The sequence below is a fragment of the Brugia malayi genome (assembly GCF_000002995.4).
Source record: "Brugia malayi strain FR3 genome assembly, contig: Bm_v4_Chr2_contig_001, whole genome shotgun sequence".
Taxonomy (NCBI): Eukaryota; Metazoa; Nematoda; class Chromadorea; order Rhabditida; family Onchocercidae; genus Brugia; species Brugia malayi.
This window is the reverse complement of record NW_025062476.1, coordinates 3,229,183-3,517,540: the sequence shown is the minus strand read 5'-3', so window position 1 is coordinate 3,517,540 and position 288,358 is coordinate 3,229,183. Positions and strand designations below refer to the sequence as shown.

General features: G+C 27.6%; 32 protein-coding genes and 1 pseudogene across 38 annotated transcripts; 13 read left to right on the top strand and 20 right to left on the bottom strand.

Moving 5' to 3' along the window:
* Window positions 1–6,617: 6,617 nt before the first annotated feature.
* Bma-cup-5 lies at window positions 6,618–12,545 on the bottom strand (the record flags this gene model as incomplete). Its single annotated transcript, XM_001896180.1, has 13 exons — window positions 6,618–6,748; window positions 7,091–7,220; window positions 7,679–7,885; window positions 8,208–8,330; window positions 8,439–8,546; window positions 8,829–8,978; window positions 9,253–9,374; window positions 9,749–9,851; window positions 10,123–10,331; window positions 10,757–10,967; window positions 11,166–11,357; window positions 11,826–12,000; window positions 12,475–12,545. 13 exons carry the CDS (start codon window positions 12,543–12,545, stop codon window positions 6,618–6,620), a joined length of 1,932 nt encoding a protein of 643 aa, XP_001896215.1.
* A 3,972-nt stretch (window positions 12,546–16,517) lies between these two features.
* Bma-pink-1 (Protein kinase domain containing protein) lies at window positions 16,518–21,958 on the bottom strand (the record flags this gene model as incomplete). The annotated part of the gene is made up of 13 exons (XM_043078298.1): window positions 16,518–16,688; window positions 17,428–17,538; window positions 17,953–18,111; window positions 18,304–18,433; window positions 18,678–18,772; window positions 19,048–19,169; window positions 19,355–19,521; window positions 19,737–19,910; window positions 20,056–20,189; window positions 20,354–20,508; window positions 21,016–21,097; window positions 21,307–21,450; window positions 21,848–21,958. The coding sequence occupies 13 exons, from the start codon at window positions 21,956–21,958 to the stop codon at window positions 16,518–16,520; spliced, it is 1,755 nt and encodes a 584-aa protein (XP_042934232.1).
* A 3,158-nt stretch (window positions 21,959–25,116) lies between these two features.
* Bm14233 (Uncharacterized protein) lies at window positions 25,117–27,675 on the bottom strand (the record flags this gene model as incomplete). Its single annotated transcript, XM_043078297.1, has 2 exons — window positions 25,117–25,221; window positions 27,538–27,675. The coding sequence occupies 2 exons, from the start codon at window positions 27,673–27,675 to the stop codon at window positions 25,117–25,119; spliced, it is 243 nt and encodes an 80-aa protein (XP_042934231.1).
* A 5,534-nt stretch (window positions 27,676–33,209) lies between these two features.
* Bma-daf-19 (RFX DNA-binding domain containing protein) lies at window positions 33,210–41,506 on the bottom strand (the record flags this gene model as incomplete). Its single annotated transcript, XM_001896178.2, has 16 exons — window positions 33,210–33,277; window positions 33,417–33,693; window positions 33,942–34,095; window positions 34,212–34,294; window positions 34,470–34,590; window positions 34,819–35,077; window positions 35,312–35,460; window positions 35,628–35,746; window positions 35,973–36,118; window positions 36,238–36,344; window positions 36,492–36,599; window positions 37,184–37,435; window positions 37,984–38,063; window positions 39,479–39,601; window positions 40,170–40,215; window positions 41,472–41,506. The coding sequence occupies 16 exons, from the start codon at window positions 41,504–41,506 to the stop codon at window positions 33,210–33,212; spliced, it is 2,127 nt and encodes a 708-aa protein (XP_001896213.2).
* A 4,138-nt stretch (window positions 41,507–45,644) lies between these two features.
* On the bottom strand, window positions 45,645–54,235 carry Bm540 (Uncharacterized protein; the record flags this gene model as incomplete). The annotated part of the gene is made up of 3 exons (XM_043078296.1): window positions 45,645–46,048; window positions 52,958–53,066; window positions 54,152–54,235. The coding sequence occupies 3 exons, from the start codon at window positions 54,233–54,235 to the stop codon at window positions 45,645–45,647; spliced, it is 597 nt and encodes a 198-aa protein (XP_042934230.1).
* A 3,414-nt stretch (window positions 54,236–57,649) lies between these two features.
* Window positions 57,650–59,267, bottom strand: Bm1393 (Uncharacterized protein; the record flags this gene model as incomplete). Its single annotated transcript, XM_043078295.1, has 4 exons — window positions 57,650–57,683; window positions 58,063–58,167; window positions 58,567–58,652; window positions 59,199–59,267. The coding sequence occupies 4 exons, from the start codon at window positions 59,265–59,267 to the stop codon at window positions 57,650–57,652; spliced, it is 294 nt and encodes a 97-aa protein (XP_042934229.1).
* Window positions 59,268–67,481: 8,214 nt separating this feature from the next.
* Window positions 67,482–76,152, bottom strand: Bm11276 (Leucine Rich Repeat family protein; the record flags this gene model as incomplete). Its single annotated transcript, XM_043078294.1, has 20 exons — window positions 67,482–67,600; window positions 67,989–68,051; window positions 68,406–68,556; window positions 68,856–68,924; window positions 69,200–69,376; window positions 69,452–69,605; window positions 69,836–69,955; window positions 70,379–70,500; window positions 70,736–70,960; window positions 71,125–71,241; window positions 71,459–71,554; window positions 72,168–72,296; window positions 72,568–72,644; window positions 73,069–73,135; window positions 73,721–73,802; window positions 73,942–74,042; window positions 74,546–74,715; window positions 74,932–75,026; window positions 75,379–75,503; window positions 76,108–76,152. The coding sequence occupies 20 exons, from the start codon at window positions 76,150–76,152 to the stop codon at window positions 67,482–67,484; spliced, it is 2,304 nt and encodes a 767-aa protein (XP_042934228.1).
* Window positions 76,153–77,894: 1,742 nt separating this feature from the next.
* Window positions 77,895–78,864, top strand: Bm5133 (Uncharacterized protein; the record flags this gene model as incomplete). Its single annotated transcript, XM_001896170.2, has 4 exons — window positions 77,895–77,960; window positions 78,111–78,302; window positions 78,477–78,599; window positions 78,679–78,864. 4 exons carry the CDS (start codon window positions 77,895–77,897, stop codon window positions 78,862–78,864), a joined length of 567 nt encoding a protein of 188 aa, XP_001896205.1.
* Window positions 78,865–81,541: 2,677 nt separating this feature from the next.
* Window positions 81,542–82,054, top strand: Bm17487 (Uncharacterized protein; the record flags this gene model as incomplete). The annotated part of the gene is made up of 2 exons (XM_043078293.1): window positions 81,542–81,577; window positions 81,869–82,054. 2 exons carry the CDS (start codon window positions 81,542–81,544, stop codon window positions 82,052–82,054), a joined length of 222 nt encoding a protein of 73 aa, XP_042934227.1.
* A 3,863-nt stretch (window positions 82,055–85,917) lies between these two features.
* On the bottom strand, window positions 85,918–87,986 carry Bm17486 (annotated as a pseudogene). The gene is made up of 4 exons: window positions 87,960–87,986; window positions 87,729–87,810; window positions 87,086–87,398; window positions 85,918–86,671 (listed from the first exon to the last, which is right to left on the bottom strand). Coding segments are annotated over exons 1-4 (1,176 nt in total).
* Window positions 87,987–95,382: 7,396 nt separating this feature from the next.
* Bma-osta-2 (Uncharacterized protein) lies at window positions 95,383–99,149 on the bottom strand (the record flags this gene model as incomplete). The annotated part of the gene is made up of 8 exons (XM_043078292.1): window positions 95,383–95,534; window positions 96,358–96,511; window positions 96,725–96,815; window positions 97,141–97,251; window positions 97,391–97,555; window positions 98,000–98,073; window positions 98,513–98,667; window positions 99,056–99,149. The coding sequence occupies 8 exons, from the start codon at window positions 99,147–99,149 to the stop codon at window positions 95,383–95,385; spliced, it is 996 nt and encodes a 331-aa protein (XP_042934226.1).
* A 12,975-nt stretch (window positions 99,150–112,124) lies between these two features.
* On the bottom strand, window positions 112,125–112,682 carry Bm17485 (Uncharacterized protein; the record flags this gene model as incomplete). The annotated part of the gene is made up of 2 exons (XM_001893431.2): window positions 112,125–112,153; window positions 112,502–112,682. The coding sequence occupies 2 exons, from the start codon at window positions 112,680–112,682 to the stop codon at window positions 112,125–112,127; spliced, it is 210 nt and encodes a 69-aa protein (XP_001893466.2).
* A 5,253-nt stretch (window positions 112,683–117,935) lies between these two features.
* On the top strand, window positions 117,936–123,450 carry Bma-mig-14 (conserved hypothetical protein,hypothetical protein; the record flags this gene model as incomplete). Its single annotated transcript, XM_043078291.1, has 12 exons — window positions 117,936–118,041; window positions 118,336–118,433; window positions 118,704–118,887; window positions 119,518–119,645; window positions 119,952–120,125; window positions 120,296–120,473; window positions 120,666–120,817; window positions 121,141–121,278; window positions 121,387–121,527; window positions 122,280–122,369; window positions 122,823–122,982; window positions 123,359–123,450. The coding sequence occupies 12 exons, from the start codon at window positions 117,936–117,938 to the stop codon at window positions 123,448–123,450; spliced, it is 1,641 nt and encodes a 546-aa protein (XP_042934225.1).
* A 1,606-nt stretch (window positions 123,451–125,056) lies between these two features.
* On the bottom strand, window positions 125,057–128,148 carry Bma-ulp-4 (Ulp1 protease family, C-terminal catalytic domain containing protein; the record flags this gene model as incomplete). Of its 2 annotated transcripts, XM_001896096.2 has the most annotated exons (8): window positions 125,057–125,084; window positions 125,281–125,423; window positions 125,615–125,770; window positions 126,096–126,237; window positions 126,519–126,613; window positions 127,059–127,176; window positions 127,629–127,798; window positions 128,092–128,148. In XM_001896096.2, the coding sequence occupies 8 exons, from the start codon at window positions 128,146–128,148 to the stop codon at window positions 125,057–125,059; spliced, it is 909 nt and encodes a 302-aa protein (XP_001896131.2). The 2 variants fall into 2 exon arrangements, with proteins under 2 accessions (XP_001896131.2, XP_042934224.1); XM_043078290.1 differs by lacking the exon at window positions 126,096–126,237 and having other exon boundaries at window positions 125,615–125,753.
* Window positions 128,149–130,273: 2,125 nt separating this feature from the next.
* On the bottom strand, window positions 130,274–134,475 carry Bma-pho-14 (Histidine acid phosphatase family protein; the record flags this gene model as incomplete). The annotated part of the gene is made up of 10 exons (XM_001896095.2): window positions 130,274–130,480; window positions 130,849–130,980; window positions 131,246–131,361; window positions 131,832–131,970; window positions 132,214–132,300; window positions 132,843–132,938; window positions 133,245–133,412; window positions 133,765–133,863; window positions 133,968–134,063; window positions 134,377–134,475. 10 exons carry the CDS (start codon window positions 134,473–134,475, stop codon window positions 130,274–130,276), a joined length of 1,239 nt encoding a protein of 412 aa, XP_001896130.1.
* Window positions 134,476–136,087: 1,612 nt separating this feature from the next.
* Bm5257 (putative 216.3 kDa protein R06F6.8 in chromosome II, putative) lies at window positions 136,088–147,547 on the top strand (the record flags this gene model as incomplete). Its single annotated transcript, XM_043078289.1, has 30 exons — window positions 136,088–136,099; window positions 137,157–137,303; window positions 137,619–137,726; window positions 138,100–138,284; window positions 138,493–138,635; window positions 138,822–138,955; window positions 139,212–139,303; window positions 139,395–139,483; window positions 139,675–139,864; window positions 140,059–140,182; window positions 140,417–140,566; window positions 140,773–140,883; window positions 141,095–141,273; window positions 141,473–141,577; window positions 141,925–142,010; window positions 142,124–142,251; window positions 142,578–142,715; window positions 142,827–142,941; window positions 143,123–143,235; window positions 143,487–143,652; window positions 143,920–144,149; window positions 144,417–144,654; window positions 144,850–145,065; window positions 145,229–145,450; window positions 145,674–145,781; window positions 145,886–145,975; window positions 146,150–146,265; window positions 146,559–146,695; window positions 146,841–147,046; window positions 147,312–147,547. The coding sequence occupies 30 exons, from the start codon at window positions 136,088–136,090 to the stop codon at window positions 147,545–147,547; spliced, it is 4,314 nt and encodes a 1,437-aa protein (XP_042934223.1).
* A 3,302-nt stretch (window positions 147,548–150,849) lies between these two features.
* Bm1071 (Uncharacterized protein) lies at window positions 150,850–157,343 on the top strand (the record flags this gene model as incomplete). 2 transcript variants are annotated; one of them, XM_043078287.1, is made up of 16 exons in its annotated part: window positions 150,850–150,912; window positions 151,112–151,255; window positions 151,611–151,767; window positions 152,323–152,483; window positions 153,061–153,240; window positions 153,463–153,540; window positions 153,749–153,907; window positions 154,288–154,406; window positions 154,709–154,819; window positions 155,049–155,192; window positions 155,572–155,758; window positions 155,970–156,112; window positions 156,302–156,440; window positions 156,697–156,915; window positions 157,116–157,174; window positions 157,298–157,343. In XM_043078287.1, the coding sequence occupies 16 exons, from the start codon at window positions 150,850–150,852 to the stop codon at window positions 157,341–157,343; spliced, it is 2,109 nt and encodes a 702-aa protein (XP_042934221.1). The 2 variants fall into 2 exon arrangements, with proteins under 2 accessions (XP_042934221.1, XP_042934222.1); XM_043078288.1 differs by lacking the exons at window positions 155,970–156,112; window positions 156,302–156,440.
* Window positions 157,344–162,762: 5,419 nt separating this feature from the next.
* Bm13431 (Uncharacterized protein) lies at window positions 162,763–163,280 on the top strand (the record flags this gene model as incomplete). The annotated part of the gene is made up of 2 exons (XM_043078286.1): window positions 162,763–162,844; window positions 163,069–163,280. 2 exons carry the CDS (start codon window positions 162,763–162,765, stop codon window positions 163,278–163,280), a joined length of 294 nt encoding a protein of 97 aa, XP_042934220.1.
* A 2,006-nt stretch (window positions 163,281–165,286) lies between these two features.
* Bm5119 (Uncharacterized protein) lies at window positions 165,287–170,791 on the top strand (the record flags this gene model as incomplete). The annotated part of the gene is made up of 12 exons (XM_043078285.1): window positions 165,287–165,400; window positions 165,653–165,820; window positions 166,089–166,163; window positions 166,445–166,600; window positions 166,825–166,943; window positions 167,470–167,583; window positions 168,137–168,283; window positions 168,608–168,794; window positions 169,077–169,219; window positions 169,662–169,800; window positions 170,072–170,284; window positions 170,738–170,791. 12 exons carry the CDS (start codon window positions 165,287–165,289, stop codon window positions 170,789–170,791), a joined length of 1,629 nt encoding a protein of 542 aa, XP_042934219.1.
* Window positions 170,792–174,563: 3,772 nt separating this feature from the next.
* Window positions 174,564–181,882, bottom strand: Bma-dnj-5 (DnaJ domain containing protein; the record flags this gene model as incomplete). Its single annotated transcript, XM_043078284.1, has 19 exons — window positions 174,564–174,762; window positions 175,104–175,213; window positions 175,487–175,588; window positions 175,818–175,988; window positions 176,301–176,417; window positions 176,621–176,757; window positions 176,973–177,079; window positions 177,386–177,457; window positions 177,842–177,947; window positions 178,059–178,184; window positions 178,464–178,574; window positions 179,020–179,190; window positions 179,527–179,637; window positions 179,701–179,880; window positions 180,088–180,266; window positions 180,519–180,760; window positions 180,929–181,015; window positions 181,175–181,431; window positions 181,777–181,882. 19 exons carry the CDS (start codon window positions 181,880–181,882, stop codon window positions 174,564–174,566), a joined length of 2,691 nt encoding a protein of 896 aa, XP_042934218.1.
* A 5,870-nt stretch (window positions 181,883–187,752) lies between these two features.
* On the top strand, window positions 187,753–190,645 carry Bm9603 (Uncharacterized protein; the record flags this gene model as incomplete). Its single annotated transcript, XM_001894263.2, has 7 exons — window positions 187,753–187,763; window positions 188,234–188,315; window positions 188,578–188,739; window positions 189,609–189,695; window positions 189,931–190,058; window positions 190,238–190,319; window positions 190,514–190,645. 7 exons carry the CDS (start codon window positions 187,753–187,755, stop codon window positions 190,643–190,645), a joined length of 684 nt encoding a protein of 227 aa, XP_001894298.2.
* Window positions 190,646–191,825: 1,180 nt separating this feature from the next.
* On the bottom strand, window positions 191,826–195,164 carry Bm6225 (Uncharacterized protein; the record flags this gene model as incomplete). The annotated part of the gene is made up of 6 exons (XM_043078283.1): window positions 191,826–191,990; window positions 192,124–192,355; window positions 192,643–192,761; window positions 193,884–194,048; window positions 194,248–194,355; window positions 195,072–195,164. The coding sequence occupies 6 exons, from the start codon at window positions 195,162–195,164 to the stop codon at window positions 191,826–191,828; spliced, it is 882 nt and encodes a 293-aa protein (XP_042934217.1).
* A 9,382-nt stretch (window positions 195,165–204,546) lies between these two features.
* On the bottom strand, window positions 204,547–205,112 carry Bm9604 (Uncharacterized protein; the record flags this gene model as incomplete). The annotated part of the gene is made up of 2 exons (XM_001902731.2): window positions 204,547–204,759; window positions 205,062–205,112. The coding sequence occupies 2 exons, from the start codon at window positions 205,110–205,112 to the stop codon at window positions 204,547–204,549; spliced, it is 264 nt and encodes an 87-aa protein (XP_001902766.2).
* Window positions 205,113–205,501: 389 nt separating this feature from the next.
* On the top strand, window positions 205,502–207,114 carry Bm17484 (Uncharacterized protein; the record flags this gene model as incomplete). Of its 2 annotated transcripts, XM_043078281.1 has the most annotated exons (6): window positions 205,502–205,576; window positions 205,681–205,785; window positions 205,908–205,986; window positions 206,243–206,292; window positions 206,396–206,746; window positions 206,902–207,114. In XM_043078281.1, 6 exons carry the CDS (start codon window positions 205,502–205,504, stop codon window positions 207,112–207,114), a joined length of 873 nt encoding a protein of 290 aa, XP_042934215.1. The 2 variants fall into 2 exon arrangements, with proteins under 2 accessions (XP_042934215.1, XP_042934216.1); XM_043078282.1 differs by lacking the exon at window positions 206,243–206,292 and having other exon boundaries at window positions 205,908–205,976.
* Window positions 207,115–219,722: 12,608 nt separating this feature from the next.
* On the top strand, window positions 219,723–220,786 carry Bm3396 (Uncharacterized protein; the record flags this gene model as incomplete). The annotated part of the gene is made up of 3 exons (XM_043078280.1): window positions 219,723–219,801; window positions 220,119–220,205; window positions 220,662–220,786. 3 exons carry the CDS (start codon window positions 219,723–219,725, stop codon window positions 220,784–220,786), a joined length of 291 nt encoding a protein of 96 aa, XP_042934214.1.
* Window positions 220,787–222,726: 1,940 nt separating this feature from the next.
* Window positions 222,727–225,325, top strand: Bm4031 (Serine/threonine protein phosphatase PP1-gamma catalytic subunit, putative; the record flags this gene model as incomplete). The annotated part of the gene is made up of 7 exons (XM_001902137.2): window positions 222,727–222,840; window positions 223,090–223,260; window positions 223,815–223,973; window positions 224,130–224,225; window positions 224,468–224,659; window positions 224,961–225,095; window positions 225,239–225,325. The coding sequence occupies 7 exons, from the start codon at window positions 222,727–222,729 to the stop codon at window positions 225,323–225,325; spliced, it is 954 nt and encodes a 317-aa protein (XP_001902172.1).
* Window positions 225,326–226,010: 685 nt separating this feature from the next.
* On the bottom strand, window positions 226,011–245,759 carry Bma-epg-5 (Uncharacterized protein; the record flags this gene model as incomplete). Its single annotated transcript, XM_043078279.1, has 46 exons — window positions 226,011–226,317; window positions 226,590–226,793; window positions 227,261–227,410; window positions 227,858–227,942; window positions 228,267–228,422; window positions 228,821–228,901; window positions 229,032–229,225; window positions 229,423–229,583; window positions 229,991–230,080; window positions 230,327–230,485; window positions 230,818–231,086; window positions 231,509–231,692; window positions 231,977–232,092; window positions 232,459–232,628; window positions 232,918–233,144; window positions 233,404–233,578; window positions 233,782–233,903; window positions 234,072–234,255; window positions 234,376–234,617; window positions 234,780–234,842; window positions 234,978–235,085; window positions 235,393–235,522; window positions 235,710–235,870; window positions 236,406–236,615; window positions 236,891–237,094; window positions 237,290–237,410; window positions 237,532–237,672; window positions 237,824–237,900; window positions 238,293–238,539; window positions 238,721–238,848; window positions 239,177–239,317; window positions 239,570–239,697; window positions 239,804–239,961; window positions 240,469–240,591; window positions 240,989–241,136; window positions 241,319–241,430; window positions 241,623–241,707; window positions 241,978–242,171; window positions 242,274–242,407; window positions 242,676–242,772; window positions 243,140–243,286; window positions 243,754–243,918; window positions 244,117–244,276; window positions 244,607–244,747; window positions 244,980–245,159; window positions 245,497–245,759. 46 exons carry the CDS (start codon window positions 245,757–245,759, stop codon window positions 226,011–226,013), a joined length of 7,242 nt encoding a protein of 2,413 aa, XP_042934213.1.
* An 830-nt stretch (window positions 245,760–246,589) lies between these two features.
* Window positions 246,590–250,513, bottom strand: Bma-cct-3 (T-complex protein 1, gamma subunit, putative; the record flags this gene model as incomplete). The annotated part of the gene is made up of 11 exons (XM_001893357.2): window positions 246,590–246,760; window positions 247,071–247,274; window positions 247,500–247,616; window positions 247,989–248,154; window positions 248,354–248,517; window positions 248,694–248,894; window positions 249,230–249,416; window positions 249,621–249,673; window positions 249,785–249,990; window positions 250,155–250,227; window positions 250,412–250,513. 11 exons carry the CDS (start codon window positions 250,511–250,513, stop codon window positions 246,590–246,592), a joined length of 1,644 nt encoding a protein of 547 aa, XP_001893392.1.
* A 5,141-nt stretch (window positions 250,514–255,654) lies between these two features.
* Bma-srsx-21 (Uncharacterized protein) lies at window positions 255,655–258,529 on the top strand (the record flags this gene model as incomplete). Its single annotated transcript, XM_043078278.1, has 5 exons — window positions 255,655–255,807; window positions 256,096–256,271; window positions 256,758–256,863; window positions 256,945–257,095; window positions 258,339–258,529. The coding sequence occupies 5 exons, from the start codon at window positions 255,655–255,657 to the stop codon at window positions 258,527–258,529; spliced, it is 777 nt and encodes a 258-aa protein (XP_042934212.1).
* Window positions 258,530–263,324: 4,795 nt separating this feature from the next.
* Bma-rog-1 (Uncharacterized protein) lies at window positions 263,325–268,004 on the bottom strand (the record flags this gene model as incomplete). Its single annotated transcript, XM_043078277.1, has 9 exons — window positions 263,325–263,499; window positions 263,689–263,786; window positions 264,284–264,434; window positions 264,603–264,755; window positions 265,161–265,380; window positions 265,586–265,742; window positions 265,822–265,882; window positions 266,911–267,043; window positions 267,845–268,004. The coding sequence occupies 9 exons, from the start codon at window positions 268,002–268,004 to the stop codon at window positions 263,325–263,327; spliced, it is 1,308 nt and encodes a 435-aa protein (XP_042934211.1).
* Window positions 268,005–272,766: 4,762 nt separating this feature from the next.
* On the top strand, window positions 272,767–274,640 carry Bma-dnj-13 (DnaJ homolog subfamily B member 4, putative; the record flags this gene model as incomplete). 2 transcript variants are annotated; one of them, XM_001894751.1, is made up of 7 exons in its annotated part: window positions 272,767–272,904; window positions 272,993–273,123; window positions 273,289–273,425; window positions 273,559–273,682; window positions 273,786–273,969; window positions 274,072–274,214; window positions 274,505–274,640. In XM_001894751.1, 7 exons carry the CDS (start codon window positions 272,767–272,769, stop codon window positions 274,638–274,640), a joined length of 993 nt encoding a protein of 330 aa, XP_001894786.1. The 2 variants fall into 2 exon arrangements, with proteins under 2 accessions (XP_001894786.1, XP_042934210.1); XM_043078276.1 differs by having other exon boundaries at window positions 273,550–273,682.
* A 1,557-nt stretch (window positions 274,641–276,197) lies between these two features.
* Bm2505 (Papain family cysteine protease containing protein) lies at window positions 276,198–279,303 on the bottom strand (the record flags this gene model as incomplete). Its single annotated transcript, XM_001894750.2, has 7 exons — window positions 276,198–276,282; window positions 276,435–276,594; window positions 277,312–277,481; window positions 277,999–278,161; window positions 278,338–278,485; window positions 278,772–278,931; window positions 279,188–279,303. The coding sequence occupies 7 exons, from the start codon at window positions 279,301–279,303 to the stop codon at window positions 276,198–276,200; spliced, it is 1,002 nt and encodes a 333-aa protein (XP_001894785.2).
* A 2,660-nt stretch (window positions 279,304–281,963) lies between these two features.
* Bma-glna-1 lies at window positions 281,964–287,948 on the bottom strand (the record flags this gene model as incomplete). 2 transcript variants are annotated; one of them, XM_043078274.1, is made up of 17 exons in its annotated part: window positions 281,964–282,172; window positions 282,310–282,401; window positions 282,474–282,578; window positions 283,071–283,211; window positions 283,507–283,664; window positions 283,772–283,903; window positions 284,022–284,134; window positions 284,319–284,500; window positions 284,691–284,749; window positions 284,996–285,087; window positions 285,256–285,366; window positions 285,513–285,669; window positions 285,949–286,054; window positions 286,251–286,387; window positions 286,545–286,729; window positions 287,046–287,124; window positions 287,910–287,948. In XM_043078274.1, 17 exons carry the CDS (start codon window positions 287,946–287,948, stop codon window positions 281,964–281,966), a joined length of 2,097 nt encoding a protein of 698 aa, XP_042934208.1. The 2 variants fall into 2 exon arrangements, with proteins under 2 accessions (XP_042934208.1, XP_042934209.1); XM_043078275.1 differs by lacking the exon at window positions 287,910–287,948 and having other exon boundaries at window positions 287,046–287,082.
* Between the last annotated feature and the right edge of the window lie 410 nt (window positions 287,949–288,358).

Below are 288,358 nucleotides of genomic sequence, written 5' to 3'. Positions count from 1 at the left end.
TAATTATGGATTATGTCTGGGACGATTGAAGAATTTGATCAACCGCCTACAACATAATTCAAATCTCCATTCATATCATCAAATACTTATGGATCAACTACATTCAGGTATAATTGAAGAAGTACCTCCAAAGGATGAGGTAGGCGTTATTCATTACTTACCACATCATGAAGTATTAACTCCCAGTAAATCAACAACTAAATTAAGAATAGTATATGATGCCTCAGCACATCACAAAGGTTTTAAAAGCTTAAATGAAGTACTATATCGAGGTCCAGTAATGTTACCGGATTTAGTTGGAGTAATATTACGTTTTCGGATGATGAAAATAGTAATAACCGCTGATATCGAAAAGGCATTTTTACAACTAGAACTACAAAATGAGGAAAGAAATTGTACACGTTTTCTTTGGTTGGATGATATTGATAAAGAACTAACCAATGAAAATATAAAATGTTACCGATTTAAGAGAGTTCCTTTTGGAATAATATCCTCACCCTTCTTATTAGCAGCAACATTAAATTACCACCTAGAAAATCATGGTAGTGAATTGGCATGGGAGATAAGAAAGAACTTATACGTAGACAACGTTATTATATCAGCTAATGGAACTGAAGAGGCCTTATATAAATATGAAAGAACGAAAGAAATTTTTGGTGAAGCATCGATGAACATAAGAGAATTTCTTTCAAATGACGAAGAATTTAATGAAAGAATAGCTGAATGCGACCTAAGCCAAACAAACCAGGAAAATTTTCTTGGTCTTAAATGGAACCATGAACGAGATATTATCCGTGTGACACTGAAACCATGGATAGGAAAAAGTTTAACAAAGAGGACTATCCTACAATTCATAGCCTCCCAATACGATCCATTGGGTCTTCTCGTTCCTATAATGATCAAACTTAAATTATTCATACAACACTTATGGAAAGAAAACATTCCATGGGATCAATCTTTAAACAAACAGGACGAACAACAGTGGATAAATCTCATCAAAGAATGGCCAACAAATATAATAGAGCTGCCAAGATTTATAATGGAAACTTCACAATTAACAGAATTCCATATATTTACTGACGCTTCGAAAGTTGCCTATTCTGCAGCTATTTATATTCTCAATCATGGATATCAAGACAAATATTCGAATTCATTTTTGATTTATGCTAAATCTCGAATTGCTCCAATTAAAGGTATGTCAATTCCTAGACTTGAATTATTATCTGTACTAATTGGAGTAAGAGCAGCTCAGTTCGTATTGAAACAATTAAATCTTGAAAATAATCAAGTTACTTTGTGGACGGATTCAAAATGTGTTCTTTACTGGATACAGAATTATACAAAGCTGCTTCCCAGATTTATACAAAATCGCATCGAAGAAATAAGGAAATCTAACTTCGAATTAAATTACATACCAAGTGATCAAAATCCAGCAGATATAGCCACCAAAGGAGTATCACCACTTAAACTCCAAAATTGTAAACAATGGTGGAAAGGACCTCGATGGTTGGAACTCAAGAAATCTGAATGGCCAAAGTGCAAACTTCGCTATTCAGGAAACGATGAATTTGCAGAAGCAATTGCTTTGAATTTGTCAAAGATGACTCAAACTTTTAAAAGGAATACAATTGAATTTATTGACGTATGTCGCTTCAGCAGTTGGACAAAACTAGTTCGAGTAACTGTTTGGACTTTTAGATTTATTAAACAAACCTGCAAAAGGAAATTAGTGTGGCTAGAACCATTATCCGTAAAAAATAAATATATGACTAAAGTTGATTACGATATAGCAGAGACTATGCTGATCAGACAGGCCCAATCGCGATTGCTAACGGAGGACGAAAAGGAAAAATGGAATCTATATCTAGATGAAAGTGATAACTTATGGAAATTAAGGAGCCGACTGGAAAATTCAGAATTAATGGACGAAAGCAAATATCCTATATATTTACCGGATCATAATTATACTACTGACCTTATTATTCTACACAAGCATAATGAATTATATCACGCAGGTATTGCACATACGTTATCTGAATTAAGACGAAAATATTGGATACCGAGAGGAAGAGCTGCTGTAAAACGAATTATAAACCTATGCTGTTATTGCATTCGCTGGAAAGCTAAACCGTTTAAACTGCCAGCGATGCCAAGTTTACCAGAAACACGAGTAAAACGATCCAGGACCTTCGAACAAGTCGGCCTTGATTATATGGGTCCTCTTTCAGTCAAATCTAATACTGGTCTAGTCAAAAGATGGATAGCACTTTTTACGTGCTTCACTACCAGAGCAGTTCATCTTGAAATGGCGGAGAATTTATCTGCCGAGAATTTTTCGCATGTTTTAAGAAGATTTATCGCTCGACGTGGATATCCAAAATTAATATTAAGCGATAATGCAAGCCAATTTCAACTGGTATTCAAAATCATTATGGAAGAAAACGCTAACTTTTTGGCTACAAAGGGTATGATATGGAAAAAGAGCACCATGGGGGGGTGGTGTATATGAAAGACTTATAGGACTCACAAAAGGGGCATTAAGAAGAGCAATAGGAAGGAAACTTCTAAAGGAAGGAGAATTAATAACATTAATAGTTGAAATAGAAGGAATCCTTAATACCCGTCCATTAACTTATGTAGGGTTTGACGACTACAGAATCATTCGTCCAATTGATTTTATATCACCTATGGCTTCATTAGATCTACCAATAAATTATGATAGTGACTAAGATGAATATACCCCTTATACAATAAAGACTAAAGATAAATTAGTCAAGTATTGGACTACCACTCTTAACACATTAGATGTCTTTTGGAAGTTGTGGAAAGAAGAATATCTTACAAGTCTTAGAGAACGCACACAAAGAGAATTAAAATCACCTAGAATAATAGAAAAAAGAGTACCACATGAAAATGAGATAGTATTATTAAATGAACCAGAAATACCTCGTGGTGTATGGAAATTGGCAAGGATAATAAAAATTAATCGAGGATGGGATGGAAAAATAAGGAGTGCAACAATACAATTACCGAATGGAAAACAAATCGATCGATCAATAAATATGCTTTATCCTATGGAAATAGATGCTACTGAAGATAAAGAAGAAAAAGTGGAAGATGAACCAGAAGAACCCATTGCTCGACGAACCAGAAGTGCTAAAAAATCACAAACTACAATCTACGCTAAAGACAAGTCTAATCTTTTGATAAAAACTTTATCATTAATAACGATGATGTCATTAATACCAAGACAGGTATTAGCTAACAATAGCTGTAATTGGATTACTGGAGTACCCTTTAATATTCCTGAAAAATGGAATTGTGAAGAAATTATTCACAAAAATGCTACATATCACAAAGTGGATGTGTACACACGCACCCATGTAAGAATACCAGCTATAAAATGTAGCAACATTACACGGACTGTATGCACGAAAGCCTTTCTCAGAATATCGCTATCGGTAGTGTCAGACCATACGTCTACTACCGCAACTTCTTCACAATTCTGCAGATATTTAAATATTCGAAAACAAATGAACGGAATTGGACTGATTCAATCTTCTCCTAATCAATGGATAACGAATAAGGAAATACAATACTCCTATGGATGGTTAGGAGTTAACTGTCAATCAACTTCAAACTTCATATTAACTCAAGGAGAAATTCTCATCTACGATGGAAGAGGGTTAGTCTCTAACCTTGAAGATATAAAAGACTGTTTGACACAAAAGGGTGAATGCATAACGAATACTAGCATTATCATATGGAATAGCAATGATACGACCAATCATTGTTTATATCGAAAGATCGGAAGATTCAAGGCTACAAAGTATAACAACCACTTCATCATCGATGAGATACAAGCATCGCTTATAATTGATAAAAATCCCCCTATATTAAACACCAAAAATTGTAAATTCATCTCTCCAATTTTAATGCAGGGCGATATAGTTATTGAACTAGACGTTGAAGATGACTCGAACTCTACTACAAAATTCAAACGAAGAGTAACAAACAAACTATTAATGATGGAAAAGTCTCCGGATAGAAAGTACGATCCTGAAAACGTAAAACTTCAATACCTTTCTGATTCACTAAGACAAGAATTCCTTCAACAACTCAAAGAAACACAGCAGAGAAGTTGCCAAAACAGAAATAACTTATTGCTTTTGATCAAATGGCTATCAATCAGCAATCCTACCCTTGCCACGAAACTAATACTTCAAAGAAATGATGTGATAGCTAAAAGAGTTAATGGAAATTTGATGGTGGCTCCTTGCAAATCAGAACAATCAACAATCGAAAATATCGAATTCAAAGGAGATTTAATAAGTAAGTTTGAAATTGAGAGAATTAATGCAGAATTGGAAATCTTAGCTCAAACTCAAAAAACAATTAATTCAATACCACATCAAATAAAGGATGAACTCTTTTGGCAAGAAATCTCTGAAGAAGGAGAAGAAATTATCAAACAAATGGAAAAGGAGTTCAATGAAATTGTTTTACCGATAGAAGAAGAATTTGAAAACGTGATAACACATTGGAAATTGATTTTTATCAGTATAATTATCGTGACAATATTAACTATTTTAGTTATTATTAAGTGTAAATTTAAATTAGTTCAATCTCTTCTTTGTAATACTTCAAAACGAAATTCAAATCAAACTACCATCATTACTCTCCCTACAGAATCACCACACACTCAATTCTTAACTAAAGAAGAAATCCCACCTATTAAACTCCGTACATTTAGCTATATACCTCAAAATCACTCTTTCAAAATTACATCTTAAAACAATTTCTCTCCCCCTTTGGGAGTGTCGCGAATTATTATTTCGCGAAAACTTCTAACCAATTTCAAAGTATCATAAATCATCTCTCCTTTTTTTAAATTGTAAACAATTCACACATGTAATTTTAATCTCCTTTTTGTAAACACATCCAATTCTTCATGCATGTAATTTTTTCTGTAAAATTGAAATTAGCTTTCATTTTAATCTCTTCGTTGTAAACACTTCCAATTCTTCACACGTATGATTTTTATGTAAAATTGAAATTAGCTTTCATTTTAATATCTTCTTTGTAAACACTTTAAATTCTTTACACATGTGATTTTATCTTAGACACACCCAATCCTCACTCATATAAATTCAATTCTAATAAACAAAGGGGGGTGATCATTGTCATTGTTGTCGACTACTCCTTTGTCAACCAACCTCAATTCCTCCTTTCTTCTTTTTTATTTTAAATTCTCTTTTTTATTGCTCAGTTTATTAATAATACATTTTCGGAAAATAAAGGTTTATTAATCTTCCTACTGTATTGCAATTATTCGAATATCAACCAGGCAAACCTTTCACGACAGCAACACGTGGAATCATAAAATTTCACATTTAATTTCCGCTTTAGCTATTTAATTGAATTTCAAATTAAGCATTTTTTGAAACAAATAACAGTTATTTCAACAAAAGCAAATGTGCTGCAAGTGAACATTTTGAGTAATTTCAGAAATAATTGACCACAGCATTATTATATGGTACCGAATGATTTAATAGCCTAATATTTTTGTTATTTATGAGAAATTAAATGGGAAATTGTGTTTTTTTTTTCTTTTAACTTTGTAATTACAACAAAACAAATTTTGCTTTTTTTTTTTTTTCAGCGATAGTTTTAGTTGAAAATAAACAATGGTTAAAGTATTTCAAAAATTATTCCAATTATATTGGATTAACTCAAATTGCAATAGGTTAGGAAAATGAAGAAAGATGAGAAGTATAAGGAGTTAAAAATTGAACTAGAAATTAAATGCATGGAAAAAATATATAAATCACTTTTTGCTCTTCTCCCATCAAATTGAAGAAATGATTATTACAAATGAACAAAAATATTTTGATCGCTATGGAAAAAGAAATGACATAAAATTATACCAGAAAAATAAATTAATAGCTACTAATTATTATCTGCTAAAATTTAATTTTCTAAATGAGAAAAAAAACAACTATTAATTGGACCAAAAAGTTCAATTGAAAGAGCAAATTCTCAATGAATACATGTGTAAATTTTAAATAAAATTTTAATTGTAAAATCTAAACTTTTGAGTGAAACTATAAATATTTTCAATGTTCTTTGCATACATTGAAGCAATAAATTGATAAATATACAAGCAATATAGGATAATATATCAAATCATTTATATCATATATCGTTTAGAAAATAATCGAAATAATCCAGAAAGAATAGAAAATCTGTGAATACAACAACTAAGAATAACAAATATAGAAAGTATATATATATATGATAAGGTTACAATAAAGCATGCATAATATATGTATTATTGTGCGTTGCATGCACTATTTGAAGTACGAAGTTATACAAACAAATACAGATCTAGATAGATTAAATGCTTAGTTCAATTACACACTGTATGCTTACAATTTCTCAGGAAAATATTGATTGGAATAGATTTTATTTCAAATATAGATGAACATTTTCAAGAGACGGATATTTATTATAAGTTAATATGATTGTGCTATTGTGTTATACTTATATTTAAACCCTATCATCTATGATTGAAATCTTGACAATTGAACATGCAAAAAGCCTTTCATTCAATAAATTCATGTATTTACATCACGATTATTAGTAAATTCATTTGAATTTTCAAATGAATTATATGGTGGTTCTTGTTGCATAACACCAAAGCAATTACAAAATGGTCCGATTAGTTGACGAAACAAATCACAGCAATCTATAATAAATAAAAAGTAGTTCAAAGTTGGTATTATCCTCATAACAACAGCTTTTGACTTTCAGAAAAACATGAAAAATCGAAAAATCTTAAAAAAAAAAAAAAAAAAAAAAACCATATCTCTAATCAAATATAAAATATAAATCAGCCAGAGAACCATCTTATTTCAAATTTGTTTCAAAACTTTTTTAGATACATGTTGCTATATTTCAACAAAACTTGAATGGAATCTTCAAAAATATTAGGAATTTATTCTAAACTAGAAACATAATTTACATTAATTCCTTGAATACACCTGCATAAATCTGTTTAGAAAGAATAGCAGGAAAAATTTTTTTTTACCTAATTTGAGTAAGTTTCCTGAAGAATACTCAAGCCGTCTTTCCTCAGCATCCGTTAAATTACATGAATCTCCTGCACATAAAAGTTGTAACAGTGACTTTTCTTCACTTTCCTGACCTCTATAGCGATCCTGTAATCTTTGAAAATATGAAAAATCAACATGGTAATATTAACTTAAGAAATTTTTTTCAACACTACAATATTAGAAATTATTGCTGAGAAAATCTTCAATTCAGTGATACATAGCAACAATAATAAATAGGAAGAGTAGCTAATGGTTACTTACATAATATCAAGCAACGATAAGGCTAAAATTTTATTATGCTAATTTTTTAATTTGGGTATTCAAAGTATTCATGCATTTGCCATTTTTCTTTTCAAAGTAATTACTTGAGTTGTCTATTTTTAATTCAATTATCAAGAAACTCTCTTCTAGATTTGAAATAATTTTCTTTCAAGACTATATTCTTATTTCTAACGTATTATTATTAGTCAAGTAACATAATCAAAAACGTTAAATAAGAAGAAAAAATGATGAATATTGAGGAAAGACTGTTTTTAAATTTGGTAAATTTTTAGGAAACATACCCTGATGACTTCATAAGCATCCATGATAATAGCAATAAATAGTGATAAAACTACATAAATGAATAAAGATACAAATACATAAATGTAAGCTGTGCCAACTATATTAATAATTGTATTAGAATCGTTGATAGTGAAAAATGTAGCGAACATATCATCACCATTTATTAGTGAAAATAATGCTTCTGATGATTTCCCTAATGTGCGAAACTGAAATTATCTTGAATTTAACAGAAAATTTCGAATCAACCGGATAAAGAATAACAATTTAGTGCAGAGTAAAAAATTAGGACGGAAAATATTTCCTATAACTTCAATTATACCGTAAAATAAGATATTATAATTCATTAAATAGTTTAAAGTAATCACTAACGGCACGTCAATAAGTAAAATAGGATGGCATATATTATGATATCAGTAATAATTCTTATGTTGCCAAATTCAATCATATCAATTTAGGATGATCAATTAGACAAACTCTTTAATGATAAAATTAAAATAACACTCTGCATAATATCTCTTTTAAAAAAACCTTTAAACTATACGGTCCAATTATAACCCATCCGGCAATAAGAAAACCAGCGTAAAGAACAGCTGCACATGACATAAAGCGAAGAATATTTGGTAACGATTTCTTCACTGTTAAAATTAATATCTAAAACAAAAATGTTACTACTAAAAAAAAAAAATACCTAAAAGATAAAATTCACAGTTAAAAGTATTTTATTACTACATAAAGAATTTTTTACGAACATAAACCAACATTATATTTTGAAAAGAAACAGAAGTAGCGTAGTACACCAACGTACACTAAAAGGGCACCAGTGCCCAGTAATACACCAGATGTGGTGAACAAATCATTATCAAAATCCTGAAATGTTTATGAAAATTTATATCAATAAAAAAAAAAAAAATATTTTAAGCTGAGATTTGAAGTCACAAAACCGTTAAAGATTTAACAATTTTATGAAGTCAACTTCCATATAACAGGATTTTTCCTCTACCCAAATTTTCTGTGGCTAGAATTTAAGCCTAAGATTAAAAGTATATTCACAGTAATAGCTCAATATGCTTTAAAAGTTTGTCACCCTACATTTTGATAAAATTTCTGATAGATTTTCAGAACAGCAAATACAATGGTAAAAAGACTTACTCTGAATTCAATTGTGATTTTGCAAAGAGTGCCACAGATAATACATATATCGTTTGCAACAATCATCACATACCAAAAATTTAGGAATTCCAACTGATCACTTAGCGATAACTCACGTCGCAACACATTCCGAACAAATTTTGCCGTTGCCTAAATTACAACAAATTAGTATTAATTAAAAATTGATATGTATTTGTCATAAGAAATTCGTTACTTTCAGTAAATGAAATAAATTGCGAACAGTTATAGAATTGCAAATCTCGAATAAAAAAGTGAATCAGAGAGTATAACACAAGAAGATCAATAAATATAAGGAATGATATGACCGTACAGATAGATGATAATCAAAGCTGATGGCCTGATATTAACAGTGAGATTTTAAACACAAAAAAAAAAAAAAAAAAAAAAAAAAATTTAAACTCACCAATTTCAGGAGATGAGCTCGAAGAAGAGCACGACAACAGAGTATTAACGATGCGATACACATCAACAAAACCAAAACATCAATAATAAATATAATAATACTTACTGTTAATGTACCATCTCCTGATATGATAAGTGGTACAGATACATATCATTTACAAACAGATATATAACATAGAAAGTTGATCTCTTATCACTAATGCAAGTGAGTTGACATTTCCAGCATTTTTTTCTTTCTTTTTAATACTTATAACACCATGTTTCTTGTTTTCAAAGATGCAAGCTTGTATTTTCTAGGAAATTAAACATAATCAACAAGAAGGTATAGATACATGAACCATTTGGTAAACATTTCTACTAAATGGTTCATAGCTCGTCTTTCTCTTTTTCTAAAAGACGGAAAAACGAAAAAAAAAAAAAAAAAAAAGATGAGAAAAACAAACTTAGTATTCTATGAACTAAAAAATCATTCAGATTATTTGATAACTGATACATACCATGTACAACTCGACCATTGCACAGAGTGACGTAACTAATAACTGTTGATAGAGAAATGTATACTTGACCAGTATGTCGTGAGTTGTCGAAAATAATTGAGACCTAAATAGTCAGTATTATTATGTATGAGTGAAGATTACGATATCGAGGAAAAAGACTAAAAAAGAAAAAATTATCATATCACTGACTACTGGAATCAACAGTAGCTATTCTAACTACTGTTAATGTTTACTACATGTAATTTTTTTTTTTTTTTCTAGCAGATTAAATATTATAATTGAAATGATAATTTGATGCCACAAAAATCTGACGAACAGTTATTAATTATAGTAGAAAAGGCGATAAATTTCACGAAGAATTGATAAAAATTTACTTGAATTAAAAAACATTCTGGTCGCTCATCAGTTGAAATTGTACTGAAATGAATCGTTCGTAAGTTGAAGCTCAATACACCTTTTGATATGATCAAAGCATCTTCCGGTTTAAATGTAATCTTGCGTTCTTCAAGGAATTTTCTCATTGAACTTGCATTTCGACGGATTTCTTCCACTTCATTTTTGTTAAATTTCAATAATACACAATCTATAAATGTGTCTCGACTGGAAAAATTACAACGATAAAAAGGTTCGACAGCAAATTCACCTATTTTTACTTTTGAGTGGTAATCTTTCCAATCAATATTCTGTTTTCACTTTCATTTTGGTGCGAGAAAGTATAGTCATCTGGACATCAAAAAGAAATTTGCCAATATTTCAAATGAAAAGGTATTGAAATCAGTTTTCAGCCAAGAGTTTTAAATTATTTTGTAATTTCATAAGATATAATTAAAAGTAATGCTTCCATATAAAGGATATATAAATGTATAACGGACAACTGGATCTAGTTATTGAAAATACAAAATTAGCTTTTCGAAATCTCCAAAAAATATTCCAAAATGAAAATTAGTCTAAAATTTGAAATATTATATAAATAAATAAATATTAATATCAATCAAAACAATTCCTCACCATTAATTTCTGAAATATCAAATTCATAAGTGTTGTTAAAAACCGTCACATTAGCAATTTTTTTTAAGCAAAATTGCATCGGTGGTATATCGTCAATGGAAATATTGTCAACAAATTTCGGATCATTAATCTGCACCGAAGTGTAGATATCCTGATTTCTCAACGTATCATACGAAAAACTGGCAAATGAGTCTTCCTTGATTGAATAATACTAGAACAGATATATATGCCAGCATTGACAAGAGTTTCAAATTTCAATTCACATTTTAAATCATCTTTTAAAATTTAACACTAAAATTCCATAAACTGATTATTCATACTTATTAGTTTTCAAAAAACTTTCGCATCTTTGTGAATTAGAAATGATTTGTAGTCACACACACATACACAAAAAAAAAGAGAAGCTTACAGCAACAACCATGAATGCAAACTGATCAACAATATCAGTACCGGTGTAAACGGAATACCGACCAGATGACGGTGGATAAATGAGTGCATCACGCTCATTATTCCAATTTTTTAAAAATTTATGTCGGATTACCGCATGTGTTTCATCCATAAAATCAACATGTAACATACGTAATTCGGCAAAAAGCATTAGCTGGAAAAAAGACGTAATGATGAATTTACCCAGTCAATCAGAAGTAATTGATGATAATTAATTAATTAGTATAAGTAGTGATTTATAGTTTCGTATCCACACGATGCACTCAATTTACTGAAGAGCTAATTAAAATCTAATATTTTTGCTGAAAATTATAAAGTTTCCTAAGTGGCATTACCTCTTCCTTTATTGTAAACTATGTAAAATTCAAAGTATCTTTTTTTTCAATAAATTTAAAAAAAAATTTTAAATTTATCCTACTAGTAATCAAAAAAATAAAGGAAGTATGAATCAATTAATCCTTATATATAGGAAAATCAACATGAAAAGAATATTTATGAAAGCAGAATGAAACAGATTTTCGAAGAGAAATATCTTATTAGTATTAAAAAAAACAAAAAAACAAAATTAATCCTAGCACTGTCAAATACTCATCAAATCAGTTTGAAAGAATATAGCTCTTACTTGTACAGAAATAAAAACGATTTTGAAAATCTGTAAGACTAATTTAAAAGGAAACTGATGGCGCATTTTCCATTTTGTTATTGGATCCATGAAAAAAAATTGCAAATGTCGACGTAGACGTTCGCCATCTTTACGATTTGATGCTGATAAAGTTTCCAGGATATCTTGTTGCATCCTGTAAAAACAATTTTACCTGTCTTATTCGCAAATTTTGCCCGAAATTTTGATGCCACTTGAAAATAAATTTGTAACTTAAACAGTTCATTTGTTATCTCCTATTAATGAGGCTAGAATAATAATTACAAAACATGGTAAGAAAAAGCAATTTCTCACTGACTAAAAAAGTGTTATATATTGACCTATATTAAGCAGAAAGGATATTAGTTGATAATTTGACTAAGTAATCAATATTTAAATAGTGCCAAATATTGATATCAAAAAAGATGCTTTCAATTAAAGTATGACTTCAACTATTATCCTTAAATATAGTTAAATTTTTATCCCACAAAGAAATATTTGAGATTAACAAAAAATGAACCTAAATTAAACTTATTTCTGCATTTCTTCAAATTCTTTCCTTTTCCTACCTTTTAGTATCTCTAATTACCATTAATTAAAATTTTTTTTTTTTCATTATACAAAAAATAACCGATCAAATTCAGCCGATGATGGTTGCATATCGTTAAAACTGTCACCGGTTACCTGTCGTCCTTCATGCATCTGCAAAATATCGAATGACACAAAAGACATTATTAAGGGATAAACAATCGAGTAACTGAGAAGAGAACACGAAAAAGAAAAATGTAATTACACCATTCGGAGCATTGACCAGATGAGCAATTATATTCAAATTAAACAATTTATTTTCAGATTCTAAAAGTCTGATTGTTAAATTCAAGATATTAAAATGATTAGTAAAATTTAAACTCTTTTTTTAGAATGACTAATCCTAAATTTCGAGAAATAATTACAGGATTAAGGAGATAAAATAATTGAGAGTTGTATGGGGAAATGAAAGTCATTTAAAAATAATGAAATTTCTAAATACGAATTTCCAAGCGAAAAAAAAAATTTTATCCAAACCATTTGGTTGCTTCTCAATAATTCAATCAAATTAGATGAAGAAAAGAGTAAATAATACAATTACTTAAAAATAAATAACTAAATTATCTTTTTTAAATACAGTATATTAGATGATGCGAAAATAATTATTTTCTTGCATTGTTCAATTTTTGTTCTTTCATATTGAAAAATATGATTGACCATATTAAATATCATTTTTATGCTCAATTCCTGTTGTTATTTTTTCTCTTCATTAAATAACTTATATTAGTTATTATTTCACAGACTAATGAAGTGGCAAAATGAGAAAGCAAATTTTTGATTTCATTTCAGAATGAGTTATGTCATAGAATAGTAAAGATAAATTGGTAATATCAACAATATGTTTAAACCAGGAAATGACAACAAATTCCATTACTACAAGAATAAACAAAGCAATTTCTTATTGAAATATCTCACTTAGTTCAACTAATACAGATGTATTAAAGAATAATTATAATAAATTCAAATTTACTCTCCAAAATGCAATTATTTTTGCAGAATAGCATCGTCACCTTTAGTATAATTTAACATCTCAATCACTTATCATATCATCATGACATTTCTACTCCATCACTAAGTGGTAGTTAATGTTGAATGATTCTGCAAAAAAAAAAAAAAAAAAGGAAAAGTTGAAATTTGAAAAATCAAAATTTATCTTACAAATATAAATCAATTCTTAATGTATTTTTGTTAATTTTTACTTCGCGTTAGTACAATTATCAAGTTCTAAGTCTACATAATTTATTTCTAGCATTACAAGTAACTGATGTAATTGTAATTCATGCCATTCGTTTTGCTAATGATTACGATAACAGTAACAATAATAACAATAACAATAACAAGACCATCTTACTTGATCAATTTCATAGAAAGAAAATTATCAAAATAAGTTGTAATTCTGTTCGATAGAAATGAATGGATGACCAGAAACAGTCTACATTATCACTACTACTAATATCATTACAATATATCTTTCTTATCATCATTTAGTCATATTGTTATCAATAAAATTTACCTACTCCCATATAAACTATCATTTCATTCTAATTTTTGTTACCGCACATTCACTGATTAAACAATTCTTTTGTTTTCATTTTTTTTCTTTCCTCTCTGCTTTTTCTCAAATATAGCTTCTTGTGAATGCAACAACAGAAAAGCATTGAGTGTTTGGCTTTTTTTTTTCTGGATTAATTCTTAATTTTTATTTTTTTACACTTTTAAATTAGTTCTTGTAAATTACAAAGTAGTGAAATGTGAGCAAAAAATTTAATGTGTTTTGATGAAATATGAAACTTTCATATAATTAAGCTAAAGACTTACTAAACTCTCCAATTTTGGAAATTTTCGATATTTTTTTTTCCTTTTAATAATATATAATAGCTATTAGCTGCTATCTTACATAAAATTATTCGATATTTTAAGTATACTATGAATATATACATATAATAACTTAAATAAAGGGTCATCATAGAGTTGATGGAATTAATCGTAAAAGCAATTAATTTCTAGCAATAGAATTTTTAATTCGCTGATGTTCCTATTTTGTTCAATATATTGTTCATTTAAGAAATTTTAGAAAGAATCAGAATAAATCGAAAGTATTCAAATTGTCATAAGCTAATAAGCTAGTAACTTTCACAAAATTATCTCAACTACATCGTTAGTTTTCAAATATTCCACACTTTCATCATATATAAAAATATTATAAAATAATATAGCATCGATCTTCTGGACCGGTCACTTATGCTATTTTATGAGATTCAACTTCTCCCCCAACTTCTGCTTTTTCTTTTTTTTTTTTTTTTTTTGCCTATTTTGTAGTCCACAAATGAAGAAACATAAATAAATAATCCCCAGGATAAATAGATCTCTAATTTCTGATAAATCAAACAAAACTATCATAAAGTTTGATAAAGCAATCAATAACGATGAGTGAACATAAAAATATGAACATAAAAACATGGAAATATTTGTACGTTCTTTCAATACCATCACACATGTATGAATAAATATATATTAAAATGATCTGAAAATAGATTTGAAAAGGAGAATGCAACTAAAATTGTTAAGGATTTTCAAATGTTTATCATAAAATGCATTCATTCATTTTCTATAGGAAGAAATGATAGATTACTCAAATTTTATTTCAGAGAAAGAAACATGGCAAAATGGCAAAAATAAGAAATGAAAATTCTATTATGTTAGGGAAGGAATGAAAAGATCGAACAAATTCTATGATATTATTCAAATATCTTGATCATTAAAACCATTCGATTATCGATTACCGAAGATAAGTTAAATAAGCACAACTAGATCCAAAACTTCCTTTCCTTCTCAGCAGTCGAAAAAAAATAATAAAAACATAAACTCATTGGCAGTAAACAAAAGTTCAGATGATGACTTCATACTGAGTCTATGTTTTAGGTAAAAAATTAAAATGAATTAGTATTATTAACAAAGGAAGTAGCTACAACTAATAATCAAAAACGTAATAACACTCAACCTAAAAAAACTAGTGCTTCCAAAAAAAAAAAATAGTTTTTACACTGAGTAACTTTTGAGAAACTTGTTTAATTAACAAAGAATATGATAAGTGGATGAGTTCTGTCCTCTAAAAAGAATTGTTATCTAGTAATAAAGCATATAAAAAATAAAACAAAATTCTAGATATATAACACCGCAAAGAGAAATACCCTGGAAAGTTACAGGATAATTTTCTCAAAATGAACGCTTCATTCCAAATTTTTCACATAGTACGTATTTATAAAAACATATCAAAAAAAGTAAGCATCAAGTTTAAGTATACAAAATTGACTTCTTTGTACAGAATGATGCAATATTTTATCTCTGCAGGTAATAAAGTAAAAAAAAAAAAATTAACTAGGATACAAATTGCACCATGGGGTCCTGAAATACATGGTTAAAATCTGGAAATGCACAAAACAATCTCAAATTAGTGACAAAGAAGTGAAACTCTCGTATCCTCTTCAGGTCATTTAATTGAAAAGCAATTATAAATACATTATAAATACAACACGACTGAAAAAAAAAAAATTGCTGTTCTAAAAGTTAGTATAATTCACTGAAATATTTACTATCTACTATGTCAAACAGTCAGAAAAAAAAAAATTACAGATAAACATACGTGAACTGAAGAAAATAAGAATGAACTCAAAGTATATTTTACAACTTGAACATAGAAATAATATAATCATGATGCCTTGAAAAATGCAATCAACAAAATATTTGACGTGATTACTTTTGATGATTTCAAATTATATGCAAACTTTGAAGAGTAATCGTTGTGTGAAAGTTTTATTACTAAGAGTAAACGGAAAAATTACAAGAGACTGGGTAATAACAAGTTAATTAACCAAGTAAATGAGTAATTAAGAGACTGCACTAAAACTTAATGAAATATACAGAAGAGTTCGATCGTCTTCCTATAAAATCTGAAGAAATATAATTAATTCTTAATTAAAGAACCATTAATAATATGAACCTTACATGTACGCAAGAACGAAGCAACTTTCTTAGATTTCCCATTCTCAACTAATAACCTCAATTATCACTAATATAGCAAAGAATTTACATGTTAATAAAATTATTTACAGAATCGCCAGCTGCAAATACTGGATCTCCCATTTTTGTAGTAAAAAAGTTCGAGTGGTTTCTTGATGAGTTGCCTTCATGGCAGAAATAGCTCAAAGCTGACCAAATGTATTCGTGATCAATTCGGGATAGAAATGTTGCGCGAAGCTAGAAATAAAATGATATAAATATAGACAAAAAAAAAGCTGATGTTTAGCTTACCTTTAACAATATTTCGATCTAAATCTCGCATAGAAACATATCATCAAAGTTGCTGTCTAGAATTCACGAATAGTATAACATTAGTAGCTTCAACATCATAACACGATTATTATGTTAATAAAATTAATCTTAACAAATTATACTAGACCGATAGATGATCTGCTATACAACATAAAATTTTATATGACTCCGTACAAAGAAACTTTATTTTCTAAGCATTTCGCTTTTTAATTTTTCATTTCATTTTCAAACATGCTTTAGAAAATCTCGATGTATCTAACTCATTAAAATTGTTTTCTATGCTTGTTTGATAAGCTGTAGATATGCGCAGTCTATCAATGAAAAAACGTGTAGATAATGACAGTTAATAAAAGTGTGCATTAAAGTTAATTTAGTGGCATACTGATTTATTTCTATTACCAATAAATTTTTAGCAGACATAAAATAGCCATTTTCAGTCATATAAAGTCAATATTCTCAATAAATCAAAAAAATAATCTCCAAAAAACAAATAAATTAATTTATTATAACTCAAAAGAGAATTTAAGCAGAAAACCTAATACTGACCTTATCTGCTGAATACTTAAAGCTAAATTGTTTCTGTAAAAAAAAAGACTTAGCGGTAAATTCAAATGTTTTAATCACAAAACAATTTTTAAAAAAACAAACGAACAAAAAGCACAACCTGCAGTTCAGCTGTACTGATCACATTTGGATGAATATTTCGAGCTAATATTGTTTCCGCGGCAAACAGAAGAGTAAAATTATTCACCGATGCTGTCATCTTTTCTTTAAGCTGAATTTAAAAAAAAAAAAATTGGTTTAAATGAAGTATTTTGAAAATTGTGCGCGTATAAATTTCAATTTTATTTAATATGATATTTTCTTTTAAAATACGATTGTAATATTTTCCAAACGCCCAATATGAGTCATAAGGATTCACTATAAAAGACTATAAAAGAAACTATCTTTTCCATTACCTTAAATAAAAAAAAATCAATTTTACAACATTATATTATCAAAATAATACATTCGTAAGTTGAACCATTAAGTCTGCATTTGCTATACCTCAATCTATTCTCTACTGTACATTCAGTTTATTTCAGTATTAGAAATAATAAATTCAACAGCAAACAGAACTTTTCTGATCAAATCTACTCAAAGTTGAAAACTGAATTAGGTCTTGCCAGCAACTGATAGAAATACTTACCGCTTCCAGAGTTTTACTTGCAGCATTCTTTAAATCGTTAATTTTTCCACCAAACAATGTTTCATCAAAACCACAGTCATAAAGGAGTTGACGCAAATTATGACCAAACCGGAACAATGATATACTAAGAACATTTGCCGCGACAGATGGATCTGGTCGCTAAAAAATGTTTCGTGATACAACTAAACTCTAATAGGTAAGCTAGTGGGATTCACATTTTAAACAGGAAGATGCATTTCAGGAAAATGCTGCTTATTAAGTGTTATTTATCAGCAGTCATGATTTTCCGTAAGTGGAAATATGATTTTCTAATTAGGCTAATTTTGTAATACATGTATTAAAATATAATACTTTATTTGGATCAATTTGTAGCATATCCCGAATAACCATTTTTACTGAACAGTCCACCTTCTTCGGCAACGGTGGCAGTTCACATTCCACATACTGATCGCTTCTCATATGATTGTAGAACGGATTTGTTCTGCAAATGATTTGAAGGTTTTATTTTGCTCTTTTAACGAAAAATTCTGAACAAATCTAAACGTTAAATTTTTAGAAAATTATGAATCCATTTGAGAAATACATTCTAAATTTGTAAATTAATTTTTGACTTCACGATGCATCAGAAATTACTTTCTACAGATTATACGAACGACAATCACCGTCGATGACAATGACCTCAGTATGCGTGGATTACTTCACTAATTTTAAAATTAAACTTTTGCCTTGTAAAAATTTCATATCCAATTGTAGCAGCAGCCCAAAGATCTGCCATATGAAAATCAACCCAACTATTGGGAGCTGGATGAGCGCAACGGATCTGGAAATTTGATATGGAGGTTTCTTACAATGAAATTTCCAAACTAATAATCAATTAAATGAAGTCAAAACTGGCGTAATAAAGTATTCTGCATATTACTGACATGGAAACTGTAAGATATTGATCTTTTTCAGAAAGAATAGAAAGTTAAGTATGGAAGAAATGACACTATATTGTAAATGTGTTAAGTTGTAAATTCTTTCTTAAGAAAACCCAACACTAAATAAATTTTTGAAGGAAAAATCAAATAACGAATAAACTATCAAAGAGTTTACTTCTGGAGCTCTTAGTGCCAAATTTCCTCCAAGATGGACCGTATCCAAGTCATAACGTACTTTCCAAGACCCTGTTGCTAATGCACAACCAAAATCGCTCAGTACCAAATGTGGTGCATCATCTAAATAAGATATTTTGTAAACATAATGAAACACGTATCTCATAACATCTGAAAGACAAGGAAAAACTTTTTGCAAGTAATTTCTAGGATATAAAAGGATATAAAAAACCATTGCTTAGAAAGATGTGAGATGCCAACTTCAAACTGAAATAAGTAAAGGAAAGAAAAATCAATGAAAACTTTGCCATCGGAATCGAAATCGAGTAGAATATTATCTGATTTTATATCGCGATGACTAATTCGATGATTATAAAGGTAAACAATTGCTTCCAGAAGTTGTCCAAACATAATCTTACCAAACCAATAATTTCTTTTATGCGTAAGTACATATTCTCGTAAAGTCATTCGATATCTGAAAACTAGAGCATTATTTTCTTAAATTTCTATTGACAGATTCCCAAAATAGGAAATGGAAGACGTTATCTAACAAATAAAAATTTTGCTCTAAATTTTTCGACTCATTACCTTCATTATAAAATAGACAAAAAGTCAAAGTGAGCAAAGGAAATACTATGTAAAAAATTATGTTAAGAACTTTAACCTACTGAAGTACCGCAAGTTATTTGCCTTCTCATAACTATAAACAGTGTTTTGGGTTCATCAACAATCAATCCATAAAAACTAGCTGTTGGCAGAGCTTCTGGATACAAACGTCGAGCATCCTCCAATATTGGCATACAGTCTGTGAATGCTTTATACATTTGCACTATATTTGGATGCCCATGCGGCAAAAAAGTCATACTGCAAAAATCTTAATTTCTATTATCCTCTAAGATGTAAAGTGTTATTACGTGACTCTAATCTTCATGTTTAGTGAAGACACAAATTTCGTAAAATCCATTTTAAAAAAAAAAGTGTAAAAACTGACTGAAAAAACATAACGTACTTGGCCATAAAACCAATCAGCTCTGGCGGTTTTTCGATCAATGGTACTAGTTCTGTACCCATATCTATCCATAGATGCCTTTCTGACGCATCAAATTCATAATTATACATCATTTTCAGTGCATATGGGTATGCCTATGTGTAACATTTTTTTATTTAAATTGAAATAAAAGAAGAAAAACTAACGAAATATATTTTGAAAAAAAAATTTTTTTCTGTTTTTAATTTGAGGAAACTAGTTCTGTCGAATTTTCAGAAACTCAATACCTCAATAAATTTGAAAAGAGAAAAAAACTAACAACAACAGGATCTTTCGTAGCCGACTGCTTCCTTTGTGAAAAAGAAGTGAAAGGTAAGTTTGCACAAATGCTAGAAGGAAGCCTTTCAGCTTTCTCTAATGTACGTATACGCGCTTCATATACAGCAGCATCACAACCGCAAGCAATATTACTACCTTGAAATGAAAACTTTGGCAATACAGATGATTGTACAATTCAAAAGAAAACTGAAAATTAGACATTCAAAATTGAATTCAACAAATGTTTTGTTTACGATTGTCAGGAGAAAAACACTCTTTTGTGTTTGAGAAAAACACCTTTCACTCTTTCAATTAGAAATATTCAACTTTCACTAGGAAAAAATGGAAAAAGGATGGATGTGAAAGAAAAAAGTGAATGATATATATTAAAGAAAAATAAAAATGGATTAGCAAGACAAAAGTTCCTACAGTCAGCTCCTTAACCTTTTCCTTCTTTCCTCTCTCTAAAAATTAACCCAAGCGATCTAATTTTTCGTTCAAGCGATTAGCGAATGGTATGGATATAAGAGTTTCTCCTTCCACTACTACCACCTATTTCATTCCAGTAGAAAAGGATATACAGCGAAGATAAGCCATTATACAGGAAGGAGAAGAGCAACATATTTAAAACTATTCCAATAATATATATTAACAGCATTTCACCTATTTCATAGTCCTCAAGCCTGTTGGGTATTTCCACAACTCGTAATCCGCTATTATACCTTGTGTTTGTTTGAAATAACTTCTGAAAATATCAGCAATTATCATTCTTTCAGTCAGTGAAACAGAAAAATGCAAAGGGTATGTACGGTGAAAAAATGTTCCGGAGAATCAGCATCAAATGAATTCTAAAAAATCTCCCTATATTATTAATAATCCTCTAACAGATAACCAGGTTTATCAACTAAATAATTTTCCTACTTCTTGATTAGCATTAATAAAAAGTGGTATCACCTTAATTCTTTCCGAAACATCAGGGTTAGAATAAATTTTCAATAGAGGTCTATTTGATCGACTGATACCCAACAAATTGTTACTTCTCCAATTCTTCTGATAACTTGTCAACGCAAGTGGTCGTATTATAATTCGCCTCCAGAGCTTAAAATAATGATATGAAACAATAGAATTCAAAAAGAAAAGATTCCAAGGTTAATTTACTCAAAAGATTCTTTCAAAAAAAATGAAATAACTCAATCACGTCCAATCTGGATTTATATATATTTATGACATTGAGATCTTTAACTAATAATAAGAATGGCAATGGCAAGTTCAATTTGAAGACCAATAATATTACAGTATTTCTCCTCTCGACATAAAGAATTCAGATACTTTTTTATTTCATCTACAATCTCTTACCCAATAATATCTACAAAGTAAACTATACTGTTTTACTTTCTTTTTGCTAAAAACAAAATTCCTCCTTCCCATCTATTCTCTTTAAATTTATAGATGCTAACAAAACTTAAAATAAAGAAGAAAGAGAGAGAAAGCAAACCGTTAAATCACGACCAAGTACTTTACTTTTTAATATCGGACGACTGTACCGCAGAATTGTAGTACTGGATCGTTTCAACAAAAATCGTAATGCAAACCAAAATTTTCGCATTTTTCAAAGATTCTAGAAAGGAAAAACACAACCAATAAGTTTAGATTCCATTAGTAAAATTATAGCACAAATCACTAAAATTTGATCAATTCTGGACACGATTTTATAAAAAAACTATAAAATGACATGCTGTATCATTCACTCCGATATATCCTAGTAGTACCAAAGTACATTAAAAATATGAATTTGGATCGCCTATGAATAACTTAATAATGCTTGTAGCTAATCGTAATTTATTTGATTAAATTTATCTATAATAGAAAGACAAGGTCAAATAAATTGTACGTATCGAAACAGATATCCGTAATTATTGAATTATCATTGAAACTGAGTAACTGTAACATATCTAGAACACGAAAAACAGATTTAATTTGAATTATTTCAAATTTTACAGAAAAAATTCGACTTTTATATTAACGAAATCAAACTTAGTCTATTAACAGAACTGAGCAGCTTGGTTTTGTTAATATAAAAATCAATCTTTTTCTCTTGCAAAGGTATTATCCTTACTTTGAGTTGATGACAATTTCATCAACAACAGATGCCTAATAGATAGAAACTTAAAAATATAAAAATTCTTTGCTTTTTCTAGTTATCTAACTTGGCTAAGAATAGTTGAAATGATTCAAAGATACTCGTAATCAATAAAGTATCATTAACCCCTATTTCAAGTACAATTGTGGAATGTGCAGTAGACTTAGTAGTGTATAAATCCAGATTTTTCACGCAAATTCAGGACTTATGATGATCTCTATACTTCTTTACATACTGCAACCAAACAAATGTGCTTTAGTCATGTACTTTTCACGTAAAATAAAATAAGTACACATTCGATACTATTTCCGTAAATACAGTAGAAAAAAGTGAGTAGTAAGCTAAGGGAATTTCAAAAAACTATCTAAATTTGTGACAAAAATGTGTACACTTGCATACTTACGTTTGGTGTTAAATAAAAGTTAAGCACCGAGAAGTGAAAGAGGACATAAAATGGTTATCGCCAGTGAGATACCGAATTGCATTACGGTATAATTGAAGTGAAGAAAGTGAGATTGGTTTGCCTTATCCTTATCGGTGATTATTCTGCTCAGAGTAGTTAACCATCATCCTCTAATGTGCCAGGGTGGTGGAGTTGTGCTAGTGGTTTTTAGTTTCGTAATTTAAAAGCTGTATTTTTTGATTTTTGTTAAATGTGTGTGTGAAGGTATTTGCTAATAAATATAGCTATAACGTTGAGTGATTACAGTATGTTTTATGTTAATTTATTGATACTATGTTATTTGGTTCTATCACTCGTGTGAAAGTTTTTTCCTATTATATTGATTCAAAGTTGTCATTCCTGTTGACAAATTGAATGTGAAACACTTCTGATCTTTCTTGCTTAGTCGCTGAAGTAATGATTCAAACAATGCTTAACTACATCTTTCATAGCTTTTTTTTTTGAACTTTCGTGTAAGAAAATATTTCCAACTTTATTCAATCACAAAATATATAATTCAAACTAGCTTAACTTTTAATAATGATAGTAATGACTTTTCATGCTTTACAGCAAAACTAAATCCAATGAGAGGCTTCATTTCTTGAATAAATAAGGATGGAATGAATTTGATTGTGTTTGGAAGAAATCATTAGATTCTTATTTCCATATCTGATTTGTTTTTCATCTCTCCATAGAAAGAGGGAGCGAGAGCGAGAGAGCAATCAGTATTCCATACATTAGGCATGTATTACTATATTTGTTACATCCAAGAAGCTAAAAACTGTGATTAAATCTTTCAAAAGCATTATTGATAACAGTAGTTCTTCAGATTTTACTTTACTAAAGTTAGTGTACTAAAACTAAAATTACTGTAGTTTCTTTTGTTAACTATGACATAAATGTATTATGTATGATATCATTTGCTTATAAAATATTTGTAAATAACATTACAAATTTTGAATTTTGGTTTTCACTTTATTTTCCTTTATATTATTCATTCTCATCAATTAAATTTCATTTTTTTTTTTTGTTATGCACGTAGATGTTTGTCTATCATTTAGATCCATTAAATCATGTCAATTTCATTTTCTTCTCAAACAGTGTTCAATTTCATTTCCTTCTACAATGTCAAATAACTTATTTACAAAGGAAATAATTTAACGGAGAAAGTTGAGAAGTTTCGATTTTTTTTTAGAGAAATAATCTTGGAATCTTGCAATGAATTAAAAGGAAGAAGAAAAAAATGATGTTAAGTTTTTTGCTGAAACTATTGTTTGGATTGTTGTTGTTATTGTAACCGTTATTATTTGAAATATTTCTATTTAACCATAAATTGGCGTATACTTTTAAATAAAGGCAAACGATTCTTATTTGTTAAACAGCTACGGATAGTTCTTTTATCAAAAATTTATTATGAGAAACAACTTCATAGACGAGAAAAGAAAACAACATGATAAAAAACAAACTTAACTTGGAGTCACATTAACTTGACATGAACGAATATTCTCCAGATTTTTTCTGTTTCATCAGAAAATTTGAATCTTCTGGAAAAAACGAGTGACTGTTTTCAAAAAAAAAAAAAAAAAGGAAAACATAAAATTGTATAATTGTTCAGTTTTTATCTATTGCTGATAATTTATTGTGTTCAACCACTTCTATCACTGAAATATGCAACTATACTTCTGTTTTGTATCAATAATGATGTAGGATCAGAAGAGTGAAATCTGGATGGTATTCTTCCAAAACTGATTGTTAAAATGTAGTGCTAGCATTTGTACCAACGTATACTGTTAATATTAAAGATGCACAATTTTAGGATAACAGTCAAAATTGTAGCAATCTGAACTTTGTGATAGTTTTTACTTTGTGATGATTTTAATGGATGATCAAATTGACACTTCCCGATAATTCTGTTTAATGAAGATTCTATAAAGACTCAAGTTTTCTTCAGCTTTACTTCCTCACTCTTTTACGTTAACTTGTCAAATAATGGAATGAATACTGAAGTCAAGTTAAATTTTAATAAATGCAAAATGTATAGAAGTGTCAAATGACAGATACAATATTGTCTACTTCATCAGAGACTATCATTGAATTGTTAGATAGCAAGAAAAGATATGGAATGTTTTTTTTTTCTCATCTCCAATGATATTTATTTATCAGTGAATTGAATGCATTCTTCTCAAAGGAATATTTGCGTTGGATCGAAATCATCTGCATAATCGAAATCATTATCTGGTTGCGATCGTTTCTGTGTCATTAGCATTGTTCCAGATAGGTAACGATCCTGTAGATGTAATAAATTGTTGCGTTAATGAAATTTTTATCCATAATGAGCTATTGAAATTTATTTCTTTTCAAATAATATAAAGCTATACATCTTGAAATTTTCAATCTTAGACAATTTATTTTGCCAGATTTAAGATTTAATCTTGATATTAGCTATTCCTAGATTAGGCTAGAAACTGTCATCGAAATATTTTATGGGGATTACTGGTCATATTTTATGAGTTGGCAAATAGCATAAATTACTTATTGCTAACTGATATAAATCCATATTTTGTCAACTAGCTTATGTTAAACAATTCATAAATTAATGGTGAGTTAAATTCTTGTGTAAAATAATAATGGTCAACATATTCTCCTCTGGAATATTCACCTAGAAATAAGATGAACCCGAGACAAATCGATTTCCTGATAAGCAGTTACATTCTGAGATCATAGCAGTGATGTAGTTGATAATTTTGACATTTGATTCTCCATTTTGCTTCCTCATATCATAATACAAATTTATGAGATTTAAAACTTTTAATTCTATAATTTTATCCTTGTTGTTTAGGTGATGACATAAAAAATGGTACGTCTCATTATTAAGAAAAAAAGTGGGTGTTTTATTTGAAGAAAAAGAACGTTAAAATAGATGCAATTAAACGATTTCGTTTAACTGCTTATAATTTCTGGAAACACTCAACTTAGAAAAAAAATTTTTAAGAAAATAATAGTTTTCCAAAAATGAGTTTAATAATAAATTCTAACAATTTTAAAAATATGTGACAAACAGGAAGGTTGAATTTTTTTTTAATGCAGATCAGCTTTATTTATCATCTACTTAGTGAATTTTAATTTTAAATTTTCACATTGAAATTTAGAAGTTAGCAAATTACTTCCGCTCATTTCGAGAAAAAATTCTATGCTTCGACCATAACAAATTTAGACGTAGATATGATCACTTTCATGACGTAGCAACCTTAAGAAGTAAAGTTAGCAAATTCCCGAAACATAATTGATCCTTTCAATTATTATGCCAGCTTGCTTGCCATCTGAATTTACAATTTCTTTGAAATGGCTAAAATATTATCTCTCTTAGCAAATTAAAATTAATTATATTAGCTAACTAGAATATCGTTGGCTAACTATCTGCATGCACTTGATATAATAGATCCTTTTGCTAATCTAATTATTATTTGTACTCTTCTCTTTTCTTTGTCGTTAATTGTTACTTTGTCACATTTCTAAGAAATTAACTGAGAGAAAATTATAAAATTGTTTATTTGTAAACAAAAACAAAAAAAAGAACAAAATAAAGGTCATTTGACTTCAATTATTTAAAATTAACTTTTAATCTTGCTTAAAATTTAATTTCAATAAAATGAAAATATGCATATGGGGTGTATCTAAGAATCACTATAATTTTTCAAAAATTTAATTTTTTAACTTCAGAAGGAACATACCGTGTGATCTATCAACACTTATTGAAAGGAATTACGTATGAAAAAATGTTTATTATTATCATTGTTCATTATTATTACTTTATTTTATTACTATTATTATTATTCATTATTATTATTATTTTACTGCTATTAATATGATTATTAATTATTATTATAACCTGCTTTTTTTTTTGCTATCCTTTTGAAATTCTGCATCAAATAAACTGTTAGCAAAGCCATTAATGCAATGAGCTAAATTAATTTTAAAGAAGAAAAAGCAGCCAAAGAAGAAATAAGAGAGATAAGCATTCTGTTGTTGCAACTAAAGCGATGAATAGTTAGTTATTTTGCGAATAATAAAACTTGAAGATGACAGATTTATAGTTAATTTATATAATTTATAGTTAGATTAGAAAATATGCAAACTATGATAAATCTATTGAAATTCTTTTCAAAATCATGAGATTATCAATTTCATTCTTCTTTTATCATCATATAAGTAATTTATTTATCCATATTCAAATTCTCATCACTTCTTTCAAGTAAAAGAACAAAATGAAAAAATTGAAATGCCGAGAAGATATTTTGAATAATTGACAAATTAAATATTTGTTTATTATTTATCTAACTTTTGTATTAAACGAAGTAAACAATATAAGTGAAAGAATGACTTTTCTTAAAATTCTCTAATTTAGCATCAATTGCTTCTGCATCAAATACGTTTTCAACTGAAATTAACCTCTACAGTATCAATTATTATCATAATATATATTTCTATCATCTATTGAATGAAATTTTACATGAAGGAAATTAATGATATTAAGTTCATTAATATTATTTCAATTTATAAATTATTTAATTATGAAAATGATGAATGGAAAAAGACGACAAACCCTATCAGCAACTGGTACAATTAATAAAGGCTGCCGTAATACTTCCCTGAATGGATGACGTTGGTGACGAAAATAAGGAACTATTACCGCTCCTATATTTTTACTATCATTCAATATTACAGCTATCAGTAATAACATATTAAAATATGCCAATATTTTATGCATTCCTGAAAAATAAAATAAAATCAATTTCAGATTTTTTTTTGTTTTTTGTTTTTGTGATAAGTTTTTCTGTTATCCAAGCATTTCCAATCGTTTTATTTTAAATTTTCAAAAATTATAAATTACGCGCAAAATATAGTGAGATAATATTAAAGAAAAACATTGGCAAATGAATAGCTATAATGAGTAAGCTACACACAGATAAACTCAATCATATAGAAAATAATAATGATCACTAGTAAATAAATAATGCAATAATGATTATTCAGAAATGAAATTGCATTATACTTCAAGAAGTTAGCAATGACTTTTCAAACTAATAAGTCACTTATCTAAATTTTTTAGCGTCACGTTAAGCTGTCACCATCATTCTATGAAAGCTAACTTTAATTAATTTTCAATTTGAAACAAAAAATATGCATTTATATAAACATACAAGCATATATATGTATGTGTGTGTGTGTGTGTATGTGTGTGTATGTGTGTATGTCTGTGAATTGCTCATTCAATATTGCTAAAGCATTAAAAACTAATTAACCGATAACATTCTATTCGTTAAATTTATTCAGTACAGATGAAATATTCGCATATAATCGTTAAATACTTTCGTTTTTTTTTTTTTATTTGAAACAATCTGCAACAAAAACAATTGCCTTATTGAAATCGAAATTGAGCGTAGGCGAAAATAAAACGAAAAAAAAAAGAGCTAAATTAACTAAGTATTAAAAGCAAAAAAATGGATAATCTATTTTAAAATGTTATAATTGCATTTAAATATATTTATTAAATTCATCAAAATCATTATAAAATCTAAAAAAAAATAATTTAATATAATTACAAAATTTTTTCTCTTTTTTCTTTACATGATAATAAGCTAAAAAATAACACTGATACAAAAAAAAAAAAAAAATATTTGAAAAAGTTTTCCTTTTTTTTCTTCGTTTACATAAAATTTAAAAAAAAAAACAATAGCATTGATTTACATATAAAAAAAGATAAATTAAAATTTTTTGAAAAGATAGGAGAAGATAATAAAAATATAGTGAACAAAGAGTATACTGCAAATGAGATAATTTCAAAAAATGTTGCACAGTTCAGTTTTCATCATTTTTTTTTTCTGGGAATAATGGTATACTGATGAATTCAAAAATAATTTTTTTATGAGATTCAATTAGATATAGCTTTACTTATTAACACAATTAATAAATATAGTATAAAATGATTACTAGTATTAATTCGGGTAATATTTCAAAAATAATCTTAAGATAATATCAATTTCATTCTCACACAGATGACAACTTATACAATAATTTCATTTAATGTCAAATAAAATATGCAAAAAAAAAAAATCATTCTGTAGATCTGTCATCTTATTATAATTATTTTAGGATAATAACTGAGAATAATTGATAAATTAGTGGATGATAAAATTGAATTCTTTTTTTAAATATTTATTGTTTAATTTTATTCTACTTTTCTTTTTTTCTTACTTATTTGAAAGAAAAAAAAAAAAAAAAAATGAATGGTTAATTACTTGAATGGAAAGATTTACTAACAATTCAGCACTGTTACATTTTTACTACTATAATTTCATATTTTATGCTTAATGAGAGCTATTTTGAGTATGGCATGAAAAAAAGTTTAGTATAAATGAGTAAAAAGGTGTAATTTGTATCTTTCTTTTGTTAGTAAAAAGCAAATACTAATTACTACTGAAAATTATATATGTTTATGTGAATAGATTAGAGGGAAGATGATGACCAGTTCACAGGAATTCATTGATCGAAAAACTCAATTATATCATAATGCATCATTGTCTTTTTTTTTTTTTTTTTCTAATATAACTTTCATCACATACTATGTTGTCACTTTGCTTATTTTTTCTATTTCATTTGAAAAAATTGTTATCAAATAGCATTAAATTAAAATCTGAGTGGTTTAAAATTTTGAATAATAGTTCAATAAAGAAGAATGAAGAGAACTGCAAAGTAATTTTTCCTTTCTCATTAACATGATAACGTCATCCATTCAATTATACCTGTTCAAAGTTAATTTTTTTTTTTTAAAGTATAGTAGAAGTTTTGCAAGAAGTTTACTAGCTAATTTAAAACACAAGTATGATTTAAATTTGCACAATACTTTATTACCAACGTTTTGTTTTACATTCGCATCACTGTCCTAGGCCGGTTTGTTGTACCTTTTGGCACAAATCGGGAATCGTTATCCAGGAATAGTTGAATTTATTTTAGTCGATTTAAAATATGAATTCAGAGACTGACTGATGTTTCAAAAAATTCTGATTAATTTATAACTTGAATTTAGTTACTCAAAATTTAATTTCATTTACCCTAACAAAGGGAAGATATGATCCTTTACTGATAATTCGTTTCATTATAAGTTAAGATCGTTTCTAAATTAAAAATTTTTTTTTCCCATCATTTTTTGTAATAAAGCATAAAAGCAAATACATTTTCATCAGGAAATTATTAAAATGCTTAAAAAGTGCACAGCCAAACGTTTGAAATCATTAAGCAAAAGTATTTTAGATAAAAATTGAAGAAATGAGCAAATGTTAATGTGAGTAATTTGAAAATGTATGTATATGTTTCACTCTAACATCCAAATAAGAAAGAAAAGAAAGATGAAATCTTCAAAATAAATGAAAACTTTATGACATGAATTTTATTTACCATGATATATGCAAAATTTTTTGAGGATGAAACCTTCAAAATTCCCAAAAATGAAAACAGAGCGCAATAAGTTGGTGATAAAAGATTTAGTAAATTCAATTTATTTAAGAAAAAAGTTAATTAAAGAATGTCATATAAAAGCGAATAGATTGCTGTCGTTAGTGTCAACGATTTATCAATTTTTTTAAAGTTATCAACCAATTACGCATTTGTAGTTGATAATTAAATATCTTAGAAGGAATACGAATTTTAAATTTTGAATTTATGCATGAATGTTACAGGGGAAAATTATTGACATTTATCAAAGAGCTTCCCTCGGTGAGGTAAAAGTACAACTTGTTATACACCTCATTATCACTTATCATCTGTATTGATAAACAGTCACCTAACGAGAACTGATATTTATTCATAATGTTAAGAACTGGGAATCGTTTATTCAATCATTTTTACAGTATTTTTTTTCGATTACTTTTAGTAATATGCAAATTTTTGCTCCTTACTATCGATCTATTGTTCCCTGATTCTTTTCAAAAGCTAATTCTATAATCAAAGTGTTGAAACCAGCCAAAATCTGTGGTCAAAGTGTCAAAACTAACAAATGTTCCCTAAAACTTCACTAGCGTTAACATTATTTTGTTAATTATACTGTTAAACAATTGGTTTAATTATTGCTTTCATAAACGGTATAATTAATACCTTAGCATGTAGAGCTAAAGGACAGAAATAGAATAAATTATTGATATTACTTCCTCAAAAGGATACGCTATTCAATGACTAGCAGAAGAAAGGAAGGAGATTAAATAAAGATGAAAAGTGTTTTGTGATCATCTAAGAATTATTTCATTAAACAACAGCTAAATTAAAAGAGCAAGCTAAAAGAAAAAGAAAATAATCTTTTAAAAACTTTAAATTCCCAGTTGAAATTTTTGAATTTTCAAGGAAAAAAGAGCAATGTAAAGTTTATAGTTCTCTCAACAAATTTCATTTTCATTTCTTGTGTTAATTAAACCAGAAACTCCCAACATGTTGAACATTCAACAGCAGTTGTAAAGGGTCATCAAAATTCTATAATTAAAACTCTTTATACATTAGAACGAAAAAAAAAAGAAAAAAAAAAAAACATTAATGCGACAAATGAGCACAGCAATTGCATTCGTTTCGCTGTGGCAAATATTAGATTTTTGTCAAAACATTTTTGTTTATAATTGTAACAAATTAAAACTATTCTTATCCACTGAAATAAGAGAAATATTTTAAAACTACTGAATTTTTCTTTCTGATTTTCTCTTAAGATTTCGGGTTTAGATCTAATGGCAAATTCAATTGTGAACAATTCATTTGTTGCCCAACAGAAGCGAATTGATTAGTAAGAATTTCATCTTAATTTTGAAATTCCAATTTTTATGTTAAGATTTGCAAAATTAAATTGAAAATAATTTCAAGCATGATTTTAGAAAAGCATATGATACGATACAATTGCAACAATTTTCCAGGAAGAAGAAATGAAATAATATTTAACAAATTTTTCAATTTGTTTCAATTCATGATGCAACATTGGAACATTGAGTAGTACCGTAAACTGGAAGCAACCGGATTTTACGAAGAAAAAAGCTTGTAACAGGGGAAATAAATAAATATCTCTGTTAGATTAGGAGCGAAGTAATACAAAAAAGCAGGAAGTAATTCAATCAGGTAATTTCAGTATTCACTATCTAGCGATTTTAAGATAGAGACGAAGAGATTACTCATCTTTTTCCATAAAATGTCCACAGAGTTTCTGAATTTGAAAAATCTAGGTGCTCAACAAAATTTCAAACGACAGAATGATGATTCGTAATTTTTTTTGCGCAAGTCATTTCTGTTAAAATTTTGTTCAAAATTTTGCTTTAAATGAACCGTTCATATGTGTCCCATTTAGGAAACTTCAGGCTAAGGGGATCACAAATCAAGTTGTGACAAGTCATTAACGTTGTCCACAATTAAAAGACACTAACTGCTAGTATGTAATATGTCACGATATACTCCATAATATTTTATACCTATCACTTTCCCTTTCCATGAAATATGTTCCACCAAATACTTCATAAATTTCATTGCAATTAATTTTAAGATTTTAATGTTATTAATTTTTAATGTTGCTAAATAAATTCTTTTTTTAGCATTTAGAGGTTCTATCAGCAGCAAATTTCAGAACTGGATTTTGACCGATGTGTTTCGAATATAGCAATACAGTCATTTAATATGTCACCCACTGAAGATTCATTGTCCACTTTCCTTATCTCTGGACGATTATATACTGCTATTCTCCTGTATCAACATAAATTCAGCAAAATAATGATTAATGTGTACAGTAATTTTATCATTAAAATCAGAAAGTATTAAAATTCCAATAGAATATATGCAGTATTTCATAAACTAAATATTAAAACATATCAATATGAAACAAAAAAAAAAAAAACACTGATTCAAAAAGAAAGCTTCACAGTAGACAATAAAATACATAGGGCATTTTTGGTAAATAACTTCCACTCCGCACGTTCAATTTAGTGAGCATCAACAGAACTAGCGGTTTTTTTTCAAAAAAAAAAATTATATTATGGATAGCTATAACTGCAAATGGTTTCAAAATTATTTCAGTTTCTATAGAGAGAGAGAGACAGAGAGAGTTATTCTAAGGCGAAACATGATAAATTCATCCACACTTATTTTTGTGCTCACATTTCACTACTCTCTAAAAAGATAGAAACACTAAGAAGCATATGTATAAAAAAAAATAAGTTGCATGAGAAAAACACTAAGTAGTGAACTGATTTACATGATTTATATGAGATTCAAATCTTTCCTCTCTCCTTCATCGAGATCATCCTTCACATCCTCTAATGTCATTTCTGAAAAGGATCATTTAATTTCTGAGTTATCCAAAACGATTAATCCACAGAATAATTTATGCGACTATTATATCTTCTTTTCAACAGTTAAATCGATCACTTGATTATCAACAACATTTCAAATCTACTAAAAACTTACCACTACTTTGAACAATTTGTTCCAAAGTATCCATATGTGGTGGCGTATTCGACCCCACACCAACATAATGTATAGTCTGAGTTTGACCAGACCTTTCATCCATATAGACAATATTTACACCTGGATGAGTTTCCAGTGAACTGAAGAAATGCGAACTATTATTACCAGTTGGAAGCAGACTAATACCATTTGACGTTAAGATCGGTTGTGATGCAATAATTTCCACTGCCCCTGCTCCTATTGCATTCGTTTCATTGAATACAATATTCTCCATTACCTAACAAAAAAAAAAAAAAATTGCAATCACTGAAATGATTAAATGCATTCTAATTTAAATTTTCTGTTTAACGAAACTATTTTAAATATTTATTACCATCTTTACATCATTAAAAAATTGCTTTGGCATAAGAAAAACGTTACAATCGTAATGTGGAGATTTTAGCACGAGTAGAAGTAACATTTGTGCCGTCAAACATGACCTTTATAAATTATCAAAAAAGGGTGAAAATATTTTCTACTGAAAACCTGTGTCATCACGTAAATGACTGGCTTATTGGAAGCTTTGGCAAGTCGTAATTCCACCAAATACAGCAAATATTCATCGAAAAGTAGACGGATAAGATGAAAAGAACCAAAAGACTGAGCAGAGCGAAGTGTGAGATCTCGTATTATCATGGAGCTAAAATTATAATCCCAACAAAAAATTTTGTCGGATTTGTACATTTCAATATGAACAAAATCATAAAAAATAAGAGGATCATCAATGAATTATGCATCAATGAACGAATGATTTACCTATAAAATGACCAATTCTTCAAAAACTGTTTCGAAACATCAGCCAAAACAGCATAGGCCTTGTCATGATATTTTGCTAGAACCTAAAATTCAAACTATAACGTATCAAGATATCAGTGAATAATTAAAGAGTGTTTGTAAATAGTTTAAATGCACAAGTTGATTTCCTATTTTGACTTTAAGTCCAGCTTTCCTTTATTATATATTATTATCACCAACTTATCATGGTATTATATATCACCAGTTATTATTACCAACCTGATCAACGACAGCTTCCATCCACTCAGCCCATTGCTCCAAACTTTTTTGTTTTTGTAAATTTTCTCGAAAATCAGACTGAAGATTAGATACCAGTACTGGATCACAATCGCACACCCATCTAAAAATTTATAAAATTATTGGTAAAATATTATCAAAAATCATAAAAACCATGCCTGAACCAATCCATAAATGTTGCAACATCAGTAACGAATAACTGACATTAGTTCTGACATCATTCTTAGCAATTTCCAAGGTAACATCTCGAGTAGGCTTCGAATTAGCATCAGTTGAGGTCAGACACAAGATCCTAAATATGAAAAGAATCAAGCAATAATGACGAACGAACCCAGCCTGATCCTGAACACTGGCTATATCAACTCGATTAAAATCATGAAGCATCTGATGGATTTGATCCGGTTTTTGTAGGACTCCACGTGCAGCAGATGCCAGATGATTTAGGGAAGTATATCGCCTTAATGTTTGCGCCAGTGTACGTACAGCAATAAGTTTCTTCCTTTGAATAACATCTGGAGCTCCTTGCATTGCCTTCTTTAGTTGCATTTCCAATGATTTCGCAAAATTACGGATTTGTAAAGTTAGTGATCCTAGAAGTTTTTTTTATTACAACCATTATAGAAAAAAAAAACCAAATTATTGTCTGTCCTCTTTTTTTCTTTTTTGTTCATCTTCCCGGAAAAGCATTGACATTAAAAGTATCGCGCATACGGTTCGCAATCATTCTATTTTTTATCCTCTAAAAAAAGTGACCATAAAAATTTAAATTAAAGCCAAAGAACATTTTTGAAATCAATTGAAAAATCATAACAGCAAGAGACAACCTGACACGTTAGAGCTCAATACATCCGGAATCAAAACTTCCACAACTACTTGATAAAATGAAAAATCCATGTTCTGGACGAATGCCTGCATTTGAGGAACTGTACACAGACGAAATAGTTGAATTTGACTGAGGCCCTTCGGTGTTTTACTGAATAAATTTAAAGAATATAATCAATGTAAGCATTAATAACAATATAAAAGAATTTGAACAGTATTTATTATCTCTTTTATGTTACTTTTAACAAGTCGCATGAAAAATTTCAACAAATCCGGATTCTTAACTGAACTACCCTCTACAAGAAATTTTATACGCACTCATTACTAGAGCACTCTTCATCGTCCACATCTTCCTGATCATTTTCTGGCTGCCAAAAAGTTATCCAGCACTCCTCTACCATATCAAAATGCAACTGTTTGACGCATTCCAAAATGTCCTTAAAAAACCAGAAGTCATATTTAAATGATAATTTATCTAACCAATCTATATTTACGCATCTTGCTTGACAAACTTTTCACATTCAGTTCTAATTAATTTTATCATATGCAATCTTCTTACATGTTAGAATACACTAAAAAAATGGAAAAGACATCCAGAAAACTTAGAATAAATAACAGTTTGAAAATTTTCGGATGAAATTATGACAAAATTTCTCGACTTACAGCACAGTTTGTCGTGTAGCTTTCGATAAAACGCACTGCATGTTGTAAAGTTAACCCTAGCGGTTGCAAATAAGTTTCCAAGCCTTGCATATCAGGTATTCCGATATGCGGCACTTCACCGTCACCAAGAACTTCTCTGTCCATGTCTGAAAAAAAATTCATTTTTACAAACACTCACTAAATTTTAAAAGTACGACTTCGAGGAAATCTTGTCGATTTGAATCAAAAAGTGTCAGAGTTTTCGAAACATCGATTTCAGAACAACCTGTGCAGTTATCTCCGCCCATCGAAGAATTAGTATTCTGATTTCGATATGAACTGAAAGTACCATGATCCGATGATATGCTGTGTTCATATGTGGAAGGTGGACTACTGAAAACAAAAACAGGAAATCAAAAAAAAAAACAAAAAGTATTAAGAAAACTGGAAAAACCTTGTACATTTTACTTGTAAGTCACTTATTCAACATTTTGATTGATTCAAAATACTCAAAATCAGTAATCCAGAAGAGAAACTTACGATCTGGAATTTGTAGCCTGGCTAAGCATTGTGTCTGTTTCCATCGCAGTAGAACTGATTCGTCGATTAGTTACTGAATTTGACCCCAAAGCGGAACGCCGAGATGAGCTACAAATAATGAGGGAGTGCGTGCTATATGGAGGAAAACATATAATTCCAAGAGATTATTTAAAAAATCAGCAACATTTTCAAAAATCATTTCAAAAAAAATTTTCATTCCTTGTATTTAAAATATTTAAAACATTTTCTATATAAAAAATAATGAAATTTTTGCTCAATTCAAGTTTTCTCCCATATTTTTCACTTCCCGCTTACCACTCATTTACTCCTGTCAACAAATTCTAACATCAGCAACATTTTCAAAAATCATTTTAAAAAAAATTTCATTTCCACGGCTATGGATTCAAAAGAATTTGCTTGCAAATACAAGAAGAAAAAATTTAATACAAAATGCGAAATAAAAACATTTCTTGAAAAAAAAAAAAAATCTCTTATCAAAGGTAACCGTATTTCAAACTTCTATATTTCGGCTAGTGTTTAGTACTTATAATGACATGTGGAGAAATAAAACCACTAGCTATCTGCTAGTTTCTTATATTTCTTAGTTCTTTAAATCGGAATTTTCAAGGCTTCGTAAAATGTTTTGTTATATTTTCGAATTAAATTCATGAAGAGAATTTTTTTTGCTATACCTTCTTGGTGGTATCTGATTTACAGACTGCACTGAGGATATTAATGATGTCCGGTTATCTTCACCTAATGCCATCGCACCATTAGCACCTCGATTTAGCGGAGAATCAGGTTTAATCCGAATCCCGTAATAGTGATACTTCGAGTTACCGCGTGTACCAAGCCGGCGCGTACGTAAACCGTGAAATACTGACCGGATAAGCTTGCCGAATGAAGCTGCATTTACCGGTTCGAGCTTATTTTCATTGCAATGCCTAAACCAATAATTTTACATTTGCTCTATCTTGTTATGAAAACCAAATTATTCAACGCTTAATAAATATAGATAATTAGTCACTTAATATCAATGTAATAATGACTGTAGGAAGTAATTCATAATTCAGTATATCTGCTAAGAATCCAATTGAGCCATTTCTGAATTTATCTTTTACAGTTAATATTGATCATAAAGAAATTGAGATTTGAGCGTAAAGCATCTATTACTATGGATATGACATGCTTCCCCTTCAGAAACAGTGTTGAAATAAAATATATGCTAGTCACGTTCCCTTATCAAAATTTCTCTTAACTTTAAAAAAGTCGAATTTATTATGTGGTTTTATGTATTATAGACATTTTTTGTTCTAAAAAAAATCGATGTTAAAATCTGATATTTCGCAAACACTTGAAATAATGACTGGAAAATGTAAATTTAAATAATTGTAAACAGTTTACTCAAATATATCCTGTCATATATTAATATTATTTTCGCTAAATATTACAAATATATATATATATATATCAAGTTAGTTCAGTAACTTACTTAATATAATGACTGTAAAGCGTACAACGAGGAAGAGAGGTACCGTCAGCTGGTTCATAATTATTTATTAGCCACTGGATCTGTAAAATAGTTAAACATTCTTCACTGTTCACCATAATTATTGATGAAGCAAAAACTAACATGTTCTCAGCCCTTTTTTTCAAACAGAAATATGAGTTTATTTTTAAATGAATATTTTAATTGAATAAATAATAGAAAGATTGCGCTAATATTTATCGGTAAAGCACATTTTTTTTTTTCTTTTTTTTTAAAAAAAGAGAAGCACTAAGTTCTAATTGAAAGCAGTGTTGCAAAAACTGTATTCTTTAGAGTTGAATGATTTTTTTTGACTTCAATTACATCTTTATCTTATTTTCCCTGCTGCAGGTGAACCTATTTTCGACCAGCCAGATATTATGGCTTAGTTCGAATTAAGCTTAAGAGATTTATGTTTTTTTTTTTTTTCTTGACCTCAATTTATTGACCTCATTTGATTGACACATGCAATATGAACTGTTCCATTATAACCAATGATTTTGTTGCTTGCTCGATTCTCACATTAGCCACGCCCTATGCCTGTCCAACTACTGGCTCTCATCAAAGGCAGCTAATTATTTAAATAGCTGAATTGAAAATACGGTACTTTCAAAAATCATTGTAATTTAATCATTTCTCATCGTCTGCCTAATTAACGATTACCCTCTACTACTGCTCCTCTCTAATCATCACTTCATGCACTTGCCCAACCTTTTTTCATATTGCATGTTACAGAGTCATTAATGTAATTGCTACCCGTCCGGCTTAATCATTCCCTTATTTACCCATTAATCACTACCGCTGTTATAACTTCTCATCAGTTTACCCAGTTTTCACAAACCAAAAAATTTTCTGCTTTATAAACTGAAATTGCTTTACATGTTATTTTGAGTATAGTTACTGAGATTACTTATCATATTGAAAGCATAATTTTGTAGCACACCTAGATGTTTTACTGAATTTACCATTTTATTTCAAGGACAATGGTTAAATTTGAACAATCGATTGCAAAGCAAACATTATGCAGCATAGTTTTTCGGGATTTTATAGCAAAATTTCAGAAAAATTTAAAGTTTTCTTAACAAGAGAATATTCAAGTTTGTATGATTAATTTAAAACGAATAAGTCAGAGAGTGCCCAGTTATGATTGTAGGATAGTCTGTAAGACAGTCAAAGTTATAAATCGGCGAAATTGAATTTTTTTAGAAACATTTTAAAAAAATATACGAAAATGCGGAAAATAAGACAGTAAAAAGAAAAAGAAAAAAATGTGTCAATCATGTAAATTAAAAGAAATGTTCCATAAATCATCCTTTGTCATAATTCGGATCAGAATTAAATATTTGTAGATTAGTTTTAAAACTATTCTTGGAATTAAGCAAGTTTAGCTTTCAGTCATTCTCAAGATGAAACAATACAAACACACATCGTCCAAAAAAATGATTATAAACAAACTAACAGTAGCGGGTGAAGCACGTGTTGTATGACCCAACTGAGCTCCAACATCCTCCTCTACAGATCCTGGTGAACCCTGCTGCTGAATAACGTAAGTTTGTTGTGTTGGTGAATGTATCGGTTGGTACTAAAAAATGAAAATAATACAATTTATAAGAAAACTAATAAAAAAAAAGGAAAATCAACAATTACCAATGGTTTCGATTATCCATTATGCATCCAATCAGCCAGCAGTTTTTTTTTTTTTTTTTTTTTTTTGAGAATTTTAGACTCATATTTGCTTATCTACTACTATTATCAAACACAGATTAATTTAGTCAAAAGAGAAATACTGTAATCTAACTCATATTGTATTCTCAGTTCATAAACTGCAAAAAGAGTAGAATTAATCTGGATTGCAAAACAAAATTTCTATAAGGAGAGTTATATTTTCAGTAGCTTGCCCCCGTAATCGTAAAAACACGAAGTTAAATTCGTTAACCGAATATGGTTATCATAAATCACTGTTAAATGGTATTTATATTAACACCCTTTTGTGGTAAGTGAGTACTTATATATGATGAAAATAACGAATTACAATTGAAAATGATCAGATTGGCAAAAATAACTAGATTCAATATGTGATAATGTCAAAAAATAATGGAATGTCAAAAATTCGAACAAAAAAAATAAGAAAAAAAAAAAAAACAACAAACCTGATAATACGGTGGATATTCGGTAGTATAAACATAAGTAGCATTCCTGCAAAGTACCATTTCTTGGGAATAAAATAAAACAATGTAAGGAAAGTTTACAGCAGGAAAATGATCCAAACAGTATAGCTTGAAACAATGAGATAGAGGAAGAAGAGTGTTGTTGCAGCAACCGACGGGCAAAATTATATCACGATAATGCTGTTGGGAAAAATGAGGAGTGACAGGAAAAGCAAAGGTTTCAAGCTTTCCATATATTATATTATATTAAAGCTTTTTGGAACCTACCTTCTCGTCTATCCCGATTATTATCCCTCCTCTCAAATAATTCTTCCTCACTTTTCATTCTCCTTCCGGTACTGAAAAGGAAATGCCCAATGGGATTTGGCTGGGAGTATAAGGAATGATTATGTACACTATGTTATATGTTATGCTTAAAGTGCTTTATGCATATATACCAATCATCCGCTCTTCTGCACCTTTCCATGAGTGCTTCCGGAAACGATATATTTTATCCGGAATATCCCTATCTTACATGTTCTATATGTAGCAACACAGAAAGGAAGTTTACATACTATATGAGAAAGATATCTAAATATAATATTAAAATAAAAAATATATATTAGTATCATATTATGCAAATTATTTTAGAGAAACTACAAAAAAAGAATGCACAGCGCAAATTACTTATTACTTAATGGAAATGTATAAGTTACCTTAAAATATGACATAAAAGGTAAAATATAAGGTATATCCCAGAAAAGACTTTGAATCTGAATTATATAATGAATCAACCATAATATTATGCCATGTATTTTTCTTCCTCCTTTCCTTCTTTGCATTTCTATACACCGTTACAGTATGTAAATTAAATATGCAGGTTATGCATTGCTTTGGCTATATAAAAATTGACTTTAAACTATCCGAAAATTTAAATCTAAATCCAGTACCACACTTAATAACTTCAGATATAATTAGAAAGAAAAGAATGTTATTACTAAGATATTGAAAAATAATTGTTATATACTGAACTTCCCAAAATTTCCGTGAGTTCAACTCATGAAAGAAATATTTCCTTCACATCTATCTTTATTGAAATGAATGGGAAAAAGATCAATCGTGAAGTAGAAAATAAATCACAAACAAATGAAATATCTATATAAGACACGAAAACTACAGTCCCAATCTGATCCCATACACGTAGAAATATTATAATGCAAATTTCTAAAAAATTTTATCAAATTTTAAGAGACATAGACTTCAATAGACCTAAGACAAACAAAAAAAGAATTTAAAATCAAATACCTGTCTAGATGTCCAGCTGGACTTCCTTTCGTCATCGACTTTATGAGCAAAACCTTGGGATGTAAATGTGAAAAGGGTCCCTTTAGAGGAGAGAATGAAGCATGCAGGTGAACTCGTTTGGCCTTTAAGAGGCAAGATATATAAGCAAGGGAAGCGAGGAAGCCATGAGGTGAGGTACATTATAATGATCATAATGATGACTGGCTCAGTACGCGGCTAATCATTCACTCACACCTGCTCTAATAACATTTCCCTTCTAACTACGAATATTTCTTTGAAATTCCGCATTTTCGATGGAGTCCATTTCCTCGCATTACAGCCTATCCTAAAAATGGATCTTATCTGTTAGTACAGAGAGAAAAATTTTAGTCTTTATCTCAAATTGAAAAAAAAGAAAAAAGAGTTCGACGAAATTATGAAAACCAATTTTAAAATTTGTCCAAGAGAATATGAAACTATCAAGCAGCTTTACTTGAAGGAGAAATCTTGGCAGGCAAATAATTATTAATTATAAGTCTAATTTTATTAAGAACTAATAAGGAATAAATGAAAGAATGAGCGAATCATTTTACGTTTTTTTTTCTTTTTTTTTAACATTTTTTTTCTATGCAACTTAAAAAATATATATAAACATTTTACCATTTGCATTTTTTAAATTCAAAGTGGAAAGTGGGAATAAATGATTATAGATGGAATTAGTCCAAGATATACTAATAAAAAATTTGAAGAAAAAAGGAAAAATTGAAGAATAAGATCCAATGTCACCTGAATTAAAGAATGAAACCAACTAATGCTGTCAGGTACTTACCAACTAATATTTATTTATAACATGAAAATATTTCACTGATTAAATGTTTGGTTACCAAGGTATCATATGCATACAAAATACCTGACAACAGTAGTTAGGGGAATAAAGTTAGAAGGGAGCGGGTAAGCAAAGGAGGAAGCCCTAAGACAGAATTGACGCAAACTCACAAGATAAAAGAAGTGTACATCAAATTCTTTTTATACTTTACGTATCCAACATCTTGGCGGTATATATATACATATAAGTATATATATATATAACTTTATATATAAAGTAATGCAGAGCGATGATGACAACCATAACGACCATAACGATGAATTGTCGTCTCCTAGACGACCCATCATAGAAACGAAAAAGACAAATATGTAACTACTTCCAAAAAATCTGAAGAAACAAGAAGCTTATGTGAAATTACCATCATCTCCTTCTCTCTTCTCTCTACAGCGCTTTACCTATTCCTCTCTTTCAGTCAAAAATAGTTCGCATATCTTTTCTCCCGATAATTCAAAATTTTGGGAAATTAGAGTTAATGAAATGAAGGCACTAACTAATAATTCTTACCAATTTTTCAAAATTAAAATTATTAATTCCTAACGATAAAACATAACCATTTTACCCACCAGATCATCAGTAGTAGATTTCCATATAATTTCATGTAATAAGGATTACTAAAATCCCTGGAAATGCTTGTAAGTGCACTGCATGTTGAAATACGCCCATATACCGTCAGTTTACCATCAATTCAATTCAAGGATATGCTACTCTCCAAAAAAACGAAAAAAAGAAAAGAAGAAATCTTTCAAAGGTAATACAATATCTTTAGATATTTCCCTCGCTGACAGAAGCATAGCAAAAACTTTAAGCATCAATCAAGCATTTCCAGTTAAAAATTCTTCTATTCCTTAATACTATAGTTTCACAACTTATTGTTCACGCTTTTCTTCAATCTTTGCGGTATCAAGAATGCAATTTATAACATCTTTCTAATAAACAATATTTTTACCTACCACCTTAAATTGAACGAAATTGAAATCATCCATCATTACTAAATTTATTACTATATTTAAGATCAGGAATTATTTGGGCTACTTTTAGTAAACTCAGAAATTGGTTCCTTTTTGGATAACGGAAATTTAGCAACAACCGACTGAGAGTAATAAGAAGAGAAGAGAATTCTTTAGAGAGAAATATTTTTACGGCTGCTTGCCTATCTTTAATCTTAACCGGATACCATATTGCTGCTATCGCTGTTGCCGCTGCTTCCTTGGTTACCGAAAATTTTTGGTAAAAGCTTCAAAGGCTTTACTTTAAGGCTCGACACATTGAGAGATAAACATGAGCATATAGATACACATATTCGTGTCTCATAAATCACCTCGTAATGATCAAATAAGGAGAAAGAAGAGATGTGAGGCAAGTGTAGTACTTTTATTAATATGCATATGCACAAATATAGAGACTACCAAAAGACCAGCTTTCCAGCAAAAATAAGGAATGTTCTCCTTGTGATGCCTTTAGCATGCAAAGCTCCATCAGCTAAGGGTTCCACTAGAAAATTAAAAAGACTTTTTCTTCTCCCCAACGATCAACAGTTATCGCTGTTCGCTGTCACTACCTATTTTTTCCCTTCCTCCAGTTGTCATCTGTTTGCAGTCCTCTTAGGAAATCAACATTGTTGTCACTGTTGTCAAAAGAGTTCCATTATCAGCAACCTCGATAACATTACAGGATGCATGCTTCGTTAAAGCTTAAAGCTTAAGCCTCCCACACTCCGTTGCCTTAGCTTCGGCCGTCATCCTTGTTTCTAGGTGGATACATTCCAGTTGCTAAACAACAACCATCACAACCAATCATCTCAACGATCAAGCCTAACCTTGGAACGCTATTTCTATCAATGTCACTATTGACAACGGTTACTACCACTATCACCATCACGGTCATCTCTAATATTTTAGCATTATTTCTTATCTTATGGATCACATCCACAAATTTTCAAAGGATATCAAAAAAAAATTGAAGTATTAACAACTCCACAATCTTTTTTTTATTCGCTTTTTCCTCTTATCTTCTTGCAAAATTAAGAAACGACTAAAAAATCCTAAAATTAAACCTTCCTATATTTCATTTAGAGGAATAGGTCATAAAAGTAACTAGTTGATGTATCATTACAAACCCTTGTGATATCATTATAAGAAAAACTTTAGCGATAATTAGCAATATTTAATAATGGCCTTAAACGGTTCAATTCCATATAAATATTACTACATCCTACGAATTACATATATTATCAAATAAAAAAATTAGTTTTTCCTCATTGAAATGTATCAATATTTCTTAATGATTTAAAAGAAAAATGCAAAATGAAAGCCAATGATTGAAATTCTAGACGTGGTAACTATCAACTATGTACCAGTGATACTTTCTATAATGTCTAATACCAGTAGTAGAGTTCGTATTTACAGTTTTCGTTTCGGAAAAATTACATTTAAATTTTTACAGGAAAAAATCAAGCGGTCTACAAAGATATATCAATGTGAGATCTCTAGATGGTATGTTAAATTTCAAGCTTCTTATTTATTTGATCTGTTTATTTTTGACTCATTTCCAATACAAAAGAAATCTAAACAAAAAAGTCCAAACTTAGTATTAGGACATGTGAATAGCTTATCGAAAACAATGACCTCTTCTCTCGCATCATTCCTCTCTCACATTTCATCGCATTCCAGTCCTCTTACTAATCCAGCAATAAAAACAATATTGCTTCCCTAATTCCTTAATTACAGCTAAGAGCTGCATTACTCGACTATTAATTATGCTCACTTTTGTTAAGTGAATTTCAACACTAAATAACGAGAATATAAATTTGCAACAGGCTTGATATTTAGATAGATTATTAGATCTAATTGACAGATAGAAATTACGAGTAGTTCTTTTTTTTTAAATGTATTGTGAATAAAAATCCTCATATGTCATAAGATTTTAAATGAATATATGAAATGAGAAGGATAAGAGTGGAGAGAAGAGAGATTGTAGTAAAGGAAGAGAGAGGATAAAACTTAAAGGAGATTTTTTGTGTATCAGAGAGATAGAGAGAGGAATTTGAGGATAAGACTTAAAAGAGATCTTCCGTGTATCAGAGAGATATAAACATCCTGAGAAAACTTCCAGAATTTAGAGCTATGCTTTGTAATGTTAGATTAAGCAAGAGATGGTACAATTTCTAAAAGCTGAATTTTTGCCCTTCACTTGCTGTTACAATACTCCTCACAACCCTAAGTCATCCATCTCGTATTATAATGGTCATATATGGTGGTGCAACACAACTACAACACATTAGTGCTTCGGTGCATTGATATCGTAACAACTTAGTACGTTGATGTAACTTGTCCTATTGGATAGGCATCCATCAGACTTAATTGCTGTGACTCGTCACTACCACTGATATCACTTGACCGAACTACCACCGTCTCCACGGTACCCTCTGCTTCACTTGTTAAAAAGCCAACTTCCGTTGCTGCAGCTACAGTAGTTGGTCTAAGTGTGGTTGTTGTTGCTGCTGCTGTTGCGGGTATAGTTAAATTGTTACTGCTAGTAACATACGTTACTTCATCACCCAATGGTTGATGATGATGATGACTGGTGCTGGTACTACTAGTGGTTCCTGATTGACCAAAACCATCAACAGTGGTGCCGTTACTTGTATCAACAATTACGGTATCGCTTGATGGTGGACCTCTTGCTTCTGTGAGCGTTGAACGAAAATCTGACACTGAAACAACCATCGCTTTTAATTAACAGTCGCAACAAACTATTGGGAAATCAAAATAAAACAACTGCCTCAACGCAAGAAAAGTTTTATCCTTACTAAGAAAATCAAGTAATCTTCAAACTTTCCCTCTCAATTCAAATTTATTAAGCTCCAATTTTTATGACAAAAATAAGAAACTTAAATTTTTTACGAATGTTAGACAAGCACACAAATAGCACGAGAATTATAGCAATCTTTTGAATTTGTAATGTCATTTCTAATTTGATTTACAAATTGAATCCTGAAATGTTCTCTTAATTCTCTTTCTCGACTAAACGAAGTTTGAGAAAAAATTTTCACAAATGCTTTTCTTCTAGGATGACAATCAATAAGATAACTTTGATATGTGAGTAATTAATTGTATTGCATATATTTTACAATATTTAAAATATAAAAAACTATTCATTGCTAAAGAAGTTGGAATGTTGAAGTTAGAGGATTATCGTTAGCAAAGTGGCAAATCGATAAGCTTTTTCTCAGTTAAAATAACAAACCTTTCCTACTTAGGCTTTTATACTAATTAGGTTTTCTCTATGAAATCTTTCTGTGAAATCTATCTGTTCCCACTAAGTTCTGCTTTTACAGTCAGAAAAAAATCTATTAAGTCTCTCTCCAGTTTCTTAAAGTGCATACCTGACAAAAGAAAAAATAATAAAAGTTTGGTAGCGAATGTGAAAGAAGATAACTTGACTCTCCGCCCAAAACCTTCACTTATAGTTCACAAGAAGAGCAGGTTTTAAGGATGTTTGTTTTTAAAAGATTAATTATGTATTGCTAGGACTACAATCGGTTTCTATATATCACTATACATCCAAATTTAATTATCGTATAACACATACAATAAGGTAGAATTATATACGATAAAATTATTTTAAGCTAACGATCATGTAGGTAAATTAAAAAATGTACATGAACGACAGTAGGTCAAACATTAAATTCAAGGCCATTTTTTAATAATTCTGACTGAGGACAAATTAAATAAGTGAAAAAATTTTCAAAATTAATAATGATGTAAGAAAAAAACTAAACGAATGTTACAGATAAAGTTATTAAAAACTAAAGTGATAACAGCGAAACTAACTGTGATAAGAAAGGATGGAAATATTTATAATTTTAGTAAACTCAACTTCAATCACGAGTAGCTTTTTTTTTCATGGTATCATTAATATTATATTAACAATTTTAAAAAAAATCAGTGAGTTTCTTTCAGTCAAATTATCAAGTAAAAATAATATTAAAGTACGTGGAAAAACTATAAAACGTAAATAAATAAGTCAATAAAACTAAGCAACGTTAGACCAATTAAGTGAGAGAGAGGATCCAATCCCAGTTCGTAAATTATAAATAACATATCAGAATAAAAATTAGATCTTAGAAACTAGAAATTTCTACTTATTTAACATCATTTTTTGGCTCTGTGACCTACTTGTGAAAAAGACTGATAATTTAATTCGATCAAATTTAGATCTCACCTCACTTTTTCCGTACTACAACATTTTGCAAATTTACTTTGCGACTTAAATTGTCGGAATAATATATGGTAACACAATTCTGGATTTTGAAAATTCCTATTCTCATTGAATTTCTAATTTTAATAAATGCAAGTAAACATGCTCATTAACTTTATTATTTCTTGAAAAATAAATAGTGCTCATATTAGGAAACTATGCAGATAAATTGGTAAGATCGAAAATAGCTATATTCCTATCACAAAATAGACTTTCATTAATAACCTAAACAACTGGGCACATATTTTCATGTTTACGATTGAAAAAAAAAAAATCGTCATATGGTATTCCTAAGATGTCAACTTATTTCAACTCCATCAACCAATCAAATAGGTTGAAAATATTTTGTGACATTAACTTCCTCCACCTTCCATCTCTATCATCTCTTCCTTTCCTAATTATGATTTCAGCTCGTCCCTAAATCCAGATTCATTCAAATCATCCATAAACGTAGAATTAATTGGAGAAGGCAACATACATCACAGCACTATTAGCACCATATTTAACCTATAAACATATATGCTAACTATATACAACAAACACATACACACACATTACAGACACACACACACACACACATATGCATAGTAACTTCTGAACCAATAGGCTCTATCGGCCACTTTACTCGATCATGCTAATAAACTTTCTCCATCTACCAGTCATAGCACCATCACATAAAGCATTTTAATTGCTTCGTGTGTACTTCAGCATAGATATACATACAAAAACAGACACACATACATACATACATACATGTATATATTCACAAAGTCATACACGTATATGGATGATATAGACATTAATATTAACTGCAGGATATCACCAACAACCTCAATAAATCCCACTAAATGAGTTATTTAGAAACGAACATAAGTCATACTTGAATTTTATTTATCCATTTAAAATGACCGAAAATAATAATCTGGAACTACTGCAAGGAACTTTAACCATTCTCTTTCATCATCATGAGTTTTTCAATATCAAGATTTTTACTTACATCTTTTATGATTCAAGATTACAAGAGTTATAAGATAATAGATCTAGCAAGTTCAAGTAAAATACACAAAAACTTTGAATTATCAATTTAATTCATCTTAAAGAGAATAGGTCCTAAAACTTCTGTAGTTGCAGGCTACCACATCCATACATTTATTATGAAATTCTAAATTAGTTCAAACTTGTTGGAATTCATAAATATTCTAAGGATAAACTAAAACATATATTTCAGAAATTATATCCAGAAAACCATAATGCAGAAGTTCTACCATACTTTCATTTATCACATCCTAAGCATCCTTCATTTTGATCTTTTTATTTTTTTTTTCTGATTTTTAAATGATAGAAAATGTAGGAAATAATTTTTGGAAGAGATGAGAAATGGTTCAAAACCTCTCGAACTATTCGTAAAATTTCTACTTTTTAATTATGGAAGTACCGTATTTCTCAGCAACAATATCAATAAAAAATAGGAATCATGAAAAGCTGTAATGAAAAGACCGCGAGACAATTTGAATGATAATAAGACTTGATGGACCCTTTGGAGACGGCAGTATTGCATGAATGTAAAATCTTAGACAACTAATCTTTCCCCATTTGGGATATAATCTGAAATTTTTAAGACATTTCAACTAGACTAACTAAATGATGTATTTCAGAATTGACCTCCAAATATACACGATTCAGTAAGATTATTCCATAGCTTACAACTGAAAATTAAGAAAATAAATTAAACTCCAAATGTGCAGCAACAGACGAATAAAAAAAAAGTCTAAAGATGAAATCCAAAAAAGAAAAAAGAAAAAGAAAAAACAGAAGAAAATGTATTGTTAGTTTTACCAAAACAGAAAAAAATCTCATCTAGCATGCATAAGCCATAAGGACAACCATTTTATTATTCATGTTAGCCAAGCTTTAGATAAATAGTAAGCTAGCTAGCTTGATCAGTGAATGTACTTTTAAGCTTTAGCCTTTAGGCACTAACCAATGGTATACGATGGTAGCAGTTGCAGTGACTGTGAACCAACAAATGAATGAATGAAAATATTGCAAAATCAATTTAAGCCTAAGCAGGGAAGTAAGCAGTATATTGGCTATGATATACAGAAAAGTGGAAAAGAGTGATGAAGAGGAGATATTAGCGGAGCACTTCCGAATAGCACAAATACTAAGGGATATATCTCTTGTCTACGGTATATTTGAAAGCCTATACATACATGCTTTGATGACATTCACCCTCTTTCTATCTTACTCACCTTTTCACCTTTTCCATTAATTTCTTTTTCATTTCTCTCTTACCTGAAAGGATATTGCACATGATGTCGGCAATAATTAATAACACATAACCAATTCATAAATCGATTTATCCTAATTTCATAATTTAATGTGATCATTGCAGCATTATCAAATAAGGGTCAAACAAAACTAAAAACTAACCAATATTCTTTTCTACCATTTCTTAAAATTATCGAAAACATACCTCATATCTGAAAACGTATACGTAAATGCTGATATAAATCTATTTCAAATAAAACTCTCGAGGACTTTAAATCCTACTTCCATTAGTTATCATTGCACATAACATTATTTTTTAAAGAAATTAACGAGAGGAAAAAAGATTTCGTGATTATAAAATAATCGCTTTCTTCGCCTTCTTCAAAGAGTCAATGCAGACAAAGGAAAAAAGAATGCTCCAATAATTAGAAGGGTGAGAAAAAAAAAACCATAATCAGTTATTTTTTTCACAAAGGAAAAGGGGAAAAGAAAAAAAAAAGAGCAATTTGCTATCACTTCATTTCATTTCCATAAGAAAAATCATGAAATTTGAAAGGCCAAATATTTTTTTCTATCTCACTATTCGTAATTTGACGAAAACAAGAATTAAACACTTTTTTTTTCTCACTTCAAGTTAACCTTTCTTTATTACTAACATTATAGCATGACTCATGATGTCTTTGTCAGAGATAAAGATTATTTATTTACTCCTAAGCTTAAAGACAATTTATTTTGCTCCTAGTCAACAAAACAATTGTCTATATTGATCATATTCAATAAAAAAGGAAAAAAAAAACATCGTGAAAAGTAGTGAGAATAGCTTAAAGAGAAAGAATGCTAGAACCACTTCTACCCATATAATTGCTTTAATTTACTTGACCAGCATATTCTAGAAGGAATTTAACCACTTCTAACCTACAGTATGTCTTCAACTCAGCAGTATAAAAATTCAAAATATCATGTTACCAACTGTTCAAATTTTATTTCATCCATTGAGGATGAAATAATTTTCTAAACTTTAATGGATTATTTCAGGGAAAAGTGATAAAACTCATGCAGAAAGAAGTTTATAATACTTACAACATGGAAATCGAGTTGTATGAAATGGTGGCAAACCAAACAGAGAACGTTGGTAGAAATTCATTCCCGAAGATTTGAAGCAATGGAGTAATAAACACAGTGATGCTGGAGATAATATTGGAGAATGAAAATCAAGACCCGACTTCTCGGATCAAAAAAAAATTGAAGGAATGGGAATGGTAAATGAAACGAAAGACTAATAACAATCATCCAGATGCTAATCCTTCCTCTTTTTTCACTTTTCTCTTTGTATAGGATATTTGGGAAATAGCCCAGAGATAAAACATTTTTTTTTTTTTTTTTTACAAAATAGATCTAACAGGGCGGATCTTATTTCAAATGGATAATAGGTATAATATATCATGCTAAATAGTCATAACAAAGCCTCAAAGACCAATCTACCTTTTCTTCCTTCTCCTCTTCATTTAATTCGTCTTGAGAAGCTAATATCACTTAATATTCTTTTTTTCAGTATCAGTCATTCTCATTTTTAAAAGCAAATCTTTTGTGAAAATTACGATAACCTAAATTTTGAATTGAGGGCCATTTTTTTCTTCTTCAATCATTTCCACATTCAGCTGGGAAAATTTTTTGCACTGAGAGTTGAAGGGAACAAGTAACTGATCGTACTACTTTGGTTATATGATAAAAATGAAATTCAATTCCATTTAGTTGTACATGGCAAGGATGTATTAATTAATACAGTACATATCAATGAATCCATTGAACTACTTATCAAACGTTCTTTAATGTTATTTCGAAATGAAAACAAATTCTAAAAAAAAAAAAAAAAAAAAATGCACATAGTAATACAAGGCGAAATGATACAACAACACTTATTGATAATCACTCATCGATGGATACACAAAAGGTAATATTCCATAAATATTCTTCATGGATCTACGCACTTGTTTTTTACTAATACTTTGCTAATTCCGCTAACCTTTTTTTGTGTTAGTACATCTCACAGAATCTCTTACACTGTGAACTGCGCAATGTAATATGAAATTTTCCACTTCAAATATTAATGCATTAATTTGATACGATTTAAAATATTCTCGCAAATCTCGCAAAATTTTCAGAATCTCTTACATTATTTTACTAACTTCATCACAATATTCATGAGTATGTTACAAAAGAAGTATGAAATAATATATCAATATCATGTTTTCTATCCTCAACGATGAATATCCTTAAATAATGTATATTAATGTATATTAGGTAATGTATATTAGGAACTTAAATAATGTATATTAGGAGAATTTTCTATCAGAAATTCCTAACTTTTAATTCCAAGACATATATACATATTAGCCAAGCTTATGCTGTGCAAATAAATGAAGTCTACAAATAAAGAAAAATATGAAGCAAGATAGGATTGGCTTTTCGAGCTGCTTATTTTGATGATTAACTTCCAATTATAATTTACATCACACATAAAAATTTGTAACATGCACCTGCTCCTTTCGATTTTTCTCTCATGGAATATTCCTGCCCAATCCCTGCTTCCCCTTCTCTTTGGATGTTAGCATTTCTTTTCCAGACAACAGTGCTTAATCCTTTGCACAGTATCTTGAATCTTGATTTCTTCTTTTTTTTTTTTTTTTCATTCCCAAACCATAATTGTCAATAACAAACGGAAATTTATATTCCTGTAGCGAATATAAACATTGAGATTTCGAAAATAAAATGACCAATTCTACTAAAGCTTTTGAAACATGTTTGGTGAGCGTACATGCACTGTTACCAAATTAGGCTTATTTAGCTCTCACTATTTATTATTACAATAACCTTCAACTTATCGGTATCTACATTTATTCAAGTGCGGATCTTGTTAAAATCAGAAAAATTCAAAATTCAAGAAATTAAAAAATTCGCTTAGAAAAAAAGATATTTCCACCCACGCCAATTTCGCTTTCGCTTTGCGCTCCAGAAGTAAAAATTTTGTTGCTGTAGGGGCAATTCTTGAGAAATCAAAATATATAAGAGTTAAAAAAAAAGGAAAACTTACCATTAACTATTGGTTGTTGAGTGAGAATGAAATGTTGCACCGCTTCACTACCATTACGGCTAATAATTAACTTCGGTGATCGTTGCAAAAATATCACTTGTGCCTTTTTCTAAATTAAAACAATAAATTAAAATCATAACAAAAATTATATGATTTTTCTTTTGTTTGAAATTTCAAATTTGCCTTGATAATTTCACTGTTTTATGTCACTCTGACAAATTATGACAATTTATTAATCCATTTTTCTCTTTGAATCCTTTTTTTTTTCATCTCCTGTGAAGCAATATTTGTTAGAAAAACTTTGAAAATTCGAAAAAAGATTTATGCTTTTTCCTAGACTGTATGAAAGGATGTTTAGCCTAGAACAAAGAAAATATGAACAGCTACAGCTAATTTTATTTATTTTTATCCCAACCTTTTCACAAGGCAAACGAGGCAACTCGACTTTTTCACCTTCTTGTAGGTATCCTATACTTGTTCAAAAGCTTCCTTCAAAAACAACCTCTATATACCTATCCTTTTTTGAGGGTATTGATTGTCAAATGCTATGAGTAATTTCTTCATCCACTATTAAACCTCTTTATGCTTTTATGAAATTTTAATTGTAGAACCTATGTCATGAATTATTTCTACACGGAAATTCATTTCATTCACTTATTAATTTTACTATTTGTGAAAATATGACTGCGAGACAAATAAAGAGACTAAAGATATGAACATTAAAGTAGAGCTATCATTTCTTGATCTGAATTCTATTACAAACTTTCGGTTATTAGAATAAAATCTGGTTAAATTATTCATTGCAATCCTTTTCTTTTATTACTAACTTAAATCTAAGAGATATGAACGATCTTTTCTCATTAACTAGCAAAATTTGATTTTATTACAATTTAAAGAGTAAAGAAAGCGAGATATCTACAGTTTTGTTCAATATCACTTGTTTATTGTGGTATCTGTTTAATATATATAATTAAATATTTAATTGTAAAGTTTGATTGCAATTTGACTAGTGACTAAGTAGCTGTTATTATAAAGTTATCAAACTAGCTCTGAGCATTTGGTAGCATTCTGGATCCTTTAAATTAAGACATTTTCGAAAAAAAAAAAGTAAAATTTATGCAATTCTTTTCTTTTAATACTAACTAAACACTACTAAAAGCTACTTAGTGAAATTAAGTATAAGAAATAAATTACATGTTGCGATGATGCTGTCAGCTCGGTGCTGCCTGATGTCGAAGGCATAGTAGTCATCGATGCTGACACACTTTTACTTGGCATATTTGGCCACCTTGCTTCGGATTACATAACAATCTGAAAAAATGATTTAAAAAAAGCAATAATAATAATATGACTAGAAAAACATTCATCCTATCAAAAATGAACTGAAAAAGTTAAGATCTGATCAATGAAAGAAAAGATCAATGAAAGAAAAATGGAGTGCAGCAGTTCAACAATTATTTTTCGTACTGTCATAACAAACAAAGACACACAACAAGTCACATCATGCAATGCAAAAATGATCGAAATCACTGAAAATTTTAATTAGATCAAGAGTTATAAAAATTTCTCGACACTTTTATTGTATGTGTTTCTACATTATTTTGACATCATACTACGAATTAATGCTTATTATGCAGACATGGAAGGAATATAAAATCAATAATAAAAATACTATTATAATTTAACTTTTCATATTCCTTTCTCTTCGGAAAGAACAATAATACGTGCTGAATTACATTAATGTTAAATTACGAGAAAGTTGGTAAAAAAGCAGGAAGAATTCTTCAATCATCTAAAAAATTTAAGAACTAATTAGACTCTAACTTTCGAATAGCTAGTCCACAACTGAATTTTACCAACTACAATAAAACATGTTAAGCTATGCAAATTTCATTATGAATTACGTTTCATTCCATACAACGTGAATATTATTTTATGCCAAGAAAACTTTATCCAGTGTATCACGATATTGTAGAAAAATACTTTTCCTGATTTAGCTTTGAATTTCCTCTTCCCCTTGGTTATCAGTTGTTGCAAGGCTTAGAAATTCTCTTTTATTTTTCATATCAATTTATTTATTTTTAAATTAATTGACTCACAAAAAAGTCTTCAGATTCGATAAATCCGAACCTTTCAATTTCTAAGGCTTGTTTTATTCTCCGTTACCTGCAACTTTTGCACTTAATATGCAAATGATTGAATTACACAAATTTAATCAATTCAATATTTTCCAACAAAACTAATATCAAGCACAGCGAAATTTTCAAAATTAAAATTAAATCGTTCAGTCATAATCAACTGGTCTTAAATATGCGACAAAAGGTTAATACATAAGAGAAATATTAGATCAAAAATTTTTTCCCTTAATCTTAACCAAATTTTCCTTCTTAAATATAATTAATTCACTATATCTTTTATTTTTCAAATTTGCTATTTTGATCCAACATATTTCTTCAACATACATTTTTAATTTTTTCTCTATTTTTTAGACAAAATGTATAAATGCTTTTGTTGCAACCAACGGCAACAAACATTTATTTGCTAATAAATTAAATAATATATGGTCATAGAAACGGTAACGAAGGGATAAAAGCAGTGATCTCACGTATATATATAAAACCAAGTTATTGCAATTGAAATAATCTTTGTGAATTCAATATATGGAAAGAGCGCTATAATCTCCATGAATTCAATGAAAAGCTTTGGCTAGCGATCGCTGTTATTTAATGGAGTAACAAAAAGCGATACTTTGAAAAGCCTTAAATGGTCCGTTGCCTGGAGCAACGAACTGATAGCCATGTTTCACAGTACTCTTCTATCCACGACCAAGTTAAAATTGAACAGAAAAAACGAAGTAAAAGTCTATTTTCATTCCTCCTTTACTTCTTTTTATTGTACTCAATTTGACAGTAGCTTGTTGTCACGATAACAAAAAAATCCCTCCACTTCGTCCTACTGAGAAAGAAAAAGAGTATCTTAATTTTTTTATGATGATTCATTTCTTTTTTTTCTTGAAAAATTAAAAAATAAGACGAAAAAAAAAGTGTATCAAAATTAACCAAAGTAATGAAATTTTCGAAAAGGCGTACTAATGATTTATTTAGAGAAGATTTGCTTATATGCATACAGGCTGACATGAATTCGACGTGAAATATGACGCAACATAAGTAACATAGGTAACAGATAATGATGAAATTTATAACTTTTTCAAAATATTACAATAAAATGAGGAAAAAAAAGAAAAAAAAACGAAAGAAATGAAATTTATGAACGAGAAAGAAAGCTCACCTAAAATGGCATTGTGAATCGTTGCATACAGGTATTTTTGCGATATATTAGTAAGTAGGGAAAAAATCCAATACGATCCTAAATTTCATACCTGAAACTAAAAGTATACCTGAAAATTAAAAGTAAAAATTTAATTTCGAAACGATCGCAAGCTAAAAACAAAATACATTTTCATTCCACTAGAACAGTCACTGTCCCTACGTAAATTTCCAAATACATGTTCAATATATTCAATACGCAATTTTCAGAAAGTTTAATAGGATATCAGTCAAAAAACAATTTTATGCATGAATGCTTAGAATCCTTATTTGCAACAATTTTCTGCATGTACATTCCGGATATACATCAACCTACTATTCAAAATCCGGATATATAATACTTCTCACCATAAAATCACCAAACAATAGTAATGGCCGTCCTATAAACTCATCAGACTTATCAAAATTAAAAAGAAATTTCTCTCCATAAAATTTCTCGCTTCCAAAAATCACAGATTATCTCTGAAAATTTTAACTCGGCCCGTTAAATTCGTTTAGCGGGAGTTTGAATTTTGTTTTGTGAACATCGATTAGTTTTTATGTAAAAATCGATTATCAGATGGTTTCATTAAAAGTTTACTACGTTGGTATTTCATTTTATTGAGTTTTGAGCTAGAATTTCTGCCTATAAAATTATAAAAAAGTAAAAATTTCAAAATTTCAGTCAATTTTTCAAGAAACCTGGAAAATTAAAAAAAAAAGACAGGAAAAAAATTCTAAAATTTATTTGTAGAGATGCTGAAATCATTTAAATTTTAAAACTGAAATTTTTAGTTTTAAATTTACAAAAGTTGAAAGTATTGTATTGTATAACTAATTTTACTCCAGCAAGTTGCAAATTGGACAGAATTTTAAAAGTGCAAGAATGTATTCATTTTTCAGTTGAGATTTGAGATTTGCAAAACATCTATGCTCAAATAATTTGTAAAATTTTCGGATAATTCCAAAAGTTAAAAACTTTAGAATTTCAAATTCAATTTACTGGAAAAAACCATTAAATTTTAGAATTACGAAGTCTTTCATTGGTGTAATCTAAATCACAATGATAATTCTACATACAAATTGTATTTTACTTAGGATGAAATTCGGAATACTATAAGAATGGGTTGAAATTGATGAAATTTCAGTAAATAAGCAATGATATTTCATTAAATGGCTTAAAATCTCAACGTATCTGTGAATCTTTCAGTTTCTATTTGTTATATTTAGTTGATCTTATTTTAGACAAATTCTTAATTTTAAATTAACTGTAATTTAGGCAAATGATAATAATTTATTGAATGTAAACAAATACTTTTAATATAAGTCTCTCAAGAACTACACAAAATTAAAATTATAAGCTGAAATTTTGAACCAATAAACAGCGCTACGATTCAGCACGTTCTGTTGCTTCAGCTATGCTGAAAAGTGAGATGGAAGTTTTAAATAAGAAGCAGGAATTCAATTGTTATTCGTAGTTACTGATAGAAGTGTTCATAAATTATTTTAATTTTATTTAACAATGAAAAAACCTGGATGAAATGTTTGAATAAACAAAGAAAATTTAAAACAAATTCTGTGAATTGGGATAATATTAAAGTGAAATGTATAATAATTTATTTCATTTTTGATCAAAACGTGTTAATATCACAACTTTTAAATTGATTTGATGTGCAATTTATCACATAACTAGAAATAAACTTCAGTTTAAACTCTATCAGCTTTCAAATCAATAAAAGCTAAAAATGAAATTTAGAATATTTAGCTGATTTCATAAAAAGTTAAATGAAACTAACATACAGTTCAGATTTATCATCCACTAAACACTGAATTTGTCTTCGAACTCGAGCAATTTTCTCGAAATCTTTTTTATAGCAAATTGGACAATGTCTCTGTCTCAACAAACTAAAGGAATCAAATTACAAATGATATCTAATAAGTTGTTCCTTTTTTCTGCTTCATCTTAAATAAATTTTTTTTGCAACAGACTTTTTTCAGCAGAAAAAATATTGGACAAAATATATTTTAAAAAAAAAGAAAAAACCAATATGAATAATTTATTAAACCATAAAGATAATATTAGACATACATGTCTTTTTTCTATTTATTTTAAAATTAAACTTGCTTCTTTCTAGACTAATCTTGCTTTATTTAAATTTTACTCAATACTCACACTCAATATTCACATCATATTTTTAAGATAGCTTTAAAATTTGCAAAGAATTTGAAATTTAAGTAATTTAAAGAATTACAGTATTTTGAGCAGAAAGAAAAAAAAAATAATGGAAAGTTAAAGTTGCTAACAATAGACAACAAAGTCCAATGCAGCAATAAAGTGAAGCACCGAAGCAAAGAAAAAAACCAAATTTAGTGAATCGCATTTGAACCACCTAAATTTATTTTTACAACTTATCATTTTAATCCGAATGTTTATAGCATATTATTATTATAGCTAAAATATTTATAACTAGCTTTATTGTAGCTAAATGATAACTTGGCTAATAATGCTAATGCTATCACTGTAAGATAATAAAGATGAAAAAATTGAAAAAAATAAAAGAAAAAGTTTAAAAATTAAACATTCAATCGTTTTTCAGACTTAGGCATATTTTATTGCTTATTTACCATTTAGATATTGATATTTTTATAAAATTTATTGTTTTAATTACCAAAAATTTATAAAAAAAAAACAAAAAAAAATTGATCACGTCTGATTGATACATGTCTGATCGATCAAGTAAATTTCAGTATTGATATAAAATTCATTGATGACTCATTAATGAATTCATTTTTACAATGAAGTAAAAATTAATTGCTGTTTCATTAATGGAGTAAAAATTAATCGATGAAATTAACTGTTAATTTAAGCATACAATTTCTTATTGTTTATACTTAAATTTGAAAAGAGAAAAAGAAGAAATCTGAATAGTAAATACTTTTTGTCCACAACGATGGCATACTTTTGGTTCTTTTTGACGGAAAAGAAACCAACAAATACAACACATTTGGTTAATTTTAGTATACGACCTTCCTTTTTCTCTTAATAATATAAAAATGACAAATGAAAATTTTAGCCAATTATGGAACAATATTTATGCTATATGCAGAGTAAAAGTTCCTGGAAATTTACACGTATTTCACGTATACCTCAATTAATTCATATTATTTATTAATGAATAGAATATAGGACAAAATGGTATTACATAATAAAGTGTTACTAATATGGAAAGCAAAATAAGGAATAATTAACATTACTGGATTAAAATTTTTTTTTTTTTAAATAAAAATCTAGGTGTTAGTGTTGTCATATTGTACATAGTATTTATTACTATTTGATAAGTAATATATCTGAAATTTTCTATGTAAATGATTGCATATTATACGTTAATTAAATATTATATATTTTTAATGAACTTAAAGTGAATGATTTAAATTGAATGTTTCAATTTTTTCTATTAGATTATTCTTTCCAATAATTAATGTGTGATCGTACAGCACAGAAATTGCAGATATTACGCTATCAATCTTATCATACTGTTCCTTCTTGTTATCTATTCGCATGCTTATCAACAAATTATCCATAACTTTTGCTACATGAGAGCAGATTAATCACCTGGAAATAAATATTTTCAGGTGATTAATTGAATCATAAGATAAAATACTTAATAAATGCAAATTGATACTACTTATTACTTAAACTACGTCTCAGAAATACATGTTCTAAACCTTCATCGCAGTTAGTTCGGGAAATTTTGAAGCATTCAGAAAATTCTCGTGGCAAATCAATGTGCTCCAAATGGATAGAAATTAAATTTCACTGAAATTATTTCAAAGTTTTACATAACTATTGAGCAATACTAGCAATGATTTGTACAAATTTTGTCATATTACATTTGCAAAATTTGAATTTTTACCCGTAAAATGAACAAAAAGTGAAGAAGCAATTAAAACTTGAAAATTTCACTGCAAAAAAAAAAAAAAAAGAAAATTGTTATGTAAACAAACATTGTTGTTAGAATTAAGAGCGAATATTTTCGTGTTGTTTGTTTCTATGAAGTTTAATTCCAATTTTCACTTTTTTTTTTTGATTTCCTATATTTAAAATATAAATAAAATAATCGTAGATTTCCTTTCCTCTCTAATCAGAATTAATTAAACAATTTGATACACTTCCTCAATTGAAATTAAGTTTCTCGTATGCATAATCGATAACAAATCCATTAAAAATGTCTTATATTGATAATGTGATTAATTGATTTCATATTAGAACACTGATATAGTATTTTAGTTTGTTAATGTCACACAAATATGCTTTTTACTGTATCAGCAATACCTATAATGGTTACTGCATGTAAAGAAAGAACAAATTTCCATCTTTAAAAATGCTTTCAAAATATAGGAAAATAATTTTTGGAGCATAAATTAATTAGTTGCTTTGTTTATTAACTCGAAAAAGCTCGTTGCTTTTCATTAACCTTTTTTTAAATTAGTGTTCTTACCTGTCAAAACATTATTAACACTCGCTGAATATTTATTGAAAAAAATTCACAAAGAGAACTATCATTTCAAATATTTTAACTTGTTTACTCTTCTCATTGCTTGTTATTACCTGTTCACTTGCCATTTATCTTACTTCCAAATTGCTTATTTGGATCATCATATTTTAAAATTAGATTTTTTAAGATTAAAATTCTTAATTGAAAAAAAAAAAAAAACTTTAAACCTACTTAAAAGTTGTCCTGAAAATTGACGCAATAAAGAAAATCCTTATCTTTCAGCTTTTTATGCATGATCTTTTACTGAAATATTCATGCTAATATTTGAGAATTAGAATTCGCCAACTGATAATGATATTGTCATCTTTCTTGCATTCAGAAATTAAAGTGAAAATTAAGACTGTCATCTTTTTTCTCAAGTTTCTCTGATTTACAAACTTTAATGGATTTAGAAAACGGAGGGTCGTCTATCATAGAAGCTTTTAGGAAGTAGAAATGACAACCAATGTTTCGTTTTATATTATATTTCTAAAGCTTATTAATTGAGGAATGAGCTAATAAATACAGCACGTTGAAAAGGGATTCATATAACTTTGACCATTTCAATTTTACCGATTGAAATCAACTAGAAAAATTCTTATATTTATAGCAATTAAACAACTTATTATTGTTATACTTTACCTTCCTATTCCCAAGTATCAACAAACATTAATGTAGAAAAAACCGATCACCTTTATTTTACTTTCTCTCTCTTCTTTTTTCTTTTACAAAACCATTTCAGTGTAATTCCAGAGTTATTAGATAAACTAGAAAATTAGGCCATACTTACTGTCGCGAATTAAATTTCGCGAAAACTCTAACCAAAATAATAAGATTAATATAACTAAAAACTAATAAAACTAATTAATCATTTTTAAATTGAAAACAATCTAACGGTATCATAAACCATCTCTCCATAAATCTAGTTTCTTAAGATTTATTACTCATGTGATTTTAAGTGAAATTGTAAATTATCAATTCTTTGTAAACACTTCCGATTCTTAACACATGTGATTTTTATCTTAGACATGCCCAATTCTCACTTATATAAATTCAATCCAAATAAACAAAAGATTATTGTCATTATTGTCGACTATAAGCCGTCATAACCAATCTAAATTTTCTCCGATTTTATAAAGTCTATTTCTACTGCTCAGGTTACTGATAATACATTTTATGAAAATAAAGATTTATTAATCTTACTGCTGCATCACAAATATTCGAGTATCTGAAAATGAAAAAAAAGACGAACCTTTCACGACATTTTTATTTGGTGCCACGAGCCGGGAATCATATCTAGCAACATTATTGCAAGCATCCAACCGGCAAAAGAAAGGTTAGTTAATCTTCTTAAAGAAATAAATTTAATGGAGATCAAATCTCCGGAATCAACTATGACACTAGAAGAAAAATACAAAGCAGTAACAGAAGGCGACCAAGGAATATTCCAATTATTTCATGAAGGAAAGGAAGCGGTAATAACGCTAACAAATATAATGGAATGGAAGCTTCACAATTAACAGAATTCCATATATTCACTGACGCTTCTAAAGTTGCCTATTCTGCAGCTATTTGTGTTCTCAATCATGGATATAAAGGAGCATAATTGAATTCATTCTTGATTTATGCAATTCGAAAGGTATGTCAATTCCTAGACTTGAATTATTATCTGTACTAATTGGAGTAAGAGCAACTCAATTCGTACTAAAACAACTAAATCTTGAAAATAATCAAGTTACTTTGTGGACAGATTCAAAATGTGTTTTCTACTGGATCCAGAATTATACAAAACTACAGATTTGTACAAAATCGCATCGAAGAAATAAGGAAATCTAACTTTGAATTAAAATACGTACCAAGTGATCAAAATCCAGCAGATATAGCCACCAAAGGACTATTACACTTAAACTTCAAAATTGCAAACAATGGTGGAAAGGACTTAGATGGTTGGAACTTAAGAAATGTGAATGGCAAAGTGTAAACTTCGTTATTCAGGAAACGATGAATTGTAGAAGCTATTGCTTTGAACTTGACAAAGATAACTCAAACTTTTAAAATAGATACAATTGAATTTATTGACGAATGTCGCTTCAGTAGTTGGACAAAACTAATTCGAGTAACTGTTTGGACTCTTTGATTTATCAAACAAACCTGCAAAAGGAAATTAGTGTGGCTACACCCATTATCTGTAAAAAAGAGATACATGACTAAAATTGGTTACGACATAGCGGAAAACATGCTGATCAAACAAGCTCAATCACAAATGTTAACGGAGGATGAAAAGGAAAAATGGAATCTATATCAAGATGAAGGTGATAACTTATGGAAGTTAAGGAGCAGATTGGAAAACTCAGAATTAAAGGATAAAGCAAATATCCCATATATTTATCGAATCATAGTTATATCACCGATCTTATTATTTTACACAAGCATAATGAATTATATCACGCAGGAATCGCACATACGTTATCTGAATTAAGACGGAAATTTTGGATACCGAAAGGAAGAGCTGCAGTAAAACGAATCATAAACTTATGCCACAACTTCTTGCATCCGCTGAAAAGCTAAACCGTTCAAACTGCCAGCGATGCCAAGTTTACCAGAAACACGAGTAAAACGATCCAGAACCTTCGAACAAGTCGGATTATATGGGTCCTCTTTCAGTCAAATCTAATACTGGTCTAGTCAAAAGATGGATAGCACTTTTTACGTGCTTCACTACCAGAGCGGTGCATCTAGAAATGGCGGAGAATTTATCTGCCGAGAATTTTTCACATGTTTTAAGAAGATTTATCGCTCGACGTGGATATCCAAAATTAATATTAAGCGATAATGCTAGCCAATTTCAACTGGTATTCAAAACTGTTATGGAAGAAAACGCTAATTTTTTGGCGACAAAGGGTATGATATGGAAAAATACTATACCAAGAGCACCATGGGGTGGTGGTGTATATGAAAGACTTATAGGACTTACAAAAAAAGCATTAAGAAGAGCAATGGGAAGAAAACTTTTAAAGGAAGGAGAATTAATAACACTGATAGTTGAAATAGAAGGAATCCTTAATACTCGTCCATTAATCGTCCTTATATAGCTTTCGACGACTACAGAATCATTCGGCCAATTGATTTTACATCAACTATGGCCTCATTAGATCTACCAATAAATTACGACAGTCATCAAGACGAATATACTCCTTATACAATAAAGACTAAAGATAAACTAGTCAAGTATTGGACCAGTACTCTATCCATATTAGATGCCTTTTGGAAGTTGTGGAAAGAAGAATACCTTATAAGTCTTAGAGAACGTACACAAAGAGAATTAACATCACCTAGAATAGTAGAGAAAAGAATACCACATGAAAATGAGATAGTATTATTAAATGAACCAGAAGTACCTCGTGGTGTTGGAAATTAGCAAAGATAATAAAAATTAAACGAGGATGGGATGGAAAAATAAAAAGCACAACAATACAATTACCAACTGGAAAACAAATTGATCGATTAATAAATATGCATTATCCTATGGAAATAGATGCTGCTGAAGATATAGAAGACAAAGTGGAAGATAAACCGGAAGAATCCATTGCTAGACGAACCAGAAGTGCTAAAAAATTACAAACTATGGTCGATGCAAATGATAAGTCCAATCTTTTGATAAAAACTTTATTATTGATAACGATTATATCGTAAATACCAAGACAGGTATTAACTAACAGCAGCTATAATTGGATTTCTGGAGTACTCTTTAATATTCCTGAGAAATGGAATTGTGAAGAAATTATTAACAAAAATGCTACATATCACAAAGTGGACACACGCACCCATGTAAAAATACCAGCTATAAAATGTAGTAACATTACACGGACAGTATGCACAAAAGCTTTTCTTAGAATATCACTATCGATGGTATCAGATTATACGTCTGCTACTGCAACTTCCTCATAATTCTGCAGATATTTAAATGTTCGAAAACAAATGAATGGAATTGGACTAATTCAAACTTTTCCTACTCAATAGATAACAAATAAGGAAATACAAACAAATACTAGTATTATTATATGGAATAGCAAAGGTACAGCCAACCATTTTCTATATCGAAAAATTGGAAGATTCAAGTCTAAAAAATATAACAAACACTTCATCATCGACGAACTACAAGCATCACTTATAATTAATGAAAACTACCATATATTAAACACAAAAAATTATAGATTCACCTCTCCATTTTTAATGCAAGGTGATATAGTTATTGAGGTAGACGTTGAAGATGACGCGAACTTTACTAGAAAATTCAAACGAAGAGTAATAAATTAATGATGATGGAAAAGTCTCCTGACAAAAAATTCGATCCTGAGAACGTAAAACTTTAATACCATTTCGATTCACTAAGACAAGAATTCATTCACCAACTCAAAGAAACACATCAAAAAAGTTGCCAAAATAGAAATAACTTGTCATTGTTGATCAAATGGTTATCAATCAGTAATCCTACTCTTGCCACAAAACTAATACTTCAAAGAAACGATGTGATAGCTAAAAGAATTGATGGAGATTGGTGGTGGCCCCTTGCAAATCAGAACAACCGACAATCGAAAAAATCGAATTCAAAGGAGATTTAATAAGTAAGTTTGAAAATGAAAGAATTAACACAGAATTAGAAATCCTGACTCAAAATCACGAAACAATCAATCCAATAACACATGAAATGAAGGATGAAATCTTTTGGCAAGAAATTTCTGAAGAAGCAGAAAAAATTATTGAACGAATGGAAAGGGAATTTAACGAAATTGTTCTACCGATAGAAGAAGAATTTGAAGATGTGATAATACATTGGAAATTGATTTCTATTTGTATAATTATGGTGACAATATTAACTGTTTTAGTTATTCTTAAATAGAAATTCAAATTAATTCAATCCTTATTCCGTACTACTCCTAAACGAAGTTCAAATCAAGCTACTATCATTATTCTCTCTATAGAATCACCACACACTCAATTCCTAAGGAAGAAATCCCACCCATTAAACTCCCATACCTTTAGCTACATACCTCAAAATCACTCTCTCGAAACTCCACATTACATCGATTTCTCCCCACCTTTGGGAGTGTCGCGAATTATAATTTCGCGAAAACTCTAACCAAAATAATAAGATTAATATAACTAAAAACTAATAAAACTAAATAAACATTTTTAAATTGTAACCAATCTAACGATATCATAAACCATCTCTCCATAAACCTAGTTTCTTAAGATTTATTACTCATGTGATTTTAAGTGAAATTGTAAATTATCAATTCTTTGTAAACACTTCCGATTCTTAACACATGTGATTTTTATCTTAGACATGCCCAATTCTCACTTATATAAATTCAATCCAAATAAACAAAAGATTATTGTCATTATTGTCGATTATAAGCAGTCATAACCAATCTAAATTTTCCCCGATTTTATAAAGTCTATTTCTACTGCTCAGGTTACTGATAATACGTTTTATAAAAATAAAAATTTATTAATCTCACTGCTGTATCACAAATATTCGACTATCTGAAGAGAAACCTTTCACGACACTTACAATGAAATCAAAAATTGACAAATTCGAAAACAGCAAATATGAAAAACATTTCAAACAATGTATATATATAAAGAAAACAAAAAAACGATTGCCCAAACATGCAATACATTGGAAATTAAAGCACCTATAAACTGGAAAAATTAAAGCATTTCATATTTTTTGGCACAAAACAAACGTTATTTTCATCCAATAAAAAGAAATTGATTTGTCATGACTTAATATCAAATATATATTTCATAGTTGATAAGAAATAATATGAATGGATAGAAGACATTTTCCAAGAGAATGGTTTCTGCAAAAAAGGAAGATGACTTAGCTTAAAATATTTTAAATTTCAGTTCCTTTTTTCCATATTTATAAAATTTTACAAAATCAAACAAATGCGAATTTACGAAATCAAAAATAGGAAGAGCTTTAGAAATAAAAAAGTCATTGTTAAAAAGTGAAAAAAAAAGGACATAAACAATCTAAAAAAAAACGTTAATGTTTCACGATGCTTTTAGACTAAATGGGTTGGCATCACATTATCCCTTGAAAAGTGGCGATTTTGACACCAAAAAATATTTTTAAAATAAGTAAATGTCTGAGATACTAGGAAATGTTATACAAACTATTCAAAATTTCTAAAAAAAAAGCAGGTAAATGGTACAAAAATGAAATTAAACAAATCATTGTGCTAATTACAAATATTTACATATGGATCAGGTAAATTTTCCCGATTATTTCCTCAGATGATCTATTCAAATTTTCGGGACTTTATAATTTGGAAGAAACAAATAACAAAATTCTTGTTAGAATAGAATAGCAATTGAATACTAGTGACGCAAAAATAGCTACAACTACCCTTTAACTTCTAGAAACAAAAATATATATATATATATATATATATATATATATGTATATATATACAGGAAAAAAGAGGAAAAGACTTCAAGCAAAAAACACTTTCCATACTTGCAAAAACCTCTTCAAAAAAAGAAAATAATGAAAAGAGAGAGGAGAAAATAATAAGAAAACAAACATGAATATAATATATTTCCTGAAAAGAAACATAACTCTAGAAGGTCTCGTAAAACAAGCTTAACAGGACTTTTCAATCCCAAAACAATTCATTTCGCTATAAGACCTAAATCGAGAGCTTCACGTTCGGCCCATTCATCAATCGATTCTTGTGTTTCCAGTGGTGAGTCATCTTCTACATCGCGTAACGCATCTATTATAAACGATCCTGCAAATTACTTAATTTGCTTTATTCCTTAACTGAATAAAGTAATTACAGTAAAAACAAAACAAGAAATAAGACTTAAACAATAAATAACATCAAATAAACGATTTTACGTCACACCACTGCTGCAAAAAATCTTTATATGTGCAGTTGTGAAATTAGTGAGTAATCCATGGTATTTCTGATGTGTCAATTCTGTGCTTAATGGAAATGAAAGAAAAAAAAGACTAGAAAAAGCAAAACTAGTTTTTCCTTCTTTTGATAGATAGTTGAATTTTCCGTTTCTGAAGTATGACACTGACATAAATCTCCTACGATTACATAATAATGAAAAAAGCCTAAGAAATGGCCGACAGAAACCAGTTATTATATAATAAAAGAGTTATCATACGATGAGTAGTCAATGCATCGAACTCGTCGTCTGATGAACTTTCGTCTGAATTATTCCTTGTGCCTAAGATATGGTCAATATTAAATTTTGAAAAATTATATAACGAAATGAAAATTGAACAAATGTCTAAAATACAATATCTGCAAGCAGTGGTTGCAGTGGTACAACAGCATATCAAACTCTACTTAACAGAGGTCCCTAGAAAAGAAAAAAAGGATTCAGAACTATTCATTTTAAACTATTTATTTTGGATCTTTCTTCGGTAAACAATAAATTCTAATCAATGCATTTAATAACCTCTTTATTAAGCAATATTTTTCCTATGTATAAATTTCTTTTCCTCAAATGGCTACTTCTTGCTTATTTCTGAAGGTCAGAATTATGCAACAATTTTTAATGTTAAACAATGATACATACCAAGAAATCTACCAGAAATTGAAAAAAGTTCTTCAGCTGTATTACTACTACATGAGACACTATAGTCGCTTATATCCACAACCACACGACTATTACTTTGACGTAAGGATTGAACATTACATACCGTTCCACCAACAACCACTGTGATCATCTGTAACTTTTTTCCGTTTTAACAAAAGAATTTTTTCAAAAAAAAATCCATCAAAAAAAAAAACTAAGCTATAATAAATGCAGTAAAAAACAAGTAAAGATGCATTTGTTTTCACCTTAAATTTTGCTTAATAAAAAATCAAAGGACAAAAAAATCAAAGGACAGAAAACAGCATAAAATGGCATGCATCAAACTTTTTCGGTAAAAATTAAGCAAAGCAATCTTTCTAATAAAAATGCTATCTATTAAAGTAAGTTTTAGAGGAAATGACTTAAACAAGGAAGATATAAAGCGGTAACCGTCAGTTTCTGAGAATATTCAGAGGTTGGAAAAGCATCAAGTAACGCTTGAATGCCATTTGAAGTTACCTGAAAATTTATCAATCATCATCTTATAACCATATTTATAATTTTATTTTCCTATTTAGCGGTCTTAAATGCAAATATAAAGTGAATAAAAAAACAATGAATAGTAGAGTGAAAATATTTCAATATGCAAAAATAATTCAAAAAGAATGGTTATCAAAATTGGGATGATTACCAAAATTAATTTGATATAAGCATCAATATTTAAAATGCCATTCTCATAAAGCCATGGTAATGGTCAAAAATTTATCATTAAAAAGATTTTTTAAATAACCAACAAGAAGACATCCACTCAGATCAATGTGCTCCAAATTTTTCAGCGTCGTTAATGAACAGACACCTTCGTCACCCAAATATGTGCAACAGCGCGCTCGAATAATCTGCAGTTTTAAACAGCCGGAAATAATTGTCGATAGGGAGCGATCTGTTATTGCTGCTAATGAGCTAACATCAAGCTGAAAAAAGTGAATTATACATCCAATCAGTATTACTGACTATTTACTTTTTCAACTTTATTTTTTTTAACGCACCGTTTGAAGCTCCTTCAATTTTCCAATCCTCATAATAACTTTTTCGGTTATTGTAACATCTGAGCCAGCATATGCCAAACTAAGAAAGCGCAAATGTGGAAGATTAGTTATTTCTTCCAATACTTCATCCGATACAAGTGAATTGTTATCTAGCCTAAAAATTTTTGTAAGTAAATTGCAATAAATAGTTTTAAATTTTACAATTTCTTAAATTAAATTCGTATTTTTAACTCCACATTATTGATTTCGAAAAGAAAGAATTGGTAAAAAATCATCCGAAAAAATAAAGTTCGATATATTGAATCAAATTTCTGGAAACAAAAACCAATCATATGTTAGGTAAAAGGAATTCCTAAAAGCTTTCATAAACACGAAAATACTTACGATAGCTCACAAAGACAGCGCAATCGTAACAAAGCCATTAAACCCATTGAAGTCAAGTTCGGAAAAAAATCACCACACAAGGCAAACGACTTTAAATGTGTTAAGCTTCTCGATATCAAACTGCAAGTTAAGTTTCCTTAAAATATTATGGAGATTTTAATAATTTATATAACATAATTTTATTTGTTTATTACCAATTCCTCTGGAAAACTTTCAGTGTCATATGATGCGATCTTTAAACTAATAATTTTTGCACTTTTGATAATTAAAAACTACTGATAGGAGAAAACAGTTAAATTCTTTCGGAATTTTTTTAAAGACTTGTTTTTGTTATGCTGATAAAAAATCCGAATAAAATAGCAATGAATGTCATAGAAAAGTATGTTTTAAACATCCTGGGATGAATTATACTCGGAAACTGCCAACAATAATAACAGATTTAAACTGTTAGGTGAAACAGATATGACTATGGAAATAAGAATTAGACATTATGTTCTTTTAGAGGAATAAAAAAAAAAAAAAAAAAAACGTAATTTCAATTACCTGAGTATATCATCAGAAACCAACTGACATGAACTCAACCGCAGTTCAGTGATATTCGGTGAATTAAGACATAGTTCTTCAAGGGACTGTTTATCCAGACGGCAGCAACCATCAAGTAAAATCTGAAAGACAATAAAATAGCTCCAAATTAAGAGCTATCTTCTTTTTTTATACTTTAAATTATTTTACGAACTTGCAATTTGTAATTCACGTGAATTTTTATTTCATATCAGGTATAGAGTAAAAAATAGCAAAGCAGGAAATAAACCGGACAACTACGTAAGAACCAAAGTGTATTTTGATACAAGAAAGAACCAAAATATATCTATTAATATTCTCAAAGAAACGATGACTCACTTTTTCTAATGAATTTCCAAAGAGCCGGAAGCAACGACCTTTGAAACGTCGGCAGCCTCGAAGATCAACTTCACATATATTCATGCCTAATGGCTTGAACAAATACCACATTGTCTTATCACTTATACCTACCATATCTCTGTATATAACAGACCGTAAATTCGTCAGTGGTTCACCAAATGTACGCACTGTTTGCCAATGACCACCGAGTCCCGATAAATTCACCTAAGATATGACTTAATGTCAGATAAGCAGAACAGAGAATTAGAATTAAACTACAAACAGAAGAAAAAGTTGCGACATATAAAACTTGGCTTCGTAGTTTGATTTCTTTTGATTCTACCAAAAATTAAAGGTTAAAAAAGAAAAAATTTTCTTTCGAAATTTACTTCTTCCAAATTTGGACATGAAGATGAAATAATATGAAAAGCTTGTTCATCCAGTAAATGTACTACTCCGGATAAATCCAAAGACTTCAAATGTACACCACAACGAGACAAAAGTGCCTATAATAACGATTAATTACCTTTTAGTGTGAAAAAAAATTATGCACTCGAAAGTTTTAGTAGAATAAATAAGATCATGTAATCTTTTGTTCATAAGGCCGCTCAATATGATGTATGTCAATAATTTCCAATTTTTCAAGCAAACGGTATATTTTAGAGTGAGTATAACAAGATAAAAAGAATACATAATTGTGGAAGCAATAAAATAATTTGCTACCTTCAGATGAATATTCCGAAGAGGATTTAATGGTGAGAAAGTGTGTCCAAAACCACTATCACTTGAGAATGATAATGCATCGTTCCATTTCCAAGCCTGTAATTTGATGTAATTTGAATAGCTTTCAAAAGAATCAAATACCTTCAGCCATTCCTAAAAGTATGATTATTATTCTCAACTTACACCTCGAGAGCAATTTCAAGCAAGAAAGAAAGCCTAGAAATTAATATCAGAGTCACACGTCAATTTTTTGATTTAGAATACTCTTCTCAACACTTAGGATACCATTCTTTAGGAACACTTAGGATACCATTCTTTAATTATTTTGAACGATAGCACTTCAGTTCTACTTCCTGGATCTTTTGTCAGCCACTGGACTGTGGTTGGACAATAATCTATTTTCTTCTTATTATTATTCTCACTTCCTTGTTTCCTTTCTTCGTTTTCTTCTCTCTATACTTTTTTTTTTTTTTTTTTTGCATTTATTACTTAGTTGCTTTTCCTTCATCTTATCTGTTAAAGAAATATTTCGGTGAATTTCATCTTACGACTGAAAAATTCCAAAAATAAATAATTTTTTATAATTTCGAAACAGAAATAAGTGGGATTGGATGAATATAATCTAAATTCAGAATATCTAACAGTCTATACAAAGAACATATAGTACAAATGTCAAGCGAAAAAAAAAAAAAAAAACGATAAAAAGAACCTCAATAGATGATTCCAGGAAGCTTTTGCTTACTCTTTCTAATCGGATTCTATCCATCGGTGGCAAGAAAGACAGGATTAATGTAAGTACTTTTGGCGGTAGTACTGACAGTGATAATCGATGTGAAAACTGAAAACAGCCCGATTAAGTGGTAAAAATTTTCAAGTTCTAAAAGAAAACAATCTTTTTAAATTTTGTGAATACAGATAAGTGATGATCGAATGAGTAGTAATGAAATACCTCAACTAATGGATACATTAAGCGAAGCGTTTATTATTCTCATTGATAATAAAAAGCAATTAAATCATATTAAGTGAACAGAAAGCCTAGTGCCTCTGATAAATAAAATGAAAATTCCCATATGGAAAACTTGATTTTCTTTTTTTTGCAATGAACGAACCAGTGATGCAACATCTGCTAATGTGGATAATGTTGTACTCCGTGATGCAACTGTTACCATATTGTTGGAAAGATCATCTGGAAAAAAGGAACGTCATTAATCGTACAGTAAAACAAAATTTCGAAAAAAACAAACAAATAAATCACGAATATGGAATTTCAGACAATTTTTTGTTTTCTCTTATTTTTCTTCCTCTTATTCTTATACTTTCCCTCTCATTCTACTTCTTATATTATTTATGAATGGATCTAATTACAGAAACTAAATAGAATTATTTAACACATTTCTTAAAGAGATTGAAAATGATAATATACATTTTACCTCTTATTCTACTTCTTCTTTTCTCCCTCAGGTAAGACCAATGATGTTATAATCTATAGCAAAGAAAACGCAAATTCACATCAGTTAAATAATTGACATAATACTCGACCAATTTTTTGAAAAAAAAAAATTAAAATTTATGTTAAAAACAATTTTTCGTAAAAAATATTCATTGATTACCTGGACCTGAATAAACGTTCGTCTTTTGAAGAGCATTTCGAACGACACCCTTTTTTTTTAATGATAACTGAAAAAATAGTGAAATTCTAGCAGAGAACATGCTATACTTTCTCTGCATTTTTATAATTTTGAAATCTTGGCATGCACATATGCCAATCATTTTCATCAATACTTCTCCCATAATTGGTAACTATGCCTATTTCGTCTGCTAATATAAACAATAGGATAAAACAAAATGTTTTCTTAAATTGAATATAAGACGATTAATATTAAGTACTTCGAAATTTTTTTTTGCAGTGGCTTTACTAAAACTTCATAAAAAACTATAAACTACCCCTGAAGAAAACGCAACTAAACAGAACATCGGTCTGTAAATTTGCGAATAATTAAGTCAAAAGACAAAAGAGACACGACTGCTCAAAAATGACTACTTGCTTACCTGATTCCCAATACACTACTGTATATAGCAGGAATATGAAATATAGTTACCAACTTTCAATGCATCATTCTTTTACTAGAATGGTACTGCTAACGATCGCCAAATACTGACAATATAATATTTTTAAAGTATAATATTTTTAAATCGTATTTGATTTAAAAATCGATTCCGAAAAAAGTTTTGAAAGAAAAAAAACAAAAAGTTGCAGCTTACCTGCGATATCAACATCACTTGATCATAAAATCTCAGTTCATCTGCAGTTGCATTCTTTGCTCGTTCTGCACCTTCCATATTTCTGAAAAAATTAAAACCACTCGAAATTTTAGAATCAAAAAATAACATTTTTACATTTTTTATTGTTGATTACATCAGTAAAATTTACGATTTAGTATTTTAAAATACTACTTTATTAAATTACTGAAGTACCGACTAACTTGAATGTAATGTAAGCGGTCAAGCTTGATCGAGATTTTTTTGGTAACGTAGCGTACAATGAATGTTGACGTTCTTCTGACGGTATATAACAACTTGATATCTGCAAAGGATGGAGCTCTTGCCTAAATAGTAAACAAATTACCATCCAAAGAAGATTATATAATAGTATCTATGAAACAAAGCGAAAAAAGTTTTAAATCATAAAGCTGAAGCATTCTATTCTATTCCACTATTTCTTGACTAATGAGCAATGCTTTTTGTGAAGAATTATTTCCAATGAAACATTGTTATTAATAGCTATAGCATGCAGTATGCAAACTTAAGTACTATTATAGACAGATTAGTAACTATAGAAATTAAATTTTATAAAATTGTTTTCAAATTGATAGCTTTATCAAAATAGATAAAAAACGATATTGTTTTCATCACAGCGCATGCTGGAATTCAGTGACAGCTACAGAACCATAAGAATAGTTCACGAAAATGATACAAAGTCGATATGTCGATATAATATTGACAGTTAAGTACCATACGGATAATAAAGAATAAAATCAAACTGATCACGTATATGAATTAAAGTACATATATAATGAAGAAACTTACGGCACCAAACTTTGAGAAAAATGATTTAAGCTGATTAGCCGTGACATGTCGGGAAATATTCGTAACGAGAATTTTTCGGTCTTCATTTTTTGACCGTTGAAGTGGACTGTCACATTCCTTTGACTGTGTCGATGTCGATACTGACAGACCAGGAGTCAATTCATCGGAAACTTATAAAGGAAATATATTTAAAAAATTCGAAAACCACTAAATGCTCCATTCTAGTCAAAGCTACAAAGCATCAGTCACTACCTATATGGGAGGAAATAAAAATACAGGAAATAATAACAGTTCCAATTAAGCAGATAAAAGTTTGGCTTAAGACTACTCCTCCTCAAAAAATTTCAATAAACTATAACTGTAGATTTGCTAAGAAAAATTCGTACATTCAGCGGTATTAAATGCCTGTTCGTCAGATGTCAGCATGGGTAATAAGCGCCGATATTTTAGAAATTCCACCGCCGAATGAGACCACGTACGTCTAAAAGAACAAAATTAAATGCCTTACAAATTTTTTAAAAGTGTTTTCATACAAACAAAAGCCATATAAATTCATGAAAACCAAAATTATTAAACGAATTACTAATTAAAGGATGCATAGTTTATATTGATAACGAATATCTCAATCAAAGCATAATTTTTTAAACCCCATCAATAGTAAAATATGCCCCCTACCACATTTTACAAACTCAAAAAACAAATCAACTGAACTATTTACTATGAAATGCAAATTCCCACTAATAATTGGGCTATGCTGACCATTAATTAAAGTTCGCATACTAACAAAACCACATACAATGTGAAATGCTGTACAACCATCAACTGTACCTCACCTTAATCGCCCAATATTAAAGAATCTAGCTCGCGTAACGAAATTTTGAAATGTTTCAGAAAGATCGTTTAAACCACGATTTTCCAAATTGTAGCCATGAAGGCGTCGTAATGTTTTGAACATTGCCTGAAACAGTGAATTGGAAAACTAGCAATATTTATAATTAACATCACATAAATTATTACAATCATATCACCACTATTATAAAGTTAATCGAAAGCAGTGATCGCCTGATAGTGAAATATCATTTGACAAGATGGCACTAATAGCATATACAGTGTTATCACTGGTTCTGTTAAGCAAAATAGATCCTTTTCCACTTTATTTGCATCTTGAAAAAAAAAAAAAAAAGGAAATTAACTTAATTTTAAAATTATGCAAAAACCAAGTTACAAGTTACTAACTAAGGTGATAATATAAAAAAATCTTGTTAAATAATGAACTGAAATATTCTTTATTAAACGGACTATGGAGATCTCATTAATACATAAAAATTCGAAGTAATTAATGGTCCTTCAGTCCATAAATCAATGATTTATACTTATTCAAAAAATTTGTCTAAGTATGCTTAAACTAGAGAAATATCGAGACAATATGAATAAAAATTAGAACTAAAATTACTATAAAATTTGCTGCATTAAACTGCATATAGTAATTAAATTCATCAAATTATATTCAAACTCTCTTGATCAGAAATAAAAATGCACGGTAATAACATTTCAAAACTAACCGCCGGCCTTGCAAATGTGCAAACTTCAGTTCGGAAATCCATCATGAATTTGTAATTATAGACCAAAGAGTTAGTGGACCTTCAATAGCATCGATTTAGTCATCTAATAACAATCCACTCATCAACTGCAAACAAGGTATTAAATCATCGATTTAACCGTCTAATAATAATCAACTCATCACTGATGCAACTTTGCTTATTTAATACTCATAAGTTAGTTGTAAATTCAATCCATTATAAATTATGAAACTTTGGAAACTGCTATTAGTTTCCTGTAGATATAAAATGTTGAAGGAAACAAGTAAACAATAACTTTCTGAATGATGCATACGCATTAGTACATTTAGTATTTTTAATATTATAGCATGTATTAAGTAACAAATATAAATAAATACTAACAGATGCATTAAAGGCTTAATGACAAATCATAAGTATGTTTACTTCAATCTTTTATTTCATAAACATTTTACATACGAGAAAGAGATAGAATATGGAAAGAATATATTCGTATATATCTATAACAATAATGCTAAAATTTTAAGCAAAAAGATAGGATAAGAGTTTTACTTATGATGAAATATGAAGTAACAAGCATGACAAATCTTTATAAAATAACCAATCATTCTTCACTTTCCTCGTGAACTTATCTATAATTAAAAGTAATGGAAGATTAGAGGAAACACAATAAATTTCATAGCGCGCCCGTGAGAGAAGGAAGTGAGTTGCGGGAAAATTTGTCTCACTTCTCTTCCTCTCTTCACTGATTTCATCTTCCGCTCTTTTGATTGCTACTGGTAGGATGTGTCAAAGTGTTTTCTGGCAGGAAATTTATTCACTCTTTCTGGAATATATCAGAAAAGCTGGATAAATTGTAGAAAATTTTGTTGGTCTGAAATGGTTGAAAGATTAGTATTAGCTGTGTTATGATCGAAATTCATCTTAATTTATTCATCTTAAAATATTTACCTTTTACTTTTCTAACAAATTTACATGTTGTTTAATGTATGAACATTAAAGTTTAATACATATGTTTAGGTGTAATATTTTCATTTTATGTATTATATGATATTGTAATTAATCATTAAATATTGTACGCCATTTAATGGATCGTACAATTTTTTAGTTATTTGAACTTTTTATTCTCTCTTTTACACTGAGTTTATCGTTCATTTTTCTGTATACTGTTTGTATTTTTGTCAGTGTACTGTAAACGCGTGTATGTATGTACTGATTGAAACTGATTGATGACTATTTTTTTACTTATCAACAAATAGCAATGAGCGATGACGTTGTTATTACAACATAAGTATTTGCTAAACAGATGCCAATAGATATGTAGCTAAATGATGAATTAGCGATCAGTGGGAAAGCGATAGTATAATATTTATAGAAAAATAAACAGAAATAATTTTGGGCGGTCGCTCGGCATTTTATTTTTTGAACTTCCAGTAAATTTGTTATCGAGGAGTTTGTTTTGCGCAAAGCGTTAAGTTCTGTGGTGTCAAAAAAAAAAAAAAGAGTTAAGTCTTTACTTTACTCGGTTTCGAAATGAAAACATTGCTTAAAATAAAGAAAAAAGAATTTTCCTGCAGTCGATATAAAATCATTATAGATACAGTCATTTTTTATTGTTTTTTATTAATTATAAATATATAGGCTTGCAGCTAAATGATAGATTAGCGCGACCAGTGCGGAAGAATAATGTAGTATTTATATTTTAAGGCTGGAAATTTTTCTCGGCTTTGGAACTTTAATTAATATTAGTGCTTATTTTGGACTTTTTGGAAATGGTTGATATCGACAAACAATTTGTGACCAAATGGCCGTTTGGTATTGTGATGACCGCTCAGTGGGTAAGCTCCACACTAGCTTTTTATAATTTTTGTCCACTTCTATCGCATTTAGCATTATTTCTATGACTAAAAAGATCAGAATTTTTTTCACAGATTATTTTTAAATTAATTTTTCTACGTGAAGCTTTTGCCAGTTTTGTATACTTTCAGTTAGGTTGCTTAATATTGCTGATTAATTTATATTGCTTGCCGTATTACTACAATGGAATATCGTTCGTATTTTTTTGTGCTTGGACAATATTTCTTGTCGGTTTACTCACGTGGATTGTTCATCTGCTTGGTTTTCAACGACGAATGTTGAATATCGGGCAGATGACTGCATTTATACCATTTGCACTTCTGGTAAGTTTATTTCTTTTACAGCAACTAGACATTATGCACTGTCATAGAACTCCTAGAGATGGAGTTTTCAGATGGAGTTGACTTTTTAAGGAATTGAGTGTGAGTTTCTGCACTTGTTTTGTTTTTCGTTATCACTTTATGTAACTATTTGAAAAAAAGTTTTATTTATTTCAGCTTTTCGTCTATTCCTTGCTTTTTTTCTTCTTTTTCTGTATATCAACGTTGATCTGCTTGATTAGCATGTTTTCCTCGATTGGTTTTCCTATCAGCCTTTTCTTGTCCTACTTTTTCGCCACGGTATGTTTTTCTTCTTTTTTTCTTTCTTTTTTTTTTTATTTGTATTCCGTTGCGAAAATATAAATTTCGAAGTTTTCAGTTATTTTGTCTGTTTTGTGCAGCAGTGTGTGGTTACTTGGCAATCCTCCTATATCGTGCTACTCCGAATGGATTGCTTTTAAATTTGAGAACGGTGATAATCGAGGGTGACAAGACGAGTACAATTAGTACCACAACGACCACAATGTCTCCGGGAGTCTATCCTCAGGGTACAAATCTTGTATAAAATGGTATTCTACCATGTTATGCAAATTGCATACAACAAGAACATTTGCAACATGGTGCTGTAAAGGTGCTGTATTTAATAAGCTACTTTTATTTGCCCAGTAAGATACGTTTATCGTTTTGGTATTGTAATAGCTTAAGATTAGTTTATATGAATATAAAATTGAGAGATTTTTTCTGTTCCATTTATTTGTTCTGAAGCATTTATACTCTTTGTGAGAAGTAAATATAGAGAAAATTTTTGACAAGAAATTTGCAACCCCTTCATATTATTTAAACAAATTATTCAAAGAAAATTTGGAAAATATTGCATGATTGAAAATTGATATTTACGATCGTTTTCATTTTGGATTTGAGTGACCAATTATTTTTTTCTCATTACTTCAAATGAAATGAATAATTTCTATTGATTAGTGCAGGTATTTTTTGCTTGCTTCGTTGTAATTCAGTAAGTTTTACTCTTAATTTGACAATAACAGTATATTCTTTACGATTTGTTAAACTCCACCCATATTTTATTAAGCATTTGGCAACTCTGGTAAGCATCAATAATCTCAGCATGTTTATAGTCTTAGTGGATAATCACCGGATGGGTACTAGCTAATTCTTTTTGGCATTTTCTTTTGGATGTTTTGTTGAAAAGCTGCTTTTATATGACCAGTAAACTCTTACATTTTCTGTTCTTTACTATTATATTGTATCAGAATAGAAATGTAAGTCTTGTAACACTTTTTGACTCGGATTAAGGTCAGGTACCGTACCTTTTTTAAGAGAATGGAATGAATTATACGTGGGGAGTCTTTACGTTTTTTTTCAGTGTTTTTATTTTACATTTTACTTGATATCAGGTGAACTAAGTTCTTTATTTTACTCCAGTTGAAATATATTATTTGTTAACCGGAAAATTAAAATTCATTTTTTAAAAGGAATGCTGTATTGAATTTCATTTCATAGTCAGATTGAATTTTAAATTTCTTGCTTGAATTTATTCAGAATGCTGATTTTTGAATGTAAGAAGTTATTATAACTTAAGTTGTATAGTTTTTAAATGAGATTTATAGTTTTTTAGATTTATAATTTTTTTTTTATAAATTTCTCTCATATATGTCCTTTAAGTACTGTCAGTGTGTTCCTTGTTGAGATGGTCGCTTATTGAGCAGTAGCGCATCGTTTCTTAATTACTGAATACTCCATTATAGCAGCTTCCTTAAAGATTTGTTTTATTTCTCTACATTGTAATTAAAGTTGTGTTCATTGCTTTCAGTACGTTTTAATCTGTTTGTGTGCTTTGCCCAACAGTTATCATGCAGCTTACTTATTTCATTTGGCTGTCATACTTATATTGTCGCATTTAATTATTTAATGAAAAATTTGATTGCAAGCTGTGCATGTTTTGTGTTTCGTGAACTTAAAGTATACTGGTAGCTATATATTCACGAATGCAGTCAGTTGATTTAGAAGAAAATTTTGTAAATTAATCAGATATAATCTTATACTTACATGATTTGTTTTAAAAAAGGCAAAGCAAAACTATGACAGCAACAAACTATACTGTTTTAAGTTATTAATTATGAATATCATAAAGCAGATTGATGGTTATAAGAATAAAAGATAGTTATAGTTATAGCAGTGATAATCACATGATTATTATGCAACTAAGATTGGCTTGCGGTGGCATAGACGGCAGCAGCGGTTTTTCAAATTTGATATTTCTAAGGTTAAAATTGGTTGAGGAAATCGGAAGTGACACATTAATGCGACTCCAATAGTCTTGTACACTCATCTTAATTGCTCGTTGTCATGGCTTCAAATGAGTTGGTATGCTAAGTGAGAAACCGGTTTTTCAGGTACCACTGCTACATCTGGTTATTTTCCGTTTTTTTTTTTTTTTTTCTTTTTTCATTGCGAGGAAGAGTAACATGTGTTGAAGTAAATTTCAATGACAAGTCTTTTATTGGAATTGAAGGTAAAAATTCGTCTTTTTCAAATTGAAATATATCACATTAAAGTTGTGCCAATGAATTTATACCCTACTCTTACACTATTAATTTTTTGTATTTAGTAAATGATGTATGATAGGGAGAGTAGTCTGAAATACTGAAACTTAAATGTTATTAATATCATTAAACATTGTCTCTGTGTCAACAAAATGTAACAATCAGCAACACTGATGGATCTAGTCTGAAATCCTTAAAACTATATACTATGACTAATTGGTTCTATGATCCAATTAAATAAATAAAAACACGAAATAGAAAATCAAATTGAATACGAAAAAATAAGCAAAGGGTAGCAACACTTACCACTTATTCATTTTGTTGTTCTCAAATATAATAAACGATAAATGAAGTAGTCAATTCGAGATAGTCATCAAAAAAAAAAATAAAATAAAAGTTCAAAATTTCTGCTAATTTAATTTAATTGAATCTACTTGATCTGATGACGAAATGTTGATCAAAAGCTATCAGTTCTCTGTAAAGTAGTGATCAGTGAAATCCTAAGCTGAATTTATAAACTTTTTAATTCATGAAACAATTAGTTCATTTAGAAATATTTCTATATATATATATATATATATATATTTTCTTTATAGTGCTAATTGTCTATTACTATATGAATAGTCATTAATTTTAGATTATATTGTCTCCTAAATTATTCAAAGATTAGCATTAGCTCGGATGATACAATGTGACATTGTCACAATCAATAAATATGTTAGTTATAAATAATTTCATATTATTGTTTACGCATTGTGTAGCGAATTTTTAACATTGCGAAACTTGAAATAAAATAAATTTGTATAAAATTTAATCATTCAAATTGTAAATAATTGTTAGCAATGCTATGAATCATCTAAGGAATTTTAGATTCCTCAGCTATTTCACTTCCTTTTGTTATCTTGATCTAACAAAAAATCATTTCTTAATCATAGCACAACCTATGTATGTATCGGTCATGTATACAAATGGACATCTGGTGTAGTCTAATGTAATGTGTATTGTAAGCTCCTGCAAGCTGGTACAATGTCTCTTGCAAGCTGGTGCAATGTCTCTTGCAAGCTGGTGCAATGTCTCTTGCAAGCTGGTGCATGTCTCTTGCAAGCTGGTGCATGTCTCTTGCAAGCTGGTGCATGTCTCTTGCAAGCTGGTGCATGTCTCTTGCAAGCTGGTGCAATGTCTCTTGCAAGCTGATGTAATGTCTATTGCAATCCATTGTAAACCACTCCCAATCTTGATATATATAAACTTAATACTAAATGAGAATCATCATCTTCTGAAGGAAGGAAAGAAGAATCTCTATCATGATTATCTTCTTCTTCTGAAAGAAGAATCACGATCATTTTCATCTTCTTCTTCTTCTTGAAGGGTTGTTCACTTCTGGGACAAATAGAGGTGCCATTGTTAATCTCTTCTTCTTCAACAAAAATTCAACTACAACTACTTGACATTATACTCTCTATTTTGTCACCCTATATATTAGTATTTGTCATCTTAAATTCGTATTGTATTAATAAAGATTTTATAATCTTACTGTCATTTCATCACAACAAAGAGTCCCACCACCTACAAAATATCATCTTTATTACTATCTATTGAAATGCTTATTCAACATTCATATAAGCCTTTCAATTTCCTATTTATTCCTGACCAGCGACAAACCACTCAAAAAAAAATTCACGACACATTGAGTAAAGTGAGAATAGAATGAAATAATGTATTTTTAAGTAAACATTAATCCCTCTATAAACAAAAATACCAGTGTAAATATTAAAAAAGTTTAAGTTTACACTGATGTATGCTATTTTTTTTTTGCTTATCTGTATGTTTGCCTATTTATGTAACAACGTTTATCAATAAAATACACGCTTAAAAACATTGACAAAGATACACTTTTTGTCATAATCACTTATCAAAATAAACATTAAAATAATCATTAATTAAGATACACGTTAACATAATCAATAACCAATATATGCATTAACATAATCATTAGCTAAGTTCAGATTTATTTCGAGATTCAAACTCAAACATTTCACACACATAAAAATAAACTGACTAAACATAAAGTTATTTCTGCATAACTAACGCAATAAATACACTACAAAGAAATATGAATAAAATGAAAATCATTGTAACAATAATGGTATCAGATTTGCTCATTTTCTTTAATTTATTCCACATATCATTGTCTTCATTAATTATACCTGTTGTAACAAAATATTGATGAGTTGATATTAGATATTCTCTTGTTTCATTCCTTATCACATCCTCCTTATCACTCTTTATACCTCCATTCTTATCATTTCTTCTTTCATTAATGGATACCATTTCTCCAATTCTTTCGTAAATATATTTTGTAAAACTGCTACTAGTAATAATATTGGTACTAGTAGTAGTGATAATAGTACTATCAGTAGTAGTAGTAGTAGTAGTAGCAGTAGCAGTAGTAGTAGTAGTAGTAGTAGTACCAATGGTAGTTTCGTGGAGTCTTTTATCCCATATTGAGTCATTACATTCCACAATGAGTGCTATATTTAATAAATTGTCAAATATGAAGAGACAAGTAGTAAGCTGACCAAACCAGTTAAGCATTATTTTATAAATGATTTAATTTCTAGAATGAAAACATTGTATATTATATTGTGTTTTTATTTATGAGCGTTTTTTTTTTTTTCTTTTACAAACTAATTTGCATAAAATAAACAACTTTTATGCATAACTTTAATGAATTTTATTTTATTTATTTTTTTCTATGGAATAATTTTTTAATAAATAAGTTGTAATTTGAAATTATTTAAATGATAAGAAAATAATTTTTTGCTTATCTACAAAATTTGAAAAATTTCAACACATTGATTGCATATTTCTATTCGTGGATCAAATATGAAAGTGCATGCATACTATTCAAAAATGTTTGAAATTCAAGAATCATTCATATTTAATTTACTCACAAAAATTACTAAATATTTGCTATCCTTTTTTTAAAATCAATAATCGTAGTGTAGTAAAATAATAACCGTGATACTATCAGTTGTGTTTCAAAAAAAAAAAAAAAAAAAAAAGAGATGTAGCAACATTAACTTCAAATATTTTAAAATTTAAAACGAAATTAGCTAAGAGAATATAATTAAACGATATCTGATAAAATAATTGAAGAAAAAAAAAAGAAGGAAAATTAAATCTTTGTGCATAGTTGCAAAATAATTTGACAGAATCCATTTTATCCTTTGATCTCATTCAATGATAATTTCAAGAAGTTATCACTCAGTAGCGATGAATAGTAGAGATGACAATTTTACCTTTTTCATTAATTAATTAATTAATTACAAGTGGATATCAAATTTTCGACATATTTGTGCTAAACAAAATTGAATTGTAAAATTAATATAATAAAGATTGGATTATGAAATTTTTGTTAAACTATTATTCGTTAAATGGTTCAAATAAGCAAATAATTGAGAATTAAATTACAGCATTTATGTAACAAAAATGAGTTTTTATTATTATATCATAATTCAATGATAAATTACTTTAAAAGAATTGTTGATAAGAGGGCTTTAAAGTAAAAAAAAAAAACATATCAGTTATTTAGCATTCATTGAGATAATACTGAATAATCCAATAATCTCGAGAAAATTTTATGAAAAATCAAACCAACATTTAATTCGAGAAAATGACAACTGGATTATCATGTTAATTAAATTATCATCTTAATGCGTCTATTTTAATGTTCTGTTTTTTTATGTAAATAATAGAAAAACGAAAAAGTATAAAATCTGATCCAAAAGCAAACTTTTCTCTTAATCATTCTGCTAGTTTTGTAATCGATTACATATACAAAGCAATAATTTCAACTGGATATACTTACTTTAGTAAAGAAGTTAAAAAATTATTTCAACCAATTAATTTCAATTGAACTCCACTTTGAAATTTAAAAAAAAAAAGTCTTGCAAAACCTAAATATATTTGTTAATTAATGACTTATCGTTATCATTTTCAAAGATTCCTTTTTAATTGTGTTAAATCTGCAAAATGTTTGCAACTTAAATGAAATTCGAATTAAATTATTTGCGCAAACATCTATTTCTGAATTAAAACCATATTTCATACTTTAATATGTGCTAGTTCATATCGTTAATTTCTTTTCCACGTGAAAGAAATTTTAAAAAAGTAAAAATTTTTCAGTACTTCCCAGTCATTTCAGCTATTATTTCTGAATAATTAAGTAATTTCACTTATACTATACGTGTTATTTTTAAATAATTTCACTTTACTACTTATTTCAAATTAAAATAACTCAAAGTAAAAACTTAAAAAGTTGTATACACAATAAAAAATTCCTTTTATTTACTTTTTTATGTATGAGAGTGAAAATGCTTGAGTGGTGATGGAAAAATTGCATAATTAAAAATGGGTTTCGTTTAGATCGCTATTAGTTGAAAAAAGCTAGTCGAAACTTTTCTTTTGAAATTTGAAATTTGTCTTCTTTAAGTAACACTTCGAAATAATTAGTTTTTGAGGTAGAAAGCAAAAAAAAAAAAACAATAAAACTGGGAACAAATAAGTTATAGGTAACTTATAAAATCCATAGTATCCACAACAAAGCATAGAAATTTTTTTATCAAAAAAGGATGAAAAGAAATTAGGCTTTTACTGTTAACTTTCTGTTTGTTAAATTTACAGTAAATTTTTGAATTATTCATAAATTTATTTGTCTTGAGAAAAAAAAAATCATATATAAATTAAAAACACGGGAAGACAGCAACAAATTCGTTTGTATCAAGTTTTTTTTTTTTTTTTTTGATTTAAAAATTTATAATAAATTTATTGTAATGAATTCTGAAACTTTCAAAATTATTTATCACAATTATTTATTCAGTCATTAATTTATTCAATTGAAGTAGAAAAACGAAATATTAAAATAAAAATATCCTAAATCTCTTCACAAAAGGAAGAATAAAATTGCTAGAAGTAATGAAAACAGAAAATATAAAATAAACAAATCAAATACAGGTTGTTTATTTATTATTACAGGTTGTTTATTTATTATAAACATTGCCAGTTTTCTTTGGATGTACAATATGAATATTCTAATTTGCCATTGTTCGTTCTTTCGATCACACATGAATACAACATATCTTCACAGAAGCAACCTTTGTCTCTAAAAATTCAAACATTTCAAAAGTTGAAATATTTGCTAATAAGCATACATTAAAATTTTTAAAATATAAATAATTGAAAAGCGCTTACGTCCAAAATTGATTTGCAGTGGGTTTGCACCAAGCTATTGGTTCACGATAATCATAGCAATCTGCATGAGAACTGCAATTCTTCCATCTGTAAATGATTTAGATAAAATAAAAAACGAAATTTTTTTTTTGCATTTATTTTCAAACTTTACTTATAGCACATTTTAAATGTACAAATAAAGCAATATGTGATGATGAAAATAATTCAGAGTTAATTTTGAAATTATTATTCCAAAATATTTTATTTAATGAAAAGTTTTTTCAAAAAAAAAAAAAAAAATCGAAAAGAAAAAGATTACAACAATATAAATAGCAATAAATACCACATTTTTGACAACTCATAAACAGTCTTATCGATAGTATACAAACAACGAATGATGTCATTAACAAATCAGAAAAAAAATTCATTAAAAATATTTGGAAAAATTAAAATTACTAAAATTCCTTAGATAACTTACTTGCCATCAGTTTCAACAAATTCTCCTTTGGTCGTATATTCATCTTCTTCTTCATTGTAATCGTCGTCATTGCTATGAGCATAATCACTGTCTGAGGAATCCTGAAAAAAAAAAAAAAAAAGTAAATAAATCCTTGTTTATAAACATATTAAAAATAGAATTTAAAATAAAAAAAAAAGAAGAAGGAAAAAATTAGTTCAGTGATAAAATTAGTAGATTGAAAAGGAATAAATCAATTCTAATTTTTTAAATGAGAATTCACATTCTAAATGTCACATCTCACTTACACCACGATAAACAATATTTTTATTTTTTGTACATTCGTAAACAAAAGTGTAGAATATATGATATATTTATCTAACTGCTACATCACTTCTCATCTCATCTTCTAGCTAACCTTATGATCAAGTCAGATCACTATTTAGCATATAAAGTTACTATTGGATCATTTGATAGAATTAACTTTATCTGTGGATTATTTTATAAAATTTGAAGAATAAATTTGTGAGAATTACATCAATTTCTAAATCTGATTTTGATGGGAATATCACAAGAAGAATTACTAAACTGATTGCTATCAATAGATTATTCATTTTCTTCTCCTGAAAAAAAAAAAAAAAAAAAAAACAACAACCAAATATTAATCATAAAATTGTTTTATTTATCAAATTGGCAACAATACGGTATTATTTCATTTATCATTAATCATTTGTTCAACACAGAAATGAATGAAATTATAGTTGAATATGTGAATTTGATTTTAAAACTGTCCCATATCCATTCCAAATACCATTTGTTATTTCATCGCCATAATATATAAATAATTAGCTTCAAATATGAAAGAATTAAGTGATCAGTAAATGATTCCATTTCTATTTCTTATCAGCAGTCTCTTATAAAGTCCTCTCAAAACGATAACAATGACAACGAACATTATGAGAGCAAATAGATCATAGTAATTGTTAAAGTTGAAATATTTCAAGTTTATATGCGTCAATGGCGTTTTACAAGTTGGTGTATACTACGATTTTATTTAAAAAAAAAATTAAAGCCTTAGAAATTTATGTCTACCACTCTCAATATCGGTGATATTATCAAAAATATCTTGATTATTCAGAATAAAATGTCAATTTTTGAAGCTCATAAACTGACCACAACCTTCGACTTAAGTTGGTTTAATGTTGGTCCTAGAACGGATACAGACAACGACGAATTGGAAAATTATGGGAAACAAGTAGAACTGTAAAGAATTGCATAAAAGCACTTAAAGTTCTTTTTGATCTCTGAATTGACTGTTCTGCGAGATTCTTTCAATATATTCTAAGAATGTGTTTTTAACTTGTAATAAAAATAAAAAACGAATAATTCCTCAAAATATCAGAAGTTTACCTCTATTACAGTAGGGATTATTTAGACTAATATTCATATGATCCATTTTTAAATATATTAATTAATTGACAAACACTGTGATACAATGGTAGCTGTAAACAAAAGTGTAATGCTAAGAGTTTTTTCAAATGAATACAGAAATACAAATGTAATTTTTAAATGTGACCACATAAAAAGAAATGAATGTACACGAATCTTTGAAAGCACAAGGCGCATAATTGCAAAGAGTTCACTCTCGAATAATGTTTACCTCTTATACAGTAAGGTTTATTAGATAATATCAAATTATACCACACTAAGGGTTATTAGACAAATTAAATTATATTACAGTTTGTGGGAGAAATTTGTTCGAGATTGACCCGAAGAAATTTGAACAAAGATTAATGTCTGTGCAGGAAACAGAGATGAGCCAATTTCAGGCTTACAATTTCTAAAGAATGACTCCAGACAATGCTTTTAACTCTTTATAGTTTAGCTCTGGTATTGACTTATAGTAAAATACACAAAAATAGCTATCACTCTCGGATGACCTTTAGCCTTTTATAGCAGAAATTGATTTTTAATATTACATTAATTATTTATAAGACTTTTACAGTACTTTGATATTGCAGATTGATATGGATTATAATATGAAAGTTAATTGGAACAAAGAGCTGAAAACTTTTTAATAATCGAATTGACTCTCAGACTGAAAAATTATGACAATAAAATTAGGAGCAATTTTAAGCAAATGTATATATTCTTTATTAACAATTTGCAATATTCTAAATAAGCTTAATATAGTTAGCAAATATCGGATAAATGACTTATCAATTTGGATGTAAATTTGAAACAGTTTATATTTGTTTAAAATGAAATTAAATATGACAATTTCTGCTTTTTCTATTTTATGATTTTAATATTCTCAATTTTCTAGAAAGTAAAATTAAAATCATTTGATCTGCAAAACTAAATTGTGGCAAACTTTTTAGCTCTTTTGGCATAACAAAACAAAATCTAGAAAATATTCATTCGGAACAAAATTTCAAATTGTGTATGTTTCAATAAATATACGAAAAGGCGTATAAAAAAACAAAAACTTATAACTATTTACCTTATCTTTTATGATTTATCAATGTTCGACATTAAACCTTTTTGTGATAAATTTTCTCGGTAAAATCTTTTTTGTTTTTTAACAATAACTTATTGTTATAAATCCTTTTTCCATACAACATAATTATAGGAAAAAATGCATATTTCATTGAAATAAAAATATCTTCGTAATCTTTCTTTGTGATAAGTTTTAATTTTGACAATAAATGCTAATTAATTTTGTTATTTGTTCATTAAATCGTTTCATCAAATAGCTAAAAGTGCGAAGATATCAGTTGTGACAATAATGGATGTTACTTGTTGTTTTAGGAAAACAATAAGAAGGTAATGTGAAAAGCATTTTGGAATTTCTTTGATTTAATTAATGTTTTGTAATATTCTTTTTTTTTTCTTTTAGAATGCTAATAAATTCAGATCCTTTGAAAGTAACAATGATGCAATGATTAGGAAAAAAAAATTTTTATTTTTTTTTAAATTTTTTTCCTAATTTTTTTAAATTGAATTTGACAAATGATCGTCTCTGATACATTTCCATTTTTTTTAAAATAAATAAAAACTACGCATGTTTCTATTTAGCTGACTTCTTTTATTCATTCAATAAAAAGTGTTTATAATATAGTAACAAAAGAGTTCGTTTCTTTTTAAACAAAATAGAATTTTAAGCAATAAAATATTCAAAAAGATTTGTATTCGTTTCTTAATGAAAAAAAAAAAAAAAAACAATGATAAAAGTAAAATAACAAAAAAATTTTAATGCATTCGAGCTATTTTGTTTTTTCTTTTCTTATTGTAGTAGGAATTTACATGCAAATATTTTGATTCATTTTAAAATGATAGCAGTTCAAAGGTATAAATAAGTTTTTTTTTTGCAATTGTTATCATTGATGAGATATATCATTTGATCATCGCAATGTTGCCAATTGCTTTTTGTCTTCTTTTTATGACTTTTCTTCTCGAACATTTCAAATCAAAATAGAAATGTTGAAATTAAGTTTAATAGTTTTTAAGAATTTTGTTCGATATAGGACGATCAGCTTGAAAGCTTATTACTTTTAATTGAAATAGAAAAGATTTAAGTATTTTTAATGTACATATTGACATGATTTTTGCTGGTTTTATATTCAATTTAATGGCTTCTAGATAAAGAGAATATACAGAAGAATAAGAAATCTCGACAACAATATTTGTAAAATATACGTATGTATATATTTTTATCGGATATTTTTCAATGTGATAATAATTTGGTAATAATTTGATAATAATGTGATAATAATTTGATAATAATATAGGTATAAAAAGGTGATTTTCAATTATTTTTAATTGGATTCTAGATCGAAATAATCACATTTAGAATTCAAACAATGATTCAGTAACAAATTCGATTTCTACAATTGCACCAAATTTCATACTCTCGAGCATTGTAAAATTATACAGTGTATATTCATCCAAATTCTTTTTTGATTTATTTCGAGCTTCTCCTCACATCTCAATAATTTATGTGTCACGAAATTTTTCTCGACTTCTAGAAAATTGGCTAATGTTGGTAGTCGAGATTTAAGATCATAGAATTCCGTTGCAATATAACTAATAAAAAAGGGAAAATTTTCTTACTCCCTGCTGTATTGGTGGTGCAAGCCACAAAAAAAACATTTCTTATCTTTTCGGATAATTCAGTCTAAAATAAATTTAACTGACTAAATTCCATTGTCATCGAGAGTGAAAGCAATGAGTTAACAGAGGTTGCATTAATAATACAAAGCCAAAGAAATCGATGATTGATCTGTCGAAAATTCAATTTACTAATTCGTTTCACTGTTTTGTGATATAAAACTAATAATTTAGCAATGAGAAAATGCTTTAAGCAAGCAATCTTACAATGAACAAAGGTGAATGAATGATTTTACGACTGTCCCAAAATTTTGTTTAGAATTCGGTAATAAAGAAATTTCAGTTCCGGCATGTTTAAAGAAATTATTTTTTGAAGAAATACATTTAATGTTAAATATTCTTTACTCTCCTTTTAAGCCCAAGCATCTTTCCCAATTTAGCAACAATTGATTGCTTATAATTTAAAAAACTGAAAGTGAATGTGTGAACCATTTCTTCCGTTTTTAATTCAAGAAGAAAAAATCAATAAAAATATGATTTGTTTGAAAAAATCACAGAAGAATTATTCGTAAAATTAGAAAAAGATACATTTTAGCACATAATAATTGTCTGCACAATAATTTTCAGGTTCTATTCTCCGGAAATTAACTGCTCACTTTTCCATTCTTAATTTAAATTAAAATTTGAATTTAAGTTTTTATTTTAATAAGAAAGAACATGATTTTTGCTGTAATACTGTATTTGTAGGAAGCAAAAATTAGCATCATAATTAGTTCTAAAATACCATAAAAAAGAAATATTTGTTGGAGCAAAATTTTATTGAACATTATTTTAAAATCATAAATTTCAAATGATAATTTATTAGTTTGTGATTGACTATTACTAGAATATATTGGTATATGCAATGTTTCAGTAGATTATTCGACGAAATAGTTATTATGGCATTTGGTTCAGTAATCAGTGAATCATTATGGTTTGCAAATTAAATTAATGTTTTTTAACTTTTATCATTGTCTATTTTTTTCGCAGATATTTTAAAACAAATCAGTAAGATTTTTATCAAAAGCTCTAATCCATTTTTATTAACAACTCTAACCTTATTCAACAATCAATTTTATTTCACTTTTAATTAAATATTCTCATTATTCTTGTTCAAATAAACCTTATTGGTACCATTAATGCACATATTTCAGTTAGCAAGATAAATAATAATTATGATTTATCATTATTGTGATACAGTATTCAAATTTGCTACAAATAATTCATCATCATACTGTCTTAGTAAATTCCCTTATTGGTTTTTATTACTGAAAGCAAATTTTTGATTGAAAAGGAAAAGCTGTCAAAAGTGAATTAAATATTAGCTATTATTAGCAATAGGTTGTATTCAGATGGAAAAATGAATAAAAGTGCTGAGAATTATCAATTAGAATTATCACTTATTATCACTTATTACTCACTAGTGATAAGATAAGAGAACAAAGAAGAAATATGTGTAAGTAAAGTGAATAGAAGACATGCAAAAATAAACTTCTAAAAACCATTTCAGTAAAGGTATGCTAATAAAGTAAAGGTAGGTCATCCTAGCAGTTCTATTGTTTTATCATCGTGAGAATCCCTAGGTTAATTTTTTTTGCTGTGACTTTTTTTTTCAGATAGGAAATAATATTAAGAAGTAGCTTTTGACACAATCAGAAATAGTTAATCACAATTGATTTCAAAATTAATTCTTCTCTGTCACCCAAATCAACCTGGAAGGAATGTTATTTCTTCATGCTTTTGGCATAAAATCGTTTTTTGGTGAATAAATTTGCAAAGGTATTTTTGCATTTGGAAAAATAATTTGATCTATTCAATAGCACAAAGCCCTGAAGACAATACTTTTTGTTAAGAAATAAATTCAATGCGTTTTTTTTTTTGCAACTTTGTTTTGTCGCTATGCAAATGGAATTCAATGTTTTTTGAATTAAAAATAATCGAATGATCATAGAATTTGCAAAAAAAAAAAAAAATGAATTTTGAATTTGTTATTAAACAAAAATATAATTTTGCTTAATTAAACGACTTTCAATTCTAGCAGAAATTCACATTTTTATTGGTTTGAAGAAAAGCATATCATTTTTTTTTTTTAAAGGGATGAATTAGTGATACTTAGTTATTGTATTTTTGATATCATAACTGCAACATTGATCTCAAATGATAAGATCAGAACAGAATGAGAGAGAGGGAGAACCATCAACAATTTTAAATATGTTTAATTTTTTTTACATCTGAAGTAGTGGTACAATAAATCAAAATAAATCGATAATTTTTAAATTTATCAATTCACTTGCGATTGGATTTTGTTCTGCTTTCAGTGTTTATAAATTACTATGCAGCTTGAAATTTTTATTCATATTTTTTAAGCTCAACGTTTACTCCACTAAATTAATACAAGATTCTTCGGCAATGTTTGCAAATTACTTTCATTCGCATCCCTAAAAACAGTATTAAATAAAATCATAGGAAGATTAGATAGATTATTTAAATGGAATTTTTTATTATTAATATTCTGATATGATCAAAAATTTTTCCCATCTATATCTTTTCCAATTTTGATAATATCATAATCAGATTGCTATGCAAATATTTGTGGAAATTAAGCAAAATGCATTGTGCATAACAGCATTGTCATTTTCAAATGCAAAATTTACACTACTTGTTTCAATTTTTATAAATTTAAATATTTATTTTTAAATTTTAATTAGTATTTGAAGTAACATTACTCATTTCCTGCTTATTTCGAGTATTATCTTTTTTTTGGGTAATGAAATAATTTCATTTATATTATGCGTGTCATTTCTGAATAATTTCACTTTATATTCGTTTTAAATTAAGTTTATGCAGTTAAAATTATATTCAAATACAAGCATGAGATTTATGAAATCCATGTGAAGCTTCATGAAGTAGTTAATGATGCTAATGAAAATTAATGATGAAAGGGAAAATAACATTGCATTATTTGTAAAGCAGTAAGCAATTAGACTAATTTTTCATTTTTTTTTTTCTTTTTTTGAGCTTTCCTTTCTTAACTTTCTTCAATTATTCTTTCTTAATTCTCCTCTTAGAAAGAAATAACATTTGCACAAAATTAAAGTAATATTGGCACATAAGTGCCAGCACTGAGTCCAAAGTTTTAGTTGGATTTTTCACATTTGATAAATAAACAAATGGAAAGTATTGAAGAATTTCAATGACTAAATTGAAATGTAAAAATTAGTGATTCTGTTCAATTTCAACCAAAAAATTTTCTTGACTCGTTGCCTCAACAAAAACAACTAATTATTCTAAATTACTTATTAATTACACTAGAGTAATAGATAGTTAAAAAAAGGAGGCTAATTACAAATAAATTACTAAACTGCCATTAATTGCTATAACTTTCAATTGTACTAAAATGCAAGAAATATTTTATCTTCCTACTGATTAAGAAGTATGAAATCATATGATTAAAGAAAATATCATACATTATTACTAATTATTGCTCAGTATCAAAATAAATTAATATTTCATCCTTTTCTGTTTCTTTGTATTTCATTCGAAAATTCATGTATTCCTTATTAACAGTTAAATTGCAAAATAAGCGATGTTGTGAGGAGATTTTGATTTCGAAGTTTACAGTTAGATATAGTACTTCATCCAACTTTTCTTAATTTAAACTTTTCTGAAAGATAAGAATGTTTAACTTAATGAAATAATAATTAATAATAATAAATACTAATAATAATAATGCTGCAATATTAATGGTGAACATAATAATAATAAAATAGCAAACATTTTATTATTTACATATACATCTATTTATCTACAATGCGAAGGAATAAATAAATAAGAATTCTTACCCAGTCTAAATTAGCCCGTACAAATTCAGTTTGCTTTCTAAGTCGTATGCAGCTTCTTTTATTTTTTCGTTTTCTTAATTTTCTTTTCTGGATTTTCACGAGAATTTATGAAACTGATACTATGCAGGATTGGAAAAAATACGATATAAAATTCTGGGCAAATTTCAGAAAACTTTAAAGTTTCTCACTTCTGATTATGTTTGACTGAAGGAATTAATTACTTTTATCCAAATTAAATTTCACTCGGTTCAGTTGCAGTTCTAATAATCACATTCAATTTCAATTACGAAGTTTCCTTGACAACAGCAGTAATGCTTAGGTGTAGCTCATAAAAATAATAAATTGGACAGATTTTTAACCTTCGTAATTGGCGGAAGTAAAAGTAACAAGGAAACTTCATTCTATGCTAATTACATTACAGCAATTAAAGAACGAACAAACAAGGAATAAGAATTAAAATTCTAGCAGATGCGAAGTTTATCAGAGAAAAATTTCTTTCACACTAAAATTTTCTTTAGAAATAATATTCGACTTCAATTCAACTCTCTCGAAATGAAGACAAAAAGAAAAAAAGAAAAATCTCATATTTTAAATATGTTGTTTATTTGAAAAGGGATAAAATATCTGAAGCTAATATAAATCTCAGATTCAAGAAAATACCAAAAATTATAGCAGAATTCTTTTTTTGACAAAATTACTTATTTCGCATTTTCTGGAATTTTCCAAAAGCTGAAAAATGACAATGAAATTGAAATTAAAGCGAAGTGTATCAGATATCATTTCAATTTTTCAGATGAACAAAAAAAAAAAAAATTATCACTGGTTGCTCTGTGCAAACGATTCTATGTGCTGTATTCACAAGTGACCACTGATGATGCGACACTTCGACTGGAAGGATATTTGTCAAAGAATGCACTTCGCGATGGTTTCAATAATATAGTAGAAATAAGCGAAACGAAAAATGATTCAATAACAACTATGAAATTCTTCCAGACTGCAAGAAAATTTATTATATACTTTAAAATTTCAATATTTAAATTTATATGAAAGGAAAAGGAAAAGGAAAAGACTGCGGCATTAGAAAATTTTCAATGCAAATTTTGACACGTAACAAATTTTATTAAACTTGAAATTAACCAAAAATTTGTTCTTTTTAGTCTTAAAAAACAAAAATTTTCCCAATCATTTTTTTGCGTATTTCTAAAATTGATTTCGATTAAAATCTAACACTGATTTGTTATGAAACAAAGATTCTGGAATAAAACAAAAAGTAATAATTGGAAAAAGGTAATTCTCATATATTTAGTGATGGATGAAATTTTATGACAGTATTAGGCACTTGAATACAACTACTGTCTAAATTACTCATACAGTATGCCCGTCATTAAATCATTTTGTTGTGTCCAAATTACTCATACAGTATGCCCGCCATTAAATCATTTTGTTGTGTCTAAATTACTCATACAGTATGCCCATCATTAAATCATTTTGTTGTGTCCAAATTACTCATACAGTATGCCCATCATTAAATCATTTTGTTGTGTCCAAATTACTCATACAGTATGCCCATCATTAAATCATTTTGTTGTGTCCAAATTACTCATACAGTATGCCGGTCATTAAATCATTTTGTGTGTCCAAATTACCCATACAGTATGCCCGTCATTAAATCTAAATTACTTATACAGTATACCCATCGTTAAATCATTTTGCTTGTGATCTAACTACCGATAATAGGAATACTAGGCCAACTTATTTCTTCAGTTTTTTACAATTAATTCATATTTTTCTTATACAAATTCGATGAAATCACTAACAAAAGGCTGTTTCAAGCGAAGGTAACACAGTGCCACAGCCAAATACACCAGATCGAGCCAAAAAATCAAAAACAGGTTGCTGTATGCCATAAAACATGAAATAGAAGTCGAGCAGACGGAAAACAACAATATAACGATATAGAATCAATTCATCCTAAAATTTCAATTCTGTAATAGTTGATATGCTTACATGCATGAATGCAATGTAAAAAAAAAATATAGTATTGATTTTTGCTTTTTTCTTTTCATGAATAACTTCAACATTCTATTAAAACGATATAACACTGTCTTAAATGATTTTGTTCCTTATTCAAAGTAATCAGATTATTTTAATTGTTCAGCAAATCAAAGTAACTCAGTTACTTACCAAATTTGAAACTGTTGTTACAAGTATATGTGTACCATATACACCGATTAATAAGGATGGAAGTGATATGAAATCGAGTATTTTTAACGCGCTGAAAGAGCGCAATTGATTAGTCGGTCGTAAAGTAACTGGAAGATAGAAAATGACAAATTGTCCAGGAGAATTCCGATTAAATGGTAACTTCCGTAATCATAATTTCAAGACTTATAATTCAGAAAAATAATTTAGACCAAAAGTAAAATCTTTTTACAAGTTAATAGAAAAAAAAAATCGCAAAGAAGCGTTCGATAAGTTCAGATTTAATGTGTCAACTACAAAAGTATTTGAAAATTCTCTAAAAATATGGAACTATTGAAAATAATTAGAAAAAAATAGAGTTAATATATTTAAAGTGAAGTTTAATTAGGATTACTTACATGATAGCACCATCTTGATATTCAAAATAAAGTATTAAGCTTAAAATTGTAAATATAAGCCTGATACACGGAGCTTGAAAGACCATCATTTCGCAGAATCGTATCCGACCTCTATAATAAGAATAAACTTATAAATAAAATTATTTATCAATTGGTATAAATAATTTAATATTTCACATATACTTAAAAATATTTCACACTTATAAAAATCACTTAATTGAAAATTAATTTTAATTAAACAATGTCTTACTGATCAAGTTCAAGTTTCGGGAGACATGGAAAGACACAGCAGAGCGGCGGTGTTTGTACACTAATCCGTGAACAACCACTTTTCATTTTTCTCACCATTTTTTGCCGCCCTTCGAAAATATTCATCAGAAGGCAAATAATCACCCATAATGCTATTGAAAAATATCTATAAATGACAGAAATGAAATTATGAAATTTTGAAAATTATCTGAAAATTGCAACAACTTGACAATGATAGATTAAAAATTAAAAAAACTGATAACAAAATATTATGTCATTAAGAAGTAGGCACAATTTTGTAAAACTTCTGAGTTGTGCAAAAAAAAAAAGGACCGTCATTTTTTTTTTTTTTGCATAAATTTTTAGCAAATAAAAGAATAAATTATTGAATGAGAAATCATTTTTATTTAATCCAACAATAGCAAAGATGTTACTATTTTTAATGAAATGAAATGCTATTTTAAAATTTAAGATAGTAACTGAACTAGCTTTCTCTGAAACTAACGATCGTTTACTTCCCTAACATTTGATATTAGAAATATGAACAATTAAATTATTTAAAAAGATTTGTCGATATAAGATTTAAAATTTGAGTTGAAATGAAACTTACAAGAAGCCAAGAAGATGGGAAAGGAACCATACCCGTGGCATATACATTGCCACCAGAGAAAGAGTTGAAACGAACTAAAAAAAAAATATAAATGTCATTTTTGAAATAAATAAGTACTTTTAATTATGATTCTACAACGCTGCCTGAAGTTACTCACATATAAATAAATTATTCTCAAAAGATAGATTAAGTTTTGAGTAACTTTAATGATTTTTCAATTATTCCTACTCTTACATAATTTTCTGTTATACAGTTCTACCATAAATATTTCGCTGCTTCCGTTACCCAAAATTTATCCAATTGCAAGTCAAGCTAAAGGAATAACCTTCTGATTTCAGATAAATTTGGCAAATATTTCTTTCAACCATTCTCGATAACTATTAATTTGATGCATATAATAATGCCAATTTCTGTTGATTTTTATTCCAAATTTAACCTACCTTTTGTCTGGGTAACAGTATCGGGTAACAGAAATGAACTCTATATTAAATTATCTCATAGTACTGTACTCACCGGTGCAGTACCAGCTAGATAGACGATAAATGCTCGTCGATATCGTTGTGTAACATAAAATGATATATAAATAACATGCAAAACACCAAGGCATGCAGTAGCCAACGAAATAAGAGTTGACCCCAGTAAGGTCACAATAAATGTCACTTCAATTCCTGTAAATTAACATTTCAGATAAATTCACACACATTCAAAAATATGGACAACAGAGTGATATTGGCATAAATAATAGGATGATAATTTCGAGCAGAGAGATAAACAATTGTATGTGATAACTGATAAGTTCGAATGATACGTGCTTACATTGTTTTTGATAAAAATGAAAGCGCATTGTGTGTTAACCCATTTGAATATGTAAGAAATAGAAATTAGAAAAAAACAAAAACTTTGAAAGTGATAAATTTAAAAATTTTTAAGAAAAAAACGAAATAACATTTTCAAATTTGTTTAGTATTTAAAGTTTAAGAAAACAAAAAAAAAAAAATTTTTTTTTAATACAGCAATTGAAAATTTTCGTTTAAAAAAAAAAAAAAACAAACATACTGGATAAGTAAACTCGAGCACTTACTATTCCGGTTGGACCATCTGTACAATTTAGCAATGAATCAGCTACAAGTTTTAAAACGGTATGAAACATTTCCCACTGAAAAAATAAAAATAAATATTATAAATAAATAAATGAAAATAATAAACTACCTTTTCCTAATATTTAAAAATATGATCGATTTTTTTTTCCTTTCATTCAAATTTTAATATATCAGAAAATTAAAAATGAATACAGGAAAACAATATGAGATATTGACAAATATTAAAAATGATAATGGCTGGTCACTTCCAAAATCTTTCATAAATAAACACGTCAAGAATATCATTGATAAAATTGATAAATGCATTTTAAAAAAAAATTGAAAAGCATAAAAGATTGCGTTAAGTTAGAGTTAAGAAAGAGTTAGATTTTTGAAGAATAATTATTAATTAATCGTTAATTCTCGACAAATATTTGAAACAAATTTTAATTTATCCGTTAGTTAAGTTATTCATTAAACAAAAGTGACAGATAATTTTGATATTTGTTGACACACATAATTTATTCATTAAATTTAGATGAAATTTAATGAATATCTAATATAAGATAAGCACAAGTGCAAACTTCTTCTCTTTATACTTTTCTTTTAATTTCCAAACTTGTTAATTTAAAACTTATACACTTATTTTTAAGATACAGAATTGCTAACCTAAACAGAAAAGTAGGAGTGGTGAGTTATATTTATTGCTAATGCTGAAAGCATAAACTTATTCCTCTTTCTAATTTTACTTCGTTGTTTCAAATATAGAATTTTTCAATTCCATAATATTTAATGCATATTCGATTTCTAATAATATTTAAAAAAAAAAAAAATAGATTTGATTAAAAAGAAGTATGAAATATGAGTAAAAAAGAAAAACAGGAGGAAAAAAAAAACAATATAAGGAAATAAAGGATAAAAAGATGGAATTATATTTAATTATATAAAGAATATTGATTATGGTTCAATAAAATTTATTAATTTCGAACACACACATATACCATAAATAGTTGTATTATTTGCAGTTAATTATTTGGAAAAAAGTGAAAAATTATTTGAAATGCTACCATTAGGTACCATTCATTTCAAGAAGAACCCACAACTACCTAGCCTGGTAGCACCAAGTAATTTACTTGTTGTATTGTCCAAATTATCATATGAAACACGATGATAACCTTTGAACTTTCCAATAATAACTGGTAACGATGTATTTGGATATAGAAACTGATAGATTATTCTGGTTGTTTCTGTTGATCGTTTTATCTACTAACAGCAAAAGATATGAGAGATTGAACTGAATGAATGATTTAGTTCTGATGATGATCTTGAATTTTAAATTATATATAACTAATTAACAGCAAATTTAAATCAATTCAAGAAATGATTTAAAAAATTGGAAATGAAGTAAACAACAAAAACAATATAAGTAAACAATATGTCAAACCAATAATAAATATTACTACGATTGAGTAATAATTGTCTGATAAGAAACAGATTATTGTAGTGATAATATAAACAATAAATTAGTAAATTGATTAATAATGAAATGGAATAATAATAATAATAGCATATTTGGTATTGATATATTTACATATAGAAATACTTCAGTAAGTCGGAAAAATTATCCTTTCTGTTATGCATAGAAGTATTCTAATAAATCAGGAAAATAAATTATCCTTTCAAGCATAATAAATAGCTAACGGATATGCATATCATAACAATTACGGTAATAATAATAAATTGAGAAAAATAAATTCAATTCAAGTCAATTTGTATTGTATAATTCAAATTTAAACTGAAATCGCTTCATCTAATATGAATGCATGTAAATATATGTAATTTCCAATGTTAATTAATTAAAATTAACTAACCAATGTTATTAGACTAGACAAGAGGATCTGATGACATTGTTGACATTAAAAAATAAGCTTGATTATAAAAATGAAATAAGACCAGTCTTTAAGGCTTACAATTATTGAAATGAAATAGGAAGATGAAAAAGTTTGATAGTAATTTTCATTTTTTTTTTTAATCAAAAAAAGAAAAGGAAAAATATATGACAGAATAGTTGGAAATGCAAAAATAATTTTATATGGAGCAATTAATTTGATGTCATTAGAGAAAATTATTAATTAAAATGCTAGCATAAAGTGAAATGAAGAAAAAACAGAAAGTCTGCAATAAAAAAAAAAATGCTTTTAATAAGTATTTAAGAATATGAAATAAGGGAAGGAAATTGATAATTTCGCAGTAATTTAAGTTAATAATTTCGAAGTAAATAAGGAAATTATTATGTGCCAAATAAGTATCTAAATTAAAATGGAAATTAAATGTGAAATGTCACAATACATAAAGTTTTGCATTTCATTTGACATATAAATAAATGCTTGGTATTAGTAAATGGAAAAACTTAAAGTAATTAGAAAAACGAAGTAACAAAATTCATATTTATAATTAGCACGCAAATATTAAGTAAAGATAAATTAATACAAAGTTCAATTTTTATATTTGTCAAGAAGGATGACAAAAAAATGGTAAAAAGAGATTTCCAAAAATATTCACAAATAATTGATAACTATTCAGGATAATTCCATCAGTTTGATCCATTTCAGAAAATCAATTCTATATTTCCGGAAAAGCATATTGTTGTTAATAAGTTGATAGGATGCTGTTCATCTTCCAATGTATCAGTTGTAAAGTTATAGAATTTTTTTTTAAATCATGCATAATAATATAAAGCAAAATACTATGAGAACTAACTGTTGTAATCACTATAGAATAAATAATTTTACTTATAGTTTTATCCAGTTTCTTTTTTTTTTTTTTAAGGATTTCAACAGATTTCAAATCTCGGATTATAAATCAGAATAGCATCTACAAATCCTTTAGGAAATCTCTTAATCAGTCCTAGAAATTATATAAACAATTTTTGTATGTATGTGTCCGTGTGTATCTGTCTGTGTCTGTCTGTGTCTTTGTTTGTGAAATTTACGAAAAAAAATGAAAGAAAAACTTTGCAAAATATTTTCAAAAAAAAAAAAAGAAAGAAGGAAGGAAAGTGAGAAAATAAACAAATTGAATGCAAAATTTTAGTTAATGCATCAATGAACATTTTGCTATTTTCAGTGTGCATTTCATTCAAATATACTTTGTGATAATATAAAGCTCAAAGATTATTTCTATCTGTGATAATAATACCAACAATGTCAACATCTGTCACCTCTTTTCAATGAGATTACGGATAATCTAATAAATCAATAGGAGTGTTGCAGGTGTGATAATAACAATGATAGTAATAGTAATAATAAATAAATAAACAAATAAAAAAGTAACTGTTGCTGATAATGTAATAAAAGTAAAATGGTAGGAATAGAAAAAAGTAATATACTAAATTTCATAAATATTTTTCAAATGATAATGGTAATAAACTTAAAATGTAGATGATAACAATGATAATAATAGTTAAAAAAAAAGTAGTCGAAGCTTATATCAAAATGCAGCAATATTCACAATAATTCCTTTTAAACTAAAAATTAAAAACTGAAAATTAAAAAGAGTAAAGATATTTTTTTTTTTTTGTTTTTGTGTTTCATTATTATTTTTTTTTTTAACCTTTTTCTTGCATTTATTTTTCTGTTCATTACATCACATTGAAATTTTGATTTTGATTTAAAATTTAATAAAGAAAGGAAGAGAAAATTGGAAAAAAAATATAATTTATATCAGAGAATGAAATCATATTTTTAAAAGAATTTTAATTTAGAATTAAATATTAATCAAACCTTCAAAGAATCAAGCTTTCCGCTCTATGTAGATTGTATTTTTAATTGCATCAAATATCTGTTATTTTTCATTCTTTCCATCATTTAATACCTGAAAATTTGATGCTATTTACAAATCAAACTTTTACACATTTCATTTTCTCGATTATTTCTATAAATTTTCGTTTTATTTGTCACTGGGCATTTTCAATTTACCTGCCCGCATTTTGCAAATATCACAATTCAGATGCACAACAGAATATAGGTAAATTAACATATACCATAGGTAACAATAATTAAAAAGTGGTAAATTATTCTGATTGAAGCACATTACATATACATAGATGACCAGGTGTAGATTATGTCAACGAGGCGCATATGGTCACAATGATGCCTACAACTACTCCACTCAATTTATCCATGTAATTTTAGCATTTATGATTTTTTTTTTTTTGAACCATGTTAAAAAATTTGATAAGGAATGAAATGTCACAATGAATACCAAATATGATTTGCATTTGAGGTATTTGACCCAAAAATTATGGAAGGGCCATTTGCGGTTAAAATTTCATTTGGTTAAAATGAAATAGAGCAAAAATTGTGAAAAGAATGAAATATATATATATAGTTTTGATAGTTTTGCGCAACAACAATTAGAGCAATGGAAAACTTTATTTTGATGAAAAAAATTTTTTTTAAATTTGATGACATATTATTATGAGAGAGAAAAAAATGGTAGCATTTCATCTAATTTTAGCATTCTTAGTTTTAATCATAATTTTTGTATTTTTTTTTATTATTTATGAGATATTTCCGCATTTTTTTTTTTTTAAAATTATCTATAAAAAGAAATATATCATCTATGGAAAGATTATTTTAAATTGTTTTTTTGGAAATTTTTTTCTTCTTTTCTTCATTTTGAATTATTGTTTGTTAAAAGATAGTAATTTTAATTACGAGACTAAAATAATTTTAAAAAGAAAAAAAATTTCCGAAAAAATGAGAAATACAACAATAAATCGCTAAAAGATTCAAAATGAAATGTGTAAATAAATAGCAGTTGAAATTGATAGGAAGCGCTTTTTTTTTTTTTTCTTCATTTTTAATAAAATAGAAAGTAAAAATAAAACAATTTTTCGTTTTTCTTTTTTTTTTCTTTTTTTAAATGAAAGTAGGAAGTACAGGTCAAAAGGATCGTATAGAATTTATTTGATGAATTTACAATGACATTCGAAAATTCAATAAGTAAAGACGTAAAGAATTACTTGTACTACAGAGAAGAGAGGAACTTGCTTACAAGTTTACAGAGTTATGTGAAAATTTCTTAATGAGAACGCAGTGAGTTTGAAATTGATGCAAATGTCACTGAGCACAGATCATCGAGAATGATATGCTAATGAGAGATTATCATTGATTATCTTTAGTTAATGAATTGATAAATGGAAGAAATGAATATAAGGCATTTAGAATTTCGATTAGATAATCATTTCTAGTATGTAACTGATAATTATTTAATTACTAGTAGATGAATAATATACTTCTGATAAGACATATAAAATTATTCTAAACATCCAATTCAATTTCTGGAAATGGAAGAATACAATACTCGAAAATGATTCATAGAATATGATAATTTTAACGATTTGATAAATTAAAGATCATTTTTAACTTTGAATAAATTAATTGGAACAGACAATGAAGAAATAATTACGAGGAGAAAAACGGTGAAGAAAAGAGATAAAGAAATTTAAATCTTGGAATTGATCAATCATTTAGTCAATTAATCAATCATTCAATCGATCAACCACAAAGATCAAATATTTCGAATGAATTTCCCACATCTTTTCCCATCTTAAATTTAATTTTAGTTAATAATTTGCTAATTAACAATGATTTCGGCGTTAAACAATTTTCTAATATTCAACGAAGTTCTCATTTAAATATGATTAAAGAAATTTCTCGAAAACATTCCTTTGCTACTTTTTTCTCGAAATATAATTATCCAAATTATTAAATTAATATAAGTGATAGGAAGTAGGCCATGAGAGGTGTATGGAATGAAATATTGCTTGTTTGAATTTACTAATTTTTTCATTTTCTCTTTCCCTCTCTTTCCCTCTCTCTCCCTCTCTCTCCCTCTCTCTCTCTCTCTTTCTCTCTCCTCAAAACCACTCGTTTGATTATTATTGAAAGTGATGGGAAAAAAGTGAAAAAGGAAAATAAAAGAAAGAAAAAGAAGAAAAAAAAAATGTTAAACGGAAATTTGCTTTTTATGTTTTGAATTACCACAATAAAATTTGGCAGTAAATTCCATTCAAACTATTATTTAAAGAAATAAAAAGTATAGTAAAAGGAAGCAGTAATCAAAAAGGAAATAAATTTTCTTCAAAAGAATACCACCAGAATTGACCTGTATTGCTTATTTATGATCTGTGTAGCTCATTTATAACCTGCTGTATACCTCATTTATGACCTATTTCGGAGGAATATCAACAGAATCTACATCTCATTTATGACCTGTTTCAGAATAATTTTAGGAAAATTTTACCATACTGATAAGTTTTTTTCAAAAGAATGATAAAATATTGATAAATAATTAAACTGCTTATTAATTAGCTAACTCTCCTTCAATATGTCTTCTGCAAAGCAATACAGTTTAGCTAAAGTTAGGGAATAAATGAATGAAAATAATGTGAAACAGAAGGCAAAATGAAATGAATGTAATATAATGAAATTAAATTTGATAAAAGCAAATTGAATTCCTTATCAGAGTGATAAATTTAATTAATGGAAAATTTCTTTTGAATTTTTCTAAATTGAACCTAGGAAGGTAATAAATTGAAATTGTTAATATTTAATATAAATAAGTAAATAATTCTTTCGCTTTTTATTCTTAATATTTGATAACATCGTAGATTAACATGACATCTTAGAACTTTTAAAGTTTGTATAATAGAAGAACAAATGTAAACATAAATATATATGGAAAATGTAATCAGTTCGAAAAAATTATTTAGAAAATGAGTGAACTAAAAATTTTTATTTGAAATTGAAAATGTACGAATTTTTTTTTTTTTTGAGGATGGCAAAAAGTACTCTACTGTTTGCTGTGAATGAAATGAACAAAAAAATATGATATTTTCACATTTAACGAAATAAAGGAGAGAGAGAGAGAGAGAGAAAGGAAGGAAAAGGGAGGGAGAAATTTCCTGTTTGTTTGTGAAGAGATGGAAAGAGATGAAAAGAGAGAGGGGAAAATATTCATTGAAATTTGATGAAAATTGGTGCAGCTATTCAACAGTCACAACAGTTGAATGATGACATTTTGACATTTTCTCTTCTTTTATAAAAGAAATGACCTTTCAGAAGAGAAAAAGAGTGAGAAGAAGAGAGAAAGGAAAGAAAATAAAAAGTAAAAGTAAGTGCAAAAGGAAATTAAGTAAAATCAAAATGAATAAGTAAAATCCTAATTCGAGATTAAATAAGTCCTCTTAACTCGAAATGTAAAATCGAGATCAGATCATAAGATCATAACAATTTCAGGTTTTAGCACAATTGGATTATCTCAGTACCGGATTAAAAAATCATAATAATAATAATAATATCAGACAACAATTGTATTAGAATTATAACAATATTAGATTATAATCATTCATTGAATAGTGAAATTGAATATAAAATTTTAGCATTTCACATTCAGTCGACATTTTTCTAATTGAAGTGAGAACAAATCATAAAAACGGATAACACAGATATGAAATTAAATTAACATGAAGAGTGACTGGCAAGCATTAGCAATGTTTGAATTCAAATCATTCCTGATCCAAGAAAATACATTCAAATTTTATTTTTTCTCGAGTTAATAACTTCCTCTTCTCATCCTCATTACACTAATATATTTAAATCAAATATTTAAAATTCCGTCAATTATCGATTTTAGGGAAGCTAATATGTAAACCATTTCGGCTGTTTCAAATTGTTTAATTGTACTCTTCTGTGAAACAAATTTTCACAATTGATTTATAGGCAAATAAACAAAAGGAATAAGCGAAATGCAATCATAGAATCATTTTATGATTTTAATAACTGAAATTAAAATGTTTTATCTGGCAAGAAATTCAAGAAAATTATTCGGAAATATCAGTGAAAAGGAAAAAAGTGAAGAAAGTGTTAAGGAAAGGAAAGAAATTGATAGATTAGTCAAGGTTTAATAGAGGAATAGTAACTATAATTAACAGTGTGATATGCTATCAGCTAAATTAATTGTACACTGATAAAAAAGTTTGAGAAGTGATAAGACCAGTTGTGCACAGGTATTCTAAATGTGTAGAAGTTGACATTAAAGCATGCATAGAGTAAATAATAATTAATTATATTTACTTAATAATTCTATACTTTCATATACATATTTTTTATTTACATATATTAGTATTACTTAACGGTTGTTAATGAAGTAATACAATTTAAATTATATCATATAATGTGTTAGTGTTATCAATAGTTATCTAATTTACGTTAATATTACTTTAATGTTTTTATTTTCTCTTTCTTTTTTCTCTCCATCAATGAATTCATTAAAAATATATTTATAGCAAAGGTAAATGATGAAAACAATTAGTAACAAAGCTTTATATATATGCTACAAAATAATAAAAAATAATTCAATTTTAGCTCTGCACAACATGATATTATGGGAATTATTTACATTTATCGCTGATTTGTTTACACATTAACTAAAATGGTAGAATAAGTAAACATTGGTGTGGTAAAATTTAAAAAAAAAAAAAAGTTAAATAGTATATTTTGGAAAAATAAATTGAGAAATGATTTTGATTAACTAAAAAAGCAAAATATGATTGAGCATCTGTGATAATATAAACATTATCGATAATACTTTTAGCATTTCTGAATTGTCCCACATATTGTAATGCAAATAATAAAAGAGAGAAGTGATGATGATGATGACGATGATGACGATGATGAGATGATGATGAGTGATGACGATGATGATTGACCTAATTATTTATGACAATCATTTTGAACAATCTCTCTTTCATTCATTTCAAATATTCCAATGCTTCAGCATCTTCATCTTTTCCTCACATTAATTTAATTTTTGCTTCATTTTGGAAAAGATAGAAGATTTAAAATTTTTTGAAAAAAAAAATTCCATAACAATTAACAAATGTATAAATTTTATGTTTGAAAGAGCTAAATGATGTCAAATGCTTTTTAATGAAAATATGATGTGACATTAATTAGAAATATTCGTTCCAAAAAATTAAAAATATTAATAACTTGTTCTAGCATTTCAAATTCTTCAGTTATTTATACAATTAAAATTATTCCAATAATATTAATAACCTTTACGAATAATAAGCAATTGATGAAACAAAATTTTGCTTTTGAAATAAAAGTTTTTAATTAAAGTTTTATTCCATTTTTTTTTCACTTTAAATTGTTGACGTAGATAAAAAAGTACATAAAGATTGTTGTCTTTATGTACTTTTTTTTTTAACGAAAATTTTAATTAATTAATTTTTTTTTTGAATTAAATATGCAAAATTAAGAATTACTTTGACTAATTAATTGCGCAATAATTTAAAAAAAAAAAATTGCTATAAGTACGTAAAACATTAAACAGAATTCAAATGTAAGAATGAATGGCAATGATTGGATGATGTGAAAGTAGTGTGTTTAGATATTTATGAAAATTTTAATTAATTAAAAAGTCCGATAGATCTGGAATTTGAGATTAGAAATTCGATTACAATGAATAAAGTAAATAGAATGGGTGTAATGAACATTATTACATAAAATGAAGTAAACTTTAAATTTGCAAGAATTCTTTCTGATTCTGGAACATTCCAATAATTTGAATAATTAATCTTAGTATAAAAACTTTCTAAGCAAAACGAAAAATGAAAATAAAATAAAACGAAAGCAAGAAAATGATACTTAAAAAGCACAAAGATTAAGTAAAACAATAGAAAAAAAAGAGATAAATAATGAGTGCAATGTCTGTAATATGAAAATGAGTACATTTAAATATGACAAATAAAATAAATTTTATTTTAATTTCATATATTATTTAGTTTCGTATATTATTGTTAATCAAAAAAAAAAAATTAATTTTTTTTCTAATTTTAATTTCATATATTATTTTTGTTGTTAATCAAAAAAAAAAAAAGAAAAAAAATATTGTTTTTTCTTTCAAAAATATCTAAATTTGAAACAGATAACTGTTTATTTTTTCACTTCAAAAGTTAAGTAATTTAGCGAGAAATTTAAATTAAACAAATGACAATATTCAAAAATTGGTCAACAAACAACAAATTTTATATGGCGGTTGTTGACAAGTCTATAAGGTGACACATACATCAGAGACATACGATGTGATACATTTAAATATGTTTATGTATAATTAAATAGATTGAAAATAGTTTTAATAAACTAGTTTTAAGCGCATTTATTCTTTTAAATTTCCTTTTCTTTTTTTTTTTTCATATAAGTTTAGATATTTTTTTTTAAAATGGAGATATGCAGATGAAGAAGAAAAGAAAAATGATAAAAATTCCAATTTAAGAAAATTTTCAATTTATAAATTTACGAATAAAATTTATTGGGGAAAAAAAAAAAAAACAGAAAGACAAAATTCAATTTACTCTTTTTTAGGATTTCTTTGTTTTTTGTTGTTTTTTTTTTTTAAAAAAAAGAAACAAATTATTTATTTCTTGAGAGAGAGAGAGAGTGAGATAAATAAAATGTAAGCAAAAACTAAATGACAAAGAAAAAACTAATATGATATCATAACTTATTAAAATAATTTAAGGATATCCCTTTTTGTTTTTATTTTGATTTATTTTTTCTTTTTTTTTTTAGTAATTTCTTTCTTTCTTTGGACCCAAATTGGGCGCAATTGTTAACGCCAAAAACCTTACGTAGTGCATTTGAAATGGAAATACTTATTTATGAAATATTTCTATACATAAGTATTACTATTAAACATAAAATTGATGCTATAAAAATAACGCATCATGCAAAAAAAAAATTTTTTTTTAATTTAAATTTAATTATTAAAATATAATATCTTAATTGCTTAAGATCAATTTTATATTTAATAAAGTTTTGTCAAAAAAGTATTACGTTAATATTTTGCGCCGAATATGTAATTTAACGTTCACGTATAAATCTTGAAAAAAAAAACAAATATTACGTTTATATTTTGAAATATTGGTATGTATAAATCAACATTTCATGTAAATGCTAAAAAATGAAAGCATTACGTGAATATTTTGCGTCAAACGTACACCGTGCAATTATAAGCTTTTGCCAATAACTTCAAATTTTGCTAACAGATAATTTCAATTTAAATCTATGTTTGGCATTAACATTAGATAATATTATCATTATCAAAGAGCAGAAAAAAAAAAATTAGACAAATAGCAAGAAAAGGAATAGAAATGTTAGATTTATGTTGAAAAGTAAAATGGTAAAAGGGAAGAGAAGAATGAAGAGAATCAGGTATGATAAACCGGTTCAAGAAAATGTAATTTATCATCGAATGGTATGATAACAACAGAATTATCCGACAAGATCAATAAAATATACGAAGGCATAGGCAATAATATGAAGTGAAAAGATTTTGTGAAAGAATTGTGTACAATTATCGAAATCGTTATCAGTGTTAAGAATAAAAGATAAGCGAAAGATTAGTATTCTGATGGATTCATCGTGTAATCATCATTTAAATTTTTCTATCAGATAATTTGAATAAAAATTTTTTTCTATCCATTATGTGTGTCACAGCAAAAAAAAAAAGAAAAGATTTATTTCCAAAAAAAATTATCGCCAAAAAAAAAAGAAAAACATTACTGCAAAAATATTAGTCAATTAATTAATTAATGGAATAGTTTTAGTTTAATTTAAAATATCTTAGAATTTATTTATGTTATTCTGCTAGCAAGTAGTATATAATTTATTATATTATGATGCTACTAAGGTTTGCTAATATCATTATATTTCGAGAGTAGCATTTAAGAGATCTATCATTAATATCATAACTCTTATCAATTAAGAGATAAGTTAAAACGAAAAGAAAAAAGTGAATTTCAATTAATTATTGAAATTGATATATTTTAAGACATTTCGTTGCTATGTAATTTAAAAAAGCTATCGGAAATAAAATGAATAATTAACGATAAATACTATATTATCATAATGAAAAGTTGCATCAAAAGGAGAAAGAAGTAAAAATTTTCAAAACTTTAAAATAAGCATGCATAATGCAATCAAATCAATTCAGTATTAAATTTAAATTTAAATTTTCTAATTTGGTTATTATTGCCACTTATTTTCCTTTCTGTATACTGAATATGCTAGGAATAAGTTTTTATAATAGGAAATGATTTTCTGATTAGAAATTAATAACTGAATTTTGATAATAAAAATGAAGCATTTTTTGCTATACAAATAAAAAATTAATGATAAAAAATATAAAATGCTAAAAAAAAATAAAAAGAGAAATGAAAAGGAAGACGAATTCCTGAATTTTTGATTTGTAGGAAAAGTATTAAAAAATTTTTTAGTTTTATTGAGCTCTTAAAAAGCGAATAATGGATTAACTATATGAAATCAATTTTCTTCAGTGCATAGACATTTTAAATGATTTAAAAATTTTAATTTTAAAAATGAACAAATAGCATTCAGAGCAGATGTTCATTTATTTTAATGTCTTTTATCATCTTTAATTTGCATTCATGCAAAGAAAGAAGTGAAATAATTTTAGATAGAGAATGTTTACAATGATTCATATTATGAAGAAAAGAAAGAAAGAAACTCTTTGCATTTGAAATTTTAAAATTAGTTTCTAAACTGAGCTAACTTTGAAGTATTCATTGTATTTTATTATCTATTTTACACAAAGTATAGCTAAACCAAGTAACAATCTTTAATTATTAATTAAATTATTGATCAATATATTTTCACTTTTGTGCTTTTGACAATAAGCCTTATTGAAAATTTTGTTATTGAGTAAATAAGCAATAAAAAGGATCAAAGATTGAAGAATAAGTTTAATTAATTTTAGCAAAAAGCAAATGAGCTTAACTGATTGACAAAACGAAACATTAAATCAAAAGCGTTTATTCAATGTTTTTCATTATAAATTTTCATAAACATACAGAAAAATATAGTTTGCAACAAAATTTTGAATAATTTGAAGGGTTAAAATTCAATCTAAAATAAATTTGAATGAAGGCAAATTAAACAATGTAACTCATAAAATCAAAATTCATTGAAATTTTGCAAATTTCCTAAAATCTTTTCTAGTAAAATTGCAACTGAATTAGACACTTATAAAAACAATTGAATTCGTTTAAAGATTTAAAAAGATTTAATCAAAAAAAGAAAGAAAGAAAAAAGATTCATAATTTGTTGCACTTAATATAACTTTAAATGAAATGAAATTCTTTGCAACATAAGTTTATTGCTAAAATTTGAAATAAATTTAAGTGAAGAGAAAAAAATGAAATAATGTAACCCATAAAATGAAACTCATTGAAGGGATGAATGTAAGGAAAAGATTGGGATTGAAAAAGTGTTAGAGAAAAGGAAATAAGATGGAGGTCGGAGGATGAGGAGGAAAGGACTAAAATTATTACCAATTTTATGGCTCTTTCCCTCCTTCCATCTCATCCCAACAACCATCTCACCAACTGCTGCCGAGGTCGTTGTCATCATCGTTGTCGCTGTCGTTGTCATCATTTTTGTCGTTGTCGTCGTTGTCGTCGTTGTCACTGTCGCTGTCGTTGTCACTGTCGTTGTCGTTGTCGTTACCGCCATTATCATTACTGTTATTATCATTGTAGGGTAATTGCTTAAATTTGCTCAAATTAATCCTAATCCTTTCATCTATTTTTTTTTTTCTTAAATTGTATTTCTTTTGTTCCTAAAATGAAAATAGTTCGAACAAAGGTCACCATTCATTATTCAAATATTTTTTATGTCTATTTAAAATGAACATTTCAACTTTAATAATTATTTATTTGATGAATAATTGATTTATTAATTCAATTGTTTGAGATTATGTTTTATTCCTTTTATATTTGGTCAAATATTTTATTTATAAAATCGGTTAAATGATTATAATTTTTTGGCTAATCACTTATCCATTAACTTATTTACTGAACAACTTTATCATTTTATCATATTTACTGTTACTTTTTTTAACATGCTCTGGGAAGTACTGAACAAAGTTTTATCAGCTGAATTATCTCTGATAAACAGTTTATCTGATCCGTTGTATCAGTGATTCCTCATTAGAGTGAATGATTGAAAAACAAAATTGCCATTAGTACTGTGTTCTTTTCTTATTTCGTATTTAAATTATTTATATTAATTTATGATTTATGATTAATTAACTTATTTATAAGATAATTTATCGATTTACCTAATGTTTGGTTATTTCCGTGCCTTTCATATAAGTTTCGTATCATAAAAAAAAAAAAAAAAAAAAGATTTATTTAAGCTTAATATAATTATCATTTATTTATCTAATTATCAATTTAACAAATCATTACTTAACATTTTAATGAGACATAATTCTTTGATTTATCAATATAATTGTATATACTTTTTTACCTCCCTTTTATATATTTTCACGAAAAATCATATATTTGTTCAAGTATTACTTTGGTTGTAAGAAAACGAAAATTTTTTAATGGTAATATTTTATATGAGAAATAATCTAAATAAAATTAATAGGGCAAATCTTTACAAAAGAATAGCTATTCATAATAATTATTTGCCATTCGTAATAATCGTTTATGGTAAAAGCATTTGTAGTGAAATTAAAATGGAATTAGTTGTATGCTAACCTTTCCCTCACTCTTTTTATTAATGTTAATTTGTCATTAGAGAAGAAGAAATGCGGTGTTAATGACATATGGTACCTGTAGGTACCAAATATGATGATAAGAAGGGAAAGGTACCTTACTAATGCTATGCTATTTCATAGATACTTCATAAAAAATATATATATCTTTGACTTAGGCGTTTTTGTCTAAATGAAGTTAGATTTTTTTTTTTTTAGTTTGGAAAAGTCTAATGGCTTAGTTTCAACTTTGATTGCTTTTAGTGCTTAAGTCGTTTTACAATTTAACAATCGATACTTTTAGCTTAAAAGAATGAAAACAAACTTTTCGAATTTCCTTTATAGTACACAAAAACAGAGACAATGGTCAAGGAAAGGTCATTGATATTGTATCGAAAGGTCAAAGATTCAACTATTCGCGCCAGTCTTACTCAGTGACTTCCTTGAATTAAAACTATCCGTGTTCATTTCTCATTATGCATAGGTAATCTAATGAAATAGGACAGGAAGAAAATTACTTCATGTTTTTATCGTTTCTACAACTTTGTAATTTTTGGAATACGGATTCGGTTAATCCGGTTATTTTTTGTAATTAAATGATTGTTATTACGGTTATTTTTTGTATTGTTATTAAATATTATGAGTCATAAAATAGCAGCAATATTTCTTAGTGACAATGGTAGCATTTTTAATAGTTAATGGTAATTGCTTACTTTTTGCGCTTATTACTGCTATCATTTAAAAGTTAAACTACTTCGAACTTTAAACCGATTACTACTAGTAAGCAATAGCAATAACAATTATAATAAGAAGATTAGTTTTAATCAGTCAAAATGTGCTTCATATTGGCGGACTGTAGTGAATAATTGCGCCTGTGGTTGTGGTTGATTAAGTAGATTAGACTAGGCATAAAATATAGTCTTCCTTCATCTTTCTTCTCATCCTCTCATATCTGTTCATGTTAAACTTAATACATCTCATCCCATTTCATTTCCATTTCCATTTTTATGATATCATTCATATTCCATTTATCTATGTCATTTATTTATTTATTTATTTGTCCAGCAAAACCATTTTCAACTTTTCTTATTTCTCTTCTATTCATTACTCTTTCGTGCCTGAAAGTGAATGCTTTTTGATTGTTATATTTGCAAATATTGTGTGGCAGCTGTTACCAATTGAACTATCCATCATTATCCGGAATTAATCTATCATTATTCGGAATTAACAACGAGTTGATCGATGTTTGACATTTGATCACTACAATTCATGATGAATGCTATCAAAGTTTAGCTGCATAAAAAAATTAATTTGAAAATTAGCTAGATTTTCAAAATTCAATCACCTTAATATTGTTCTATAAATTTTAAATACTTTAGAATCTGAAAATTTCCTATTCATCTAAATTTCCCATTAATTTGCAAATTTCCTATTCATTATTCATTGATGAAATTTGTGTTATTAATGAGATCTCTCTCTCTCTCTCTCTCTGATTAACTGCAACACAGAATATTTATGCCAAAGTTTGAATTCAAAATTTTTAAGTGATTGAATAAATTTTAACGCTTAACATTTCTAATTAAGTTTAACTTTTTTTTTTTTATAAGTTTAAGTTTTTTTTATAAGTTTATTTCAATAAATTTAACTTTTTCCTAATCGAAACACATGTGATCACCTGGCATTAAAATATATAATCTTTTTTTGTTTTCTCTTATTGCTTAATCTATAATTATTATTATTTTTTTTTTGATCTGCAATTAATCAAATTGCTTGCTTTTATTTTCAAGAAAAAAAAAAATTTTTTTTCCTTCTGTTTTATAAAATTTTCGCAATAAAATTTATTGTAAATTGAAGTTATCAGAAAAATTCCATTATTTTTTCTTTTTTTAATCGAAAGAAATAAATCATTTCAGCAAACAACGATCTTTCCTTTTTTTTTTTTTTTTTTTCATTTCTTTCTTTTTTCATTTATGGAAACAAATTAAAAAAAAAAAAAAAAAAAAAAAAAAAAAGGCAATTTCAGGAAGCAATTCAACTATAAAATTTTGTTCAATCTAGATAAATGAGAATTTTATTTTTGAAAAAATAAGCATCAAAAAATCTGCATGAAATTTATCCCTTAGTTTTTTTTTTTTAAATTATTAAAGAATTTGGAATAATATTAGGTTTTTTTTCTCTTTTTTTTTTTTTTTTTTCAAAGGAATTGATAAAGGCCTATAAATTTATTTTAGAAATAATTTACACAGATGACAAAATCATAAAAAACATTCGAACATATGAATTTAAGCCATTGCAATTAAATGGCAGAGATAAAACAAAGTAACGCTTTTCCGGATTTTCCTCAGAATTTCCGGTTCTCGGTGAATTGTTTTGGTTCACAAATTATATTCTTACAAGTAATTAATTTGAGTTTTTAATTTCAATTACTGAAGTTTAATTATCCTTCTTCGCCATGTACAAAAAGAAAATAAAACGATTTTAAGAAATGCTTTTAAATTACAATAATTTGTAATCAATTTAAATAGATTTTTCTCAAAAAAAAAACAAAAAGAAAAAGTGAAACTTCTGAATTTTTATACTATTTACTATTATTGTTATAAATGCTAATAATAAGTAAATTATTTACAAATTTTAATTTCACTGCTTTCCTTTTTCTATCATCTCTTAGCCTAGAAATCATAAAGATTCTTTTTTTTTTTTTTGATGAAATGATAAATTTGATAACTAAGCAACAAGCCAAAAATATATCTTAATTTAAAAAGGACAAAAAAAAAAGCACGAAAAAGATTGGAAAAATTTATTGCTTTCTGACAGACTTAAGTTTTCCTTCGGGATTTACTCCCGAGATAATATTATCATCATTATTGTTGTTCAAGCAGAAAGCAAATAAACGAATGAATCAGATTATTCCAACTTTACTTTTTTCCCCAAAGGATGTCACATGATTGACAATGGCGCATTTGTATATTTCACTGCTCTTTTTGTCCTCTTCCTTTTTTTATCAAATATTTTAATAATTATTTATTTTGACGAAAAGACGAATTTCAATCGATAACACCCATTTATCTTTTATTGATATATAATTTATGATACTAATAAAAACGGAAGAAATCTTTTGATATATTTATTTATTACAAACATAGATGAAAAGTTTTTCTTTTCTATATCAGTGTATGAGAATAGATGTAAAAGAGAATTATTCCGTATCCGGAAAAATTTTTCACAAAAAAAAAAAAAAATTTTTTTACAAAAATTCATTATTAATATTTAAAAAGTTTACATGGTAAAAATCTTTTTAGCTCAAAAATTATAAGAATTTTTTTTATTTTTTTGATGAAATGATAAATTTAACAATTAATAATTATATAATTGCTTATTTTTTTTTTTTCCTTCATTAAATTGCTTAATAAAATGAAATCAAAAAAAAAAAGAGAAAAATGTGAATTATTTGTACCATACGGTGATAATAGTTGGTTGTACATCATCTGGTTTTTTGGAACCATGCATACAGATGAGAAGGAGTAATTTAAAGGTAAAAGGTTTTATGGCACCTTATTACCTCCCCTTTTTTACGTCCTCTCTTCCTCTCTTATCTACCTGTATTTACCTGCTCAATCGAACTTTATTACTAGTTATTTCTTTTCGTAGATAATTTCCTTCAATACGAATTTATTTCACATTTATTTTGAAATTTCATCATATTTTATACTTTTGTCCTTTTTTTTTTTTTTTTTTAAAAAAAATTGAACAAAATTCAAATGTGACTTTTGAGCATTGTGCTATTAAACTAATTAATTAATTAATCACTTGGAGGTAAGACGAGTAAAAGAGAGAGAGAGAGAGAAAAGAATGAAGCAATTCTATGATCGATTTTTTGAATGTTTATTGCAAAGGAATGAAAGTTTCCGGTAAAAAAAAAAAAAAAAAACGTCAAAATGAACTAGCAAAAATTTTACGTAGAAATAAAAGTTGAAAAAATTTGATAACTGTAAAAAATGTTTAATTGTTGAATTCTATCATAAGATGAATGAGCGAAAATTTACTTTATGCGCTGAAAACGTCATTTCACGTATCACGTCATTTCGTAACAGATTATATTGTAATTCTTGCAGGAACTCTGATAAAGTTAACCCATCAAATATGAAATAGTTTTTAAATTTATCACTGCTATCATATATATGCATATTCTAAAAAAAATTAAATTTCAGTAAACTTTGACAGAAATGACCGGAGCAGTGATCGAAAATCTGAGTAATCGTAAATTATGCTATATTTTGCTATCATTGTTCGCCGCGCTTATCATATTTTTTATCTTGGGCGCTTTATGCTGTATGTTTTTTTTTTTTTCTCCGAGATGTATTACAAAGTTGAAAATTTTCAAATTTGTCTTGTTTTAAACTTTACACTTTTATTAATTATCTTATCAATCAACGATTATTACAATAATACAATGAATATTTCTATTCTTATCTTTTATTTGAATATTACATCCATTCTTATGAATATAACTGCCTTGAAATGCATGATATAACATGATGTTTTAAAAAGGAAATAATAAAATGATTATTAAAATTATATATTATCATATTTTAATTGTCATTTTTTAACTGTGAAATTTTTTAGCTCCACAACCATCTAGTTCAATGGAATTCATCATGGTAAAATGTAAGGATATTGAAGGAGGAAGAAATCCAGATAGATGGTTTTATCTAAGACCATCGGTTAGTTTAGACATAAATTTCAGCTTCATTTATTTATTTAGACATAAATTTTTAGTTTTTAGAAAATTTCATTTGTTTGTTTCTAGCAATGAAAGATTAATGAAAATTCTCAGATAATTTCAAAGTTTCCATATACAATGAGAAATTGATATTGAATTAGAAAATTTCCCAAATTCACCGTCTTCTTCTCTTATTACTAAATGCTTGAAAATGCTGGAAAAAGAAATTCAAAAATTCATATCATTGTAATTTTTCTTTTTTCAAATTTAGAATTGTGATCCAATCCATGATTTGGACTATTACGTACCACAGTATCATGATATGCGCGATATCGTATTTGTGGCGCAAATGCCACATCAACGTGATGGTATTAGCTTGGAATATTCGGCTTGGTTTCAATTTTTGCTTGGTTTACTTGAAGTGGACATTGAATATGATCCAAAATTTACATTCGGTAACAATTTTATATCATTTCTTTTTTTTTTTTTTTTGCTTTTTTTGGTTCTAAAAATTATATTTCTTACGCTCATATTTATTCATTTCCTCAATTTAATTCGGTTTTCTTTTATTTCTTTCTGTTTCTCATCAAAGCATTCCATTTATCTTTTCTTTTCTGCCACATTTATCACTGCCATCATTCATTCATCACTGCCATCTGTAATCAAAATGAAAAACTGATTAATAATTAATTAGCTCAAACTTGATGATTAATTCAAAACTAGCTCCTTTTCTCAATATTTGATCTTTTATCTGTGCAGCTCACATCACAAGTTACATTGAAAATTTTGAAATTTCAGTGTTAACTTTCTTTATCAGATAATTTTTTTTTTTGGTTTATAATCATAAGCTAAGTACTTGATTTCAAAGATAGGACAAGCTTAAAGGATTTTCTTGATATAATTTGTTTGAATACTTTTCGCCTCTATTGTTTTTCATTTAACAATGCTTATCATTTCTTATCATCAAATCAACCCGGTATCATTTGTGATGTGTTATGCATATTTATATGGATTAAATTTAATTTAAAGTAGCTAAAAATTATATATTTTTTTTTAGCATGAATTGATTTGTAAACTTCTTTTAGCCACAAGTGCAATATTGCAACTTGAAGTTAGACTTGGCTATAAAACGCGTATCGATCCACCAGATCAATGGCATGAACTTATCGCCACGAATACAACCAGAATGCTTGAATGCAGTATACCTGATAATGTAAAATTTCATCGTTTAATTTGCCAATATTTCTTTTCAGAAATAAAAATTCAAAAAAACGTTACTATAAAATTTTGCTACACAGTTAAAAAGTTCGAGAAATTATTGTAACAATTGATCATTTTATATTATGATATATTATGTACTCTTAATACTTAATATTTGAGTTCAAGTATATGCTTACTAATTTAGTACTTATTTGTCCAACAAGTTATTTGCTTATTTTGTAATACCTACTGTTTATTTATTATGTAATACTTATTAGCTATTACAGATCGACAAATCATTTAATTGATTAAATTGCAGAAACTTGAAGGTCATCTTTACAATTGTGCATCTTTGGATTTATTCGAACTTGGCTCTAATCCATATCCATTTTATTTGATCAATATTCGTTTACCAGTTAATCAAACTCTTTGCCAAACAAATCCAAAAGCACCAAATTGTGCCATTGGAAGAATCAATGATTTGCGAGTGATCGTTAGTAAAATTGAATATTTCAATTATTCCTTTTATTATAGAAATACTTCAAAAAATTTCTACATAATCTTTTGACCCTTTGACCCTAATTTAGATAATTTGTTATATAATTAAAATTAATTTATTGTACAATTAAAAGAAAATTAGGAATATTAGTTTATCGCTTAAAGGCTATTCATCAAAATGGCGGATTTACGGCTATTTGGCTATTTATGAAAACAATGGTTTCCCCTCTGGTTACTATTGCTGTTATTTGGTATTGGAAACGTGTTGTGGCGCTAAATCGAAATTCTTATTTGCTAGAAAAAGCTATTATGGCTTTGGGAATTAGCTTGGCAATTCTTGATTGTATGTTTTCTATTAATGTAAACATTCTGACAAAATTAAAGAGGTCAGAATATCATAAGGCTAAGGTCATCAAGAATTACTCGTTGTCAACACTTGAAACTATGAAAGTTTTTTGAGAAATCACAATTATTCATACTACAAACTTTGTTTTCAACTTTTTTTCGTTTCCAATTAGAATTTAGATATTTTCAGTTCCATTAGAATGGATATCATTATGGTTTCGAGCACCATTTATGCTTCTTATTGGTGATATTAGGCAGGGCCTATTCTATGCTATATTATTTAGCTTTTGGCTTATTTTTACTGGTGAACATCTTATCGATGATACATCTAGAAATAATTTGGTAAGTTAAAGTTAGTAAAATTTTTTTTAATTTTATTTATAAGCAAATGAATATTATCATTTGTGTTCATTATCATTTTACTATGGTCCTTATAATCTCTGCAAAATAGACGTGAAGCGCTAAAAGTTCATTCATTTATAGGATATTATTATTTCACTATCTCCCAATCTAATTTACATTCGTCAGTGAAATCAACAAAATCTTTTTCTTTTTTGACCTCTCAATTAATAAGATTAGCAAAAAGTTAGAATTGACTTGCAAGAACGATCATTAGCCAATAAAAAATTTTCAATTTTAATCTAAATTCAAATTGTAAATATCAGAGTTCATATTGGCAAAATTTGACATCTGTTTTAATTGGCTCAACGTGTTTGCTAATTTATGACGTAGCTGAACGTGGTATGCAACTGTTGAATCCATTTTTCAGTATATGGTCTTCTAAATTGGGTTCACGTCTAGCGGTAAGCTTTCTGAAGTAATATTTTTTTTTTGCAAATAATAGATTATTTGATGATGCTTATTTTATTGTTCTAATTATATCACTTGTCGTAAGTATTTACACGTTTCAGTACACGTCAATTTACATAGCATCACTTTGCGTATTGCTCTATTTTGGTTTCCTTGCTTACAAAGTATATCATGTATGGATAACAATCAAAAGGAAACGATCTGCTCAACTTTATCGTAACAGCGAAATTAGACGACTGAAAGTAAGTTATCACTTTTGCAAGCAAATTTTAGACATGCAAAGGTGACAATTTGACAGTTTTTCGAATTTTCTTCTGACATTTGACAACTTTCTTGTATAATTCTTGTAATTCACATAAGACAAATTGTTTGATGAATGGAAAAGCTTTAAAATTGCAATGAAAAGCGCTTATCATCTGCAAAATATTCATAAATTAGAAGTTAAGTTGTTGTCTTCCTTTTGAATTTTCTTTTGCAAAAATCCGGAAAATCAACAAATAGTTCGAGATTGAGAGAGGTCTATCGATCTGATTGTTAATAAAAGCTAAGTTATTTCTGATAAATTTAATTTGATTATCAAGATGCAGAATTAATATCTAACTAAAATTGGAATTGAATTTGAACAATTTTTTGGTCAAATTTTTTCATTATTAAATTGGTGAGAAATTAATATATCTGTGAATCGTTTCGTTAGCTGAAACCACTTGTGCTTTAAATTTTTTGTTTTTTCAAAATATGAAACGAATCTTGGCTATTTGATGTGCAATAGTATTTAAGTTTAAAATAATTAAACCATATACATTTCAATGACATTAATGTGTGGCAAGCTTGTAAACAAAAAGTATTTCTAGTCAAATAAACAATAATTCTAGTTACAAGAATGTTTTGACATTCTTTGCATTAGTATAATTCCCATTTAACACATCTCAAATGTCTTAAACTATTGGTATTGAATTAATTAAATCTATTAAAAGGATTATTTCATTAATTTAAGGTTGAAGCAATCATTTATCGTTTCAAGTTTTTGATGTTTTTCACGTTAGTATGCGCTGCATCAACAATTATTACTTATATTATGAAACAGGTAAACTGATATTTTATGTTATTATAGTATATATTACTAATAATATTATTGTAAACAAATGTAAACAAAATACTTTCATGTTTTTTTTTTCTCATTTTCATTTCCTTTCTAGAGGCAAACAACTATGATAAAAAGAAAAATTAATAATTAACCATAATTGTAAGTCAAAAATTAATCTTTTCAATTTCTCAGTTAAGAAAATTAATTTTTATTATAAATACTTAATACTAATCAATCAATAATATATTAATAATCAAATTTTTCCATCATGAAAAAAGAGAGAAACAGATCAGAAGTTCTTTTCAAATTATATATAACTCTAGTATATAAACTAATAAATATCAGATTAATGAAAGTTTGATTACTAGTAATACCACATATAATAAGAAAGGTTTCATTTATTGATTATTAAGTATTTTTTAATTTCTTTTGTTTTTAAACATTTTTCTTTAGTATGGGGAAGGACAAATGCATAGTGATAATCCATCAGAAAGTTTATTAATTCATTCATCAAGCGCCTTTTTTACGGGTACTTTTGGTATGTGGAATATTTATGTGCTTCTACTATTAGCTATGTATGCACCATCTCATAAACAATACGGTACCACCGTTGGTATGCTATTATTATTATCATCACCATTATTATTATTATTAATTATCATTTTCGTTGCCCTATATGTATTATAATATAAAGATTTGATAATAAAAATAGATAAAAGAGATTTTTTATCAATAATTTTACATAAGATGCAAAATGATTTTGAAAATTATAAACCTTTTTCTTTTATCAGTTTATATATGCCAGCTTAATCATAACCAACGCTAAATGAATTTTCGTTTTACTAATCGCATATTTGTTATAATTTTTCCCGTTGGTTTGAATTTTAGTAAGAAAATTAATAGGAAAAAAAAGTAGTAAAATCTCTTCTTTTTGAAAGTGATGAGATAAAATAATTTTAAATTTATAATGGCTAATGCTAATATTACAGCTTTGCATGAAGAAACAGATATGCTAGTAGATGGTGAATTAACGGAATCATCCGCTTTAACAACATTTATGAAAGCTGCTACAACTGAATAACATTTCTTTCAAGCATATTTCCGGCAAAATTTATTCCTCTCAATTTGTGGTCAGATATTAATATCTTAAAAGAATTTATTTGATGTTGAAACTTCTGATATTACTTTTCAGTCATAAATTAAGCAAATTAAAATGGTGACAGAGCTGTTAACTAATTATCTAACTTTATGCATCATTTGTGCATAATAATAGAAGATAAAAGAATAGCAATGATTCCGTTCCATGTTAAGTTTAAATTAAAAAAATTACATGAGTACTTAATTCTCGATCATCATTACTGATTGATAAACTTAGTTCACTGAATTACAAAGGCATAAAGAACCGTATCACTCCTTATCATTCGTACAATATGTATCACTATTTCGGAATTATTTCTGTTCAGGAAATTAGGAATAGTTATTTGCTTATCTCCAATTATATAATGAAAACTTTTTTTGCAATTCCTCAATAGGTTTTCCACTTCATTTTCTGGATTTCTAATGACGTCCATTCAAAGGTACATATGAAGAAATTCTAAAATCAAAAGATCTTAGTCTATTTCAGCTTTCTGATCTCCTACTACAGTAGTAATTTTAAATAGGAAAAACTTTTTGTAGTACATTTGCCTTCAAGAATTTTTCATCATTTTCCCGCACTTTGTATATATTTCTTGTCTTTTCCAATTCAACAACAAAGTCTTTTAAACTAGTTGCATCTCAGTATTATATATCGTAATAATTTTTTTTTTTTTAACGATTGATTTCGTTTGCGTCTATCACTCAAGGACTAAAATGTAGCATTTTGTTAATGATAACTGTGATCTGTTTCAACGATACATTCAGATGCATCGTTTGAACAATCTTCCAAATACTTCTGGATAATAACCAGTTCTGGGATTCTATGACCAAGTCTAGCTTATGGCTGCATTAAAAAATATATGTGTAGAGTAATATCAGAAATGGAAGAGACTGTATGGAAAAGAAAAAATTATCATCGATATTATCCGTATGGCTTGACAAAAGTTCCACTTTAAAATTGCAGTGTGTGTGTCAAGTCTTAACCTATAAAGCAGGTCCTAAGAGCTAATATGACAATGTCCATTATCCATTTTTCTTTGCTTTATTATTATTATTACTATTATTATTGTCATAACATTGTTGTGATTAACTGTTACTGTTATTAAAGATACATTTGATGAAAAAAAAAAGAAAAAATGTAACCTATTTACAGTGTACTGATAAATAACCGTCTATTTTGATAGTAAATATACATGATCACATAAATAATAAAAGTCTGATCTCTAATCTGCTTCACTTCCTCACGATTACGTTTACAATTTTACATTATGCATTCAAGTGTGCCTAAATAACCCGAAAAACTACGAATAGGAAGCAGGAAGTTCTCTCAAAATCGAAGAAAAAAAAAAAGAAAGAAAACAAGGACAAGGCAAAATGTTAAATGAACGCAGCAAATTATACCCGGCAACAATTCATTCTCACATCTGTGACTCATTGCCTAACACAGCATAAAAAAAATCCTTCACCGGTAAAAGAAAAGGATACATGAATTATAAAAACATAAATTTCGATAGAAATACAGTGAATAAATACCACCCGTTTTGAATTTATTACTTCCAGTCCAGAACTGTATCGCACCTGAAATAACAAGCAAATGAGTGTAATAATAATAAAAATGAGTGGAAAGAAAAACGAAAAAAAATTATTTTAAACGTGAACAGATAATTCCACAATCGGGGTTTGCATTTTTGAAAGATCAAATTTCACCAGCCTCATGCTTATATCTTGATCCTAACTCATACATCAAATATAATATACTTTATATACAGCTTACTGCTCAACGTCGAAGAACTGCGACCATTTGCTACTGTCCGCACAAAGTGCTGATAAAGCATTGCGGATACTTCGGCGTTTTGAGGTAATGTTGAAATCCGGATAGTGCGATGCGAAATCAAAATCACCGTATAATGTAAGGTCCTAATAAAATGGAAATTTTTTCTGAATCGTAAACAACCAAAAATTATTTCATGAGAATATTCATACTATGAAAATGACGAAATAAGTTAAGATTAGAAGGAAAAGTTAGTACAAAAACACTGCCATCATCACATTCTAACTGCCACAATCACGTTACATTAAAGTTCTCCAGAAAGCCGTAAAGAAATTACTTTGATCGGAGGTTGGAGAAGGAAACGCTGTGCATATTCCAATATGTACAAACCGCAATCGACGTCATTTTCTTGCTGGGGTAAATTTTTCGGTATCACCGTTTTGATTTGTTTCGTCAACAGATTTTCTTTCCGTGCACTCAATTCGGAAGCTCGCTAAAGCGAATGACTGGTGTTAAGGAAGCTACGTAATTTAACGCAGATATATTAAACTGAATATAAGGTTGACGCAGTTCTAGCAATATTTGGAGAAAATAAATTAAAGTATACAGTTCTACCAATGAATCTGCACAACCAAATTTTTCATTTCATAATTAAACTGTTGAATTCAATTAATTCGTTTACCAAAAGTTCTTTCCTATCTTAAGAACCTGTAAGCGCAAATGCATACAACGAGATTTATGTAGAAGATGAAGGAAAGATTTGTCTCCCTTAAAAATTATAGCGTAAATTTTTCAGATCACCAGTAAAATACACTTACCAAAAGGAAAGTTTTAAGAGTATTTACAATATCTTCTGTACAGGGCAGTTCAATGGATTGTTGTGAATCAAAAATTATTATTAAAAGTTCGGAAATGGATAACTGCTGTGTTAAACATGACATCGAAATTATTGTTAAAGACCTGAAATTGGTCAGTTCAATTGGCATAAGAAATTTATTTAATCCGTTAATCAAACGATATTACGGAACAACACCATAAGACTACAACAAGGTTTGCACATTATCTTGAGTACAAAGTCTCTAAAAATGTATTCCATTTTCTGCTATAGCAGCATCGTTATTACTTTTATTTATCAAAACAAGATGGTCGTATAAGTGAGCGTGATTTTTTTTTTCGAAATCAAAAGAACGAATAGAATTGGAAATTTAACTTTGAATATTCAATAAATTTTTGATTCTAACCAATGGTTGTATTCGTTAACAGGGATCACCAGAAAATCTGCATCAAATATGTCTTCATCTTCAAGCCAATACTGAATGCGACTTGGATTCGAGACCTAAAAAATGGTGGAACTTAACTAACCATTTATCATACATTTGATTGGACGATTCCAACAAAGTGCTTGAAGACTGAATCGAATTCACTACATCGATATCGATGAAGATTTAGAAATATATTTTCAATGGTAAAATATACTTCAAATGCCTTTAGAATGCCTGGAAATACAGGCACATACAGAAGCACCTCTGAAATGAACCCACAACCTTTCAAAGGAGATAAACTCTCGAGTTACTCGATTGGATTCTAATAGCTCTAAGATGCAATATCTCTAGGATGCAACACAGCTAAATTGTGATTTAAATGCGGCTTTTTTGGAATTAAGTTGCCAAAAGTAAAGAAAATAAAATAAGTGAGGAGCAAAGAAATGCGATGCAAATAACTATGATTTTCTATATATCAAAAAATTCCTACAAATAAATGGCAACTTTTCAAACACTTACTTCATCAGTGCTACCAATTCCAGTCACTGCAAACCTATCAACACCAGTGTTTAAGTTCCTGAACCATGACTTCAAATTTCCCCAGAACAACGATGGAAATATATGCATTCGCAAATTTCTATAAATCAATTAGATCAATCAGTACCCATATGCTGAAGAATACGGCAACCCTTCCAGAAAGAGACTCACGATTGTAATCGCTTAATTATTCCAAAAAATCATCTCAGCTAATAAAAGTAAACTCACAACTACGGATATTATAAAATATTAGTGCAACAGTTAATTCTTTCCTTCAACTTATAGCAAACTGCTACCATAAACATAGCATATCACTACTTCACAATGAAGAATGACGACTCAGCATCATCTCATACCTTAATGTGCCCTGGTTTCCTTTACTTCCACTAATAATAGGTGAGATTTCCAGGAAAAAGCTGATTCAGAGAGAGTAGAAGACTGATTCAACCTAGGTTTCATGTTTCATTAACAATAGATTTCAGGAAGGAAGTTTGGGTTACTCTCCATCCAAACCTGGATAATAAATATAGAGAAATACCAATCAAAACTTACGAATCTTGTATCAAATGGCATCTTATATGATTCAAGTAGAAATCAATAATGGTACCATTGAGTAGTTCACCTTCGGCTAAGCATAACAAATCAGCAATACTAATATGCAGTGACAGGGATGGAAATCTTACGCGAATTATTTCGGTACGTATATCTACTTCAAGAACCTCCTGAAAAGCTACACCATTAAATGAAAACTGTATTTGAGATGAAATATATAAATTATTACCTCTCATTGTTGCTCAACTCATAAGGATATCATATCAAAACACTGAATTCCCAGAATATTAGTCAGAATACGGTTGCAAATTGATTATTTACCTAGGGATAAAAATTAAGGGAATAAAAGTACCTAAAGAATTCCTATTCATAATGAAAAAAAGTACTAAATATATTTAGACGCAAAAATTTGTATAAATTTATCAAGTTCAAAAGCAAAACGAAATATCACTTAGGTACAAACCTTAGTCTCGTTCTCGTCATCTGACAAAGAATTGAGCTCATTGGCGAACCCATTCATCGGTTACGTAGCGTAACAACCGCTCTTAATCGCTCCAAACTTCTATTTGAAATAATTGAAGTATAACTTCTTGTTTTTTTTTTTTTTTTTTAATTTAAAATTCTTTAAAACTTCAATCAAAATTTACAGTCCCAACCGACAAAGGAGATACCGCCCGAATAGAAACAGAAAGAGCAAAAGCAAATGACAAATATTTGGGAACAGCGTCCGACGAGAGACAACCCAAAACGAGCACCGCTCTCGTCCAAACACAGTCATTCTCTGTGGGACCCTATTGAACTCAGGGAAATTAAAATTTCATTAGGAAATTTCACTCACAAATTTTTTCATTTTTTTTTTAAAAAATTTCAAATAATGCATTTGGTATTATTTGAAGAATTTTTTTTATTAAGATTACAAAAAGAATTGAAAATAAAAAATTAAAGAAAATTTGATCAATTGTTTAAATTTACAGAATAATAATTGCACTAATGTTATATGAATGCTGATACAATAACAATGCTCATACAGTAACAATACTCATACAATAGAAATGCTTATATAGTAACATTGCTCACACAATAATAATACAATGTTTGTTGCAACAATAATCAAAAAATTAAAGGGAAATTTTTCAAATTATCAAAAAACTGCTCTTCATTTTGACGATATTTTTGTTGCTTAATTTATTATCATAATTTATTTATTACAAAATTATTTTGAAATAATTTTTTTTTCTTCTGATTCTTTTATTTACTTTCTAATCCATAAACAAATATAGTGGACATTCCAGAGATACCAATGAAATAGTGGTCAGCATTGGTCAACATTTCCTTGTTTATCATTTACTTCATTAAAACTTACTGTTTGTTTATCTTTTCGAGAATGAATATGAATGAATGATTATCTTAGCGTATGGAAATGTTATCAGTACTAATTGAGAAATGAATGATTTTTGTGATGAAAATGATCTATTTTTAGAGTATTACCTATTATGCATCTATGAAATGTTGTCGAGATTCTGTAAAAGTAATATATTACCTTGTTATCATAAGTCAAAGAAGATAACATAAGTAGTTTGAAAAGTTATAGATAGTGTAATATAAAAGTAATTATGATAACTTTCCATTAACTGCTTATTCAAAATTACTCTTACTTTGAAAAGATATACGAAATAAAAAAAAAAGCGAAACAAAAGAAATTAATCCATCCTACAAATTTATAATTTACTTAGCAGAAAGGAAATGAATCATTGGAGTTAATGAAAGTTTTGAGTTGGTAATATTATATTTGGGAAAAAACATGAAAATAATGAATTTTAGAATGAGAAAATCATTTTCATTATTGATTAGCAGTGTTGTTAAGTTATTTCAGCTTGGCCTTATTTCAAACTTTTATCAAACAAATGTTATTACCAAATTGAATTCCAATAGTTTTATTTTCTGTGTTTGTTATTGTGTTTGAGTAGCTGTAACAATTAATATTCATCCTTTGATTTTAATTAAAAGTGTTCAACTAGTTGAAGAAAATTAAATATTCATATTATCAGTGATAGGTTATCACTGATTGTGAATGAGGGAATCTTTTTGAACTCTGGAAGCCTTCTGGAAAATAACATTCAACGTTGGATTCTAGACGAATGGATAGAATTACCGAGTTAAGCTAAGTTAATCATGATAAATGACAGTTATAGTTATAGTGACACATATATAATATGGATATCATTACATTTAAATATTTATGTTTATGACTTTGCAAATTAAATTCAAATTTGATTTTCGTTATGCTATCTATAAGTCGAATTAGATGAAGAAGAAGCGAAAAATATTTATGCTAAAAGATTTGAAAAGTAAAGCGAAAGAAAGAGCTAATAAACAGAATGAAGCAAATTATATCTTAGAAAATAGAATTTGAGTTAAAATTTGGTTAATTGTGGAACATTGGTAAAATATCAATGAAAAAAAATATATGTCAGTGAGAGGACGAAAAAGATAATAAATGATTGTAGTAACTTTTAATAAAAATATTTCATCATTAATCATTATTTTTTCTGTAATTAATTTGATTTTTTTGTATTAGTCAGAGAAAGTTGGAAGGAATAACAATTTATTTTATTTAATACGACAATAATACAAAGTAATTAAAATTAAATAGTTTCAGTATCACACAATCTATAAATTGATCTATTCATTTCATCCTTTGGTAAACATTCCTGTTTGATATTTTTAGGTAAGAAATTTTTTGATCGCTTTAGGAAAAGATTTAATGGACAGAAATCACTATCAGATGGACATCCTTTCGTAAAACGTGTTATCGCACGGTATTGATGATGGAATGCTTCATGAAAGAGTATCTGAAAGAGTAACAACAATTAAATCTGATATTTCAAATTATGATTTTGAACATAATATAACTCATTGAAGATTGCTTGGAACTAAACTAGAATTAATTAATTAATTAATTAATTGGACTAGTAGTAGAGAAATTAGTCCAATATATTCAATTTAAATAAGCGGGTTAATAGTACAATAACTGTAAAACAAACTTATTATTACAATAAATTCATACTGAAACGATATCAGTAATTTTGCGGTGAAACTATCGTATAAGTTAATAGTAAAAAGAACGAAATTAAATAGCAACAATGAAATTATAAAAGTGATAAGTTAAAATATGTTAAAAATATAAATAAAAAAAAAAAACAGCTTAAGAAATAAATACTTTTACTGCGAATCCTACGTCGGTTTTATTCCACAATTCTATTGCAATAGAAGCAGTATATTGCGGTAAACTTTCCTCGAGAATTTTTTCATCAGCAAGTGTAGCTAATAATGCAGCAACTGTTGTGTCATGCTGTTAAATATATTTTAAAAAAGGAAGAATGAAATATGTTAAAACAGTTTGAAATGAAAAAAGTAAAGTAAATTTAGGATGTGACAAATTGACTTACTTAGTATTTTATTAATTCACAACTTTTGCTTGTTTTTCCTTTTTTTTTTTTAATATTTTTAATTGAGTAAACTTTTCAGAAAAGTCCTCAAATAATTTTCAACAAAAAATTTTATGATATTTTTCCTGAATAGTTCTTTCAAAAATATAGCATATGCAAAATACATACTGCTGAAAGGGCGAAATATTTACGTTGTAGAATCCATGAACAACTAGAATTTTTCGGATTCGACAAACATTCTTTCTTCTGGTTTATATTTTCCAAAAAAAGTTTCAATAAACTGCCTAAATTAACAGTTATTTTCATGCATTTCTTTGCACTAACAAAAAAGTTACTTTTCTAGGAGAGTATTAAAGAGTAAAATAAAGTTTAGCCTAGAAATTACATTGTTTTTATTAAAACTTAAACCAATATTTCGCATAAAGTATTGTGATTATTAAACTTCAATTTTTCAATTCAATTTAAGAATTACAAATGATTTTCAAAAAAAAAAAATATGAGAAAAATCATTGAATCATGAGATTATGCTTGTGAATTTTAACTTCAATAATTCATTAATAAATCACAGATTCAGATTATAGATGTAAAATGATAAAAATAAGCATGACTTTCATGTCAAATGTGAACATATGGAACTGTTGAAGAAATCTGAAATGATAGCTATCAAATTAGCCATTTCAATCTATCAGTTAATAATATCAATAATTATTTATAAATTTCAGGAGTGGCTTACAAATAATAGCAAATGCTTTACCTCCTCTAAGTTTAATCAGTTCCGGTAGATATGGTTCTGATATACCATATATAAATTCACTGGTTATCATGGATAAATTACTTAACTTTTTGGAAACATCATCGGTGATCCAGGATGGCTGTGACAGATTATGCATCATCTGCAATGAAATTCATTAATTTATGAAATTCTTTCATTAACATATCTCTTTTGCATGTCTCACAATACTTAAATTTAACACTTTAAATTAATTTGTAATCAATTGGTTACGTTTTGTCACATAAATTTACAGTTTAGTTATATCAAATAATTGGAATTTGTTTCATTAATTTTTATGAAATATAAGTGTAAACAACTCATCGAATTAATTTAGGTAAAGAAAAGGAAAAAAAGAAAGTCAAACCTCTGCATAATGAATATCGTTAATGGTGTGTACATTGGCTAAGTTTACTTTCATACCACTTTTTTTGCTTACATAATCAAAAAAATCCTAAAACAAAGGACAAAAATTATGAGAATTTCCTAAAGAAACGATATTAGTTTGTGTAAAACCTAAAGATGTGATGAAAAATTATGAGAAATAGTTCTTATATCGATTTATGTATCTAATTAGTAATTAGAATAAATAATTATCAAATATAATAAACCATTAAATCATTTCATTATTTACAAGTAATCAGTTCACAACACAATTTGAGAATGTAATAAGACATTTTAGATTTCGAGAATTTTTAAAAATGAGTATGTGAGCTGTAAAAAAGTTGAAAAAGTAAAAGTAAAAGTATGAAGGAATGATAACGACTAAAAATTAGATAACATTTAATATTTTCTTCCTCTCTTCAAATTTTGACAAACTGCCTTCTAAAGCTTTATGCAAATTCTATTCATCAGTTTGTTGATCAATTCTACCTGTTTAGATAAAGGAGTAAAAAACAATTCATCAAAATGATAATAATTAGAAATTTTTGTTTGAATAATTTTTAGTTGATATGAATCTTTGAGAAACTTCATGAATTCATTTCAAAGTATTACTTTATTTTCATCAGCTATATCTCGGTAATGTTTACTGCAACGAATAATAGCTGTTAATTGATCAACGCGAGGACATCGACTAAAAACGTTTCCTACCTTAAAATCATTTTTATTAATGAACAGAAATTAAATGAATTTTAAACCAAAGATTAACTCATTCATTCTTATTATTGCAATGCGTTAGGTATGATATAACTTAGCGCTTAATTTTAAAACTAAAAATTCAGCCATTTTCAAAGGAATAAATATAATTTGACTTTTTCCCGGCCAGCATTAATTATATATTAAAAGCTTTGAAACCATGGTAACTTCAAGTATTTTGATTATCAATGTTTAAAATTGTCCGAAAATAGCAAAAATAAGGATTAAAAAATTGTTTTAAAAAAAAAAAATGAAAATTACAAAATCTTCCTCATTGTCGATAGTATGAATAGGTATGGGTGTCCAATGAGATGGCCATTGCTTGTATTCCGGATAATCCTTTCCAGGTATTCCTGTAGGATACATACCAGCCAAATTAGCCATTGCACTAATTAATGTTCGATTTACATCGGTACTTCTAATATACAACTGTAAAATTTTTGAAATTATTTTTTATTTTTTGTTTTAATTACTGTACTCATTGCATGAATCGTAGAAAAAAAGATTAGCATTAATTAATTAATTAAACGATTTATAAAAAATATGTAGCATTATATTTACTGCAGTTTACTTTCGAATTTTTCAAAACAATTAACATTTTAAAATAATAAACGCTCATTTCTGATCTCTTTAATTCATGAATTTCTTTATTTTATTTTTTTTTTTTAAGTTATAGATTAACGTAATCAAATCAATTCAATTTTTCATCTTCTAGCGAATGATGAGAAAAATCGGAAATAATTAAAGCTTATTTGATAGAAATTGAATAAAGCAAGCAAACTTCTTTCGGTTTATAATTTTGCGACAAGAAATTATAATCTTTTTCGATGTATCGCTGTCGAATTAATTGTCCAAGAGCAAATTGTTGCATCATTCCAAGCTGAATTTAACTAATGTATATTAATTAATTCTGATAATGTTTTGAATTTAAAATTAGTCGAGAAAAAAAAAATTCAAGAAAACATATTTCATATACAATCTAACCTCGGTGAGTTCACCCCAACCGTATGGCCATGCATCTTCCTGATGAGTATCAGTTGGATATGTAAATATCGGAGCACGGTCACCATGACGCCAAACCTGAAAATTTTTAAGAGGAAAAGAGAAGAAATAGCAAATATTTAACAGAGAAATTTACTTTTTCTTTTAAATTGGTTCAAGCTGATAAACCGAGATAAAGTGAACTGATGGCTTATCATAGCAATAGAATTAATTATCACAGTTTATTTATTTATTTTTTCCTCTTGCTTTTTTAATAGCTTCCTTTCATAGATTCAGAATTTATTGATCGGAATTTATGCTATCATTCAAATTGATGAAATAGTTTTGGAATAGATTTCGAGAAAAGTGAATTAGTTTTGATTTTGTAAAGTATTTTCAAAGTAAAACATACTATTTGTATGAAAATTAATTCATCGGCTATAACTGTTGTTGCAATCAAAATAAGCGACAATGCATGAAATGCTGCTATTCCACAAACTTCGAAATGCATTAATTCTACTTTCTAAAGCAAAAAGAAAAATCATAAAACTATCTTCTCTTTTTACATTTAAAAACAATTTAAAAAAAAAAAAAAAGACAGAAAAAGGCTAAGTTAAACTTATCTAAACCAATGTGTTTAGAATAAGTTTATGTAGGATTCAATACGAATTGAATTTTAATTTTTGTAAAACTAAATTCACTACCAAAATATTAACTGTATCCCATTTATTAGCATAAAGAATGAAACTATAACTAGTTTTTGCTCAGTTAGAACTTTTAGTAACGAACTTTTTAAATGATTTTTGGATGATTTTTGAGTGAAAACATCTGAAATAAAACTTTTTAAATTTTGATCTGTAAATTATTTAAAATTTTTTTTTAACAATGTAAGACCATACCTGTAAGCCGTTCGGGCTGCCTTACTAAATGACCGATAAAAAACGATCAACGGTCAGTTAAAGCATTCATTATCTTATCAGTTGTAAAGAGAAGCAATAGTAGCGCTGATATTCTATGCTTTTATCATCAAAAGCAAAAGCATAAATCAATTAGCCATGCAATACACTTTTATCCATTCGATCTTTGTTCTTCTCAATTATCAATAATCATCAATCAGTGTTGTAATCATAAATGGTTCTCTTTTTTTTTGTTTGACTTAATGCAAAATTTTATGATATTAAAAAATGACAAATAATTAAGTTTGAATTTTGAATCAACTAAAATAAAATTTAATTTCATATTGAAATGAGCAAAATCATTAATGTTTAGTATCATTTCATTTGTAATTTAACTTATCAACAATGATAGAAAACCACAACAACAACAAAACAAGAATCAATTATTTATCTGAAAGAAGTGAAAAGGACAGAAATGACAGTAAATTATAAGAGGCAAATTATTGAATAGTTTTATTTAGCATTAAATTAAATATTACTAATTGAATTCAAGCGCTAACAATCAAAGATGTCACAAAGCTTTAAATTTTATAGCTTTTATTAAGTGTACACTGCTGGATGCTAATTAATTTGATGTAATTTAATAAAAATTTGCTAATTTGATCAGAGTTATAATCATATGAGAATTGTTTGGCATAGTTATATCAGTTCCATTAGGAAACAAATTTTCATTGTAGTGCGAGGAATTGTTGGCTTCCTTCCAAAATTTCGTTATCTTAGAAATTATTTGATGAAATTCCATTGGTTTATTTATGGATTTACTTTTTACTATTAATTATTGTGAACATTTCTCTCTTTCATCGAAAGTTCACGCTTATATACGTGAAAGTTTTGCTTATTAGGCGTTTTACTGCTTATCATTTTAAGAATTTAATTCATTTCAGCTCCAGAGAAAAATCACATTTCATACGTAACCTGGACATGATGGTGGAATTCAGTATGTCTATTTCTGTTTTACTTAATTATGTCTAAAACATTATTTAACATCTGTTCAGTATAGGATGTTTTGACATTTATGAAATTTATAAATGTCAACGTGTTTGTATGTTGTCGAATAACAAACTTGCTTACAGGATATATGCTTACGGACGGTTGCTATCAGTGCCATCACTTGCTATGATGGTGGACAGCATTCAGTAACTAGGATATTTTCTTTTATAGACAAATATGTTTCTGCCGGTAATTATTATGGCTTAATTTCTGCAAGCTGTTTTTCTCTCCTGTCCTTGGATTGTTTTAAATCAATTGACTGCCCTCTTTTTTACTCACTTTCTTTCTTTAATTGGGAAGATCCATCGCTCATCTTCTGTGTGAAAGTCTTATCTTTCAGTAAGTTTTGTCTTTTATAGAGATATAAATTTCATTTGAACACCATACCATTTGCATTGTTTTGTAGGACTATAGATTCATTGATATATACTCTTCATGTGGTAGGCAGGCAAAAAGTAGAAAGAAAAAGGATTAAAGAGGAGCAACTATAGGTTTTATTATTATTATTATTATTATTTAGTTATTAATGATTGGTAGTCCACTAAATCCTCGCTGTTTTTAATTATTCTTCAAATAAAACATATGATTCGGTGAAGTATTTTCTTCCATACTCTTTTCTAGATATTGTTTGAATATCATTTTCTATTCTGATCGTTTTCATGTTCTTTGCTATATCGTTATCTCCATGAGAAAATTCTGAGTATGTGTAATGGGATATAATCGATGAGCAATTTTTTATCTCAAAAAAGTAAGGATGACCTAGTATCAGGTTGCTGTTAATCTTCATTTTCTCCTTATCACTGTTTAAGAAATTTCAACTGAATTATATTTAATCAAAGTTATTATCTCACCATCCTTACTCTTGATGAGTATTTATATAAATTTTTAATATTTTTCTAGTATATATGCTTGTCACGCGTATTCCTGGAATTTTATTTATTATTCTCGTCTTTATTATCTCCAGTTGTTAAGTATTTGGATAGAATATTTATCATTCTTACCTTGATTTCAGTTTTGAAGCTTGGCTGTTTTATGACATTTTTATATTCTGTTTGGTTGTCTTCTGATGTATAGTTTGACAGTCTGTTGTCATCTTTCAATCTTGGTTGTCTTCTCATATAGTAACTGTTACGAAACAGTTTTAATGTTAACATTAACATTAATTTTTTGCAACTTTATCAGGCAAAATGTAGAATTTAAAATACATCCTTATATTTCATGTACGACATTTGTTTAGTTTTTTCAGGATGGAAGCGAACATAATTTGCGATTACCAGGATGTAGTAAAAGTGATAAAAATCAGGAACCGCATGTGTTTTGCGTCGTCGGAAATCGTGACAAGACGCTCTTTGTTGTCGTTACCTCATCAATTTTTTACATTTATCTAGCAAATGTCAGCTCTTTTTTTTTTTTTAATTTATAATTTCTTCAAATTGTTATGACTTATGGGATGAAAATATTAAAAGGAAAATGACTGGTTATTGAGTTTAAACTGTTATGTAAGAAGGATAATAAAGCCAGTTAGTTATTCAAAAAACGACTCGTAGTTTTATCTGTTTTGGGAACGTTGGTCCTGTTCTTCCAGTTGTTTTGATATATCGCTTTCGTAATCTTTGTAGAAGAGTAAAATTTTTTGAAACAACTTTAAGCTCTATCATTTTTTAAATCTTCAATTTTCAGTAACTAAGTTTGAAGTCTTTTCTTTTAGCCTCAGCTTTTGCTCTGTTTGTTCAAACGATCTGACGACGATGTGAAGGAAAAGGGTGAATATAGAAAAGTTTATTGGCGACATGACTCCTCTGCAATTTGTTTTACGGTTTGTTTCAACTTTTTTTTTTTTCAAAAAGGATAGTATAGATATCGTAAAAAGGGAATGAATCGAGCTAAATAATTGAACAGCTAACAGTATAGGAGTGTTTTAGAAATTCAATGTTTGTTTATGTCTGATAGGGGATTGCGAGACTGCTAGGTGATACATAATGCCCTGAATTCGGGCAGTGCAGTATTTTTAGAAAAGAGACTGTCATCTCTCCATCGATCTGTTTCTCCTGACTTATTGTGCTGACCGATTTAAAATTCTTTAAACTGTATGTTATTATTTGAAATGTTTCCCGTTTTTTTTTTTTTTTTTGTTCATAATCACAATAGGGAATAGTGAATAGAAGTTATCCTTCGTCTGTATTTTTCAGACTTCAAAAAATTGTTTATTATTGTATCGATTGGAAATATCATCCGACAAACAGTCTTTCAATTTAACTGAGCCACGTGAGGAACACTTAAGGCGTACTTCTCAAGAGTTATTTATTCATGAAAAAAGGCCAACAACTGCAGCATACTTGTCGGTTGTTGCACGACTTAACAGTCCAGCAACATGGTTTGTGTTTCTGAAGTGTTAATTCAGAATATATATTATATTTTACACTGGAATTATATAAATAAATATGTATCGTAATCACATATGTAAGCTTTGTGCGGTTGCTTTGTGTAAATTTAATGAAACCATACATGTTTAGGATCCTTAAATAATTCGAGATTCATCGAAAGTTGATCTTAGATCAGATCTAAGCATATTTTGTTTTTAGTATTGTGCCTTTCCGAGATGACTTATTTGTTTGTTTGCAAGATGGCTGGTTGCATCGTATATCATGGGAAGGTGTTGTTGATAAAAATTTCTCATTCCACTTACTCGATGTTCCATTCGCAGTTGATCAGTTGCAGTCTAAAAGTAAGCTAACACAAAAGGAAGTAAAATTAAGAATTTAATAATTCTTCAAATTTATTTCAGGTTTAATTCAGTCATCAAACTTTTCCTTCATCAATCGTTTTCCGAAATTTCCAAGTCATTTTTTCTTTTTTTCTTAATCTATTAATATATTTTTATGCTTTTACGTTTATTTATTTATTTTTTCAGCTGAACATGTGCAAGAATTGAGCGTGCATGTTACTGATATGGCATATGCTCCTCTTATCGGTGGTTTTTGTATAGTGCTTTCTAATGGTACCGCTGCTTTGCTAACATCACCCTCTTCTCGATTTCTTCCGAAGGTAACACTTACGTTTATCCATTACTATGAATATTCACTTCATCACTTTTTAATTTTTTCTAATTTTTCAGGCGGTGAATTGCTGAATTAGCATGATCTTCTCTCTCAAAATAGACTTAAAGCCATGTTCGAAAAATTGAGATAATTAATTATGAGAAGGCTAAAGTGACTTGATTGAAACAAATGTGATAAATTTATTAAGCTTCTCTTACATTGATTTGAAATGTACTCAAATTCGATTTTTTTTTTTTTTTCAGGAACTGTTGGGAATATGGGCAGTGCAGTTGAACGATGCTGTCTGTACCGCAGCAAACCACAAATATAGATTGGTTGTTTATGGATGTAAAAAGTATGACTCTTAGAAATAAACTACTTAATGTTTTGAAAATTTAAACATATGCTTTGGTTCTTTTATTTTTTCAAATAATATTAACCTTTAGTGGTGATATTGCTGCTTTTCATTTGGACGATACTAATGGCTCGTTAATAAACACATTCCGTGTAACGCTTCAAGTCAAGAATGGACCAGGTAGAGTTGTTGCTTAAATACAGTGTCTTCATAATTCCAGACTCAAAAAATTATTAACAACTGTATAGTCTTCATGATTGATTGTAACATTTATAAATAAGAATTTGAGTCGCATTCGGAAATATGACATAATTCACTGTTGTTCAAGATCATATTAATTTTCTTCATTAATGAAGATTACTGGAATTCAGAGTTATTAAATCGAATGGATCAAGTGCGACATGTGGAATGCTATGCACAAGGAACAGCATTAGCAGCCATTTGGTCACCGTTATTATGCGATGGCGGACATGCAAGTAGTTCGAATACAGTACCTATTGTGGCGATATTTAGCTCCTTTGGTGCACAGTTATGGTGCTCTCTCGAATCTTCCAGTGATAGGTTTCTTTTCATTTTATAAAATATTTAATTTGTTGGGATACGTTGCATTATCAGTAACCTAACTGGCAAATTTATTGAGCGGATAAATATATACATATACTTAGCATGCGATGTCTAACTGATTGCAAATTTGATTTAATTTAAAAATCTTTAGTCTGTTATGTTTTTTTATATATTTAATATATAAATTCTAGGAGTATCTGTGCTGCCTCGTGTCATTGGGTTGATTGGGGTCCAGAAGGATTTAGTTTATGGCTAGCTACCGATGCTGGATTGCATATTTTACCCATTGCGCATTCTGTTAATTCAAATGGCGTCGTGAGTTTTAGATTTTTCCGGACAGCATATGTAAATAAATAATTCAAATCTCAGCTATTGATGAGGTGTTCATCAAGAATGCTTGTCTAACTCCCTATTCGATTTGTTGTTTTCATGATTTGTTTTTTTATTAATTCAGATTTACCTATTTACTTAATTGTTTAGTTTTAGCTATAACTAATTGATAGATTTTGTTTATTTTGAAAACATCAAGACTTTATAGTTTAATTTTAGGAAAGTACGGATAGGATTATGTTTCTTTCAAGCAGTCGTATCTATCTAAGCGCTGCAAAAGAACGAGAGCAAAGTGTTAACGCTCCTCATAGTATCTGGCATGTACTTTCGGTACCAAACAACTATTTATCATTTAACTGGCCCATTAGAGTAAGTGATTATACATTACAAATTCTATAGTTTTCTGATTAAGAAAACCAATTTACAGGTGCTTAAGGATATTGTTAATAATTAGTGCGAGCGTGATAACAGATAAATGGAGAGATTTTTTCCCTGAGCTTTAAAATATCCCGGCTCATTTAGAGATATTTTTATATTGAAATCGAAGGCCTTATTATTATACTGTAATGTTTTAGTTAGTTGAAATGGATGATCATGGGCAGTGGCTTGTTGCTGCGGGTTCTCGAGGTTTTCTCCATTACAATTTAATAACTCGTAAATGGCGCATGTTCGGCAATGAATCACAGGTCGAATTCTACTAAATTTTCATTTGTTTCTTATATTTCTGAGAAATTTAGTTGATCCAGCAACTTTGTTATCTCTTTAATCCTCGTTACCATCGTTTATTTTTGGTTAAGGAAATTAATTTATTATGACCCGTGCTACTTTCACCTCTTTTTGAATTACAGAAGCAATTTATATATAAGTTGGATAAGCATAGTCCTATGTTAAATTCAGGAAAGAGATATGTTGGTTACCGGTGGAATGACTATTTGGGAAGGATATGTGGTGGTTGCCTGTTACGATATTGATCGTTCTAAGGAAGAATTACGGTTTTACCCATTAGAAAATCAGTTAAATAATCAGTTTTGCATAAGACATGCTATTAGGTCACGAATGCTTCTTTTAAGTCGTCGGTAAGTAACATTCTCTAAATTCTCATCCATTTGTTTGATCAATAAGATTTTTTTATAGAATTGATTGGAAAAATTAATTAGTTTAGAATTTAGTTAAATTGTTACTGCTCAAAACTTCTGGATGTTTTTCGTATCCTGTTTGGTGATTTTCCCCTGCATATACCATTTGATTGATTAGAGATATTTCATATATTTGCAGACAAAACAAGTTAATAACTTTTGATGTGGATTCATGCATATTTATTTTCACTCTTTTTTTGGAAAAGAATGTCAAGAATGAGCAGTCATTAATACGATTAGAAAGGTACTTGTTGGGAAAATAATGGTTCTATTTCCATATCGAATAGGGAAATAGAAGTAAAGTGGAACTTTTATCATTTAATCATTTTATTTTTCTTTTATGAGTATCATGTTCCATTTTCCGTTTTTATAGATTTTACTTGATCACATATCCTAGGGATGTTACTAGCTGATTTATTTTCTGCTAATGAAAGCCTAGTTTCATATTACAATATATTGTCACAGAAGGGTTTGACAGACTCGCCAATGGTTGTGTTTTTGTCATTTGAAAAAAAAAATAAATAAATAAAAGTTGGCTAGAAACTTTAGTTAATGAGACAGAAGTCAAATTTTTGTGCAAATGAATTCCAGATGTGCAGAAATACGTGTCCAAGATATAGTACCGCATGCAGCTTGTGTTCTGTCCGTGGAACCAGCATCTTTAAATCATGAGTCTGGTTAATTTTTTGTTGTTGTTTCAACCTTTATTTCTATAGTTATGTTCTACAGTTATTATTGGTAGGGTGTTTTCAGTTTATCGTTACTGGAAATTTTATTCAATTCATTGCAGAAATAAAATTTTGCGACGGTGTAGACACAGTTTTCATAAACGTTTGTGGAAGATTGATAATGTTGAATCCTGTGAAGCGAGATAGTATCGCGAGTGATTCATCCGATGATGATGGATCTTCTTTCCAGGTTTTTAATTTTGTTTTGTTTTTGCATTTCTAAGATTTATATTTCTAATTATTTTTTCTTAAATAGTTGGAAATTTTTTGGGAACCGGTTCTTCAAGTCAAATTTTTGAAATCCTTCCTCTGGCTTAGCTGTTTGTTGCTGTATTTGAAGAACTGCTTCAAATGCTCCGTGAAAACCTAATTCTATTGAACACTTTTTAATTTTTTTTTTTTTTTTTTGAAAAGCGACCGGAACGCTTCTAAGTTAGTTTGAAGAATGGTTTAAGTGACAGTCTATCTTCTCTTCAACGGTTTTGTCAGTATGGGAATTATTTTGTTTATATTCAGTTAAGTCGACCTATGCTAATCGCATCATATGTGGAACAAATTTGGTATGATGCTGCTGATGAAGTTGACAATATCTTTTATCTTAAGCCGCATCTAACACATGCATTGTGGCTGAATTGTGGGGCTAAGGGAATGAAAGTTCGTTTTCACTTAATATTTTAATATCTCTTCTAAATTCATGTTTTTTATTGTTAATAGTAAAACGAGTTGTTGTTAATCAATTCCACCCAGTGAATTATTCCACTTAAGGTTTGGATGCCGTTATTTGCTGCTCGACAGACCAGTGACACCAAGTATAATTCATGCCATTCATTCATCAGTAAACGCATTATGTTACCTTTCGAATTGGGCATCGCTCCACTTGGTTTGTCATTTCACTTCATTTTTCTTGTTACTGCAGGAAATCTTTGTAATGAGCTTTTTTTTTGGAGATTTTTTAAGATGATTATTTAAACACTTCTATCAGCTCTAAAATTCTTCTACACAGCTCCGAAATTCTTCCCTCAGAGTTAATGTTTTGCTGTTGTACAAAATCCTTTTTATAGTTATATGCAGCCGAGATTGCTTAGCAGTTGGTGTGGAAAGTTGTCCAACATATTCAGATCAAAAGGAATCAATGAAGCATCTGCCAATATATAATTTGCATCGTAAAAGTGAGGCAAGTCAACGTTATAAAAGTATAATAACTCTAAGTTCCAGAAGATATATACGGTTTAGGAAAGTGCCAAAAAAATTTCTGGATTATCTTTAAATTTATCGGACAATTTTATTAAATTTATTCGACAATTTAAATTTTTCGATGATTTCCTAAAAACATTTTTTGTTAAGCATCATTTTTTAAGTTATGCAACACTATATTAGAATTTAAAAGTCTAAGAATGCTCTTTAGTTAGGAGTGCAGTTTTCCAGGTTTTCCTGCATCATCTATTGCGACAACTTTTGAAACGAAATCTCGGTGTATATGCATTGGAAATTGCTGCTACTTGTAATCAGTTACCGTACTTCGGCCATGTTTTGGAGCTATTATTGCATAATGTGCTAGAGGAAGAAGCAACTTCTTCAGAACCAATACCAGGTTCTTATTTTTCGTGAAATTAAAATTGTTTCAAAATTCAAGCGAAATTTGCATTTTCTTATAAAAGTTTGTCTATAACTTACATTTTATATTTTAAGGCAAATGATATTATATTTTAAAAAATTATTCTCTCTTTTCCTGTTTCTTTCTTCGTTAATTGATTTTGATTTTTTTTAATAGGTAAGGTATTGGTTAGCAAATGAATCTCATTCAACAAAATAGAATTTGTGCAGCAAAATGAATAAAATAAAAACATATCTTCTGCAGATCCACTGTTACCTCGTGTGGTAGCTTTTATTCAAGAATTTCCGAATTATCTACAAACGATCGCTCATTGTGCCAGGAAAACTGAACTAGCTCTTTGGCCTGCACTGTTCACTGTAACGGGTCATCCACGTGAACTTTTCGAGAAATGCATTAGTGATGGGCAACTTGAGACTGCAGTCAGCTTTCTCATAATTCTGCAAAATATGGAAAGCAGCTCAGCCAGTCAGGAGGTTTGCTACTAAATTTGAATCTTGAGAGTGAGAGCCCATACATCTTCAAATCTTTTAATTTGTAAGTCTTACGGTCTATAATTAGTGTCCGAAGGCAAGTAGCTATAATTGTATGAACAAAGTATAAACGAAAGTGAATTTGCGCAGTATTCTTCCGAAATTTAATAAAACAACTAGTTGAATTTATAATAATTAACGAGAAATGAAGTCCTTCGGAAAAAATAACGCTTTTTCTGTTGATTAGTTTATAACATTGCTCTTTTAAAGCATGCAACAGTATTGCTGGAAGAAGCACTTTCAAAACGACAATGGTTGACAGCACGCGACATTGTTCGTTTTCTTCGTGCTATCGATCTATCCGATGTTGATGATCCACTGCGAACTCCACCATGTCAGAAGTCACATCGCAACGTAGGTAATGTAGTTTCAAGGATCCCTACGTGCATGTCAACAGATGACAGTGACGAGACCGATTCATTCGTTTTTGGCAGCTATACCGGGCCAGGTGAGATCTTACGAAATTAATATTGTTGAAGTTGTTGGTGTGAGAAATTTTTAACAAACTTCAAACTGCATTTTAAAATACGAGTTACCATGTGCAGTAAAATATTTTTTAGCAACTCTTCAAAAATTAAAAAATGGTCCAGTTTCAATTAAATTTCTTTTCACAAAAATACATGGTGAATAAAAGTAATTGAAGGTATGATAAAAAGATCGCGACCTTCACAGCAGGATGGGGCTTGCATCAGTCCATCAGGGCGGAAAGATTCATCTGGAAAAAAAGTTTCGAAAATAGGTTCTTTCGATGTATCCTTAAGTCCGATAAATGTCAATGGTTCAATGTCGACTTATCTTGATGATGTGTTGGATCAGCATGCTGTTCATTTGCTGGAAGATTGCAGTATTCAGGATTTGGGTTAGTATCTTTTCTGTAAGGAATAAAGAAATAGCTGTGTTTGGAGCTACCATTTGATAAGATTTTTTTGTTCAAATTTCATTGTTTTCTGAGGTCTTAAAAAAAAATTCCTTTGATATCTCTTCTAATCTTCACAATCATAATTTTTTTTTTTTCATTTCAGGTGCTTTCGCCGCCTATTTGGATTTTAATTTAGTAAGTTGGCTTCGAGTGCAGCGGCACAGTATAGCACGGATTACTGATTTTCCATTAGCTTTGATGCGATTGCATGCACAGTTCAAATGGCCTTATCCATTGGTCAGTCAAAGTATCGTAGAACAATTAACGAAGCAAATTGAGGGTATTAAAATTTCTTCAAGTACTACATCGCTGGATAGCTTACAGTGTAAGTTGTTAAGAATTTTGGGGGGGAGATGGGGAAGAATTCTTTTTTTTTTTTCAAAATGGAAACTTAAAGCTGTATTGTAAGTATTATTGTCATTTGAACATTGGGTAAACTAAAAGGGCTGTAAGTTTTAATCCGCTGCGTCTATAATGGTATACAAAGGTTTGTCCACTGTGAATGGTTCCAGATTCATTGTTCCAATTATATTTTATATATTTTTTAGCTCTGTCAACAGCCAACAGTAATGCTTCGTTAAATATGGAGGAACAACAACGAACTACATCAGTAGTTTCGGTAGACTTAAACTCGGTATTCGTTGACGATAAGGAAGGTATTACTTTTTACATCATTATTTACTAATTAATATTTGACAAATTGATACATTTATTAATAATGAAAACAATTCTGGACTGTTAATTTTATCATTTGTTGCAGATAGGAAAGAACCACCACCAGTACATAGGCAGTCTACGTTAAGTACAGTTTCCGCAGAAAGTTGTTCAAATTCATGCAGTGATTGGGAAGGTTAATTTGGTTTTCTTGAAACTTTTAAAAAGAAAGGAAAATAGAAAGGACATGCAAAACAAGTTTCAAATGTGTTTTGCAATTTCTGCTAAAAATTGTAAAACTTTCACTAAAAATGTAGTTGTAACAATGTAAGTATGCGAACATTATATTTAAACATGTATACGGTTGTAGGTTTTGAAAAAATATGTGGTGAAGTTGCTGCACGTGGATCACAAGAAAGTGAATTAGAGTTGAAATACATGTTGGATGTTATGTACGAAGCTGGCTGCGCCAGTTGGACATTGTTGGTATGCAATTTTTAGTCAGTTAATATTTTACTTTCTTTATCACTGTATTTGTGAATCTTTTTATGTAGAGAATGAAATCCAACTGTATTCGGTGTTTAGTTTGCATGATCAGAATAGCGAGTATCTGACAATTCTAATGATATCTAATATAGAACAAAGGGAGAGTAGCAGAAGTTAGAAAATGAGCAATAAATATAATAGAGAGGCTCGAAGCATCCATTCTGGAGACACAGACATGTTTGAGTAGTAATCAGAATGGTGTGAAGAATATGTCAATTTTTAGCTCTTTTCAGTTGTGCCTGTTACGACGTGATGTATCTTTCCTTAGTAAGCATTTCTCTCAGAAATTTGTGCAGAACTGTAGCCCAGATACTATGAATGAACTGCATAAAGGTTTGGAGCAGTTACAGAATTGGGCCTCAATTAATTGGTAAGTTTTGGATATTTGAATTTCATTCGAAGAAATGTATTAGGGTTAATAAATATTTCAATCATGGCAGTGTTTTTGTAGCTTATACTGAGTTAGACAGTACATTTTAGAGCAGAAGAGACAAACGATAATGGGATATTTTCAGTTTCGGATATCGAACTCTAATCGATGCATACAAGAGGCATCTTACAGCAATCGGAGACAGAAGTGGGGATCATGTAGTTACAAAAGTATCATCTGTCGCATCTGGTTATTGTAGCAGCAATTTGTTGTCAACCATCAGTTCACAGGTGGAAATAAATGGAAATTCCGTACTACTGGCTACTGAACAAAAAATATCGCCCACGTCAAGTAAGTTCTTTTTTCTTTTAATTTTAAAAAAGTCAAGGTAACGGTTATTTATTGAAAGGTTTCAATATTATGAGTTTAAAAAGTTGTGTTGTAAGTCAACAGCTCTTAGATTCTTAATTAATTTTTTATTAAGAATCTAACATCATTATCCATCATTTCATAGTTTATGATAAATAGCATACGAAATTGAGAAAAATATTTTACATTTTATCTTCGAAATGATGAGTTAGGATGAGAATCTGACTGAAATCCCATCACTTTTCAGTATGTTCTTCTACATCGGATGACCATACTATATCAGAGCGAAATGGTATTATACGAAAAATTAATTCCATGCCAACTCAGCAACTATCAACAACTGCAGCGATGAATTTAGTGAAAACGACGTTTACTCCACCACGAGAAAATGGTGAAATTGGTGATGGTTATGTTGATATAGATAACTGTTCAGTGGTAAGTGATACGGCTGTTGTTGGACATGAACAGTGTAATTTGATGTAATTTAATAGATATTCATTTTCTTTGCAATTAAACCATTCGTTTTTTAAAAACTTTGCATCTTTACAAATTAGTGCGTTCAACTTTTACAGTACTTTAAACCGTTTCTGGCACTCTCTTTCATTCTCGTTATATAGAAAAGTTTGTCTTTTAGAAACGATTATTGAGAAAATGATATAGGTATATAACAAAACAGCGCTCTAGCTCTAGCATTTTTTCATATAAAACCGTTTTTCAAAAGATTCATAGAAGGTTTTGCGTTTTTATCTAATTGTTGAAATCAACATTCTTCCTAATCTACCTGTTGATATTATTTAGAAAGATTTGTTTGTTGTTTTGCATCCTTGTATCGATTGAATTATTACAATCACATGCAAAACAGTAACTATTTAGTGACTTTTTTTTTATTGTTAAATTGAATTCAGTAATTTATTCTATATACCTAAATTGCCAATCTGTACCAGTTGTTGTAATCTTAAGTACATTTCATTTTTAAGTGTTGTGATGAACGTACAGGTACTCTTGCGCCTTAACTATTTACGCATTTAATTTTTATCCTTTTTAATTTTTAAGTTCACCTAACAATTAACCTCAACGAATAGCTTGATATATGTGAAATGTTGTATTGCGCGTATTACTTGAAGCTGACTTACGTGACTTGTTGCATTTTTAATGTAGTGGTTCATAAAAAAAATTAAACGAAAATCCATTTTCATTTTACTTTTAATTTATCATCTCAGAGATTTGATTAACAGAAAAGAAACAGTGCACCACTGATCATATTAAATTTTAAAGCGTATAATTAGTTCCTATTTTCTATACTCATTAAAACTGCTAGAGGTTTCTGCAGTTTACTGCTTCTGAGAATAATGAGCGTCGCATATTTTGTCAGGGTTTCTGTCGCTTGAATATCACATAACCATATCATGTTTTGGAAAAAAAGTTTGTTGTACCTGTCAAATCCAGAAGCGATATTGTGGTCTTTCATTTCATCACTCACACTATAAATTTGAAGCCTATATTATTTTTAATTCAGCTGTTTGTTTCCAACTTTTATATGGATCATTTTTTAATTTATTATATTGAACATGGGGTCAACAAATTTTTGTAAAATATTCCTGTTGTGCTATATATATCTTAGTCTCAGTAGCTTACTTTATCAAGTTATCTTTGTCTGTGATAAATCTTACTGCATGGTCTAAAGCATTTATGTTAATGTTAATTTAATTATATAAAACTTCGTTTCTTGATCCAAATCGTTTGTTTAAGTGGTTGAAGTTGGATTCTGTGTTGTCTCAGGTTTTTCGTACAAAAATTCAGGAACAGGAGAGGATTTTTTCTTCATTTTTAAGGAAACATTCTTTTCATATCTGCAGTTTGAATTTAATTTTTTTTTTTTAAGTGCTCTGGTCATTTTCTCGTTCAGTGAATGAAGTGGTAGCAGGATTGGAGGTTTGCATAAATGAAAGGGTAGGACATATGCTTAAAATGGGAATATAAAAAGGTTCGGAAAGGCTTGACAGTTCCGTTGACAGATAGTTGATCGATCGATATTGAGAAGTCCGGATACTGAGTTGAATTAAAGGTGATTCGGTGAGTGTAGTTACAGTTGATCGGATGGCTAATCGCGTATTTTTGTATGCAAAATTATTTGCTGTCATCTAGGATTTAGTGGATTGGCTTAGGAAGGTATAGAAATTAAATTTAATATTTGCTTGGAATATTTGATGAAATTTTCCATTGTTGACAGCAAATGGGTATTTCGAAATTCAACATCTATACATGTTCTCGACAATGAAACATTGTACATGTCGTGCAAATTATTCAAAATTTCATTAATGCATATGATAAATTTAAAGTATTAAAGGAATAAGTGATATGATATTGTATTGTATGAATATATCACTCTACTGTTCGGTAGCAATTACCCGAAGTTGTCTAATTTTATCAGAATAGTTTATCGGTATTTGTCCAAAACATTTGTTACCAATTTAACGAAAATAATTTTCAAGTTGGAGTTGAATTTCATTAAGATTGCATAAGTTGAAGCATATATTTCTTATAAATTATATGTAACAACACGCTATCATTATTTGCATGATGCCTAATGTTTTAACTTGGATAGTTAACATTTATTATCGTATACATTTTATCATTTTAAAAAAATATTTTATCACTTTCGAGAACTGATATCAGACATGTGAATTATAAGTTGTAAAGTGCTTTGTGTATTTACGTGAAAACTAAAAGCTATCAATGAGAACATTCATAGATATTTTTCATAATATAGCATGGAGAAATTATAGCTTTGTAAAGTAAAAGATAGAAGTTAATTAGTGGGTACATGTAAATAATCTATGATCTCTGTCAAAGTTTTTACAGTAAATCACAGCTGAGGATGAATTATTTATTGGAGTTTATATGAAAATGAAGAAAGTCAAACCATGAAATTTAAAGTTGACAGTACTTCAAAAAAGCTAATTGATGATGAATTTCAATATCAATCAGTTAAATAGTTATGCAAAATTATCTTAAAATGATAAAATAATAATTGGAATAAAATATTGGCATTATTATTATCGTTATTGGATATAAGAAAAAGGAAAATTTACAGAATTGTTCGGTGCTTTAAAAAAGATGAAATTTATTGTCATAATTTCTCTTTTATTTTTGCATTTTAATCAAGGTAAATCACACACATAATTTCTTTAGTTTAACAATATTTTAACTGAAATACTATTAGTTAATTTATTCAAGTTATTAATATATTATAAGATGCTACCATTTTACTTATGTTATACTATCAACATGTATATTTAAAGAATTAATTAGCTCAACTATTACTCTAACAATGTAAAGATAATGAAATGGAATCTTAGAATATGCTATCCATACTTTACTTTTATATATAGTAATAAATTTTGAAATTTATGTAAAAAATAGCAATGGATTAAAGTTATTCAGTTATTGCTATCAATATATCACGAATAGAAGATTTATCACCGAAATGTTTGAGAGAAGAAATTAATCTAACACAAGTGTATTATTCATTTGGTTTCATGAATTCATTTTATAATTTTGTTCAAAATATATGTTATCATATGCAAACAACAATGAGCGATTTTTATCAAAAGGTATATGTCTCGAGAATTATTATCTAATTATTCATTTCCTAGCAAAATTATCAAAAAAGTTATCTAGTAATATATTATTGATGAATTGGTTTTAATAATTAATAAATAAAATAATAGAGAAATAAATTATGAAATATGCAATGAATTTTTATTTTGCAGAAGTTAGTAGATATGATCTTATCATCGAATAATCATTTTCAAGCTGAAAATATCTATCATTTCCTGCTACAGCAAGTTTGCAATTTTGCATATTAATTTGTTGATACTTAATGAAACGTTTCATACAATTTCAAATAATAATTATTAATAATAATAATAATAGTAATGTTAATAATAATTGTTATAATAATTATTGTTTACAAAACAATAAGCACTAAGTAATGTATCAGATCAATAATTTCTTCCTTCTGTAGTATTACTACAATATTTCTAGCCATGGGCAATGGTAGTGCTAATATCAAGTGCAGTTTACATCGTAGTACTACCAATCTGTGGCATTTTGTTCTTTTGTGATTCATGCAGTTGTGCTACTGCTGATTCATTATCATCGTCTGAAGCTTTAGAAATTACCGAAGAGGTAAGTTTTGCAGTAGTAATTGGATAATTAGTTATTGCTGATCGAGTAAGTGTTAATTTTCACTTAAGATAGTATGGAAAGTTTGAATTTGATAGTGAAAATTTCATGAAGTTAATGAAAAGCGAAAGGAAATAAATAAATATTTGAATATTTCTAGTAAGAAAGAAATCAATTGTAACATTTTATTTACATCAAATTAAAGTTGATTTCATACTAAATCAAAATTATATTTTTTTAAGAAAGAAAAATTAAATTTTTGCATTTGTATAAATGAGAAATAACAACAAAGTTTACTTAAAATTTTTATGCACTAAAAAAAAAAGAAAAAACTAACTTTTCAATATTTTCTTTTAAGAGTAAAACATCGAAATATCTATTTGCATTAAGTCTAACAATGATGACAATAGTAATCGCTGTAATTCTAATGCTAATGATTGTTTATATCGAGAGTGTTAGTTATGCTATAATTGGATCGAATGAAATCGATCGATCAATGGATGCTATTTATGCAGGTTATTTTTTAAATTAATAATAAATTTTTCATTTAAAATGGAATATTTGATAATTCTGGTTCCATTCTTTTTTTTTTTTTTTTTTTATCATATAATTTTAATCTCAAAATAAGGATTTTGACATCAAAAAGCTGATTTAATCAGAGCTACATTTGTTAATTTGAAAGGAATCACAATTATGTTCAATCTGTTGAACATTTCAAATCATTTTTCGAATGTTCAAATAATTACAGAAATCTATGCGTGTGTTCTATTAAAATTACTTTTAAGTTATTTAAGTTTTTGAGTAGTTTGAAAAATAATTCCAAGCTATTTCATCCTTCAGTGCAATTCGTTTAGTGAAATAATTGATTTTTGGCAAAGTTTGCAGCTGAGATTATTAAAATATTCATTCTGCTCTATTTACTTTTCCTTTTAAGCTGAATTCAATTATGATACTTCATTTTTTCCAGCTTATTATTAAAAAAAAAAAGTTATTCATTTAAGTAAAATTTGAATTCAAAATTAGCTATTTTTAACAATTAGCATTTAGTTTATAAATATTATTATAAATAGATATCAATCTTCTCACTAATACTACATTCACTGATCTAACTTGCAAGCTGAATGAAACATTCAAAAAATTGTCTGCTCGAATTAATATTTCCATTCATCGATTACCAAACAAAATATTTGCATCACTTAAACAGCACTGTCCGATCATATCACTGCCACAGGTATATCATTTTCATTTTCAATTTTCGTTATTCCCATAAATTAATTTGTGAAATTATGCATTGTCACTCTATAATCATTTCACATATAATTTCAAAATTTTTAAAGGGAAAATTTAATAAGTTCAAATTGTTGTTTAGTGAAAGTTAGACAATTCAAAGTTTGCAAAAAACAGTTTGTATTACAAACTAAAATTAATGCTATTCATGTTAATTCTGTTAATTCTTTTGTTCAATAAACTGCAAAATTAGAAATATTTACTGCATCGAATAATCAGATAATTTAATGTCAATTTAAACTGAATGAAAATCTTGAAATGAAATATCACTGCAAATTTTATTAAAATTCATTAAAATTTTAAGCCCTATCCAAAAATTTATTTCTTTTTTTCTGCTTCAAACATTTACACACATATATATGTAACAAATATTTTTTCAACTTTTTTATTTGATTTTGTCAATTCGTAGAAAAGAGTGAAACACTTGTATTAGATCAAATTATAATTGTAATAGCTAACAAAAATCGAAAACAAAATTTTTTGATAAGATCAAACTTTTTTAAAAAAATGAATTTTTTTAGGTGATTGAAAGATTTCAAATCAAAAATGTCACCAATTTCATAGGTAATATCACACTAGCAATCAAATCAACGAAATCATTGGCAAATAATTTACCGAAAACTCTATATCAGCAATCATCTATGCAAAATATGATCGATACATTAGAAATGATTGAAAATCATTTGATAACTTTATTACAGGTTATTCCTCAAACTATTTGAAGTCAGACATTCTGATTTTGACAAATCGACGTATATCGATGATAGCAAAACTGAAAAAATTATTATTTTGATGCCATTTTTTGTTTTAAAAATAGTATATATGCGTCTGTCATTATTTCATACTTATTTAAATTCATAAGTGCAATTCACAATTCTAATTTCAAAGTACATAGACTGCGATATTAATTTAAAAAATTTAAGCAGTACAATGATATATACAAAGCAGCAAATAATACACGGAATAATGTTGAATTTTATTCGGACGATATCATCAAAATGGTCGTTTATTTCTGTGCTAATTTTGATTTCACATTTAAAATTTAAAAAATAAATGAAAAAAGCAATTTTTGAAAAATTTTCATATTTTTATTCCAATAATTTTTGCCATATAGCTCTTTGAATTTTCAATCGATAATCTAAATTTCTTTTTGCATCTATTAAATTTATTGTGGAACTTATTGTAATTTATCTTTTCAATAGCTTACAGATTAGCTTAACATTAAAGCCATCAAACAGTTTTATTAATGTCACATTGAGAAAAAACAATTTGATTATTATGAAGATGGGACAAATAATTTCTAATTTACATTTCATCATTCAAGAAGGATATCAGAAAATCAATAATTTAATAAAAACACCTCTAAAGGTATTTTGTTTTTTTATCCTGGCATATCAATGTGTTATGATAAATAAAATTGATAATCTGAAATTGGTGGAAATTAATTAATTGCAAATAAATGTAACAGCAAATATTATTATCATTTGTTTATTATTATTATTATTACACTCACATTGTCTTAATGTTTTTACATTATTGGAACTAAATTAATTATAATCACAGTGTACATTTAGTTACAGCATTACCCATGATAATATACCTAAACAAATGTTTTTAGTTATGATCATTATCAATGCTGTAGCACTGATAATTTTCAATGCTAAGGCAAAGTTCAATAAGTTTTTTTCTCTTTCAATTAATGTTTTATAACAGGTAAATTATGCATATATAAGGTATGTCATTTTCAGAATCCAGCATTTAAAGCAGCAATTTTTTCAATTTCTATTTTTGCAATTGTTCCAGTACTACTTGTTATTATACCATCAATTATAGTAATAACTTGTGGTATATATATGCTGATAAGAAAGTATGCTATTGTAATATACCAATTAAATGATTAAAAATTTGTTTGTATTAATTTAATTAATATTGTGAGAGAAAAAATTTAATATTTTTAATGAAATTAGATTTTATATTCACTAAAAATAAAAAGATAGTTAATCAAAAATAAACTTTAATACAAATTAAATCACACATGAAATATGAAATCAAAAAATCCCACAGAAATTGTTTGCTTTGTCATGATTTGTAATTTTTTTTACAAAAAAAAAAAAAAAAAAAAAAAAAAAAAAAAAAAAAATTCCTCTATTAAACTATATCAAATTGTAGTGATAGGTATCGTTTTGCTCAACAGGCAAACTGGAGATGTGCCGGTTTATGGTCTTTGCAAACCGCTGGAGCAGCATTTTTTACCGGATGGATTACGATGTTAATTGCAAGGTTTCCGTAATGTCCTAGAAATAAAATAACTCTAAATTATGGTATTCTTTAGTGATAAGATAGAAGCATTAAATCTTTTAGCTACGTCAAATTGAATAATTTATTTAATTCAACAACCATTTTTCTTTTTCTAATTAAGGAAATTAATTGAGAAATAAGAAAAAAAAGACTTTAAAAACAAATAAAAAAATTATTTTTTAATCTGATAATAGTTTACTAACTTTTATAGCATAACATTCATGGGTGGCTTTAGTGTGGAAACTATTTGTCAACCATTTTTTCACGACAAACAAATGCATTTGTATCGTTCATGGTATTTTAATCGTGCTGTCACAAATTTGATTAATTTCTCTAAATTAACCGCTGGTATTGGGTAATTTTTTCATCCTTCAGCTATTTTCTTGCTAAAAAAGTTTAAGACTTTATAGTTTTCTTGAAAGAAAGAAAAAAAAAAAAGGAAAATTATTTATTTTTCAAAAAAAAAATTCTTTTTTCATCTAATTTATTTTTTGTTGAAAAAAAAAAAAAAAATGAAACTAGTAATAAATTTATTGATTTGTTTATTGATTTGTTTTTAGATTGATTTTTTTTAATTTTTTCTTTTCCTGTAAATATACTAATTTTTGACTAATTAAGCTAGTCGTAATTTACAATGAATTTTATCATTTTGCAAAATTCATTTATCAATAGTCTTGATAATACTAAATTTCTTGCAATATATAATTAGCATTAACTTATTAGCAATTTTGTAGCGAATTTCTTTATCAGTGCAAAAATCACAAGTCGATATTATCAGCATTGAAAATGGAATCTTTCTTGCAATATTATGAACAAATGCATATGAAATATTTACCGAATGCTGCAGAGCATACTAAAAAGCTAATTGAAAGAAAGTTCATTAGGTCAAGTTTATATGAGAGCCAAATCCGTGAATTTAATGTTAGTTTTACTAATTTTTTTTTTTTTTTTTTAAATAACTTTTTTGGACTTATTGAATAACTTCGTTATGATTTGATACGATTTGAATTGATTTGATAAATTTCTATGATTTGATACGTGAAAATTTGCGTGAAGCATAAACATTAGAGTAGTGATAACAGAAGTAATGTTAAGTGGAATACTTTCACTTTACTTCCACAATACTTTTTAGAATACTTCCAAAGAATTGGTTAAATTGAAAGAGAATTTATTCAACTATGTCGTTCCTTTAAGTATCGCTGAACAAGAGCAATTATTAAACGTTTCATTTGCAAATGTTAAGGGTCAAATGATTGAGTTGCTTAAAATAATGACGTTAGTTTATAATATTTGATAAATATGCATAAATTTTAGAGCTATCAATACATACGATAATTTATACAAACTAATATAAATTTTTATAAATAAAATTTTTTTCTCTTGAATATTTCCTCTTATTTATTTATTTACTTATTTATGAAAAATTTGTAGAAACAAATTTAGCAAAATGTATTAGATTTATAGAGAAATGGAAAAAAATGTGATTGAAGTCGTTAAGCGTTCTTTGAATTCTGAAAATTTCACACTCATTGCACAACAAACAATTTCATATGAATATAATTTAACAATTAACGATATTTCTCGTCGCGTGTTGTACGCAAAGGTTGAAATGAAAATCAGAAATTTTCTAGAAGCTAGCAAATTTTGAATTTTTTGAAGTTTAGCAAAATTTTAAAGATCATAAAGACACTATGCGATATTCAATGATTTTTCTGACATTATTTGAAATACTTTTATGCTTCTCTCATAAGCTTCAAACTTTAATTATATTAAAAAATATTTTGGCCTATTTAATTTTTCCCTGAGATTTTAAGTTATTAATAATTTTTTTTTTCTTTTTAATATTGAATTTATTTCAGTTTCATTTGCTAAATGGTTCATTCATATGTCGACCATTTTATGATACCTTAGTTAATGTGGGTACTATATTTTGTAAACAGTTCAGTAGACCAATCCATGGAATTTGGTCATCTGCTGCTATCATAGCAATATGCTTTCTAGCTATTATTATAATTGTTTTATGTATATCAACCTTTTTCTTTTCTTTAAATAACAATTTCGAACGAAGGTCACAAAATGTAATAATTTCACAATAATTAAATTTTATTCTTTTTTTCACGTTTTAAATCTTAAATTTTAGTAGTTCAGTTTAATTTCTTATGTAAATTTGACTATTTATTTAAGCAATTTTATTTCTAATTTTTAGTTAATACATAGTAATAATACAATTTTATGTTGATATGCAAAAGCACAATATGTCATTTTGATTTAATTTCAGAGATATGATCTAAACATAAGGAGAGGTAACGAAAGAAACTTCCGCAACCTTCAAAGAGAGTAAGTTTAATTGAAATTGTTTTTTAAATTAGAACTCTTCATTGATGCAAATCTTATTGACGACAACTTTTTTCTTTCGTGTAAATATAAGTTAAGCATATTAAAATAATTATTGCATTTCAGGAATAACTTTAGTGATACGGAAACAAGTTCAACGATAACATATTAAAAACAGAATTTCTATCGAAAAAAAAATTCTGGCTAAGTGAGCAGAATTTTAGTTTTGATTTTTAAATTTCTTAAGATTTTCATTTGTCTTCTTAGTGCCATATATGCAACGAATGTTTTCTTTTAATATTTTTTGAACTCGCAATTGTTAACGTATTTGAAGTAAAATATTCTTTAATCACTTTAAATTTGAAATGAAAGACGATAAGAGAGCACAACAGTATTAAATAGCTTATTATTTAGCATTATTGATTAATTTATCAATGAAAGGGGATTATAAGAGATACCTGAAATAAGTAAGACTTCTCAGCAAAAGCTTATGATAACACTGATTATTTGAATCTTCGTAACCTTCTGAAATTCTAATGTCTGATACAGTGGTTCTACTTTAAAACTGTGCTGATTCATTTATTAGTAATACAGAAATTAATTTTTTTTTAATACTAAATATTTTCATTGTTGTGTAATGGTGATGACATATAAGCACTGGGTGAAAAAAATGAATTGATAATGAGAGTTATAATTTAGAATGATAACGATGATAAAGTAGCATTAGCTTTCAAATATTTAGATAATTCTTAATAAAGCTAATAAAGAGAAATACATCGAGAAAATTTTTCAAATACTAAAAATGAATGGATTTAAATGTTTGGTGATAAATTTTAAAAAAAGTCCAAAGATATTTAAATGAATTATTTTGATTTCATTTTAACAATATATGCAACGTTATCAATTGCTAACATTAAACACAATTTGAAACTATTGCATATTTCAAAGAGGCGTTTTTAATTTTTTTAAAATTGTTTAAAATAGTAAAAATGTTCACAATTAAATTTTTTCTTATAACATTTGAAAATTTCTTTAAGCTTTCTTTTTTGATCTTTTTTTTTTTTTTTTTTTTTGCTGTATATGAAATCAAATATTTACGTGCGTTGAAATTTTATAATGCAACAATCGAAGATTTTATTTATGATAACATTTTTTTTTTTATCCTTTGAATTATCTTTGCCGCCACAGTAAATTTTTCATTTGCACGTGCCACGTACATAAGTGTTATGCGTGCGTGTGCGTGTGTGTGTGCGTGTGTGTACCTCGGAATGACAGTCCAAAACATTTTTGAATTACTCGTCAAATAATAGCATTGTAAAAGAAATAGCAAAAGAAATATAACAATAAACATCAAAGTATGACTCATCAAAACTAAAACCATTTGAAATTGAAATCATAACAATGCAATGAAAAGGCAAAATGCATAAAATGAGAAGCAATGAAATTATACCAAAAAAAAAAAAAATAAAAAAAAAAAGTTTACGGCCAAAAAATAAAAATTCTCGAATTAAAAAGAAATTATAGGAAAATGGAAATATAAATTTGCATATTTGCTATCTCTAAAAAATGTTCATAACAAAATCTGAGAGATTTAACTTTTATTTTAATTAATTTTTCAATTTGCTCTATGAAATTTCTCTCTCTCCCTAAAATTATGCATTCGCAGTATGCTACCTGGTATTTACTCTCAATTAAACGTGTTAACGTAAGACTTTCCTTTTTTCACGTAACTTTTATTGTAAATAATTACGTAAATGAAACATTGAACTATAAAAATTGCAAGTATAAAAGATATATAGTTAAGGAAGAAATGGAAGAAAAATGAAAAACGAACGTTTTGAAGAAAAGTTTTTTTATCATAATTTTTGATTAATCTAGCATTTATTTAAAACTATTAGAAAATTAAAATAATTTATTTTTGATGATATAACACAACAAAAGTAAATTTAATAATCTTTGATTGTATAAGACAATAAAGTTAATATCATTTTGAGATTTAAAACAAAAATGAGAAATTTTAGTTCGCTGTAATTACTCTCAATGCTATTATTCATTTTTGATTATTCATTCTTTTTTCTTTTTGCTTTTTTTTGTTTTTGTTTTTGTTTTATTGTTTTTCCTTTGGTGCATTTCATTAATAATAAAACATGAATTGAATGAGATAATTTCCGGAAATTTTTGTTTTTCTCTTTTATTTAGTGTTATATCTGAGAAATATTATTCGTTCTGTTTGTATTGTGGCGATGAATTCGACATAATTTAAATTGCTTTTACATTTTAACAATTTAATTTGTAAGTTTTGACATCTTCAGAATATGCAAATATTTAATTGATAGATAACATTACTTGGAAATTGTTTGAATGACAATTATAAATTTGTGTTTGCATAAATTCTTTACAAATTTATGATTTATCAATAAATCGCTTTTCCTTCTTCCAATCTTTTTCTCCTATTTCATACACATATTTTGATGATCACATGATTACTCACAAACAGAAGGCGAAATTTTACAAAATAAAATTTTCATTTTATTGAATGATAAATAATGCATCAGTTTTTTATAAAAATTTTATAATTTTTGAAATGAATTTAATCAATTCATTCTTTTTATGGAATATTTTATTAGTGTGCTAGTCCGTATGACACTGTAATTTCTAATTTAGATGAATCAAATTTCATTTCATCGGGTTAATTAGTATTAATGATTGAATGTTTGATCATTATTTGTATTTCAAATTATTTAAACTTTTCTCATAACTTACAATCGTTCTATATCTTTCCCATTTCAATTTTCAAATCATTCTTAATTAGCTCTCATTAATATTTCCCTTGACCATTTCCGTTCTATTGAAGTTCTGTTCTAAACTAGAAAATTTAACAAATACCAAATGAACTATTTAAATAAGTCTTTCATTTTAATTCTTTTGATTCATTCCATTTTAAGAATTAAGATTCATTTCAAAATTTTTATAGCATTCATTGTTTAGATCTATTTCATAGAAACTAAATTTTGCACCTAATTTAATTTAAACTGTAATTATACCATTTGGCTGGAAATAGATTTCAATCCTTCTCACTAATTATTATAATGTTTTTTTTTTTCTTTTAAATAAAAAAACTCTTTTTAATTGATTTATTTTATACTAAAATGTTTACTTGAGCTTAGCATTTCAATTTCAGTGACAACAAACATTGTTGAATATTGTCGTCTACTCTAACAATATTTATTGAATTTTAGGACTTTATTACACAACGACAAACTGCTAACGGATATATTATTCCTTCTTCTGATAATAATATTTTAAAATTTTAATCAAAGCTTGACATCGTTCATAACTGTTTTGAAATGCATAATTGAAAGTGAAAAAGCAAACAAATAAATCAATCCGAAAATATTTTCAGCTTTTTAATTTCATAACTCTTTGCAAAAACTTTTCCGCTTTTGGCATTCCATTCTTCCTTCTGTTTCAAAAAAAAAGAAAAAAATTCCTTGCTAAAAACCTTAGTAATACTCTTAGAAGTTCATCCTTTCCAGTATGATTCACATATATAAAAATAAGGTGTGATTTTTTTAAAAAAAAGAAAAAACAAAGAATTTGAGAGATTAGATTTTGAAATGTTTTGTTTACTTTTTGCAATCCTTTCATAGATATTCCAAATATTCCATATTTTTGATTAGTAGAAATTTCTATGAAAATTGAATGATTAACAAATTGAAGATGACAATTCAACTATTTTTTAATAACAATTCATAAAACATTTAGCTGAAAAAAGCTAATTAAATCGATCAATTAGTTAGATCACTGATAAGAATTAATTGTGCGAGCAACCAAAAAGTTTGATAAAATTATTATATAATAATAAAAACTATTTGTTTGATTTATTGATGACTAATTAGCAAACTAATTAATTACTTAGCTATCAATTGAGAATAAAAATTTAAAGAAATAAATTAGTAGCACAAGGTTATGATTTGTGAGAAATAACAATTTATAAACTTCAATTACTTCATATCAGTTATTAAGCAGTTGAAATCCTATAAACGCTTATACTCTTTTAAAGGATAAAATATAAAATTATTTTATTTTCGTAATAAATTTTCAAAATATTTTTATTTTTTTTTTTTCTTCAGATGGAAACTTAAATCTTATTTTATAGATAAAATTAGAATTTTTCACCAATTTTCGGTTATAAAATTTTGCAATTTATTTGTTAAAAGAATATATGAAATTCTTCAATGAATAATTTTGCATCCATTTATTGATATTATGAAATGAATAAAATAATAATAAAATGGATGAAAGTGATATGATATGATATGATATAATTTGTTTACTACAGTACAGTAGGGATATCAGAAAATTTCGAATAATTCTGTCAATGTTGAAATGTATTATTTCTCATTTTATAAAAATTTCTCGGTTATTTTTTTCCTTAATTCTTAAATTTTCATTTGTTTTCATCCTTTTTCTTAACAAATTCATTTAGTAATATTTTATTTTCATTTCATATATTTATTTACACACATTTTTTTTGCTTGCTGAAATAATACTTTATTTCTATTTTTTAATATTTTTTTTAATACATTTTTTAATGTCTGTTCAATTTTACAACAACAATATAACTTTAAGTTTAACTTCATTGTGATAGCAGTAGTGCAGTTTAAGCTTAAAAAAATTCTTCATTTCATTCTTTTTATAAAATTAATTATGCTCTGTATTTTTTGTTTAAAATTAGTGGAACTTTTTTATTTTTTTCAAAAAAGTTATTAGCTGTATATATCGAATTCTGAATCGTACTGAATTAGTAATATCATTTACCAAAATTCTGCAAATACATTTATATTCTTTTTGAAATTTTAGAAAGCTAAAAGGTAAACAGAAGCAATGCAATAAATAATAAAGCTTTGTTAAATGTTAACATTGTTATCAGAATGTTGTATATCTTGACAACTTTGCTGTTAAGTGTTAAGTAATATTTATCAACTGTACAAAACTGATAATTCCTTTTCCATCAATGATAATTTTTGCATATTCCATCTCAGATCTTATCTTCCTTTTAATTCCTATATTATTTTTAATGTTGCAAATTTTAATTCAAGGCTTTATATTTTGATAATTTTAACATTTCATTTTAATTTGGACTATTTAGCTATTATTGCAGTACTATTAAGAAATTTTCTTATACAGTAATACTATTAGTGATAATTTCATATGATTATATTTTGAATAAAAATATTATAAGATTATTGTGTAATATTTTTGAAGTTATCACAAAAGCAACAACGCTATTGCCATATTTACTCTAATTTTAAACTTATCATTTTTGTTTCAAAATTTAAATTAAATTTGAGTTTATTTCGTTTTAATTAAATGGAAATACATGTAATAAGCATATCAGAATGTTTTCATTTCTAATTAATTAATTAATTAATATCTCCCTTTGCTATCACACCTAAATAATAATATAATAATTTTGTTCATAAATAAAGCGCTCATTTTTTTGTCTTACAAATACGAATCTATAAAATTTGAAAATGCACTTTTTTTCTTGCATAATTCATTTTATAGAATTTATAAATTTCTGATCAATGATGTCTGCTGAATATTTTCATCTACGCTTAATTACTATCATTTCATATTTCATTATTATTCATGGCCGTTTCCTGGAAAGTAAGTTACTAACTTTTATGAATAGACAATAATAAAGTAAGTTAAATAAAGTAACTTTGAGCATTTATTTTAATTTTCAATCTAATTTAACCATCGATAGATCTATAAGAAATGCAAATTTCAGTTTAAAATTTCATTTGAATTTATCAACTTTGATTTATATATCCATTTTTCCTTACTAAACAATGCTGCTACAATGTCTAATGAAAAAATGTTGAAATCAGGAACCTCAGAGGCCTTAATGAGTGGTAATTCACTGGAAAACATCAATCCGGAACAGTGCCTGAAGAAAACGATAGAGATAACTTCTAGAAACTATTCGTTTGGTTTTATTGATACTTTCTACGATATTGCACAAAAAATATGTCAAAGCATGCAAACCGAACTTAGTGATACTAATGTGCAAGTTGGTAAAGTTATAAGATTTAAAGGTTAAATGAAATAGTCGAAAAGATTAAGCAATAGTAAAAAAGCAAAGTAATCTGTTAAATATAATATGAAACTTACAATGATAATAAGAAATAATAATAGTTCAAAAGGTCAAATAGAGCAATGCATCTCAGTGATTCCTTTATTCTTATAATTTTGGAATTATTTAGGTATCTTTCTGTTTTCCTTCTTAACTTCTCTTTTTTCTCTCTTAACTTTATCGCTTATCTTAGCTTATCAACTGCCTTATTAAAATATATATATTTTGAATAGTAATATTAAAATAGTTAATGATTATAAGCCAGTAAATCTAAATAATTTAGTGATTATAAAACATTGTATCTGAATAATCTTATAACAGTATTCATAAATGTTTATATTTAATTTTTCATCAAAAAAAAATTTTATAATATCAATTATTAAAAATAAAAATTTAATATATTTTGAAGTATTTTAGTTTTTGAAAATGCACTGATTCTATTCTAATAACACATAATATTATATAATCAAAAAATTTTAATTTTTGCTATAAAATGAACTAATCGAGAAAAGATCTAAATTTTAAGTTTTTTTTTGCAGATATTAAGTAATATTATTACTGCACAAACAACTGATGATATTATACAATCTATTTTTCTTGTTTGGCAGAAACAGGTTAAATTTTGTTAATTTGACATTGTAAGCAAAGTAAGAACAAAATTTAGTTATAATCCAAAATTTCTAAGTATAATTGAAAAGCTCTAACTCTATTCCAGTATTATTATTATTATTATTATTATTATTATGTAGTGATAATCAAAGAATTTAATTTGTTTCATTATATTATAAATTTTGTTTTTTATGCATAACAGATTAATGAAGGAGAATTTCTGTCTTTCTTTAATACATACATCATTCGCCTTTTCGCATAGTTTTTCATTAGAAAAGCTAACCAGAAGAAAAACTTAGATTAAATTACTTAAACTTACTTAACCTATACTACTACTACATCATCTTGTCGTATCGGTAATGGACTCAAATTGATATTTAAAACAAATTTGAAAAAAAAAAAAAGAGGTTTATATAAAATATTTTTCAGTTCTGGGCGTTTTTGTCGCTAGTAATTGCTTTTGCATTTATATTTCTTCTACCCATAAGTGGATTTTTCTTCTTTTGCAGTCGATATTGTTATTATGGCAGTGCAAAGCGTAAAAATGTTTGTTAGCTGTATAATTTATCTTTTAAGAACAGTCTTAATTATGTAAATTACAATATTAAGTATTTTAGAAGATCAAAATTTTAATTCCTAAATAATTATTAAATTAAATATTTTGCTAATAATATGTTTTAATAGTAGAAAATAAAATTTTAAAAAATTAGCAGTTTTTTTAGACTAACTCATTTGAAATGCTTCCTTGTGGTTATTTGGCATTATTAATTGGAATGCAAGCTATTATGATTGGATCATTAACGCTAAGCATAGAAAGTATCGATCATACATTTAATAATACAAAAAACATTAATAAATTCGTCCAAAATATTACTGAAGGTATTTTATTGAAATAATTTTAATTATTTTTAATTATTAATTATTGAATTAATTAATACAATTTCATTGAAATAATCAGCGCTATTATGAAAATGTTTCGAAGAATTTCCAATCAAAGCAATTGCAATAATTAATTTAACAAATTAAAATGTAATTTGTGCTTGGCTTAATTATGTTTATTATTTTCTATGGCACATTTCTTCATTTAATAACAATTTCAAAATGTTAAAATTTTTCTTTTTCATTCATTAATAAAGGAGAAGAAAAAAAAATTTTAATTTATTAAATATTATAATTATTATTCTTTTCTTAATCATCTAACAGTCAAAGAATGTAAAATTTCAGTACAAATAGTTGTAAATATATTAATATCAAGTGTGCGACAATTAATTAATTATATAATTAACAATTTTTTAAAATTAATTCTTTGTTTTTTAGATGTCATAAATGTAACAGAAATTATTTTTGATCATGTAAAATGTGAAATGGATATGAAATTACCAAAATTATTCAATAAAATGAAACGTCTTGTACGGCGATTGCCAAGCAATGCATTTAATCATTATAAAGAGAGTGACGGATACATAAATATGCAATTGGTATATTTTGTTAATTTAATTTCAATTTTAATTATCACAAATTTGCAGTAAATACTGTTTTAATATAAAGATGTTAGGTCTATTCTCTTATCAGTTTCAGTCAGATTTTACAATTTAATTTTATCAGATTTATCATTTTCAATTTAGCGCTGTATGGCTTACAAAGACAATTTAGTTCTAAATAGATTAGCTGATATAAGATAGTAAAGTTTATTCTCAATCAATTAAAATTTAAAGTAAAAATTTTTCAAGGCAATCAATAATTTAAAAAATATAAGTTGGACATTAAATATAACTGCTAAATATTTGGAAAAAATTGTATGTGATATTCGCAGTTTACCGTTACCATTGCAAAAAAAATTATCGAATTTAACAATGCTGATTAGTGATATTATCAGTCATGGTTATCAAATAACTGGGGTTAGCATTTTTCTCATATTATAATTCAAGTTGTATTATCTATTCATCCATATGTTTCAGTTATCTTTTATCACTTTTATCTGCCTACTAAATGTTATAATCATCACAGCTCCATCACTTTACATTACTTTCTTATCAGTTTACTTCAATCAATTTCAAATTTTTCATTTTATTAAAAAAAAAAAATTTCCTTTTCTTTTATTGTTCTTTTCTTTCAAAGCATTTTGCTTAATATTTATTATACTAATTAATTTTTGATCAAATTAAGCACTACAACAATGTACAACAAATGAATAATACATGGAATAGCCTCGATGATTTATTGTTTAACAGCAACGAAATGGTACTTATCATATTGCTTTCTAATTATTTCTTATCAAATTTCTACTGATAATAAGTTAATTAATTAATATTACTTGAAATACACACTTTTACTAAATTGTGTATGCATTAATCATTATTTTACTGATTAAATTATGAAAAAAGATAATGATCAATAAGTAATTCAGTAACTGATACTCTTTATCATTTATCATTTTGCCTTACTGATTGCAACAGATTCGAAAAAGAAAAAATTATTATCATTGCTGATGACTTGTTTACTTGTATTTGTAATTACCTTAGAAAGACATCTTGGAAAGCACCGATACATTAATCGATGATGCTGGAAAAGAAGCGATCAAAATGGTTGCAATAATTTATAATGGAAGTGTTAATATTATTAAATTCATCCAGAAGAGTAATCAGAAAGTGGACAATATTCATAAGCAATATATCGAAGTAAAAAAATTATTTCAATATATTTTTATAAATTTAAAAAAAAAAAAACAATAAACAATCTTAGATCTTTTTAAGAGTGTTATTTTATTTCATTTTTTTTTTTTTTTTTTTTAGAATTATGCCTAAATTTTATTCAGTAATACAAATGCTGAAATATTTTGTGATTTAATTTAATTTTAATTTTTGGATTATAATTAGTGAGTTAATTATAAAATTTATTTTAGTCTCGAGAATTTGATCAATTAGCAAATGTGTTATATGCTGTAATAGCGATATCTGCTTTATGTGTTATTACTCCTACTATTATTGTTGTATTTTCTGGAATAACAAAATTATATGCAAAGTAAATTTTCCATTTAATTTCTAATTAAATTATTTTATCTTATTCATTTAAAATATTAAATGCTGTGGAAATATCATTAATTTTTAGCAACTATTAAAGAAATGGTCATATGATTTTAATTATCAAAAAAAAAAAAAAAATTTTGGAATGCAAACATTACTTTTATTATTGGTTCATTATAATATAATTAAAGTTATAAATATGTTTTAAAAAAATGAATTATTCGATTTGTTTGGAAAAAATAAGTGTTTTTTGATAGCTCAAATCAATTCCAATATATTTTTTTTTATATTTTTAATGCACTAAATATTTTTTATTTTTTCTTTTCATTTTTTATCTTTTGAAAAATGAAAAGAAATAAAATAGCAAAGAATGAGAAATTATTACAAAAGCAATTTAAAATACAACGTTCTATTTCAAGAATTACTAAACTTACTTAAATTTACATTCATACACTAAAATATTTTTTAAAAAAATAATTTTAACGTTTACCTTCTAATTTCATTTTTTAATCTTAAAATTTCAGCAGTAAATCTTCATCAAAATGTTCAAAAGTTTTCTTCAATTCGGGGCGCTATTGTGGTCTATTCGCTCTTGCCGGAGCGTTCTTTACCGGATGGATTATAATGCTTGTTGCTAGGTAATTTCTTTGCTTTTTTTTTACAAAACTTTTAAATTTACAATTTAGTTTATTTTCAAGATTCTCTTCTATTAATCGTATCGTTATTCTTCCAGTTATTATGATCTTTGTTCTCTAATTGTTCAACCATTAATTAGTAGAATTAATAGAAAGTTTTTTTTTTTCTTTTTATTGAGGAAAATATAAATTTTAAAGAGCAAAAATGAAAAAATGCTCATTAATGCATCATCAGCTGCCTTTAATTTTTAGCATTTTTAATATTTTTTCATATTTGCTAATTTAAATTTATAAAAATATCTTTGAAATATCTTATAAATATCGCTTCGAATCTTTTTAAGCTTACTTAAATTTTGATTCATATTTTGAAAATCACTTTTTAAAAGATAATTTCAAGGCTTTTTCATTTCATTTTTTAATCTTAAAATTTCAACAATAAATCATCTTTCTTCTTCAAAAGTTAGAGACGCTATTATGTTCCCTTTTCATAAAGAGAGAAAATATTTTCTTAGCGAAACTTTTTTTTTTTTCAGTTTTCCGAATATTTCATTTTCAGTCTAAGTTTTATTTGTGGATACAGTATAGAAGCACTTTCTAATCCGTTATTTCGCGATTCTGAAATGCGTTTCTTCACCATATCACCGCTATTTCAATTTACTATACAAAATCCTATTGACAAGAAAAATTTCACGACAGATATTGGGTAATTATTGAATTGAAAAATTTTAGAATATGAAATATTAAATCTCGTGAAAAGCTAATTTGCAGGTATTTCTCGCAAAGAAATTCTCACAATAATTTTTCCGTTAATGATGAGACATTGATTAGTTGGAAAATTTTAAATATCAATCAAAGAATTTTGAATAAAATTAAATTTTAGCTGAAGAAAGTACACTTACTGTTAAATGTAAAAGATAGTATCAATTATTAATTTTTTTTTTTTTTATTATTTGAAAATTTTTCTAGAAATCTCAAATTTTGTATTTTTTTCTTATAAAATATGAAATATGTAATGAATTAGTTTCAGTAATATTATAAAGTATTGCAAAGAAAATGAAACCATTCTGTCGGCGTTAGAATTTGAAAGATTAATTAATATCGATGCAATTATAAAAAAAATAGATATTGAAGAAAAGGGAGAAAAAGCAATTGATGCACTTAAAAATGTAAATTTGAAGCAATATTTTCCAGAACAGGTTTTTAATGAATTTACGGTGAGTTGGCATTTTCATTCAATTTCTAAAATATTCTTTCTCATTCTCCCATTAAATTTTTCCATTAATATAAATTGGAAAGAAATGAAGTAGAATAAAAATGGCCAGCTTAATAAGTTATACAGTAAAGTAAATCACATAGTATTCTTACTAAAAACGGAATTATTTTTCGGATAACCAGTACGGAAATTTATTTATGATTAGAAATGGTCTTATCTTCCGGAAATGTTTCGTGGATAACAGATGTTATTAAACATAAAAATATTAAAATTATCATTTCAGGAAGATTTTGAACAGTTAGAGAATATGAATACTGAATTACATAATTTTATCATTTCGGATGATATTACAGCATTAAATGAATCACTACGTGATAATTTGAGTTATATGAATAAAAACATATCAAATTTAATCGAAGTTATGAAGTAAGCATAATTTCAAATCTTACTGATTAGTAAATGATAAGCTGAAGTGCTATTAGGAAGTATGATAAATAACCAACCATTACTGAATAGTTTTCTGGATTAAGTTTTTCTTTTCCTGTTTCTTTCATATATCACAGATTAGTAATACATCTGCCGAAAATCTACCGGAAAATTTGAATAATAATTGAAAGCAATCAATCTTTAAAAAAATGAATTTTTTCTTTTTGGTATTTCTCTGTAGCATTTTCTGCTTAACTTATTTATAAAACCATTCTGAGCTATTTTACTAATAGCATTTCTGACATTTTTTAAAATTATTCAATAATTTTAACTTAATTTTAACTTTGTTATTCATTTATTAATAAATAAGTTTTGCAAGGCTAAAAATTGGATGTAAAAGTTATTATTTTTACTTTCAACCATTAAAATTACTTAATTTTAGTTACACCGTTGTTATTACTCAGCAACTAATTGAACAATATTTATATTCGAATGAAATAATTAATGATAGTGCTCAAATAATTGAAAAAGAATGTAGTAATATAGTTGCTAATATCAAGGAATGTATTTATAATAGTACGGTAAGGTTTGTTTTTGTTTGAGAAATTTAACAAATTCGATAAGAAAACTATGAGAGAAGGAAACAACAACAACAACAAATGAATTTGAATTTAATTAGCATAAAAGTAAATAATAAATTAGATAAATATACAAAATAATTTCGTTGTAGAAATAGCAATGCAATAAAAATATGTTGAAAAAAGAGCAAAAAAAAAAAAAAAGTAAGCAAATATTTTAAGAAAGAATTTTAAATAAACCATTTCATCCTTTGATATCTTGAAATTTTTATAGGAATATTTTCGAAAAAATTCATATATCTGTCGTCCTTTTTATGATATTTGGGAAAATACCGGTTTAGCGGTGAGTCAAAAATTAAGTCGGCCAGTTCAAGGTGTTTGGATGTCAACTAGTGTCTTGTCGCTATCTTATGTTCCAGTTATTATTCTCACAACACTCATTATCAGATATCTTGCTAGGACGAATAGAAAATATGATTTTAAAGAAGTTAGTTTTCCTGTTACTTTCATTTTAAAATTTTATGAAATTCCTTTATCTGTAAAAAATTTGCTTTCCTTTATCAAATTATCATACACCTATGAATTATCACTTCCTATTGTAAAACTTAGTTGTTAAATTGAAATCTTAAGCTTTTAAAGTTTAAAATAAATTCTATTATATTTTCTATTGAATGTAAAATTTCAAATTATATGCATAAATTCTATATCTTAAATCCAAACATTGAAAAAAAAAAGAGTAAAATTTGCGCTATAAAAGACGAAGAATGAAATAGAAACAAACGAACCAATTAATTGCTATAAACTATTCTACAAATTGAAAAAGAAAAAAGATTTTCTTCAAAAAAAAAAATTTATTCTATCCAAATAATTATAAAATTCATAACATTTTTTTTTTCAAAAAAAAAAAAAAAAAAAAGAGAAAGCAAAAGAAATCTTCCAGAATTCATCCGAAAATGCTATCGCAATGAGTACAACAACAGATGCTTATCAATAAATGTTTAAAAGGTGTGAATTGATAATATTCCCAAATCTTATCATCTTTTTAGCAATAATTTGCATGCTTTATCTAATTGCATTACCTGTTACTTACTTACTTACTTACTTACCTATGTAAAAAGCATTCATTCCTGCACATGCATTTTCTTCTCTTTGCTATTCTCCTCAATTCCCTTCTACAATATTTTAGAGAAATTATAAGAAAAAATTAATTGATTAATCTATTTTAAAGTGTGAATTATTTTTTGTTTTTAGATTGCTACAAATGCATGCATAAAATTATAATTTATATTTTTCTGTAATAGTACAGAAGTCAACTACGATATGTTTCAAATATTTTATGAATTTTCTTCTTTTAAATCATTTTTTCCAAAATCTTTTAATTCAAATACTACAACATTTTATCTTTTTTCTTTATTTGTTTTTCATATTAAACAAGGAAAAAATAAGCACTCAATACGCGAAAATTTAGTTTTTTTCAATATTACATCCATCCAAATTCTCAATTTTAATAAAAAAATTTCCTCAAACTTTCAAAAGTTAAAGTCAAACATTTTTAGTTTAGTTTCAATCTTAATTTAATGTCACTAGTTTTTATGAGATATCAAATAGTTTACATTTTCTGTTTAACTGATTGAATTGATTTTACTAAATTATTATCTCAAAGAATATGAAGCAGAATTTGCATGAAAGAAATTTCATTGCTTTAATTGTTATCCAGCTCTTGGCAAAATTAATTTCTATCTTTTAGTGATCAAGAAGAAATGATATTTAACTGAATTTTTCAAAGGAAACTTTTCATATTTTAAACATTTATATTTTATTATTTCAAAACAAATTTTTATTAAAATAACAAAAACAATTATTAGTCAAATGTGATAACATTAATAATAATAATAATAATAATAATAATAATAATAATAATAATAATAATAATAATAATAATGATGATGATGATAATAATAATAATAATAATGATAATAATAATCATAAAGAATTTATTAATTTTTGGAAGAAATTTTTTACTTATTTTCCAATTTAACTAAACATAGCATTGCTATTTTATCTAAATAATTATTTCTTTGATAATTTTGCTAAATTTTTTACTAGAAATTCAACCTTACCAACATTCTCTTAACCTGCAGCAATCGAGAACTGACACATTCTATGGTACTATTTATGCTTACGATGCAAATTCAAGAAGTTCCACGTCTACTTTAATTTCCAATCGAAGTGCTAATAGCGGTAAAATATGGCGCAAATTATTTAGAGGAAAACAAATTGTCCCAGTGACCGAACAGTCGATGATGACTCATCCCAATATCTATGCTTACGATTTATGTGATAGATGAAGTGACGACGGTCAGTAATGAACTAATTTTCACATTTATCATTTTCACCTGTACACTTTTACCTTCCTTTGTTCCACCTTCTTACTTGCATGATATTTCAAACAAACAAACAAATATTGTGGTTTTCATTATGAAATACTTCCTTTGTTGACAATAAAATTCACAGGTAATAATTAACCTTTGTCATGATATTCATTTATATAGCATCACATATTGTCACCCTCTTTCTTTTTGTTTTGCTTTTTTGCTTTGTGCTATTTTCCAAAAATTCTTATTGGTTTGACATACACATACACACATCATTAAGTTTGAAGTATTTTACGTTTTCAAATCTTAATTCTACAATGATTTTAAAATATTTAAACCATTAACCATTCAATAATTTTTTTTATCAATTGTTTTGCTGGGATTTCAGTTGTTTGCAAGATTTTTTCTTTTTTTTGCTATATCTAATGATGTAATTGGATTCGAGCGCAGTTTTTAAAAGATACTTTTCGGCACAGTCATATCATTCATTATCACCGCAACAATTCTCATTACGTCTTATGATAGTATATTAATGATAATGATGATAATGATAACGTTAATAACAACAATGATTGATGATACTTGATGAGGACCAGTGATGGATAAATGTAAATGATTTTTCAGTTTACTCAATCTCGACAGTGTTGTTTTCATTATCGATGATCAAATCTCCAGGTTATTACGAGATGCAATGTTATCTCAGATTATTTTATCATACTCACATTAATATGATAATATATCTCTGTTGAGACTCAGTAAACTGATTTAAGTATTTATTAAAAAATAGTTATTAGATGTTTTGTTTTGGTTATTCAATATTGCTTCAAAACAGTATTTAAATCTATGCAAGATGGATTTTTTCTTTTGATTGTTACAATCAAATATTTTTTTCAAATGTTTATTTGATTTATTATTTTGTATAAATAATGGCTATATACTGTACCTGAAATTTTCCACGTCTTTTATACTTTAATTTATACTCAATCTTTATTAGTTACAAAGAGATTGGGAATAAACCATGAAATTAGTCTTTTTATTTTTTATTATTTCTGCATCCTTTTTAGGCAGTTATCCTTTATCATTTATAATGAAATCACATGAGCAAGAGATAGAGTATATCTGAACTACAATCTATTACTTAACTATATCATTGAAAAATTTGTGTAATTGTAATGACCCTGTATTATCAACATTATTATGTTAAAATATTGCTTAAATGTCATATAATATTCAAATTAGACAAATCTTGCATCAGTAGAATTGATGATTAGTAAAGAAACCTCCTTCCTTTGTTTTTATTTATCTATTTCTCTGCACTATATCATTGTATTTTAAACATTATATGCTGTAAATATGTTGGGAACATCTATGCAAACAAAATATCTATGCAAACATTTCTGTAACATTTTTATTGAATAAGAAATTAGCTTCTCAGTGTTTTATTGTATCAACGATTTATCGCTTCAAATATTCCAACTACAATAACTATTTCATCTAATGTATTATTTGTTCAATAAACTGACTGTATTATTATGTAGCGATGAAAACTAAACTATTGCCTTAGCAAACGTTGGGATGAAATCTTTACAAGAGTGAGGATTAACGGACAAGATGGAGTGAACAATTTATAACATTCTGAAATGCAATCATTCACTACCGAAGCACCATACTTTTTTTCTTTGTATTTTAACTCTTTTACATTCGTAAAAAGATCAATTTTATTTCGAAATATTAAACAACACAACAAAGAAGTCAAATTTTTAAAGTTTTCAAAGAGAAAACAAAGGCATTTTGCAAATGTAATCAAATGAAAGTCCTTTAAAAAATACATTATCATTCCCACAATTTTCTCATTTTGCTGAATGCATTTTCAAAGTTTGTTAAATTTTAAAATATGTCGGAGAACTCACAAATTATCAACATATTTCGCAAAAAATTCAAAAAGATATATGATGTGAGGTAATAATGGACTTCAGTCTATAAAATGATAGATCAAGCCAAAAGGAGGTAGAAAATTGACCAAATTCCATGCTAGATGTTCTTGAACAAATTTCACAGAACACCGCATAGCTTTGCTAATTGCTTTATCCAAAAGGTTCTAAAACGCTTCCCTGTAGTCTGAAAGCTTCAACGGAATATTTGCGAAACAAAGGAAATCCACCTCAAATCATGAACTAAGGACAATTTTCTGCCTATTTATTGGCATTTCCATGCCCTCATTAAGTAACTTATTATGCTTATAAGTAACAACCTTGAGATCATATGGTTTAATTGTGTCACTACCAACAAACGTAAAATTAATTTTTAAAAACTGAACTGCATGAGAGTTAGGAAAAAGATATATGTAAAAAGAGAGAAAAAGAATTCAACGAAGAGCAGTGATTAGTTATTTTAGCGCTGCCTTCGACGTCTCCCAGCGCGACGCGGTCGATCACCGTTCAACGGGTTCCTATCCGGTGGACGATAGGATGCTTGCTGTGATGCTGTAGCCGGAGCACCGTAACCAAGCGATATCGAGCAAGTACAACTATCATTGTCCGGTGCTCCTCGATTATAACAGCACAAGTCATCGTACTCATGTCTTCCCTGTCTGCAAACTACTAAGAATAAGATATGAAACAATAAAAACAAACAAGATGCAACGATTTCTGTTACATCCTCGGTGCAATTGCATGACAACCTTATAACAGAATAAGTAGTGAACGGTAGAATCATTTTGTCTTCCTCATTATGAGCATTTGAAGCTTAATTATTGCTATCCATTAGCGGAGCTAATTTTCATCTTTATCTCAGTCAATTTAGCACGTAGTGTCACATTTCCCATTCTCTAAAAATCTACAGAATATTTATATAGCGTTGTTCTTGAATCTGACCGACATCTATTGCTCTCTCGTTCGAAGTATTAAGTTTGAAAACTTGAAAGAAATATACCCAGTTTTAGTCTGTCTCGACGGGTTTTTATTTATTGATGGCCCGGTCGTTGTCACTAAACGATATTGCACCAAATGACTGTTAGCTTTCATATGTTTCAAGTGATTACTCTGAAAGAGAATGTCATAAAGATAACACAATACACCATTTAAATTATCAGAATTGTTGCAAATCGATCTTTAGATCAATAAATAAAAGTCATGGCTGCTCTAGATCTTCTATTGAACTAGACTTTCTACTCCACTCAGCATAACCATTATTAAAAAGTCGTCATAACCAAAAAAAAAAAAAAAAAACTTATTCAAGTTTTTAAGAAAATATTTGGGACAAAAATTCCTTGTTTATTTGACATTTAAGAGTTAAAGAATTGAAAAAAGGAATACCGGACAAGTAGCCCACTGAGTAATATCATAGATTACGCCATCCAAACATGCATAATAGATCCAAATAAAGCCACCGAAACGAGTTTCTGCCCAAATATCATTCTGAAATATGATATTTTATAAACATGATGACCCTACACATATTCTCAGAAACAAACACAAATAATAACCAGAGCTATAAACATGATGGGCCATATCTAAGGTTCCATATTTTGGTGAGTGCACTTCAGCACAATCATACAGTTAAAAACGGTATCATGTTACAACTTGCTTTGATTTACCCATCAATCATTTGAGATATATATAAATCAAAAGATACAGGAAACCATACATGTTTAGCAGGATGACGAAGTTTACATTTCTTACAGTATCGAGCTTCTGAAGCTCGAATACTTTCTAGTGGTATACGTGTATGCTTATTACCACAGTCGCAGTACATAGCATTCCGCGCCTCATTCATCTTTTCACGTAAACGCTCCCATAATTCTTCCATTTCCTTGTGCTGTAAAAGATCAAAAAATCTTAAAACATAATTCCAAAACATGTCGTTTAAAAAAATTAACAACAATTTCTAATAATTTCTGTTTGCAGCAAAATGATATAGTTTGTTTGCATTGAATTATGTGACTGATTTCAGGATAAAAAAAATTTATTTTGTAATTTATTTTTGTAAACCTTAAACAAATGGCGCAATAAGATAAATTTTTTTTATCTACCTAAGCCAAACAAGATGTTCAGAAAAACCATTCTTAACATAATATAGTAATACAAATAGCAATATATATATATATATATATTGACAATACATCTTTACCAGCGGATTTTTATGTAAATTAGCAATATTATATTTGTTCCGAACATCTGGTGTACCAATTGCATCGAAAGCTCTCGAAAGAATCTTGAAAGCTTCATCTGCTCCACTTAAACGGTTCTGTAAAAATCATCAATTATCTAATACAAATTTCTAGTAAACACTAAAAATAATATCGATCTAATTATCATAAATATGAAATATCACCACACTCTAGCTAAATCGAATTTAACAAATATGCACCACATTGAATTTGTAGATGCATTTCACTTATATGTGAAATGCTTACATGTATATGTAGATATGCGAATTAAAAATAAAACCTTATCAGGATGCACTAGAACGGCTTGCTTTTTATAATATCGCTTAATATCATCATCTTTACAGTCAGCCCTTAAACCTAGCACCATATATGCATCACGCCCACGACATTTCAAAATCCGTTCCATTGCTTCTTCGCCTTAAAATAGTTGCTAAATAATATAAATAGAAGAAATGGTTAAAAAATTTTTCAAAATGGTAAAAAAAATTTCCAACAATACTACATTTTTGATTTATTATCAAAAATGTCAAAGATATATATAGGAAACTAAGCAAACTTAAAGAAAATGTTAGGATGACAACTGTCGAAATGCAATCATGACTTTAACAAAAAACAAAAACTACAAAATGAACCTGTTACCGGCAACTGAATATTTTCATTTAGACCCCACTCGACAACTTTTTTCTTATTCGTCCACATTCTTTTTACGTTGAACAAACGAATATTTTCCCAGCATTTTCTGTTCAAAAAATTACGAATATAAATCTGTCTGAACTAATAAGTTATTTTAAATTTAAAACTTACATTAGAATATAAATATATAAATACCTAATCATTTACTTAAAAGATTTCTACGTCTTTGTAGTGTGTTCTAAGGACCATCCATCTCGTAAATACATAAAAATCTGAAACGAAGCTATGAGTTTAAAATCAGTTACTTATGATCACTGATAATCAAGCTCATTACTCATTATTTAAATTCAAATAAAAGTAATCTTAACAAAATAATGAAACGCAAACAACGAATCTATATGCAAAAAATTACCTCTGAGCATCCAACATGGAATACCAGCATAGTTGGATGTTGAGAACAATACTAGTGTAACCAGCGATAATTCTTAAACATAAATTTTAAGTTAGTGCTAATTTATAAAAAAATTTGTGATTTTTCAAAAACCTGAAATTGTTTTTCATTCATTTCTTGCATCCTTCCTCCACCCTCTTTCTCTCTGCAAGACGTGTGCTATTAAAAAGTACAAAATAAATAGAGCACAACTGAGCATGATTAAATTGTTTTAATCTCTTAAATATAAATGCTCAGTTTAAAGAACTCTTCATCTGAGTTTTAAATTGGCTTCACTATAAAATGTTTTCTAATAGCTACTCTCTGAATAATCCACTGCTAAATCTTTTTAACTCATTAAAAAAAAATTATGTAATGATGACTATATAAAAATTCCTTTTCTTACAGTGCAACTTTTATTAATGAGTTATTACATACGTATAAAGAGTGATATCCAACAGCTGCAACGATATATCTGACAAAAGATCCATAATCCATTGAAAAGCATGTTTGATGATAGAAAATACAAGCGCTATCATTATATCTAAAATTTCGTATAGAAACGATATGAAATTATGAATTAACACAAGGTAAAATTTTGAAAAGGGAGGAGAAATGTATGTGATAAAACTCAAAACATAAATTCAAAACGTACTTATATAGTCTGCTATGCTGTTTTGACGCTTTCTAATAGAATTACGCTGTTTTCGGCCGCATCTCGCAGAATCAATCAATGACTGTGTATTCAGATCACGACGAGCGCCAATCATTTTTTTGAATACTGAGAAAAAACTATTATTAGATTCTTTTCTTTCCATATAAATTATTATGCACATTCTGCACAACAGCTTGAAGGTTTACTATAAAAAAAATGACAAAACAAAACAAATGAATTTAGATATAGTAATCCTTAGATATAGTAAAAAAAATTTAGATATAAAAAAAAAAAAAAAAAAGTACGAAGCTATTTTTTCCAATTCAGAAATGATCACCAAATTTTCCTACGAAGCCATATACAATGAAAATTGACAAGACCAGTGAAAACAAAAATATAATCTACCATTACGCTGAGCTGAAGAGAAGCCTGAAGATTTAATTCCATTTTGACTGAATTCCTTAGTTTTAGTCTCAGTTAGTGTGCTGCTGTCTTTATCAATCTTTTCTGTATTTTCTGCAAATTAGTATTAAGCATAAATGTAACGCAGTCCAAATTATCTGTTCATCCATATCACTGTCAAAAAGTGTTTCAAGTATATAATTAGCTGACAAAGAAATGAAAACTAGCTAATAATAATGATATTCAAAGTAAACATCAGTGATTTGTACTTATAGTTCTATATTTATGATTTATAATTTTTAATTTCAGTAACAAAAGAAAAGTCAAGAGTTGGTCCGTAATTCTAATCAGTACTGAGAAAATCTTGCTATTTATTACCTAAATTTTCATCAACATTTTCTAAGAGAAAAATGGTTAAGCATGTGTTTACCAATTTCCCGCTTTCCTCTCATGCAACCCAGCACAACAACCATAATCAGAACTAATTAAGCTACATTAAAAGTTACGTTTTGATAATGGAAATAACAGTGTAAAAAAAACACATCCAGTGAAACATCACCAATTTTTGGTTTTGTTGCAGTTACATCCACCGATGATTCGTGATGAACAACCACTGATGACAAAGATCGACGCGTGACGCGACGTAGAACTGTATTTGTAGCTTGTGTTCCAAGAGACTGTAAAACATCAAAACGACTGGAAGCATCCACAGCCTGATTACCGGCTAGCCCTACAATGATCACGCAACCGCTGGTATGTTTATAAAATGAACTTATCCGATATCTAGGAATAAATGATGAGAATCAGCAAATTTTATTCAAATACGGGTGACTGAAGCCATCAGATATTCAGAAATTACTTACCCAAAAATATTCTTATTAAACCCCGATATAATGTTCAACCTACTATTAAAAATAGAAGGATTTTCCTATGTTTTGAGATATCATTATGCAAATTTACTATTTTAAGTAAGTCATTTATTAAACAATTATTAGTAATAAACTAATATTAACGAATATACTATTAACAGATAAGACCCATACGACTGCATTGATGAAGAGCTCACCATCTTCATCAGTGATCACTTGATCATTTTTGTTGCTTTTGACACCTTTGTTTTTCTTATGAGTGATTTTTTGGAATTCATAATCAGCCTTTTTCTTCATACGATCACATCCTGTTAATAAATTTAAATTATTCTTGAACACACTTAATTCCTCTCGTTGAATAATAATTATACCTTTCTTAGTCGCAACTTTGTTTTTGAGATGGACAGTTCCTTCATTCGGTTCGTTGTAAACATCACTCACGGTACAAGACGATACCACAACTGAGGTTTCATCAATCGATTGGTGATTACTATTGGTGGCGTGTGCTGATGCTATACTTTTTGAAGTTTGATTATCATCATCCTTTCCTCCTAAATTAATTATATGAACAAAAATGCACCACCAATTCTGATTTCATTGAATACTGGCTAAGTTCTGCTTACTGCAACAACTAATAAAAATATAATTATAAGACATCTGTCTTGTAAAAGACATCATTAAATAACTTCATATGACAGGTACATAGGATAGAATAGTCAATCTTTTAAACCTCGAGTGACATTAAGATATTTTAATACCTGAAAAAACAGATGAAGTATGACGTACAGACGCTGGTGGACTTGATACAAAAGAGGAAAGTGCTGAACTTGACACAACATGCTCTTTCTTGGAAGCAGCGTCGCGATAGCTTTTACTCAGTGGTAGAACCACACTTTTAGCTGCTTCCGGTAAAAACAAGCTTGAAGAAACATCTTCTCTGAAATTATGCTCATTAAGTTGAGGAATTATAATATGATTGAAACTAAAAATAAGTGAAAAGTTCATAGAGGTTAATAAATATTTCTTTATACTGCGCATATTCATGATTATGGTTGAATTATCAGAAAACTTTCCGTTATTAGGAAACTTTCTTTTACATCCACAGAGAAAGTTAGCAGAGAATTCAGCAATACAGAAATTAGAACTGTACAAATCATATTCCACGGATACAAATGAAAAATTTACTTACATCGAACTACTTGTTGTCTTTTTAATCCCCTTCGGTGGTACATGTTGTGGTAAGTATGAATCAATATGCACTACGCCACTTTCACCGACGTTAGAATAAACACGTGGTGGAGGAGTTGCAAAAATTCGTGGATCAACTGGAGAATTCCCAAGATGCTGCTGGTGATGTCGGTACATATTTTGATAATGATGTTGTTGCATTTTATCCAAAGTACTATTGGGTGCCATAAGTGACTTCAAAATCTGCAAAAAGGCTGTAATTTCAGCCCTCACATAAATTTATGATTGGAAACAAATTGATAAAACAGCGAGAAATAATGCCACTTGATAAAAGATTTGAATAAATTTCAGGCATAACCGAGCGATTTCAAAATACATGAAAGTAATAAAAAAAATTACAAGGAACCATACCGATACCGTTCGGTGAGAAGAATATGGCATTCCAGTCGACATGTATGCATCCATAGTTGCACTTGGTACATTATCCCACTCGTCATGCTTAACAAACTGATACGAAAAGTTAACCAGAAAGAATGTTAACACTCTTAAAAATAACTTAACACTTGAAAACATACTATATAATTCAATCAATCGCTTTCACATATGAAAATCAAAAATTCTGGAAATTAGCGACTTCAAAATAGATGAAAAATGAACCCTTCCAAAAGATGATTGATAAAAATCAGTGCGCGTTACAGCTGTTGCAGTGGGTGTTTGGCCATAAGGTACGGCAACTGGTGGTGGAGCCAATAGTCCAGCACTTTGACCAGATGATGTCCAGTGTGGTGAGCCAATAGAACATGGACTATACGGCGGTGGTGGTTCTGGCCAGAAGGTGCGGTTTGGAGTCGGGCCAATTGGACCGGAACTTGGTAATACATTTCCGGATGGTACACTACCGCTTCCACTTGTTTCTGGAAAACCAAATATTCAGAAACAGGAACACTGGAATCATAACTGCAAATCAGTAGCTAAAACGTTCAATTCAAAAATGATAAGAATTTGAAATGTCAGTCTTATTTCTACTTTACTACGATGCAGTGTACTTCCCAGAATACAAGCTTTTTTTTTTATTTGAACTTTGACAGAAGGTTATGAAATCAATTAAAAGAGGTCACAGAAGTATATATATCACAAGGTCAAAAATTTGTGAAATTTGAAAAAGAAAACAAAAAAGATTCCAAACGCTGTAAGATTTAAATTTTCCAATTTCGGCAAATCTCTTGTTAACAATAGCAATCCAATCCAAAACAACATACCAATAGTGTGACCATTTGTCTGCCCAAAAACATCCTCTTCACATAAGAGATTACCAATATAGTGGCGTTCCTGTTGATCGTCTAAAGTGGATGTCATATTTGCCATTTCTTCAGCTTAAGTTATAGATTTTCAGTACTGCACTATTACACATTACACTTCAACCAGAATTATTGTTTGTAGTGCACTCTTGTAGAATAAATTTATGCTGCAAATTGTTAACCAAAATCATAATTGAAATTAATCCAACGAAACAGTCAGTATGTTAAATTCATTTTTTTTTTTTTTTCTGATTACACGATGACTAATTAATTACGAACCGACACACGAATTATTTCCCAATTCGTTGCGATGAAGGAAAACGGGACAAAAAAAAAAAAAAAATCTTACATGATAAATATGATGAAATGAAATGACCAGAAGAATTGTTTCAATAGACATTTCAATTTAAAACATTATACATTAGCTTTTCTATTTCAACAGATCTATTCTAACGAAAAAGTGAAACAAACTTTCACACAAAATAAACTATCCTATCCTGATTATAAACAAGAATACATCAGTCATATGTTAGCTTCATCCAATGCAAAAAGCATAAACATCGTGCAAACATAAGAAATTAAATCACAGAAAATTATTGATTTGCGTTACCAATTTCTGCTATAGTTAGCCGTAAATAGCTTTATATATTCTTATTAATCCATTACAATGCGCTACTTCTTATGTTTCCTATCGCTTTCTACCGTCTCCTCAATTAGAACATCTCTCGAGACACATCCCAATCATTTGTCACTTCGAGAACAGTTCTTCCCACAAATATTCTCAATCTTTATCATCTCTCTGATAAGCTATCATTTCTGAACTGTCTTCATCTCTATAATGTAATTTCCACTCTTCGTTCGTCTTGTTAAATGCATAATGTATCTAACGTAAATGCTTTCTGCTGTAAACAGTTGTGAGCTTATCGAAATGAAAGGAATGTGTGAAACTGACAACTGAGATGTTCTGATAAGAGGGAAATGAGAATGGGAAATGATACTATCAATATAAAAGCATCTTAGTGGTATCACGGTGTTTTTATACCTACATACTAACCTTAACACTATCACATAGTACCATTCAAATTTCTTTTTAGTACCAATAAAGGTCATTTGAATGGTACTTCCACAAGACATTTAGTACAAATCGATTATGCTTACCTTCTTTAAGACAAATGCACAAAATGGTAAATAAAAGCAAATTGCTCACAAATTGCTACTTAAACAAGAGAGAAGACTTGCTAATATTCCTTTCCTATCTCATCCATACAAATTCCCTCTCTTTCTCCATCTATCATACATTTCTGAATGTATTCCGTATCTTTAAATCCGAAAATTTGGTAATTAACTAAGAGTTTAAATCATATCAAAGTCTTTCATTTTTTTTTTTCCACTTGTTAACGAACTTTTTAATTCTGTAATCTGTCTCTGATTTTCATCTAAATTAAATCGAACCAAAAGTCATTTGAAGTTTAATTTTAACCCAACTTTTTGATTAGATTATCCAAACGATGTGATCTTCAAATAATTATTCATTCAATGAATAGCCTCCTCCTAATTATGGGTACATTATAAAATCGTAAAGTTATAAAATGCTATATTAAATAATCCTATATTATCCAAAATTTGATTATCTTGCAATCAAATGCACTGATATCATCAGAATGGATCAGTTACTAATAATGAATTTGCCTTGCTAAATGTAAAAACCTTTCATTTTTCTTTTTCTTTTCTTTGCTATCAAGAAGTCATTTTAGCAATAATTTGGTAATTTCTAACCAAACAAAAAAGCTTTCTGTTATTGTCTACTTAAAGTGAAAAGAAATGACTAAGAGTGAGATGATAGTTGATTTCAAATGAAAAATTAAAGGGCGGATGGATTTCGAAATTTAGGGAGCAAGAGAAGTTAAACTGAATACGTGTATACACATACACATACACATACATACACATACACATACATACACATACACATACATACACATACACATACATACACATACACATACATACGTATACACATACACATACACATACATACACATACACACGTATACACATACACATACACACACATACATACATACATTCAATGGTGGTAATGAAGAATTGGATTTGATACAATATGTGCAATTTGAACGGACGGACAGGCGGTGAAAGAGTAACCGGACTGAGGATGGCTTTCGGTTTCGGTGTCTCTCAGTCTCGCTCTCTCTCTCTGCCCTCTCTCTCTGTGTCTCCGTCCCTGTCTGTGCAGTAGTATGAAATCTATTATTCTGTCAATGATTTCGGTTTGGTATGGTTCCGGTGAGAAGAGACGGAAAGAATGAAGAAATATGAGTGTGAATGAGAGGAAAGAGAAAAAAGGAAGAAAGAAAGAAATAATGAAGGCCAAATGCTTCAGTCAATTTTGCGGTAAACAGAAAGATTTCTTGTGAAGAATGCGGGGAGAGAAAAGGGTATGAATTTGGGGTACTTTAAGGGAATAAAACTGGGAAAATTTGCAATATTTGAAAGGTTAATTGATCAAGTGATAACAGTGATATGATAATAGTGATAACGATGTGATAGTGATAGTTTGTTTATATGGGAGATGAATGAATGTTATATGACATGTTGAAGTGAGTGGTAGAATAAGAGAGTGAAGGAAATGGAGGAGAAGGAAGATGGACGGACTGATTGAGGATGAGTAGAGATAGGTACAAGGAATATATTTGAAACTGAACGGATCAACGAGTGGGATAATTTTGTTTAGCCGAATATCGATCGATATCGATTCTATGTTAATGTGAGAATGGTTGGATCGGTATGATCAGTTGATATTAATTCACTTATTACAGTAATTAAATGATAGTATTAAATTAAATATTAAATTCAAGTATTAATTTAAAATGAAATGATAGTATTAATTAATCAATAATTTTACTAAGATTAAATTATAACTTTTTCTCTTTTCTCTTAACACTGTTTTATGTTTAAATTATGCTATATGTTAGCTTAATTTTTTTTTTTGATGAGTGACTCATTTTAAATGTTTAATTAATTGTTCGTGTTGAAAATTTTCTTGCATGAATGCATCATCGATCAAATTGAGATGAAATTAGAAGTAATGATCAAAAAACACAAAAGACCAAAAGTCTTGGGATTATAAAATGGAGGAAAAACAGAAGGAAGGAAGGAAGGAAGGAAAGATTAAGCCGATAATTGTTTAGCATTTGTTAGTAACGAAGGCATATTAATTTAACCATATTTGATTCTTTTTTTTGGTCTTTTCAATATTTCACAAAAAATTAACTTACATTATTATCCATTATGATTTCTATAACTTTAAGAATTCATCTGCTATAATTGAAATGGAATTTTCTCTTTTTGTTTCCAAAATTTTTTCATTACCCTAATGAAATTACTGCTTCATTCATTAATTAATTTGCTTTTCTATCACTCATTAAACAAACGTTACAATATTATCAAATTTATCAAACTGAAATAAAAGACCATCTTTAATGCTATATTTAGTGTTATCATTTTGAAATATTTATGAGATAATCAGTTCATCCACTTTTCGATCATTTTGAAGTTATCATTAGCAAAGCAATGCAACCAGCAATTGTTTCCATCAAATGTTCTGTTTCAGTTTGCTTTTACCTAACCAAAGCTAAAGTTAAGCTAAGATTGTTATTTGTTGTCTCAATGATACTAAATTGTATCGACTTACTTTCATCTTCCAGTATTAATCAGAATAAATTTACTATTGTTGTAAAGGAAGAATTGTAATTATTTCAGGAAAAAAAAAAAAAAAAAATAAAAACCATCTATAAAAAATGAAAAAGATTGTAAGCCATTGATTTATGCAAATTTAATGGTATGACTAAACTTCTTGAAGCTCTATCCTAAAAGAATTAGTTAATCTGTCGTCTTTTCATGCTCCAAGTTGCTAGTTTGAAAGCACAAAGCACAAAAATTGTTGATATGCTTAATTTGAATAAACAATAAGAATACTTTAAATTTTTTACTTCCTTTTCAATTTTTGCTTTTGTGGAATATTGTAGTACCACATTTCATCCTTTAACTTTACTGTCTATCATTAATTGGCGATAAATGAAATATTGAAGGAAATGATAAATACTACTCAACCATATGTATTTGCAAAATTTGAATACTATTTATAAATTATGCATAAGTTTGACAAACAGTTCAGATGAAGCATATCACAAAATCATAGAGTTCAGTTGAGGATGCCACAAGAACTGTAAACAAATTCATTTTGTGTTGAAGTGCGATGGTAGTTCATTGAAAGTGAACCATAAATATATTGCCAATATGTAAACAAACTTATCTTTACAACATAAATTGCTATTCTCATCAAATACAAAAATAAAAATATTTGAGAAATAAAAAGGATTTAACAGATGGAACATTGATTTACTTTGATTTCTTTTGATTCATTAATTTCTTAAATATTCCAATGGAATCAATCATGTAATTTGCATCCAATTTTCAGTATTTGAAAAAAAAATTATTGATTTGCAGAGCAGAAAAGTGAGTTGACAGAAAATTGAAATGATAAAGTTGATTGTTAATGATATCTTTTGAAAGTAATTGATATCTGTGTCTTTGATTAATCAATCATGTTCGAAACAGATCATCATCATCATTCACAGTATTTTGATAAATCATTGAGAAATCTAGTTCTATATTTGAATGCTAAAAGTGAAAGTTGAATTTGTCGTGATGACTTGTCACAACGATTCCTAAATAATAAATGAAAAAATTTAATTATATTTTCCTTAATTGTTAAATATCGCAACTAATTCTGCAAAGTTATACCATTAACCATTGAACAGCTATGCCAAGAAAATATCTAAATGCTAATTAATATATGTAAAACGATCGGTAATCGGTAAAGAGAAAAAGTGAGGTAGCTATTATATTGAAATATTTTTAATTTTTAAATGATTATTAAAAAAAAAAAAAGGAAAAAGAAAAACGAAATTACTAGGATTAGCAAAGGATTTTAGTATGTGAGATAATAAATGAAAAAAAATTTGCAAATGAAATTAGATAGATTGTAATCGGAAATTAAAAACCACAAAAAGATTAATGAATAAAATATTCTCTTTAGGCCTTGGCAGAAGAATTGAAAACAGAAAAAAATTTTTCAGAATGGAAATAAAATTTTATAATTTTTGATAATAATTCAATGACCTCATATAATATATATTAAATTTGAAATCATTTGTGAAATTCGATAGGAAATTGCAATCATTATTGAATAATTCTTGATGTATAGGAAAAAAAAAAGTGTTTGATCAAAGTAATAATGTCACAGTGGCGCCCATTTACGTTATTCTCAATTATTTCCTATTCCCATTTAATTACAATATCTATGTGATTTGTGTATGGAAAATTTTTTAACAACTAATTAATAATTCATTTACAACTATTAGTGATAATAATTTATCATTCTCGCAATTAATTAATGATTAGCCGCGGTAAACTAGTTGAAAAATTAATTAATTGTATATGTAAAATGTATTCAAATGCAATTTTACACTTTTATTATTTATAAATATATTAATTTCTATTAATTTATTTAATTTCATATTCAAATGCATTCAGAATGATATTACATAATCTTTTTTTTTTTCACATAATTACATTTTTTATTTTAATTACATAATTACTACATTGATGACACTGTTATGATTCAGATATATATGTTCCCAGATTCGTTATCATGAATTGATCTTGTATGAATAATTTTATCATTATTGTTATCATATCACTGATAATGTTTGCACATAATAACTGAATCAATTATGTAAATATTAGTGCAATTATTGGAAAAAAAAAGTTTTTAACATTAAATGCATTATTCAAGTAAGTCATTGTTAAGTCTTTTTGTTGTGAAGAACGGTGAATTTGATTAATTCATGGAATATGCCCAAAAGGTTAGCTATCTTTTGTTATCAGATTAAAAATTATTGATAACAGTTTAGGAAAAATCCTTTATGACTTCAAATATAATAATTAAAAATGTTCCCTTTTACACAATACAATTTTATTTTTTTATCAAATTTTTTTATTAAATTCCACTTCATTAAATGAATTTAGATTATATAATTGATTTTTTTGTGCAATAACCTAAATAAAAGATTGCGGAAAAAAAATCAAAATTTAAGATTAAGTATTATAATATTAATATAATATTTAATCTTATATAAGAGATTAATAAAAGAAAAGACTGTTCCTTTCATAGTTCACAGTTCAAACTAAACTGGCATTTTTATATAAAACTTAATTTAAACAACAAATCGAACTTTTCTTCCTATCTTCTTAGAAATAATCCTTCTTATGATAAAAAAAATTGATAATGATAAACATGATAATGATATGTGTATATGCGTCATATTTTATTCAGCAGTATATTTGATCGTATGCTTCAAAAACTTAAAATTCAACGTTCTCGTGACACAAAATATCCACCTGAACTTGTTTCAATGGTATTTTTTATATTCGATACTTTTATTTCTTTAATCATAACCATTTTCTAATAAATATTTATTCTAAATTAAAATTTGAAAAAGTGAAACGAAAGTTTATTTTATTCATCTTTCTTTTTTCTTTTGCTTTTTTGTTTGCTAGCTTATATTTTGTTTATCAAATACGACATTAACAAAAATCGATCGATTTTTTCTTAATCAATCAATAATCCATCTTTTAGCATAATTACATATTTTAGCTTTTCTTTTCGCTATATTTTAGATGGAATTGCTACCAACGATGCATGATGTCGCGGATGAGTTGATGACATGCTCGGATGCAATCTCGCGACGATTTCAACTTAAAGATGAGACAACGACTGCAAGCGAGAAACTTGCTTTATCAATCAAACTACTAACTCCAAAAGTTGCTGAACATAAGGAGGTAACAATTTAACGTTTACCTAATCAAAAATTTCAATTGCATCAAAATAATTATGTTCAAAAAAAAAAAAATTAATTAATTGGAGTAAGTAATTGCAAATTGATATGTCAGCTATATGATAAAAACTTGAAATTCAAAAACAACATTTTATCCTACATTTATAGATTCATTACAAAAAAGAATTAATTTATCAATTACTGTCGTGAAACCTCAAACTTGGGTAATTAAACCTTTATTTAACATGAAGCAAATAATAGCGCTTTATACATATCGTACGGATGCTACACCGTTTAACAAACGCGTAAACTATAAAAAATGCAATAATATAAAAATGGTGAAATAACACAAAATTATAAAGCATTAGACGCATCCCAATACCACCCAAAACATAAAGCAAATGATGGTTATGGAAGGATTGGTTGGGTTATATATAAGACTGATTTAACGAATGGAGATTAGATGGGAGGATTTCTCATGGATGAACAAAGAAGATTGTTAACAAGATTAGTTTATATACAGAACTGAACTGACCAGATATTCGGCAGAGGAGGACATTTAAATGATATGAAACAAAGACTGCTAATAAAGGGTTCTGCTAACGAAGGGTTTGCTAACAAAGGGTTTTTGTTGTGTGAGGAAAAGGAATTAGATAAGAGGAATTTGTTAGTTTTGGATATAATAATTTAAATATTTCGTCTTTCACGACAATTACTAAACATTAACTTTTTGTCTGTCCACTTGATAAGCTATTAATTAGTAGTGGAATAGTAGGTATGAATTAATTAAGGTTATCTGATTACAGATTAATTCGTAATTGACTATTAATTCCATTTATTTTTTTTTAATTGACTGATAATTATTTCTTGCAGTATGCAAATTTTTTAAAAGCTCAAAGTGAAATGTATGATATAATCGGTAATATGCAACGCACAATGTATACTGAAATTCAGGATCGGGTATGAATGAGATTTAAAATTGATGTAAATAAATATGAAAATTCCCTCATTCACTTTAAAAAAATGAAAAAAAAATTTCTTAGTAAATCATATTTTATTCATTAAATTATCTCAGTTGGCAAAACTATCTAAATTTCAATTTTTATAAATTCTTTTTGAAATTTAATTTTTTTTTTTTCAACTAAAGATATTAATTAATTACCTATCAAATATTTTGATACATGAAATTATTGAGGTGACAAATCAACTGAAAACTTGGGTTCTATCTGATTATCAACGTATTATAAATTCAATTGAACTATTAAAAGAGAAACGATATCAAATGGATATTGTAACGATGGAAGTTGAAAAGATTGGCTCAAAGTAAGTGTTTGCATTCAAAAAATGAAAATGAATTTTATAATTAATTAAAAAATATTTCAATCAATGATCATAAAGCATTGTTAGAAGAAATGATTCGATGGATAATTGCAATTTGTGATAAATTCAATCAAATTATTTTAAACTTTTATCATTTGTAACACTTTTCAAGAGTATTTCAGAGATGAAAAGACGGAAACAGCTCAAAGCTTTAAGGTGGAACAATCTCGAAAAGATTATGAGATGCAATTAGCTTTGGTTAAAGTAACTTTTACTTTATTTATTTTAATTTACTAACAAATTTCTACATATAGCTGGCAGATGTATATCAATAATAATAACAACAACAAATAAATAACATAAAAGTTTCATTATAAATACGGGAAAATTTAGCAATATTTTTTTTTAAAAATTTAAAATGTCAACTTTGTGTCATTTTATATTTAATTTATTTTTAGGCTGATTTGCGCAAAATTCCAGCAATTCTAATTGATCAAGCAACTTGTTTAAAGCATTTCAACGAATTGATGGCTGACTATCACAAGCAAATGGAGGAAGTATTGGAAAAATTTGGTGCTGGAAAAGTTTAAATTATTTTTTTGAATACAACTATTTTGATACAAATTAAATTGCTACTATTTATAGTTTCTTTTTTTTTTTTTTTTTTTTTTTCGTTTTGATGAAATGTAATTGAAAAGAAAAATTTTGTTATAAATCCACTGAAAAGCACATTGATTATGAATAAATGTGTCAAATACTTTCAATAGATAATTGTAATGTGAAAATTTTCATTGCGACACTTCAATGTCATCCATTCAGTTATTGATCAGCTATTCAAAAAATTTTTTAAATATATAATTTGATAATTTAAAAATTACATTTCATTGAATAATTTACAACAATTTCAAAATTTTAGTTTTGTTTCCATTTTATCACAATTTTAAAGAAATTGAAATCTGACAGAATAACAAAAAGCAAAGATTGAATGATAACAATCATTGGCGAATCATTCATCATTTTCATCATTATTTCATAAACATAACTTACTAAATGTAACACTTTTTCTTTTCACTTCAAAATTTTAAAATTTAAAAATAAATCAATAAATCATATTGTGTCATTTACTTATATAATCAATGACAATTGTGAAAGGAAAATTCAGCTTAGAATTTGATTTTTAGTGATTTTTTTTTTTTTTTTTTTCAAATAAAAATGAATGATAAATGAAAAAGACTGGTTGAATTTATTTTTGTCATTTGTTTGAGTAACATTTTACAACCCGTTTCACAATAATCAATCTTTACATCTCTGCAAACATACAAATTTCAATGGAAAAAAAGAGCGGAACGAAAATTTAAACAATAAACCTTATCATTACTGCTAACAATTATTATGGATGTATTTAGGAAATTTAATTTGTACTTTGCAAAAGAAAAAAAAAAACACTTATTGAATTAATTTTTTTTTTTTTTCAAAATAAATTATTCAATATTTTTTTGAAAGTAAAAATCAAACTTATCTATCGTTTCTATTTTAAGAAATTAACTTTACTGTTGATAGTTTATCAACATGTAATATTATCATTAGACTCAAATTTTTCATAAAAAATTTCTGGGAAAAAAGAAATTTGTATCTAATTTAAATATTTGCAATATTTTGTTAGAAATAAAACAACAAATAAAATTATTTATTTATAGTTCAGTCAAACATGAAGAAAAATTTTTTTTCTTTTTTTTTCTAATCACTAAATTAGCTATTGTATTATATGTTTTATGGTGATCTTTTCCGGAAATATTGTGAACAGTTGGACGATAATTTCCATTGATTCTGAAAGTATTGTGGTGGTGGTGCATCTGCTTCTAAATATGGTACCATAAATGCCCAAATTGATTGATTTAAAGGAATTTGATCGAAATCACCTTGATGATAAGAATACTGTAATTAAATAAACATATGTTTAGTTAAAATTTTAAAAAAGCATTACAAATGCTCAATAGTTGAAATTTATTTATATTTGATTGATAACAAACTGCTAAATATTTTTTTGGAAAAGGAATGAATGATATACTGATAATGAGTGATAAGTCCAGAAGATGCGTGTTGTAAGGCAATAGGCCAATACCACATCAATTGTATAATGCTTCCTGGCCAATAATATACATGTAATGGCCACAAATGTGGCACAGTAACATAACTCAGCCAAACAAAAAAATTTCTTTGGGCAGTATTGTTTCAAAGCTAATGCAGCCATAAATAGTGATATGGTATGTCCTGATACGATCAGATCACCACAAAGCTCTCTGTAAAAGGAACTGTAATTTTGAAACAGTTTAGAATTTGCAGGAAAAAATTCAGAATATAAATTTATACATAATTAATAATTAATTAATTATTTAATGGTAATGATAGAACGTAAATGATATATAAATATTTTCCATTAAATAATATATGTTGCAAAAATTTTTAAATATTTGATGGAAGAAATTGTTTTAAAGTTAATCTTTTACTGAAAAAAATAGTTTATTCTTTTTTGGAAAAAAATTATTAAAATAAATAAAAAAAGAAAAAAAAAAAAAAGGCAATTAACCGTGGACGAAGTTGTTCAATTCCAACTGACCAAAATGTCCTTAAAACTCGACTAATTATTATATTTAAGCTACCATTACTTTTCGGTGCGCAATATGTTTTCTCACTTGGCACAGGTACCTATAATAGGAGACAGTTTTAATTTTAATTTCAATTTTATCAATAACAATTATAAAACAGAGATTTGTGTGAAAAAAAAAATGAGGGGAAATTTTTCTTCATCATTTTTAAATAACTGATAAGTTTTAAAAAATATTGAGTATTGAAATCTCGAAATAATATTGTAATCAAATGCCATTGGTTTAAATTTTTTTTCTCATTATGTTAATATCACATTTTATCTCATTTAATCCTATTTCTATTACTTTATTAAAATATTTTACTGTCTCTTAGGTGTTAACACAAAAAGTTATATAATTTTTTAAATTCATACAACCAAAGCATTGATTGATTTCCTGAATAGTATTGCTAGTGATAATAGTAATATTAACTGATAAAATGATACGATATCAATAATGAGTGCTCTAATAATGATGTAGAAAAGAATGTAAAAGAAAAATAAACTCATATCTTTTTTCAAAAATTTTTTAAATTTATTTAAAAGTTTTGCAATTATAATTTATACCATAAAATTAAATGCATTATTTGCATGAATTTATCAAATATTTTCAATCGAAATTTCTGATATATCATTTGTTTGAACTATAAATGAGCGAAAAAAAAATTAAGCATTTGATGCAAAACAATGTTGCATATTGTCATCAAACATTCTTTTTTCACTTTTTTTTTTCCTCAATTTAATTTTTCAGTAATTAGAAAAATGTGTAGGAAAAAAGTGAAAAAAAAAAAGATAAAATAATTTACTTAATTATAGTAATTTTCATTATATTTTCCATTTTGTGCTAATTATTGCGAGGAATGAAAAACAAAATTTCAACAAACATAAAATTATTTCACTTGTTTATGCAATTTTTGATAAATATCTCAAAAAAAAATCAATGATTTTTATTTTTCAACTTAAATTTTAATTGTTTTTTTTCCAATTGATTTGTTATTTTTTTTGTTTTGTTGAAAAAATTGTTGATTATTACAAATATTTTATGAGATATTGTGTAATAATTGATTATTTTCAACTTATATAATTATTGTGCAGTCAGTGCGAAAAAAAATCAAAATTTTGCAATTTTAAAAGTTAAAAAAAATTAAAATTAAAAAAAGAAGAAAAAAAAAGTGAAATTAAACCTGAAATATAACAATGCAAAAAGCGCGAAAAGTGTAGCATAAAGCGGCGCAAAAAAAAATCCTTCGAATGACAATCCATCGATATTGGTGACAAAATATGACAATAAATAATGCCACAATTAGAGTAATCATTATAAACTCTGTTACTAGGATTGAATTTGTTATCTGTAACAAATAAAATTAAGGAAAAAAATTCACATTTTTTATCATTTTTTTGATTTGAAAGAAATAAAGATTGACAGAAATAAATGATAGTAATTTTTAATTCAATAATTTAATAATAATAACATAATTCAAATAGTAAAAATATTTTTGTAAAAAATGAACTGAATTTAATTCTAGTAAAACTAAACGAATTTCTCACTTCAGGAAATAAACTGAACCATAAATCCGGTAGTGGACGTACGCCATTACGTGGTATTCGATCATGTACCCATGCTAATGCTAATTCATTTGCAAACCATGCTAAAACCTAAAAAGTATAATATTTATTTCAAAAAAAATAGTTAAACTGGATGAATAAATCGGTTAAAATGACTAAAATGAGTAAATCTTAATTCATAAAATTCATAAAATTAACCTAAACTTTGATTTTAATGGCTATTATTAAAAAATTTTTTTAGCAGAATTTAATGATAAAATATTTCAAATCTTAGACAATATTTTGGACAGCAATAATTTTTAAATCTTTCTAATATTCGATCTAAAATTAATACTATTATTATTTCAAAAAATGATAACAAAAGAGAAGTTGGAATTATGAATATGCTATCTCCCATCAAATTGATTTATTTAACTTTAGTAAATTTAAAAATTAAATTAAAAATGGCATAAATTTCCCATAAATTTTAATTATATATTATTATATTAAATTATATTTAATATTAAATTTTTCAGGAACAAATATTTAATCATAATATATCTGATCTTTGATTTATGAAAAAAAAATCTTTTTTGGTTGAAAAACAAAACTAAAATTAAATTTTTTTTTTGACGCATCAAACTTGAAAAATTTATGATATAAAATTTGAATCTAAGTTTTTGTTTTAATAAAAAATCCATTTATTTTATGCAAAAAAAAAGAAAAGAATATAAAGTGGAAATAGTATATAATAAAATAATAAATTTTGCTTAGACAATAAAATTAGTATAATAATAAAATTTGTTGAAATTATAGCTAAAACTTACTAATAGAATAGTTGCAAGAAACGTTGGTCCACGTTTTGATTTAAATGTTTTATCAATTTGAATATCATTAGATGTTATTGTCACTCCGTACATTTATTTATTTATTTCCTTAAAAAGAATATTTAACAAATCGTAAGCAAATTGTAAAAATACGAAATTAATTTCTTCTCCTTCCACAAATAATTAATTAATTAATTATTACTGCTAATGATTAATCGATACTGAATATTAATTTTGTTTCCTAGAAAGCTATCAGATCTATTCGTTACAGCAATAAATGTAAAATTTATTATTATTCAAAGCTTTCTTATATGAAAAAACAAGAAAGAATTTGATATATAATTTTGTTAAACTAAAATTTCATATATTAAAAATTGAAATACAGAAAATTAATTGAAAGTAATTAAAATTTTTTTCAACCATATTGCAATATAAATTGTATAATACAATTTTATATTTAATTTTCCAATTTAAAATTACAAGAAAAAAACGATCGCATTTATTAACAAATATAAAATTTATAATGAAAAATTTTCAATGAAATATTTGAATGAATCATTTGTGGAAAGCGAAATTTTTTTTTTAAACATTTAAATAATTAACAATCATTTATTGTCCTGTATTAAATATATGACAATAATTAAATGATAATATGATAAACTGATAAGCAGATCAATAAAAACTAACAATTTAAAGCATTTTTCCTCTAATCAGAAAATAATTACTTGTGTTATTTGTTCAATGATAAATTAAAAGAAAAAAAAATCATTAATAAAAAGGAACTGAAAAATGTAACTATAATAAAATCATAAATGATAATTTAATTAATGAATTAAGGAAAAATTAATTTGATTATAAAGATAGCAAATTTGTCTATTATCAATGAATAGTTGTTATGTATTATTTATTGAACAGATAAACTGATAAGAAGCTAACACAATAATGATAATAATAGTCGAATGTTAGTGAATGTAAGCAATTATGAAAAATACATCAATCAAAAACTGTAAAATTAAGAAAAACGAAAAAAAAAAAAGAAGAAGAAGCATTTTATTGAACGAATTACTTATAAAAATAATTTGTCATGAAGAATTGAAATTGTTGAAAATGTGAGATTAAATGGAAACTTCCGTAACTTATTGATAAGATATTACTAATTGTATATGATATATTGATAATTTGCAGTATCAAATTGCTATCTTAACATCATCCCAACGAATCAAAAAACGAAATAAATTATTTATTTTCTATGATAATAATATTATCAGTAATGAATAATAATCATACATTGATATAATTTAAAGTTTGTATAAGTTTAATTTGTATATATCAATATTCCATTTAAAAAAATTCATTCTATTTTAGATAATAGATGAAAAATATATGGAAAATTTTTGAGAATAAATTCAATTTTATTTCATTTTACTCGAAACTTATCATACATTTTTTTTTTTTTTTTCATTCAAATATGATAAATTATTATTGCAATATTCTATATTTATGTCTTATTTTCTATTTAAATATTGTAAATTATAAATAATTTTGCCATGAATTATTTGAATTAGATGAAAGGAAGAGATATAATCAATTTTGTTTATTAAAATTTTCTCTCATTTTTTTTTTTTTTTTTTTTATTAATCATCATTTGATGTATGAAAAAATATAATAACATAATAATTCTTTTTTTTTTAAATTCTAATTTAATTTTACAATAAGAATTTTCTCTTCTCTTTCTTTTCCTTTCTCTTTCTTGTTTACTTTTCTTTTTTCCTATTTTAGTATGATTATTGATTTAATATGTTTTATGTATTTTATCAAAATAAAATGGAAAATAAAATTTTAAGAAAAATATTGGTAGCATTTTTGCTTTTCATTAAAATAAATTTCAAATTCAATACAATGATTAAAAAAAAAAAAAAAAAATTAGTTAGACGATTAAGTTATGAATGTAAAACTTCTCAGATACGATAATATTTAAAGATTAATTTTAAAGTGTTCAGTTAAATTTTATTTTGTAAACTTTGAAATTTTTTTTTTTTTCAATAAAAATCTAAGCAATATTTTATTATCTGAAGGATGAAAAAAAAAAGTGTATTATGGTAGATAATTCTTTTTTTTTTTTTTGTTTTCAAATTAAATTTTAATTGCATAATTAATTCAATCTTTTATAAATTAAATAGTTTAAAGTAAAGATTGAAGTTTTATAAAATGAGTAGATAATAGCAGTAGTCGTAAGAAGAAAAATGGAAAGATAAATAAAAACTTAAAATTAATTTGTTTTTTTTTCTCTCTCTCTCAAAATATTCATAATGCGTGATACTTTTATGCATTTATGATAATATAAAATTTATTTTTCAACTGATAATTTCAATGTTTGTTTTTTTTTTTTTTTTCACTAAGTTGTTACCATAGATACAAAAAAAAAAAAAGAAAAAAAAATGAATGAATGAATGAATAAAATTATTTGAATCGTTAGATATTCATTAATTTAACTTAGCTATTCCAAATTTATATATCATTTATCATTAGTGCTTAGTCAGTAACACCCACCAATTTCTCTCTAACTTTTTCCCATTAATGAAGCAATAACCAAACGAAATCGGCAAATTTTCATCGACAAATACAATTTATTTAATTATAGCATGCTTTTTTGTAATTATCAGATACGAATTAAAATCTAATTTGAAAGCAAAATAGCATGAACAAACGAAAATGTCAAGCGAGAAAAATAGAATAGTCGAAGTGTTTAATTTAAAAAAAAAAAAAAAAAAGGTATTAGATTTAGTATTAGTTTATTTCATAATTATTTGTTTTGTTTTCTTTTTTTTTTTTTCTTCATAAAAAAGAAAGATCAATTAGAGAAAAATAATTGGAAATGTGACATGAAAAAATCTGAAAAAATATTTAAACTTGAAATAAATATTATAAATTGAATTGAACAAAAAAATGAAGCGAAATTTGAAGTTGAAAATGAAATAAGGTCATCATGAATGGATGAATGAATGAATGAATGAATGATCTATATATTACTGCAAATTTTTTCACTTTAAAAAAAAATTGAAACATTATGATGACCAAACATGGACATATGATGACCAAAGGCCAAAAACAATATTCAACTATTTAAATCAATTGGCAGATGTAAATTTTGATTGCAAATGTAAGCGGATGTAAATGTAATTATAACCGATAACTTAAATTTTTTACTCTTTTAGTTACTCGTATTTAATCCAAGAATTGCATATTGTCAAAGTAAAGTAAACAAATTTTATATTAGCATTATCTCGGAACATTTTTGTTACTTTTGTTACTAGGCTAGTAGCAGTAAACAACAATAATAATAAATAACAAGTGATAATACTAGTTTAAAGCAATAAGTAAACTAACAAATAAAGGATATTACATTACTAAATAAAATATTAGATCATTCTACTTCTTCACGTACGTTTCCATTTGACCTCATCAGTCTCTGTCAAAATCAGTGTCATAAGTTTTTAATTTTACTTTTCTATAAACAGGTTGAAATTTAAAAACTATTCGTTCAAATAATAAAATGGTATCAGTGCATACTTTCCGTAATCACAAAGATTATAAGTGATAAGGTGATGAAGAACATTACTGCTGATAACTGATAACATACCGAGAGAGTCTGTTCTGAGAAGCTAACTGATACTGTTATATCGAATAATGAAAGAAAATTGGTTCTTCTATCGATTCCTAAGAATATATTCGCTTTATCAGTAACTTCTGCGATCCTTAAATTTCGCTCACATCATTAATGGCATTGTTGCAGAATGAAAATTGAAACTGATGTATGTTTCAGTAGTTTTATTATTGATAAAAGGCAAATTCTGTTAGAGATTTGGTGATAAATTAAATTGATAAGAAGTATTAAATTAGGTGGACCATTTTATTAGATGACCAGAACAGAGTACTACAGAGTTGACCACTGGATCAGATGTGACCAACAGATTGATTAGTTTTGAATAGACATCTCAAAGTGAATCGGTCAAATGAGACCAACTCGTAATAAAGTGCGCATACGCATATGCTACGTGATAGGAACGATACTTCGGAACAAACATACGTGAACAACGTCTAACAGTCGTAAACGTTCTTCGATAACGGAATTTAATAAATTTAAAGCATAGCGATTGAAGATGAAGAGAAATGTACAAATATTGTAATACAGTAAGTGGAAATAATTAAAAGGGATAAAAAAGGTCACAAGAGGTTATAATTATAGAAAGATCAAGGTAGAGGAAGGTAGGAGAAGACAGGAAATTGTGATCATAAAAGGCCAAGAAAAAAAAAGAATCTGTACGAAATAAAGGTAGAAAATGAGAAAGAAGAAAATTAAAAAAAATTATTGGCTGATTGATTGATATAAGAAAAGGATCGATCATTTAGAAGAAGAATAAAAATAAAAGTAAATAGACGAAAATTGCGTACACATTTGAAAGAGCAATGAATAGAGGAAATGGAATTAAGAAAGATTTTAAAATAATGAAAATCGGTAAAGAAAAAGTAGGATTAAGAAAAGGGAAATGACTGTCGAAATAATAAAATACATAAAGAATAGATAGAAGAAAGAGGTAGAAAAGAAGGTGAACAAAGCAATGACATTTGAATATAATACTTTAAATAAATAAGCTATAATCAATTTAAAATAAAATTTTATGAACCTAACTGAAAAGAAAGGTTATAATTGCAACTTTTACATTATAAAAATTACAATCGTGTCGATTAGTTTGCTATATTTACTACAAATAAATTGTAATTAATAAAAACTAATTGCTATTAAAAGTAATTCAAATTAATAAAACTTGAAGCTAGAAAGAGAGAAAAAGCAAAAGAGTATTATGATGATGAATATTTTGCAAGTTGCTTAAGAAAAAAAAAATGAAAAGGAATGAAAGGAAAGGAAAATAATTGTTGAGAGGAAATAGAAATGGGATCAATTTTGAATACTGAAAAAGAAGACAAAAAAAAAAAAATTGCTATAAAGAAGAAAGGAATGATAGGTATTAAGATCAGTGATAGAAACTGATTATCTTATCAGTAACTGACTGTATGAAAATTCATTTCGAAATGTCAATATAACTGAGTTATTATTTCGATACGTGGCCATTTTCATCACAAATATGAATGCAATATTACTTTTAAAAACGATGATAAGATATAATTCAAAGGAAAAAACTATCGTAGAAAGTGACAATAAACATTTTAAAATTAGAAAATTTCAGTTTGAAAATTAGATGAGCGGAAAATTAGATAAAAGTATCTTACATATTTTAAGTGTGATTATTAAATTCTTCCATTCTAATGCTTTTTCTTTTAATTATTGCATTATGTAAAATTTTTTTTTTTTTTGGATTTACAATTAATTGCAATTTTTTTTGAATTTGAATCTTTTCTCTACTAGGAACTTTTTTTTTTTTTTCATTTGGAATCATTTGCATAGTATCAAATATTCTATTATCATTTTGAAAATGCTGTCAAAGTAAAAATAGTAAAGGAAATATTGTGACATATTTTCTCACACATATACTAAATAAAATTACCTCACTGACCTCAAAATGACCTCAAAGATTAAAGATTAGAAAAAAAAAATCTTTGAAACATCAAACATTCACGAATTTTTCAATTATAATGCATTTACCTGTGATAATCGTAATGTAAAGATATTGTTATGGGTAAATTGGAGATAGTATGAATTAATAAAAAGGACGAAAGAAGGATTCAGGTAAGCAACGATGAATCATAGGGAAAGATCGATGATCGATCATTAATGCATGTTTGATGTTTTAGAAGCAGCGAAAACTTATGGAATGCTTCGAGCTGCCATTGCTGGCTGAGTGGTTGAATTCTTTGTTCTGCGAAATGCATGGTTCATACATAGTTAGAGAAGCATTAAATCAAATCAAAATTAAGGAAAGAATTAGATGGAAGGAAATTATCATTATTTATTACCATTATCGTTATTATTATTTATTACTATTATCATTATTATTATTATTGTTATTATTATTGTTATTGTTACTGTTATTATTATTATTTGTTATTACTATTTATTGCTATTATTTATTTATTTTAGCTATTGGTTTATTATTATTATTACTATCATGATTATTGTTGTCATCATCATAATTGTTAATGTTTTCATTATCATTATTCTTACTGTTGTATTATTAATTATTATTATAACCATTATTAATTAAGAAATGACTACACCGCCGATCAAAGTCAGCGAAGGTATTTACAACAATTTCACTAATTTATGATCTGTAGGAGTATAATAATGAATCACCATGTTGAAATATTTGTGGGCCAGCATGACAAGTAAATAAATGTTGTCACACTTGAGAGTAATTAATCGATAGATCAATTAATCAGCAATGATAGTAAATGAGATAATTTAATCATGATTAAAATAAAGGTTTTATTTTATTGCTTTCAATAAAAGACTTATGACCATCTACTAGAAAAGAAAAAAATATTATCAATGCAAATAAAGTGAGGAAAAAAAAGGCAGAAAGAATTATTTCCAGGTGGATGACAATATTTTCCGTTTCAGCTTAATTTGATTCTTAGCAAAAAGAAATGAATAATTTTTAAAGAGAAAGAAAATTAATAATATTGAAGCATTTAACCTTGGAAAAAAAAAACTTACATTTAATATTTTTTGTAGAATTTTAAATAAATCCGGTTATATTATCAATGCTAAGATAGAAATATCTTTGAAACGAAAATTCTAAAAATTATCGAAGTTAATTGCTTACTTAAATGAAATATATGCTAAAATATAAATAAAGAAAGAAGGATCGAAAGATGATGAATTGTAGAAGAATGTTTTTTTGATAGTGAATAATATGTTAACAGTCGAAGGTAGATGATCCGATTATTTATGATAACAGGGAAAAAGACAGAGGCAAAAGCATTCGCTTACCTTGCTGACCTCTAACCTCTAAAGGTCATATTTAAAATGGAATTCTACATTGCTTAGATTGAATTTCTTCAGCAAAATCAATTTTCTAAGAGTAAAAAATTATGGAATAAAAAAAAAAAAGAGACATATGTTAGTTTGAGAAATAAAATTTGAACTATTCAGTTGTTTGTGCAACGAATCAAATTGTTACATTTAAAATAACAAGCAAATACTTCTTAAAGTGATTCCTTCCATTTTGTCTGTGATTGTTTAAGATTGCTTCTTTGATAATAATTTGAAATAAAAGAGAAAAAAAAATTTTTTTTTCACGTGCTATTTTACTTTTATCATCGTTAGCTGCAATAATAAATGAAATATCTGTTAAATATTAATGTTATATTGTAAATGTTAGATTCAAACAAATTTAATTTAATATAAAATAATTAATTTATAAATAAATAAAGCGCTGAAATTTTCCAAAATTTTTTAATATTTTTGCGATTTTTTTACCGTTTTGATGAATTATCAATAAATAAAAAAAATTATTTCTTTGCAGATTTCATAGCTGAATACTAAACTTTTAATGATCTTCCAAACTGATGATCCTTTATACTATTCCCTTTCATAAAACAGAAAATTTTCTTTGAAACGATGAAAGTAAAACAAAAAAAAAAAAATGAAACTAACAAAATTATTTTAAAATATAATTTTGAAAGTGATAAAAAGATTTTTATCGAAGATAAATACACCTGTAATTATGGGAAATTTTTAGCATTATCTTAAAACTTAAAACCTTTTGCGTCACAAAAGAAATTCGATGAATTCCAATGGAAATATTCGTCATTTCTCAAATTAGAAAAGGAAAACAAACATATTTTGAAATGGAATTTTCAAACAAAATAATGATTTTAAAAACTTTGATCACAAAGAAAAGAGTTTACTTACTAATGTGCTAGTAAATATTCCGATAGTAATTATAATAAAAAAAGTTATGGATTAATTGAATTCTATTATTTGGCTGATTTATTTGCATACTCTAATGCTTACAGTGTCCAATTATGTTTCCATGATAGTACTAATATAAATACGTTTAGTATTCCGGAAACCGGTAATATTTATTATTTCAGTAACATGCTGTGTTGTGAAGAATATTTCATGAAATATTTCTTTCTATCATTCCTTGGCATTTCTATAACAGAAACTTAATGAATGACACTGATTTGAAAAATCAATTGGTCACTATTTCAGAATGGACCGAACAATAGCCATTATTCATCATCCAACTTTTATCATCCCATAAACTATCTCAATTTTATCATTTTTTTATCAGACTGATTTTTCACTTTTCATCGTCGAAATGCAAGGATAACTTTTGACATAATTTGGATATTAATCAGTGGTTCTCTATATGTCAGAATCTACAAGATTATAATGGAAACTTCAATAAATTAATTTCAATTTACATTTGCTTAAAAATTGGCCATTTTTTGGCTAATAAATCTTTTCAACATTCTTTAGAAGAAAAAGTTGTAGAAGTAGGCCTAAAGTAAGTTAACTTAAGATTTAAGAGAATCGGAAAAAGCTTTTAGCCATAAAAGAAATCAGTCCAATAGAATTAATATCCATAAAAATTATTCACTTAAATGAATAATTTTTGCATTTAATTTTCAATTTGGCCCTGCAACGAAACCTTTGGTCAAATCATTTCAGTCATTTTTCCATGTGATTTCAATCAAACAAAGTACACTTCCACTTTCGTTCCTTCACATTACTTTCAGATATAAAATCATGAGACTATTTGAAATTTCAGTGGAAAACATTTTCATCAATAAAATTATCTGTGACCGAAGATTCCGAATATTCAGCATGTAACACGGAAAACCACAAAACCGGAAACTTTCTGGCATAAAGTTTTTTACAATAATAACTATTTACAAATCAGTAGTACCAGGAAATTCTAACAGAAATGTCAAACTTAAGAATACCATCAGAAATACGAAAAAGGAAGCGGATGAAATTTGTTATGCACTTAATAAACACTACTCATTCACACTCATACAAAATAAACTTTATAATGATTGAACATTTTTGTAAAAAACAAAAAATACCTCATCTACGACGATTTATTCCAGTCGAAATTCAAATTTCATTTCCATGTCAGTTTGTCAAATTCACTTTTGAAATGTTATGTAAATGCAATCAAAGAATGTGGATGAGTTTAACAGACAATGTCCTTATCCTTATCACTACTTACTAATTGCTTATCTTTATCACTCCTTACTTTTAGTTTATGATACTAGCACACATTATTATCACCCACAGCTCTAGTCCATCTACTTTGCTTTGATAACTGTTATGGTAGTCAGTCATGAATGCACCGCGGAAAATAGGAATTTTCTTGCGGAATTACTGGAATGTTAGACGAATATAACATATTCCTACGCCATAACATATTTGCTTATAGCAAATGAAAAATGAAAAATTTATTGATCTATCATTATACAATATGATAATCAATGATAAGTTGATAAGGATCAAATTTATTGACTATTGAAATTTGGTGTCACATTGGAGAGGAGGCAACAAACTACGGTAAATAATGAGTAAAGATATGAATACAACAAGTACAATCCAGTATCGTAGTTCCACAGACCATTCCATATCGGTATACTTCGATTCCGATCCACCCTCATACATAGCTTTATAACTGACCGGTGGCTTTATATCGTCCATGTCATCATCATCCGGTAACATTGATTCCTGAAACTTTCCACCAATAATGATCAGTTCTTCCCCTAACAAAAAGTGTTAATCAAATTCTGAAAAAGAGAAACTCCTCCACACTTCCTCTCATCAATAAAATTCGTTAATCTACAATTGTTAAATTTGCCATTTTCAAATATTCATACTATCATTTGCATATTTCAAATCTTCAAAGCAGGCAATGGTCGGAAATGTAATCGATATGTTATCAATTCCACTGCAACAAATTTATTTTATGTGTGACTCATAAACACTGATTACCATTTGTAGTGTGCATTAAGCGCCGTCATCGTGTGGACTGGTGAAGGCGGTTGTGATGACAATTCGGCAGTAGGTGCCAAAACATCCATCGTTCACGCTTTTTTAATCTTATCTTTTCACTCATTACCTATTTTACTCAAAAAATGAAATAATCTCTTTCTCATCTTTTTCCTATCCATCATTTTTTCATTCTTAAAACTATATGCTAATTTTTCGAATAATTTAAATTATTTTACTTATCAAAAGCAATTATTATTATTTCTGTCTAAAAAAAAAATAATATAAAGTAAAAGCTTTTGTTTAAAAAATAAAATAAAATAAAGCAAGTTAGTTTCACTATGTTCGCTGATTGATTCTGGAAAATTTACATGAAATTTTGAGATTTTCGTATTCCACCGATAGTATAAATAAAACAGAGCTATGATTTGCTTCATTTGTACTACAATCGTTGACGCTGTTGGGCTGCCTTTAAATTGGTATGTCCGGTGAGATATTTTTTGACTTCGGCGTGAAACCAGTTAAGAAACGGAAAAGTCAAGTGCGTGAAAATCAGGTGGGTTTTTTCTCGATATTTCTTTAGTTTTCATTTATTATTAAAGCATTCAATTGCATATAGTAATTAAATTTTTATCAAAAAGATTCAATGATGAGTTATAGGTGGAATCAACGGAGAATGAGGAAGAAAATGAAAATTCGGAAGTTAGAGGTGGAAGGGAAAAAAATCACATTTGGAAACGTACCGACTATACAAAAGCTAGTGCTGTATGTCTCCGTTATTTGTAATTTCAATCTAAAATAAAAGCTTTTCAATATAATAAACCTAAGATGATTCAAATTGTAAGTTGCGTTATTCAAAAAACTTTTTAATTTTACGTAAAATTTAGGTGGATGCAATGGGTCTTTACAGCAGCGGTAAACAAAATGAAAGTGACAATTCAGCAACGCGAAGGAAAGTTCGTTTATGTATGCTAGAAGTTGAACTTTCAATTAATCCTTACTTCATATTTTTTAGCTTTATTTGCGTATTGTCGTACAATTATCAATGGTCAAATGAGCAAATGATACTAAATAGGTGACAATCCTGTAGGTGACAAAAGTTTGGCAAAAGTCTAAGATTTCTCGAGTAAATTCGTCTACCATTGATGATTCCTTCATTCGGCAAATTCTTATCATTCTTAATCTTTTAACTATATATATATTCCATTTATTCAAATTTTAGTGCGTAAACCGAAAAGGAAATCGAAACATCGGCAAAGAATTCGCGGAAAAGTACTCAAATATTTTGTTTACTAAATGACATAATGCTACATTCTTTAAACAGAAATAATAATAATCGTTTACAAAAAAATAAATAAATAACATATAGTTTCAGGAAAGAAAAGATGAGAAACAGAAGAAAGATGAGGAAGAGATTATTTCATTGTCGAGTGAAATAAGTAAGAGTGAAAAGGATGAGAAAGAACGGAAAAAGCGAAAAAAAAGAAAAAAGAAACGTTCGGATGAGTCAACTAACGGTCGCGAAATTGACAGGAAAGGTCGAATCCTGAAAACGAAGAAGAAACGTCGACCGTTCAGGCCAAAAGATAACGATGATGAGGATGATACTGGATTAGAAAAGCGAGCAGTGACTATTTCGGCACCTGCTGTCCATTCATCATCACAACCGCACCCACCGGTACACGTGGAGGAAAACACGAAGACGGCGCTCTGTGCACCATCAATGGTAATCGGTATTTGTGAGTCACATGGCAAATTGAATAACTGTAGGTTAACGAATTTTATTGATGAGAGGAAGTGTGGAGGAGTTTCTCTTTTTCAGAATTTGATTAACACTTTTTGTTAGGGGAAGAACTGATCATTATTGGTGGAAAGTTTCAGGAATCAATGTTACCGGATGATGATGACATGGACGATATAAAGCCACCGGTCAGTTATAAAGCTATGTATGAGGGTGGATCGGAATCGAAGTATACCGATATGGAATGGTCTGTGGAACTACGATACTGGATTGTACTTGTTGTATTCATATCTTTACTCATTATTTACCGTAGTTTGTTGCCTCCTCTCCAATGTGACACCAAATTTCAATAGTCAATAAATTTGATCCTTATCAACTTATCATTGATTATCATATTGTATAATGATAGATCAATAAATTTTTCATTTTTCATTTGCTATAAGCAAATATGTTATGGCGTAGGAATATGTTATATTCGTCTAACATTCCAGTAATTCCGCAAGAAAATTCCTATTTTCCGCGGTGCATTCATGACTGACTACCATAACAGTTATCAAAGCAAAGTAGATGGACTAGAGCTGTGGGTGATAATAATGTGTGCTAGTATCATAAACTAAAAGTAAGGAGTGATAAAGATAAGCAATTAGTAAGTAGTGATAAGGATAAGGACATTGTCTGTTAAACTCATCCACATTCTTTGATTGCATTTACATAACATTTCAAAAGTGAATTTGACAAACTGACATGGAAATGAAATTTGAATTTCGACTGGAATAAATCGTCGTAGATGAGGTATTTTTTGTTTTTTACAAAAATGTTCAATCATTATAAAGTTTATTTTGTATGAGTGTGAATGAGTAGTGTTTATTAAGTGCATAACAAATTTCATCCGCTTCCTTTTTCGTATTTCTGATGGTATTCTTAAGTTTGACATTTCTGTTAGAATTTCCTGGTACTACTGATTTGTAAATAGTTATTATTGTAAAAAACTTTATGCCAGAAAGTTTCCGGTTTTGTGGTTTTCCGTGTTACATGCTGAATATTCGGAATCTTCGGTCACAGATAATTTTATTGATGAAAATGTTTTCCACTGAAATTTCAAATAGTCTCATGATTTTATATCTGAAAGTAATGTGAAGGAACGAAAGTGGAAGTGTACTTTGTTTGATTGAAATCACATGGAAAAATGACTGAAATGATTTGACCAAAGGTTTCGTTGCAGGGCCAAATTGAAAATTAAATGCAAAAATTATTCATTTAAGTGAATAATTTTTATGGATATTAATTCTATTGGACTGATTTCTTTTATGGCTAAAAGCTTTTTCCGATTCTCTTAAATCTTAAGTTAACTTACTTTAGGCCTACTTCTACAACTTTTTCTTCTAAAGAATGTTGAAAAGATTTATTAGCCAAAAAATGGCCAATTTTTAAGCAAATGTAAATTGAAATTAATTTATTGAAGTTTCCATTATAATCTTGTAGATTCTGACATATAGAGAACCACTGATTAATATCCAAATTATGTCAAAAGTTATCCTTGCATTTCGACGATGAAAAGTGAAAAATCAGTCTGATAAAAAAATGATAAAATTGAGATAGTTTATGGGATGATAAAAGTTGGATGATGAATAATGGCTATTGTTCGGTCCATTCTGAAATAGTGACCAATTGATTTTTCAAATCAGTGTCATTCATTAAGTTTCTGTTATAGAAATGCCAAGGAATGATAGAAAGAAATATTTCATGAAATATTCTTCACAACACAGCATGTTACTGAAATAATAAATATTACCGGTTTCCGGAATACTAAACGTATTTATATTAGTACTATCATGGAAACATAATTGGACACTGTAAGCATTAGAGTATGCAAATAAATCAGCCAAATAATAGAATTCAATTAATCCATAACTTTTTTTATTATAATTACTATCGGAATATTTACTAGCACATTAGTAAGTAAACTCTTTTCTTTGTGATCAAAGTTTTTAAAATCATTATTTTGTTTGAAAATTCCATTTCAAAATATATTTGTTTTCCTTTTCTAATTTGAGAAATGACGAATATTTCCATTGGAATTCATCGAATTTCTTTCATTTCTATTTCTCATTCCATATAAAAAGGATGAAAAAGCCTTTTTAAGGGAATAATTCATTGGCTAATTTATTAATTTGATATCTGTTAGAAATGTTTACTATCAGTAACTTTCATCAACGTCGCAGAATTTTAATATTCGGAAATAAGCTGAACTACCACACCTCTCGTTCAGATATATATCTGTTTCAGTTTGGGTTAAAAATTTTGAAAATTTAACATTCTCAACTACTGCAAGATAAAGCAATTAAATTTAAATAATGTTATCCTTATAGATGAGCATTTAAAAATTTTGTCTCTGGTAAAAAATCAATTAACTATATATTTATATGTGTTTTATCATTTTTAAAATAATTGTTTACTGTGATTTGAACATTTAAATGCGTACTCTTAACAAATTTCCATCATTCATTCTTTCTTTTTAGAAAAGTTGTTGAAGTGGACATTTTCATTGTTTACTTCCGTCATTTTTCAAAATTTCGATTTTTTTATGGATTTGAATTCTTCTCATTTTTTTTTTTTCATTTTTTTTGTGAAATTTTAGCTAAATATTCAGACCATTTTCTTTTGCCTTTGGGCGTAATATTTTCTCATTTAAAATTCTGAATGAAAAATTATAAATGAAAGTGATAATAATCAGCAAAGAAAATCAAATATTGTTTCATTTTTTTTTTCATTCTAATGTTTAGTTGTTTCATTTTTTAAACTTTTATTAGCTGAAACTTCATTAATTAATAATTTAAATAATTTTGAGCATTTTGATTCTAATATTAAAATTGTTTTTATAAGACTGAAAAGCGATACAAAGCTGATGCATTTCTTTTTTTTTTTTTTGTACTGGAAATGAAATTAATTTTAATCACTGATAAGCTAAAAATTTAAAAAGTGAAATATGGAATGCTTTAGGGAAAGTGAAAAATTTATAGCAAATGTTTATATAGAAGTTTTATTCTTTCCACAAATATTGCCATTACAATTATTTTATGTTTTTGTTATTAAACATCAGAAAGAAATACTTTGTTGGTATGACTGAATGAAAACTAATTTCATTTAATTAATTGAAATTAAAGTTTTGTGTATACGTTATGTTTGATTGACATTAAGATAAACTGCAAGTTGCTTAAGACTTTAAAATAAATGATAAAATGGCTGAGAAAAGACTATTTGACTCAGAGAAGAATAATTTTATGAACATATGATTTTATTAAGTTAGTTCACATGGCTTTATTATCTGCTATTCTATTCATATAGACTTATCATTATTTTACTTTAATCATATTCTAATTAAAATATTATTTGCTAATTTAATAAGAATGACTTCTTACCAGTGATTATAATATATAATTTGCAAATATTATAAAAAATTGCAGTGCTGATAATATTTAATTTTTAATCTCTTTATTTGAATATACTTTTTCAAGTTAAATTACTTGAATTACGCAATATGTTTAATTAATTTTTTGATTATATCAAGTTTTTAAAACAGTAGAAATGATTGATGTAAAATGATTACTGAATTATAAATGAATAATTTTAGCGACCAAATAAATATAATTAAAGAAAAAAGTTATAATAACATTTGAACTGAAAATTATTTATGCATTAAATTTGATTAATTATTTACATTTCATTTCGAGAAGCAATAATTTTTTATTCACCAATGTTTACATCAACTATTTAATAACTATTTATTCTTTTATAAGTTGAATATTATCAAAATTATCCTGAACAAATCACATAAAATTTGTTGAACATAAGTTGATAAAAACAAATTGTCACTATCATTTTCTTCCTTTATTAAAATATATTTATCAGTTGCATTTTCAAATTTGATATTATCTAAAATTGACATTTGTAATTTCAATTTTATTTATATAAAATTGAATTAATTGATATGTTTTCCAAATGACAATCCATTTTTTTGTTATTATTACAACCTTAATTATCTGTTTGGTAGGAATTAAAAAAAAAAAAAAAAAAAAACGGAAAAAATTTGTCACTTACAATGCTTAAATGATAAGCATCAATCATTTGTTTACATTTATAATAATATATGTTTGTTTATGAAAAATATTTTCATTTTCCCATATATTAATGGAGAAATATACGTCAATCACGTGTATTTGACATATTTAGTCAATTTTAAATTTTAAATGATTGATAAATGGAAAGTGATACTTCTAATTTTAAATTAAATAAATTCTTTTTTTTTTTTTTTGCTTTATTTTCTTCAAATGAACAAATTTGCAAATATTTAAAGATATCTGTCTCATTTCTTTTTTCTCAGTTAAAAAAATTTTTCCTTTCTCATTTTAAATGTATTTTTGGCTGCCTTTTTAAATTAAATAATATTTTCAATTATAAATTATTTCATTATTTCAGCCTTTCTTTTTTCTTATTTTTAATAATTACATTGAAAAGTAAATAGGCAAACAGACAGGGACAGACACACAGAGGGAGAGAGAGAGACTTATATATATAATAGGTATGCATGTCATTTTGAGAAGATTATTTCTCTTCTCCATAAATTCAGTTGGTATAGTTGTATTTTAGAAATTTAACTCTTTGATTTGAAAATTAATGAATTTGGATTGGAAATTAATAAACATTAATGAATTTGCTTAAAACTTAGCTTCAGTATGTTTATAAATGTTTATTTCTGTAATTATTATATTAAACAATTGAAAAATAATAATAGTATAATATGCATAAATATTTGTTTATTTTTTTATTCCTCTTTTTCTCGATAATTATACTATTTTTACTAGTATACTTTATGAGTAAACGATAGTTAATAATATGTTATTATTAGCGTTACTATGGTGGCTAAGTAACAACTTCCTGAAACACTCGTTTAACTTTGACTTCCTTATTTGCTTATTTTGTTGATTTCTATGTAAGAATGTTGATGACTGATTAACTAAAATTGGAATATTTTTTATAACTAACAAAATTGCTTTTAGTTAAATGATATAAGGTCAAATACCTTACCTTACTTCAGTTTCGAAGATTTTTAGTTGTTACTTAATGCTATCATTTTGATAAGTGATAAATTTATTTTGCAACAAGATTATCTATCAATGTGCTTTTGTAATTTTGGTTTAGAATCGTTTAGGCATAAAATTGTTTACAACAAATTCAATTAGCTTCTTATCAATTACTGTAGCTATAATGAATTAATGATTACAGTAGTAAACAGTCATTCAGGTGTATGAATATTTGAGTGATTACGGTATCGCTGTAGGAATAGCTGAATTACAGTAAGCAATTTTTAACATTCTTATAATTTCTACTTTTCTTAAATATTAAAATTTTTTTTTAAGCTACTATTGAAAATCAAATCAACAAAAAGCGCAGATATGGCAATAAACTGAACTGAATATAAATGAAATTGAATAGTTTCTAATTAAATTCGAGAATGTTAGCGGGAAAAAATAATTATGGTGAGCAATTCAAATTGCTTATTTACATTGCTAAGTGACTTTTAGAAGTTTAAAAAAATTTTTTTTGTTAATTCAGGAAAGGAAAAGTACAGAATTTTGTTCAATCATCTAGCAGAATAGTATAAAAGCCTTGGAAGAAGAATAATCATCATTACTTTACTTCTTATAACTATTTTGGCTAATGATCAAAATCATTTTAACTATGATAATTTTATGATAAGTATGATTATGACAATCGTTTACAGTAACTACAATAATTCATATTACAAATATAATTAATTAACCAATTTATTATGTACAAACAATATTTCTTTTTTCTACTGCTAAACATTATTTTGTGTCAAAAAATATAAATAATACAAAATATTTTTAACAAAAACAATCACATCATCATATTATCTTCAGAATTATCGTTGTATGATAACTTTTCTCATTTAAGATAGTAATAATTGATGTTTACAATCATTACTTTGAAATTTAGGAAAGTGTCAATCTTTATAATGAATTTATGATATTATTTAGGATAGAAATAAATGAATGCAATCCATGCAGAAATCTATGACAGTGTGACACTAGAAAGAATGCTAAAAATTTTTCCTTCTCTGATTAAAGTAAATCTATGAATAATAAATTAACGTTAAGTAATAACTTAAAAAATAAACTTATATTTTTGATATTTAATAGTTTTTTTTTTTTTTTTTTTATTAGGAATGTTAAATTTCTTCGCCATTAATTTATGCAATAATGGGAAAATTAAGTAAAATGCAAGACAAATAAAGAAGTAAGAGACATAATTTCCGAAATACTCGTTTTTTTAGTTTATCAGCAGCAAAACATTGAAATGATAAGCAAATAAAAGTACAACTAAGTAATCAACATAACTTAATAAAATCTAATTATCATTTGCAGAGACCATACCAACTGAAAGGAAATATGTCAAAAGAAAAAGTAAAAAAGTACCGTAAATTGAATTTATTCAATATTCAATTATTCATGTCAAGAAACTCATTTTAATACTTTTAATCTATTTTAAGTTAGTTACTTATTCAATTTAAATACTTTAGTAGTTTCTTTCTTTTTTAAGAAATAAGATTAAATAAAAAGAAATGATTAGTTATTATCATTTTTTAAAATATATTTAAATACAATCATCTAATTATATCCAATACAGTGCATTTGGAATATAATGAATTTTTTGAAATTTCAACAACCAAATCCATTAAATTACTTCGCTTGATCAATCATTTGGTTAGTAAAGTTTGTTTTAACTGCTGATCGATTTATAGGAAGCACTAAGGATTTTAATCATTGTACTTTTTATTTTTATATGTGTGTTCAAGCGTTATTGAAATCATTTCATAAGCATTACGGCTGGCTGTAAAATACGATGAATTATTTGAAAGAAAAAAAAAGAAAAAGGAAGAAATTCGTCATTTTAATTAATTTCTGAACTTGTTTATCTCATCTGAAATGATTAATAATCTATTTGATTAAATTTAAAAAAGCATTGAATTGAAAAAGTATTGAAGTCATAAGAATTGCAGTAGTAAGTTACTTAGTAAGTAAGGTTTTTTTTCACTCATATTTCTTACACTTAAAAGAAAAGCTTTACGATTTACTTCCTGTTGAATCGACTAACTGGATATTATAAATTAGTTAAATTGATGAGCTTCTTTTAAAAGAAATAAAAAAAAAAAAAAAAAAACTGAAGGATTAGTTGGACATAAACGATTCTAATTTTGACTAAATATTGTCTAATAAGTTTCAGGTTAAATTAAAATAATTTTTTTTTTTACTACACTTTCTTTTTAAATTATGTTTACTTTCATCGTAAAAATTCTCAAATTTTTTTTTTTTGGAAGCCTTTAAAAACTTTATAAAATTATTTGATAAATATTCCAAATTACTCGCTATAAGTGTTTTTTGAATTGGTATTTTTAAGTATTAAATTTCAAGAAAAAAAAAATTAAATGAATTCATTATTATTCTTTTACTTTACCGCATTTCTAAGTTTCCCTTAATGATTTTTATAAAGCAATGAAGTATTATACCTGCAAAAATCATATAAAATACCTTTACGCATCTAAACGAACATTTTGATTTTAATAAATATGTTTTTTTTTTTTTTTTTTTTTTTTTTTTGTAAATAAAAAATCTAATTTAAAAAACTTTTGTGAATTAGTCTCATTGTTGATCAGTTGATTTTAAAAAGGAAACATTTAATACTGATATGTTCTACTGATCTTCCAATTATGAAAAAGTAACGAAGAAAAAACATACAATTGAACTCGAATATAAAGTTTTATCTGTGTTTTTATTTGTGTTTTAACTGTTGATAATCCTAAATTATGTTTTAAAATTATCTGAAGCAATCTGTTCGATCTTTTGTTTTTTCAGTTGATCTTTTGGTTGAGCTTTTAGAAAAAAATTAAAATTTTGAAATGAAGAAGAAGCAATCAAAATGATAAGTGGAATAAGTAATTCTGGCTTGATAGTAACATATTTAGTTTTATATTCATTTATTAAGTATTTCTACTAAATTTGAATTATTTTAGAATAGTAATGCATTTTTATTGATAAATAAAATGATATAAGGATTAGAATAGAAAATAACCATTATCTAATTGTATTAGCAAAATATGAAATATTATGTCTGATAATATTCTCAATACATTTTCCCTAAAATTTTTAGTCTTAACTTTCCTATTTTAAATTTTAATTTTATCGCTTGATTCAGCAAAATTAGATTCTCTCTCTCCCGTATTAACTTAGCATTTTTCCCTCTTATTTTATTACTAATAGAAATTTATCAGATTCATTCTTGTAAGATAAGTGATGATAATTTAAATGATAAATCTATTTCTACTGATAAATGTCCCAAATGATAAGCAATCAGTTTATTGCTTATCATTTATTTAATTTCTTGACTATTTCATACTCTAATTTTTTTATTGTTTTTTTTTCCTACTTTCTACAATTACTTCCAAATAATTTAATTCGATCCAGTAAAATTTGCTGTTAGCTATTTGATTGCTTAAATGTTATTTTTCAAGTGCGAAATTTTAATGTTCGATTAAAATTTCTTTTATTCTTTTGAATTCATTTATTTTTCTTTAATAGAAGAAAGAAGAAATAAGATTTGATAGGTAAAATTAATAAATACTACAAATTATTGAATAAACTCAATAGCCACGCATATTTGCATATTTCCAAAGTATCATTTACGTCAGTTTTTCTCCTCAAATTGAGATAAAAAAGTTTTAAAAACTAAAGAACTAATAAAAAAAAAATTTATTTTAAATCATAGCAATAATTTTTGAAATTTTTAATTAATATATAATCTTTCATTTGCATATATGTATTATTACATAATATTGTAACCATCAAATTTCTTAAATTACTGTTAGAAAGTAACAAAATTTTTTTTAATGTTTTGCAGAAAATGAGAAGAGTTCATTTTAAAATTATATTAAAATAAGTGCAAAATTTAAAATTATATTAAAATAAGTGCAAAATGAGTTAAAATGAATAATTTTAACTTTTCTTTGCTTATTATACGTAAGAGATGAAATTGCTATTGGTGTGATAGCTAATCATGAAATGCTTCAGAAAATTGCTTCATACTTTTCAATAATAATGCAAATAGCTTAAGGTCACGGAAGTCGTGTTAGCAGGTCATTTCAAATGCTTTTAATATAAGCAAATCCAAAAGCTGAAGTGATATTTCTCATTAAGCATTCGATTGTTGAAATTGTTTTATGAAAAAAATTTTCCATTTTATTATGTATATAATATCATATTTTATGTTTTACCTCATTTCAAATTTATTCTTCAATTCATTTTTTTTTCAGTTATTCTCTTTCTTTTTTCTTCAAGAATTTTCTGATACATCTCGGGAATTAATTACGGTTGATAATTTCGATAAGCTTAGAATAGAAGTGAAAAGCAAAAAAGGAAGTTCTTTTCAATTTTTAGTGTAATATTTTCTGCTTGAGATAATTTCGGGAATTGTCAATAATGAATAGCAAATGGACCAAAATTGCAAGAGGGTGGTGTTTTTCTTTGATCTGTTAGCTATTAGAAGCTAAAGCTCAAAAACTGAGACTTTAAATTTAGGATTTTGTAATTGCTATAATTTCTCCTTAACTAACATTTTTCTATTCAATAGCAAGCATTCCTTTAAAATTTGTTATTTCCTGAATTTTTAATATAACTTTCTTGTAAAATTATATTTTTAAGTATTTTGCACTTCAATTTTATTTCAAGCTCTAGTTTTACCTAATTTTCTTGATATTTTTTTCAAATTATTACTATTATTATTATTATTAAATTGCAATTCCTTTCAGAACAATTAGCTATGGCTTATCATTTCGTTAGCAGCTAAATGTCTTTTAATTTCTTTAAACTTTGTATTCAATAGATAACAAAAATTCTTATTCTATAATTAAAATGAATTTAACCACTCAATGATTTTAAAAATTAAATGGTTAAATGGCAAATATGATACTTCTCTTTGTGTGTAAGTCTACTTCATACTGTACTGATCAAATGAGCAAAAATATGACACACATTAAATTTGAAAAAAAAAAAACTGAATGATTAAGTTGAAATTTTTTAAAATAGCTTATTTGACTTCTTTGATAAATAACATAAAAAATATTTATAAAAATATGAAAACAAATTATAAAAAAAAAAATCATAAATTATAAAAATGTAAAATTAATTTCTTAATAAACTACAAAAACAAATTCTTTTTAACAAATTATAAATAAATTATAAAATTTTATTATTCTTGCTAATGTCATTTTTAAAATCTCAACAATTTTCCTTTTCTATTAATAGTAAATACAAATTAATCTCTTTTACACATTTTTTATTTACTTTCCAACTTAATATTTTTCATAAATTTGTTAGAAATACTTGTTCATCATTTTTTTATAATTGATTTTTGACATCACAAAAAGATTGAAATCAAAATTTAAGCAATCAAAATGGATCTCATTAAAAGATTTGATGTTAGCAGTATGTGTGGAATGCGTCAAGTATGTTTACTTACTTTTAAATTATCGCATGAATTTCTTGCTAACTTTTTTTTTTTCTTTCCTGAAAAAGCAATTCAAATTTTATTTTGTCATGTCTTCTTTATATTTTTAAAATTGAGTACACGTAAGCGTTGATATGACTACGATGGTAACCATCGAGCTAATAATAATATTAATAATAATTATAATAATCACGAAAACTACTGAATTTTTTTTTTAATTATTATATTTATTTATTGTGGTAGTTCAGGTGTTTTTCTAAAAAATTTAAAATTAAATTACGTCAATAAGAGTTATTTTTGCATAAAATATTATTTTAAAATCAGTGACAATAGATATTTGTGTATTAATAGCTTAAAAAAAACATAGAATATGTTAAAGACATTTCATAAATTTATATAAAATCTACAGACTAAAAATTTTTTTTCATTTCAGATAAACATATAAATATATTATATTCTTAAATAAGTCAGTTTTAGTTAATTGAGTAATTAAAAGCTGAAGTTGAAATTCTCAATTATTTTATTTTTTTTTTTGTTTGTTCGGTATAAAATCAACACAAAACTTATGCATAATTAATTTACATCTTTAAACAAAATATATTTTGATATTGGCAGGTGAATTTCATTAACTTTTCTGTTTTCTTAGCTAGCAGTTGTGAATGTCAGTTGTATCAAAATATTTTTGAATTTTCATTTCAATCTAATTTTTAATCAGATTTCATTTTTAAATCATTATTTCATTGTTACCTTAATTAGTCTGTACTGAATTAAGTGAAAAAATTGATAACTGATAAAAAAACTTCCTTAAACTGTATGGTATCTGATTTATAGTAAAATTTTATTAATATTAAATTGTTTTTTTTTTTTTTTTTTTTTTATTTTTATTTTTACTTTTTAAATCAAATGAATGAAAACTCTAGCAAATTCTTATATTCTAAAATGTAGGAATTTTGAATATATTTTCGATATGGAAATAGTTTTCATTTTTTTTTGTGACTAAAATACAAACATTTTAGAATAAAATTATTGTGATTTCGAAAAATACATATGAAATTTGATTATTTTATTGTTATCATCCAAAAGCTCATAATACTCAAGTATTAATGAAGTATTACTCAAGTATATTTAATGGATATGAAAAAGTTAATTTAATTACTGTCATGTTAGCTAATCAATAAAATGATAACTGATAAATTATTATCATCAAATGATTGCAATTGTAGTAATTTTAATTAATAAATTATGTATTTATAAAGTTTAATTTGTTATTACATAAATTTTTTTCCATTTATTCAACAAAATTCATGAATCATATGAAAATGTAAATGATTTTCATGCATTTTCAATGTTAGATTTTTTTTTTTTTTTTGAAAAAACAAAAAAAAAATGGGAAATGTGCTCTTTTCTCATCGATTCTCATTAATATTATATTTAATGATGCATATTGTGGTCATTTTTTTTTGGGCAAATTCAAATTGTAATTTATTTTGATTTGAAATTCAAATGATTATTGATTAACATTTGTATTTTATTGATCAGATTTAGAAGTATTTCCTTAATGAAATTAATTCATTATCTATCAGTAACCTTAAGAGAGTATTATGATACTCCGAGATAAATGGAAGGAAAATAATAAAGTTATTAAGTTATATTACACATAGGTCAGTGATAAGTTAAACTATTGATAACAAACTTGTACATATACAATCATTCAATTATTTCTTATCAAAAACAGATAATTGATAAGTGATATTTGATATTATTAATTGTAAAAAGATAAAACCAATAGTATATCGATAGTACAGTATGTCTTTAGAGAGATTATTGTTAATATTTTTTCAATTATTTTTATTTTTCTCTTTTTTCTTTGAAAGAGAGAGAGAGAGAATTTTAAAATTGGATCTAATTAAAAAAATAGAATGATTCAATCAAATTTGTTGACAATGACGTCAATCACTGTAACTATGAATGATGAATTTATCAATTCAGTCTCTAAGGATCTAAAAAAAAAAAAAAAAAATAGATCGAAAATATCGTTCTGAGCACAATGACGGTTAATTTAAAAAAAAAAAAAGTAAATAAATAAAATAAAAATGTAAACTATAATAAAATTCAAATAAATTTAAACATTTTGAGCATACTGCAACATTTCACATTTCAATTTGAATAATTTCTTCTTCCATTTCATCTCAAAAAGTCGTCCATTTCCTACATTTACTCTCTCTTTTTTTTTTTTTTCATTTGTCGCATACATAAATAATGATGACAAATAAGCAATTTTGTTAAAATTTAACAAAAATTTTTTTGCATATACGGATTGGACAAAGAAACGATTCAAAGAATATAAATGGTTATCACAACATATTTCTTATCAGCGCTTATGCTGTTTTCAATTGCATTGATATCATCAACAGGTGCAGCTGTTTACAGTCCACGACGAATTGTATTACCTGATGATGGTTAATTTTTTTTTCACTTCAATTTTCAATGATCATATAATTTTAAACTGTGACTTGCCTTTGATTATTTCAATTCAGAAAATATAAACAAAAATAAAAAAAAAAAACAGAAACATTTGTAAATTTTTAATTGAGAAGAAAAAAAAGAATTAAGAAAAAATTTATTTTGATGAATTTAATGTGTTTCAGATAGAAAAATTGCTGAGTGAAATAAACTGTTAAAAAATAAAATTATTTCTTGTAAAAAAAAAAAAAAAAAATTAAAATATAAATATGCATTTTCAATTGGAAATTTTGCTATGGAAATTAATTTGTAGATGAAATACAACGAGAAATGATAAATGATTTGTTGCAAAGAGAATATGCTGAGCGATATCGAGAATATCTAGAAAAAAGTTTAGCAGGTAATCTTTTTTTCTATTTTATTCATCTTATTATTATTAATTCCATTAATCTAATTAGTATTGTATTTTATATCAAATTTTTTCTTTTCATCCATTTTCAACTTTGGAATTTAACAAACAAAAAAGCTAATAGTTTTTTTATTTATTTTTAACTCAAACTTTATGCAATGCTAATAAAATTGAAAGATTGCATATGGCAACTTTTTGAGCTATAATTAATTGTGGACTGAGATTTTAGAATAATTTTTCTTAGCAATCACTTAAAGTCTAGAAAAAGATGTTAAAACTTAAGTGATGAAAAGAAATTTAGCATATGATAACAATTTTATTTTATGTGTTGTTCAGCATTTGATAAATTTATATTGTTCGAACATTTCATCTATGAATGTTAGCTGCATAAAAAGCTGTTTTAAATTTGTCATCAATTTTAAGCTTTGCTTTCAAATTTGTTTACAGCAGCTTCAAAGAATAATATGGATGATATTGAGACACATGCCGAACTACATCCATCCAATAAGCGAGGACAGACATTTGTTAGATTTGGTAAAAGATCACAAAGTTCTGTTCGTTTTGATAATTAAAAAAGAGGGGTGAAATTCAAATAAGTAAGTTTCATTTCCTTTTTTCTTCATTAATTTCAACGAGTAAGGATATAAGTAAATATAATAAAAATTAGCGTTTTCTAATTCAAACAGAGTAAGATATTGATTGTAACATAATGTCTTTATCACAATATCTAAGTTCAATAACTGTAATATAAGCAAAGTGAAAGATCAAATATAAGTAAGAGTAAAAGTAAATATAAGTAAAAGATGTATGCTTAGTTGACAATTCTGTGAAATCATTTAACTACTAAGGTATAGTATCACTTATAGCTTATCTAAAGTATGATATATAATAGTGACACTGATAATGATGATAACACTAACAATTTAAGTACTATATTAGCAATAATGATAATGAATGATATAAATAATTTGTCTTTCAGTTACGAACAGCTGAAATACAACCATCTCTACAACAATCTCGACTGGGATCTATTTTATGCGCATTTTGAGTGCGTTTTTAATTGATAAATTACAATTATTCATTTTGATACCATTTAATCTTGTCATTTTCGTAAAATATTATTTGATTTTTGAATTCTGAATCTTAGATTTTGTTCATTAACTTCGATTCTACATGTCATAATTAATGATTGTAATCTTATCATTTGAATTTTTATTCTAAGTTTTCTTTTTCTCCCTCTTCTTCTCTTTGTTAATCATATATAGTAGATGAAATGAAATTGTAGTTAAATATGTCGATTACATGTTAAAAAAGATATTCCCAAATAACATATTGCATACATAAAGTTAATTAAATTAATTAGCAATTTATAAAGAAAGATTTTTTTTTTTAATATTTTCATTAAACTTTATTTTTTAAGCAATAAAAAAGCAAAAAAGCAATATTGCTAAAACAAGGTTAATACTTCAAATTCATTTCGGAAATTTGATGATAGCATGACAATATGGAATATTTAGCTTAGCTTAGCTTAGCTTATTTGACTGTCTAACATGGATGCATTGTGGCAGTTTAGTTCTGATTGAATTCAATCATTTTATTGCATTGAATATGTTTGAGTAAGTTACATTATCAGAAGATTCAGTGATAATCAATCTAATAATGCAAATGAAAGCTTTAATTGATGAAAATAGCATACAAAAAAGAGTGAAAAAAGAAAACAGAGAAAGAAAAAAGCCAATAAAGTAATAAAATAAAAAGTAACGATTTGTTCTTTTAGATTATCAAATTTAAAACTACTCTTTTAGAACTTTTGAATTATGAAATTTGAAACTAAAAAATGAAATGATATAATGAAATGAACTGATAACATTAAAATTTTCACTATTCTTAATGAATTATTCATCTATTAGACAAATTAAACATGAAAAGCAAGTTGGCAGTTCGAATTAACTTTACTGAACAGAAAATAATTCTACTGAAATACATTTTTTGACAGTTATTTATAAAACTTTATGAAGATAACACAATTAGTAGGAAAGGATTAAAGTTCTCTTATTATCATAGAGAAACGATAAGATAAGTAAAGTATGCAATTTGATTTCTGATATATCAAAAAATTCTACTCAACTAGCATTACATTAAAGCTAAGCAAGTTTTGTGCAGGAAAAATTGAAGGAAATTAGCATAGAACGATTGTGATCAAATGTGACTGTCAACTTTGATTGGGTTAAAAAGACAGGAAGAAATCGATATTTGGCATAATTCAACATTTTATTCTTGACTAAACTGTTAAAAATGAACTATCGTCATTTATTCGTTTTTTTGTTTTTTTTATGCCAATCTTATAATGCAAATTTTTGAAATTTTACATTTATAAATGATCTGAATTATTTGAAGAAGTAAGATGATTAATTTGTTTTGATCAAATTCGACTGTAGGTGGTTTGTAGGATAATTTATCTGCTTGAATATGATTTACTAAACTTTTGGATTTTTATTATAGTTGTCACAAAATGAAAGTAGATGACATCTTATGTCGAGTGTTATCAGTGGGTAAGGAAGGTGGTGGATTGACTAAAAATGTGCGCGAAGATGAGTTACTTGCTTTGTGTATGAAAGCTCGAGAGGTAAACACGGAAAATATTTAAAGTTTTTTTTTTCTGTGTAAAATTTTGGAACAAAAAAAAAAAAAATTCATAGTTTTAGAAATTTTCTGAAATGACAAAATATCAAAATATTATTGCTGCCATGTCAAACCACCAATTTTATTAGAAGAATTCGAAATATTTACATTTGCTGGAAGTGACGTCGATTTGAAATTTTAAAAATTCGAAAGGTCATACATAGTTCGAAATGATTTAATATTGTACCTGCAGGCATTTTTGAGTCAGTCTGTATTTATCGAAATTGATCCACCAGTTAGAATTTGTGGTGATACACACGGTCAATATGGTGATCTGCTAAGGCTTTTTCACCGCGGTGGTTTTCCACCAGAATCAAATTATCTATTCCTTGGTGATTATGTAGACCGCGGTCCTCAAAATCTTGTTGGTTCCTTCATAATGTGATCAACTATATTAAAATTATAATCGATAAAATAGTATGAAACAATGTTAAAAAAAAATATCCAAATATAAAGGCTTAATTTTTTGATGTAAAATTTTGAGATGAAAGTTTAAAATAGTATGTTAGAATACGAGATTTAATTAAAAGATTAAGAGCAAATTAGTTAAATAGGAGAAGTAAAATATGAAATAAGGTGGATAGAGTAATACTTAAGTTTTACTGGTACACGATAAAAAACAAAATATTCTACTCATTATATTTTGAAATCACAAAAACAAATCTAAGAGCAAAGTGAATAAGTCTAAGTTTAACTATGAAATAAACAATTATGTCATCTTTCTGTTCTGTTATCTCATATTGTCTATTTCTATCAAAAATTCTAAATTGCCATCAAAAAAAAAAAAAAAAAAACGAAAAAACAAGAAAGTAATGTAATAAAATCCAATACGAATTTTTCCATATTCAATTAAAAATTAACTTTTTGGATTTTAATTGAAATTTTCTCTGCAAATAACTTGTAGTAGTAACTTTTCAGGAAGTAATTTGTCTCTTATTTTGTTATAAAATAAAATATCCGAATAATTTTTTTTTGCTACGCGGTAATCATGAATGTAATACGGTTAATCGAGTGTATGGATTTTATGATGAATGCTTAAGACGTTACGGCTCGAATCGTCTTTGGCAAGGATTTCAGGTATGATAAACGTAACGTAGAGTCGGAATTTGATTATTCCGTTAGAAGCAAAAATTTTTTGCTTTTCCGGAAAATGATAGCTTTTGCATTGTACAGGATGGAATTATCATCTACTCATATTCCTGATTGAATTTACGGAAAAGATTTCTGATTTAGGATGTATTTGCTGTTATGCCTTTATGTGGTTGTGTTGGAAGTCGAATATTATGCATGCATGGAGGTTTATCACCACAATTAAAAGACTTCGAACAGGTTATCATCGTAATCTGAAATTTGTCCGATCGAAAAGTTCGATAATTTTCATGATCAGGAAGATGATCTCAAATCTCAAATCTCTTGCTAGTCTTGTTTTTTTGTAATAAGTGGAAAATTTCTCAGATGAAATGCAAAATTTTTACGGAAGTACTAAAAAAAAGCAAATATGTGCGTTGTTATCCATTATCAAATCTAAAAATATAATATTTTTTTTAGTAAAATAAGGATCAATTTTGCAGTTACGTAATATACAGCGTCCGTTAGAACCGGTTAGTCCATCGCTGGAAATGGATTTACTTTGGGCTGATCCGGTAGTGGGTATTCAAGGTTTTGAACCTAATTTACGTGGTGCATCGTTTGGTTTCGGTGAGGATGTCGTCATTGATGTTTGTAAAAGATTGGATATTGATATGATTGCTCGAGCTCATCAAGTATGAAAAATTGAAATTTTGAAATATTTTCTCGAAGAATGAATATCTCAGATTTTTACACCTCAAATATAACCAGATAGCACTTGAGGTAGTTGAATTCATAATTGTTGAATATTACATGTATCAAATTTCTGGGAATATTTGAAATGAAATGAAAATGAAGAGTGATGAAAATTTTGAATAGAATTGCAATAACTTTGAAAGCAGATCATTTGAAATAATATTGTGAGTTACTGGTAAATACTAAAGACGCTCAGATTTATTCGATCGAATAATAGAGCAAATTAAAAGCTAATTTTAGGTCGTACAGGATGGTTACGAGTTTTTCGGCAATCGCCGTTTGGTGACGGTTTTTTCGGCGCCGCATTATTGCGGACAATTTGATAATGCAGCCGCAAGCATGATTGTTGATGAAAATCTTGTTTGCTCGTTTCAGGTCTCATATATCTCCAAGTTAACAAAGAAAACTTTTACTAGTTCATCTTGAAATTTCCAGAAATCCTTCCTAGAACTGCTTTATCATCTAATTCTTCGACTATGAAAAACTAAAAACTGCTTGTAAAATCAATTTTAATTTAGATTCTACGACCTCAGGCCATGCCAGGGCAAACACGTCTCGTCAAAACTGTACGCAACAAAACTGAAAAGCTTTCTTCCGAATTATGATGCACATATCTGAAAAACTGATAGATCTATCAGTGATTTTAATAAATAAATACTCATTTATAAATAACTTTCTCGTTTATCGTAATCTCTACTTTGCAACATCAAAACATTTTGATTGGAATTTTATTAAATTCATTCGAACATTTTCAATATACATGCAATGCTGACAATAATCATAGGAACTTTTTGTATAATAAAGATTACCCGCAAAAGTAGACTATAATTTTAATGGTAATGTATGGAAAGAGCAAGAATAAATAATTCAAAAAATATGAATGCAACTTAAAATTGAATGAAATGGAAATGCAACTTAAAAATTGAAATGGAACTTAAAATTGAATGGCACTCAAAAACGACGTATTTACCATGGTTATTTGTCTCCCTGCTAACTTTCAGCAGTAACAAAATGGAACAAAAACAGTAAAGCCTGAAATTGATACAGTAAAAACGTAAGAAGTTGAAAGAATATACAATATACAGTCTCCTATGTTAAATTTGTAAGACAAATTATATGTAGCACTCAAAAACTACCCCATCTCATTGATTCATTCACTTATTCCATCATTATTATGAATCCAACAAAAATGATTCAAAATTTTTTAATTTTAAGTGAAAAAGGAATGGAATAGAAATAAATTAATGAGGATAGCTTCAACTGGAAGAATTGAAGCAAATATTAACATAATTAATAAGAATCTTGGCCACTAGCAAGCATTTCCTCTAAGTACTTTTCGGTGTACAACGACCGAACAACTTGTGCAAACAATTCACTCATATGTAGAATGTGATAATTTTGGACTTGAATAAAGTAAGGTTGAGCCAGTTGAGAAGTTGCTTGAAATGGAATATACTGCTTGTGTGAGCAGAATTCCTTGAATGATTGTGTACGACAATTGAGGACCGGTGCATTGATAGTATTTCGTGGTGATTTATTTGGAGCTATAGTTTGCTGAGATATATACAAATTCATCAAATGGCATATGTAACGCATTCTGGAAGTTTTTTTTTTTTTTAAAGAAAATCATAGAAATCCGCAACTATGGAAGAATATTCTATAAAATTTTTCGATACACAAGGTCTGGAAGACAAACAAATGACTCAACAATTCTACATGTTCAAATACAACAGGACATTTCTTCGAATATTCCAAAAACTAGGTCTTAATTTATTAAAATATGTGCTGAGATGGTGAATGTTAAATAAAAAAAAGAAGAAAAACTATTTAAAACTGTTAAATAATTGAAATTTCAGAAATAAAACTAACTTGATGGAATAAGGATGTTTTTTAGAGAAACCAATCAATGAAAAGAATGAGCTTGACTTCTCATCACTACTTACTCGTTCAAGCCATTCCAAATACTGCATTAGAAACTGATTGCCCTGTGTTACAGAATAATTATACTGTCGCAGCAATAATTTCTGCAATTTCTCCATTAAAAGTAAAAATCCTGCTTCATTGGTTACGTATCTGAAATGAAACGAAATTGTTTTGGACATCATCAAGACCCAATTGTTATTTTCTTTCTTCTTCCTTTCCCTTCTACCATACAGTCCTTCCTACGTTAAAATTTGCATTTTATAGATTTTTGAGAAAAAAATTACATAAAAAAAGTTAGGTAGTCAAAAGCAGACGCAATCCTTTTTCTTACTGTCGAAACGTTTATATCAACAACATAAATATTTAACACAAATTTAATTACAATTTCATCAAAATTCTACTATTAAAAAAAGTAAGAGTCTGATTACAGCATTATTTCAGCTTTCTTGGCAAGCAGATTTAGGATAATTTTGCCAGTCGTAAGTGAATCTTATTAACAATTGTGATCTAATCCAGGCTATTGTAACCATATACTGAGATCATGACAGTTACTAATATTTAGAAATAGAGAATTTTGGAATTAGATATTTCACTCACTACACTTTCAAAAGTGATACCTTGGTTTTATGGTTGTTATATAATCCAACAAAGTTCGTAACAATGTATTTTCCTGTTGCAATGATGCAGTTTCCATTGTTGTTAGCGATATAAGTTGTTTCATTATAAATGTATTTGTGCATAGTGGTAAAAATGCATTATTTTCAGAACTGAAATTGATAATCCGAAAGAGAGTTTAAAAAAATAAAACAATAAAAACTATATTTCATTAAAACTTATGTAAAAAGCATAAAATTAAAAAACAATAATTATGTTTTTTCCAAGTAGTGTGATATCGGTGATCCTACTATAGAGTAATTCACGAGCACTCACTAAAATTCCACTAGAATAGTTATGAGTTGAAAGCTATCGATGTCTCGGGATAATTAGAATACAGCGTAACATATCCTTATTTCAAAAACTTTAAGCAGTGGAAGAAGATAGTGAATCAAGCATTCACTGATTAGCTTCGAGACCATCATCAATTTTACAATGATGATTTATTGGCAGGTTGCATAAGTGTAACACTAGATCGACAAAAATTTCATTCATATATGTTGCATAATAAAAGAATCAAGTTTATAATATATATTCAGCAAATAGATTATAGAACCTACCTGGGTAAAGTGAAAAGAACTTGATCGCAATGGTCAGATAATACAGTCCATTTTAGTATAACATCCCATTTACATAAGCCCATTCCTTGAAAAAATCATAGCAATAACTATTATGAAACTGAGAAATAAATAAAACGTAACTATCTGCTCAGATATTATTTCAATGTTTCACAGCTATGGGCTGATAGAGTACTATTTATAAAACATATTTAAATATTTAATAATTATGCAAGTCTTAGGAAGTGAAAAAATGTTTTGCTGTGTTTGAACAAAGTTATACTTTCCAATATTATGTACTGTCTAACCATAACATCTGATACTGCCATATTATTTACGACGTCTAATCAATCGAAGTTTAATTAACTTCCACTGTAAAATAACTACATTGAAAAATTATCAGAAAACATACTTCCAAAATATGTTCCAATACATTTTTCGATAATTTGAAGACCAAGCGAAATCTGATTCATTTTTAACGAATTTGTAGTGGTATTCAGTAGTAATAAAACAGTCGAAGAATTACAATTCTCTTCTAACCATTGCAGTAAAACTGATGAAAACACTTCTAAAAGTTATAAAAATTATTTACTGTCTAGACATCTTATCATCATCGTATTTGAAAACAATAAGCTTCGATTGTGTAAATAATGGTTTTTTAAAGAGTATCTCAGAAGATTGCACATGTTGGCGAGAAGAACAGAAATGATGAAAACTAGCGGAAATTCACACATCGTTCATATGTCTATTCTTCTAGCTAAAAACTTTTCTACAAATTTATTCAGAAATAGTGTTATAGCACAGGGATGTTTCCCTTATTTCTCCTTCCCTATTTTCATCCACACTAACTTAATTTCTAGGATATGCAAGGTCACATGAATGTAACTATCTATATATAAAATGATATATAGCTATCTATATAAAATGATATAGCTAAATTATACGCTAAAATATTCGCACCATTACCTAAGAATTTATTATTAGATATATCAGACCAAAATGACGTCAATTCACGTGACAGATATGCCTGGTTTTCCGATGGCACTCCTGAAAAAAGGTTATTGACATCAATTTTCCTCGAAAGTTTTCTTCCAGTATTCAAATCTCTGTAACTTTTTAGTAACCAAACTTCTATCAACTGTTAAGAAATTAATGACAAATAACAGAAATGGAATACCTGTTGATGAAACGATATTATGAACAACTTTTATTTGGTCTTCATAAAAACGTTTCACCCATGTCCGATCATTTGCATTTCCCAGCATTAAGGTAAGTTGAGTACGAATATAAAATGACTGCTTCTGACAGATTTCTGCAGCCGAGACAAGATCAGCCGGTAATGTTCCAAGGAAGCAAACATGGCGGTATAATCTGTTCAATTAAAAAGAACTATTATATCAAACAATATCTAACCGTCACCAAAATAATTTGTGCAAATGTAACACCGACTTATTTTCAAAATATTCATTTGCACTAAAAAGTTGTTATAACATTAAACTATGGAAAAAAAATTAAAACCTGAAAGTGATAACATAATGTATTCAATATTTCAATGAATGAAGACAAACTCGAAGAAAGCATGCGTAACATCGTTCGGATCAGTCAGGACTACTACTGAAAATTTGGATGCAATACGAGATGAAATAGCATTAAGTTGTTGCACGTCAATTAAGTGCCATGGAAATGGATTCAATGAATTCATCAATTTTGGCAATGAAGCACGGCAAATCTGCAAGGAAATGGTAGCATATCAAAACAAACTATCTTGATTCGAAGTTTTTTTTTTTTCGTTTTAATCTATTGAACAAGTCTAGTAAATCAATTCATCTATCACTTCTTGTAATGACATGAGTTCGCTATCGTTTGACTTTTTTTTTTCGAATTCTAACATCAAACAAAAAGTCATATTTTGGAAAAAAGATCGTTAACCGCACAGAGTACAAAAAGTACTTGTGCGTTCCATGCGATGTTTCCAATTTTACTAAAATCAAAAACGAGAAAAGTCAGTGAATTATTTATTACTGATTCTGATTCACATGTTTTACTATCTATATGCGATGTTAAATAAGCAATTTTCTAAAATTAACTTAAAAAATTTTTTAAATTTCATTAATAAAACTTTGAAAAGAAGCGTACTGTATAATTGGATGGACGACTGATACAACTTGCTAATAGCGAAAATAACAATGAATAAAAAACACGATGCGCATCTAAAGGTTGCTGCACCTGCAATATTCAATAGAAAAAAATTTTTCGGATTGCTAATAAAATAAAATAAAAAACTTAAAATTCTACATCTTTAAGAAATAAAATATTAAGTGGAGGAAAATAATTACAGAAGACAGCTATAAGATTTAACAACATTGCATGAAAATAACCAGTAAATGCTGTAGAAAAACTAGAAAGGGAGATAAATGAAGCATATTCTTGAATTGTGTAACAACTAAGAATAAATGAAAAAAAATAAGTCACTTGGTATTGTATGAGATGAAGCCATGGAATACGAACAACAATTTGAGTAATAAGAGGAGCACTTTCCGGTGCACCATTAATCATAATTTTATCCATTGAAGCAAGATCGTATAAACTTGGCCAGAATAAGTGCCAAGGAATATTAATAAAACGACTTTCCTGTAAAATTTCAGTTCAATGAAAGAAATTTACTATGAATTAAAAGCAGCGATACAATTTAATTAATTTAGTGTCTATGCTAATTACCAAGTAAGTACCGAAGCAGAGTAATATCAATCTTTTGAAGCTTTAAACAGTTCAGTAATGTTTTGCAGAGGACACGCTTAGTCAGTCTCAAAAAAAAAATTATCTTTCAGGAGTCTAGTAAATTAAGTTGTTAGAAAAAATGAATAAGTGAAAATAATTATTTTGGTTTTTTGGCAAAGAATCTGGTTCTAATCTAAGCAAAAAAATAAATTCTCTTAATTAGTAACAAATGTGATAAAACATACAATAATTTGATGTACGTGAGAGCCACCACGTGTAAAAAATGCCAGTTTCTCAGCGTAATAACGCCAAAACAGTGTTATTAAATTTTCAGAACCGGGTGGAAAGTAAGCACCGTACAACAGATGAAGTTTTTCCATCAGTGATATAAAGTAATCTAGAACAACTGTAGCAGTATCGGTATCGGCTGGATTCCATGGAGGAAGACCAGGACCAAATGGTTCCAAAAGTGGTCCAAATACATGTACGCAAGTTCCGAACACTTGTCGTAATTCTGCAAACATTTTTGTAGTTTTTCAATTCAATAATAAGAAGGGAAACATGAGTAATAAATTATACGCTTCCACACGAAAAGAAAAAAGTTTTCGCTCTTAGCTGTACTTAACGTATAAATACTAACTACCAATAGAAAGAAAGATATACTTCAATATATATTCAAATTAAATGCAACAGCAGCAAACTACATAGTTAATTATTAATACGGTCTGATGTAATGTCCTATAACAAATAATAGTTTCTACTCTGTGCTAGTTTTATCATAAACAAATAATAGTTTCTACTTTGTGCTAGTTTTATCTTTACAATTCAAAAGATTTAAAAAAAAAAAGCAATTTTTTCGAAAATCTAGTCTAGTTTCATCCGTTAAACAAAATTTAACGTAGTAATGAAAAGCAGTTGTGAGAAATGAAAGCAAACCTGATTCAAGTTTTGCAGTAGGTAGTTCGGGATCAAATGATAAAGATGCCGCATTGTACAGGAAAAACTGAACTAAATGCAACACTTTTGGTAGATAATCTGCCCAAATACTGTACAGCCTAGTAGATAATTCATTCCTAGATTTTTTGAATTGTATAGCAATTGATTCACTTGCAGTAGTTGCCTGCAATAATTCAATTATCTGTGCAGTTACTGATCTAGACGCTGCAAGTAAAAATAAAAGATATAGTGAGCAGCAAATTGTACGATAATAAGCAATTCATTGGCAATAACAATTTAATTTCATTTACTTTTCAATTAATATATTCGATTCCAATTAATTTAATGTGGTTTGTTAACTTAACAATACAAATTGAAAAAAATTAAATGAATTTGGATTTTCTGGTGATAATTCATTCCAAGCTAATATCATTTAAATTAAACGAAACATGAGAATGTAAGATTTACAGTCATAATATCGATAATATACTCTGGTTTAGTATCCATTATGTTCATACTGTCTGCATTAAGTTTTTTAGCAATTTCATCAAATATGCAGAGTGGTGTACTTTTTGTATCGCACGCTGGAAAAGATATAAAAAGTTTTGTTACGATTAAAAAAATTTCCTGATCAACCCTACAATGAGTTAAATCCTTAGAGGAGAGTACTGAGAACGTTAAAAGAGTTATCCTTGTGGAAAAAGTAAAATGAAATTTTTGCATATCATATCTGTTATTGATAGAGATAGCATTAGCAATGTAAGACAAAAGATTACGCCATAAAGAACAGCTCAAAAAAAAAAAGTGGGACTCCCTGAGCGCATTTCTACATTTTGAACTTTTTATCTTTAGAAAATTATATAAATTACATGAATTACTTTTTTCTTTTTTGCGAAATTCTTATAAATAAATAAAAAAAAAAAAAAAAAAAATGTATAAACCATTCATACCAGAAAGTGAAAGCTTTAAACCATCAATAAAATTGCTCGGGAACCGATGAAAAACGGAATGGATGAAATGTTTTGTACAAACATCATATAGCGGCAGTGAGGTATCTGATATTGAAATCAGATTTTCAAATGCAGCAGGCATAAGCTGTGAAAATTGATGGGGCGGTAATCTAAAATTCAAAAATAATTGCAAGATTCAGACTCTAAACAGTCATAATTAAAGACGGAATGAATCCATCAATTAAAAAATCTAGCAGAAAACTTTTTAAAAACTCATAAAAATGTCCTCAGAAGTCCTCAAAAGATATACAGCTTATTACGAAAAAATTGAAAAAAATGATTTCTAATCATAACACTGTAGTTGACGAATAATCGTGTCACCAAGCTGCACACTGAATATAAATACAGTTTACTTTAATCCTTAATTTTTAATAAAATTTTGAAGAAATGAGGGCCAACCTATTGCCTGCATTTTTTATATCCAGCTGTGACAGTAAAGCTAACGCAACTGATGCAGTGGTTGGGTCACGGACAGCTTTACTTAGAGATGTATATAAATTAAATAATTCATCTGGTGGAACACAATGAGGAGTAAAGTATGGCGTTAAAAGATGAGCTAAATGGGAACCATTCAGAATAACACGCATTAAGTTGTGCTGTTCCTGTGGATTATCAGCAATAAATGCCTGCAAACAAATAATCAATCACTATCAATATTATCTAAAGAATGCTGAAAAGCTCTCTTTTAATAGATACACTTTTTTTAATTAGCTAATTATTGCGTCCAGTGCAATCTTTCAGAAGCAAAATCGAGGAATATGGGAGTGTATCATAAATCAATTGACCATCAGTTCTCATCCTAAGCTTCTTTTTCCGGAACTTCCTAAATCCCAATGCTTTTTTGATAAAGAATAAGTGGAAAATTGCATCCAAAATAGAACAAACTTTTCCAAGTTTCGCTAAGATGAATCCATACGAATCTGCTACTGCCGGGAAAATCATTTCCAATGAGGTGATGGAGGAAGTGGAATGATAAAATAGTATTCGACCTGCATCACGCAAAAGTTTTGCATGCAGTGCAGTAGAAGAGTCAAAACCTTGCATATGACCGTACATTTTACTAAAGAAGAAATCCTTTGACAATTTTGATTCTACTAGAATGAAATAAGATGAAGAAGAAATCAATTTGTGATTTTTTGACATGTATATATATTTGCATTCATTGTGTTCCATTATACTAGACCAATTCACTACACTATATTGTAGTTTCATCTCGAAACTAAATGTTGAATCTAACAAACAAAAATTAATCTGATCACTTACATCACTATATTTTCCAAATTAGCACAATGAAGTGATGTCTGCTCAAACAACTTAGAATAAGTACTTGCTAATTTGTCAGATCTTTTTTGACGATTAGCTTTCATTTTAGCTTCCACAGATGTCTGAAAAAGAAAAACATTGGTAAGAAAGACATAAGCAAATTTTTATTTCTTTTAAATTCTAATCTGTTCTAATCTTTGATAAGTTTTTTTTTTTTCTTTTAAAATTTGAAACTTCAAAAAACAACACAAAGTTCTGTAAAAAAAAACAGTTAAAGATAAACATTGTACCTGATATCGACTGACTGTAACGATTACAGTGGATGTAGTAGGATGCGCACATTTATTACCGAAGGCGGTACCACACTTCAATACAATAGCTAATTCAGCAGCTGATTTGGTATATAGATCCGGATAGTAACCTACGTATTCGTCATCCAGCATTTCTATCTGGTCTTTTGCACCAACAAACACCCTATCATATTAACTAAGTTATAAAACTACTCCATGATAACATAAATTTTAAGTTTCATGTTACGGTTTCAACGAAATTTGCAAAGAATTATATTTAATCTTTTTGAAGAATATAAAAAACCTGGCAGCTTCGTTGATTGCTCTCAAATGTGAAGCGTAAGGCGTAAGACAGTGACGGCTATCACATGCAATAGATAAATCAAAAGGAACTTCTCGTGGCAATGTTGGATGCAACGGTATTACAGGATAAGGCAATGCCTGACTGCGTTTGCCGAATTGCGCTATCAGTTGAGTAAGATTACGTGCCCTGATTACCGGTGGGTTGACCACAAGTGAACCAAGATGACAAGCAAATATGTACAGCTGCAAAGTAAAATTGAAAGTGACTGCATTTAAGAATAATTTAACCCAAAATTTGGGTAAAATATTGTTTTGTCTCATTTATCACAATAAAGAAAAAATTAAAACAACACCTAAAAAAAGGACTCTTTTTTTTTTTACAACAAATCAATAAGATATGCAAACCTTCTGTTCATCACTGATTTTCTTCCGTAGCTCATTTATGTTTATATATTCCAACCAAGGATGCTAAAATGGAGATAGTATTAGTATGATAAGATCAATGATATGACAAAACTAGATTAAGAAAATAGTGTTTCCAAGAATTTACAAATTCCCTTTAAAAAATTAGTGAATCGACCATACATATACATAAAAACTAACAAAATCATTTGCAACAATAAATTGTAGTAAATGGTCCAATAAAAAGTTATCGAAAGCACGAAATGATGCACTACAAATTTTGGGATTTGATAACCACTGAGCAAACGCCTGAAATACGAAGAATTCTTTTTAAAAAATCCGCACGATTCATTATTACAGTGATTAATTAAAATTATGAATAATTATGAGCTCATTTATCACAAGACAAAAAATGTACAGTAACCAACTTCAAAATGTAAAACTCACATCATTTTTAAATATGATTTTGCATTCACCAAATCATGCTCTTGAAATGACTTCATATTCAAAAAAAGTTTTATTTCGATGCTATCCAACCTTCTCACTGAACAGCTTTAATATTGCACCATGAAATATATTAAAACCAAGCCCAGTAAATTTTAAAACATAAACTTACCTTATAAAATAGCGAGACATCCATTTTACTATTATACTCCAACTGAGGTAAAATCTTTTCTCGCAATTCTTCAAATAGAGATTTACTGGATGGATTTGTAAGGTATTTCTCGCCGAAGCAAAATTTTGCTCTATAAAATATCCTACATAAGGTCAAAACAAGAGTAGATAGGAAATGAAAGAGTAGTGGACACTTTTGAGGTTTGTGCACTAACTAGTGGGCTTATATTATGTCTAATACATAATTAGTGACTACTTGGTAGTTTGCTGACATATTATAAATATCAGAAATAAAGTAACGACTGGCTCAATACTTACGCCAAATATATTTTTCGCGAATATAAATGAATTGCCAAATTCTGCAGAATAAGAGGAAAAATCGGATGGTCTTTAATGTTATTACTGCATGCAAATTGTAACCATCGGTGAAAGTGGAGTCCTTCAATAGGAATGTTTACATGCGATTTGGATGCTGCTTTCTAAAAAAGTTAATTTCTAAAAAAATTGATTCCTAAAAAAATCCAAAAATTCAAATACGAAAACTGATTGATGAAATAAAATAACGAAATTTTATAATACTTTAGCAATACATTAAATTGGAAGAATTAAAAAAGGGAAGTATCAAATTAAGTAAACGATATAAATATAAGATACAGAGGAAATATAAGGCAATGTCATTGAAGATACGTATCAGATTTTCCTATATTTCACACACCTATGACACATATGGAATTATTAATGAAATATTAAAGCTAAAGTATAATTAGGATGATTTATCTAGATTACACAACCATAACTTATATTAAATCATTAACTACAAATGTTGCTAATTTCAGTTTGTTTAAATTTGTTTAAAAAATACAATTCAAATTTTACAATGATTTAACTGAAAAATTAGTAATACTGGTTGCAATTTAATAATTTTGAATACCATGTACTCAGTTACTTCAACAAAATCAGGGAAAAATGAAAGCATCATGAATATGATCATTCAATTATCCACGAATTATATACCTTCACGGACTGCTCCAAACTATTTTTTGGATGCTTACTCATTGCCTGGTATAAAATTTCGTAAAATGCTTCATGACTGCGCTGTTCCGCTAATAACAGTGCAAAGGATGCCCATGGTGAGACATCCAAATTTGAAGAATCAATAAGAGAAGGAACACTATCATCACTTGTAAACCATGAAAGCATACTCTTTGATCCATCTTTCCATTGCTGTAAATTAAAGAATATAATTTAAATTTATAGTAATAATTAACTGAAATACAATTAAAATTGACATAGTTTCAGAATATTTTAAAACGTTTTAAAATTTTTAACATTTGTCCGCCTTATACGATCTAACCATTGACCGAATTATACAGATAGCTGTATGGTGAATACAATCGCACTACTAAAACCACTCGATTAATATATAATTCTAGTTTAACAAATAAATTTTTCATGGCAAAACGATTGAAATATAACCAGAGTTTTTAACAAAATTTTACCTGTAACAACACAGCATAATTGACTTTAAGCAACTCTGGAATACCCAATAGTTCTGTTTGATCCCTAACAAATGCATTACGTATCAATATTCCTAACAAATGAAGTGTGGATTTATCGGTGTTCCACTGAGTGGGTCTTTTGCAGCACAGCAACTGTATCCAAGCGCTCAACTGTATTTGCGAAAAATCCGCATTTATATGGTACTGAAATTTGATTTCATATCTGTTAAATTCATCCATAATTTGGATCTTAAAAAAAATTTTAAGATTCAAAGTACAACTTAATGAGAAGTTGGCACTAAAAAATTAGAAATCCCGATTTTTCCAAATTTCATTAGATTAGTGAATACAATAATTGAATACAAATTAGATTAGTGAATACAATAACTGAATACAAACAGTAATCGCTGAGCCTAAAAGCCGGACAGTCGGACCAGGAAATTTGTTGCTGCCAGCAATAAGTTGAACCGCATAGGAGGACAAATCGCATAGAAGTAATCGATCAAGGCATTGCGTGAAGCTGCAAGACAATTCAAAAATTATAAATGCATTTAACTCTGAAAGTTTGCTAAAGTGAAGGGATCTGACAGGAGCAAGCAAAACTGCAGTAAGTAGAACTTAGTATTTAAACTTTAAATTACGTTTCTTGTGAAGTTAAGAGAGTGACAGCATCCGGAAACGATGATATTAGTCGCGCAAGGATTACTACTGATCCAACATAGCAACCCGATGTAATGAGCTCCGACCACAATGACAAGCCTGATGATAAAAATTCATCGACACTAAAAATTTTTTCTGATTAAAATTTTTAAAAAAATTTCGCCAAAATTGCCTCAGTCACACAACCAATATTAAAGGAAGAATATTCCTTATAATATCGTTGTATCAAAAAAAAAAAAAAAAAAGAAAAATTTATTTACTGTGAATTGAAACCTTAATAATGATCGCTGGACAACAGAAACAAAGAAAGAAGCAAGATCGTTGACTGACTCGATGTTTAAAGCATTTACCTGAAAAATGGTTTCATCTGATTTTACCTATTTCGTATTTTGAAATAAGTAGCAATGGACATATAAATCATTAAATTCATATAAATAATTAAAATAAATAGTCAAATAAAAATTAAATTGCCCTGCAACTTAATTATTTATCGATAATGATTAATGCATAATAAAGAGAGCGAAGATTTTAAGTATAGCGTCTCTTCTCACATTTTAGAAATCCAGGTATAAATTTCGCAGCAGTGGTCTTTCTACACTCCTAGATAGTTGTTAAGTAGAGTCTCCACTATATTTAAAACTATTTAAAAAATGGGATTTTAACAAATTTAATGAATCATTTACTGCCTTATAAAAAACAAAAAAAAAAAAAAAACTTATAAAAAATATAAAAAAATGGGTACCTTCAATGGTAATTTCAATCGTATCAGAATATCCCAACAGAAAGCATCAAACTGATGCTCATAATCGGGTACTTTCGATGCCAATTTAGCGACTTTATTCCAGGATTTCGAAATTAATCCATTAGTTGCTTTACACTGAGCCATATGTCCCTTAACTAAAGTATCAGCACAGACAGCGTGTACTTCAGGCTGCAACCAGAGCTTCCCATTTTCATCCGTTCCCCAATTCATGGAACCTAACACACGCCTTAACTAAATCTATTAAATTTGATAAACATTAAAAATTTTTCTTTTATGCTGGATACTTTCATATTGAAATCCTTCAAAAACTTCATAAAATTTAAATCCCTAGAGATTTTAGAAAAAAGCAATTTTTGTTTCTCCTGAATGCTTCAGTTCTAATAATCTTTAAAAATTAAAATGCTAGCCTGGCAATTCTGGACGCAGGGTGATTTGGTGGCCTGTTAATTAACCACTTTCCACATATTATGCCGATGTCATCCACCGATAAGCGACATTTTGACAATGGTGCTATTGATAGCACTTCTACAGCGTACTGGAAATGACTTTGAAAATTTTATTATGGTCTCATCTTCATATAATTTAAATCACTAATGAATATACAAATTATAAATTTCTAGTAAACCAAAAATAAACCAAGAAAAGTCTACATTCAGTAATGCTGGATGATTTCAGGCAAAAAAAAAAAAAAAAAAAAACGATTAATTGTCAGATTAATGAATGTAAACTTCCAAACAAACACTGAATTATAATATCAGACAAAAAGATTACAATATTATTTTTTTCCCAGTCTTGAATGTTGCCAATAGCCAGTGCAAAACTAAGAATTATTACTGTTATCATTAAATACCGAAACTGCTAACTTCATCCAGAGAATCGAGATTTCGGTCAATAAAAAGCAATATTTTCTGAAGGATGTATGGATGCTTGTCGATAAGAATTCCAACAGTTTCAGCACCAATTTTATAGAAATGATCACGCATGGAAACATCAAGGAAGCAAATCTTAAATAAATTTAAATTACTGCATTATTGGTAATAATGAACAATTTGCACTCACTGTCTACTGCTTTTGTGGGATGTGTATATCCGCACTTAAAGTATAGCTCAACCATGGCTGTCGGGAAAAAACAGTTATGAAAAAGAACCGCAGTTCTTACAGAGCATCAATATGAAGTTTTATGAAAAACATAGAAAGTTTCAGAAATGCCTGACAAATATGAGATATTTGAATTTGTAATTTTAAAAATAGCTTACATTTAGTATTTCAATGGCAAACGAATCAATACCTCCATCCGATGCAGAAATAATGGCTGCTAAAGCCGAAATCATATAAATGCGATCGTCACTGGGTAAATCCGGTAATTTATCAAACAAACTGCCAGCTTTAAAAAGCAAAAATTCAATCTTATTAAAAAATTTCTGATCCATTCGAAATTCCGAAATTATTCGGATCCTCTTCATCCAAAAAAAAAAAGCGAAATCGAAAACCTTTTCCAACTAAATTAGGCAAGTCATCATCTGGAAACTCGTACAATTGTGCTACTGTTACTGCCATTTTTCGCCTCAACAATATTTGACAACGCATTCGACATGTCTCACTGGCAAAATCATATGGTAAATCCACCACAAATTGCAAAAGTCCAAAACTAAAACTACTTTTAATTATTCTAAAATTCGCTATATGATAATAAGAAAAAAAAAACTTTAAAAACTAAGAGTTTAGTTCACAGGTGCTATAAAATAAAATATCTCGACAATGATAGCTTATTTCAGAAAACCTGCCGTATTCAACATATGGTCTTCCCAGTAATAATGAGTGCCGATGATAGCCGTATATCTCTATCAACTTTATTAACAGAAATAACGAATCTTTTTTTCAATATTTCACAAGCGATGTATTGTGAAAGGAACTGCACTTACAAATTTTGTATTGTGAGTGAGTTCTGATAATGGCAGTACCATCAATATTCCATGAAAATTTTAATTAAGTGGAACATTAACTTTTTTGTACGACTATGGTTTTCTGGGGCAAGTTTCCATCTTGTTCTTACTGCACTGTCTTAATATTTCAGTTACCTATGATGCGCTATTTCTCAGCCAGTGTTTGCTTTCATAGATCAAACAACAGATGTTTAACAACAAATAAAATAAACTTCTGCTTGCTAACGATGTAATATACTGCATGTAGAATAATGCGATCGAATTCTTTTTGCACTATTTCCGCTTCTTCAAATGATAATAAATCTTTGATGAGTTTCAAAAATTCTGCTGAACATCTGCAATTTATTCATATCAGTGCCGCTGGATTGCTTGAGATATAAATGAAAATTATTAGTATACGCTATCATCATTCCTGAGAATTGTTTTACCACATCATAGCTGCAGTGAAACAACAAGTTGAACATGCTTCATTAAGGAATCTAATATAATATCAAAGATTCTCTCTAATATAATCATTGATAGAGTACCGGTAGAATTTTGACAGAAAATCTATCATGATAAGCAAATCAGATTTCTAATATCGTTCAGCTACTGATACTCTCACACTATAATGAGATGATTAAGTCGAGTTTGTGAAATTTCGCTTAAATCAGATAGAATGTCTTGACCAAAAAATATTTAGGTAATTAATAAGTTATTTAAACCACGATGCACGATTTAAATAAAAATTACATGACACTTTGGCGTAATGCATAACCAATTTGTTTACACAATTGGCGATAGTTGAATGTCCCATAGACGTAGAGACCATCATTAAATATTTTAATAAGCACCAATTCAAATGCAATTAAAGTTAAAGCCTGATTAATTGGATCGCTTCCTAAAAATGTCGATACCAAATTTGAATTATGATGGTGACGTAGTTCAGTGAAAATAAGAAAAGTTTGAAATCCATATACATTAATTCCATCTTAAAAATATGAACAGCAGTTCATATTTTTAAACAACAAATTAAATGACAAAGTAATTTATTAGGATTTAATTTGATTTGTAGAGGCTTACCCAGAGTGATAGCGAAACATCGAATTGCTTTAGCAAAAGCAGCTTCAGCACTAAACTGATTAAAAAATGCGATTAAATCGCTTTCACTTACGGTTAATATAGATCCATCTTTCTGGAAAACACAAACATTTATAATTCTGCTGATGTACACATTTGGAATTGTTAGCTAATAATTAAAATCATAAGTCATTCGAAATTGAATATATAACATTTTTTGTCCTAATAAACTGCAGTGAAATCATCAGTGACACAGATTACCATTGAAGCTATTAATTCATCAATTATGTTAAAGCACAAAAATCACCTCGACCCCATCGTCGTTTATAATAATCCAAGTATTGTTTTCATTTTCAAAATTCATTACACGTCTCAAAAAATTCTCACGACCCCTGTAATATATTAATAATAATACATTGAAGTTCAAACTCGTAAGACTTGATTAATGCATTTTATTTCAACGGGGATGGCACTAGCTATAGACTACAGGAAATAAAAAAAAACAAATGTTGGAACTGCATTTAAGATGTAAATATTACTTGTCCAAGTAAAAATAATAAGGAAAAACTTAACAACAATATGGAAGTCACGTTTAACAATTAGAATTTAATGTGTCATTGATAAGGACTTTAATAATAAGAATCAATAGATTTAATATTCACCGTATCGATGAAAGAAGTAAACTCATCATTACAATGTAATTATCAATAATAAGACGATCATTTGTGCTATCAATTTCGATATATGACTGCAGTAATGGTGCCGCCCATTGAGATACTGGTGAAACTAGACGAAGCATCTGGCACAACAAATATTGCTGATCAGAAGAGGTACATGCTTTCAGAAGAACGGCCACCTAAATTTTAAACTTTCAGAAAATTCCTTGAAAGCTATTTCTCAAAAAACATTCATTTTCTACATGTGAGCTGAATATACTGGTTTTGAATCTGAAGCTAACCAATTCACTGATCCATCCAGAAACGGCAGTAGTGAATCGTGAAGGAAGATCTGGATAACGTAAATAATGGAACAAATCCGAAAGTGCATTACGAAGATTTCGCCTACTTACAGTATCAGCACCATCAGGAAGAACTAAAATTCGAATAAAATCACTGAAATTGTAAGAGAATTTAGAATAAGTTTCAACTAAATGAAAATATCCAAAGATACCTTTTTTTTTCGAAGAATTTTTCTAATAATCCTTATTAAAAATACGTTTAAAGAAAAAGTGAAGGAAACATATTAGGCATTATAAAAATGATTTCTCTTTCATAATATTGCTACTATTCTGGTGGATTTATGGTAGAGAATGATATTACTATGATTTTCTGTGGAATAGAACAAAGATTAATAAACTAACAGCATGGTGGACTATTTACATTGCAACGATGTTCCACCATGAAGGCATTGTTACATTCAACAACATGCCATTGAATTTGTAATGCGAGAGAACGCATCTACAATTTGGTAAAATATGCCTTATTCATATTTAAGTTATAAAAATATTAAGCTACTAATGAGTATCTCAATTTATAAGCATAATGTAGCTAAACTGTCAATAAAGGAATTAAACGAGATTGTTTAATATTTAGCACAAACGTCTGCTTTAAAAAAAAAAGAAAGGATTTACGTAAATTTCAGATATATACGTAAAATATATATATATATATATATAAAAATACGTAAAATTTCACACTGAAATTTTTTCCAGTTCATATTAATTAATGCAGTACTTTGTAAAACAAAAGGAGTTACTGACTATTTAAGGTCGCAAATAATAAACAGTAAGTTGAAGAGACTGCAGAAATACAGTACTTTAGATACCTGAATTTGTAAACTTAATGACGAATCAAGACGAGAAGTTACATCATGCTTCAATAAATGAGACAATTCCGTGGCTTTTTCGGGATGAAATGTCGCAACTAAATAAGTTGCGCTACCTGTTGCATATTTCTGCTCTCCACATCGCCCCTGAAATGAATTTAAAAATAAGTTTCCAACAGATAAATAAAGAGTGATCGCTAAATTACTATTTCCAACATGTTCATAAATTCCTTCTATAAAGCTTTTGAAGTAATATCTGAAAATACTAATAGTATCTCAAAGATTCTTGAAATCTGCGTTTCGCTATCCTAAACTAAATTGAATTATGTCGAGTATTAATTCATTGTGTAAAAAAGCTCTTTTAACTCGAAAGCTTCGTTTTTTTGAGATGGAGAATTCAACAACTTTACTCAAACATGGCAAACGCAGTGGAGACATGTTAGAGGAAGCTGGAAATGTTTTATCACCTAAATCCAAAATGTGAAAGTATATTTACTTAAAAGCTCTAAAGGAACATAATTTAAACAATTTTCAACTGTTTTTTTTTTTTTTTTTTAGAGTTTGAGTAGATAAAGTTTGAAGTGAAGATGTCAGTTTCTTGAAATTGTACGTACTTCTTGCTTGATAAGCCGATTTTCAGCTGTCCATGATGCTTGGGTACAATCTTTCACTAGGCGTTCACAATCCATAACGTCAGTTTCTTTAGAATCAATATCCTCACATACTTTTTTATATCGTTTCAAATATTCGTACAAACTATGCTGTGGAAATTCTTCATGCTATAAAAAAACTTATCAAAGGAATAGTATTATTTCATTTCATTTTTTTTTTCTACATAAAACACATTAAAGGTTCAAATCTAGAAAGTTACTGATTCTGTGATAAAAATTTTGCAAAAAGTTGTTAAATGCACATGCAATAAGGAAGTGAATATATACATACACTTATTTTTAAAACAGGACAGGAATTCCACCTACTTCTAAAAATTTATCCACAAACTCTTCAACAGCTTCATATAATTCATTCTGGTAAAATAACAGCAACTGGTTTTCTGTCAGCAATCCGTATTCATTGCATTCTAGGAAAAGAGACGGATACGTATTAGCATTAGCTGTGTGCTCATACGTAATCTCATTCCTTCAAATATAATTGATAATAAAGACTCAGCAAATTAAATCACTGATTTTCATATTTTAGGTTAGGCATAGGTTAGCATCAGTTATCGATCCATGATATTAAGTACATAAGTAATTCACTTCAACTTATTATTTATGGTCAAACTTTTTGCAATTTGATTTTACCAAATTTTTTGTGATTTCTTTATGTTTTATATGAATTTATCGGACGGCTTTACAACTTCGCTAACTTCCTTATTAAATTTCATTTAAACACACTAATCTCCTCATTGCTGTAGCTCAGTAATTCATTCCACACAAAAAGGAAGCAATGAAATAAAAAAGCTTATACTGAATTTCGGATGATTGTTGCATGCCAGTTATGTCGCGTTCTTGCACTCGTTCCGAGTTAGTTAACGTTGACAATTCATCGATAATTTGGGAAGACGCAGACTTTATTTCATTCAATTGCATAATGGGATAGATACTCGGTCTGTAACTAAAGACAATTAACACAGTCAAAATAAAAATTTTTTAAATAACTAAGATTCTGGCATTTAGCAGTATATTTTTTAGCTAATGTATTGCATATAAGACAGCAATCGTATATTTTCTTTCTGTCTGAACCACTTGACATTGTTCAATTACCGATTTAATTATCGTAACTTCATGCAACAATATAATGGTAAATCAGAATTGATCTATTGATCTGCTGTGGTACTAACGCTATGTTTTCCATCGTATCATCTGTTCTTGTTGCATCTTTGCTATTCATAAGTGAAATGGAAGCAAATGCTGTCGGAGCCGTCGAATATATATTATCTATGGAAGAAACATTTTCCACATTCTCTTCCTTTTCCGTTCCCAATGGTGCATCATGATCCGGTTTCTCATCATACCCTGTCCTGAATTCAATAGTTATACGTGCAAAATTATTCACATTTTTCAGTACAGTGTCTTCCATTTGGTGGCATAATTTCACACACAGAGAACCTCTCAAAATCTTCAAATGTCAAAATGAAGTCTAAAATTATTAGGTTAAAATTATAGCGCCAAATTTGAGAAAGTGTACAAAACTTCTTTTTTTTTTTGAATGACAACGAGAAGTGATAAAATATTTCCTACTTAGGAAAAGATTTCCTCCTAACTATATCTTAAATCTTCTGATTTCGGTGCTGATGACACAATAGCATACGCTAAGATGTCGACTGAAGGTTTTCTAATATCGGAAGAAAAACAAACTCAGTTTCGCTAATTTCTTTTGAACCAATGGGTGATATGCATGCTGAAACAGTGTCGCTAGGTTTCACTTCTAATTTTTCAATATTTCTTGCATTTGTAGATGTCTCATCACTTCCTCTCTCTTTTCCAATGACAGATGTTGATGGCTCACGTTCATCAACGTCTGCAAATCCTTTTTCCAATTCATCAAGAGTTAATATAGATGGCGGCGGTGAAAGTTGACGCGGTTTTGAATATTTTTTTTTTGGCCGTTCTAATTCCATTACTTCTCGTACGAAGAAAACTGGAAGTATCGATGTTGAGAATGAAAATATCACAAAATTAATATAATATTAGAAATTTAATTCGAATGAAATATAACATCCCGACTGGTAACTATCACTAAAGTCCACGATTAGATGCGACTATTGGAAATGATGAACAAACAAAGTGTCCTCGCATTTCATCCTATAATAATTCATTCCATAGAAAGATACATATTTCGCTGCCCTTTTTCACGATGAAATATGATGATATGAATTATTCCCACTGTAATGCCGGCTTTATCAGTAGTTTACTGATGCTTAACAACTGTTGTAAAACGTTATAAAAATTTTTAACTTGCTTTATTCCATTAAAAATGTCCATAACAGTTAAGCAATGCTTTAAACGAAAAAATCAACAAAAAAAAAGGCATTTAAACGCCTGAATTAAGTCTCAAAACTTCGAACAGAAGAAGTACCAGAAGCGACGATCATATCGATAAAATAAATGTTAAGCTTCATCAAAATTCAAAAAAAGTATTGGGGTTTTCATTATTCGGTAATTTATCAGTTATCTAATGATCATTACAATAGTCTAACCAACGAGTGCAATTAACTATTATATTTTGCTACAGCAACTTGCTATAGAAAATAAATACAGAACTTTTTGTTCAAAGCTTATACATTAGCAGTGAAAATGGAAATCACGTTTCTGCAAAGGTCTCTACGACGTGATCAAATATGTCAACAAATTTATAGTTTCAAAATGATAAAAAAAGAAAGAAAACTTCAAGAGAGCAATAAAAAAAAAGAAACTTCACGAAAGCAATAAAAAAGGAAAATGTGGAAAATCAAGAATCAACAACAGGATTTCCACCACTTGAACTAGCGCCATCATGTTTCTTTATTCCTGAAACGATGTCATCGATTCGTAGCAACAATACTCCCGTCTCAATCGCTGTCTTCAAAACTTGCAGGCGAACCGAGAGAGGATCCCAAATATTTAATTCGTTCATATCAGCCTGAAAAAGTTCCAGTCACTGAATACTAGAAAGCGCATATAATGAATAATAAACGAAAACTCTTCAAAGATGTAAGAATTTGACTGATCAACCACCTACGAAATTCTAAATTTCTAAGTTTTAAGAGAGTTTGCATAATCCCAGCTAATGTTTCTAAGAGTACACTTGAATAATGATTTCCACTGATGATGAGTAGTGAAATCGTTTACTTAGTGAAGTTCGAAACCCCATATCATATTCTATAGTCCAACATGCTTGAGAACTTTAAAGGAATGGTTTTTTAGACAAAATATAGGGGATATCAACTCACCAACTGACCGGTACACCCATCAATTCCCCAAGTCCAATTGCTAGGAGCCTGAGCATGCTTTGCTCTCAAAGCTGTTAACTGTCTAATTGTCGAACCACCACAATTCTGCACCAGTGTTCTTGGGATAACTTCAAGAGCATGAGCAGCTGCTTTGTATGGCCACTGACGCACGCCCTCAATTGATTTGCCTTTCTCGTTTAAGGCCTATAAAAAACCAGTTCATGTACGTCAAGTACTTCTCTGAAAGATATTTCTGGCAACCTGCAGCATGCAAACGCTGGAAATCGTTGAAAGCTCGAAATCTATGGAATTTAAACAGAAAGAAACTATTTCGCCAAATGACTACTAAGATTCTCTTTTTACTGAACAGCACAATAATTTAGTCATTTGAAATCAATGAGTCAAATAAACAATATACAGAAATCCGACCTGAGCTAACGCCATTTCTATAGCACCACCACCTGGAACAAGCCGTGGGTTTACCATGATATTACGCACAACATTTAATGCATCTTCAAGATTTCGTCCTATTTCATTGATGATATCCTAAAAATTGAAACAGAAATGAATTAATCATAAATATTAGCTTCGCGTTATGATATATCAGTAACCGAGAATACTGTAGTGAACACTTAGATCACGCATTACAGTAACCCCTAATCATAAGCCAAGCAATTAACATCGATAATTGAGAACGATTTAGCATGGGCTTGTACTAAAACAATAAAAATCAGATGTCCAAGATACACTTAGAGATGAATCAGAAGACGCTTTCTGTTTGGAAAGCAAAACATAAACGTCGATATTTCACAAAACGAGTGATCGTTATCTACCAGTATGGAAATTTTGTAGTGAAAGAAGATCCCGAAGTGAGAGTCTAAACTTGTCGTTTCAAATCGACACATCTTTTGATATTACCTTGCTTGGGCCTCGCAAAACCACGGTTGCAGCAGTAGCTTTTTCTGAAGTAACATAGGTGTAGTACTCATCACCGATTTTCTTGATTTCAAATAAATCAGCATTCGTGCCGACATCTTCTTCGCGAAGATCTTGCGTATCATTAATGATTGTTGCTCCAGTAACACTGCAATGAAGTAATTATTACAAGAAAATATAGATTTCATCTCTTCTCAGGACATATCTTCCGCTAGCCAAGAATCTCATGATCATAATTTTTCCATGTTACTTTTGTCGCTTTTTCTAATTTTTATGGAAAATAACTGCTGAAATTAACAATGTAAACACTTAGGAAATATGACAAGCTCTATCACAAAATATCATACCGAGCCAATCTGTTGTTGTCAGTTTTCTTCAAGCGTCTAATTGCTGTTATACCCGCTTTCAGAAGAAAATGTTGAGCCAAATCGGAAACGCCTTTCTCTGTGAAAACAACATCCGGTTTCACGGCAATTATGTCATCACACATTTTTTTGATTGCATCTTCTTCCTTGAAAGTGTAGTTATTTCAAGTGCAAATTTGACTTTGATGCTTTAAAATGAAACATGTCTCTGCTCTTAACTAGAGATTCTTTAATCTAAATTTTAGTTATTTTATTTCTTTAACATTTCACTAATCAAATAATATATATATATTCGAAACATATGAATGAAATAAGAACATACCTCCTCTAAAACTTTACTAAAATCTTCTTCTTTCATGATTTCTAGTGACATTTGACTTTCACCCTTTTTATATTCAAGGTTGCAGTCAAGAAGTACAACACGTGGCTTTTCTTTCCGACGAAACATTCCCGCATGTGTCACATCTTTATTTAACACTACGCCTTTTATCACTTGCGAATCTTCAATTCGCCCACCCGGTATCTGGAAATGAACAAATATTCATTAACTGATTATTTGCTGATTATATGATTATTCCTACTACCGGATAGCATATGGTTATGGAAATATGATCCCTGTAGAAAGCATTACTGTCAAGAATCAAGAATTTTTCGTACCCAAACAGTAACTAAATATAAATTTTCGCTAATTTCTGACTAGCTATTTCCAACGATATTTTTAGAGAAACAATAACAATATACAATAATCAGCCAAATTAAACATCAATATGAACAGAATAGTCGAACAGAATAAGACTATAACATAAGATTAATAGAAATTTGAGAGTGATCTTATCTGATGCATGAAAATATGCATACCTTTTCAATACGGCAATAACGCTTGATATCAATTTCCTGATGACCATGCTGGACAATTCTAATGGTTCTAACAGCATTCAGAGCTATTTTGACAGCTAAGTCCATCCACTTCGACAACATTTTTGTACCCAAGCATGATTTGATAACAGAGGCGACTTCCGCATCGTTGTTTACGTCAATTTGCTTGCTGAAAAATAACTATATCTGAAAAGCAATTAATGATGAATAGAAACAAGCTTTATTTGAAAAATTCCAAATAATCCGAAGAGTTATGAGGTGAGGAACCCATTTTTAGCAAAGTCTTGTAAAACAACTTCATACCAATCAAACTGTATTAACTAGGAGCAAATTTGAATTTCTATTTCATTCAATGTTTGATAGTATAAGTAACCTGAACTTTTCTTCGGCAAGCACAATCATATCTTCTAGAGCCATTCGATAAGCCTGAATATAAATTTATTCTTTATGCAATCAGAAAATTTTCATTTTCAGTTAATAATGAGCCAGGTTAAAGAAAAACAATCCATGAAACAATGGTTTGGAAACTGGATTAACCTGAATAATAATAGTTGGATGGATGTTCTGATCTAAAAACTGCTGTGCCTGAGACATCACTTCACCAGCTAATATTATAACCGAGGTTGTACCATCACCAGTTTCGTCATCCTGCGTACGAGCTATTTCAATGATTGACTTCGCCGCTGGATGTTTCACGGTAATTTCGCGTAAAATTGCATTACCATCATTAGTAATAACTATGCCTGTAAATGTTTGACATATTAAAAAAAAACCTTTAAAGAGCAAAATGCCTACATCCACATGCCAGATGTTGTCAAATACCAGCTAATGCTTTTTAGTCAGTCGACAACACATAAATGCGTAGAAATTCCGTCTAAGCACTCTTTCGAATTAAAAAAATATATACCTCCCATTGGATCCATTAGCATTTTTAGCATTGCACATGGACCTAAACTTGTGCGAATGACATCAGCAATAGTCTGAAAAACAAAAATCATATTATACATATAAGCTTCTCAGCTCAACTGATACTATTTTGATGAGAGTGGTCGAATAAGAGATATGTCAGTGAACGACAGTACCCCGGCCTTGAGAATGCAATGAAAGAATAGATAATAATACTAAATAATAATTTTCAGGATCGATGATGATAAGAATCAATACCTTAGCAGCAGCAATGTTACCAGCTTGCACCTGATGGCCACTTTCTCTGGTAGTATTCTGACTAAGTACTATGATTGGCGTTGCGCCACCTGCACGTATCATCTCCACTGTATTTCCTGATCACTTTATTTAATATGAGTCAAAGAGCTGAAAAACGTTTATGTAAGACTAACACTTAATTGGGCTAAATTTTTACATGAAAAAAAATGTTGACAGACATACTATGTAAATTTAACTACTCACTCTCTCAAAAATACGATCAAAAATAAGATTTAACAATTAGATAACTTATGCAAAATTTTTTTTGAAACACACAACAGAACTGTTCAGGAAAATCCTAATTAAACTAGCTAACAAGTATGAGAAAATTTAATTCTGTCAGGTAATTTTTAAGCCGATCAAAAATGTTTATTAGTATGGTTTCAGCCAACATCTATACTGCAAAAGGGGACAAAACCTTTTTTACATGGGGAGAACAAAATCAAACAATGGTTTCTGCAAGAACGACTATCTTCAGGTTTTGGTATAACACTGAATAATATATTCAAGGATCATCTATGCACGAAAACTATTAACTATACTGGAAATACAAAGAAGAAAAACAGCGAGGAAACTTTGTGTGCCTTTAACTTATTGAGAAATTTAGATCACTGGAACATGTGCTAATTTGAGAGAGTTTTACTATTGAGACATATCAGTTGGAGAAGTATTTCTATAGAAAACAAAATAGCAAAAAATACTGAGCTGGAATTTAGGTTTCAGAAAATAGTAACGATATTCGAGAATACGATAAGATTGTAAATGAAAATATATTTGGATTATCCCACACAAGTAAATGTACATTTCTGCAAATAAATGAATTCTTTAAAATTTAGATCATATAATGTCATCCAGAGTGATACGATGACATTATATGATCCGTAGCGATTTACCTACTTAATTAACTACTGAAATAATTCGAATTATTTCAGTATTAGGTTTAAACTTATAACTAAAACATTATTTTGTTTGTGTGTCATCGCAAAATTCCAAGCAGAGAAAAGTGCCTAATCGCCTAATCCAATCTATCATCCTATGACCACAAATGTAAGTTAATCCAAGATAATCAGAAAGTACAAAGGAATCAATAACAGACGACAATCCAATAATACAAACACGGTCCTTGGTAATTACCATTGAGACACTATGAACCTTTTTGTTTCAAGACGAAAATCAGGTTATAATTTAGAAAAAAATAAGGACGGGAATGAGAGATCATAGGAAAAGGAAGGTAGGAAAAGGTGGGGACAACTTTTCGAAGGGAATATTTTTAATAAACATGACCTATAACTTTTACTTTACTCTAAGGTTACTTTGAGATAAAGACTATAAGTATTATTTTAAACGTCCCTTCAAATATTATAGAATAATTTAAATCCATTATAAGTATACAATAATTTCCTCTTTTTCCTTTATTTCTCTTTTTTTTTATCTAACTTTAATATCAATACAGCAAACAATTTATTTGTTCGGCTATTTGAGCTTCTTCAGACTAATTCATATTTTATAAATTTCATTGTTATTCTCATTACAGAAATCTTTACACTTTACTGATTACATTTGCTTTCTAGCTTGTTTCTTTTCATTTTATGAAGGTGGCTATAGCTTTCAAATGGATCATTTATAAAATACTTAAAAGTGTTATTAATTCACATCACGAAAACATCAGATATTATTGAAATATCTAAGAATATAATAAGCTGGAATAAAAAAAAAAAAGAAAAAACGTATATTTGATTTGTTCATATATAAGAAAAATGAAAAAGTTCAAACTTGCTGTAGTAGATATGCGCTTTTAAGAATCATAGAAAGCATTTTTTTTAAATAAAATTGAAATTACGTTATTCCAATCATATGATTAATTCATGTTTATTGGATGTTAACTTATTTGTGGATTTGATTATCAATGAACTATCTTCTCTATAAACTCATTCATTACTTCCAAGATGATATTTGATATTACTTGCAAGTGTAGTTTATAGTGCAATTTAATCATAATATGAATATTAATAATTCGTTGAGATGAAAATATAAGTCAGAGCATTGATTCTAAAATTTGAATACATGTAGAAGATGTGAAAATATTACCAAAACATGCTTATAGGTTAAAAAATATTATCATAATTAATGCAATCTGTTCCTATGGATGGTACAGTTTAATTATAATACAAAAATATTATACCTGCAGTTTAATTATAATATGAAAAAAAACATAAGTAAAAGAGAAGGGCAAAAAAATCATGATCAAGGTGCTTTAATTAAATAACAATACTGTTTTAAATTTTTCTTAAGAAAAAAAAAAAACTTTGAATTTATTATTCTTGCTACATTGATGGCATTTTTTGATAAGTTTTTAAATCAGATTTTTTCTTCAACTCCAACTTAAAGAACGAAAAACAAAAATCATTTAATTATTTATTAATGTTACTTCCACTTTATCTTACCTAAATTATTTATAATTCAGGTATAGGAATTGATTATTATTATGATCATCATCATTGCATTATTATTATTATTATTATTATTATTTCATCACTGTCATCATCAATTACATATAGCAATTTTTTTAATTTTAATTACTATGAATCAGAATAAGATTCAAGTGATTAAACGAAGTGTTAAAATTGCAAACTTTTTTCAAAAGAGTTACAACTTCAACTTCATTTAACATTTCGATGACATCAAATTTATCATCGAAAGTGATGCACTTATAGAATTTATCGAAACTCAGATTGTGCTTTCTTTTTAATGAAAACAAATCCGAGTACAATTATCATTGTTAATCTTTGAGACCTAAAATTGCTACTTTTTGCATCACTTTAATGAAATGAAAAATAGAAAAATGATCACCAGCGATAACTGTTATCACATTTATTTTCTTTTTCTTAATGGGAAAGTGTCTTAATTCTGCTTTTCTTAGCTTTTGAAAAAGTAATGACGAATATCTCTTCAATTTATAACTACAAGAGGTACTAATTTAATAATTTCAAGCTTTCATTACTCATTTTAAAACTTTACGTTTAGTTTTTTTTTTTTTTTTTCGCATAATTTATTAATCAAAAATTAATTTAATTTATTTTTTTTTCTCGTAATTTACTGAGCCGAAGTAAGTAATAAATTTGAAATTATGATTATTAATAAAATTAGAAAAGCAAAAATAGCTTTCTTAATAAAGCTGTGTTGCTAACCATATCCAAACTTTGAAATGCTTTTAAATATGGCAAATATGAGATGTGCATTAAAAATATATCCAAGTTGAATTAAAAACAAAGTAATTTAACTGATTGATAATCAATTCAATCACGAAATTATTTGATATAATCAGAAGAAAATTAAATATTTACACATTCTATATTAATGGAATATTGGAACATTTCTTGAATTTAATAAGCAAAATAATTTTGTTATTTTTGACAAATTTTTTTATTACTTTCAAAAAACACCGCACTCATTTTTTAAATTCTCCTAAAGTTTCGAAGACACTAATCAATCCTATTCTTGTTATTATATTTTAAAAGTAAAATTAATTGCTCTGTTCTTCATTATTTTCATTTTCAATTCAGTTATTTGTATTCAAATATTTTACTGCTTTATTATTGTTTTACAATTTAATGGAAGTAAAATTATATTAAAAGTTAAATTACACAAAATTAATTAAAAACAACAAAACTACTGTTTCTTCTAGATTTATATCTAAGATTATTAGCATAACATAACAAATGAAGTAACAAAAACACGAATCGATTCTTCTGCATTTCTTAATGACAAAACATTCTAATTTTATGCTTATTGATTAATTAATTATTGCTGTTAATTAATGTCATCCTCTGTCACATCCTGCATAATCTTCGATAATATCATTATATTAACTATAAAGTTGAATTTATCGTTTAATTAGAGTGGGTTGGACAAGAATAATAATAATAAAGAAATAATATAAATAAAAGTGTATTCATCGGTTTTTTGATGAAGAAAACAACATTTCACATTTAACGAATTACACACCTTTGTCCTTTCATCATAAGTCATTTGACAGAGAATTTTTCTCTTCTTTTTCCCCTCCTTTTCCTCTTCTCTCTTAATTGACTACGGTAAGCAGTTAGTCTTTTATTTTTAATGATTTTTTGATACTATTAGATAATTAATCATTATAAAATGTAACTTTGAAATGTAACTGATAATGATTTAATTGAAATCAGATTTACTTGAAAAATTTTAGAATAACAAAATTATTTTTTGTTACATATTATACTATATATTTTATTTTCAAAAATATCTTGTAAAAAAAATATTTTAGAAACAAGGATTCATTCTCTGGATAAATAATTGCAGTTTTTTTTTTTTTAATAATTTTAAGTTTATATTGAACAACTTAAATTCTTGTTTTTATTCATTCGAATAATTTTCTTTTCTGAATAGAATTAATTTTGATATTTATTAAGCGATATTTATAGCAATTTAGAAAATAAATAATTAAAAAAAAAATAAAACACAACTGTGATTCACTGATAAAATTATTCGATTTATTGCTGAATTTCAAAATCTTTCTTTTAGTTTTTATTTAATCTTCAAATAAGTTTGAAATTATGGTTATTAATAGACTCAAAGAAGTGAAGTTTGAAAAAAAAAAAAAAAATTATAGCTTTCTTGATATCATTATATGGCTAGTTTTACTCATATCTTAACTTTGAAATAAAATGTTCATGAAAACATATCCAAAATGAATTAAAAATAAGGTAATTTAATTGGTTGATAATCAAATCAACCACAAAATTGCTCGCTCAATAGAATGAGAAAGAAATGGAGTACTTATAAATTATATATATTTATGGAGTATTGGAACATTTCTTGGAAAAAAATTTGATAAACAAAATGATTGATAGCTTTCTTGATATCATTATATGACTATCTTTACTCATATGTTAACTTTCAAATAAATACAGTTTATATCAAAATAATATTCAGCCATTTTATTGTTTATTTTCATCTTTTCAAGTTGTTTGCAAAAATCTTTTGCAAAAAAATTTTTGCACACAAAGATATCAAACAAAAGTGTAATTAGAAGAAAAAAAAAATAATCTAAAATTGAAAATTTGAAAATTCTTCGCATAATTTATTTGATATGTATATCTGTTGATTGACAATAATATTAATTCGGCTAAATAAATTCAATAAGTAACATTTTTCAGGAAAAAAAAAAAAAGATGAACAATTTAACAGTGGTAGCAGTATTTATGGTACCATTGCTAATTCTAGGCATGTTTGGTAATTTGAATTTGGTTTATGCTACTTGGAAATTTAAAGAATTACGGAATCGGAATAGTATACTATTAGCAATTATTGCATTTCTCGACTTTGTAATTTTTTTTTCTCGAGAATTTATTTTTTAAAATATTATAAACTGATTTTCAGAATGGACACAGTAGAAAGATAAATATATGATTCTATAATATTTCAATGAAGCACATAAATAATTTATATTTATAAGCACATCTAAATACTGTAGAATTATATCATAGATGAGATGATTGACTATTTCAAGTGATTTGTCTTATCATGAATTAGACCTTATCAAAGCATTTATCATCATTGCATAAATGATAATTTCATCCTTATCTAATCAAAATGTTTTTTGTTTTTTGTAGATAAGCGAAATACACGAATGGAAGAAAGCAATTGAAATATTTCTTAATAAAGCAATCATGAAACGAATCACTTGTTATCACTCACTCTTCTTATATTGCTACTCTTTCAATATGTCATCTGTTGCAATATTATTTCTTGCAATCGATCGTTTTATTGCGGTACGATCACCTCTAAAGTAAGTATTTTTGATAAAAAATTACATCTAAAGTAAGTATTTTTGATAAAAAATTACATCTAAAGTAAGTATTTTTGATAAAAAATTACATCTAAAGTAAGTATTTTTGATAAAAAATTACATCTAAAGTAAGTATTTTTGATAAAAAATTACATCTAAAGTAAATATTCATGATAAAAGAATTACACCTAAAGTAGGTAATCTTGATAAAAAAATTACGTTTAAAGTAAGTATTCTTGATAACAAATTACAAAGTATGTTATCATTCTGCTTGATTATATTATTGATTGTCTAACTATTCAGAAAATGTTAACGTAAACTAACAAAAATGTTGACAGTATGAATGAAAAATATCAGAAATATTAATAGTTTTACAGTTTTTTTTTTCTCAAATCTCTGAAAAAAAATTCTTACATTCTTCAATTTTAAAAATTAACTGAAAAAAATATTCAATGACAAATTCAAAACAATTTTGTATTATTTTAGATATCGAACAGCACGAAGTACACCTTTTATTGCCTTAGCTATTGGCACTGGCTTTACTTATTCAACTCTATTTGTTATTGCTGGTTTTCTCTTTGCCAATGATAATGTATGATATTTACAAAAAAAATTTAAAATTTAAAAATAAAAATGAAATGCCAATGATATAAATTTAATTAATTATTTTCAGCTTGTAGAACCATGCGATCAGACAATGGCTTACTCACCAATACTAATGGAAATTTGGAATTATGGCTCTGTTAGCATAGCTATGGCTGTTTTTATCATTAATGTTATCGATTATTACTTATTACGGAATGTTGGAAAGCAACGTGAAATACGTACGCTTCTCGTTCATAAAATTAGAAAGATGAAAAATTATGATAATATTTGTTGAAACAAAGAAATAAAAATGATAAAATGCTATCCTTACTATTCAATTTGCTATTGCTATTGCTTAGATTCTCAATAACTGTAAGATATTTGTGATAACAAGATCAGCTAGCAATATTCTTTTATCTTTAGCTTATCAATTTCTTATTTGATCTTTCTAAACATTCCAACAGTAAGTCACTACTATAGCATAAAACTGTAAATTTATATAAAAGAATAATTTCTTTTCTAATTGATTAGTGAAATGATGAGAAACAACAAATTGAGTAATAATTTTTCAATTTCACCTCTCTCCCTGTCATCTGTCATCTTTCTCAAGTAATCAAATTTAGCTCTTTTAATTTTGTGATAGCTAAATTTCCCAGCGAAACATTAGATACTTTTCTTATTCAATTTTGAGATACTTTATTTGATTGATACTATTGCTCTCAAACAATTGTTGGAAAATATTTCATTTGTCAAAACTGTCATTTGTCAAAGCTGTCACACTTAAGATCATAGATTAATATTTGAATTAATTTACTGTAAGCAAAAATAAATAATTCTAATAAAAGCTAATTTTAGAAATGAGCGCAAATGAGTAAGATTTTTTTTTTTCTTTCATTTATCTCTGTCAAATTTTGTTAAACTTCTTTTTTGATATAAACTTTTTTTTTTGTTCTTTGATGACTCAACGTAAGTTGAAAGTGACTGTTTCCACGTGATTCAAACGTGTATCATCACTTTATCATAAAAGTCAGCAGAAATAGAATGGAAAAAAGTAGTTAATGAAATGATTTTATGCTAAATGTTTGTAAACGATTGACAATAATTAATGATACCATTTTCTTAGCGCAAAAGAAAGGCGCATTTTGCTCTGTTTTACAAAAGAAAGAAAATACGAATAATTGTGGTAGATAATGATTATTCTATGAATATATCTTCATTTCACTTTTATTATTAAAGTGGAAATGTTTGAAAATACATTAATTTTATACACCTTGATTAAAACTGCGTAAGCAAAGTTTAATTACACTTGCATTTTAACGTAAGTAAGTAAACGTAGCACCTATAACAGTAATTATATCCCGTTGGTTGTACTTTTTTGGTACATTTACTACAGAATCTCAATTAAATTAATCATGTTGAGTTCACTGAATTCAAATGCTAGCAGTAAATTTTGACGTTCTCGAAAGTAATCATCAATTGCAGATGAACGTGACTATGCCGCTTATCAGCGTCAAAATCAATTTACAACTTCAATGCTTATAACAATGGTTGCTAATTGTTTGACCTCACTTCTATCAGCTTTTGCTTTGTTTGTCGTCAATTTACTACCTGTTTCAACAGAAACCACTGTAAGTTGTTTTTCTAAATTTGATAATTCTAAACTATTAAGTTAAAAAAAAAAAAAAAATTGGAAAAATTTCGGTTTACTTTTTTTTCAGTTATTATTTTTAACTAAGTTTTAAACTATTTTTTTTCAGTCAGTTTCTAAAAACAAAACATATTAATTTCTTAAAATATTCTCAGGGAGACATATCATCTTATTTATGTCTTTTACTACTCTTTAACTACGGCAACAATTACTACATATTGTTTTGGCGAAGTCATACTTATCGAACAAAATTTCTCGAGCAACTTCATTTGATCCGTTGTGGTGCAACTGTTGGATTTACAGAAAGGATAGCAACAATTACAAAAAAGCATAAATGGTTTCATCGATGATTTCAAAAATTTCTTAAATTTATATATATATCAGTTATTCTTGAAATTTTTATATAGGATATTTTGATAAGAGTTTACATTAAAATGATAATATCGAATATTTGATAAAAGGTATAATTATTAATAATTATTATAAAGAGTTGTTTTAAGACAATTTCTAAAAGTTATCATTTATTGATCGATTTAAATTCATTAAGATATCATTTAAAGTAAGAGTTCTTTCTAGTTATTGCTATCGATGTAAGGGAAATAGTATCATAAACTATCTGCTAGATGCTAGAAATATGAAATAAGCTTTATCATATTTCATTATTATCAATTAATCAGCTATTAATAGGCTTATCATCAAAATTTTAATAAATCATATACGGTTGTGAATTTCTGATTCATCTAGATATCATCATATTTCTAATATTAATGTGCTTTGAACATTTAAATCAATTTTATAGTTTAAAAGATATAAATTTTTGATTCTGAAGCGAAATATGTAAAAAGGAAAATTGAAAATTTATTATTACCGAACTGATGTTCACAATTAATTTTATTCGTCTAATTTATAAAAAAGTTTTTAAATGATTGATCGATTGATTAATTAGATTGATTGGTTTACTGATGTCAAATTTCAAGTCAAATGATAGATGTGACATTCTTCCAATATTAAAATTTTCTAGCAAATTACTTTAAAAGCCTATTTCATTAACTTTCTAATTTAAACAAAACTGATCTAAAGTGTGCTGTCTTAAAATATATTTGTGAATGATATTTGCATAAATTACAATCATACAATCATATCTTTAAAAGTTTTTATTTAAGAGAGCTCATTCTGACTTTTTTTTTTTTTTTTTTACTGATATAATCATTTAAAAAATTCGATTGCATCAAGATTTAGTATTGGATATTATCAATTAACACTGTTACCACTTAATAATACAATTTTTCACAAAATAAAGTTTTGAAGTAATAATTTTTTGTTATCATTTTTATCACTAAAGCAATCAAAAATAAATGAGTTAAATGAATTTGAAAAAATAATTTAATCAAACTTTGATTAATCAATTAACGTCAAACAAACGCTAAAAGATTTCTTAATCAGTTGTGCTTAACAATCCGTGCACGTAATGTTTTTTTTTTGTTTCACGTTATTCCGTGTACGTTATCCTTTTTGTTCTTTCATTTCACGTTATCTACCATACTAAACGTTTGTTTGTGATAAAAGAATTTAAATTTGAAAAAATTGATAAGGATTATTTTTATTGATAATTGATAATGTTTGTTTTTCAATGATCAAAAAAGTATTTATTTTATATTTTATAATGATAGCATTATTTTATGTAATATTTCTGTTTTAATATTTTCAAAATAATAATTCAAAATGCATACCGAATTATATTTTAAGCGTGAAATATTTGCTTCTCTTTCATTTCTTTCTTTTTTTTTTTTTTTTTTTTAAATTTTAGATTATTTCTTAAAGAATTAAAAAGTAAAGTCATCCATAGCATATTATTAATTTTCTACTTTAATTATCATAATATTTTGCTAAAAAAAAATTATTGATAATGTTAAAATTAAAAATCAAAAAATTTCTGTCTGATTTTTAATCTCTCTGAAGAAATTTTCTAAAAATTTAAAAAAAAAAAAAAAAAAAAAAAACACAAAATCATTTAAATGAACTCATTTTTTTTTTCGTTTTGATTTTATGAACAAATAATTTATAATTAAAATATTTTTATTCATTAAAAGCGAAAACAAAATGTTTATTACATATTTTCGATTTTGAATGGATTGTGAATAATGAAATGCTTATTTATCTTAATGAATTACAATCATAGTTTAGTCTAATTAATCATATTGAGAATCTTTCTGAAATATGTAATACACATTTCAAAATAAGATTACAAAGAGAAGTACCTGTCAAAAGATATCATTCCTTGTCTATTTTCATAGCAACATATCATTAATATTATCATTTCTAATAAATTTAATCATTTCATTTATCAACTTGAAGAGTAGTGAACAAATAACAATAATATTTACTATTTTACATCAATAAACTATGTATTATATTGCAGTTTAAAAAAAAAAAAAAGAGGAATACTGAGAGAAATTCACTCTGTAAAAGACAGAGAGAGAGAGAGGAAGGAAGGAAAAGAAATGAAGAGAAGAGAGAAGTATCATTTGATTGTTTATTATTTGTTTTTAACTTAGAAAAGGCTTCGCTTCACCTTCTTAATTATATGGGATGTTTAATTACTCATAAAATTTTAATTAAATATAAAATTTTCATAGTTATTTTTATATTTAATTATTTTTGATTCAACTATTTATCAAAAGTATGGTAGTAATAAGTTAAGATTTATTAGGTAATAAATGAATATTATTAATTTCATACTATATTCCTTGTTATATAGGAAAATGCTGCCAATAATTATATTCAACTTTATTTTAATGTTTTTATTTTTTTATTATTATTATTTTTAATTATTTTTATTTTTATTAAAAAATTTGTTGATAATAATTTATTTATTAATCCGATAAAACTAAAATTTTATAGTCCTATTAAATTTGTATTTTATTTTGGAATTTTATAATTTTGTATTATTACTTATTATGTATTCATTTAAAAAAATATCGAAAATGAAAATCTTTATCATTATAATTAATATACTCAATTTTCTGTTTTTCTAAAGTTTATCTTCCATTTTAAATTTTAGTACAAACCAATATATTATCAAAGGAACGAAGCAAATGTTATTTTTCTCTATAATTTGTAACACACATTCCACAGTATGACAAACAAATAACAGAAAAACATAACATTTATTTATTTTGAATTTGAGAGATTAAAATTATTTCCAACTATCAGTCTCTATGATAACGAATATGTGATCAAAATCAAATCACAACGACAATTCTGTGTCATTTTTTCTGATAACTTTAATTAAAAGAAACTGATGTATAACTCTTTGAATTAAGCCTTCTACAGAGAAATCAATCTTATTTCAATTTAAACCATCAACTTACTTTTTTTTAAAACAGAAAAAAAAAAAAAGAGTTTTCTTATGTTTCAATTGTTTTTATGTATTTATCAGTTACAATCACATATTAATCATTTTTTTTTTCCTTTTTTTTTCTTAACTAGATTTACTGATTTATTAGCAATAATGATTAATAAATCGGAAATTAATAATAAATTATTTAAATGTAATCAAAGTTATGTCACTTATATTGCTGTCATTTTTAGGATTAAATGTTAACTAAATCTGATTTTTATTTGGTAAATGTCAATATTTTATCAATTTGCTTTTATAATTAAATAAATAAAAATGAACTGAAATAATTACATGAAAATGCTGTCAAAATATTTGCAACAATCTATTTGAATTATTATTCCTTATATAGTGATAAAATCTTGAATTTTTAATTCGAATAATTTTAGCATCGCTCTGTAATTTAAGTATTTATTTATTTTATTTATTAAAATTCAACAAAATTTTTGAAGTAATTAATGTAAATTTGAATTTATCGTAATGAGATACCAATAGACGAGAAAGTTTAAATAGAAAAAAAAGGTAATATAACAGATAAAACAATGTAAAATGATAAGAAAAGAGTAGAAGAGATTTAGGAAGAAGTGATTTTATCCAAATTTAATTAAATTTTATGATTAGTAAATTTTTCCTCTTTTTAAAACTTTTTTTTTTTTTTTTTTTATGTTGTTTATTCTTTTTTTAGCAAAGCAAAAAATTGAAGTTCAACAGAAATTGAAAGGCAATCATTCCAATCAAACTTTCTTCTCTCTTTTCACTGCTATCATAACAGAAAACATGCATTAATCATTAAAAAATTGCCATATGAACGCATAGCAAAGAAATTAAATTTTTAAATTTAAACGAAATTTCATACAACGACAAAAAAGCAAAAGCAATAATATTTGAGCATTCATAATTATAAATTCATTTATTGTTATTATTAAAATTTTGATAGTCAATAATTATTTCACCATTATGATAAAATTTATTATATATAAGAGATCGGGAAGAAAATAAAATTTCTGTATGAGCAATGAAATTTAATGACATTTTTTCTGGATAACTGCAAATAAGAGAAGTTAAACATTTTAACGGTAACGTTTTAAATCTATTGGACAGCTGCATTATTAAAGAATATAATGTAGTTTATTTATGAGTTTATTTGAGTGGAAGAAGAATGATTGCTAAAAATGATGCTGAAAGGAAATGGAAAAATAAAATTTATTGAAAAATTCAGTGTTATATAACTACGATTAGAATTTCGAGCTCATAACTTTATTAAAATAGATTTTATATTAATAAACATTCATCGATCTCTAAATATAGCGACATTAGATATTAATTGATCATTGATCAAAAACATGATATGATGAAAAAATCGATATAAATTAGAATTTGTAAGTTAATCATTAAGACATTTCAATCGGATAATGAGTATAAATTAATTATCTAATTGTCCATTTGTTGTAAAATGCCGTCGTCGTGGATTTTCTTTTTCCACCGTACTTGCTGCCACTTCTATAGCTCGAGTCTTTTCTAAATCAATTTTTGTGTAATTTACATTGGTTGTTAAGCCAACAGATGCTAAATCGTTACGTGTATTGGATTGATTGGCCCTGAAATTATAATATTACTAATCGATAATGCGGAAGTGCTAAATAGTCATATTGTTTATATGATAAGAAAAGTATGATAATGTATTACTGATTTCTTATTTTACTTATAGATAGATGTTATCGATCAAATAATAATTTATCGATTAGCTTCCAATGTAATCGATTGCTGATCGAAATACAAATTAATACCTGAGAGTTGAGGGTGAACCTTCCTCAGTTATTCCTACCGCTACTAATGCATAATCAAGTTGTGGTGGCGTTGTTTCACGATCACTCACTCCTGAATCCTAAAATTATCAGTTATCAGTTGTGTTGTACGTTATGATAATCTCAAAAATAACAATGCTATAAATACCAAAAATTATTTTTTCTTTCTCATTCAGTTAAAAAATTTCTATAAAACTTCAAATTAAATGTTGTAATAATGTTTTAGACAAACAATTTTTAAATATTAATAAAATGATTTGAAAAAAAAAACAAAGAATTCTTTAGACTTTTCAAAATTCAAAATTACATATATATAAAAATGGCATTTTTTTCATAGAAACAAAGTATAATGATAGCTGCTACGCATATTTCTGAAACACATCAATAAATTCAGGAAAAACAAATATCTTTTTAGCTGAGATGAAAAAGCTTAAAAGTTGGCGATTAATTAGATGATTGCAATGTACAGGTACAGGTGCTGTATCATTCTGAGAGATTCTATTTTGTCGTACAATAATTAGCAATTAAGTGGACAAATAGATAGATGACACAGTATCTGTACAAAATAGAAGATTACCTGTCGAGCATTAACATAAGAATTGAGAGATGGTCTATCATAGGAGCATAGAAAGCCACAAGGTGGATAGCGATGTGACAGTCCAGTGACAGGTGTATTGAATCGTTGTGAGCCAAAGTCTGTCATGCCAAGATTTTGTTCTGTTGAACCACTTAAAAGAAGAAATGAAATGAAAGTTGGATAAAAATTAGTCAAACAAATCTATGAATTGAATATTTCTCCACTATCACTATTCGTATAAAGAAGAAGAAAGAAAAAAAAAAAAACGAAAAATACAAAAAATAAAATTTTTTTTTCTTCATTGAAGGAAAAAGTTTACAAAGTGAAATGGCTGCTGGAAGCAAATTCCCTTAGAACCGGTGATACACATTGTGGTGATGAAGTAGCGGAACGACGTTGTGGAAGAACATTGACATAAGAATGATCACAGGTACTCAATTCGGATGGCTGGCGTTGAAGCACATGCTCACTTCTAAAATTATCTTCGATTGTATTCTTGATAAACTGCAAAGAATGTATCGGATACTCTTACCTAATCTTTTATCAGTAAATAAACTTAAAGTAAAATTTTAAGAATGAGATAGATAATGATGTATATTCATATTACAATTATTGTTCAATGATTTTATAGTTTTGATTTTCTAATAATTGCATACTTTTCAACGAATTTAAGTAAAAAAGTAAACAGTAAGTAAGGGCGAATAATCATCGAAGTTTGCTGTTCCTAAAAAAATATACATATATCAAAATATCAAGGATATATATCAGAATAAATCTGAAAAGAAATTTAAGGAAATTTTATGAATTAAAATTTAGAAATATTCATTCTTGAAGTAATTTTGAGTAAGAAACAAAAATAAGTGATAATTTAATTTACACAATGTTTCCCATAAAGGCTGGTCGATTGAAGCATGATCGAGGTGAATGATAAGATGGTGGTGGCAAAGGCCAAACAGCTGTATGTGCTGGTCCAGCAATGCTTCGAGGTCGTTTCGGTATTTGGAAGAGAAGTTGTCGATGATTAAATCGGTTCAGTGGTCGATGATAATTGGTGATACCACATGCTGAGGGTGAACAATCACCAACATTTGCTGTTCCTAAAAAAAAAAAAAAAAAAAAATATATCAAAGTATCAGAGATACATATCAGAGTAAAACTGAAAAAAAATTTAAGGAAATTTTGTGAATTTAAATTTAGAAATATTCATTCTTGAAGTAATTTTGAGAAATTTCATTATTATTGTATTTAAGAAAAATTTTGAAAAATCCATAAATGTTTTAAAATATTTGAAAGTTTCGTTACCTTCACTAGAATATCGTTGTATTGGTTGAATACGTGTACCAGTATAGCTAGAAGGAATATTATGAACACTATGATAGCTTCCCGTAACCGATTGCGCACGAGCTTCACGTATTGCTATACCCATATTTGCATTATCTTGGATGCGAGATTGTACAAGCTAGTAAAATGAACATGGTAATTTCAATTGAAATATAATTCAGAATTAATTCTTAAATATTTGATTTTAATAAATGTACCTGAAAAATTGCTTCTGCTTGATGTGATTGAAACGTATGTAAACCTTCACCGCTACTACATCTGAAATGATAATTTTTAATGCAAATATCCAAATTTCATTTTTTTTTAATTAATACCACATTTTCCGATATATTTGGTGCTTTTTTATCATTTATTGAGCATTGAAACATTCATCTTTTAATATCAAATATAAATGCTACTTTATTTATCAGATATACTTGTATTGAGTGATTTCAATATTATTTGAAATTAAAAATTTCAAATAATATTGTTATTATCTAATAAAAATTTTCAAGTTAACTAAATTCATTAATTTTCATCTTTATTTAAGCTATTGTTAAATTTTTCTTTTATATCTTCTTTCTTTGAGCTAACTAATCGATACTCATAATTGACAATAAAAAGAACTCTTTCCCACTGGTGAATCTCGGAGATAATCATAAACGTGGACTATTAGAAAAGTCAACTATTTATGCAGAATTAAAATTTGTAAATTACAAAATTTGTAAAAAAAAAAGAAGCTCTAATGGAATTTTTGTTCTCTGAATTTATGCATTTTGAGGACAGATTTTGACCATACAAAAAAAAAAAAATCTGTTAGTTCGAAATAGAGTGATTTTAATTTGAATAGAATATCATTTCTATGTTAAACTGCTTCAGATGAGCTTTCGATTTTGAACCATAATTGCCCTTTGAACTTTTACCATTTCCCTAGTTCGTTTTCCTTCTTTCTTTATTATTAAATCGTCAGAGATCAACAGTGAAATGATTTTTGTTGAATAAAATATTAATTATGTAATTTAGACTATAGAGATTAATTTTTTTTTTTTTTAATTCCAGAGGATAAAATCTTTTTGTTAGGAAATTTATGAAAAGCATTGGAAGCAGTTCAGAAATTAAGCAAGAATATAACACAAATTTTCAAGTAATATGCCAGTTTAGATAACCTAGAATACTGTCATTGAAAAAAAAATTTGATTAAATTTGATTTGTTTAAATTTGCTAATTTGATTAAATTTATTTTTACAAAATAACCGAGTAATAGATAAGTACATGAAATTAATTTAATAAAATAAAAGCTTAGATACCTTCGTCCACTTTCAAAAAAGAAAATTCCAGCTGACGTAAAACCATAGCGACGTAAAAAATGTAATGGCCAATTTAACGTTTCGCATCGTGAACGAATAAAAACAATCTCATTTTCGGTCACTTTTAATGTTCCTAAAATAAACAAAAAAAAAAATTTAATGAATTTGTAAGCTAAAGCTAAATAAGAAAAGATAAAAAGCATTTTGGTTCCCATTATTTTTTGATCCGGAAGAAGAAATAATTGACAGGAAATGAAAAATAAGAAGAAAAAAAAAAAAAAAAACTTTTCAAACTTTAAATTTTACGATGCATATAAAATACATCGTGTATGACTCATATGAAGTTCTTTTTTAAAAAAAAAAAAAAAAAAAGTTTCATAAATCATCTAGAGTATATATTAAAAATGAATTGAAAGATTAAATTATTCATTGGAAAAGTTCGTTTTAATTGCTTTAAAAATATTTTTAAGAACAATTTACTACACTGCTGCACAATTAATGAAATTTGATTTATATCTTTTTTGATGTACCATAAAACATTAGTGGCACTTCTTTATTTTTTTTTTTTTCCTATGAATAAACTTTGTCTCTTGAAATAGATTAAAAAAAAAAAAAAAGGAAGAAGAATTTTTCAATTTTTTATCCATCATTATCAATTCTAAATTTTTATTTTTTATCCATCTTTATCAAACCTATGTATTCATTACACACTAGAATATTTTAGTTATCGTTTGATTATAATGAAAATATTTTTGTCATTAGTTAGACAGATATTGAAATGTAAATTTGAAAAGATAGTTTGAGATAATGGCAAAATTTAAAAGTTGAAAAGAGCATAGTGTGAAAGAAAGATATCGAAATTGTTGTAATTGAAGTTGTTTTTCATTTTTGTTTTTTTTTTTTAGAAAAAAAAAAAACATTTTAACGTCATTACCTGGAATAAATTTATTTCTTTTCTTAACGAATACTTGAAAAGCTTCTGGATCATCATTCATAAAAGCTCCTCCAACTCTTGCTTCACCTCCTCGATTTGCTGCATTTTGGAAATTTTTTAAAAATTCTCGTTGACCTGTTTGACTCATACAGTTACCCATTAGCAATGATTTCTAAAAGAAAATATTGGATAAGTTTTTGTTGTATGTAAAAAATTTCACACAAATATTTCAAAAAAAGCAAAAGAAAAAATGAGTAAGCATATTTAAAGTAATGTTTGAAATGTTTCAATTTAAAGACAAAAAAAAAAATTTTGAATGCAGTAATCATTAATTTTTAAATATATCTATCTTTCAACAACATGTAATCATATCATTTAAAGCATAGAAATTTTTTTGAATTAAAAAAAAAATTTTTTTCAAGAATTAAATATTTTATAATATTCATTCAGCATTTATGGAATATTTTCACACTGTAATGTAACCAATTAATTTCAAATGTAAATTGAAAAAATTTTTTGGATAAAAAACAGAGATTTTACAAAGATTAGCCATTTTGTTTTAGTGTAATAAAAGAAGAGCTGTTATCACATCAAAAATATTCAAATCATTTGAATATTACAACATATTCTAAATTCCTAATGTTAGCATCATTTTATATTAAAATTAAAATTTTAGTATCAGACATTTTGAAGTTATCAGCTAACTTATCAATTAATCAATTATTTATTTTTATCCGTTAGATAGTTGCATTATTTATGGTTTTCAAAAAAAAAAAAAGTTAATTATAACAATTTAATTTAATGTAAAAAATAAAAAGAAATATTCGCTTTTTTTCTTTTTTTTTTTTATTTCTAATTTTTACAAATAATTTATAAAAAAAATTCCACTGACCTCAACAATATGTGAAAGTTTGTTTGTTTTTTTTTAACTTCCTGCGTTCAGTTTACGCTATCAATAGAAATGGATGAGAATCACTGAATGCTTCTGATAATGTTAAATTTTGCTAATCATTCATTCTTTAAATCTAACCAATATTTTTTAACCAATCATATCTGAAGTATTTGATCAAATTTTTGCAAAATGTTTAAAAGACAAAAAAAAAAAAAAAACAATTTGAAAAGCGAACATTGTACTATGGTTAGAAAGCGTTAAGCTAAAATCAATCAAAACTATTGCATACAAAAAAAAAAAACAAAAAAAAAAAAAAAAAAAAACATATTTCAAAAAAAAAAATATTTTCATTTAGGTATACTTTTTCTTCTGCTTCAGTTTCATAGTTTCATACTTTCTACACATTAAAGAAGCAAAAGAAAAAATTATTTATATATCAATTATTATAATTCCTTTTTTTATTAGTAACTAATTTAAATGCTAAAATGTTTAAAAATTTAAAAATTCACATGAAATTGTTAGCTAAATTTTCTTCTATTAAATTAATTTTAATTTTAATTCACATGAAACAACAATAATAATGCAATATTATTACTATTATTATGATGCGTACATTTTTATGCTTACATAAATCTCGATTAAATTAATCAAAAAAGATGGTAGGTAGTATGGCCATCGTCGTTGTCGTTATGGCTTCGGAGATATTTGGGATGGAAATTTTGGAGGTTAAAATAGGATGAGAATAAGATGAAGCAACGTTGCTTATCTTTTCTATCTATTACTATCATTATTATCAGTTGTATAACTCATCTATTCATAAACCATATAACATCCGAAATTCACTTCATTGAATTACAAAAAAAAAGAAGAAGAAATTAAATCAATAATTGGTGGGAAATTTTAATCTCGAGAAAAAAGAAAAGAAAAGAATTTCATTAACAATGAGCAATGAATTCTATTATTTAACTGTAGCTAACAAGTAAACAATTAAGTGATAATACAGATAACAGTAAATGATTATTATTATCATCATTATAGTGATCATAATAATAGTAATAGCAGTAGTAGTAGTATTAATAATAGTAATAAAATTGCTGACGAGTGATCGTGATAGCAATAATGATAACGATGATGATGATGATGATTATGGTGATGGTGGCTGATGAAGATGATAATGATGATCGTGATCAGAAATATCGTCATTATTGTCGTTATCATTCATCCAGTTGGTGCGAGCTAAAGTAGCACAGCAGCTGGTTTATCCTCGAAATGTGTTGTAAACTTTTGGCAAGCAAACAGCAACGAAAATCCTCCCATCTTCGCCAATTGCTCAAAGACATAAGCAAGCCGCAAATTTAAACGAACTGAGCGCAAAATGAACCAATTTTATATAGTGTTAGTTTTAAAATTATTAAATTTTAACGCATAAATGAGGAAAATGAGTGATCAGTATACCTTATGCATTCCTATTGCACAAACTAATCAATCATTTAATAATTTAAAATTATCATCATATCATTAATTATATTTGCGATTTGGATTTCGAATCCAATAAGTTATTAATTAGCATTGCTGAACGAATATAGCATATAAATGTTAGAGGAATAGAATGAAATTTAATAGAGTATGATAAAAATAAAAAAGTTTGCAATGTTAAATAATTACAAAATAAACATTTTAAAAATGTGATCGAAATAAATTTTTAAATTGTGATAATGAAAATTTAGAATGAAATGATGAGAAAATGTTTGAAATAAAATTTTAACATTTATTACAATCAATGAAAATTTCAATGTTAATAAATAATTTTATGTTAACAATACAAAAGTTTGATTTTTCGTAGTTTTTTACCTCTCTTCTCTTTTATTCCTTTCCCTCTCTCTCTCTTTCTCCCTCTTCCGATAATTTTAATAACTTGAAGCAATTAACAATATAAAATAAAGGATCTGATAAGATGGAAGTAAACAATTATAAATTACAAGTCAAATCTTTGAATTAGTTACCACTAAATGAATTAATTAAAAACAATTAAATAATTTTCTTAAAAAAAAAAAAAAAAAAAAAAAACCTCTAAGGTATAAAATTCGATAAAAATAAAAAATAAATTTTTTTCATTTGTTTTTCAAAATTTCATTTGTTCACAAAGTTACTTTCCTCTGCTCTAATTGTTCAAAAATTTTTCCATTTCTTGACGACAGTGTTCAGATTGTTATTCTCATTTGTTGCATCTTTTTTTTTTTTTTTGGTCATAATGTAAATGCATGCCGGATCCGGTTTTGTATTAGTTACACGAACAGTATTTACCACTTCTTTCCTGCCTGTTAGGTAAATCGATCAAATCAGGAATATATATATATACCCATGCTTGATCTTTCCTTTCAATGGAGTATTGTCGATAAATGCACTCAGCCATAGTAAATCAGTGGAAATAAAATAGAAACTAATTCATTAAGTATGGCACAAAAATACCCATTATTTACCCATTATCAATTTACCCGGAAAAAAATAAAATGCCATGATGAAATTTGCTTTTGTTTGGAAGTGTCACGAGTGACACACAGATGAATGAACTAACAACTGCACCGATGGGGCAATCAGGAAAACAATCGATAAATACAGAGATGAATAAATGATGGGAATTGTGGGAATTCCCGGGTAGCGGGGGAAGGGGAGGGGTATGATACTGAATGAGGAGAGCTGCAAGATGTGATTTCTGCAAAGTTTGACTTGCCACCAAGTTTGTGCTCCTTTGATTTTCAAGTGTTTGTTTGAAAGTGTGTCATACGGTAGTGTATACGGTGCTAAATAGAACATTCGAGAACATTCGGGAACATTCGGAAAGTGCTGCAACGGGAAGGCTTGCGGTGATGTCATGCGACGACATATTCGCTAGATGTTGGGTGGTTTAACTTGCATTGCTGTGTGTGCTTGTGGGTGACAGAAGGCTGGGAGGACAGTTGGGTTGGTGACACTGGTGTGTTGCTATTGGAGCAATTACATAAATTAGCCAGTTTTCTGTTTTTTGTATTTAACATTTTTTATATTAGTTTTCTAAATTTAATACGAATTTTTTTTCTTCTGTATGTTTTATATTTTGTTAAATTCATATTCAATTTTATGAATATTTTGCACTTTTTCTAATCATTACTATTATTATCGCTCTCAACTTTTTCCAGGTTTTTTTTATGTTTTTTGTTTTTATATGGTGATGGAACATTAGCAGCCGATGATCGTTTGATTTGGCTTATTTTATTCTTTTGAAAGAAATAAAAGCAAATCCTCGAGTTTGCTAAATTCTGATAATTTCTTCTTAATTCTATTGCTATTTTATCCGTACTTCATGTTCGGTTTTCGTTCAGATCCTGTTGATACTGAAATCGGATAAGTTCTGCTTATTGAATAAGTAGTTTCTGGAAGAGATCTGATGAATAAATTCATTTCGTTAAATTTTTTTTTTTTGTTCATTCGTTATTGTAAACTTCTTATTTCTATCATGTTCTCATCATTTGCTGGTTGTTATTTGTTCTCTGTCGTTGATTTCTTTCGTAGACTAAAAGGTCTTCGTAGACTATCTTTTTTTCTTCACGTTAGTCTTATGATTCAAAAAACTGCATAATCACAGCTGTTTCACATAACCACAAAATCTAATTTTTTTCTTTTTTTTGCTTGATCTCGTTTGCATGATTTGGTTTTACGGATATACCGCTTCTTTGTTCTGTTGCTCTCACTTATCACTAGAATGGTAACATATGACTAATTAATGGCTGTTATTGTTGATAGTGATAGCAACATAATGAACCATAATTCGTTTTGTTTACAAGGAATGAATGTGTTATATTTAAGTAAATTATAATGATCGTGTCGTCATCATTATTGAATTCTATTGTGTATATCAAATTTGTAAATGTTATCCTTTTTTCAGATTTCTCCATTACACAAAGCTTACGTAAGCAGTGATAAACTTTGTTACGCAAAACTCATTACGTTTTGATTACATATTTTCTTTCTGCTGAGAAAAATCAAATACATCATGGGCAAGGATTACTACAAAGTATTGGGAATTGCAAAGGGGGCCAGTGATGACGAGATTAAGAAGGCATACCGTAAAATGGCTTTGAAATATCATCCAGACAAAAACAAAGAACCTGGTTCAGAAGCAAAATTTAAGGTTTGTCCCTGCAATTTATTGGGCAAGAGTTCTGCATTACTTGGTATTATCTGGATTTCAGCCCAGTTCTCATGATTTTCAATCTTAGGAAGTAGCAGAAGCATACGATGTATTGTCGGATCCAAAGAAGAAAGAGATATATGATAAATTCGGAGAAGATGGATTAAAAGGAGGAGAGGGAGGATTCGGATGTCCTGGTGGTGTGCATTACGAATTCCAGTAAGTTCTTATTGTCACTGGTTTTCAAAGTAGTTCATTTAATACTGCTGATAAGTTGAGTGCAAATGGTTGAAAAATATGCTGTACATTTTCAGATGCCGTAAACTTAGTAAATAAGCTTAACTTCATTTCTGTTGCTCTTTTGTCCTAAAGTATAAGTTTCAGAGGAGACCCGATGCAAATGTTTGCACAGTTCTTTGGTGGTAGTGATCCATTTTCTACATTCTTTGCTAGTGGATCCACTACTGGTGGTAGTGGACCGCAACTTTTCTTCTCAACTGGTGGCGATGATATGCATTTCGGTAACTGCATTATTTCTTGACTTAGATCTTTGCTAGTTATCATTAAAATGATATTTGGAGCGGAGAGTGATTTACTTCTCTTGACTTTGTATAAATGAAAAATTGCAAGTAAACGATGCTACAGACTTTCCAGGAATGCCTTTTGCTATGGGTGGTCATTCACGGCGCCAGCGTCAAGATCCTGTTGTGCAGCATGAACTATTGGTCTCTCTAGAGGATATTTATAAGGGCTGTACCAAAAAAATGAAAATTACAAGGTAACTGTGATTTGATTTGTTTTTCAGTTTTTGTAATCTCAATTCTGCATAACTTGTATTTCATGAGGTGCTTTCTGGAAAATATTGTTCCTGCTTTTTACAGGAAGGTGTTAGCTCCCGATGGGCAGTCAACAAGGATAGAAGATAAAGTACTGACAATCAATATTAAGCCTGGTTGGAAGAGTGGAACTAAGATCACGTTTCCCAAAGAAGGAGACCAACATCCAGGGCGTGTTCCTGCTGACATAGTGTTTGTTATCAAAGACAAGCATCATCCTAAATTCAAGGTAACTCTCTATTTGGTTTTTCCAAAAGCTTTTGAAAAATAAAACTGTTTCGGTGTAAGATTAGAGACTATTGCTATTATTTGCTGATTACCATTTTTTCAGCGAGAAGGTGCGGATATCCGATATGTACACAAGCTGGCGCTACGCGACGCTCTATGTGGAACGGTTGTTCATGTACCAACTTTGGATGGTACGACATATCCGATGCGTATCAACGACATCATTAGACCAAATACTTCTAGAAGGTTTGTTTTGTCTTTAAGGTAGCACTTTAGTGATTAGGTTACTTCATGAACAGTACTTTTTGAGTTTTCGAGGAATGGTTTTCCTGCTGTGTTCAAGTGGTCAAATAATTCTATCTGTTCATGACCTTATTGGGCATCAGTTGGAGAAAATGCTCCTAGATTTTTTATTCTTGCGACAGCCAGCAAATCAAATTTTATAACTGCCCTTTTAAACGATAACGGATACTCCCATTAATTTATGTTAATGATTTAATCAGATTTTTCCTCTTCCTCAGCGTGTTTATTTTAAGGTTGACAGGGCAAGGCTTACCGAATCCTAAAATGGCTGGACGACGAGGTGATTTAATTGTTGAGTTTGATGTGAAATTTCCAGATTCACTTCCATTAGCATCGAAAGAACTGATAATGAATGCATTGCCAGCGTGATCAGGTCACAATGTTTGGCAGACTTTATTTTTATAAGCTAAAAGCGCTCCGTATTTTTTCTAATCTGTTTTTAATAGGTGTTCATGAATTTAGGTGATCTGCTTACATCTTGATTGTATAAAACTCACAGTATCTTTTTCTGATTGTGTGAAATAAAAGTTTGGGATGCATACTTAGCTAAGATAGCACTTTGGTGTTTAAAACATATGGTCCCGAAGGATTGATTTTTACTTTTTGGTGAATCGTTTTTGTACTTTACTGTGCTCAAGTCATTAAATATGTCACTAGTCTTTGAGAAAATATAGCTATTATGAATTTAGAAGCTGTTTTTGCTTCTCCCTAATGGAAAGGTAAAAGATGTGGTTCGTTAATATTTTCGCGTTATATATATATATATATATGTTTCATCGAAGTTTGTCGGTTACTGGCTATATATTTTCTGATCTGTTTGAAACAACCGTTTTTCGTTAAACCTATTTTGCTTCTAAAATTGTCCGTAATACAATTTGCCTTAATTTTATGCTTTTGAAACTTCTGGAACATTGTGGAGAGTTCTTTATGTTACGCAATGATGAAAATTGTATATACTAATATTTTGTTTAAGCATGTGGGCTTTTGATCCTTCATTTTTCTTTCTTTTTGTGTCTATTAGTTCTAGCTTTGTATTTGTTTTTCCTATAACAGTTCGGAATTTTCCAGTTTCAGTCTTACGGGTGTTGAATGTATTGAATAACATCCTTTTTTTTTTTTTTTTTGGTAGGAAAATTGTTTGAAATAATCTTGAAGGAATGGTTACAGGGATAGGGTCTGGATGAGAGATGTTTGAGAGTAATAAGCAACCCATAAGTTGTTTTGAGATAAAGTAGTCCGCTTCCTCTTGTTTTTGTTTCTGTAATAAATAAGTGAATGGCTGAAATAGTGTTTTTCTGGATAGTGAATGCATAAATTCACTGAACTTTTAAGAAGTGTGTCAAATCATGAGAAGTAAAAATAAATGCTTAAAGTTATAAGGTTTTTGGTGACGAAAGAATGTGATGTTTGAGTCATTGTCATATGGGACAAAACCTCATCCAGACTTTACACAGTTCTATCCTCAGTGTTGTACAGTGTTTTGTTTTTGAAGCAGGTAAACTAGCGTATAACCTACGATGTTTTGCAAAGTTTGAGGCGACTAAAACATTCTCGGATTGGTATGTAAAGGGGTCAGTGATAAGTTTCGTCAGATAGTGAGGTGTTATTATGGTACCCGCATTGAGGATGAACTGGTTGATGAACTATGATATCCCTGTGCGTGTTACTTGGTTGCAAATGTCGCTCCTATAAATCATCTGAGAACAAAATCCCGTGTTATGATACTGCTGTTACAGAGTTGTCGGACATGTTCATTAGAGCTACATATAACAGGAATAGTAACTGATAGGAACCGTGTTGGTGTCCGTTTTATTCTGATTTTCGGACCTCGTAATCTGGACCTATCAAGTCCCAGAAATTGAAATCCACTGCGAAATCATGGGAGGGTTAACCGAGATTATGCTGAATTCGTTGTGAAGTTAATTTTTATAAGCCAGCCGATGCTACGTAGGTTTCAACTTTGCAAGCATTGACACCTCGTTCCATTTTGAAGAAGCCTTGGTCACCCCACCTGAAAATAGTTTTTATGAAGCTATTGTGTTTCACGAAAATGATATTTTATAAAGCAAGTTCCAGAATTAAGGTTAGTTTCAAATACGTCGAAATTGAAAATGAGAAGAGTGTTCAAAGGAATTTTAATAGGTGATTTCTCACTGTACTCACCATTCACCCCAACTGTTTTTAAGTAACCAATATTTCTTGCCATTTTCGGTACCATAACCGATCACTTCAGCTGCATGGTTCGGCTCCATTGTCGAACATTCATCGGTGTCCGGTAGTACTCCAGATTTGTAAAATTTGTACCGTTTCGGAAATGCAAGATCTGTTAGGTAGAAAAAATTGGAAAAGTTGTGTTGAAGAAAGGAATTGAATGCAAATGTCAAAAGTTTACGACTGCTACGCTAGAGCATGAGATATATTTGTTACGATGCTATTCAATTCTGAGGTAAAATGAATAACCACTGGAAATTTTTGTAAAAGAATTTCAAGAAAGGAGGGAAGTCGTTGTCAAACGTATTTATGTAGACGAGATCTCTAATAATATATTTGGAATGTTTTCCGTAATTTGTTACATTTTAAATTCCAAACATAATTAACTGAAAAAGATCAATGACAGGAGATACTTATTAGTTGTTGTGGTCAAGTATAGGTCAATGAAAGCAAAGGGAAATGTTACATATCAATGAAAAATGATTCAGTCTTTCGTTTTTGTTATGCTTAAAAAATATTAGTTGTTGTGATAATATTTGAATTTGAAGAAGTATTATGTCACTATTAGTAATCATCATTTTATCTTCTAACTAATTTATCTTTCTTTTTATTTACACTGTTATTGTGTAACTATTCGAACTATCTTTTGTAAATAATGCGAGAAAATTTTTGATTCAGGAATTCCATCTTTCGCTTATTGATATGCCTTTGGGAAGATTTGATTGGCATTTAAAAAACATATGAATATGAAAAGAATCATAATTAAGATAGATTTAGCATTCAAATCATTCCTCATACAAAAACTTTTATAATTCTTAAAAGAACGAACTCAATGCAATCGGTGCTACATTTGCTACAAACCAAGCCATTGCGTTTGGATCTGGATCGATCTGATATAATTTATTAATAAAAATTTCACCATATGCTGGGCAAAAATAATTGTTACCCAATAGTGTAGGATAATTCATCGTTTGGGTGAAGCCAATATATTTTCCACGTCTGTAGAATAACATTATTCATTGGAAGTCTTGATAATTTTATCAAAATTTTTAAGAGAAATTCAATTATTTCCCTATGAAGTAGTTAGTTTTTCATAATTTTAATATTAACAGCAATTGCATTACGGATAACATTCATTTAATATATTAAAATTTCGCATTTTTTTTTTTTTTTTTTTTAATTTTTGTCCAATTGATTTATAATGGTACAATTACGCTTTGCTAAATAACAATGAACAGAACAGAATGTTTTATCGATAGATTTGGAAGCTTTTGAAAGGACATTAAGATATAAATGTGTAAAATACTTATTGTATTCGAAATATTTATGATTGAATAAGAAAAGAAGTAATATAAAAAATGAATTTCTTTATTATAAAGATAGTTATTTTCGAGTTTAATTTTTCCAATACTAAAAGATAGTTTAAAAAAAAAAAAAAAAAAAAAAAAAAGTAATACTTAAATTAAGATAGGAATAGAATATCTGTTTTTTTTTTTTTTCAAAAATGGCAACTAACGCCAGTGATTTCATGATACTACCACTCCTACAACCATTGTTGTTATAATCACAATCAAGCATTTCATATTCCGATATGGAAATATATTGCTGATATTTAATTGCATACAATGATTCTATCACTGCTGTTACTGCATATGCATAACATGAATTACATTTATATGCTAAAAGTATCAATTATTGCTATTTGTTTAAATTTAAACTAATATGTAGAGAAATCTTAAAAAAAAAAAAACTAATCACTAGTTGAAATTTTCAACATTGGATTATTTCTTCTATTCATTTCTTTTCAAATTTAAAAAAAAAAAAAAAAGTAATTGAAGATAATTAATTAACTAACATTGTTTTTTTACGGCAGTTACACCACCTTTCTCCCTCCAATCCCAATGCGATGGATATGATGAACCATCTGAGACTATATGAATCCAACCAGCACCATGGTAGCGAAAAATATGACGATCCGGTGGTTCACGAAGTGGTCCAGAGAACTGCAAGTTAAACTTATTTTAAAATACTACAGTAATGATTTCTTTTTATTTTATTGTAACTAATGATGTCCCTGTGCAGATGGTGTATTATTGTTGAAAAGAACAGAAAATTTTTGGAAATAAAATTTTTTTTTTCCTTCAAATTAAACTAAATTCGACTTTTCCTGAGAAGTAAGTAAAATATATATTCGACACAACAATAGTTTTCAAAAATCAAAGTTGAAGGAAATTATAAATTCTAAATTAAATTAAAATTTGAAAGAAACAAAAATTGCTTTATGCAAACCGCATCAAGTTCCTCATCAGCCCAATCAGCAAATTTGGTAATTTCATATTTTGCGCTACTATTTTCATAATTTGATTTCTCTATAAGATGCACATTTTCTTGGAAAATTTTTAAGCGTTCCCGATAGCTAATCGTATCATTATCAAAATCTCGAGGATATCTGGAAATTTACAAATTGGAAAAAAGGAAAAGAAAACAACCAAATGTTTCAATTTTTTTTTTTTTTTCTTTTTTTGATGATTAAAATTAAGACGATGTAATGATAAATTAGAGTAGGAAAATAATTAGATTCATAGAATCAAAGATGATATATCTTATTCATGCAAAACTATTACAAAATGATCAATTTTCTTTTTTTTTTAAAAAAAAAAATTCAATTACTTTTTTAAAATTATAACAATAATAATATTACATACTTAATGAGAAATTTGTCGTAAATTTTCTTAATTTGTGAAGAACTATACATTGTCATATTGCAATAAATGAATTGTAATCGTGTAAGCATAGTTGTCAACAATAAAATAGATAGCATTCTGTAAATGAATGACATTCTTTCAAATTATAAAATAATTTAAAAGTAAATAATATAATTTTAAAATTAATATGAGATGTTGGAGAAAAAAATTATCCAAATTCTGAAATATAAATATATGAAACAGTATACGATAGTAATTTTGCTTTTTTTTTTTTTGATTTTAAAAATTAATTTAAGAAACATTGCAAAAATTGTTTGAGGAAGCGAAGAGCAAGAAATTGCTAATAAAAGGCAAATGAATATTTGTCAAAATTTTAAAACAATCATTTAGGGAATAGTACATTTGTAATGTTTTATAAGAAACTGAGTGCTTAAAGATAGATAGAAAAAAAAAAAAGAGAGAGATGATTTCTTTGTTATGAAAGTTATTTGAATTTTATAAATTTTATTTTTCCATCAATTTCATCAAATAAGGATTTGAATGTCAACAATAAATCGATATTCGAAAGATCAAACAACAAGAATCTCTTCTTTTTTTTTTTCTTGCTTATGTGACAAATGAAATTTTCTAAAACTTTAACCAATTGTTTTTGTAGTTCTTTTTTGGGAAACAAGACAAATAATTTCTTCATTGTAAAATGTATTTAGAATTTCGTAAATTTATAAATTTTCAAATTTCAACAAACAGAAAGCACAAAGAGAATTTCATCGTCCCCAAACTAAGATATTTTATTGTAAAGTAAGATTAAATTTATTATAGGATTATAAGTAAGCCTAATATTATTCATTGGAAATTAATTCCTCAAGAAATTAACTCCTTTGTAATCATCCCACAGAATAAATCTAAATGTTTATTTAAAAAATTTAAACAAAATGGAAGAAAAAAAGGAAAGTTGATAGAAGAAAAAAAAAAAAAAAAATCACTGGACAAGTGATCACCTATTCAATGATAAACTGGTCAAGAAATGAAATTGTAGAAAAAAATTTGTACAAATTTTTTTACAAATAAGGAGCACTTGATTATCTGCTGATAACGTAATCTCCATCACTCATTTTAAAATTAAAATTAAAAAATCGTTTAATTCTTTAAGTTGATGGAAATTGAAATAATAAAGAAACAAGTATTCCCTGTTTTCCTTAAAACTAAAGGAAAACATGGATGTGTTAACTTAAGCATTCAAAGAAATGTCACAATGAATTAAAATTATCTCAACTATGATTAATACTTGCAACTCTCTAACTTCTCTATATAGAATGAATTTCTAGAACAATTTCTTGGCTAATTTTAGTTAGCCATTAAATCTAGAATAGCTAGAAATAAAATACTCTAAAGGATCGATCGATCAAAAGTAGCTGTAAATTTTTGAACAAATAAAGTCGATCATTTGAGTTTCATCGAAAAACACTCAACATTGCTTTTTTGCGAGGCCTTATATTTGTTTTATGTACAAAGAGCTGTGACTGTAGCTCACAATAATTTGAGAAATTGAACCCATCATAAACGACTAGTAGCATTGGTGGCACTGCTAAGCTAGATGTTTTGGGATGATACATTAATTTCTAGCAAAGCTTGTAAAGTTTGAGTATTGAATGATCTAATCTAAATACATTCTTTTTTTCGAGACTTCTCGCTTCGTTGCTTAAAACACAAATAATTTGGACGCATGCAAAACAAGCATGCTAGCAACAAATTTTATCGTAGAAGAATTTAGACAATGAAGTGAAATATAGAAGTCGTACGATGATAGCAATCCTAAATGATGAAAACAAATTCTTTTACGAGTTCTAGTTATGATTTGGCAACAGAAATAATTTACGGAATACGAATCTTGAAAAAAAAAAAAAAAAAAACCGGACAAACGCATAAGCAGCTCAATAAATACATGTAAAACCTCAAATGAAAAAAACAGGTGTCATGAATTATTGGAGAATACTGAAAGGAAAAAAAAAAAATATGCAACAAAGAAATCAAATATTCAAGAAACACTAAGCAACAATAAACAACAGTAACAGTAGGTGTTATCAGTATGACAGTAACAACACAAAAATATTTCGAGAAGCTGATATAGTGAGAAAAGTAAGGAACTAAAACAACCGTAACTGTATCACGGAGCAGGTAATATAACCAAACAGAATGGTTTCGAGAATTATTTGAACCTTACTGAACAGAAAACTCTTATCTGGGCACTCATCTTTCTGCACAATTCTGGGTACTTTAACCTTAGATATCTACAAATACAGATCATTTTGGTTAGAATAAGATTACAGTACTAGTTCGAGGCTTCGAAACAAGAAATAAGATTCTTGAAAATCTGTAAGTTTGCAAATAATATAATACAAAGAAAATGACTGCAGTATGTAATGAATGTATTAGAAGGCAACAGCAATTTAAGGTTGTACGGTTTAGCAGATTCATATCCGGGAAATGATAAGAAATTCCTTTTGAGATAAAAGTAGAATAATCCACTAATCACAACATTCAACAAAGAACGAGATTATATACACTAACTTCATTTGATGTATATTCTGACTTCATTTATTGTACAGCGTCAGAGCTTTTCTTCACCAACAACCCGAAGCCTCTCTCACAAAGAGCAGGCTAAAATTAAATAATACTCTATACCACCAGGTGGTATTGTAGAAGAAAAAAGAATACTGATGAAAAGCCATCGATAATAAAACCACAGTTGGTATATTGTTACCATCAGTCATAATTATCAACTTGAAATCTTCATATTAAGGTCAATCTGACCACCAGCCCCGTCTGTTATGCTTTCTGCATCCAAAGCACTAGGTCCATTGTTCCCTTCAGATGACTTTTCCAAAATATCAAATGCTCCATCGCCGTTCTCAGCAATGCCGGGACTGCTTCCACAATCATTTGAATGATCGAAATAAGATAAACGATCAACCACAATTCGCAATTCTTAAATTATTATTCATTAAGACGAAATGTAAACACAGTTTTAGCTTCTGAAAAATTAAATTATATTCTGCATTAAGTTGGTTGTTCTTTATTATATATTTATTATGACATGTGGATAGTCCCAAAAGAGCACGTACCTTTTTCCCATTCATCTGCTTCTTCTGGCAGATTAATTAAAATATCACCGTTTTCGGGCAACAGCTGTCGAGCTTTTTCTGGAGGAATTGTTCTGCAACATAGAGCTATAAATAAGGAAAATAAACGTTTCAAAAAAATGTTTGGTAATTTTATTTCAACTAACATTGGCACAAATCCACCAGATATTTTATCCATATATGATTTGATTTTTTCCGCAATTTTGGTAAATCCAAACGATAAAGCATCATCATAGGCAGTCCTATTCCACCTATAATAAAATGATTCGTTATTGGATTTTCTATTCAATATCTCATGCTTCCACATTATGATAAGGCATATCTCGCGTTGTGATCACGAATAATTTTCTCCCAGATCATGCTAGCCACTAATTTTGCTCAGACAAGCAAGTTAATATCCTTGACTTCATAAAGTACATAATATAAGTTCATGAATCCAATAGTTTTTTAAAACCTTTTCAAATATATAACTCAATAACACGAAAGACCCCACCGTTAGGAATGGGATCACGTATCGAAATTATTCAAAAAAAAAAAACGATATTTCCATCATTTCGTGCCACTTGACATCTTACTACAAAATTATCCAACATATATAATTTAAGAAAAAAAATTTAGACGAACAGCACACCATACCAATCGATTATATGGCTTTCCCCTGTGAAATCACCACAAATTAAGTACCATTTCTTCAAGGATTTCATATGTAAGACTAAGCAATTCCAAACATCCTTACAACTAACCTATCCCTCACAAGTGGATTAACATGAGCAATGTCGAGAAAGAAATCCACCATTAAAGACTGTCCTTCTGAAGCAGCTAAATGCAACGGTGTGCGACCATCATAGTCTGACATATTCAAATCAATACCACCCAAAAACATTCTGAAAAATTTAATTACAATTCATGCTGATTATCCCACAAAAAAAAAGTTAATATAAAATGTTAATTAATTAACGTGAATCCCCATTTCTAATTTTTCCCTTCAAGCTTTAAATATAAAAAATTTTTAAATCACTGTCCTCCAAATCACCATATACTTAGAGCTCCAGAAAAAAGATACATGATGCAAGCTATCAAAGCTAGTTTATGCCATCGGCTTTGAAACTGCCTTACTTCATTCGGCCATTCAAGACAACATTTTCTTTGTCCTCATTAAAGTTTCTAAGGGATACGTACCTTCGAACATCATCAATGTTGCCTTTCTTAGTCGCAAACATCATTTCCAGAATTAATTCGGATTCATTTGGAACACCACGTTTTCGAGGATCAATTTTCTTGGTATCTGCATGCAGCAAACTGTCATAGTTGTGAAAATTAAAAGTTTCAATCATTTTCTGAAAAATTTAAATAAACAAAAGAGATGTTATAATTTTTTGAAAATTCTTTTGTGGTAAATAACCAGTTAACCTTTTTATATGTAAATAATTTAAAAAATATATACCTTACAGAAGCTTACACCACGCACACTGTTACCCATTTTATCCAAAGGTGGCGACCAGATGCAAATTCCCATCAAATTTGGTACCACAACGACCATCGCTCCAGAGACACCAGATTTTGCAGGTAAGCCAACCTAAAATAATATTGATAGATAAGAAATAGATTATATATTAGATATTTAGGTTATATACGCATAATACGTTATATATTGGATAATGATTTCCGTCAGAAACAAAAGCATTTTAACTTACTTGAAACGCAAACTGGCCGCTGTAGTCGTACATCCCACACGAATACATCAGTGAAAGAACATCTCGACACGGCCGAGCACTAATGCATATTTCGTTGGTAAGAGGACAAACACCTATGGAAAAAAAAAATTACAACTCTCTATTTATTCTAGGAAACGACAATTGAGAAATAATGCACAGAATAATATAATATGATGTACTGAAATTAATTTCTCAGAAGCCTGACTAGGACATTATTTTACGCTTAACTGATCACTACATTAAGTAGAAAAATAAATTACAAATGTCAAGTCTCACCTCCATTAGCTAAAGTAGCTGCCATTACCGCAGCACTTTCACACGTTGTTTCCAATGAACACAACTGAAAATAGAAATCCAGTTCATCCCGGAGCGATATGGAACCAGGGAAGCAATTATTTTCTTTCATGTAATAAGAAAGCGCGTAATTACGGTCTGCAGTATCACGTTCCGATAAAAAGCTGAAAAATGTCTCGTCAAATAAAAAAATCTTTGTTAAGCATCGAAGGTTTTCTTTTATATAACGTATACTTCAGTGAAGATATCTTTTAGAAGCTTTTAACAATCAAATTTTATTATAAAAAATAAACAAGCAGCCCTAATAATGTAAAACATTAAGTGAACAAAACAACATGAACAACAAAAACTTACGTCGCATTATTAAAGCCTATATATCCACCTCCTGCAAGTTTTCTGTATTGGGTTAGCACCTGCAAACATTCTGACTCAGTTTAAATTTCGAATTCAATTAATTCCACCTCTAGTTGAATTCGGCTCAAGAAACATGTTTTTTTCTGAATTTAAAAATAAAAAATGCTCCATCCTTTTGGTAAAAAAGGTAAACTTCTTCAACTTGGAAAACATGGAAGCTATATAAAGAGGGATGAGTTTAGTTCATAAATTATAGTCACCAAAAGTTGATACAGAGTATTAGAGACTGCCACAGGTAAACTTACAAAATCATAACGATCAGCCATTTTATGTCCCATTTTCAGCAATGACGTAACAATAATTGCTCCAGCATTTATGAGAGGATTATGTGGTTTACCTGTCAAATAATTTACATGATTTTAGACCTTGGTTGTTCAATATGAACCAATAAAACAGTCTAGCTTTTCTGTTAGAAAGAAGCTAGCATGAACCACAAGAAAAGATGAAATATTTGCTAGATAACTTGAAAAAAAAAAGGAATATCTCAGGTAACATAAATGCTCACCATTGCAATCCAGACATATTTCATTGAATAATCGCCCAGATGGTTCATGGCCAACATAGTTGTGAACAAAATCTGCTCCCAAATCAGACGCTACTATTGCATAATTGAAAGCTAGAAAAAGGATTTTTCAGCATAGATTGTGACATGACCAGTACGTAAATTATCTTTAATGTCAGTGTCAGAGCTCTAGAAAATAAGTGGTTGCAAAACAAAATTTTTTTTGTAACTTATCTTTTAAATTCTGATTTATTTATTACCTTTTGATATGGACTGAAAACAAAACGGTACACGAGCGTCACCGTAACTGACACGCTGTCCATCAATTGTACATATCGAAAGACCCCATTTCTTCGGATCTACTCTGGCTAATTGAGGAATATAATTTGCTACTTTACCTTCATGAATATTCGCACACTAAAATTAATTTGCTGGAGACTTAAAGGTTAAAGAAACCCAATATCGAGTGCAACTTTTTATAAATTATAAACTTCCTATAATGACCAAAACAGATATTAATAAGTCCTTCGAGCAGAAAGTAATCATCAGAAACTTAGACCTTAGAAAAAAGAATATTTCCTAAAAGCAAACCTCAAAGTTGCCAAAAAAGGGAGACCTGGGCAGTAAGACAAAGAGAAAGTTGATTATTAGAGAATTACAAAAAAGAACGGAATGATGCAAATATAGAAAAACTACTTCATCAAAAATTTCTTTGATCTTGGCAGTAAATTCGCCCCAACATGGAATAATCAAATCGTTGCGAAGCGTTTGGGCAATTAAATTGATGCTTGGCCGAATACATCTACAATTAATTCTTGAAGGTAGCACACTGTTGTACTGAACTTACTATAACCACATTCAATTTTATAAAACAAAAGTGGAAAAAAAAATTCAAGTTCGCAAGGTGCAAAAGCTACGGAATGAAAAACGTTTTGTTTGTTTGAATGATGATTTTTGAAGATCACGAAGTGACGCTAATCTGTAAATTAACTACTAACTCCTTGAACTGTTTTTTATTTAACAAGCAGTGTCTAGTATCACAGTCATCCTCGATTTGCAGTTCATATTCATGCATCTTTTCTATTGTATGCTTCAGCCGTGGATCATCTTCACGGATGCCGAATGATCGCAGTACCTACAAACAGAAACCATTAGTTCTTGAAAACTTCTGAAAGTGAGAACAACAGAGAACTGAGAAAATTAGAAAATGATATTTTCTGATACTAAAGTATTCCTTCCAAGCATGGAAATTTCCCTGCATATTTCTACTAAGAAAAATAACATTATCTTACAGAAAGTAGTTTTCCCAAGGAAGCTTCTTCGGGTTTTTTGGAGCATTTGAAGAGATCGTACGTAAGGTCTTCCTGTGATGGATGTGAAAGCTGATACACATGCTTCAAACCCTTAGCGGTATCGTTCAGCAGTCGAGTGATAGATGATTTTCGGTTGTTTTTCAAAATCTTGCTTACACTATCAACTGTAATGTGAACAAATGAACTTAATAAAAATATTGTAAAGTATTAAAAATTTTGAGGGTAGAAAAAGTCGAACGAAAAGGTCGAGCACTGAGAATAAGTTTCAGTCGATCTTCGATCAGCTCATAAAATCATCCACTAACACATCACTACTAAAAGGTTCATAAAAGCGAACAAGTAGAAAAGAAATCAAACTAAACGAGAAAAACTTCAAATCCAATAGGTCCAATAGCAAATACAGAAAAATTGTATATAAATAAAAAAAATGAAAGGTAGAAAAAGAAGGAATATATTTTCATATTACAAATATAGAATTACCTGCAGCAGAAGCGCATTTATATTCGTCGCCTTCCATTGCTTCACAATTTTTATGGCGCTGCTCTTCAGCTAGCCGATACTGAAAGCACTTCAACTTTTAAAACTTGATAGGCTATCGCAGTATGGAGAATCTTTTTGATGTATTTATAAAAATTTAACGGATGCATCCATGTAAACTGCTAATTTTTCAAATATATCTGTATGCCTAAACAATCCCTCCATTTAGAATACAACTTACAAAAAAGCAATCTGTCAGCTTCCGGAATACACCACACAGCAACTTCGCTTCCCCGGAATATACCTACCCATTCAGGTAATAGGTCAACCCCCGAAACATATCATCACACAATCAATATATGATCTGGAATTGATGCCGGAGCAACTGCTTAAATTTCGATCAGTCGGCACACGAACCTCTATTAATGCGAGTAGTTTCGACAATGTCGCGTGTTTTTTAAAGTTTGTTGTTAAATTTCGTTTGTGATGTTTGTAAGCCTTTTTCCGATTCTGACTATTCAGGTGCAATTCGGAGTTAACTGGAATTAGAGTGCTCGAAGAAACTAAATGAATGAGTCAGCAGTTAGAAGAGGAAGAAACTAATAATTCAAACTGTTGATTTAAAATTTTTTAACCAAAAGAAAAACTTGAAAATTTTGCTAAAAGTTTTCTGAAAGAATCTGAAAAATTTTTACACTATTTAAAATGAGGAAAAAATCTATGGAAAAATAGCTATTCTTGTGTACTCTCCCTTCTTAATCATGCATCCTTTCTCTTTCCCAAAAATCTATGATGAAATTAGTCGAATTGCAGTGTTAGATTGTGTTAGATCCTGTTATTTGCATTAAAAATTTTAAACTGGCTAACCTTAGTCCGTAAAACATTGATCGGCGTTCCACTATACATTTTCACTATACACTTGGAATCAAATCACACCACTAGCGTTCCGTTCAATAATTCTTGTATCCTTTATTCTATTATATATGATTCGTTAATTAACCTTTTGAAAAATCTTTATCATATACTCGTAAAAAGAATTTTTTTTTTTCAAAAGAAAAAATATAATTTTATTTTACTTAAGCATTGTGAGACAAAAAATATGGTGACACTCACGCAGGCATTCGATGAATTAATGAAGGAAGAATGTACTTACAACCACACACAATCGATTACAACTATCATGCAATTCGCTCAGTGTTTTTTTCTTTTTTTTTTTTTACTTTCTATATGGGAAAAAGACGTTTCATGATGGATTATAGGATATTTCGTAAAATATAGTCAAATATCATTTCTGGGTGCTCCGAACATGATAATGT